Source organism: Hydractinia symbiolongicarpus, chromosome 1 (assembly GCF_029227915.1).
Source record: "Hydractinia symbiolongicarpus strain clone_291-10 chromosome 1, HSymV2.1, whole genome shotgun sequence".
In the NCBI taxonomy this organism is placed as follows: Eukaryota; Metazoa; Cnidaria; class Hydrozoa; order Anthoathecata; family Hydractiniidae; genus Hydractinia; species Hydractinia symbiolongicarpus.
This window is the reverse complement of record NC_079875.1, coordinates 31,395,536-31,657,316: the sequence shown is the minus strand read 5'-3', so window position 1 is coordinate 31,657,316 and position 261,781 is coordinate 31,395,536. Positions and strand designations below refer to the sequence as shown.

General features: G+C 37.3%; 5 protein-coding genes, 2 long non-coding RNA genes and 257 other non-coding genes across 266 annotated transcripts; 261 read left to right on the top strand and 3 right to left on the bottom strand.

Moving 5' to 3' along the window:
- The first annotated feature begins 13,406 nt into the window (after positions 1-13,406).
- LOC130649580 (uncharacterized) lies at positions 13,407-30,855 on the top strand. Its single transcript, XM_057455884.1, has 27 exons — positions 13,407-13,466; positions 17,213-17,230; positions 17,877-17,894; positions 18,104-18,154; positions 18,347-18,462; positions 19,561-19,593; positions 19,675-19,705; positions 19,875-19,940; positions 20,231-20,296; positions 20,459-20,544; positions 20,615-20,737; positions 21,701-21,794; positions 22,824-22,866; positions 23,670-23,710; positions 23,905-23,964; positions 24,325-24,390; positions 24,539-24,624; positions 25,344-25,472; positions 25,633-25,732; positions 26,118-26,220; positions 26,743-26,993; positions 27,294-27,329; positions 28,211-28,286; positions 28,615-28,649; positions 30,518-30,547; positions 30,626-30,662; positions 30,747-30,855. Exons 7-27 carry the CDS (start codon positions 19,694-19,696, stop codon positions 30,851-30,853), a joined length of 1,647 nt encoding a protein of 548 aa, XP_057311867.1. The 5' UTR covers positions 13,407-13,466; positions 17,213-17,230; positions 17,877-17,894; positions 18,104-18,154; positions 18,347-18,462; positions 19,561-19,593; positions 19,675-19,693; the 3' UTR covers positions 30,854-30,855.
- Positions 30,856-31,138: 283 nt separating this feature from the next.
- On the top strand, positions 31,139-39,218 carry LOC130649587 (uncharacterized). Of its 2 annotated transcripts, none has more exons than XM_057455904.1 (12): positions 31,139-31,249; positions 31,343-31,364; positions 31,755-31,801; positions 32,227-32,245; positions 32,411-32,472; positions 32,550-32,568; positions 32,762-32,799; positions 33,186-33,207; positions 33,325-33,362; positions 33,437-33,452; positions 34,023-34,096; positions 38,642-39,218. In XM_057455904.1, the coding sequence occupies exons 1-12, from the start codon at positions 31,154-31,156 to the stop codon at positions 38,783-38,785; spliced, it is 597 nt and encodes a 198-aa protein (XP_057311887.1). In that variant the 5' UTR covers positions 31,139-31,153; the 3' UTR covers positions 38,786-39,218. The 2 variants fall into 2 exon arrangements, with proteins under 2 accessions (XP_057311887.1, XP_057311880.1); XM_057455897.1 differs by lacking the exon at positions 38,642-39,218 and adding an exon at positions 34,699-36,262.
- Positions 39,219-50,843: 11,625 nt separating this feature from the next.
- On the bottom strand, positions 50,844-52,474 carry LOC130630197 (uncharacterized). Its single transcript, XM_057443599.1, has 2 exons — positions 52,289-52,474; positions 50,844-52,157 (listed from the first exon to the last, which is right to left on the bottom strand). Exons 1-2 carry the CDS (start codon positions 52,472-52,474, stop codon positions 50,844-50,846), a joined length of 1,500 nt encoding a protein of 499 aa, XP_057299582.1.
- A 6,732-nt stretch (positions 52,475-59,206) lies between these two features.
- Positions 59,207-62,563, top strand: LOC130649569 (uncharacterized). Of its 2 annotated transcripts, XR_008983066.1 has the most exons (3): positions 59,207-59,878; positions 60,229-61,953; positions 62,500-62,563. XR_008983066.1 is itself a non-coding variant. In XM_057455874.1 (2 exons), exons 1-2 carry the CDS (start codon positions 59,489-59,491, stop codon positions 60,325-60,327), a joined length of 489 nt encoding a protein of 162 aa, XP_057311857.1. In that variant the 5' UTR covers positions 59,207-59,488; the 3' UTR covers positions 60,328-62,563. The 2 variants fall into 2 exon arrangements, 1 of the variants encoding a protein (XP_057311857.1); XM_057455874.1 differs by having other exon boundaries at positions 60,229-62,563.
- A 3,929-nt stretch (positions 62,564-66,492) lies between these two features.
- Trnas-gcu (transfer RNA serine (anticodon GCU)) lies at positions 66,493-66,574 on the bottom strand. Its single transcript has one exon. It is a non-coding gene; the product is annotated as a tRNA-Ser (tRNA).
- A 25,558-nt stretch (positions 66,575-92,132) lies between these two features.
- Positions 92,133-92,204, top strand: Trnap-ugg (transfer RNA proline (anticodon UGG)). The gene has a single exon. It is a non-coding gene; the product is annotated as a tRNA-Pro (tRNA).
- A 279-nt stretch (positions 92,205-92,483) lies between these two features.
- Trnaw-cca (transfer RNA tryptophan (anticodon CCA)) lies at positions 92,484-92,555 on the top strand. The gene has a single exon. It is a non-coding gene; the product is annotated as a tRNA-Trp (tRNA).
- Positions 92,556-93,533: 978 nt separating this feature from the next.
- On the top strand, positions 93,534-93,605 carry Trnaw-cca (transfer RNA tryptophan (anticodon CCA)). The gene has a single exon. It is a non-coding gene; the product is annotated as a tRNA-Trp (tRNA).
- Positions 93,606-94,590: 985 nt separating this feature from the next.
- On the top strand, positions 94,591-94,662 carry Trnaw-cca (transfer RNA tryptophan (anticodon CCA)). The gene has a single exon. It is a non-coding gene; the product is annotated as a tRNA-Trp (tRNA).
- Positions 94,663-95,202: 540 nt separating this feature from the next.
- On the top strand, positions 95,203-95,274 carry Trnaw-cca (transfer RNA tryptophan (anticodon CCA)). The gene has a single exon. It is a non-coding gene; the product is annotated as a tRNA-Trp (tRNA).
- Positions 95,275-95,474: 200 nt separating this feature from the next.
- Trnap-ugg (transfer RNA proline (anticodon UGG)) lies at positions 95,475-95,546 on the top strand. The gene has a single exon. It is a non-coding gene; the product is annotated as a tRNA-Pro (tRNA).
- A 923-nt stretch (positions 95,547-96,469) lies between these two features.
- Trnaw-cca (transfer RNA tryptophan (anticodon CCA)) lies at positions 96,470-96,541 on the top strand. The gene has a single exon. It is a non-coding gene; the product is annotated as a tRNA-Trp (tRNA).
- Positions 96,542-97,115: 574 nt separating this feature from the next.
- Trnap-ugg (transfer RNA proline (anticodon UGG)) lies at positions 97,116-97,188 on the top strand. The gene has a single exon. It is a non-coding gene; the product is annotated as a tRNA-Pro (tRNA).
- A 921-nt stretch (positions 97,189-98,109) lies between these two features.
- On the top strand, positions 98,110-98,181 carry Trnaw-cca (transfer RNA tryptophan (anticodon CCA)). Its single transcript has one exon. It is a non-coding gene; the product is annotated as a tRNA-Trp (tRNA).
- Positions 98,182-98,931: 750 nt separating this feature from the next.
- Positions 98,932-99,003, top strand: Trnaw-cca (transfer RNA tryptophan (anticodon CCA)). Its single transcript has one exon. It is a non-coding gene; the product is annotated as a tRNA-Trp (tRNA).
- Positions 99,004-100,342: 1,339 nt separating this feature from the next.
- On the top strand, positions 100,343-100,415 carry Trnap-ugg (transfer RNA proline (anticodon UGG)). The gene has a single exon. It is a non-coding gene; the product is annotated as a tRNA-Pro (tRNA).
- A 685-nt stretch (positions 100,416-101,100) lies between these two features.
- On the top strand, positions 101,101-101,172 carry Trnap-ugg (transfer RNA proline (anticodon UGG)). Its single transcript has one exon. It is a non-coding gene; the product is annotated as a tRNA-Pro (tRNA).
- A 417-nt stretch (positions 101,173-101,589) lies between these two features.
- Trnaw-cca (transfer RNA tryptophan (anticodon CCA)) lies at positions 101,590-101,661 on the top strand. Its single transcript has one exon. It is a non-coding gene; the product is annotated as a tRNA-Trp (tRNA).
- A 199-nt stretch (positions 101,662-101,860) lies between these two features.
- Positions 101,861-101,932, top strand: Trnap-ugg (transfer RNA proline (anticodon UGG)). The gene has a single exon. It is a non-coding gene; the product is annotated as a tRNA-Pro (tRNA).
- Positions 101,933-102,349: 417 nt separating this feature from the next.
- Trnaw-cca (transfer RNA tryptophan (anticodon CCA)) lies at positions 102,350-102,421 on the top strand. The gene has a single exon. It is a non-coding gene; the product is annotated as a tRNA-Trp (tRNA).
- Positions 102,422-102,621: 200 nt separating this feature from the next.
- Positions 102,622-102,692, top strand: Trnap-ugg (transfer RNA proline (anticodon UGG)). The gene has a single exon. It is a non-coding gene; the product is annotated as a tRNA-Pro (tRNA).
- A 417-nt stretch (positions 102,693-103,109) lies between these two features.
- Trnaw-cca (transfer RNA tryptophan (anticodon CCA)) lies at positions 103,110-103,181 on the top strand. The gene has a single exon. It is a non-coding gene; the product is annotated as a tRNA-Trp (tRNA).
- Positions 103,182-103,381: 200 nt separating this feature from the next.
- On the top strand, positions 103,382-103,452 carry Trnap-ugg (transfer RNA proline (anticodon UGG)). Its single transcript has one exon. It is a non-coding gene; the product is annotated as a tRNA-Pro (tRNA).
- Positions 103,453-103,869: 417 nt separating this feature from the next.
- Positions 103,870-103,941, top strand: Trnaw-cca (transfer RNA tryptophan (anticodon CCA)). Its single transcript has one exon. It is a non-coding gene; the product is annotated as a tRNA-Trp (tRNA).
- A 689-nt stretch (positions 103,942-104,630) lies between these two features.
- Trnaw-cca (transfer RNA tryptophan (anticodon CCA)) lies at positions 104,631-104,702 on the top strand. The gene has a single exon. It is a non-coding gene; the product is annotated as a tRNA-Trp (tRNA).
- Positions 104,703-104,902: 200 nt separating this feature from the next.
- On the top strand, positions 104,903-104,974 carry Trnap-ugg (transfer RNA proline (anticodon UGG)). The gene has a single exon. It is a non-coding gene; the product is annotated as a tRNA-Pro (tRNA).
- A 417-nt stretch (positions 104,975-105,391) lies between these two features.
- On the top strand, positions 105,392-105,463 carry Trnaw-cca (transfer RNA tryptophan (anticodon CCA)). The gene has a single exon. It is a non-coding gene; the product is annotated as a tRNA-Trp (tRNA).
- Positions 105,464-105,662: 199 nt separating this feature from the next.
- Positions 105,663-105,734, top strand: Trnap-ugg (transfer RNA proline (anticodon UGG)). The gene has a single exon. It is a non-coding gene; the product is annotated as a tRNA-Pro (tRNA).
- Positions 105,735-106,151: 417 nt separating this feature from the next.
- On the top strand, positions 106,152-106,223 carry Trnaw-cca (transfer RNA tryptophan (anticodon CCA)). Its single transcript has one exon. It is a non-coding gene; the product is annotated as a tRNA-Trp (tRNA).
- A 200-nt stretch (positions 106,224-106,423) lies between these two features.
- Positions 106,424-106,494, top strand: Trnap-ugg (transfer RNA proline (anticodon UGG)). The gene has a single exon. It is a non-coding gene; the product is annotated as a tRNA-Pro (tRNA).
- A 417-nt stretch (positions 106,495-106,911) lies between these two features.
- Trnaw-cca (transfer RNA tryptophan (anticodon CCA)) lies at positions 106,912-106,983 on the top strand. Its single transcript has one exon. It is a non-coding gene; the product is annotated as a tRNA-Trp (tRNA).
- A 689-nt stretch (positions 106,984-107,672) lies between these two features.
- Trnaw-cca (transfer RNA tryptophan (anticodon CCA)) lies at positions 107,673-107,744 on the top strand. Its single transcript has one exon. It is a non-coding gene; the product is annotated as a tRNA-Trp (tRNA).
- A 103-nt stretch (positions 107,745-107,847) lies between these two features.
- On the top strand, positions 107,848-107,919 carry Trnaw-cca (transfer RNA tryptophan (anticodon CCA)). Its single transcript has one exon. It is a non-coding gene; the product is annotated as a tRNA-Trp (tRNA).
- A 689-nt stretch (positions 107,920-108,608) lies between these two features.
- Positions 108,609-108,680, top strand: Trnaw-cca (transfer RNA tryptophan (anticodon CCA)). Its single transcript has one exon. It is a non-coding gene; the product is annotated as a tRNA-Trp (tRNA).
- A 200-nt stretch (positions 108,681-108,880) lies between these two features.
- Trnap-ugg (transfer RNA proline (anticodon UGG)) lies at positions 108,881-108,952 on the top strand. The gene has a single exon. It is a non-coding gene; the product is annotated as a tRNA-Pro (tRNA).
- A 417-nt stretch (positions 108,953-109,369) lies between these two features.
- On the top strand, positions 109,370-109,441 carry Trnaw-cca (transfer RNA tryptophan (anticodon CCA)). The gene has a single exon. It is a non-coding gene; the product is annotated as a tRNA-Trp (tRNA).
- A 199-nt stretch (positions 109,442-109,640) lies between these two features.
- On the top strand, positions 109,641-109,712 carry Trnap-ugg (transfer RNA proline (anticodon UGG)). Its single transcript has one exon. It is a non-coding gene; the product is annotated as a tRNA-Pro (tRNA).
- A 415-nt stretch (positions 109,713-110,127) lies between these two features.
- Positions 110,128-110,199, top strand: Trnaw-cca (transfer RNA tryptophan (anticodon CCA)). The gene has a single exon. It is a non-coding gene; the product is annotated as a tRNA-Trp (tRNA).
- Positions 110,200-110,399: 200 nt separating this feature from the next.
- Positions 110,400-110,471, top strand: Trnap-ugg (transfer RNA proline (anticodon UGG)). The gene has a single exon. It is a non-coding gene; the product is annotated as a tRNA-Pro (tRNA).
- Positions 110,472-110,888: 417 nt separating this feature from the next.
- On the top strand, positions 110,889-110,960 carry Trnaw-cca (transfer RNA tryptophan (anticodon CCA)). The gene has a single exon. It is a non-coding gene; the product is annotated as a tRNA-Trp (tRNA).
- Positions 110,961-111,063: 103 nt separating this feature from the next.
- On the top strand, positions 111,064-111,135 carry Trnaw-cca (transfer RNA tryptophan (anticodon CCA)). Its single transcript has one exon. It is a non-coding gene; the product is annotated as a tRNA-Trp (tRNA).
- A 207-nt stretch (positions 111,136-111,342) lies between these two features.
- On the top strand, positions 111,343-111,414 carry Trnap-ugg (transfer RNA proline (anticodon UGG)). Its single transcript has one exon. It is a non-coding gene; the product is annotated as a tRNA-Pro (tRNA).
- Positions 111,415-111,601: 187 nt separating this feature from the next.
- Trnaw-cca (transfer RNA tryptophan (anticodon CCA)) lies at positions 111,602-111,673 on the top strand. The gene has a single exon. It is a non-coding gene; the product is annotated as a tRNA-Trp (tRNA).
- Positions 111,674-111,873: 200 nt separating this feature from the next.
- On the top strand, positions 111,874-111,945 carry Trnap-ugg (transfer RNA proline (anticodon UGG)). The gene has a single exon. It is a non-coding gene; the product is annotated as a tRNA-Pro (tRNA).
- Positions 111,946-112,362: 417 nt separating this feature from the next.
- On the top strand, positions 112,363-112,434 carry Trnaw-cca (transfer RNA tryptophan (anticodon CCA)). Its single transcript has one exon. It is a non-coding gene; the product is annotated as a tRNA-Trp (tRNA).
- A 199-nt stretch (positions 112,435-112,633) lies between these two features.
- Trnap-ugg (transfer RNA proline (anticodon UGG)) lies at positions 112,634-112,705 on the top strand. Its single transcript has one exon. It is a non-coding gene; the product is annotated as a tRNA-Pro (tRNA).
- Positions 112,706-113,122: 417 nt separating this feature from the next.
- Trnaw-cca (transfer RNA tryptophan (anticodon CCA)) lies at positions 113,123-113,194 on the top strand. Its single transcript has one exon. It is a non-coding gene; the product is annotated as a tRNA-Trp (tRNA).
- Positions 113,195-113,394: 200 nt separating this feature from the next.
- Positions 113,395-113,465, top strand: Trnap-ugg (transfer RNA proline (anticodon UGG)). The gene has a single exon. It is a non-coding gene; the product is annotated as a tRNA-Pro (tRNA).
- Positions 113,466-113,882: 417 nt separating this feature from the next.
- Positions 113,883-113,954, top strand: Trnaw-cca (transfer RNA tryptophan (anticodon CCA)). The gene has a single exon. It is a non-coding gene; the product is annotated as a tRNA-Trp (tRNA).
- A 200-nt stretch (positions 113,955-114,154) lies between these two features.
- On the top strand, positions 114,155-114,226 carry Trnap-ugg (transfer RNA proline (anticodon UGG)). Its single transcript has one exon. It is a non-coding gene; the product is annotated as a tRNA-Pro (tRNA).
- Positions 114,227-114,643: 417 nt separating this feature from the next.
- Trnaw-cca (transfer RNA tryptophan (anticodon CCA)) lies at positions 114,644-114,715 on the top strand. Its single transcript has one exon. It is a non-coding gene; the product is annotated as a tRNA-Trp (tRNA).
- Positions 114,716-114,915: 200 nt separating this feature from the next.
- On the top strand, positions 114,916-114,987 carry Trnap-ugg (transfer RNA proline (anticodon UGG)). The gene has a single exon. It is a non-coding gene; the product is annotated as a tRNA-Pro (tRNA).
- Positions 114,988-115,404: 417 nt separating this feature from the next.
- On the top strand, positions 115,405-115,476 carry Trnaw-cca (transfer RNA tryptophan (anticodon CCA)). Its single transcript has one exon. It is a non-coding gene; the product is annotated as a tRNA-Trp (tRNA).
- Positions 115,477-115,676: 200 nt separating this feature from the next.
- Trnap-ugg (transfer RNA proline (anticodon UGG)) lies at positions 115,677-115,748 on the top strand. Its single transcript has one exon. It is a non-coding gene; the product is annotated as a tRNA-Pro (tRNA).
- Positions 115,749-116,165: 417 nt separating this feature from the next.
- On the top strand, positions 116,166-116,237 carry Trnaw-cca (transfer RNA tryptophan (anticodon CCA)). Its single transcript has one exon. It is a non-coding gene; the product is annotated as a tRNA-Trp (tRNA).
- Positions 116,238-116,435: 198 nt separating this feature from the next.
- Trnap-ugg (transfer RNA proline (anticodon UGG)) lies at positions 116,436-116,507 on the top strand. The gene has a single exon. It is a non-coding gene; the product is annotated as a tRNA-Pro (tRNA).
- Positions 116,508-116,924: 417 nt separating this feature from the next.
- On the top strand, positions 116,925-116,996 carry Trnaw-cca (transfer RNA tryptophan (anticodon CCA)). The gene has a single exon. It is a non-coding gene; the product is annotated as a tRNA-Trp (tRNA).
- A 200-nt stretch (positions 116,997-117,196) lies between these two features.
- Trnap-ugg (transfer RNA proline (anticodon UGG)) lies at positions 117,197-117,268 on the top strand. The gene has a single exon. It is a non-coding gene; the product is annotated as a tRNA-Pro (tRNA).
- A 417-nt stretch (positions 117,269-117,685) lies between these two features.
- Positions 117,686-117,757, top strand: Trnaw-cca (transfer RNA tryptophan (anticodon CCA)). The gene has a single exon. It is a non-coding gene; the product is annotated as a tRNA-Trp (tRNA).
- Positions 117,758-117,955: 198 nt separating this feature from the next.
- Trnap-ugg (transfer RNA proline (anticodon UGG)) lies at positions 117,956-118,027 on the top strand. The gene has a single exon. It is a non-coding gene; the product is annotated as a tRNA-Pro (tRNA).
- A 417-nt stretch (positions 118,028-118,444) lies between these two features.
- On the top strand, positions 118,445-118,516 carry Trnaw-cca (transfer RNA tryptophan (anticodon CCA)). Its single transcript has one exon. It is a non-coding gene; the product is annotated as a tRNA-Trp (tRNA).
- A 202-nt stretch (positions 118,517-118,718) lies between these two features.
- On the top strand, positions 118,719-118,790 carry Trnap-ugg (transfer RNA proline (anticodon UGG)). The gene has a single exon. It is a non-coding gene; the product is annotated as a tRNA-Pro (tRNA).
- A 689-nt stretch (positions 118,791-119,479) lies between these two features.
- Trnap-ugg (transfer RNA proline (anticodon UGG)) lies at positions 119,480-119,551 on the top strand. Its single transcript has one exon. It is a non-coding gene; the product is annotated as a tRNA-Pro (tRNA).
- Positions 119,552-119,968: 417 nt separating this feature from the next.
- Positions 119,969-120,040, top strand: Trnaw-cca (transfer RNA tryptophan (anticodon CCA)). The gene has a single exon. It is a non-coding gene; the product is annotated as a tRNA-Trp (tRNA).
- A 192-nt stretch (positions 120,041-120,232) lies between these two features.
- On the top strand, positions 120,233-120,304 carry Trnap-ugg (transfer RNA proline (anticodon UGG)). The gene has a single exon. It is a non-coding gene; the product is annotated as a tRNA-Pro (tRNA).
- A 417-nt stretch (positions 120,305-120,721) lies between these two features.
- Trnaw-cca (transfer RNA tryptophan (anticodon CCA)) lies at positions 120,722-120,793 on the top strand. The gene has a single exon. It is a non-coding gene; the product is annotated as a tRNA-Trp (tRNA).
- Positions 120,794-120,993: 200 nt separating this feature from the next.
- On the top strand, positions 120,994-121,065 carry Trnap-ugg (transfer RNA proline (anticodon UGG)). The gene has a single exon. It is a non-coding gene; the product is annotated as a tRNA-Pro (tRNA).
- Positions 121,066-121,482: 417 nt separating this feature from the next.
- On the top strand, positions 121,483-121,554 carry Trnaw-cca (transfer RNA tryptophan (anticodon CCA)). The gene has a single exon. It is a non-coding gene; the product is annotated as a tRNA-Trp (tRNA).
- A 200-nt stretch (positions 121,555-121,754) lies between these two features.
- On the top strand, positions 121,755-121,826 carry Trnap-ugg (transfer RNA proline (anticodon UGG)). Its single transcript has one exon. It is a non-coding gene; the product is annotated as a tRNA-Pro (tRNA).
- Positions 121,827-122,243: 417 nt separating this feature from the next.
- Positions 122,244-122,315, top strand: Trnaw-cca (transfer RNA tryptophan (anticodon CCA)). Its single transcript has one exon. It is a non-coding gene; the product is annotated as a tRNA-Trp (tRNA).
- Positions 122,316-122,513: 198 nt separating this feature from the next.
- Trnap-ugg (transfer RNA proline (anticodon UGG)) lies at positions 122,514-122,585 on the top strand. The gene has a single exon. It is a non-coding gene; the product is annotated as a tRNA-Pro (tRNA).
- A 417-nt stretch (positions 122,586-123,002) lies between these two features.
- On the top strand, positions 123,003-123,074 carry Trnaw-cca (transfer RNA tryptophan (anticodon CCA)). The gene has a single exon. It is a non-coding gene; the product is annotated as a tRNA-Trp (tRNA).
- A 202-nt stretch (positions 123,075-123,276) lies between these two features.
- Trnap-ugg (transfer RNA proline (anticodon UGG)) lies at positions 123,277-123,348 on the top strand. Its single transcript has one exon. It is a non-coding gene; the product is annotated as a tRNA-Pro (tRNA).
- A 696-nt stretch (positions 123,349-124,044) lies between these two features.
- On the top strand, positions 124,045-124,116 carry Trnap-ugg (transfer RNA proline (anticodon UGG)). The gene has a single exon. It is a non-coding gene; the product is annotated as a tRNA-Pro (tRNA).
- A 417-nt stretch (positions 124,117-124,533) lies between these two features.
- Trnaw-cca (transfer RNA tryptophan (anticodon CCA)) lies at positions 124,534-124,605 on the top strand. Its single transcript has one exon. It is a non-coding gene; the product is annotated as a tRNA-Trp (tRNA).
- A 192-nt stretch (positions 124,606-124,797) lies between these two features.
- Trnap-ugg (transfer RNA proline (anticodon UGG)) lies at positions 124,798-124,869 on the top strand. The gene has a single exon. It is a non-coding gene; the product is annotated as a tRNA-Pro (tRNA).
- A 417-nt stretch (positions 124,870-125,286) lies between these two features.
- On the top strand, positions 125,287-125,358 carry Trnaw-cca (transfer RNA tryptophan (anticodon CCA)). Its single transcript has one exon. It is a non-coding gene; the product is annotated as a tRNA-Trp (tRNA).
- A 201-nt stretch (positions 125,359-125,559) lies between these two features.
- On the top strand, positions 125,560-125,631 carry Trnap-ugg (transfer RNA proline (anticodon UGG)). Its single transcript has one exon. It is a non-coding gene; the product is annotated as a tRNA-Pro (tRNA).
- Positions 125,632-126,048: 417 nt separating this feature from the next.
- Trnaw-cca (transfer RNA tryptophan (anticodon CCA)) lies at positions 126,049-126,120 on the top strand. The gene has a single exon. It is a non-coding gene; the product is annotated as a tRNA-Trp (tRNA).
- A 200-nt stretch (positions 126,121-126,320) lies between these two features.
- Positions 126,321-126,392, top strand: Trnap-ugg (transfer RNA proline (anticodon UGG)). The gene has a single exon. It is a non-coding gene; the product is annotated as a tRNA-Pro (tRNA).
- Positions 126,393-127,080: 688 nt separating this feature from the next.
- Trnap-ugg (transfer RNA proline (anticodon UGG)) lies at positions 127,081-127,154 on the top strand. The gene has a single exon. It is a non-coding gene; the product is annotated as a tRNA-Pro (tRNA).
- Positions 127,155-127,569: 415 nt separating this feature from the next.
- Trnaw-cca (transfer RNA tryptophan (anticodon CCA)) lies at positions 127,570-127,641 on the top strand. The gene has a single exon. It is a non-coding gene; the product is annotated as a tRNA-Trp (tRNA).
- A 201-nt stretch (positions 127,642-127,842) lies between these two features.
- Trnap-ugg (transfer RNA proline (anticodon UGG)) lies at positions 127,843-127,914 on the top strand. Its single transcript has one exon. It is a non-coding gene; the product is annotated as a tRNA-Pro (tRNA).
- Positions 127,915-128,331: 417 nt separating this feature from the next.
- On the top strand, positions 128,332-128,403 carry Trnaw-cca (transfer RNA tryptophan (anticodon CCA)). The gene has a single exon. It is a non-coding gene; the product is annotated as a tRNA-Trp (tRNA).
- Positions 128,404-128,603: 200 nt separating this feature from the next.
- Trnap-ugg (transfer RNA proline (anticodon UGG)) lies at positions 128,604-128,675 on the top strand. Its single transcript has one exon. It is a non-coding gene; the product is annotated as a tRNA-Pro (tRNA).
- Positions 128,676-129,092: 417 nt separating this feature from the next.
- On the top strand, positions 129,093-129,164 carry Trnaw-cca (transfer RNA tryptophan (anticodon CCA)). The gene has a single exon. It is a non-coding gene; the product is annotated as a tRNA-Trp (tRNA).
- Positions 129,165-129,363: 199 nt separating this feature from the next.
- Positions 129,364-129,437, top strand: Trnap-ugg (transfer RNA proline (anticodon UGG)). The gene has a single exon. It is a non-coding gene; the product is annotated as a tRNA-Pro (tRNA).
- Positions 129,438-129,852: 415 nt separating this feature from the next.
- Positions 129,853-129,924, top strand: Trnaw-cca (transfer RNA tryptophan (anticodon CCA)). Its single transcript has one exon. It is a non-coding gene; the product is annotated as a tRNA-Trp (tRNA).
- A 200-nt stretch (positions 129,925-130,124) lies between these two features.
- On the top strand, positions 130,125-130,196 carry Trnap-ugg (transfer RNA proline (anticodon UGG)). Its single transcript has one exon. It is a non-coding gene; the product is annotated as a tRNA-Pro (tRNA).
- A 417-nt stretch (positions 130,197-130,613) lies between these two features.
- Trnaw-cca (transfer RNA tryptophan (anticodon CCA)) lies at positions 130,614-130,685 on the top strand. The gene has a single exon. It is a non-coding gene; the product is annotated as a tRNA-Trp (tRNA).
- A 199-nt stretch (positions 130,686-130,884) lies between these two features.
- On the top strand, positions 130,885-130,956 carry Trnap-ugg (transfer RNA proline (anticodon UGG)). The gene has a single exon. It is a non-coding gene; the product is annotated as a tRNA-Pro (tRNA).
- A 417-nt stretch (positions 130,957-131,373) lies between these two features.
- Positions 131,374-131,445, top strand: Trnaw-cca (transfer RNA tryptophan (anticodon CCA)). The gene has a single exon. It is a non-coding gene; the product is annotated as a tRNA-Trp (tRNA).
- Positions 131,446-131,645: 200 nt separating this feature from the next.
- Positions 131,646-131,717, top strand: Trnap-ugg (transfer RNA proline (anticodon UGG)). The gene has a single exon. It is a non-coding gene; the product is annotated as a tRNA-Pro (tRNA).
- Positions 131,718-132,134: 417 nt separating this feature from the next.
- Trnaw-cca (transfer RNA tryptophan (anticodon CCA)) lies at positions 132,135-132,206 on the top strand. Its single transcript has one exon. It is a non-coding gene; the product is annotated as a tRNA-Trp (tRNA).
- A 199-nt stretch (positions 132,207-132,405) lies between these two features.
- Positions 132,406-132,477, top strand: Trnap-ugg (transfer RNA proline (anticodon UGG)). Its single transcript has one exon. It is a non-coding gene; the product is annotated as a tRNA-Pro (tRNA).
- A 417-nt stretch (positions 132,478-132,894) lies between these two features.
- On the top strand, positions 132,895-132,966 carry Trnaw-cca (transfer RNA tryptophan (anticodon CCA)). The gene has a single exon. It is a non-coding gene; the product is annotated as a tRNA-Trp (tRNA).
- A 200-nt stretch (positions 132,967-133,166) lies between these two features.
- Trnap-ugg (transfer RNA proline (anticodon UGG)) lies at positions 133,167-133,238 on the top strand. Its single transcript has one exon. It is a non-coding gene; the product is annotated as a tRNA-Pro (tRNA).
- Positions 133,239-133,655: 417 nt separating this feature from the next.
- On the top strand, positions 133,656-133,727 carry Trnaw-cca (transfer RNA tryptophan (anticodon CCA)). Its single transcript has one exon. It is a non-coding gene; the product is annotated as a tRNA-Trp (tRNA).
- A 200-nt stretch (positions 133,728-133,927) lies between these two features.
- Positions 133,928-133,999, top strand: Trnap-ugg (transfer RNA proline (anticodon UGG)). The gene has a single exon. It is a non-coding gene; the product is annotated as a tRNA-Pro (tRNA).
- Positions 134,000-134,416: 417 nt separating this feature from the next.
- Trnaw-cca (transfer RNA tryptophan (anticodon CCA)) lies at positions 134,417-134,487 on the top strand. The gene has a single exon. It is a non-coding gene; the product is annotated as a tRNA-Trp (tRNA).
- Positions 134,488-134,687: 200 nt separating this feature from the next.
- Positions 134,688-134,759, top strand: Trnap-ugg (transfer RNA proline (anticodon UGG)). Its single transcript has one exon. It is a non-coding gene; the product is annotated as a tRNA-Pro (tRNA).
- Positions 134,760-135,175: 416 nt separating this feature from the next.
- On the top strand, positions 135,176-135,247 carry Trnaw-cca (transfer RNA tryptophan (anticodon CCA)). The gene has a single exon. It is a non-coding gene; the product is annotated as a tRNA-Trp (tRNA).
- A 103-nt stretch (positions 135,248-135,350) lies between these two features.
- Trnaw-cca (transfer RNA tryptophan (anticodon CCA)) lies at positions 135,351-135,422 on the top strand. The gene has a single exon. It is a non-coding gene; the product is annotated as a tRNA-Trp (tRNA).
- An 807-nt stretch (positions 135,423-136,229) lies between these two features.
- On the top strand, positions 136,230-136,301 carry Trnap-ugg (transfer RNA proline (anticodon UGG)). The gene has a single exon. It is a non-coding gene; the product is annotated as a tRNA-Pro (tRNA).
- Positions 136,302-136,718: 417 nt separating this feature from the next.
- Trnaw-cca (transfer RNA tryptophan (anticodon CCA)) lies at positions 136,719-136,790 on the top strand. Its single transcript has one exon. It is a non-coding gene; the product is annotated as a tRNA-Trp (tRNA).
- Positions 136,791-137,479: 689 nt separating this feature from the next.
- Trnar-ccu (transfer RNA arginine (anticodon CCU)) lies at positions 137,480-137,554 on the top strand. The gene is given in 2 exon segments: positions 137,480-137,515; positions 137,519-137,554. It is a non-coding gene; the product is annotated as a tRNA-Arg (tRNA).
- A 200-nt stretch (positions 137,555-137,754) lies between these two features.
- Positions 137,755-137,826, top strand: Trnap-ugg (transfer RNA proline (anticodon UGG)). The gene has a single exon. It is a non-coding gene; the product is annotated as a tRNA-Pro (tRNA).
- Positions 137,827-138,243: 417 nt separating this feature from the next.
- Positions 138,244-138,315, top strand: Trnaw-cca (transfer RNA tryptophan (anticodon CCA)). Its single transcript has one exon. It is a non-coding gene; the product is annotated as a tRNA-Trp (tRNA).
- A 200-nt stretch (positions 138,316-138,515) lies between these two features.
- Trnap-ugg (transfer RNA proline (anticodon UGG)) lies at positions 138,516-138,587 on the top strand. The gene has a single exon. It is a non-coding gene; the product is annotated as a tRNA-Pro (tRNA).
- Positions 138,588-139,004: 417 nt separating this feature from the next.
- Trnaw-cca (transfer RNA tryptophan (anticodon CCA)) lies at positions 139,005-139,076 on the top strand. Its single transcript has one exon. It is a non-coding gene; the product is annotated as a tRNA-Trp (tRNA).
- Positions 139,077-139,179: 103 nt separating this feature from the next.
- On the top strand, positions 139,180-139,251 carry Trnaw-cca (transfer RNA tryptophan (anticodon CCA)). Its single transcript has one exon. It is a non-coding gene; the product is annotated as a tRNA-Trp (tRNA).
- A 200-nt stretch (positions 139,252-139,451) lies between these two features.
- Trnap-ugg (transfer RNA proline (anticodon UGG)) lies at positions 139,452-139,523 on the top strand. The gene has a single exon. It is a non-coding gene; the product is annotated as a tRNA-Pro (tRNA).
- Positions 139,524-139,940: 417 nt separating this feature from the next.
- On the top strand, positions 139,941-140,012 carry Trnaw-cca (transfer RNA tryptophan (anticodon CCA)). The gene has a single exon. It is a non-coding gene; the product is annotated as a tRNA-Trp (tRNA).
- A 199-nt stretch (positions 140,013-140,211) lies between these two features.
- Positions 140,212-140,283, top strand: Trnap-ugg (transfer RNA proline (anticodon UGG)). Its single transcript has one exon. It is a non-coding gene; the product is annotated as a tRNA-Pro (tRNA).
- Positions 140,284-140,700: 417 nt separating this feature from the next.
- Positions 140,701-140,772, top strand: Trnaw-cca (transfer RNA tryptophan (anticodon CCA)). Its single transcript has one exon. It is a non-coding gene; the product is annotated as a tRNA-Trp (tRNA).
- Positions 140,773-141,454: 682 nt separating this feature from the next.
- On the top strand, positions 141,455-141,526 carry Trnaw-cca (transfer RNA tryptophan (anticodon CCA)). The gene has a single exon. It is a non-coding gene; the product is annotated as a tRNA-Trp (tRNA).
- A 201-nt stretch (positions 141,527-141,727) lies between these two features.
- Trnap-ugg (transfer RNA proline (anticodon UGG)) lies at positions 141,728-141,800 on the top strand. Its single transcript has one exon. It is a non-coding gene; the product is annotated as a tRNA-Pro (tRNA).
- A 415-nt stretch (positions 141,801-142,215) lies between these two features.
- Trnaw-cca (transfer RNA tryptophan (anticodon CCA)) lies at positions 142,216-142,287 on the top strand. The gene has a single exon. It is a non-coding gene; the product is annotated as a tRNA-Trp (tRNA).
- Positions 142,288-142,390: 103 nt separating this feature from the next.
- Trnaw-cca (transfer RNA tryptophan (anticodon CCA)) lies at positions 142,391-142,462 on the top strand. The gene has a single exon. It is a non-coding gene; the product is annotated as a tRNA-Trp (tRNA).
- Positions 142,463-142,662: 200 nt separating this feature from the next.
- On the top strand, positions 142,663-142,734 carry Trnap-ugg (transfer RNA proline (anticodon UGG)). Its single transcript has one exon. It is a non-coding gene; the product is annotated as a tRNA-Pro (tRNA).
- A 416-nt stretch (positions 142,735-143,150) lies between these two features.
- Trnaw-cca (transfer RNA tryptophan (anticodon CCA)) lies at positions 143,151-143,222 on the top strand. The gene has a single exon. It is a non-coding gene; the product is annotated as a tRNA-Trp (tRNA).
- Positions 143,223-143,325: 103 nt separating this feature from the next.
- Trnaw-cca (transfer RNA tryptophan (anticodon CCA)) lies at positions 143,326-143,397 on the top strand. The gene has a single exon. It is a non-coding gene; the product is annotated as a tRNA-Trp (tRNA).
- A 200-nt stretch (positions 143,398-143,597) lies between these two features.
- Positions 143,598-143,669, top strand: Trnap-ugg (transfer RNA proline (anticodon UGG)). Its single transcript has one exon. It is a non-coding gene; the product is annotated as a tRNA-Pro (tRNA).
- Positions 143,670-144,086: 417 nt separating this feature from the next.
- Trnaw-cca (transfer RNA tryptophan (anticodon CCA)) lies at positions 144,087-144,158 on the top strand. Its single transcript has one exon. It is a non-coding gene; the product is annotated as a tRNA-Trp (tRNA).
- A 200-nt stretch (positions 144,159-144,358) lies between these two features.
- Trnap-ugg (transfer RNA proline (anticodon UGG)) lies at positions 144,359-144,430 on the top strand. Its single transcript has one exon. It is a non-coding gene; the product is annotated as a tRNA-Pro (tRNA).
- A 417-nt stretch (positions 144,431-144,847) lies between these two features.
- On the top strand, positions 144,848-144,919 carry Trnaw-cca (transfer RNA tryptophan (anticodon CCA)). Its single transcript has one exon. It is a non-coding gene; the product is annotated as a tRNA-Trp (tRNA).
- A 103-nt stretch (positions 144,920-145,022) lies between these two features.
- Positions 145,023-145,094, top strand: Trnaw-cca (transfer RNA tryptophan (anticodon CCA)). The gene has a single exon. It is a non-coding gene; the product is annotated as a tRNA-Trp (tRNA).
- Positions 145,095-145,294: 200 nt separating this feature from the next.
- Positions 145,295-145,366, top strand: Trnap-ugg (transfer RNA proline (anticodon UGG)). The gene has a single exon. It is a non-coding gene; the product is annotated as a tRNA-Pro (tRNA).
- A 417-nt stretch (positions 145,367-145,783) lies between these two features.
- Trnaw-cca (transfer RNA tryptophan (anticodon CCA)) lies at positions 145,784-145,855 on the top strand. The gene has a single exon. It is a non-coding gene; the product is annotated as a tRNA-Trp (tRNA).
- A 103-nt stretch (positions 145,856-145,958) lies between these two features.
- On the top strand, positions 145,959-146,030 carry Trnaw-cca (transfer RNA tryptophan (anticodon CCA)). The gene has a single exon. It is a non-coding gene; the product is annotated as a tRNA-Trp (tRNA).
- Positions 146,031-146,230: 200 nt separating this feature from the next.
- Positions 146,231-146,302, top strand: Trnap-ugg (transfer RNA proline (anticodon UGG)). Its single transcript has one exon. It is a non-coding gene; the product is annotated as a tRNA-Pro (tRNA).
- A 417-nt stretch (positions 146,303-146,719) lies between these two features.
- Positions 146,720-146,791, top strand: Trnaw-cca (transfer RNA tryptophan (anticodon CCA)). The gene has a single exon. It is a non-coding gene; the product is annotated as a tRNA-Trp (tRNA).
- Positions 146,792-146,991: 200 nt separating this feature from the next.
- On the top strand, positions 146,992-147,063 carry Trnap-ugg (transfer RNA proline (anticodon UGG)). Its single transcript has one exon. It is a non-coding gene; the product is annotated as a tRNA-Pro (tRNA).
- A 417-nt stretch (positions 147,064-147,480) lies between these two features.
- Positions 147,481-147,552, top strand: Trnaw-cca (transfer RNA tryptophan (anticodon CCA)). Its single transcript has one exon. It is a non-coding gene; the product is annotated as a tRNA-Trp (tRNA).
- A 103-nt stretch (positions 147,553-147,655) lies between these two features.
- Positions 147,656-147,727, top strand: Trnaw-cca (transfer RNA tryptophan (anticodon CCA)). The gene has a single exon. It is a non-coding gene; the product is annotated as a tRNA-Trp (tRNA).
- Positions 147,728-148,263: 536 nt separating this feature from the next.
- Trnaw-cca (transfer RNA tryptophan (anticodon CCA)) lies at positions 148,264-148,335 on the top strand. Its single transcript has one exon. It is a non-coding gene; the product is annotated as a tRNA-Trp (tRNA).
- Positions 148,336-148,438: 103 nt separating this feature from the next.
- On the top strand, positions 148,439-148,510 carry Trnaw-cca (transfer RNA tryptophan (anticodon CCA)). Its single transcript has one exon. It is a non-coding gene; the product is annotated as a tRNA-Trp (tRNA).
- Positions 148,511-149,318: 808 nt separating this feature from the next.
- Trnap-ugg (transfer RNA proline (anticodon UGG)) lies at positions 149,319-149,390 on the top strand. The gene has a single exon. It is a non-coding gene; the product is annotated as a tRNA-Pro (tRNA).
- Positions 149,391-149,807: 417 nt separating this feature from the next.
- Trnaw-cca (transfer RNA tryptophan (anticodon CCA)) lies at positions 149,808-149,879 on the top strand. Its single transcript has one exon. It is a non-coding gene; the product is annotated as a tRNA-Trp (tRNA).
- A 102-nt stretch (positions 149,880-149,981) lies between these two features.
- Trnaw-cca (transfer RNA tryptophan (anticodon CCA)) lies at positions 149,982-150,053 on the top strand. Its single transcript has one exon. It is a non-coding gene; the product is annotated as a tRNA-Trp (tRNA).
- A 689-nt stretch (positions 150,054-150,742) lies between these two features.
- Positions 150,743-150,814, top strand: Trnaw-cca (transfer RNA tryptophan (anticodon CCA)). Its single transcript has one exon. It is a non-coding gene; the product is annotated as a tRNA-Trp (tRNA).
- A 187-nt stretch (positions 150,815-151,001) lies between these two features.
- LOC130649562 (uncharacterized) lies at positions 151,002-159,513 on the top strand. Its single transcript, XR_008983064.1, has 2 exons — positions 151,002-154,112; positions 158,996-159,513. It is a non-coding gene; the product is annotated as an uncharacterized LOC130649562 (long non-coding RNA).
- Trnap-ugg (transfer RNA proline (anticodon UGG)) lies at positions 151,014-151,085 on the top strand. Its single transcript has one exon. It is a non-coding gene; the product is annotated as a tRNA-Pro (tRNA).
- Trnaw-cca (transfer RNA tryptophan (anticodon CCA)) lies at positions 151,503-151,574 on the top strand. The gene has a single exon. It is a non-coding gene; the product is annotated as a tRNA-Trp (tRNA).
- Trnar-ccu (transfer RNA arginine (anticodon CCU)) lies at positions 152,264-152,338 on the top strand. The gene is given in 2 exon segments: positions 152,264-152,299; positions 152,303-152,338. It is a non-coding gene; the product is annotated as a tRNA-Arg (tRNA).
- Positions 152,539-152,610, top strand: Trnap-ugg (transfer RNA proline (anticodon UGG)). Its single transcript has one exon. It is a non-coding gene; the product is annotated as a tRNA-Pro (tRNA).
- Positions 153,028-153,099, top strand: Trnaw-cca (transfer RNA tryptophan (anticodon CCA)). Its single transcript has one exon. It is a non-coding gene; the product is annotated as a tRNA-Trp (tRNA).
- Positions 153,299-153,370, top strand: Trnap-ugg (transfer RNA proline (anticodon UGG)). Its single transcript has one exon. It is a non-coding gene; the product is annotated as a tRNA-Pro (tRNA).
- On the top strand, positions 153,788-153,859 carry Trnaw-cca (transfer RNA tryptophan (anticodon CCA)). The gene has a single exon. It is a non-coding gene; the product is annotated as a tRNA-Trp (tRNA).
- On the top strand, positions 153,963-154,034 carry Trnaw-cca (transfer RNA tryptophan (anticodon CCA)). The gene has a single exon. It is a non-coding gene; the product is annotated as a tRNA-Trp (tRNA).
- Positions 154,724-154,795, top strand: Trnaw-cca (transfer RNA tryptophan (anticodon CCA)). Its single transcript has one exon. It is a non-coding gene; the product is annotated as a tRNA-Trp (tRNA).
- Trnaw-cca (transfer RNA tryptophan (anticodon CCA)) lies at positions 155,454-155,525 on the top strand. The gene has a single exon. It is a non-coding gene; the product is annotated as a tRNA-Trp (tRNA).
- On the top strand, positions 155,725-155,796 carry Trnap-ugg (transfer RNA proline (anticodon UGG)). Its single transcript has one exon. It is a non-coding gene; the product is annotated as a tRNA-Pro (tRNA).
- Positions 156,214-156,285, top strand: Trnaw-cca (transfer RNA tryptophan (anticodon CCA)). The gene has a single exon. It is a non-coding gene; the product is annotated as a tRNA-Trp (tRNA).
- Trnap-ugg (transfer RNA proline (anticodon UGG)) lies at positions 156,487-156,558 on the top strand. The gene has a single exon. It is a non-coding gene; the product is annotated as a tRNA-Pro (tRNA).
- Positions 156,975-157,046, top strand: Trnaw-cca (transfer RNA tryptophan (anticodon CCA)). The gene has a single exon. It is a non-coding gene; the product is annotated as a tRNA-Trp (tRNA).
- Positions 157,150-157,221, top strand: Trnaw-cca (transfer RNA tryptophan (anticodon CCA)). The gene has a single exon. It is a non-coding gene; the product is annotated as a tRNA-Trp (tRNA).
- On the top strand, positions 157,422-157,493 carry Trnap-ugg (transfer RNA proline (anticodon UGG)). Its single transcript has one exon. It is a non-coding gene; the product is annotated as a tRNA-Pro (tRNA).
- Trnaw-cca (transfer RNA tryptophan (anticodon CCA)) lies at positions 158,085-158,156 on the top strand. The gene has a single exon. It is a non-coding gene; the product is annotated as a tRNA-Trp (tRNA).
- Trnap-ugg (transfer RNA proline (anticodon UGG)) lies at positions 158,357-158,428 on the top strand. The gene has a single exon. It is a non-coding gene; the product is annotated as a tRNA-Pro (tRNA).
- On the top strand, positions 158,846-158,917 carry Trnaw-cca (transfer RNA tryptophan (anticodon CCA)). Its single transcript has one exon. It is a non-coding gene; the product is annotated as a tRNA-Trp (tRNA).
- Trnap-ugg (transfer RNA proline (anticodon UGG)) lies at positions 159,118-159,189 on the top strand. Its single transcript has one exon. It is a non-coding gene; the product is annotated as a tRNA-Pro (tRNA).
- A 93-nt stretch (positions 159,514-159,606) lies between the features above and the next one.
- Trnaw-cca (transfer RNA tryptophan (anticodon CCA)) lies at positions 159,607-159,678 on the top strand. Its single transcript has one exon. It is a non-coding gene; the product is annotated as a tRNA-Trp (tRNA).
- Positions 159,679-159,878: 200 nt separating this feature from the next.
- Trnap-ugg (transfer RNA proline (anticodon UGG)) lies at positions 159,879-159,950 on the top strand. The gene has a single exon. It is a non-coding gene; the product is annotated as a tRNA-Pro (tRNA).
- A 417-nt stretch (positions 159,951-160,367) lies between these two features.
- Positions 160,368-160,439, top strand: Trnaw-cca (transfer RNA tryptophan (anticodon CCA)). The gene has a single exon. It is a non-coding gene; the product is annotated as a tRNA-Trp (tRNA).
- Positions 160,440-160,542: 103 nt separating this feature from the next.
- Trnaw-cca (transfer RNA tryptophan (anticodon CCA)) lies at positions 160,543-160,614 on the top strand. The gene has a single exon. It is a non-coding gene; the product is annotated as a tRNA-Trp (tRNA).
- Positions 160,615-160,814: 200 nt separating this feature from the next.
- On the top strand, positions 160,815-160,886 carry Trnap-ugg (transfer RNA proline (anticodon UGG)). The gene has a single exon. It is a non-coding gene; the product is annotated as a tRNA-Pro (tRNA).
- A 417-nt stretch (positions 160,887-161,303) lies between these two features.
- On the top strand, positions 161,304-161,375 carry Trnaw-cca (transfer RNA tryptophan (anticodon CCA)). Its single transcript has one exon. It is a non-coding gene; the product is annotated as a tRNA-Trp (tRNA).
- Positions 161,376-161,478: 103 nt separating this feature from the next.
- On the top strand, positions 161,479-161,550 carry Trnaw-cca (transfer RNA tryptophan (anticodon CCA)). Its single transcript has one exon. It is a non-coding gene; the product is annotated as a tRNA-Trp (tRNA).
- Positions 161,551-161,750: 200 nt separating this feature from the next.
- Positions 161,751-161,822, top strand: Trnap-ugg (transfer RNA proline (anticodon UGG)). Its single transcript has one exon. It is a non-coding gene; the product is annotated as a tRNA-Pro (tRNA).
- A 417-nt stretch (positions 161,823-162,239) lies between these two features.
- Trnaw-cca (transfer RNA tryptophan (anticodon CCA)) lies at positions 162,240-162,311 on the top strand. The gene has a single exon. It is a non-coding gene; the product is annotated as a tRNA-Trp (tRNA).
- A 689-nt stretch (positions 162,312-163,000) lies between these two features.
- Trnaw-cca (transfer RNA tryptophan (anticodon CCA)) lies at positions 163,001-163,072 on the top strand. The gene has a single exon. It is a non-coding gene; the product is annotated as a tRNA-Trp (tRNA).
- Positions 163,073-163,175: 103 nt separating this feature from the next.
- On the top strand, positions 163,176-163,247 carry Trnaw-cca (transfer RNA tryptophan (anticodon CCA)). Its single transcript has one exon. It is a non-coding gene; the product is annotated as a tRNA-Trp (tRNA).
- A 689-nt stretch (positions 163,248-163,936) lies between these two features.
- On the top strand, positions 163,937-164,008 carry Trnaw-cca (transfer RNA tryptophan (anticodon CCA)). Its single transcript has one exon. It is a non-coding gene; the product is annotated as a tRNA-Trp (tRNA).
- Positions 164,009-164,208: 200 nt separating this feature from the next.
- Trnap-ugg (transfer RNA proline (anticodon UGG)) lies at positions 164,209-164,280 on the top strand. The gene has a single exon. It is a non-coding gene; the product is annotated as a tRNA-Pro (tRNA).
- Positions 164,281-164,697: 417 nt separating this feature from the next.
- Positions 164,698-164,769, top strand: Trnaw-cca (transfer RNA tryptophan (anticodon CCA)). Its single transcript has one exon. It is a non-coding gene; the product is annotated as a tRNA-Trp (tRNA).
- A 200-nt stretch (positions 164,770-164,969) lies between these two features.
- Trnap-ugg (transfer RNA proline (anticodon UGG)) lies at positions 164,970-165,041 on the top strand. Its single transcript has one exon. It is a non-coding gene; the product is annotated as a tRNA-Pro (tRNA).
- A 417-nt stretch (positions 165,042-165,458) lies between these two features.
- Trnaw-cca (transfer RNA tryptophan (anticodon CCA)) lies at positions 165,459-165,530 on the top strand. The gene has a single exon. It is a non-coding gene; the product is annotated as a tRNA-Trp (tRNA).
- A 200-nt stretch (positions 165,531-165,730) lies between these two features.
- Positions 165,731-165,802, top strand: Trnap-ugg (transfer RNA proline (anticodon UGG)). The gene has a single exon. It is a non-coding gene; the product is annotated as a tRNA-Pro (tRNA).
- Positions 165,803-166,489: 687 nt separating this feature from the next.
- Trnap-ugg (transfer RNA proline (anticodon UGG)) lies at positions 166,490-166,561 on the top strand. Its single transcript has one exon. It is a non-coding gene; the product is annotated as a tRNA-Pro (tRNA).
- Positions 166,562-166,976: 415 nt separating this feature from the next.
- Trnaw-cca (transfer RNA tryptophan (anticodon CCA)) lies at positions 166,977-167,049 on the top strand. Its single transcript has one exon. It is a non-coding gene; the product is annotated as a tRNA-Trp (tRNA).
- Positions 167,050-167,152: 103 nt separating this feature from the next.
- Trnaw-cca (transfer RNA tryptophan (anticodon CCA)) lies at positions 167,153-167,224 on the top strand. The gene has a single exon. It is a non-coding gene; the product is annotated as a tRNA-Trp (tRNA).
- Positions 167,225-167,424: 200 nt separating this feature from the next.
- Trnap-ugg (transfer RNA proline (anticodon UGG)) lies at positions 167,425-167,496 on the top strand. The gene has a single exon. It is a non-coding gene; the product is annotated as a tRNA-Pro (tRNA).
- Positions 167,497-167,913: 417 nt separating this feature from the next.
- Positions 167,914-167,985, top strand: Trnaw-cca (transfer RNA tryptophan (anticodon CCA)). The gene has a single exon. It is a non-coding gene; the product is annotated as a tRNA-Trp (tRNA).
- Positions 167,986-168,185: 200 nt separating this feature from the next.
- On the top strand, positions 168,186-168,257 carry Trnap-ugg (transfer RNA proline (anticodon UGG)). The gene has a single exon. It is a non-coding gene; the product is annotated as a tRNA-Pro (tRNA).
- Positions 168,258-168,674: 417 nt separating this feature from the next.
- Trnaw-cca (transfer RNA tryptophan (anticodon CCA)) lies at positions 168,675-168,746 on the top strand. Its single transcript has one exon. It is a non-coding gene; the product is annotated as a tRNA-Trp (tRNA).
- Positions 168,747-168,946: 200 nt separating this feature from the next.
- On the top strand, positions 168,947-169,018 carry Trnap-ugg (transfer RNA proline (anticodon UGG)). Its single transcript has one exon. It is a non-coding gene; the product is annotated as a tRNA-Pro (tRNA).
- Positions 169,019-169,435: 417 nt separating this feature from the next.
- Trnaw-cca (transfer RNA tryptophan (anticodon CCA)) lies at positions 169,436-169,507 on the top strand. Its single transcript has one exon. It is a non-coding gene; the product is annotated as a tRNA-Trp (tRNA).
- A 105-nt stretch (positions 169,508-169,612) lies between these two features.
- On the top strand, positions 169,613-169,684 carry Trnaw-cca (transfer RNA tryptophan (anticodon CCA)). Its single transcript has one exon. It is a non-coding gene; the product is annotated as a tRNA-Trp (tRNA).
- A 200-nt stretch (positions 169,685-169,884) lies between these two features.
- Trnap-ugg (transfer RNA proline (anticodon UGG)) lies at positions 169,885-169,956 on the top strand. Its single transcript has one exon. It is a non-coding gene; the product is annotated as a tRNA-Pro (tRNA).
- A 417-nt stretch (positions 169,957-170,373) lies between these two features.
- Trnaw-cca (transfer RNA tryptophan (anticodon CCA)) lies at positions 170,374-170,445 on the top strand. The gene has a single exon. It is a non-coding gene; the product is annotated as a tRNA-Trp (tRNA).
- Positions 170,446-170,479: 34 nt separating this feature from the next.
- LOC130649556 (uncharacterized) lies at positions 170,480-185,943 on the top strand. The gene is made up of 2 exons (XR_008983062.1): positions 170,480-172,044; positions 183,339-185,943. It is a non-coding gene; the product is annotated as an uncharacterized LOC130649556 (long non-coding RNA).
- Positions 170,646-170,717, top strand: Trnap-ugg (transfer RNA proline (anticodon UGG)). The gene has a single exon. It is a non-coding gene; the product is annotated as a tRNA-Pro (tRNA).
- On the top strand, positions 171,406-171,477 carry Trnap-ugg (transfer RNA proline (anticodon UGG)). The gene has a single exon. It is a non-coding gene; the product is annotated as a tRNA-Pro (tRNA).
- Trnaw-cca (transfer RNA tryptophan (anticodon CCA)) lies at positions 171,895-171,966 on the top strand. Its single transcript has one exon. It is a non-coding gene; the product is annotated as a tRNA-Trp (tRNA).
- Positions 172,167-172,238, top strand: Trnap-ugg (transfer RNA proline (anticodon UGG)). The gene has a single exon. It is a non-coding gene; the product is annotated as a tRNA-Pro (tRNA).
- Positions 172,656-172,727, top strand: Trnaw-cca (transfer RNA tryptophan (anticodon CCA)). Its single transcript has one exon. It is a non-coding gene; the product is annotated as a tRNA-Trp (tRNA).
- On the top strand, positions 172,928-172,999 carry Trnap-ugg (transfer RNA proline (anticodon UGG)). Its single transcript has one exon. It is a non-coding gene; the product is annotated as a tRNA-Pro (tRNA).
- Trnaw-cca (transfer RNA tryptophan (anticodon CCA)) lies at positions 173,416-173,487 on the top strand. Its single transcript has one exon. It is a non-coding gene; the product is annotated as a tRNA-Trp (tRNA).
- On the top strand, positions 173,688-173,759 carry Trnap-ugg (transfer RNA proline (anticodon UGG)). The gene has a single exon. It is a non-coding gene; the product is annotated as a tRNA-Pro (tRNA).
- Positions 174,040-174,111, top strand: Trnaw-cca (transfer RNA tryptophan (anticodon CCA)). Its single transcript has one exon. It is a non-coding gene; the product is annotated as a tRNA-Trp (tRNA).
- Trnap-ugg (transfer RNA proline (anticodon UGG)) lies at positions 174,312-174,383 on the top strand. Its single transcript has one exon. It is a non-coding gene; the product is annotated as a tRNA-Pro (tRNA).
- On the top strand, positions 174,801-174,872 carry Trnaw-cca (transfer RNA tryptophan (anticodon CCA)). The gene has a single exon. It is a non-coding gene; the product is annotated as a tRNA-Trp (tRNA).
- On the top strand, positions 175,073-175,144 carry Trnap-ugg (transfer RNA proline (anticodon UGG)). The gene has a single exon. It is a non-coding gene; the product is annotated as a tRNA-Pro (tRNA).
- On the top strand, positions 175,562-175,633 carry Trnaw-cca (transfer RNA tryptophan (anticodon CCA)). Its single transcript has one exon. It is a non-coding gene; the product is annotated as a tRNA-Trp (tRNA).
- On the top strand, positions 175,834-175,905 carry Trnap-ugg (transfer RNA proline (anticodon UGG)). Its single transcript has one exon. It is a non-coding gene; the product is annotated as a tRNA-Pro (tRNA).
- On the top strand, positions 176,323-176,394 carry Trnaw-cca (transfer RNA tryptophan (anticodon CCA)). Its single transcript has one exon. It is a non-coding gene; the product is annotated as a tRNA-Trp (tRNA).
- Trnap-ugg (transfer RNA proline (anticodon UGG)) lies at positions 176,595-176,666 on the top strand. The gene has a single exon. It is a non-coding gene; the product is annotated as a tRNA-Pro (tRNA).
- Positions 177,084-177,155, top strand: Trnaw-cca (transfer RNA tryptophan (anticodon CCA)). The gene has a single exon. It is a non-coding gene; the product is annotated as a tRNA-Trp (tRNA).
- Positions 177,356-177,427, top strand: Trnap-ugg (transfer RNA proline (anticodon UGG)). Its single transcript has one exon. It is a non-coding gene; the product is annotated as a tRNA-Pro (tRNA).
- Positions 177,845-177,916, top strand: Trnaw-cca (transfer RNA tryptophan (anticodon CCA)). The gene has a single exon. It is a non-coding gene; the product is annotated as a tRNA-Trp (tRNA).
- Positions 178,117-178,188, top strand: Trnap-ugg (transfer RNA proline (anticodon UGG)). The gene has a single exon. It is a non-coding gene; the product is annotated as a tRNA-Pro (tRNA).
- On the top strand, positions 178,606-178,677 carry Trnaw-cca (transfer RNA tryptophan (anticodon CCA)). Its single transcript has one exon. It is a non-coding gene; the product is annotated as a tRNA-Trp (tRNA).
- Trnaw-cca (transfer RNA tryptophan (anticodon CCA)) lies at positions 179,214-179,285 on the top strand. The gene has a single exon. It is a non-coding gene; the product is annotated as a tRNA-Trp (tRNA).
- Positions 179,486-179,557, top strand: Trnap-ugg (transfer RNA proline (anticodon UGG)). The gene has a single exon. It is a non-coding gene; the product is annotated as a tRNA-Pro (tRNA).
- Trnaw-cca (transfer RNA tryptophan (anticodon CCA)) lies at positions 179,975-180,046 on the top strand. The gene has a single exon. It is a non-coding gene; the product is annotated as a tRNA-Trp (tRNA).
- On the top strand, positions 180,247-180,318 carry Trnap-ugg (transfer RNA proline (anticodon UGG)). The gene has a single exon. It is a non-coding gene; the product is annotated as a tRNA-Pro (tRNA).
- On the top strand, positions 180,736-180,807 carry Trnaw-cca (transfer RNA tryptophan (anticodon CCA)). The gene has a single exon. It is a non-coding gene; the product is annotated as a tRNA-Trp (tRNA).
- Positions 181,344-181,415, top strand: Trnaw-cca (transfer RNA tryptophan (anticodon CCA)). Its single transcript has one exon. It is a non-coding gene; the product is annotated as a tRNA-Trp (tRNA).
- On the top strand, positions 181,952-182,023 carry Trnaw-cca (transfer RNA tryptophan (anticodon CCA)). The gene has a single exon. It is a non-coding gene; the product is annotated as a tRNA-Trp (tRNA).
- On the top strand, positions 182,565-182,636 carry Trnaw-cca (transfer RNA tryptophan (anticodon CCA)). Its single transcript has one exon. It is a non-coding gene; the product is annotated as a tRNA-Trp (tRNA).
- On the top strand, positions 182,837-182,908 carry Trnap-ugg (transfer RNA proline (anticodon UGG)). Its single transcript has one exon. It is a non-coding gene; the product is annotated as a tRNA-Pro (tRNA).
- Positions 183,364-183,435, top strand: Trnaw-cca (transfer RNA tryptophan (anticodon CCA)). The gene has a single exon. It is a non-coding gene; the product is annotated as a tRNA-Trp (tRNA).
- Trnaw-cca (transfer RNA tryptophan (anticodon CCA)) lies at positions 183,516-183,587 on the top strand. Its single transcript has one exon. It is a non-coding gene; the product is annotated as a tRNA-Trp (tRNA).
- Positions 183,788-183,859, top strand: Trnap-ugg (transfer RNA proline (anticodon UGG)). The gene has a single exon. It is a non-coding gene; the product is annotated as a tRNA-Pro (tRNA).
- Trnaw-cca (transfer RNA tryptophan (anticodon CCA)) lies at positions 184,276-184,348 on the top strand. Its single transcript has one exon. It is a non-coding gene; the product is annotated as a tRNA-Trp (tRNA).
- Positions 184,549-184,620, top strand: Trnap-ugg (transfer RNA proline (anticodon UGG)). Its single transcript has one exon. It is a non-coding gene; the product is annotated as a tRNA-Pro (tRNA).
- Trnaw-cca (transfer RNA tryptophan (anticodon CCA)) lies at positions 185,038-185,109 on the top strand. Its single transcript has one exon. It is a non-coding gene; the product is annotated as a tRNA-Trp (tRNA).
- On the top strand, positions 185,310-185,381 carry Trnap-ugg (transfer RNA proline (anticodon UGG)). The gene has a single exon. It is a non-coding gene; the product is annotated as a tRNA-Pro (tRNA).
- On the top strand, positions 185,627-185,696 carry Trnaw-cca (transfer RNA tryptophan (anticodon CCA)). Its single transcript has one exon. It is a non-coding gene; the product is annotated as a tRNA-Trp (tRNA).
- Trnap-ugg (transfer RNA proline (anticodon UGG)) lies at positions 185,897-185,968 on the top strand. The gene has a single exon. It is a non-coding gene; the product is annotated as a tRNA-Pro (tRNA).
- A 417-nt stretch (positions 185,969-186,385) lies between these two features.
- On the top strand, positions 186,386-186,457 carry Trnaw-cca (transfer RNA tryptophan (anticodon CCA)). The gene has a single exon. It is a non-coding gene; the product is annotated as a tRNA-Trp (tRNA).
- Positions 186,458-186,657: 200 nt separating this feature from the next.
- On the top strand, positions 186,658-186,729 carry Trnap-ugg (transfer RNA proline (anticodon UGG)). The gene has a single exon. It is a non-coding gene; the product is annotated as a tRNA-Pro (tRNA).
- A 417-nt stretch (positions 186,730-187,146) lies between these two features.
- On the top strand, positions 187,147-187,218 carry Trnaf-aaa (transfer RNA phenylalanine (anticodon AAA)). Its single transcript has one exon. It is a non-coding gene; the product is annotated as a tRNA-Phe (tRNA).
- Positions 187,219-187,418: 200 nt separating this feature from the next.
- On the top strand, positions 187,419-187,490 carry Trnap-ugg (transfer RNA proline (anticodon UGG)). Its single transcript has one exon. It is a non-coding gene; the product is annotated as a tRNA-Pro (tRNA).
- Positions 187,491-187,906: 416 nt separating this feature from the next.
- Positions 187,907-187,978, top strand: Trnaf-aaa (transfer RNA phenylalanine (anticodon AAA)). Its single transcript has one exon. It is a non-coding gene; the product is annotated as a tRNA-Phe (tRNA).
- Positions 187,979-188,667: 689 nt separating this feature from the next.
- Trnaf-aaa (transfer RNA phenylalanine (anticodon AAA)) lies at positions 188,668-188,739 on the top strand. The gene has a single exon. It is a non-coding gene; the product is annotated as a tRNA-Phe (tRNA).
- Positions 188,740-188,842: 103 nt separating this feature from the next.
- Positions 188,843-188,914, top strand: Trnaf-aaa (transfer RNA phenylalanine (anticodon AAA)). The gene has a single exon. It is a non-coding gene; the product is annotated as a tRNA-Phe (tRNA).
- Positions 188,915-189,114: 200 nt separating this feature from the next.
- On the top strand, positions 189,115-189,186 carry Trnap-ugg (transfer RNA proline (anticodon UGG)). Its single transcript has one exon. It is a non-coding gene; the product is annotated as a tRNA-Pro (tRNA).
- Positions 189,187-189,603: 417 nt separating this feature from the next.
- Positions 189,604-189,675, top strand: Trnaf-aaa (transfer RNA phenylalanine (anticodon AAA)). The gene has a single exon. It is a non-coding gene; the product is annotated as a tRNA-Phe (tRNA).
- A 95-nt stretch (positions 189,676-189,770) lies between these two features.
- Positions 189,771-189,849, top strand: Trnaw-cca (transfer RNA tryptophan (anticodon CCA)). The gene has a single exon. It is a non-coding gene; the product is annotated as a tRNA-Trp (tRNA).
- A 689-nt stretch (positions 189,850-190,538) lies between these two features.
- On the top strand, positions 190,539-190,610 carry Trnaf-aaa (transfer RNA phenylalanine (anticodon AAA)). Its single transcript has one exon. It is a non-coding gene; the product is annotated as a tRNA-Phe (tRNA).
- A 103-nt stretch (positions 190,611-190,713) lies between these two features.
- On the top strand, positions 190,714-190,785 carry Trnaf-aaa (transfer RNA phenylalanine (anticodon AAA)). The gene has a single exon. It is a non-coding gene; the product is annotated as a tRNA-Phe (tRNA).
- Positions 190,786-190,985: 200 nt separating this feature from the next.
- Trnap-ugg (transfer RNA proline (anticodon UGG)) lies at positions 190,986-191,057 on the top strand. Its single transcript has one exon. It is a non-coding gene; the product is annotated as a tRNA-Pro (tRNA).
- A 417-nt stretch (positions 191,058-191,474) lies between these two features.
- Positions 191,475-191,546, top strand: Trnaf-aaa (transfer RNA phenylalanine (anticodon AAA)). Its single transcript has one exon. It is a non-coding gene; the product is annotated as a tRNA-Phe (tRNA).
- Positions 191,547-191,641: 95 nt separating this feature from the next.
- Trnaw-cca (transfer RNA tryptophan (anticodon CCA)) lies at positions 191,642-191,720 on the top strand. Its single transcript has one exon. It is a non-coding gene; the product is annotated as a tRNA-Trp (tRNA).
- Positions 191,721-191,920: 200 nt separating this feature from the next.
- Trnaq-uug (transfer RNA glutamine (anticodon UUG)) lies at positions 191,921-191,992 on the top strand. Its single transcript has one exon. It is a non-coding gene; the product is annotated as a tRNA-Gln (tRNA).
- Positions 191,993-192,409: 417 nt separating this feature from the next.
- Trnaf-aaa (transfer RNA phenylalanine (anticodon AAA)) lies at positions 192,410-192,481 on the top strand. Its single transcript has one exon. It is a non-coding gene; the product is annotated as a tRNA-Phe (tRNA).
- A 103-nt stretch (positions 192,482-192,584) lies between these two features.
- On the top strand, positions 192,585-192,656 carry Trnaf-aaa (transfer RNA phenylalanine (anticodon AAA)). The gene has a single exon. It is a non-coding gene; the product is annotated as a tRNA-Phe (tRNA).
- Positions 192,657-192,856: 200 nt separating this feature from the next.
- On the top strand, positions 192,857-192,928 carry Trnap-ugg (transfer RNA proline (anticodon UGG)). Its single transcript has one exon. It is a non-coding gene; the product is annotated as a tRNA-Pro (tRNA).
- A 417-nt stretch (positions 192,929-193,345) lies between these two features.
- On the top strand, positions 193,346-193,417 carry Trnaf-aaa (transfer RNA phenylalanine (anticodon AAA)). The gene has a single exon. It is a non-coding gene; the product is annotated as a tRNA-Phe (tRNA).
- Positions 193,418-193,512: 95 nt separating this feature from the next.
- Trnaw-cca (transfer RNA tryptophan (anticodon CCA)) lies at positions 193,513-193,591 on the top strand. The gene has a single exon. It is a non-coding gene; the product is annotated as a tRNA-Trp (tRNA).
- A 200-nt stretch (positions 193,592-193,791) lies between these two features.
- Positions 193,792-193,863, top strand: Trnaq-uug (transfer RNA glutamine (anticodon UUG)). Its single transcript has one exon. It is a non-coding gene; the product is annotated as a tRNA-Gln (tRNA).
- A 688-nt stretch (positions 193,864-194,551) lies between these two features.
- Positions 194,552-194,623, top strand: Trnap-ugg (transfer RNA proline (anticodon UGG)). Its single transcript has one exon. It is a non-coding gene; the product is annotated as a tRNA-Pro (tRNA).
- Positions 194,624-195,040: 417 nt separating this feature from the next.
- Trnaf-aaa (transfer RNA phenylalanine (anticodon AAA)) lies at positions 195,041-195,112 on the top strand. The gene has a single exon. It is a non-coding gene; the product is annotated as a tRNA-Phe (tRNA).
- Positions 195,113-195,313: 201 nt separating this feature from the next.
- On the top strand, positions 195,314-195,385 carry Trnap-ugg (transfer RNA proline (anticodon UGG)). The gene has a single exon. It is a non-coding gene; the product is annotated as a tRNA-Pro (tRNA).
- Positions 195,386-195,800: 415 nt separating this feature from the next.
- On the top strand, positions 195,801-195,873 carry Trnaw-cca (transfer RNA tryptophan (anticodon CCA)). Its single transcript has one exon. It is a non-coding gene; the product is annotated as a tRNA-Trp (tRNA).
- A 200-nt stretch (positions 195,874-196,073) lies between these two features.
- On the top strand, positions 196,074-196,145 carry Trnap-ugg (transfer RNA proline (anticodon UGG)). Its single transcript has one exon. It is a non-coding gene; the product is annotated as a tRNA-Pro (tRNA).
- A 416-nt stretch (positions 196,146-196,561) lies between these two features.
- Positions 196,562-196,633, top strand: Trnaf-aaa (transfer RNA phenylalanine (anticodon AAA)). Its single transcript has one exon. It is a non-coding gene; the product is annotated as a tRNA-Phe (tRNA).
- Positions 196,634-196,833: 200 nt separating this feature from the next.
- Trnap-ugg (transfer RNA proline (anticodon UGG)) lies at positions 196,834-196,905 on the top strand. The gene has a single exon. It is a non-coding gene; the product is annotated as a tRNA-Pro (tRNA).
- A 417-nt stretch (positions 196,906-197,322) lies between these two features.
- On the top strand, positions 197,323-197,394 carry Trnaw-cca (transfer RNA tryptophan (anticodon CCA)). Its single transcript has one exon. It is a non-coding gene; the product is annotated as a tRNA-Trp (tRNA).
- Positions 197,395-197,593: 199 nt separating this feature from the next.
- Positions 197,594-197,665, top strand: Trnap-ugg (transfer RNA proline (anticodon UGG)). Its single transcript has one exon. It is a non-coding gene; the product is annotated as a tRNA-Pro (tRNA).
- A 417-nt stretch (positions 197,666-198,082) lies between these two features.
- On the top strand, positions 198,083-198,154 carry Trnaw-cca (transfer RNA tryptophan (anticodon CCA)). Its single transcript has one exon. It is a non-coding gene; the product is annotated as a tRNA-Trp (tRNA).
- Positions 198,155-241,902: 43,748 nt separating this feature from the next.
- LOC130649548 (uncharacterized) lies at positions 241,903-245,652 on the bottom strand. The gene is made up of 4 exons (XM_057455846.1): positions 244,273-245,652; positions 242,753-242,797; positions 242,517-242,663; positions 241,903-242,401 (listed from the first exon to the last, which is right to left on the bottom strand). The coding sequence occupies exons 2-4, from the start codon at positions 242,778-242,780 to the stop codon at positions 242,199-242,201; spliced, it is 378 nt and encodes a 125-aa protein (XP_057311829.1). The 5' UTR covers positions 242,781-242,797; positions 244,273-245,652; the 3' UTR covers positions 241,903-242,198.
- Positions 245,653-261,781: the final 16,129 nt, after the last annotated feature.

Genomic DNA, 261,781 nt, shown 5'->3' with positions numbered 1-261,781 from the left:
AAATGAGGCGCTCCAAGAAATTTTACTATAGTGGACTGATAAATAAACATGAAAACGATGCGAAGAAAACTTGGAGTATAATCAATGAAGTAATGGGTGAAACAAAACTAAGCAAAGAAAAACTTCAAAAAGGTTGAATATTGATGGAAATAAAATCAAGAACAAGTGTCTAATAGCTGAGGAGCTTAATGATTTTTTTGTAAAAGTGGGTTCAAATCTGGCATCTCAGATTGAACCTAGCAATTTGAGGTTTAAATCCTTTCTCACTGTTAATAACACACAAATGGGAAATAACGAACTAAGTGAAAATGAATTATTCAAAGCGATCGACTCACTACAATCAAATAAAAGTCCAGGTTTTGATGACGTAAATAGTAACGTTGTTAAGCAATCAAAAAATGCTATAAAAATTCCACTAATGCATATATTTAACCTTTTCCCTGCTGCAAGGATATTTTCCTGAAAAACTTAAAATTGCAAGAGTTCTACCAGTATATAAAACATACGAAATGACTAATGTATCTAATTATAGACCAATATCGGTTCTTCCATGTTTCTCAAAAATACTAGAACGCATAATGTACAATAGATTTTACACTTTTTTAACTGCTAATTATGTTTTATACGACAATCAATTTGGCTTTCAAGCAGGTCATTATACTGATCATGCAATAGTTAAACTTGTTAATGAAATATCAAAAGCGTTTGACGAAAACATGTACATGCTAGAACTTTATATAGATCTAAGCAAAGCAATTGACACCGTAGATCACAAAATTCTACTAGAAAAACGCAAAAACTATGGTATCCACAATTCCAACATTCGCTGGTTTGAAAGTTATTTATCCAATAGAAAACAGTACATTTCCTTTAACGGTGGAAGTACAAAATACAACACAATCATCTGTGGAGTTCCACAAGGTTCCATATTAGGACCACTCTTATTCCTTATATATGTAAATGATTTAAACAAAGCTTCGAATATTTTACATTCAATTTTATTTGCAGATGATACAAATCTGTTTTATGCACATAAAGATATAAAAACATTATTTCGCACAGTCAATTATGAACTCTCTAAGCTGGCAGAATGGTTTAAGGCAAACAGACTGTCCCTAAATATTTCTAAAACAAAGTACACACTTTTTCACAGGCACAATAAAAAAGATGATATGCCATTGAAGTTTCCTGATTTATCTATTAATAATGTAAGTATAAAAAGAGCACAATCCATGAAATTTTTAGGAGTTATTCTTGATGAAAATGTTACTTGGAGAGAACATATAAATATTTTAGAAGAAAAGGTGGCAAAGAATATTGGCATCCTATTTAAAGCAAAATTTGTTCTAGATCAGAATTGTTTAATTACTAGTCGATAAAGACCCGTGGAGAAATCCACTTAGGCAATAGGACATTGAAAATGTTGGTTTGCTGTCGTCAGCATTGCAAATCCAAAAAAAAAAAAAATTGGCGAAATTTAGTTTATTCGTTGCCTGTAACGTAGAGGTTGAAACGCTGATTAAAATAATATAGGATCATAACTTTTCTACGAACAACAAAAGACATAAAAGGGTTTTAAAATTTTGCTGACGTCAGCAATGGCCCGTTAAAACGCAAAAAAATTTTTCAGAAATTTATATTCCTGTTACCTTCATCGTATAGACCTTGAAACGATGATCAAGAAAATGTATAGGATCATATATCTTTGATGACATCAGCAAATATTTCAGTATATTGAATATGCCTTTTACTAAAAAAAATAATCTGAAAATGCATAAAAAGAAAGTATATAAGTCATAATTTAACAAAAAAGTTCTTAAAATCTAACACAAAATATCAAATGTCAAATTGCATGAAATCCTCCCAACAAAACTTCAGACAAAATATGAAAAACAACGGCGTGCAAGGTGTAAAATCTAGTTAGTAGAAAGTTACAACATTGACAGTCACAACCCAGACAGTTACGACAACAATAATAATAATGTCAGAAATAACACATATCTCAAATATGTATACATCTTATTATGTGATTATGTTGAAAACCTTTAATATTTTAATCTGAAGTGTCGAAAAGAAAGGCTTGCAACAGTAAGCACAGATCTATGAAATAAGTTCTTTACGCATTTTAAACATTGTCTTTTCCCTAAATGCTTATACAACAATACAACCTGAGCAATATCAAAAAGCCAAACTTAAGCAAACACAAAACACCTAAAAACAAGAAGTTAAACTTTGAAAAATCATTTATTCGGTTGCATACCATCCTCTCCCGCAAAAATATGCACAAAATGTAAAAATTAACCGGTTAACAAAACAATTTTTTGTCTAATGATCCGTACTAACTTTAACAAACATTTTAACCTGAAATGTCGAAAAAGCAATGAGCAAGGAGTAAATTTCAAATCAACAAAAATCATTATTTTGAAAACATTGTATATATATATAGTCCTTCCTCACAAAAGTTTACAATAAATGTAGAACACAAAGGTTTATGAGGAGCAAATCAAAATATAAATAAAAATCAGTTCAATTGGCATGTTCTATGTTGTCTTCAGCCATAAAATCTTCCACAAAATTGATATGAAACCCATCAAATTCAACTCAGAAAAAGCAGTCATTTAAGTGCATACAAAAATACAACTTGTAGAATATCAAATTATTATTTTTAGTATATATAATTGCATATGGTCCTCCCTCACAACAGTTAAATTTTTGCACTAAATTTGCAACACAAAATACAAATTCTAAATAATTTCCTATGGTTTTCCTCAAAAGTTTAATCAAAATATAAAAGATGAAAGGTGAACGACAAAATCAAAGTTTGCAGAATTTAATTATTTTGGTATATATATGTCTATTGATATATGCCCTTTATAACAATATTTCAATCCAAAATGCGAAAAAGAAAAACAGTTTGCAACAAAATCAGTTATTCTGATGATATTGCATACACTTTTTCTCCACAAAAGTGTAAAAAAAGAATGGTTGTAGGAAATACTTCTGATTCAACAAAAATCAATATTGCATCTTGTACTCATTAAATATTACCCAAAATTTCAAAAAACTGTGATTTGGAACGCATCAAATTTATAAATAGAGAGGGATCAGTCATTTCGGTATGTTGTACAGAGTCCTGCCCAGTAAGAATTTATACAAAATATAAAAAAACAAAAGTTTTTTCGGTGTTGTACTCCCTCAAAAAAGTTGAAACTTTTCTTAATTGAGACAAAATGCCATAAACAAAAACATTTTAGTCAGAACATCTAGAACAACAAAAATCACTACACTTAAGGTACCAGAATTACTACATGTTAAATAAAAATCGTTTCGTCATATTGCATGTAACCGATGTAGCTATATAAGTTTAGTTACACAAAATGTGAAAAATACATTATTTGCATACACAAATTGTGAAAAATACATTGTTTGCTTAAAAACAGTCCTTAAACTCTTCTTAAATTTTATGTAAACTTTTTTAAAAGTTGTTGTGGCTTGTTAATTTAAGCTTAAAATGTCAATTAAAATAAGTTACAGTCACATTCTTAGCAAAGACCACTAAGATTAGCTTACATGTAAAAAGCAACATAAAACTGAAGCTAACATAAGGTAGCTACAGCAGCTAATAGCTGGTCACTTAAATATAAACTGGACACTTAGCTAGTTATAAAGAACATGGCTACATATTTATAAATTCCTAGCTACCTAGCTAGTTGTTGTTGGTGTGGTTGATGCTAGCTAACAAACATGTCTCGCATCAATAATATCATCAAAACTTTAAAAAACATAAACAAACCTTACAGAAACCTTTCTATACTTCATTTATATACCATGCCCCTTTTTAAATGCTTTTGTAAAGATTTATTTTGAAGGCAAGAGAAGACAAATGCTTAAAAAGGACAGCCATCTTCTTTGCAAACACAATTTCCGTTACTTTGTGCTAGAACTTCATTTAACAAACCACACAAAACTCGCGGCTTTTCACGACAAAGAAGACATATTTTTTTCGGCAACATCAAAGATTTTTTTCGGCAATATCAAAGGAAAATGACGATATCAACTTTGCCTGTCACAGACAGACGGACACACTTAGCGTATTATTACATAGATGTTTATAAGAAACCTACATGTAGAATCTTCAAAAATTAAGAAACTTTTACTACTACATTTTATGTCTATTTCTGAAATAAGAAACTTGTTTCCAACTAATTCTTACAATTAATTAAAGATGTTACAATCATCACTAGGGAGTAAGTAGTTTTATTACGTTACTGTACCTAAGTTCCCAATGGGAATAATACACACCACAGTAAACCATGTGTTGTTAAAAACTTTTAATAAAAGAGTCTATGTTTTTTATTTTAAGAACCAACTAGTCCAAAAATTAAAGAAACTTTTAGAACTAGCTATTTATGTGATATCAGAAACCCTTATTTTACTAGGAAAATTAAGAAACTAAATAAGAAACCTTTGGAACTAAAAACATGGAATTTCAGCCTACAAATAAGAAACTTTTAGAACTAGACCCTTCGCCAGGTTCCTTATAAAAAACATAAAGAAAGAAAAAAGACATTTATGCGCAGTAAGCTTATTCAAAAAAAGGTGTTTTGCTTTTATTTTTTAGAATTGTTTTAACCAGAATTACAAAAATTGATGGCTTTAAAATTATCATCACATCCTTCATCAACACCTTGCAGACAAAACAGAATATGAACCTGAGCATAAGTATTTTTAGCATTTAATGATGTAAATACAGGTTCAACTTAGCACTTTGCACCACAGCTAGAAAAATAGGAATTTTGGGTTTTGATGTTAAAGTATTTGGCAAAAGATCGCAAAATTTTTCTCTGTTCAGAGTAATAGCCATGCTACCGCAACTAGTCTACTAAAACAAACTAAACCAAGTACAAGTAAAAACAGCTTCATTCCCCACAAATTCTATTGTGTTACACCAGTTTAATTGTACAAAGAGGCGTCATCATATGTAAGATGGAATAAATATTATTATACAACATGTCGGATGTAGCGCTACAGAATAAAACATATATGCACCCTTTTGGTTGGTCACTGCTTATTCTGCAAAATGTGTTTGCTCAAATATTATTCAATTGATAACATAATAAATAAAAGACAAACAAAAAGTTTATCAATTGTCGTAATCATGATTTTGTACAAACATAATTTAAGTTGAACATTCCGGTACTTTACAATTTCTTTGGACTGGTTAAAAAAAATTGGGCTTAAATTAGTTTTATCAATTCCTATCTAACTTATTTCAATCAAAAAAATTGCTTTTAATGGTTTTTGCACTTGTATCTGTGTTAAAACAGATATGCTGTAAAAAATGCCTTATCGGAGTCCCCGAAAATGCCTAAATTAAAATAATTAAAAACTACAATGATAGGTCAATGTATATTGGGCTCTCTTTCATTGATCTGGTCTAAAACTATACCATATCAAGTTTTAAGCCATTGTTTTAATTTTTGCACTAGTTATTGGATTTTTACCATTAGCAAAAAGTATGCTTCTTTATACTACCCACATAAAATTGACACTTTAGGTTAGGTTAGGAATTATATATTAATTTTTTTTTTAAAATTCACAGACTTGTACTAATGTCATAATTCCTAAGATGATATATCCAAGTAGTAAGCTATTAACATCTGCAGGAAGTTATTATCAGTCTACGTGTGCTCTGGGCCTATTTTGTGAAAATTGAAAATTTAGTATAAAAAGGATTTTTCATATGAAAGTTTGGTGGTGCTTTTATTAGCTATATATTACAAGTGTTTAAGATAACAAGAATAATAAAGCATTATCTTCTTATCATAAAGCAATTGCAGAACTCTCAAGTTTTTGGTCAACAACAACAACTTTAAAAAATAACCCACTCTGCATTGAAATTTCTAGCTAGCTAGCTAGCTAGCTACATATGTTCCAATATCTATAAGCAACTGTAATTATATTTTTGACATAAAGACTTAAAGATTTAATGTAATAACTTTACGTATATTTCTTGCACATTAAAAAAAATATTGCATCTCATTGCAGCACACGTGTCATGAGTCACCATGCCTGGTTGCTTATTAGTCTTGCATGCTTTCATTTGGTCCGAAAAGCCTTTGATTGCTTTCATTTGGTCCGAAAAAAAGACACTAATTGCTTTCGTTTGGTCCGAAATTTTACTTACACGGTATCGGTTTATAAAAGTTCTAATAACTATAAGAAAATACAGGCTGAATCGCACCTCGAATACCGTAAATATGGGTCAAAACAGTCAGGTTTTTGTAAACCAATCCGAATACGTTATTTCGGCCGGCAAAGCCAATCAATTTGCATGAAATTCCTTCGGATGTCAGTCGCTTTTTGCCGTATTTATCAACTCAGTCACAGAAGAGGAAGGACCTTAAAATAAAGCTCAACGGTCGCAGGGCCTGCGGAATCTGAGCACCCTATTATTTGTTACGATTTCTAGTAAAAATTATGTCAGTCGCGTGATGGCGCTGACGTACACTGAATCCGCCCCTGGGGCCACCTCTATGTTGCTAAAGACTCCATCTGCACGAGGGAAAGCTTTAAGAGTAGCTTCAATGGAGTTTGGAATGGATTCAGGATTTTCTTTTTCCATCTTTTGCCAAAGGTTACCCCCACCTCTAGCTCATTTAGAATATTTAAAGGGTTGGGAAAGTCGTTAAAATAGAAATTTACAAATGTGTCAAATTGATTTATCCATGGCAATTTAGAAGAGTGTTTTTTTTCATATGCAAGGAGTTGTAAAAGTTTGGATGGTATGATCACTAGACCATGACATGCAGTCACAGAATGATCAAATCGATCGTTTAGCTCAGAAATCACATGGTCAATAAGAGGGATAGTTATGGCCTTTTTAAAGTAATCTGAAACATCAGAATAAGTATAATTTGGCCTGTGTACTTGTCTTTTAGCAGTTCGAGGAACACTAACTGTTATGTTTACTTTTTGAGCTAATTCCTCTGCAAGTAAAAACCATTTTTCATAATAAGTGTCAATATTGTCTCTAATGCAATCTTTTAAAGAATTAATTAACATTACAGCTGGTAGTGAATACTGTGTAGTATTCACTACCAGCTTTTTCCTCCAAAACACTATATAAATAATAACTATAAACCAACCAATCTGACTTCCAATTCTTGTTTCGAATTGATGTGCGAACAGCGTCGATTGCACCACTACCAAGGTCGAAATGCCTTGACAGTTTATTTACGCTAACTTTGATTTTATTTTTTCTCCTTGGGAGACGTTCGAGTACGTCGTCGTAGAAATCAAGGTATACGCAAGGCAAAATAACATTTTGTTTTTCTTTGACAATGGATTGTATTTAATAACGCGGTATACGTGATTACATCTTGGTTTGCTGTTGCTAGTTCCAAAATCATTAAAACTATTTTATTTGGAAGTTGATAAAGATTTTTCGTTGCCTTTACTGTGTAAGATCCAACGATCCCGACTGGTTGAGACACGATATGTTCAATGATTCTGGTTGGTTGAGACACGGGATCTTCAACCATTCTGGTTGGTTGAGACACGGGATCTTCAACGATTCTGGTTGTTGAGACACGGGATCTTCAACGATTCTGGTTGGTTGAGACACGGGATCTTCAACGAGTTCTTCGTTCGAATAAAATGATTTTAGCAGCAGACTGACATTGTATTTGTTCTTCAATGTTACTCCTTTCTATTTGCTAAGTGCGCACACGCCATGTGGATGGATTGTATGGTGTATAGACCGATCCATTTGTAATTAAACTTCCCACCTTTTCTGTCCTTCCGTTTTAGATTCTGACGAAGTAACCTTTGATTCAATTTGTAACGTCAATTCTGGTTTGTTGTGTCGTTTGTCGTAGGCTTTCTGCTGCTTCTTTTGGGCCTTTTTGATATTTTGGCTGGCTGCGTTGTGAGCTGCATCTCGAATTTTAGAACTTGAACTCAAAAATGCTCTACATGTTTCGAAATCATAGGGATAATCAGTTTCGATAGATTCCTTGATTAGGTTATACTTGATATCAATCGGTTGGGCGGGTTGGCGGTTGTACAGTAAAAAATAGCGAAAATTTAGTTGAGAAGTGAATACTTACACGGTGCGCGAAAAGAACACCTTCAATAACGTCAGGCTATTTTTTTGAATTCTCTTCCAAAACATATACTAATGAATCTTTTATTGTTCTATTTGTATCTCGCATTGGCCATTCGATTGTCGGTGGTAGGCTGAAAGTTATTCGTTGATCGGTACCTGTTAACTCGAGCAATGCATCTGAAACCTCCTTTACGAATTCTTTACCTCGATCATTGATTTGGGTCTTAAAGCACCCGTGGCGACACATCACGTCATACAAAAATCTAGCGACAATGGAAGCACTTTTGTCCTTGACAGGTTTGGCTTCCGACCATTTTAAAAAGTAATCAATTAAGTGTTTATAACCATTCACCTCTGGAAGATTAAACACATCAACTACAACTCGATGCCCACTCAATGCTACCGCTACCAATGCTAGGGTTCTCGTTTATTCCCTCATGGACATCATGAATTATGTTCTGCTTTTGTTTACCTTCAAAGATTACCCTTCGATTTTGTTTGTATGTAAAATTACCATCCACAATTGAAAAATGTTTACACGATTTTTTTAAAATTCCTTTTCAGTCCTTTGTCTTTCATCCCTTCTGGATACTTTCCATTCAGAATATAATTCTCGATAGTGTTTAAATTCACGTCTATGTTTCGCCATTTTGATTTTTGATTACTAACCACGCGCACAGAGGAGAGCTTAACATCACAAAACATTCTAATGGAGAGCTTAGTACAGTTAAACCATGTTACACATCTGTATAGGCGTAATACCCTTTTCATAAGAAGGTTATCGCAGCTTCAGTTTAAATAAAAACACAGGAAACAGTCTGTCGTTTTAATTTGTAGAATAAGTTTTCATGACAGCAATAAAAGGTGTAGCTAACCTAACTGCATTTAGCATAAATACAAAGTATATAGAAGAAAAAAAGGTGAAAAGGAGACCTACAAACCTGACATTATCACTTCCAAACCAAAACGGCGTTCGTCAGATTTTTTTCCCCGGGTCTACCGTAATTCCAATATTATCGTCGTTCCATCTAATTTAGTGCGATCGAAAAAAAAATTTATTATTATCGCACTAATAATTATAAGAAATAAATCATTTTTTTTCGAAAATTTAATTTCGCAATAAAATAGAGGAAAAAAATATGTTTTATATTGTATTTTTTTTATTTTTTTTCTTATTATTACTTTCTTCGATTTTCGTTGTACTTATTTATAAAATTAAAGAAATTAAAATAACAAATAAAGAACTATATTTTACGACTATGTATCTATATATCTTCCTAACAACAATTTTACAGAATTTCCATGTCTGTGTGGGGTAAATATAAGTAGATTTTTGATGTAGCTACTTACCAGTAAACGTTAAAATAAGATATTTGACTTTGTCATGACCAACAACAACATTTTTTTCATGTTTTAAATCTCTTTTTCACAACAAACTACGAGCTACGAACGATAAAGTTTGTTATGATAAGATGGCGCCAAATTTAATAAATATACAGACCGAAAACATTCAATAACAAATCGAACAGGCATTTTCTTGTTTAATTATTCTGCACGTACTGAACTCACTGTTATCATGAACTTTTATTCAGCAGCCGTCCCGCGCAGTGCGCAGCTCGCCTTTCCGTTAAATAAACTTTGATTCGATGTCAAAAAACAATATTTGGCGGGGAGTTCCAATCCAATAACGAAAACAGTTCCCCTAAATTATCTGGTTCGCACTATAATTAGAAGAAATCTGAGCTGTAATTAGAAGAAAAACAAAAATGAGTAAAAAGAGTTTCGCACTAAAAATTAGAGGAAATAAAATAAGGAAATTTGAAAAAAGGGCTATTCGCACTAATTAGAAGACGCATTAAAATAAGCTGCGTTTGAAGAAAATAAGCTGCGTTTGAAGAAAATAAGCTGCGTTTGAAGAAAACAAGCTGCGTTTGAAGAAAATAAGCTGCGTTTGAAGAAAATAAGCTGCGTTTGAAGAAAATAAGCTGCGTTTGAAGAAAATACCTATTATTTAAGAGAACACAATCACTAAATAACCAACTAGAGACTAAAATGCTAAACCTCTTCAGAAAGAGTGTCACTTAAAATTTTTATCTTAAAGACTTTCTTTTCAGCACTTATTGATGTAAATATGTAATTATCATTGTTTTTAATATTTTTAGTATAAAAGTTTGTAGATCCACTTAAAACAAAATTATGTACTGACGTAAACCATCTAAGGTATTGCACTACAAATATTGTTGCAAATGCTTGTCGTATTCAAGATCACAGATCGCATTTAAACAGCATTTAAACAGCATTAGCTACATATCTATGAAGAGATAGAACATATTGGATTTCTCTTGAATGCAATGTGTTGTACCATAAAAATATGCTTTTTGGAATAACGGCGACAACTTTGTAACCTTAAAAAATTATCAAAATATGTAGTTTTAGGGGAAAATACTTTTAGCATAGTTTTTGATTTAGGGGAAAATATTTTTATCAAAATAGGAAATCATTATTAAAGTTCAAGAAAACGAAAATAATTATGAAGGGACTCTACGAACATATAATTAAACACTTTTCGTAAACAAAGAAATATGAAACGGGCTTGTGTTCTAGGAATTCACTAATATCTCTATAATAATACGGAGCTTCTCTCTGTGACTTTTGCAAAGTGGATAAAATTTCTTTGATAAAGTCTATAAAACATCGCCTATAAATTTGTTCTGTAAATTAGCAAACTTTGACGTTAAAGCAATATTGACGTCAAAGGAAAGTATATTAAGATTAGTGAAGCCAATGCATTGCACTTTTAAAATTAAGGCTTAATAACTTGGAAACGGGTGGAAATAACTGACGTCATCTCCTGCGTGGGTAACTAGGGACTACCTGGGACCAAGTTGGGTAAGTTTTCCAGACCTGGGTCACCAAATCCGTTTCAGAATGGACTTTTCTTGATCAGCGTTTCAAGATCTATACGATGAAGGCAATAGGTACACAAATTTCTTGAAAATAAATATTTGGGAATGACAGGCCATTGCTGACGTCAACAAAATTTTTAACACCTTATATCTCCTTAGGCTTTTGTCGAATACATATGATCCTATACATTATTGTGATCAGCGTTTTAACCTTTACACGTTATAGGCAACGAATAAACTAAACTTGGCCAATTTTTTTTGTACCTGCACTGTTGACGTCAGCAAAAAATCTAAAACAACCTATTTTTCCATTGTCCTTCTGCCTAAGTGGATTTCTCCACGAGCTTTATCGACTAGTATTTACTAAATGTGTTTCCGATAACTCAGTTCTTCAATGTTGCTATTTACCTGAGATATAGATTCTTCTTTTTACTCGGGAATTTCAGCTTCTACTAACTGAAAAATCACAACAAAGAAATCTTCAGCTGCACCTGGCATTTTATAAGCAAACCGTCCAAAGTGTTTTGGGCCGATCTACCTCTCTTTTTATTCAGACTATGATCGAAAGATCTTAGGGCAAAGCTAGAATATTATAATATCTTCTTCTCCTCCAAAATGCGACAATATCGAATTATTGTTTTGTTGAAAATATATATATAAAAATAAATATCCACAACGTAAACTTTGTCGGTTTATTTTTGTTGTATATACAAAAATAACATTCGAATTTAAATTCATTCTACAAAGAAAGTTGCAAGACACGAATTATTTAATCGCGAATAACTTAAAGTGTTACAAATTCGAGGTGCTTCCAACCACCAGGTTTCTTTTTATTACATGATCTTAAGTGCCTTTTTATATTATTTCATATATTTACAGATTACGACTAAAAATGATAAATCGTAACAAAACATGATTCTACGCCGACTAGGGTTAATATAATCAATAAGATACTTAATTTGTGAAATTCAAAAATCAAACTTTACGATTAAAGTAAATACTGTTGTTATCATTAAGCTGGGGTGTTTTTTTGATGTAATAAATTGTTAAAAAAAGGTCTGTGGAATTTCAACGTTGTAACCTGGCACCATGTTGGTCTCTTATTGCATTGATGTTTATTAGCAGTAAGCTGGGGAATTCCCCGGAAATCATGGTATGCTGAACTATTATCTCTATAAGCAAAAAGTACTTGGCATTAGTGACATCATGTCAATAATCTTATTTTTAAAAAACATCTAGTTTCCAACTACTAAAAAGTGCATTTCGAAATTTTGATCAGAAATATTATAGTGTTTCATTTTTTCTGAAGTATTACCATCTCAAGCAGGCTTAATGAACTGTTTTACTTTCAAATATCATTATCTTATATCGCTTTGTTCAAGCTACTTCTATTCTAATGAAAATTTTAGAAAAAATAGCTTTATTTCTCTACAAATAGAGTTTATTTCTTTCAAAAGAGGGGTTTATCTTCAAGCTCATATTACTTAAAAGCGCATCAACATCAACAAAGCAAAAAGAGTTGGTAATAAAGCTTATCATTTAAAAACAAAAGTTGATTCATGCTAAGGAATTGATAACAAAAATAGTCGATCCAAAATCAATTACAATAATTATTCATCAAGGTAACACGCACGTCAAACATAGAAAACAGTACGAGAAATTGTAGTGCAAATACATAGGAACTTCCCCTGCGTACGTTTATATGATTACTGGCAGTAAGTAAAGGTTGCCAGTTTAGAATACATGAGGAGATCGAACACAACATATGTATGGTGAGAAAGCATTGTTATATAGATATTTATTAAATTTGGGCTTCATGGTGAAACTCTTAGTCGCGGTGAAGCTTTGTCAGTTTCAAAAGTGTCAGACACTGTTATTTTATATACGTTTTTTGCGTTTATTGTCGCCTATTTATTAGTCATGCAGTGGCTTGATTGTATTGCGCTGTTTAACCGACCAGGTCCAATGCCTACTCGTGTTTTAAAAGTCGGCATATATTTATATATATACCGATTACAAGAACGAAGTTTCAATCAGTCGATAAACGGATGAACAGAAATGAAATAGTTTTAAATTTCTGCGAACTTTTTTTAAATAATTTGATAAAACTTTTTGTATCGTTTCTTGCATTCTCATATTTCTTTGTTTAAGAGCACTCGGATGTTCAGAAAACATGTGAGATATTAGATGGCAATAAAGGCAGTTTAGGAGTTTTGAGGACGTCAACATTGCGTAAACAAAAAACAGCCGTTGCCTAATGTGTAGAGTTTGTAACGCTGATTTAAAAAATGTATAAGAACATGTACTTTGATATTAGTTACACAATTCAAACAATCATGAAACCCTAACGCCTTTCCTCACGTAAAGAAATAATTTCTTTTAGGAAATGACTTCATTTAAATGTGGGAAGGTTTATCGCTGTTCCACATGACTTCGGCGAAGAAAAGAAGGCAAGTTACTGGTATATACTATAAAAATAACTATAAAAAAATTAAAAAAGAGGATTTTTGTTAAAGAAGAGTAAAATTTATGAAGCTTTTGTGATAGCTGTAAAATTTTTTTTAATAAATAAAGATATTCGTAAGTGACCGCGTGATCACCCTTACAGCCTTTCATCAATCCAGGACGAGTGATGACTTTCCTGAAAGTTGAAAGGTACTAGAACTGAAAATAATGGTGCTTTATTTTTCTTGACTTTCTTGTTGTTGTTTTGACTGATATTTTTTTTTAAACTTGGTGGGCCAAAAATCCATGGGTTCGTCCGTTCGCTTATACCACATTATGTGCGTGTCGCTACTTGCGGTACCATTTTGCGTGACAGACAGACAGACGTATACAGGTGTTAAAATATAGGTAAAAAGGTGCAGAAGAAATTTTGTTTGTCTGATATTTTCTTGCATGGAATGGATTGAGTAATTGTTTACATTTTCTTGGGAAAAAAACTCGCTTAAAACGTCCAGTAAGTTCAACTCTTTGAGAGAAGCTCGGGAGCATGTTTTTCACGTCGATTCACCTAACTATCAAAAAGTAGGGTAACATCGTGGTGTGCTCGAAAACAACATTAAGATATAGAAACTGAATGATGCAACTAGGCGTAATTTGAGTAAGTTAAAACTTTAATTCATAAAATATAACAAAACACTTTAATTAATTTATCATATAGTCAACACTTAGTTGATATGTTTAAAAAAATCAATACGATGGAAAATCAGCAACAAATGCTCTCCCTCATTGATTATTTTTTCTTTGATGGCATGTGTCCAGCAACCATGTGGGCGGAAAGAAGTTGACGTTGGCGTAGAATAATTAAATATATTCTGATTTTCAGTTTTCAATAAAATTACCAGTATGTATATTTTTGAATTTCCGCGCCCGAAGGCGTAGGAAATTCTTTAAAACCGTCGTTTTTTTCTTTCGGAGCATTTTTTGAGAAAAAATCGACCCTGGGATTTCACGTTGGTCCGTCACAGATGTAAACTTCGTACCCAAGCTCCTTAACTACTGGAAAGTCTAGTATGGACGCTTCAGGCCAAAATTGGTATTTGTTTTCGACAAAATTTGGCACAGTTAACGAAAAAAGGTATGTTAAACATAATGGTGACATATTAATTTTGATTTTTGTCACCTAAATATCATTTTAGGCCAAAATTGGTCCAAAAATTAGAACTACTTTATTTTCAACAAAATTTCGAACAGTTAACAAATAAAGTATGCTGAACATGATGGTGACATAATAATTTTGATTTTTGTCACCTAAATATCATTTTAGGCCAAAATTGGTCCAAAAATTAGAACTACTTTATTTTCAACAAAATTTTGAACAGTTAACAAATAAAGTATGCTGAACATGATGGTGACATCAAAGTTTTGATTTCTTCTTACCTAAATGTCATTTCAGGCCAAAATTGGTCCAAAAATTAAAACTACTTCATTTTCAACAAAAATTGGCAAAGTTAACAAAAAAAGTATGCAGAACATAATGGTGACATCAAAATTTTGATTTTTGTCACCTAAATGCCATTTTAGGCCAAAAATGGTCCAAAAATTAAAACCACTTCATTTTCGGCTAAATCTGGTACAGTTAACAAATAAAGTATGCTGAAAATGACGATGGTACAAAAGTTTGAATTTTTGTCACCTAAATGTCATTTCAGGTCAAAATTTATCCAAAAATCAAAACTGCTTTATTTTCGACAAAAATTGACACAGTTAATAAAAAAAGTATGCTGAAAATGATGGTCACATCAAAATTTTGATTTTTTGTCAACTAATGCCGTTTAAGACCATAAACGTTTCAATCGCAAGACTTTCAACCATGAATGATAGGCTGTATTTTTTGTTAGCAATTTCTTTTAAAATGTGAGTTTATTATGACACGTTTCTATTTGTTTGCGTTTGTTGTAAGATATAATGTCACTGGTGTGCTTTATCTTTAGAGGTTCATGCACCAAACCCCTTCGAATGTTTGGCACAATAACACAACGAATTAGCAGGTTTTCATCAAATATTTTGGTAGCGCGCGGAAATTCTTAGAGCCCCCAGGGCTTCTTGTTAAAATTAAATTAGCAGGGCTGGTTGGGATACACTTTTCTTTTATAAGAAATCAGTCAATAAGAAACCTTAGGCTCAGGAAGGCTGAATTTTAGGAAAATTTGACAGGTTATAAGAAACTTATATCTATACATATAACAGAAACAGCAAATTTTATTCATATATATCAAAACCGTAGACCAAACCTAAAAAAGGTTTGCAAATAAAATATTTTTCAGGTCAAATAAGAAAATTTAGGAACATTTGAGAAAACATCTCCAGGCTCAACCAAATGGTTAGGTTTTTTATAAAAAAATCCTGTAGTAACCAAGGTGAGGTTTAGGCCAGTCAGACGTTCGGGACCCTTGTTTCTTTGCCAGTGAAAAGAAGCACAAGAAAAAGTCTCTGAGTTAGGTGATCACGTGTCATTAACCAAGGTGCTAAGAGTATCCAAAAAAAGCAACATTAAGTCCTGTGTTAAATTAAATAAAAATATGATGTCACGCATCATTTGTTAGTTATAACTTGTGATCACTCGATTTTTAGATATTAAACTAGGGACACATGAAGGAGAATACAATTTTAAATCCATCAGTGCCTAGCCCTTATACTTCAAGTTTTTGGAAAGAATGTTTCTATTCACATCTTCCTGACAAACACAAAAACAATTAATTTTTTTGTGAACATTGATATTTCGCGCTGGCTGAATTCGTTGAAATCCGTCGTGAATAATGTAAAAGTACGAGTAATACAAGTAAAGTTTACAACGATTACTTTTATTGTAAGCGCCTCTTACTCCAGGATAAAAACCAGCGTACTCTGTAATAGCCGAACTACAGGTTCTTATGCTTTTTTCGGTTGCAAAAACCTTTGAGATTGCTACTCAATGACGACGTAAGCAATTAATAACATAATTTCCTAATTAACAATATTTAAACAGAATAATAAATATTGAACTATCGTTGATTGTTGCGTCATCCTTTATCTCTAACATTTGTTTTGGAGATGTCTCTTGCTTTTGAATTGATTAGGTAGCGTCTTGTTTCGTCAAGGTTGACATAGTATAAAACAGAAAGAAAACAATTGTCAATTTAAATCAAGTGAAGTCATCAAACTTAACGTAAAATTTTGTGTTTTAGTACTTAACAATTGTTTTCTTTCTGTTTTATACTATGTCAACCTTGACGAAACAAGACGCTACCTAATCAATTCAAAAGCAAGAGACATCTCCAAAACAAATGTTAGAGATAAAGGATGACGCAACAATCAACGATAGTTCAATATTTATTATTCTGTTTAAATATTGTTAATTAGGAAATTATGTTATTAATTGCTTACGTCGTCATTGAGTAGCAATCTCAAAGGTTTTTGCAACCGAAAAAAGCATAAGAACCTGTAGTTCGGCTATTACAGAGTACGCTGGTTTTTATCCTGGAGTAAGAGGCGCTTACAATAAAAGTAATCGTTGTAAACTTTACTTGTATTACTCGTACTTTTACATTATTCACGACGGATTTCAACGAATTCAGCCAGCGCGAAATATCAATGTTCACAAAAAAATTAATTGTTTTTGTGTTTGTCAAAATTTTACGTTAAGTTTGATGACTTCACTTGATTTAAATTGACAATGGATAAATGTTACTTATTTTTTCTTCTTTAATTTTAGTTACCAATAAAGTTTAAGGTTAGTATTTTATGGTTTTTGTGTTTTTTTTGTTGTACTTCTTGGCTTTTTGTGGTATTTTATGGTTGTTTGTGATATTTTATTGTGATTTGGGGTATTATATGGTCTTAAGGCTTTTTAAAGAAAACATTTTTACTTTATCTTATTTGTAATTAATAAAAATAAATAAAGGCATATTCGTGTGTATTAACCCCATTAATGCTGACTAATTATAAAGTCATCATTTTTTCCATAATTTAAATTTTTTCGCTTTAGAAAAAGAAGTTGAACAGAATATAAAAAAATCCCCTTTTTTTGTAATGGAACTGAAACATCTTCTTATAATAAGGAGATAGTACGTCATAAAAATATATTTCGTCTAAAACAAAAGTTATTAAAAATTAAAAATACCCCCCCCTCCATGCACTAGTGTCTTGGAATTACGAATAAAATTATCTCTCCAACAGATTTACTAGTAATAACTTAACGCTGTTAAAACAGAATATGAACCAAAATAATCCAAAATAATCCAAATAGAATAGATGCAAATTCCCTATATTAGCAGAAGACCTTTATCTTTTTTCTCAAAAAGTTTTTTTCACATAACGTGATCAACTTTTTAATGTTATTTTGCTGTTTAGTTAATTTTAGCAAATTATTTATTTAGGTGAAATCGCGCAAAGAGGTACGTGTACAACATATATTATTATATATGTCTGGAATAAAAAAAACATAAAAAATAGAAGATATATGCCTTAATAACGTGTGCAGTTATTTGGCGTTGCACCTTGCCAGATGAAGTACACTTAAACTTGCATTTACTTCTTTACTGTCGGGGTTTTTTTTAGTTTTTTTTTATTTATTTTACCATTTGTTTCTGATAATTGTTTTTAGATATTGCGATTTTGGCCAGATGATAGTATACAAATTCTGAAAATTAAAGAGGTCGGTATTCCTGGTACTCTGTTTTCCAGTTGAGAAAAGGGTCATCTACAATAGAGAAAATATTATTATTATTTTTATGAGCATGAGTAAGTTGTGGATATAACGTCAAATCTTGTGATAAAATAAAAATTTCTATGGTCTAGGTATAATATTATGCCCAAAGACAAAGTTAACACCACGTTTTTTTATTAGGGTGGCTGGTTTACTGCAAATAATTTGACCTTTCCAAAACAAAAAGTTGGCCTAATACATCAGCAAAACTTGGACGTCTCTTCAGAAACAAATGTACCAACTTTTAGAAATGAAAGGTATGACTTAGAACTTCTGAAATTTTTTAACTGGTGACTACATAGTTTGGGATTACAGGTCTGTTAGTTTTTACATCCACAGAAGCAATTATGTATCTGCTAACACTTTTTATGTAGAGGTTTCATATCAAAAAATATGCTTCGATGATGTTTATCTCATTAGTGAAATTCGCTTTACATCGTCAATAAGAGTTATTTTAAAACTTCCTACTGTAAATTCCCACCGATGATGTGAAATTTCTCTTTGTGTTGTTCTTATTCTTATTACTAATTTCATTTCTAAAGAGAATAAAAACAAAGCGAAGGAAACAACGAAAGTGAAATTGCAACACATTAATCAAAAATAAAAATACGAAATTGTTTTTCGACAATAAGCGTTGTGCTGCGGGGCGTATCAATAGGCATTTTATTTGCAGCTTATGGAGGTCAACGCCAAATATAATTTGTGGCGGGCGGCCTTGTGGTTATGGAGTTTGCTTTATAATCACAAGATCGGTTCGGTCCACAGGGCGGGCATGTTTAGCAAGTGTCTTTGCCACAGTTACAGGCCAACCCATGCCATGCAGTGGAAATTGTGTAGCCAATGTCGGCCTTAATGTATGTTGAAAACACAGGACCCAGATTAACGACACTGAAGTGGCTATATCCTGTATATTTATTCAGACTAATATTGTTATCCTATTCATAGTTATGCAACCTTTTGGCCATTTTTTAGCTATCTTGATATTTTGTTCTCAAATTATGTCAGTACCTTTCTTTTAAAGCCAAATTATTCAAGTTACTGATTCAAGTGCAAAAAGGCATTAGTCTTTTGCTAAAGTCGGTCCTTGCATTTCGTGGTCTAAGAGCAGGTGTCTTACCACTTAATACGCTACACACAAGATCGTGTTTGTAGTCAACCGTCCTTTACATAGCTATGATTGCACTTGCAATGCAGATTTGCAATTCCATAGTTTAGTTTGTTCATGCATTATTTATTTACCACTGACAATTCTCTTAACTTGTATATTTATTTGTCATCCTTAATTTATGCCACTTTCCTGTTTTTCCGAAGATAATAAACTCTCCAGGGATTAACATTTCTCCCTTTACTCACAGGTTAGCCAGTGGGAGCGATATTTACGAACCTATGTAAGTACTAAATGAAAAATTTGAACAAGGCTAACATTTGTAAAGTTCAGAATGAAATATTTTTTTTTGCTCTTTCTATAGAGAAGATGTTTATATACCTATGAAGGCAGAGGTATTTTTTTTGCTTTAAACTTGCTTTTATACCTAATCAGCTATGCGAAGAGGTTAATTTTAGATTAACAACAGATTTATTAGCTTTATGTGTTTATTGTCCTATACAATGCCATATTGTGTTTATTACCACGTAGCACTCTGAAACAGTTAAAAATACATGATTACAGGAATGGTTCGACAAACCCATACTGCCAGATGTTTTGTTAAAAGCTTTCAAAGAAAATAATGGAGATGTAAGTTTTATTAATAAAACATATTAACAAGTTTTTTTTATCTAGGCGTATTTGTTTCCAAAATCTCTCAAAAACTACATTATCACTTCACTGAGGAACTTATCTTAAGAATTTAAGAAACTTTTTGTAATAATGCAACGTGAATAAAAGGTAGATAATTTGCTCAAAACGGTTTATGGTCAATATAAACTTAAAATTAATACTTTTATTAAATTTTGTATGACATTTCACTTTCTGTTAAATCTTACCCATCTTTAATAAGTTAACAGTAATAAGATTTTTTTAAACAGAAAGCGAGCGACATTGTTTCTTACACAGAAGACGATTTGCTCAAACCTCTTGAATGCAACGCACAGGTGAGATTTCCTTACTTTCCATCTTATCCATATGCTTATTGAGCGAGTGCAAGCAACAAAATGTTGGCAAAAATTCGTACGTGGCTCAACAACCACGTTAAATTAAAATCATTGAAAATATTCTGTATAATTAGAAAAATGATTCTCTATGAAATGCTTTAGGATGGAAAAGTCAAAGTGAGCAATATTAGAAGTGGTGATACAGGATACGTGTTTGTATGTGATGTCTCTCCATTCTGTTCAAAAAGGTAACAGCTTTATGTTTTATACATTAAATATTAATACTCTATAATATGTTACACTGTCACGTATTTTTAGATGGTATCGCGGCAGAATGTCTAAGTTATATGTAGAACTTATGTTCCAGAACGCAACATGTGCAACGTTTTTGGTCTGGAAAGTCAACAATACTCAATACATCATAACAGTAATGCTTGCAAAGTAAAATTCTACTCCTTACTTATATATTTATACTTCTGCTCAAAAATTTACTTCATGCTAACAATACACGAAATACGCGTAAAATATCGCAGTAATTTTTTTTGCAGGCTGACAGCATGCAAACTAACAATTTGTCTGCAGGGTATATTACCTACTGTAATTCTTCTAATTTTAGCGTCCCTTTTCCGAAACAATTTTTTTCCATAAGCAAGGTGGACTGAAGTTACAAAAACAAAACAAAATTGCATAAATAATAATTATTGAAATTTATATGATTTTTTCTCTAATAGACCTCTCTCATATTTCCTAATTATGTCAAACTCAAATAAAAAGGTTGCTACTAAAAATGATTCTCATCCCTAAGTTTCTTATCAAAACGTAGAACAAATAACCTAATATCGTGAATTTTTAAGTCCCACAATTTCAAAATGAAAATTACGGCCAAATCCAATCCTTCAAATAGACGAACTGTTTAAGAATAGCCTCGTTTTCCAAATTATTATTTCTTTATTTCAAATCTAAATAAAATCCAACCAAAATATTTTATTGATCTAAAAACTTTAGTTTTGTCATGATAATTTGATATTCCAACTAAATATTTTTATTTAAAGAGCACAGAACCATTATAAAATTTCGGATGACGTTATAATTATTATATTTTATATAAGTCGTGAAAGATGTATTATTAGTACGGATAGATTTTGCAGTAATTTACCTTCTCTAATTATTGGCCAAAATAATGTTTTTTTATAATTAGAAGAATTATGGTAAACAAATTTTAGAATTTGTGAAAAAAAAGTCACTTGCAAAAAATTTAGTCACTTTTCCCCGAATTGTTTTTCCCCCGATAAGATATATAAAATGTATGTTACCGGTGTAAATCAAGAGGAACAATATCATTATATAGAGGAATAATTTAAATACATAATTATTTATTTTGTATTGTTAATATATGAATTTTAGAGGACAGTTGAAACATTTTGTAGTTCTCCAAATGGACGACTGGCTTTTCTTGGACAAAAGCAGAAGCTATGATAGTTTTTTCAGCATAGTCCAGGTAAAATAAAATGTTTTGTTTTTCACAAATGGTTTATACATTCTACTGTGTTTGACAATCATATATCATAACTCATGTTTCTTACAATCTAACTAGCCAGGTTAAGCCACAAGTAAATGTATGAACGCTTATAAGAGCCGTACACAGTGCCACAGGATCAGGTGGAGCGCTTCAGTACAGGTATACAGTATGTCGTCAATCAAGTGAAGCACACACACCATTATAGTAACATATTTTTCGAAAATACCTTTTCCACAACTATAGCTAAAATAAAAACAGAGTTTACAAACCGTTGTTACTTCATCATAGCAAAAAAAATCCTCCACAAAATCTTTTTTCCTAGTCAAAAATCCTAAAACGGGTGCGTTAAAGATTTGTACGTGTTAAAAGAACGTGATAATATACTTGTCCTAACATTAAAAACAAACATTTTACAAAAATATAAAGCTTTCAGCAGACAAAGAAGTCAAACAGGCCCACAAACCTCACACACTGACCACACATGACAATTTTCAAAATCAAAATGGCCTTTGTTCGTCCAGCCGCGAAGATCTTGGATTGTTTTTTTAAAGAATCACGTCGGTAAAAATATATCGCATTAGGTATTTCGTGCGTATTTTAAAATTTCCGTGTTTCCGTAACAGTACGCGTATTTCGCAGACAAATAACTAAAAAGATTATGGTGGAGTTAGAAGTTGCTTCCAGTTAGGCGAGCTGGCTCTTCACAATAAAAAGCATTTCCAAAGCAATCGAATTAAATAGCGTATTGCGATCATTGTACGTCAAATTCTTCTAAATGTAAAAATGAATGGTGGTAAAATATATATTTTTGACTGGATAATGGACAAGAACCCATACCTTGTAAAAAAAGAACTTGAAAAAAGTTTTTCAGGACGGAATGGTCTATGTACACAGAAAAGAGTTTGTTTTTCTGAGCGAACAGTAGCATAAAGATCTTATAATATTGTGGTTATCAAGAAAGCAGTTTAACGCATCATGCACATACACTGTTTGGTTTTGTTTATCTAGGAATGCAACTCAGATGAGATGCCAATGTACAATCCTCTCAAAGGTTAGTCTCCAAATTAATTTTCAATAGTTGTTCAAAGATTGACAAACCATGGACAAAGCTGTTGTTAGGGATATAACGCTTGATCGCAATCATAAATGAGGAGGTGCTGGGCCAAATTATCATTTACCGTCGGTTTACAATATACAATTATATGCCATTATAAATTGCGCTGGCAAAAATTTCATTTATCGCTAGCTAATCGGGCATAAGTGATATTTTCAGCCCGCTCAGCAATACTTTCTGATTAAAAATTAAACTTCTTTCGACTGCAACAAAAAAAAGTACGAAAAGATAAACAAATGAATAAAAAAACAAAGAGAAAAAGATAGACAAAGCAAAAATTGTAATTTAAAGCAAATCACTAAAAAGCAGAACAAATCAAAGCAGAACACTAAAAAAATGCGCGAGCTGTTGTTTACTAACATTTCAGAAGTGGGCTGCAAAAAATGTTCGTCATTTTCTTGACCAGTGATTTGAGCTCTGCACAATAGCAACAATGGATTGAGTAATTTCTAAAAAACATTTTTTTGTTCCAGCTTTAACAAACACGTTAAACTTTTGTATTTTCTTTTTTATATATTTTCTTAATTCGTCTTGTATAATCTTTAACTTAATTATTTCCTTGGGCTGCGGCTCTGCGCGCAAATCCGTGTGCAAGAAAATTTGATAAAATACGGTACTAACAGGTATCAGTGTGTTGTATCAAGCTTGGTAGTTCTGTCCGATGGTTTATGAGCATAAGACACTCCCGTTAATAATACTTTTCTAAAATTTATATATTCATTCATTTATTTTATGTACAGTTCCGAATGCACTTTGTGGATGTCCTTTCGAAAATATCGAGGTAAATATCTTTACACGATTTACTATGGCATAGAAGTGGTTTAATTTTTGTCTATGTAAATGATCATTTGAAGAAATTAATAAAATAGAGTTTAAAAAATAGGCTAAGCGAATTGTAGAGCGAATTCCACGGGGGATACAACTAGTCTACGATACTTTATAGATGTTTACAATAAACATGTTTATATTTTTCAGATGCCAACACAAAGAGAAGCCGATATTGTTTATGTTTCAACGCATGATACTAGGCACTACGTAAGTCAAATCTTTTACTAACCCAGCAATTTGTCAGTGTTTAATTTTGTCTATATAAAAAAACGTTTTGTCTGATATTTTGTTAAAAATAAAGAACTTATTAAGACAGAACTTCTTAATGGATTAAGAACAAGGGTTTTACGCCTATAATTACAGTCTATACTCACAGTATTTTCTCCGTTTATAATAATTCATATATACTTCTAAGAAAACCTCGACACCATCTATTTTTTTCTATTTATTCTTCGACGACTGAAAGTTCAAATCAGCGTGTAGTACATTTTGATATATTTATTTGTTGTTTTGAATGCAAAAGAAGAGGCCAAGCTCGCAAGTTTTGGTTTTCTCACTGCTTTATAGGAAAATGACACAAATTTTGAAGTTAAAAATGGAGATCTTATAAGGAAATGTGGATTTTGTCGAAAGGTAAAGTAATCCTTTTCCGGTATATTGTCGCGAGAAAAGAAGTCTAAGAGCATATGAAATTAATCAATGCAGTTTCATAGACATTTTGGACAAGACGAACTCCCGGTAATCGTAAACCAATGTCTTATTTCCTTGTTTTTAATTTTAGTGTGAGTTAACAATTGTAAAACGACTTGACAATTCCAGTTTTGGCTTGGTTAAGACAATGAAAAATAAAGAATGTTTCGGTGTAAGGTTAGTCCAAAAACTAAACGCTTTCTTGATATTAACTCGAAGGCTTGTCTTTACACATAATGTGACTTAAAAGGGTATTGTCTTGTTTTCTGTTTTGAAAAATACTGCATTTCTCTCTAAGGCGGAGATGATGTAGTGGTAGCGCCTTCGGCTTGTACTCATAAGGTTTCAGGTTCAAGTCCCCGATCCGGCGCACTTTAAATGTAGTGTTGTCATCCTTTTTTTCTTTTTTTCACCAGGCAAGCAAGTTAGAGCAATGCTCTCTAGCGCTAACGTAACATAGTTACAGTCAAAGGGGAGGAAGAGCCAGCCGTTTGGATGGAATCTCCAAGGACGTTAAACTTCCCGTTGCTTACTTACTTACTAAAGGGCAAAAGGCAGCATTTTGACTTTTATATTTTGCTAAAGTAAAAACAAAAAGAGATTTTTCGATGTATCCTCCCTTTTATGGATAAAATCTGTCGTATCGCTTATTGGATTCTAGACATAAAGATCTTTAACTTTCTTTCCTAAACATTTTATTTGCAGATTTTCATTCGAGTCAGACATTGTAATGATTCGAAAAAGTACCCACAAGCTGTATTTTTTTCTTTTTAATAAACGCCCTAATCAATGTATCAAAAGTGAAAGAGCGTCCATATCTTAAGCAGATTTCATATTCGGGCTCGCCCTTCCCACAAAGAATGTCAATTCTGTAATTAAAACTTTTCCTCTTTTAGCTGGTATGCTGGAGATTTGTCATTACAAGAATCTCAACAACTTTTAAATGGAAAAGAAAGTGGTTCCTTTCTGGTGCTTAATTGTGAAAAACCGATTGGACAATACATCGTTGCAATCAGTACAAATAGGTAATTCAACTTCGAAATTGTACAAGAATCTACTGATACTTGTACGATTTTCTATTATACTATACTTTCAGAAAACGTATGTAATAACACAGACTGTATTAAGTTTCAAGAAGTCTTCATGTTGAAAGTCTTCCTTTTACAAAATTTTTTATTTCGTTAGTACCGTCGAGTACTTACAAGTAGAAGATGTTGATGACTTTCTGTCGTTTAAAATCAATGGAGAGAGCCATAATTGCACATCTCTATGTGAGGTCATTCAGGTAAGATTGTGACGAAAAATTAAAACTGATTTGTCGAAAAAAGAAGTGTTTTTTGGCTTTGCAATGTACTTTCAAAAACGAAGGCGCGCAATCCTGCATGTTACTATACTTCCTAGAGGATGATATAGGGGAAGGGACAAGAATATCCCATGCGCATTTTATTTTCGTAAAAATGCGATGAGTTAAAACCTATAATCTTCAAAAAAAGTTCATGGAGATACACCTAAATTAATTTCTTGGTACAAAATTTGTATTTTTGTTCCTGGATTTGTAACGCTACTTTTCTTGCTTTTAATGCACAACGAAATCACAAAACTTCGTGAAATTTGTCATATTGTAACGGCAATATACTTTAATTCGAATTCATTTTCTTTTGAATTTTAAGGTTTTGCTATGCCTGAAGAAGATCTGCTTACCAACTGAAGCCAGTTATGATAGAAATCGTGAGAGATTGTTAGCAGCTAACCAACAACACATTACCAGAATAGGTTAATCTAACTCTTTTTCACCATTTTAAAAAACACGTACCTCCAAAATAATCATCATTTAATATGTGATAAAGCATGTTATCCTCTCGTCTCGTCAAGTCTCCATTATCCTGGTATCCTTAAAGTCAACAACAAATTACATTTCACTTCTATATCGTTCTACAACAACTTGTAGAACTATACTTGTACAACAAATTGTAGAAAAAGCTCGTTTTGATAAGAAAGCACAAACCTAAAAAGCGTGTTCAAATTGTTGTCTTAAATGGCTTGTTGTGTAATGCTCTTGCAGATATACGTTTGTACAATTCGAATTTAACATGATTGAGTTAAAAGGATTTGAAACTAATTGGAAGTTTGATATTTAAAGCGATATTGGTAAATTCACGGATACCATAGCAGCATATTTGTTCTTGAGCATGTTTTTCTGCAAATAAAGTCAAAAACAGCCTTTTAGCTTCTTGAAAAGAATTATCGCAATCCACAGTGTGAATAATAACCCTAAACTACTGCGTTCTTATTCAGGACATATGATATTTGGTATGACACGCGATAAGGAAGCAAAGAAAATTAACAATAGCACAGGCTTTGACTACTCCTATTGCTACGAAACTTCCCCGCCAGCACTGCCAAAACACTTAATCCAAGAATATGCACCTGATGCTCTTAAAGAAGTTCGTCCGGCACCTGCAGTGAAACGCCAAAATAAGCCAAATCTTTCCAACAGTTCTGAAGGAATCAATGAGCCAAAATACTTTGAAACTGTCAAAGAAGAAGTAAGCTATGTTCTACCTGTAAGAAACCCCGAGAATGTATAAGGGTATTTGAAGCTGTCATCATTACTTATATTGTTCTTTGCAAATGCTTTGATCTGATATCTTTTTTAATAATGCGGAAACTGTGTGTGTCTGTAACAGGTAACGGTTCTTACATTTTCTTTATAAGAATCTATAAAATGTCCCTGATAAAAAATGTTCTGTATTTTATAAAACTTTTCTTTACGATTTTATTTTTGCTAAAACAAAATATGTGACAAAAGAAAGTGATGCCATTAGTGGGGAATTTATATCGTTTAGAATACCAGCAACACTGAAAAACTGGAACAAGAACTGGTAAATTTCTTTGAATGTTTCTCAGTTGCGTACTTTTACATAAAATTGTTATATAGTTCAAATTTTACAGTATTTTACACAGCACTCCGATTTGGGAAATAAAAGTGAAAGTTATGAGGATACGGTGGAAGAATACTGCAACGAAAAAGTGAAAAGTACTGAGAACTCAACGTTTTCTAAAGAAGTGATATTACTAAATAAATTTATTTATTAAGGTTGAAACAATTTCTAGAATATTCAAAACATTTTAAAACAAACTATATGGGTTGAATTCAAATAGAGAGTTACTATATGCGCTATTACTATTCGTAAAGGTCATATCACAGTACTTCATTTACCTGAACAATCCTATAAAATTTCCAAAGTTTTCAAGTTATCATAGCCAGGAACGTAAAATTGCAATCCTGAAAAAAACACCAATAAATATTTTCAAGGCATTACTTTAAATCGAACGACTTACGCGCAAATGGACAAATCAAACACCGTCCATTTAACTTTCGTAGCTAAACTAACGAGTTTCATTTGTTATTTTGTATTTAAAATGTTGAAAGCCTCGACAGTGTCGTGTATACATTGAGAAAAGTTTAGTACAGGTAGTTAGACACTGGTCGAGAAGTGGTTGCTATGTGCGTTGTGATGGACTTTTCTGTCAGGAAAAAAATTCAAATGTGGGGTTTTAATCGACTTGCCGTAAAAATACTTATATTAAAATAAATTGCGTCCAGTACGGGATAAATTTTTTTGAATATTTTTGTGAAGGTTTCCCCTTTAGAGAAATATTTTTTAAATTTAAGTTAAATAATCTTAGCGAATTTGCTTCACAATTTTAAAAAAGATATCCTGCAACGAAATCTTTTTCTTTGGTCACCTTTACTTATTAGGATTCCAACAGATCGCTCTATTCAGATTCTAACAATGATGACAATGATGACAATGATGACAATGATGACATTGATGGTACGCCCTCTATCAAACACTAATTTATTTATTTTGACGATGAAAACTGATTGACTGTAAGGTAGCCTTTACATGGACGCAAAATGAGAATATAAATTCTATAACATGTCGTTCTGCTAACATGAAGTTTTCATATCCAGGTAGTGTGAACTGCACAAGCTCAATAGCTTTGTACACATGCGCAATAACTTTGTACACACACGCGCCATAGTTTATTTCGGATAAATCATGTTTGCATGAAGATTTTGAGGAAGAATTGAAATCTCATTGCGGTCCCGACTGAACTCTACCAAAAAATGCAACTGTTCATATCAATTATTTTTTTCAGATGTGTGCGATAACAGTGGAGCAGAAGAGTTATTGGTAATGATACTAAATATGTTTAAGATATCTTCACCTTTTATAATAGCCGTTGTGTATCTGTGCGCAAAATGGTACCAGTGCAGCGATATCTTGCCGTAACGATATCTAAGCACGTAGATGTCATAATTCAATTCATTTATAATTTATAATTATATCTTTAATAAATTAAACATGAGGTAACAGCAGAGATCTCAGAAATTTTCACATAAATTGACGTCTTGTTCGCCGACTTAAAGTCTCTCCAGATTTTATATTGGTAGATTCGCCAAATGATTTCCTAAAAAAAAGTCTACAGGTAAAAAGCTTATTGCATTTTCATTTTTATTGATTATGGAAAAGAAGAATTTTAGGAAAAAAAAGTTTCTACAAAATATATAAAGTCAGTGTCCCGTGGAAAATTTCACCGGTTTGCCCATCTATTTTATACTGCATTGCATGCGTCTAGCTACTGGCGGTAACATTTTTCGTGACAGACAGACAGAAAACGGGTATTACAATATAGACTGGTGGTTAACCCGTGGAACAAACCACGGGAATTTGTTATGGAATTACTCTGCAGTAGTAGAATAATTTATCGAATGTAGTGTTACGCCGCCTTCTCGCAAAATACGTGTATTTAGCAATAATTCGCGCATTTTTGCTGCCAGTTTAAGAAAGAGGCTGCTCTTGTAAATAGCGTGTTAAAAGCTAAATTTGACATTTTCTTGCACTTTTGTTTATTTAAGAACATAAGAAAAACAATTCCAGCAAAAAATAAACCCATCCAGCGTTAGCTAAAATTTAGACATTCTTCTTTGTTATATATTTTTAGTAAGTGGAATTTCTATGAATCTAGATTTGTATTTGTATACAGGGAGTTCTAACAGGCTAACAGGCTTCGTTAAAAAAAAGGAAATAATTCAAAAATGTAGTTTTTGTTGATTTTTACGTTTCATAAAAGCAGTGTTTACACACTTGAACTCGACGGCTATTTTCATGAAAATGCCGGGTTACGCCATAAGTAACTCTTTGACGCGCTGTTAAACGCAAGGTGGAGCGCCTAAAACTGTGTTATATGTTTAAGTAGAGCGCGTTAGTACAGATATACAGTATGTCGTAAATCGAGTAAAGTGCACACTATATTATAGTGCTTCGGGTGTAACATATTTTTTTAATAAATAATTTTACTACACTTTGAGCTGAAATAAAAACAACCCGTTGTTACCCCGTTACAGCAAAAATCAAGTTTGATATACTTTACGGTATAAGTTTGGGCTGTAAGTGAAAGTTTAAAAATTAATCGGAAGATTAGGCTGAGCACTTAGTAATGGTGTTGCACCGTGGCACATCCATTTACACATAATAACCTTGTCCAAAAAGAAATTTATCGCAAACTTTGGTTTAAGTAAAAACACAGGAAACAGCCTGTCGTTAACACAGGACTTAGCGGTTCGTACGGGTAAGAAAATAAACAAGGTTGGCTGAGATAAAAAACTGCGGAAAAACATTAAAGGAATAGCAATAAATAAGACTAGCTATAGCTATGTGACTATAGGATGCTAGCTACCTCAAAATCTTCGTTCGTTTTAAATCCACGGCTAGCCGGCCTTAAAATATCGCATTTTGTGAACAGGATCCGTCTTTTGCAGACAGGCAGACAAAATATTATGCTAATTTTATAGAGGTTGGTAAATTTGAAAAAAAAATTACAATAGTAAAATCTCTTACCTTTCTGGCATTTCTGAAATTAAAGTTGTCAGATTAGAAGAAACAGACAAGTAAAGTTTTTCTTGGGGAAGTGGAGAAGGAAAAGTTCTCAACAGTGACCAAAATTGTTTTTTTTGAACGTTACCTATTTTTTTGTTATATTTCCGTTTGTATAATCATAGGACAATTCCACGAGATACTCGCCGCTACAGGTAGAGTTATTGTTTTTAGTCTGTTTTTTCGTCTGTTTGTTTGTTCACTCGTTGTTATTTGAACATTGTTTTTCATAGAATGACGATGATGTTGCTTATCAAAATACTTTTACAGGTAATTATGAAATCTTTTCAGTAATTGAAAAATGATATTTAAAACCTTTTTTTTCATAAACTGGTTTTCTCTTTGTCATTCTAGAACATGAATACGTTGCAGCAAAAAATAATCTTGAGACAAGTGCAGAATTAAGGGACGCAGTAAGTTATTGCAGCATCGAGCAATTCTTGTGTTCTCATGACATGTGATAATTGTGATATTTTAATACCGAAAATAGTGTCTATTAGTTGTAACCTTTTTCTTTTCTCTTTTTTAGGAAACAAATCAAGGTATCTATATTTGATAAGCATTATATAAACCATACGGCCCTGTTTCAATTTCGCTGCCTTTTGCACATAAGAAGCTCACGAGTTTTTTTCCTTAGCGTTGTGCGCTACAGTAAAAGATATAGTCAAATGAAAAAATGTCTTATATATTATGTTTAAAAAACATCTGCATGAATTTCAATAATAGCCATTTTACATCATGACTGTATTTTACCTTCAAGAATGTGCGCGCATGTACAAAATTTACCAACTTCATTTTTCATGTTAGATAGTAAGAAACCCGTACCAACACCGAGAGAAAATCACGAGGAGGCGATTGTACGTACATTGTTTTTTCTATTGATGTATTAAAATCTCAAACTGACTTTATTTTATATCGCAAAGTTTCTAAATGACCAAATCTCATTATAGGAATGCAGTAACACTTATTTATGTAAGTATTTATTGTTTTTTAAATACAATTAATCTTTAGAATATCCCTAAAACTTAAATGACAGTTGTCATGTCTTCAAATGTGAGAAAAAATGGTTGAACTGGAATGTTTAGACTAGGCTTTGAAAAATTTTATACAATGACCAAGTTTTACACATACAAAATTTCTAAAATTAGAGCGTAGCTTTGAGTTTACCGACAAAAAACTTTAAATTATATCTTAGACTAATTAGGCAAGTATGACATGGGCTTAGACGATTTTTATGTTCACTGGGTAACCAAAAAGTATTGTTTTTGCTCCTCTGTAACGGACCCCTATAATAAATCACGATTTTGCTGTAGAACTTTGTGCCTAAATGGCTGTTTTCTCAACTGACTTTTTTTTGCACAGCAATACAAAGACCTGTGCCAGCACCCCGACGTGCTAAAACGATAAAGGTACGTTAATAAATATTGCTCCAACCATAATTTTTTTGCGATTTATTTTGTTAAAAAAAAAAATCAAAGATAAATTCAACGTTTTTTTAGATTTTTTAGCCTTTTGGGCAAACTTGAAAATGGTTTTGCGAATTTTTACGGGAATTAATTTTCGTGAATTTAGCACAAATTATTTCTTGCGAAAATTGTTAAAGAAACTTGCAAAATTCGTGAAAATGAATTATTTGCATCGAACTTTGAATCTTCTTTTCCTTTTTTAAAAATAATTTACACAAATCTAAATTTTATTATTTTATGCCTCCTAAATAAAAACCAAATGTCATTCAATTATTTTTTCACGAATTCCGCAAACTTTTTCGAAATTTAGTTCTCTCAAAATTAGTGCAATGATACTAATTCTATATTTGTAGCATTATTTTGTTTAGGAATCAACTCGAGAAAAAGGTACTACTATTTGTTTTAACTTCATCTACTATTTTATCCCCGTAAGTAAATTTTCCGAATGGTAAAGCCGTTGCTTGAGTTTTTTTCAGTAATAAATCTTCCCTTCCCTTTCTTCATATATGAATATATGAATGGACAATATGTTAGAAGATCTGTTTTTCTTAGATTTTGAAATGTTCGATTGGCAGCCTACACCAAGGCCAAGAGCAACAACGGACTCTAATCTAGTATGTTAGTTAGTTTGCAACATAATTTACATGTAACTTCTTCATTAAATATACTATACTCTGATTTTTGTATTTAGACAAGACAAGAGGGTCCAGGTAAAAGTATTATTTTATTCGGCATTTTTCACCCTTGAAAAGTACTAATATCTGTCTAAAGTATTTAATATCAATTTAAAAATGGGTAAGATTATTTGTAGCACATAACATCCCTCAGCTGACGAGAATTTTGCCCCATATCTGGTATGATGAACAAGTAAAACAGAAATTATTACAGATTCATTTATTTTAGAACTAACTTTTTTAATGCACGTTCATGCAGAAAAAGAGGTAAAAAGTTTTAATTTCAACATTACAAATTTAATTTTAGTTTAACAATTATGTATTGGCAAAGGTGTAACCTTTTTTGTATACCTTTTCTTTAGGTTCGTTTCATCTATTTTTTAAAGCAGATATTTAAGCCACATTTGTGGCGCTTTGAATAGCAAAAAGTGTCACTTTTCTTTTTATTTTCTTTTGTTCTTGTTATCAATTTCAACAATGTCTAAGTTTTATATGGCTTAGGTAATATGAAAAAGGGTAAAAACGCAAAAAAACATTTAAACGTACCAGCTAGTTGCTGAAATAAGTCCTTACAAAGTATAATATCTGGAAAATCACGTCTATTAAAGTAGTTCCTGAAAAAAAAGTAATGCGGATTTTTTTTAATGTTTTAGGGATTGGAAGCTGAAGCAAATGGTAATATATTACTTTCTGTCATCCTCAGCAAAAAATACTTAACCTATTCCATATCTGAAAGAAAGTGAAAACTCAAAATATTTGTTTTCATAACGTTTTACCTGTACATTTTTTCAGCATATTCATTGGACCCAACAGAATGTTGTCATTCAGAGGTAACACAATTACCACATTTGACAATAAAATTACTTTCTCTTTCTTTAGTATTATATATTTTCTTTACTTTCAGGTTGCTTCCACTTGCAGTAAGTAACAATTCTCACCCCGCATTGTTCTTTTTTATTATTTAAAAAATCAGTTAGATAATTAAAATAACCACTAACACATCATTGGCATGCAAAGTGCTTTTCTATTGTATTTTTTTATTGTAATTGATATATTGATATATATCTTAACCTCAGACAGTGCATTTTTAGCTGATCTTAGGCATCAAAAACCCAAATATTTTCCAGGACCCCGATTATGCTGAGTCCTCGCTAAAGTGACGAAATTTGTCCCTCTCACTTTTAAAATCGAAGAGTGGGCTTCGCTTTTTAAGGATTTTCTACTATTCTTTCGCGAACAAATATAATGCAATGAACCTACAGGTTATTTTTCACTTAACCTCTGCACTCCTACACAGAGTGTTTATCATTCTTGTGACTGCAGAAACATGTCCACTTAAGACTATATAAATACTAAATATTATACCATCATATCTATTTCAAATAAAATCTAAGAGTGCACGCATTGATACAGTATTTATATGAACTATCTATTTTTTTATTTTAACAAATACAACCACATATCTCCAGCAACTTCAATTTTATATTTAGATTTTGAGTCAACATTTTCAAGCTTGTGTACTAATTACAGTACATTATCGTCAATGAAACCGTTTTTAAAATCGGTAAGGTGACACTGTAGACTCAAGTATTAAATATACTTTTACCCTAACTTTCAATAATGAGACCTAGCTGTGAACTTTCTATATCTCTGTAACATGTGCTTTTTACATATGTGACAAAAACTGATACTTTTCGATTTCTGATTTCTGACTACTAAAATCTACACTTACTTAACGGGAAGAATACCTGACTTTTCTTTATTTTTTGACTAGTTATCAAAAATTCTAATGAAATTGACAACAGTCAAATTACCTGTGGTGTATGTTTCTTCTTTTAAAGTTTATAATTTTTTAATGGGAAACAATGACTTCACTCAACGGATTATAAATCGATCAGGAAAAAAATATAAACTTTCAGAATGCTATTTTAGCCAATTAAAGAAAGATTTAGCCGGGAAATATAAACTTTTTAAAAGGCGGACACTTCTAATTAGCAACAGTGAATGAATAATGTGTTCGCCACCTTCTGTTTTGCGTGTATCAATTTTCAAACATACGATTTCCATGTAATGATTAAAAAAGGTCGACAATTATTTTTAATAAATAAATAAATTGCGCACCCCTTGAAGCACTGAAATAAGTAGTACTGAAAACATTTTTTGTAGAGTTTGCTTCGGGATTTGGGCAGTCGCGATCGTCAACATCTCTGTAAACATCTAGATTCTAGGAGAGAGTATGAAAAGCTAGCATACTATCTACAGGAACCATTGAAGCTCACACAAATTGAAATAGATAACCTGTTCTTAGCAGGAGAAAATCCTGCTTCAGCATTTTTTAAGGCTTTCATGATAAAGAAAACAGATTTCAAAGTCAGGAAATTTCAACAGTATATGAAAGAGATGGGCAGAAAAGATGTGCTTGATTATATGAAGAAAAAAGAATGGCCTGAATTGTTTCTTGAAATACCATTTGATCCGCGGGAAGAGCTTGTCTCGTATCTGAACAAGTCTCCGGGTAATTGGAAGATATTTGCTACAAAGTGTGGATACTCCTCTGATGACATTGCACTTATTCAAGGCGACCACATGGAAAAGAAAAGTGCTACGGAGTTTTTGCTGACTATCATAAATCAACGATGCCCAGATTTGACAATTGACAATTTACGAGAAGCATTTGCTAAAATGAAGCGACATGACCTGATTCATTTTTTGGATAAAAAGACATCTATGGTGGCTTAATATGGAATAAAATGAAACGACACAAAAAAACATAGATATTTTCAGACATAAAATGAATTAATATTAAGCTGATGATACAAAAGTCGATTAGTTGCGTTGCACACATAAATACGTTGCTTTAAGCGAGTTCAAAAAAGTTCTCATTATTTTTTTTCTAGAAGAAAACTAAAATCTTTGAGAAAGCCATTATCTACAAATGTTATTTTAAACAAAATTAGCTAAAAATTGTTTTGCATCCTTATATCCAGATCCATTTAATAGATATTTACTTGCACTGAGAAGTTGGCTGCTTATCACTTAATTTTAAAGTAGTGACGATTTTGGACTTTTTTTAAAAAAAAAATGGCGGCATTTTAGACGAAGTCAACTGAATTTGTGCCCAAAATATAAATTCTTAAAAGTGTCTTGAAAAAATAGCACATGTTTTTATAAATGGACTAAAATGTTATAACAGTTTATTATCTACAAATATCATTTGCTTGCTCCGCCTAATTCAAAATTACATTAAATCACTTGAATTGTGTAACATTTTTGAAAAAACTTTGTTACAAATTGCCATGTTTGCTTTTCTTTGTTGTACGAGTTTTTAAAAAGTTTTAAAACAACCACACTTTAACATCTATTTGATTTATTTACTTTAAAATTTTACATTTGTTGCACCAAATAACTAATTGCTATATTTACATCATGTTGGAAACTGTTTATTGTTATAAGCAGGTAAAAAACAGGACTTTTAATGTGATACACTGGTCTATTTGTAGAACGCAATTAATCAACTCGCGCATCACCAGCTTTATAATCCAATCCATTCTTTTGATATTCACCCAATGTACCACACCAATTGTAATTATTTTTTTATCCACTATTTTTGTACACCTATATAGCACATTTATTTTTCTATTTGTATATTTTGCTAAATCACTTTTAAGAAGTTATTTTCTCGAGTATAATATAAAGTAAGATGTAAACTAGAATACAAAAACTCCACCCATGGTTTGTCTGTTTGTTTGTAACTGTGTTTACAACGCACGAAATCTTAAAGTAACAAACAACAGACGCGATATAAATTCAACGTCTAATCAACGTTAGTTCTGCCAAGTCAATGCAACTTACGTAATTTTAACGTCTTTCTAACTTTGCCCCCTAAATGAATACAACGGTCGTTTATTGACTTCGTTTTAACGTCGTTACCTCAGCGTCTTTCCAACCGATGTAACGTTGATGTAATGTCGCATAAAAAAAGTTTAACTTGTTTTTATTGTCCCCTCCCTTCGACTTAAATTTAAGTTCGCATCGTTGACGTCTTTTCGACGTCGTTACCACAATGTCTTTTCAACCGACGTGATATCAACGTTGATGCATCGTGGAAAAAAGAACGTTGTTTTTGGCAACCTAAAGTACAGAGTCTACATATTCTGTGGGCGCTTGTTGCTAGAACAACCTATGTGATAAGACATCAAAGTAGAATTATCTCACTCACTGTGTAGTATACGCAGCTAGCTAGCCAAAAAAGCTGAATTTTTCTATTTATGCTAGCTTTGTAGCTAGTATATGCTAGCTATGTGGCGTTGTTTGCTCTTTTTTATGCTTAAAGTAACTAGCTATCTATACCATATCTACACTCTAATATAGTTCCATCTAAATTTAGGTTAGCTAGCTTTATATGTGAGTGAGGCTAAGAATTGGTCTATTCCATGTAAAAAAATAGTGATATACAAGCTATAGCTACATACCTTCCTAAACACCGCGGTATTTAAAAAACATCTTGTCTCGCTTAATTAAACATTTATAAGGAGAATGACCAGATTAAACTACCGGGCAACCCAGTCAAAAAAAATGTCCGACGAAGAATCAATCATTTTGATGTATTGGGGCGAAATCCTATACATCTTCCACCCAACTTATATTTGCCTTATTTAATGAGGAAATGGGCTACGCTTCGCTCCGCAGAAAGAGAAAACAATAGTTAAGAAAAACCAATTCCAGCTACTTTTAGATCGTTTAATCTATAAATTTAAGGAAGTAGTAAATTTTTTTTGTGTGGTCCTTTTTTATTGTCTGTGAAGATGCGCGCGATACGGAACTTTGTAAACATTCGCAACTCATCTATCTACGATAAAATATTTCGTTAGATACATTCAAAAATTTTCCTTCTAAAATTTTTTGTCACAATGTATTCTATATTTAGAAAGGATTAAGCTCAATAAAAGTTGATTTCACGTGTTGCAAAAGTTTATGATTGTTACCAACCTATAAATCCGCTTCGAATGTTATTTTTTGATTTCCACTTGTCAAAAGCAGCAAAAAGAGCGCTTAAACTTTTAAACGACAAAAATATGTAAACATGAACGTTCCACGTAGAAAATTATTGCTGTTTAAGAAAATAAATCTTCTCAAACTATTGTTGTTGCTGAATGAAGAAAAAGAGAACAAAACAAAGAAGTATGCTAAAAAGTTTTGAATAAGACGGCTGTATCAAGAACGAAAACTAAAAGAGGAATTCTATCTTTTCGTTCAAGATATGAAATTGTATGGCAGTCAACTTTTTACCTTGGGTTGCTCTTTTAATTACAAAAAGATAAGAGAGCCGATAAGTGCGAATGAAAGGCTTTGTTCACAATGAGATATAGTTTTGATGACTCTCGCTGTTGTTTATATCACGTGGCCTTGGAGCGTTTTATTTGGATAGCGCTTTGGAAACGTCGAAGTAGAGTCAACTTTTAAAACCGCGCTGAGCGGTTCGCTTTTAGCGGGTTTAGGACTGAAAGAACAATAGCGCGTTCTGGAACGCGTAGTGGAAATTTGGCTATATGTACTAAAAGGAAAAGAAATGAACATGATTCATTATATGAAGCAATAAATAGTTATCACCAAAATATTTCTTGATACACACATTATTAGAAAAGGAAAGTTATGTTTGATAACTTTTTACCTTTTTGCTACCTTTTTAGTTAATGACTTTTAGCGTGCGTCAATACACCTTTCCGAAATTTCATAAATTATAATAATTATGACGTCATCTAAAATTTCATAATGGTTTTATGCTCTTCAAATAAGGATATTATGATAGAATATCAAATTATCATGACAAAAATGAAGTTATTAGAGCAACATAATATTCTGGTTTGATTTTATTTTAACTTAAAAAAAATCATTATTAGAAAGTTCGTCTATATGAAGTGTTTGACCGTAACTTTCAGCTCGCAGTTGAGGCACTTAACGAACAGAAATATTTACGAAATTAAGTAATTTATTCTACCTTTTGATAAGAAACTTAGGGATAAGAAGAAAGGTCTATTATCTAGCCTACTGATTAGCTATCTAAAAATTTGCCGTTTTACTGTTATGATGAAGTAAACTTTTTGTGTAGAAAAGGCCTGACAACTGTCCGACGCAATTAAAGAAGAAAATATACGAATGCGAAGAGAAATCGAAAATGATGACAACACAACTGCGAAAGCTCACAAAAAACAGGAAAGACCAAAAAGAAGAGAAAGTATACTTGGTGTCATGATTCCATCATCAAATTAATTGAATTTTCGAGCTCTTCTTTATCTTTCTTTACGTTCATCTGCGTGTTTAAAAGTTTAATTATTATTATACAGGCTACTTTTTACTTATCTCCAGCATCAATTATTTTTTAGAATACACACGTAAAATTTCGAAAGAAAAAATTAAAATGTTTCTAAAAAAATATTTCACCGTCTATTCCTGCCCTAACATTTGTTGAGCATACCGTAATGCTTCGAATAAACGCCCGGGGCGTTTATTAAATTTTTCGACATTTTTGGGGGTCGTATATTCGAAGGGGGGCGTTTAAAAGAGGGGGGCGTTTATTAAATTTTTTACCCTTCGTCTCTTTTGCAGTTTTTAAGGATACCTATATAATATATATCTTCACAACAGAAAATAGAAGATATTCACATGTTTTAGAGAATAATTCATTCTCTAAAAGCGAAAAACTAAATTTCCAACCTTAATTTTATGATTTAGGAAAAAAGTACTTTTACAATCGCCTCGAAAAAAACGCCCCTTATGAGAGGGGCGTCTATTCGAGGGGGGCGTGTTTAGGCTTGCGTGTTTGTCATCTCATTTGGTTGGTAAGATTTTATTTCATTCTTTTATTTGTTTGGTTACAGAATATAAAGCAGTGTTTGTGAGAAAGTATCCGAGGTCACCGGAATTTTTAACTCCACTAAATAATGATTCCCCAGTTATAATAAACTAGTTTATATTGACCCTCCAGTTGAGATAAACTAGTTAATAATAACTCCCCAGTCATAATAAACTAGTGAATTGTTACCCCCTAGAATCAACATTGCCTAGGAAATAATAACTCCCCCAGTTTATTTTGATTCCCTTATATTTTTTTTTGGGATAAAACAGTAGAAAGTTGGTTCAGTTACTAAATTTAGATGACCAAAGTTTTCCCCGACTTTTTCAACCGGACCATGATCTTTCCCCGAATTTTTTACCTTAACTAAAAAATTTTTGAGCAAACGTTTTTTGCATTTTTTGACGTAAATTTGTGCTTTGGACTGAAAATAAAAATAGAGGTTTTAGAGAATTGAAAGATCTAGTAGAATTTAACAATTTTCAAAGTTAATCGGCGGGAAGTGACAAAACTTGTTGTAAAAAACACGTGACTACAGAATATGAAGTACAGTAGATAAGATTTTTTTTCTCGAAATCCTAGCAAAGTTACAAATTAATAAAAATAAGAAAGAATAAAGACACTGCATCCGTGGGGTAAGTATAAGGTGTCTTTTATTTATAAATCCTAAAAAACGTCAAATATTAATAGAAATGGAAGAAAACGTAACAAAGGTTTTTTAGAATAAGACTAAGATCAAAATGAAAAAAAGATCTCTTGGTAATTTGTGATGTCTTTTCTGAAAGAGTTGTTTAGTGTGTATTTTTTTCTTCGCCAAGTGTTTTGCATATCAATTTATGCGCGGTATCCATGATACGGTCATTCAAACAAGCACTTTTCAAATTAAGGATTGCTCTATCTTTAATTTTGAGAAAATATTGATCATTTTTGGTCCAAATCTTTTTTGGCTCTCCTTTTCAACATCTGACGACACAATTGGTTGATTATCTTTGATTAAGATAGGGCTAGTTATATTTTTCCAGTATGTCTTCCGAACCTGGAGCATAGAATTACTTTTTGGCCCTAGTAAAAGCCAAGATGACTTCCATTTCTGACTGTTCACCATGTATTCAATTTTCTTTAATACCTCAAAGTGCGCTCCAAATAATTTTGTAAACTTTCGGGTGCTTATTTTGACTTTTCCATTATATCTCTTTAATTCATTCCGTGCTTTGTCATTAAATAACAAATGTAATATTGGTAGCACTCGATCTTTCCTTCTTACAAGGATTTTTTTGAAACAATGGCATGTCAAAGAAATATGATTGAACGATGTAAGGGATTTTGTGGAAGCTTGTACAAGGATCATCTTTATGATTTCATCAGGTAACTGATTCCATCTGTTTGGCAGGCTTTTCGTCATCGTGCAACAGGGGCAGTTTTTGTTCATCGTTTGATTGCTCGGGGCATCATCGTGATGGGGCGATAATGGCCCGGGTAACTAGTTTATTTTAACAATATACACATGTTTGTTTGGAACGCAATTTAACTGACAGACGGAGAGCTAGATTTCGCAAGGAAAAAAAAATTAAATAGGACTTGTTGTTAAAAGTTACTAGTTCATAAAACTTCAAGGAGTTTTTACCAAATATTTTTTTTACCAAACATATTAAGAACATACTCAGCCTCAATTCCTTCATCAATTATTCTGGCGCAGTCGCGCACGCATATCATATAGCAAATGAGTAAAACTGCTCTAGAAATGACGTCACGCTTCATTGCATAATATAGGGACTTTCCCCTACTCGATGACCACAGGTTGGAGTCTCAAATATGCAATAAAGAAATGAATGTAACCGTAAAACAATTACGCGATGAAGCAAAGGCTGCACCTGTAACAAACCCTAGTTGAAGTTTTTTTAATAAATAAAAGGATGTTGAAATTTGGAGAAAAAACTGTAAAATCTGAAGATTTTTATGCCAATTCGAAAGTATTAAAAATTAAAGATGCGAACATTCATCACATCATAGTAAGTGATTCTATCCCAGCAAACAAAGGCAAGGATGAGCGCTTTGTCATTGCGTATCAAGATGACAACCCAGAATAATTGATGAAGGATTTGAGGCTGAGTATGTTCTTACAGCACTTATTACTTCAGTGACTCCGATGATGAAGAGGGTTTCACCGTATTGTAAGCGGCTTATCAAAATAAATATGAACATTAAGGAAATGAAAAACCAAGCCAAAGTCCTGGGTATTAAGGGGTACTCCACTATGTACAAAATCGACCTTCTCGAAGCCATTTGAAAAGTCAAGTATAAGGATGCTTCGACCCAAACAGACAGTCCTTATTGCGAACCTTGTTGTACTATCGCTTGGCAGAAAAATTTTGAGCAATACATGAGAGAGCTCTCCAAAAAACGGCGAACTATCATACACGATGGTGACTTGTTGATCGATGGCGACACAGGTGAAGTTGTTGGTATATCCTAATAGTATTTGATCTAGTGTGTTTGATTAACACAGTAGACCATGTATATACCAGATACCTCTTATGAATACGCGGGTGGTTAAAATTTTTTGAGTAGTTTAACCTTCGCCTCCTCACGCCCTTGTGCGACTAGCTGCTGTCGCTCCCGTTCATTGATCGAATCCACGATTTTGCGTGTTCGTTGTCTGGCATGCTCACTAGTAGTCTGATGCTCTCAGGCTTTTTACTTTGAGAGCCCAGTCTCTTCCCAGCATTCCGCAGACCCGCTTTTCCCAACCCTACAGCAATTGTAATTCCACCCATAGCCACGGCTAATGGTACACCGATTCCAGATAACATGGTACCAGTGCCAACGCCTGAGGTTATCACACTCACCGCCAATAACCCGTGATCCATATATCTAGCCCACGTGCCGTGCATTTTGAACTTTTTAGTGAGTTTGTTGCGCTCCCTAATTTCCGCCCGCAGGTATTGTTCCACTTCTTCCATTTTCCTAAGTCTGTGTATTTGTGAACTGTCCTCCGTACCCTCCAGGGGTGCAGAAGGTAAAGGAGGGTAAAGCTTTGCAATATCTGTCATTTTATTCTATAAGAAAATGCTTATTAATTCCAACAAACGAAACGTTCTTATGGTGATGATGCTCGTCCGTCAGCATAAACTCCAGTCTGTCTATTGAACCTTTCAAAGGGAAGTATACAGGGTTATCAAAAATCTTTGGTCGGAAGCATAGCTTGTATCTTGGATTTTTTACCATCAAGTAGGCAATCATCCTCGTCTAATTGAGGGCAAACAAGTCGTAACCTATGGTATACATTAGTCCTATAGAAAGAATCGTAGTCACCCTTCATATAGTATTTTTTAATGGGATCGTAGGGTAGACCTAAAAGCTGTCGAAAAATTACCACCGTGTACCCATCATTGACATATAGTCTGCAGAGTCCATTTTTCAAAGCAAACAGCTTAATCTTATCCTCTGCCTGACTGTTGACGATACTCGCTAAATCCTCGATCTTGTACAACCCATTCATTATTTCAAATCGAGTAACCGTCTGATCAGGCCCTACTTTACGGATGGTAAACTCCTTGTTACTGTAGAGATTCAGCCACGTGGGTCGAATACTGATGGATTTCAGAGCTATCCTCGTGTCCTGCCCTAGGTAATCCTCAAATATCGTAGGGTTCTCTATATCTGTAGTATACAGCTGCTTCATCTTTCTTTAAAGAAAAGATGAGTATTTAGTCGTATAACCCAAAGGCAAAGTACAAGTCCAACAGAGGTGAGTGGCCTCTTGGTGTAACTAACTTGGAGCATCAGCACCTCTACGTGTCTACGACTCAGCATATTTCCGTGGCCTTCCCACAGTTCACCAAATACCCCATCAAAGTTCCCACTACCCTGTTGAACGATCCTGTGGATGTAAGTTGGGAGGGGCAAGCCCTGCACTATTGGAATATCCATATGGTGCGGACCCCAACGATTTGTACAAGTTGAAAGCCCTGGTATCATCGTTGACAAATGGTGGCCGCAGGTTGATGAAGATTAGGCCAAGTTTATCATCCCCACTAGCCAGGGTCTGACATCGGAGGGGTTGATGAAGCTTAGTGAGAGTATTTGCGTTTACGTGATCTTGCTACTAGGATCCCAAGCAAGTGCCAAGGCCTCAATCCTAGCTTCTAATGCCGATAACTTCACGGCTAGGCAGATCCTCCTGCAGAAATTCAAGGCCATGGTTCAACGTCACAGAAACGTGGGCCAAGACATAACCGAGTTCCAAATGGTGCTCTAGTATGCACTGACTCCAGTAAATTTTGCCGTGATGGCCAGCGTTTACATGCTTCCCTCCAACATGGACCGCCGCATTGGAAAGATTGTGGGGTATAACAACAACGTTTTAATCGCGCCCTTTAACATAGGTGTAGGTGTAGAGCTAAATCTGAACACCATGGACCATGCTGTTAAACAAGAGGCATCATTCACTACACCTCCGAGGCAGACTATCGAATCGTTGAAACATCAATCGCCAAAGCAAGAAATAGGGATCGACCTCCTTGGCAAAGCTCAAAAACATGATGATACCAAAGCTACCATTATCACGGTGGGGATAGGATTGATTACCACATATATTTAGTGGAAGTAAGTCTAATCTGTTGATCAACAAATTAGACGTGAATTTACGACCTTTTCCCCCTCTTAGACTCGACGTAAGCCACCACGATACCCACAGCAGCAGCCATGGCCATGTACAAGTGCTTTGCTGCGAACTCGACGGCTCTCGCTGCAACCCTGAAAAAGGCCGACACCACGCTACCAATAATGTCCGGCAGTGCCGCACCCGCTTTGCCTGCTAGGTATTTGAGAAAGCGCCCGAGCTTTTCAAGCTGTTTTTAAACGAACGCCTTGCTACCAGTAATTCCTTCAGCACTACCTCCTCTAGCCGCACCTCCACCTCCCGTAACGGCGAGCACGATGGTTGAAATCAGGAGACCAACAGCGGAGACGATATTGGCTATAAAAAATACCCTGCTCTTTGAACAGGATCCTAAGTTTTTCAGCCAAAGTTCTATCATCTCCTGCATCCCCTTTTAGTAGCCCCTGCCTTGCCGTGAGAGTCGTGGTGTCAGTGAGGCCGGATCGTGAACGTGTTGAGGGCATAGTACTTGATCCGGAAAAATCCTTGGCTCAAAGGATCTCGCTACTGAAATTCTCGGGCTTATATTGAATGTCTTCCTCTGGCGTAAAGTCTTCATATATTGGATAAATTGGCAAGAAACAGGGTGTTAAAGTCTCCCATGTCCCCAGCACGATCATTCAGAACAAGGACTTGTACGTGGACATACCAAACATGGGTCAGAATGATATAGTTTTTCCCGGATCTCTCAAACAGGTACCAATACCAAACGCATCATCGTTAGCAACATTGGTAAGGCCCTGGTTCAAAACCTTCGCATCAGCTTGAACGGTCAGGAAATCCAGAACATCTCGGACTACAACACCCTAGCAGTGTATCGGGATCTGTGGCTGCCCAAATTTGAGCGTGATAACAACCTAATTCTAGAAGGTATCAATCCCAATGATGGAACGATAAGAGCCCTCCAAGTAAAAGCTAGCGACCATGTAGGGAACAACGAGGAAAAGGCGATCGTGGCGGCATATGGAAATACTTTTTGCATCCCCCTGGGCAAGATGTTCGAACTTACGAGGGATCTACCATTCTATCCAGCTGGATTATACGACAGGCTGCAGTTCTTAATATATTTTTCACCCCACTACCAAGTCATCAAAGATGCTGGTACGGCTGCAGTTGGAAGCACGACAGCTAAGCCCCGCTGATAGTGCTTATAAAATTACCAACATTTGCTTACAGTTTGATAAAGTGACAAACGAGGGCCTCGCAAGCGCTATGATGTCCAGATACTCGATATTAGCCTTGCCCTACGAAAGGATCCTTCGCAGCAAAGTGGTGACAATGAAAAAGCCGACACCTCATACAAACTCCAGATCGACACTCCTGCCAAGTCTCTAAAAGGCGTCCTACTGTTGTTCGTAGACTCGGGGAAAGTGAAGGCCTATAGCGGACTCAACGAGGTCTTCTACAACCCCAAGATCGAAAAGATCTGGATCACTGTCGAGGGTGAGTCGAATGAATTGTATAGCCACGCCATGTTGCCGAAGGACCATCTGGAGCAAGTCTTTGAACTTTTCGGATCCCACGAAAGCGAATTGACCATCGGTCATTTCTTCACGGAGAGATACGCCCTATTCATTGATATCAGAGCGACACCCGATCACAGTCTCCATGGCAGTGGTAGACCTCTGCAAAGGCTTAGCAATGGGATTACCCGACATAAGACCAAGTAAGCTGACGGAACTGGTGATATACGTTGCTATGTGTACATGCTTCAAGATGCACAGTTAAACATGTTGGATGGTAGATTTCACAGTGTGGAATACTAAATAAACATGGGAACTATTGGTGTACTCGTGGCAGGTGCAACGATTAACGCGCTCGCATTCAGCGGTTCAAATTCCCTTTCTCCAAGCTCTCAGAACATGGTGAAGCAGAGCGTAAAAGACACGATAAAGCGATCGAACAATTACAAGCCGCCCAAAGGCAATGGGTACGTGACAGACAAGCAAAAATCAATTGGTATAACCAGCAGCGAGATCTTAAGCGCCAAGCCGGCAAAAACTTGAAAGAGTTAGACAAAGACATGCGCGAATATTTTATCGCAACGATCGAGAAAGCTCCCCAACTCTCGGACTATTATATACCCTCGAAGCAACAAAAAGACGGCAAGCTGACGTTCATTATCGGTTCTTTGGCACTTTTAGGTTTTGCAGCGTACAGATATATGTAAGGAACGTTTTTGACATGTATAATAAATATGTCAAAAGTAAAGCATGTTGTTTCGCCTGAAGAAGCCGGAAAGCTAAGTCAAATCTATTATCAACCCGAACATCTCTGGACTGGACGGAAAGCCATTAAACTACTCTCCGAGCAGAGTGGTTTCTCTAAGAAGAGAGTTACCCACTGGCTGACTCGACAACTCTTATGGCTCAGACATATTAAAGGCCCCAAGCGTATCAATTACGTTCATTTGATAATTACAAAGCCGAATGAAATGCACCAATTCGATTTACTTTACATGCCCCATGACAAACTCAATGGCAGCATCTACAAATACATTTTGACGGGCATCGACGTGGCTTCGAGGTATAAGGTGGCAAGACCATTGAGAACCAAGAAAGCAAGCGAGGTCGCTGACATGCGCAAGGATATTTACAAGCCAGGACCTCTGCGTTATCCGAAGACCTTTCAGTGCGAGTCGGACGTGACAAAGCTGTTAGAGGCTAAGGGTGTCGAGATAAAGAGAGGAACTACCAAATACCACCATACTTTCACGGCGTTCGTCGAGAGCTACAACAAGGTGCTCGCCGAGAGGCTGTTTAAGCCTCAAGATGCGCAAGAGCTTGCCTCTGACGAAACTAGTACCACATGGATTAAACACCTGTATACTATCGTGAAAAGTCTGAACAATAGCATGACGCTCATGATTGGTATGAAACCTTCTAAAGCGATCAAGATGGATGAGGTCCCGCTTACGAAAGGCGAGCAGCAACAGGACGAAAAGCCTCTACCTGATGACGTCTTGTACTTGTACCTTCTGCAGCCCGGAGAAGAGTACGGAGATGCTAAAAGACGCGCAGCAGACGACCGGTAGAGCAAGAGAACGTACAGACTCGACCGTATTGTGACAGGTACCCGTCTCCTCTACTATCTTGATGGAGGGCCTAATAGAAGCTTTGTGGCGAATGAATTGATGCTAATACCAGAGGATGCCGAGGTACCTCCGGAGCATGTAAAAGAGTGGTAAATTCACGAGTCCGAGGACCATTTCATCAAGTCCCCCGCAGCGGGGGACTTGCTAAGTTTAATAGGTGTATGTGTCACATACACCTATTAATTTTGACGTCGTGGTTTCGTCAGTAAAACCGTGTCTTGATGAAGGGGGTCAATAAGGACCTCCTTATGCAAAGCATTTATAACGTCCTTATATCATATCTGGCTGTGGGTACTTGGAGATCATTAATAGCGTCACCAAGCCGCATTTTGTACTTACCGATATCATGAGGATTTTAGTTTTGCCAAGAGACTCGTTGCTAGCGAACCTATTTCATGACGTGAAATGGTTTATTTCTTCAGCATGTAATGAAGTGTTAGAGCAGTGACCGCAAAACCAAATAAAATGTTATCAATTCTATTATTTTTCTCCTTTTTCCTTAATTCATGGATTTCTTAATCCAGAGCCTCTAAGCTTCGCTCAAGATGAGGAATCCGGTCCATTTCTTCGTGACAAGCCTTTAGTTGGTTTTCCAATCTTTTGGTGTAAGACATTTATTATATATACATCACTTCAAAGGCACGCATGCTTGGACTTTTTGAGTTTAGCCTTGATCGACTTCCAATCCAAGATGATGTTGGTTTCCTCATCCAACAGCTTCATATCGCTGCGCTCGTGGGGGTACCATATGAACAGCTGCTTCTTCTGCCTTCGCAGATTCTTTGGGATGGCATTGTACGATTGCGTTAACAAACATAAACTGTGCTTTCGATGTCTCCCACTGATGGCCAGCTCAAGCAGAAGTTGACGCTTCTTGTCGAGGCTCTCGTCGGCGATCATATCGTCAACAATGAACAACGTCTCCTCGCCCGCTAGGCGCCCCGACAATTTACTCATCCACTCGCACAACTTGTCTCGTGGCTCTATCAGGAACATGCATTCATCCTTCCAAAGCGATTCTTTATCGAGATAAGTCTTATTTCAGCGGATCGTTGGACAGAGTATCACTATATTGTGAAAGTGACCCTTATACTCACTCTCCAGGAGGTTCAATACACACTGAGTTTTACCACAGCTTGTAGGTCCGGTAAATATTGCCGTACGAGGGTCTTTTGCGATATCGAGAGCCATTTATCCATGTATACCTCGAGGTACACATAAAACTCGTAAACTTACTTAGGTTTTGGAACAAGACTCGCCGGCAGCCAACCCTTGGAAAAAGCCATTTTCCGCGAGCCTCGACCCGCTGTAAAGTAGACTACTATCTTTATAATATCATTCATATCCATCTTGGTGCTTGGCTCGGAATACCCAGGAACTTTTTTCCAGACATTGCATGGGCGAATGTAAAGCCTAGATCCACGACTGTTTTATATATAATAACGATAATTTCCTTCCGCTGAGGGGTAACGTTTGAATTCATTTATTATATATACTATCAAATGTAAAAAGAAGTCGAAATCGGGCTTGGTTTGAGGCTTTAAAGGTTGACGCTGCTCTGGTGCACGTGTTTCGGCGGACTGTTGATCCATTGCGGGCTTTTTGCGGAAAATATAATATGCCCCTCCCACACAGGCGCATATAGCAACAAGACCCCCAGCTCCATAGATATATCCACTGTCCATGGACTTGGAGGGACCTGTGGCAGGTTCCTGACCCTCTTGCAAAGTACTTTTGCCCACGTTCTTCTTTAGGTTGGCCTTGTTATTGCGGTTCCTTTCGGCAAGTCTCCTGCCAGCAGCAACACGACCCTCGTTTTTCTTGGTAATTATCTGGCTAGTAGACTCTTTACTCATTTCCTATAAGTCATGAGACTTATAAAATCACTTCTTTTTACATTAAGAACAAGGCATAGACCCTGGTCTTCTAGGATCTCCATAGTCTCTTTTATCCCCGTGAGTATGGCTTCAGGAGTGTTTAAATCTCTCTCAAAGTATCGCAGGAACTCTCTAAACGTCATGGGTTCTTTCTGGGGCGGCGCTCTTCCAAGCTTTCTCTCCCTCATCAGTGCCGCTAGTCTGTGCATCTGGGCAACCCTTCCCGGATGCTTTTTGTGGATTTCAAAAATTTTTTCGACGGTCTCGGTTTGTTGTTAATTGATAATAATACTACACGCGCTGCTCAACTTTTTGTTGCTCTTCATCAACCTTTTCTTCAACTACTTTGGACGTTGAGAGCTGGGTGTGATTAATCGTGTGCGCAGCAATAAGCACGGGTGTCAAAAGCTTTCCGAAAGCGGAAAATACCAGTATCCCCAAGTCAGCCATGCTATCCTTGACAATGGAGTCCTCCTCGATATCTTGCCTCAAGCCTTCGGGACTATCGTGGGTCAATACGTTCCCTATAGCCTTCGTGTACATGTTTATCGCATGAGCTGACAGTGCCTTAGCAGTCTTTGTACCTTTTTCCTGGATCTTACGTTGGATGAACTCAGAGTATACCTTATCGATAACCTCGTCTGATGCTTTGTCAATATAAGCTTCCGTACACTTTTTTGGCAAGAGGTTACCTTTACGTGCAACTTTCAAAGTCTTTGAAAGATCCAATATAGTTTGACCGATATACACCGACTTATTCATTTTGATTCCCGTCCTACCCATTTCAACACCCATAAGGTTTTCACTGAAGTAGGTTCCACCCCTAAAATTTGGTTGCATGACGAGCTTCATATACGAAGCTTCATTTGTGACTAGCTTGATGTTGCAATGATTGCGAATATTCTCCATAGTTTTGCCAAACACCGAGAGATTCATAAGCTTGTAACAGTCCTTCTGGAACTCGTTTTTGGCAGCCGTTCCCACCCTCATGTTATGATCTATATAGTCCCTCAGCCAGGGCTTTTGATTAAACTGTATGACTCTATGTACTTTTTTAAGCTCGAGCCCGTGTTTTAAAGCTTGATGAAGAGCCCCGATATGTACCACGTATTTAATCTTATGTTACAGATTGGGTATCAATTTTTCAACCCTATGAGTCAACTTGCGCTCCCGCAGGAAAGGCAGTTCGTTGTGCTTGTCAAGCAGGCTCTTTGGATAATCGATATCAACCTCCAAGATGTGGCCGTGCTTGTTGTCAGCGACCAATTTCTAAATCCTCTTCTCTGTAAAGGTTTCAACGTTCGATAGCCATTTGAATCCATGCGTGGGTAGGTCTTGACACATGGCAAAGCCATATAGATTGTTGGCGTCAAGGTACTGCAAGTATGACGACTCAGCCTCCTGGTCATATTGGTCCCCCATATACCTGTTATTAGCTTTGACATATAGGTGTACAGCTTGGGTTGTACCGCCTCGAATACCTTTTTCAAACATCAGGAGCATATCAGGGTTTGTTAGCAACTCCACCTTGATTTCTGTGTACTTCAACGCTGCTTTCCATGCTAAACCGCGTGCGCTGTAGAAGTGGGCGGGGTCAAGCTTGTAGTTCTCCTGACACACTCCTCTAAAGCTCTGGAAGATGTCAGTCAATAGCAGGACGTCTGCAACGAGGTATATATCATGGCAGTCACCCATGTTGACCTCAGCACCCTTTGGATTGATGATCTTCAATACTTCTTTTGCATGCTCGAAGTCTTCCTCGCTTATACCCTTCATATTCAAATTACTATAGAAGGCCTCTCTGGGAGGTAGCTTAGTTTCTTTAAATTATTGCCAGGAATTCACGAATTCGTAGGGATAGACACCTTTTCTGCGTATGAGTTTAAAAGTGTCATCCTCAGCGAAATACCAACGGAGATTTTTACACTGTTCATCATCGAGGTGGCTTGCCAATTTCTCTAACGAGAATGTCATAAAGCGACAGCTGTCGATGAACCTGATTTCGATCTTCTTATACGTATCACCATCACCGTACCCCATGCTTGCAATTGGTACCTTGCATTTTAAGTTGAAGGAGAAATACATTTCCGTGTTTTCAGCGATACAACCGATATCCTGAGTATCATACTTCTCCCCCAATTCTCTAATGAACAAGTGGGCGTCGTACCCTGAAAGATTGTGGAAAATCACGGGTACGTGGCTGGGTATTTTATAGTTGAAATTGCAGGTATTGTGCGCGGCACCCCCATATAGACCGGTGTAGTGACAGTGATCCCGAACTCTGCGAATCTTCGGGTCGTCGAAGGGTTTCATGCAGATGTGACATATCTTTGCCGCTTCGTACTCTCTTTGTAGCACCTCAGTTAAGGGCAGCATGTCATGCTGTGGGGAGGTAGTATAGAGCCGCTTTACTTTATCCTCTAGGTGTTGGACGAACATTTTCACGCAGTTTTTGCCACGATATCTATACAAGGGATCGAGTACATCCCCATATGCGAAGGTACTATACGTGCACCACCCACACGCTACGTGCTTATTCAACTTTTTCATCTTGGTCTCCTTCGCCTTCTCTTTCATTGGGATCAAAAGGCTCTTGAAATCTGCATATATGGCGAAGGGTACCTTAAATTGCTGTTGAACATCCTTGTAGTAGAGCCACTTTTCCTTTTCGGTTGGCATCGTGATCTTGACCGCTTCGTTATCTTTGCAGTAGGTATAATGTTTGTCTCGCAATTCGATTGTTGGAAAGGCTTGTAAGCAGTTCATACAGAAGTGCATCTTTGGATGATTCTTTGATATATCACTACCCAATAGCCGTGAGAGATTTTTGATGGTTATATAGTTGGTCTTCTTGTCATTCGTGAGGAGTAGCAGATTAACCTGTTTCTCGCGTTCGTTGTGTGTCGAACGACGTAGGATATTGCACGTCTTCCCCGTCACGAATAAGACATTCACTGCGATGTCTGGGTTGTTCTTCTCGAATTTAGAGATGTCCTTGATGATTGTTGGAAACTCAATGCCTTGCCAGCTATATACCTCCGCATAGGATCCCAGCTTACTTATGCATTCTGGATTGTATTTTATTTCCTCATGATGTAGCGCTGCTATGATACTCCACTTGAAACACTCTTCATCATTGTTCTATGGATTAATGGTAGCCTTCGTCAACTTGAGCTTGTGGAGGTCTACATCGGGATGCATGATTCGACCGATGCTAAAGCCGCTTTTAGGAAGTGCTGCGTTTTGACTTGGGTAAACATCGTATCCAACACCTCCTCCACATCGCTACCCTGGAAGATTGGTGTCATGTTGCTGTGAAAGACTTTATCCACCTCGATAAACTCGCTGGTACCCTCCACTGGTTTCTTCCATAGGATCCAGAGGGAGAATTGCGTCTTTGCAGACCCTATGTCTTTAACCTGGTTGAGAAGCAAGGTTTTCACGTGCGATTGCACCATCCCTAAGTACCCATCGACATCTGTACCATCTATGCCATCAGAGTCTTCTTAGCTCCATCATAAAGGGCAAGGATACGATTTTTTGCAGATGCATATATATTCCGAACAGGCTTTCTAATACCCTCTGGTACATAATTCACAAGCCAATCAGACCATTCTCGCAACTTACTCTTGACTACTGGGCGAGTCTTTGACATCTCTTTACGCTCAAAAACATTCATGGCATCTGGTTTGAGGAGTCGTGGTTCAATTTTGCTCTTAATTGAACTAATCTTTGCCATCTCTTGACGCTCAAAGACATTCATTACTTCGGGTGTGGATGCTTGTGGCCTTGATTCTGGAGCAGGAGCAGTTTGTCGTGGTGCCTCCAGTAGTGCATAAGATCGGCTTTGCGTAGCTTTTAATATCCACTGAATCCTCGGGCTTTTGCCTGATCGCGTAATGGTTTCATTTCTTTATTATATATTTTAGACTTCAACCAGCATTTTTCTGGTGCGGTCATCGACTAGAGGAAAGTCCCTATATTATGCAATGAAGCGTGACGTCATTTCTAGAGCAGTTTTAGTCATTTGCTGTATGATATGCGTGCGCGACTGCACCAGAATGAACATTTTCCTATCTCTCGAAGAAGCAGGTATTTTAAACAGTGATTTCATTATTCGTACAAATAACTTTGATATGAACTATTTTTTTAAATACTACAAATATTCATATTCATATCATCATTCATCCATATATTTCCCTGTTTTTCTGAAAAATAAACAAAAAAACAACAACAAACAAAACTAAGTTTTATATTTTTTAGAATACAATGATGCGTATTGGGATTTGCAAGGAAGGTTTGCTTTTATTATCTACAACCCTGGACACCTTTATAGATATAGCATGTCAACCCGCCTTATTTATTTCGATTTTTCAGACTTTTAAATATTGTCACGTTATTGCTAAATAATGCGGATATCGAAGAATCTGGGACCGGACCATTTTTAACGCTGTTCACTAGACTGGTTTTTCAAGAACAAATGATAATTTATTTTTATAAAGAAAGCGATGAGCGTATAAAGGATAAACATTCAATTTTACATATGTGGTCGGCTTCTAATGTTTCTGAAGTGCGAAAACAAAAGTCCTGGGCGAATTTTGGAGCCACGATTTTTGCGTGTCCTTACTTACCTTACGCAAAATTATGTTTTGTTATTGAATTTTGTAAGTAATTCAGGGGTCCAAAATAATAACCAAACAGCGAAGCGAAATAAATCTGGAATCAGCAAGTACCTACTTCCCTCGGGGTTGCAGAAATGAAATTTTTGCTGTGTACGGAGTTACAGGGGAGTTTGTGCAAAAACGAGAGGGTTGGATCTATATGTAATATTAAATGTAAAGCACTACTTCGCATGTTCGTAAGGTTGTTCATTCATAATTCAACAGAATTAGTTGTCCACGTCGTGTATAGATTATAAACACGTGTTTTAATGTCCGTTGAGTGTTTTTATATTTTAGGTAATTCCCGCCAAAACAATTACGTATTTTATAACGAAGATGGTACCTGCTATTACAAAAATAAAATAATTATATTTCCTAACCTGTTACCCAATGGTTATCACCATTGAAGTACTTTAATCAACGCTTGTTGAACTACAAGCAGGATTTTGCCGTGTTAACATCAAAGCAATTATCGCCAGCTTGACAGATATTGACACTGTGTCACATAATGATGGTATGTTGAAGTTCCGGAAAGGTATTGCCTATGATAATACTGGATCAATACCCATTACGTTTTACGAAGACTTGTCAAATAAAGTGGAAGAGAATTTGTGTTACAAGATAACTCATGTAGTTGTCCACAAATTCAAATCGACACGGTTACTGAAGACCACTTACCGGACAGATATATTATCATTATTCTTATATAGTTTTTTTTAACCGTTCATACACTAGGTTTTGTAAATACTTATTTACACATTTTTTTTGTAGATCACTAGCACTTCTTCAGACAAATTTTTTTGTTTTCGATTTGGAATATGCAATGTTATTGTAGTGCAACCAACTGTTCCTAGTTTTTGATTTATATATATAAGTAGGCGGGCTAACTATTTTGATTATTTCTCATCGCATTAATTATAAATTAGCAAAAAAAATAATTTCAACTCCAGCTAGCCTTACCACTCGAAAGGCCTGTACAAAGGTGGCAAATCGTGCTACTTGGTGGCTCTGTTAAAATTTCGAGCAAGGCTCAACCACACTTTAGGTTACCCCACCCAAAATTCAAGCTAAAAATAATTTGTGCCACTGTAATAAGTTAGTTAAAGTCGAAATATAATTTTCTTTGGTTCTGGTAACCAAAAGTATGCTCAGCGAAGGAGAACTATATAAGCTTTAACATGAAGTTTATTTATTTATTTAAAAAAGTACACGTGCAGTTCATTTCAGCAATGGACAACGCTTCATCCGAAATACAGGCAACTTTCGCTGCTGTGGGAGGTCAGAACGCTACAGAAACCAAATAATGCGCTAGACTTACTTAAAGCCGCTTTAGAAAATTTACTACATCTTTTAATAGTTGTTCTTTTGTCAGTTCATAGTTTCACAGGTTTTGTGAGAATTAGCGAACGTTTGTTCAACACAGAACACGTAGATATATTTCTACCCAAATCAAAAACAGATCAATAATGAGAGGGGAATAAAAATATGATTGCAAAAATGGACACTTCTTATTGTCCAGTTCTTTGGTTGAGGAGGTGCTTAAACAAAACCGGACAAAACAAAGAATTATAGATTGCTGTAACTCTTTGTGTCGCATTAAAAATTACCCAGGTTGCTATTCGGCATACTTTCATTAATTAAAACACCTACGAAACGTGGTTAAGTATGATTTCCTACTAACACCGATTTGCGATCCGAGGATCAAGTTTGTAATTATTCATTGGACCAAACGTTCATAAGCTCACACAGCGGCGTTTGCAGCCATCGGCGCAACCAGAGAAGTGAAAAAACATTTTTCACTGATTTGTACTTATATTTACGATCCATGAATCCTTTTTTTAAACACAAGATGTTAAATAAATATAACAAAGAAACTTTAAACTTTCAGGTAAAAGAAAGCGGGATCTTTTTTTAGAATTTGTTTTGCTAAATACTTCGACGTATTATTCCAGGAACTGATTATCGGATAAAAACCGGAAAAAAATTGATAGTCACATGTTAAAATCTTTCATAATGATTTTGGTAGATTAAAGTCCCTCTGTGAATTTCAAGTTCAATTTCGTAATTCTAATGGCAGATATTATTGTAAACGTTTAACACCCTAGCCAGAGTGAAATGCGAGCAGAGATTCATTTCCAAATGAACCTAATAACGAGTTGAAATGACTGTTGACAGTACCCATCTCTTCCTCATTTAAATGATGTATTTACAGAAATCTTTTTTTAAATCTGAAAGAAGGTCATTATATGCAAAATACAATACCAAAAAGAAGACTTTTAAAGTTGTACTTATTGAAACAACCTCCATTTCAGTGTTTGAAAAAAGAAAATAAATTCAGTGCTTTAAAGTAAATATAATTTAAATGCTGGATACAAAGTTTGGGGCAAAATAAAACAAAACATTTCAATCAAGCCATGATTTCTTGTTGTGAACAAAACAAGCAGTAAAAGTAGTATCTTTATACATTATATCATTGTTAGAGGTGGGGCAAATTTTGAGTAAACCAACCTAAAATAACTGCACGTTTACTGTGCGGAATCATCGCTAGATATTTTAAACAAACGCCCCCTCTAAGAAACGCTCCTTCTATATTCGGAAAATTTAATAAACGGAGATCTTTTTAACACATTTACCTCATATTGTAGAATCAGCTATATTTTCATAAAATTACATCGTAGCCAGGAGGTATCTGAGTTGCAATTTTTTCATAACAATACAGTATGCCAAATTTATGAAAAATCATTAACAGGACATGATAAGACGTAAAGAACAAGCCTAAAAATATATCGACGAAAGAAATGATTTTCATTTAAACTGCAGAAACTTTCAGTATTAAAATTCATACAAAATAAGTTGCTGACATAACGCTGATCTTCTAACCGACGTGTGCACGTCTTTCAAAAAAATGTTAAAATTTGTGAAGGAAACTGATGGCCTTTTACATTCATAAAGTATATAATTTTTAAGAGCGTAATACTATTTTCTCACGGTATTTATACCGGTTGATAAGGATTTCTCGAGCCATTTTTATAGTGCCTTTATCGAATCGTTTTTCAGTGTCGTTGTAAAAATATTCTTGCTTCAGTATCATTCTGATATTCTCATCTACAGGGTCAGTATCGAAATAGGTAATGCAAGATTGCTCTTCCTTTTGAATCAATTTGACTCTGTTGAAGTTGTTAGAGTTTCGCTCCATGCGACCTGGTCCGGATTTGTACTATCAGACATCAACTAAAGCTTACATTTGAAAATGTTCTTACAATTTCCACAACGTATATTTATAATTTTACTCTTTCGTACTATCACGTGAAGCTGTGAGAGTAGAAGCCAGACTTGGCTGGGTGTTGAATAGTCTTGTCGATGACATGGGTGAATAATACACATGTTGTATATACGCCCGCTGAACACCGTTTGGACGAATGGGTAAGAAGGTTTTGATGAATAATAGAATGGGTTTATAATAATTCCCATAGATAAACACAAAAAAAAACGACCATCGCTTTGAGGTGCGCTTACCGTTTAGGCGGATCATCTGCTTAATAATTTTAATTCATGTTTAGAGCGACTAACAAAGCTACTTGTTCGATAAAAAAAACAATCTTGATCACGTCACAAGTTTTTCTCGACCTTCAGTAAAGTAATTTAGACCAAACGTGATTGACTACCTATATAAAGGACCTCAGTAAACACCCGAGGACAATGTTTGAATGTATTCACGGATGAACACATTGTTAAGCAAAACAGGTTCGCACGAAATGTTCTTAGTGTCAAGAGCTCGCCTGTTGTTAAGCAGAACTGTAAAAAAACAGTGCCACCCCCAAAAATTATTCAAGTCGTGCTCGATCATTTATCAAGAAAAAAGATGTTGTTATTTCAAATGAGACATTCAAGTAAGACAAACGAGGACTGTTTACTATTCTGTAAGTCTTATTTACCGCTAAATAAAGACTTGCGCCGATGAGAGAATCATCTATACCAACGTTGAAGCTGTTGGGAAATTTTTTTTAAGTTGATTAATCGGTTCGGTAAAATAATTGCTTGGTAACGTGAAATTGATCGGTGAGTTTCTATGGACCGACTCTATGTCATTGCTTGCATAAATAAAATCAAAGGATTTTATAACTTTTGTGGAATGAACCGTGTTCGATTAATTTGAAAACTTAGAAGAGTTCCGTCAGCACTAAAATAAATCCAGAAGGCATAATGTCTACGTGGAATTGATCAATTTGTCGTAAAAGGTTTGCCGAGTCTAGCACAATACACAAATCGAAGCAAACAAATTACCACAGTTACAAATGAATCTGTCGTTACGCATGCTAACTATAATGAAAAACAGATCTCGTTATCGGTGTAAGTAAACACACCATTTCATGCTTAGTTTGAGTGACAACTTGAGTTTATCGGTGTAAGTAAACACAACATTTCACGCTTAGTTTGAGCGACAGCTTGAGTGTATCGGTGCAAGTAAACACAACATTTCACGCTTAGTTTGAGTGACAACTTGAGGTTATCGGTGTAAGTAAACACACCATTTCATGCTTAGTTTAAGTGACAACTTGAGTTTATCAGTGTAAGTGAACACAACATTTCACGCTTAGTTTGAGTGACAACTTGAGTTTATTGATTTTGCGCTAATATAAAATTCAAAAATGAACGAAAACGGGGAATCAATCTAGCGGTCGTTTTATCGCCATCACAGTTACGAGCTGCGGAGAGGTGTTAAATAAAATTTAACCAACCGTTAGACAATATCGCATCGAAGAACTATTTATAACTGGCATATCAGTTTAAGATGCATCACTCTCGATCGAAACGCTAACGATAACTTTACTGCCACAAAACCGCATTATCGCATTACCTTACCAAGTGGTAGATGGAGACTAATAAAATGATAGGATTTCTAAAGTGACGCGAGAATCACATCAGGAGGGCTTTAAACGGGTAAACAACGTCGATGAAAATATAGCTAAACTGTCAGTAAATATGCTAAAATTGCTTTTTGTGTCCCCACTATCCCACCAACATGCTTCATCACGTCTCAGAGCACGAGCACCTCTTTTCTCAATCTTTTCTGTTGTTGTTCTGGTGTTTATTTGAGAAATCACCTGCGAGGCTACTTGTTGAATAGCCTGTAATTAATCAATGCCTTCTGAACAGTTCTACTCTTCTGCATGCTGCGCCCACCTCTCTCCCGATGATTTACAATTTCAAGTAAATAACTAAGTCAGTAAAATAACAATATATTAATATAGCGCCCGGTAGTGTGATTTACGCCTTGTGCGAATCAGAGGGCGTAAATAACAGAACTAGAGGAAAAAGGCCGCCTATTTTAATCTTTGATGTTATTCAAAATCTTAATAAATATATGTAAAAAAAAGAATTAGTTAGACTTTTCTTATGTGGCTCTTACTAGCCAGCATGCAGAAATTCTTACGCGCAATTAACCTTTTTTAACAGAATATAATATATATGCTTGATGACTTATTGTAACACCTCCTCTCCGAAGCATTAAAGGGAAACTAAGGTCAAAATTTTTTTTTTCATAAAAACGTTTATTATACTATTTAAAAAAGATACCTTAAATTTTTTTTCAAAAAAAATGTATTTTTATGAGGATTTTAGAGTAAAAAGGTTATTATTTACATCTCCGTTAGAGTACATAAAAAAACTCTGGCAAAAAGCAATGACGTATGATCCGCGAGTGAGTAAGTGAAACCATACTATAAGGTTCGCCTGATTTGATGTATGAAGACATAAAAGATGAATTTTACTTCTTAACTATAATTGTACATTTTGTCTTTACTACTCAAAATGCCAAGTTGCCTGGCATATGGATGTTCGCAAACCACTGGGAGAGTAACTGCTAAAAAAAGTTTTTTCATGATCCCAAAGCCAGTGAATACAACTGAGAAACTTCGCGCAGCACAATGGTTGCATAATATTGGTACTGGATTGAATGTAGAAACATTTCCATTTGGGAAAAATAAAGTTGTATGGGAAGACCACTTCCATCCTGACTGCATAAAAGATGATTTAAAAGGACGTCTAACGGGGATACCATCGAAACGGAAAGAGCTACTTTGTGGAGCAGTTCCAACTATTTTTAAACACAAAACTTACGAATTTATTAACATGGATGGCACTACCGTATTAAAACGTGATTCATCTTTAAAAAGAAAAATGCAGGAAGAATGCCTACATGTGAGTTACAAAAATCATGTTTTTTAATTTCAACCTTTTCTGGTACAACTCTTTTAGCGAACATATTTAATTAGATAGCCTGGTTTCTATATTGTAATTAAAATATAAATGTGTTTCGTAATTTTTTTTTAAGTAGTGAAAATAAGTGGAAATTTTATAAAAATTTCCATGAAAAATTCTTAATAAAATTTGGAAAAACGCACGAATATTATTACTAGTATTACTTTTTATTATCATATGTTATTTTTGTTATCAATGTTAATGAAAACCAGGTTAAGTTTTCATGCGCACCTGGCTGGACTTCGAAGAAAAATATAAGGGTTGATCTACACTTCATTTTTTTATTCTAGACCGTAAAGAAGTTACTTAGTGAAAACAAAGAAACCACACTTTCACAGACATTACATTTCATAGTAATGCACCCAAGCCGTATATTGTCTATATGCTGAAAAGCGTAGTTGTCTAAAAAGAATATAATATGTTTTGTTGTTGTGGAACCTAGGCCTTACAAAATGTTGTATATATATTTTTAAATATTATTTGACTCACATTCAGTATAGATGTGCATATTTTACATGGCTAGCCTCACAAATATCGAGGGATATACCCTGTCTATTATTTCCAGGAGGGGCCATGGCGTAGATGGAGAGTCCTAGAGTATTTAATGCTCATTTGAGCTACGCAGACCCAATTAGAGCCCGCGCTCTACTAGACAACTCCCGGCAACATCCAACGGCCCACACAGTGTGCCATCTTCCCAATTTCCCTCACATGGCTTGGGTTAACCCGAGGCTATGGTAACATTCACTCGCCCATGCTGAATCGCCGTCAAGAGGAATCGAACCCCGGTCTCCCGCACAGAGTACGAGAGCTATAACCACTAATCTACGGCGCCACAGTATACGAACTTTTATGTAGATAAAGAACGCATTTTTTTTTTCGCATATGAAGTAATATTTTATATTTGTTTTGAAAGGTAGAATAATAAGCTTACTTGTTTTGAAAAGATTTTATATCCTTGAAATTATTTTGATATCTGCGATGTCTAATGCTTGCTGTCTCTAATACGGTGCGATTTAAACAAAGAATTATAAAATCTTTATGCAAGGTAATACATGTATTCTCTTCCAGCTTTTCTCCCAGTAAAGTTGTAAACTCCAAACAACACTTGCATTCTTCAACAGTCATTAACTCGTGTATATCACATTTTTTACACTTACACCAATGTAAGTTTTCTAACCTGCTTGAGTCTAAATCCTCGTCTTCGTCGTCGTCTGAAATATCATTCGCAGTTTTTGATGAACAAATGTTTTTCAACTGACTTTCAGTATATTCAGGTTCGTTATCATAACACCCTTTGTAAATACTTTCATCTGTTTCATTCGCTATGTTCACTAGCACAACTACTTTTTTCGCTGCTATCCATGACTAAGTGATTTTGAGTCTCGCGGCTCATACGTCATAATTCTGTATGGTTCACGAGGAACCGTGAATGGAGTACACGGTTAATTTCAGAAAACCTTAGAACTTTAATGGCCTAAAACAGCCTAAATAATGAAAATTAAGAGTTAATTTTTTTTTCAATAGTTTATTTAGATGTTATACAACGTTCTTAATTTTTTTTTTAATAACATTTTTTTTTGACCTTAGTTTCCCTTTAACAAGTTATATATTAGGTTTGGTTCACACTACACGTTTTATTAAAAAAACTGTGCAGCATGTTCAGAAGATTTAAGCCTTTGCCAAAAGTGATGAGATGCTCTTTTAAACTTCAAAATTACAAAAAATAGAGAAAAGTGAAGGACAATTTAAAAATATTTTGAGTCTTGAAGCTAAGAACATTCTTTTAAATTAAGTTCTTATAAAAATAGATACGTGCATAACTACTCCACTGCAATCATATTCCTTAGTGAGAACCTAGCTTTAATTTATTAATTTTTTGCCATTGTGAATTCCATACCTTGTTTTGTGTTAGTTTGTGTGCTGTGGTTTGTGATTTTTCATCGGGGTTGGCTTTGGAATGATTTTGTTGTGTGGTTGATTGATATTATAAAAATTTTAAAGGTAATTTTTGGGTGAGTTTTACAAACTTTATCCAATCGCTTCAGCTTGAGTAATACTTTATATGCATCACATGCATAATTTTAAGCATTTTAATTTCATTTTCAGTTTGTAATAAACCTGAAATTAAAATGTATATCAACCTCGGACGCCTTGTCTTCTTTCGTGTTGCTATATATAAAAAAAACGGAAACGAAGTTTCTTATTTTGTTCACATTTTTCAGCCATTTTTGGCGTCATTGTTCTTATAAAGATGATTTTGTAAAAAACGTACTTTAAAAACTGAAATCTTTTATACATTCCCATCCGGCTACGGTCGTGTTAGAAAAGCATTTTAAGCTGTTTGCAGTGAAAATATCAATTTTTTTGGTACACGGTCCACACATCCAGCAAGCAATTTTAAGCAATTTACAAGTCTACAAGTAATCTCGTTCCCTGGGCTATTTTTTCACTTTTTAATGATGGTTCGTCCTCGGATTATTAAAAATCGTGAATCTGTTATAAATGCATTCGTTTTTCAACAAATGCAAACGGCATACACGTTAAAAAATTTTTTCTAGGAAACATATACACACAAAAGAAAGAGAGGATATAAAAAAAGAGAGTTTTAACATATCTTTACCGGTGAGCATATGTAAAACTCTTTACAGTTTTTGTTGAAAAATATCTCTACTGCAGCCATCGTTTTGTAGGTACTGGTTGGGTAATCTAAAATATAAAAGACATGATTTTATTGTAATATAGAAAAAATAAAAAGCAGGTTCGGAAGTTTGTTGGAAAAATTTGTTAGTTAGTTATATAAAAGAACATTCAAGAGAATCAGTTTTTTACCTAAGCAAGTAAAAGTAATATCGTACAAACATGAGTTAACTTCTTCCTTTTTCCTCTTTAAAACACAGACTGTTTTTCAATAAACGTAATTCGAGGAGCTATCACAAAACACGCATTCCTCGCCAGTTTTAATTGTTTATTTTTTTTCTTTGAAAGAAAAAATTGTGAACGTCGTAATCGATTCCCAATTTTGATTTGTACATTTCGCGCCGAAAAGTCACTTTAGACGTACGCAAAAAATATCTTCTCTGAAATACGCCAGTAGGTAAAATACTAAACTGGAGGTCATAAACACAACCGGACTGAAGGGCATAAGCGGACACCTGACTAACTTTTTAAAATAGTTCCTTGGTAAGAAATATTTTTGCTGGCTTAAATAGTAAATAGGCTTTGATTGCGCTCAGCTCGCTTCGCTTGCTGGCTAAGCTCCGCAATAAATAGATACTTTGGCATCCATAGAGTACTCCCCAAGAGAAATTCTTCAAGATATAGCCGAACAACGGCCTTTTTAAAAAAATGTGCAGCAAAATTGTAGTTGTAAAATTTAATTTTTGTTATTCCAACTCAAACCAATCTATTTTAGAAAAAAGAATCCATGATGGCACACGTTGGAGTGAACAACAAAGGTAGAGTATAACCAGTTTCTTATTATTTATCTGGTGCTACAACAATTCCAATAATTTTTACTAATTATAACTAATTTTGACTAATTACCCACACTCCCCGTTATTTCTACCAGCAGGCTTCATATTGGGAAAGTAAGTGAGTCTAGAAGCGATTGAAAGTTAGAGAAAAAAACGTTGTGAAGTCAAAAAATAATTATTTTTTCTTAATTTACGTTCTAATAATTTACTTTCACATTTCCTCGAAGTTTTCAGAGGGCAATCATCCAGGAAGGATGTGGGAATTGTCCTGTCACCGAAAGAAAGAAAAAAAGAAAGAAAGAAAAACTTGTCTATCAACTGATTATTAACAGTCATATGATACTTTCTAATTACTTCGAGAAATAATTTACATAAAATAAAATTTAAATAAAATTTCCAAGCTTTGCATTTCTTTTAGAGTGTGGTTCATTCGTTGATGTTGTTTATTGTTTCAGGCAACATCCACGTTTCATGTAGCAGCAGCTACAAGTACTACAACCTTGACGGGAGCTGTTATTTTAGAGATAAAATCTCTCACTGTGCACTTTTTATAGGTAAAAACAGGGACTATTTCTTTTACGAACAGCCAGATGGGTCGAGAGAATATTGTGATACTTTGGAAGAATTTCAAATGCTAATGAAAACGAAAAACACGGAGTTGCAGATAACTTTTCAACATATGCTGATAGTACAGCTGCTGAAAAAAAAACAAACTAAAATCGAATCTTCTTTTTATTAATTTATTTTTTTACCGTTTTTTAGGTTTGTTAACGTTTTTTGACCTAGATAGAATTGTGTTTATATTATAGCTACTTAGATATAAATTATTTATCAGTTTATGCTACAGATTATACAAATATTCAATTAATACTGAAAATTGAAAAGAAGAGCTCCTCAAGTTAAAATTTCAATATGTTTTGAAAGCTTCCTAGAGCGTGGAATAAGTTTTTGTATTCCATTAAACAGGACGTAATATTCAGGAAACGCTTCGGACATGGTAAGATCTCTTTTTGGCTTTTTCTTCAAAAATACCTGTTTTTATAGAGCGCCGTCTTTCTAGTACAATTTGTCCTGCTGCGGCTCATTTTCGTTATTGAGAAAAATCGAAATAACATGCTGAGATGATTTCTATGTTCAAATCTTGATGCTTCATCACCGCGTTACTAATTCAGGTAAAAATTACTCTGAAAATTAGAAACTGTCACTACAAACAAAACATGAAGCCCTGTGGCTTAAACATCTCCGCCATTTGCAATATATCTAGGCAAGCTAGGGATCAAAACAACATAGAAAATCTTAAAATGGGGGGCAAAAATGTCATCATGCGCCTTGCTTTGAAGAAATAAGATTTTAGTGCGCAGCTATTATTTGTTACAGCACTTGTGATATGTGCATCACTTTTACCGCCCTTGCAAAAAATGGCGTAATTGATTGAGTGCGCAATTTACTTGTCTTTTTATTTCTAGCCGATGCAAATTAAAAAGTCAAAGGATGGACGCCAAAATACCTCGGGGTCATTCATCTTTTTATATTACTGATTTTTTCTTCTTTCTCTATTTTATTAGTTGATTTATTTACCTTGGCACTCCTTCGTCTGCTCAGTAAAGTGAGAAGTTCATGTTTTTAGTGGCCGTTTTTAAACTTCGCGTAAAAAAATCACAGAAGCCGGAGAAATATATGAAACTCTAATTACAATTCATTTTAAAACCCCTTAAAATTTAAAATTTTTTATTATCCAGCCTTGCAATTCCGGGCGTATTATATTGTAAAAGAAGGCTGTCTTTTGCCCTACAAACAATTAGAAACTGTTTATATATGAATCATAAACACTAAGAACCTGTGTGACTGTCCCAAAATCCTAAGAATTATTTAAGGTTTTCCCCTGTGGATTTATTTCCTGATTTTTGACACTTTTTTTCAGAATGACACCTAAGGCCTAAACATCAATTAGGCACATGCTAGAAACTAAAGGAAAATGTCATTGGCAGCTTAAGGTTATGTTGAGGTCAAAAAGAAGTTAATTTGTACATTCGGTAAAATGTAGATAGATACGTTACCTTACTGTTCCACTTGTGACATAATGCCTTGGTTGTTTTATATAAAAACATTACATTTCATAATGCAACTAATTTAAAGGTGTGTAGAAATAGGATAGGTATCTATACAGAAGTAACAAGTAAAGAAAGTTGCACCGTTTACCTTAATTATATATCACGTGATACAACCAATGCTGCTACCTACAATGTAAAAAGCGTAGGAAGATTACGCATTTTTTAAAAGTAAAAAACAGCTGCCTTTCAAACTTTGCATTTTGAAGTGCTTCGGGCAAATTCATGAGTGTGGGAGCTTTTGAAGAAAGCCTCAAATTATAATTTAAAAGTCACGCAAATATATATGTAGGTTTTGCGACTTATCAGAACGCTAGGTTTTATGCAGTCAGGGATAACTAGCTGAAAGTTCAGTACTCTGGTTCAAAAATACGCACTAAAAGGCAAGTATCTATATTTTAATTCGAATTATTTTTTGCATATGATGACGTAAAATGCTATTTGCCTTACTGCTTTTTTAGGAATTATAACGGTCGTGTTTTATGTTTAATGGAGTTTTACAGGCCTGGACATATCTCATGTTTGTAGAAAGAAACATCATTACCACCGTTTAACATTTGCAGAAACAACGTATAACATTAAAAATCGTTTCCATAAATTTCGGTTATAGAGCGGTAATTTTGAGCTCTTTTCATGCTCAACTTCTTGTCCATCTACTAGCACTACATCTTCCAGCCCTAAGGGTTCAAAGAAATTGGTCGAAAATGAATTTGACATTTAATTTATTGATTGACTCTCTTCGTAGTTATCTTATGGTTTGCGTTGGAATTTAAATTTGGAAGTGTAAGTAACATGATATACACATCCAAATAAGTTCAATGTGTTTGCGTAAAAACAACACTGCATGGCTTAATCAAACAGACAATTATGAAAGTTTATTTAATATAGGAACTAACATTTTAATTAAAATACTGATATTTTATACTTCTTTGAGCTATATTCAATCGTTAATTGAGAAACCGAAAAGCTCCGACGAGGATGGGATTCGAACCCACGCGGGCAGAGCCCAATGGATTAGCAGTCCATCGCCTTAACCACTCGGCCACCTCGTCTAATTAAATTTAAATGACGACGTGTGGTTTTTCTACTTATCTCTATAGCAACGAGTATTTTGATAACGAAGAATGCTTGCAAAAAGCAGTTAATAATACAATAAAGTTTTAATTGTTTTTTTATTGTTTTAAACACGACTTAAAAGTTTATAGATTTGTCTAGTTATGATATTTCTTACATAACAAAACAACGCAAAATAGACATTTTTTTTTATTTATAGAATTTATAGAATTTTATAATAATCATCACGGTTCAAATACTGAATTTAATATAAATTTTTAGCGAAATTTAAGTTTAAAATATTCACTTTCTTGTTGCGTTATATATTCATTCGTTTTAAAGTTTCGCCTTCTTTTAAAGTTTCAATGAAAATAGTAGCCATTTCTTGAACGATTATTTTAATTTTAAAATCACTTGTAGAATCATGCAAATTTAAAATTTTTACGATTTGCTGAAACTATTTTAAAGGCTGACTTTCAAACGGCAAACAAATGCAACGATCCCTCTTCGTCATGAAAAAAATGCAAAAAATATAAGCAAGGAAAGTTAAAACAGACAGGTAAAGTTAAAAAGCATTTTAAAAAGATCAAAGGTAGAAGTAGAAAAGTGAAATTAGTGTTGCAAGCAGAACTTGAAGGCGGGAGTTTGAAGTGGGTTTAAGATTTGAAAAAGTAAGAATTTTGATATTTTTAGACGTTAAGTTTTTATGTAAGCTAAAGCTACGAGTTACGTTTTTATGTGGCACAAATTGTCAAGCAGACTCCCATTTCCAGAAAAACGCCACTGAAAATTCTTAAAGTAATATATGTTATAAATTCCGGCGTTTTTGACATTTCCTCCTTGTTTAATACCAATAGGATTGTTTTTTGGTGTAAATTATAAGGTTTGTTGCCTTTTTTGTTGTTGACATTCTGAATTAAAGTTTTGTGTTGCAAACCGCTGTTTTTTTTTAAATTGTTGTTAACTGTTGTGGAAACGGACCACATGCAATATACCAAAAAACGAAAGAATTACGCTGTAGAAATGTATTTACTGTGAATTGTTGCAACGGTTTTAATTTTTTGTTTACAATTTTGTTATATTTTAATCTGAGTTGTCAGAGGAGACAAATGATGGCAAAAAAATCTTCCGTTCCATGGAACATTAGTCGGAATTGAAATTACACCAGGAATAATACTTACTCAGGTTCTTTCAGAGTTAAACTAAATGCCTACAAAATGCGAAAAAAGTGTTTAGCATGAAATATTTTTGACAACGCATTTAAATTTATTCTTTTTTAATTGGCGGCTTTTGAAACAACTAGAGAGAAGTTTGGAATTAAAGTTGGATTCTCTAATGAATTTTAGCCCTATACCGATACTAACGGGCAAAAAATTGGCATGCTCTGAAACAAATGTTCACTATAGACCTCCTCACATAAATACACTATATTTCATATATTTGACATTTTACTTTATTGACCATTAATAATATAATCTTTTTTGCGAAGCAATTGAGCTTTGCGAGCGAAGCGAGCGAAGCGAAATTGTGGAGCACGTTTGCTACACGCGAGGTATACCAAGAGAATTATTGAGATTCTCAAAATTTCGATAGAAAAAAAATCATATAAAATCAGCGTAAAGAAATAGGACTGATATTTTTGCACATAAAGCTAGGGTATTTTTTTTTCTAATAAAACAAATAAGTTTGGACCGAGGGGTTAAAGTATAAGTTTAGTAAAAAATGCAATAAGTACGGCTCGTACCCCCCCACCCCCGGATTTTGACCCCCCCCCCGTCTTTTGGTCCGAATTATACGTCCGCCGAACTTGAACACACAAAGAGGAATATGCCGTGAACAAGAAACGGTAGTCGGCATTTTAGACACGTATATTTTACAGACCCAAAATATGCCTTATTTCTTTGTATTATAGCTAGTTATGGTATAAATAATTAATTAATTACTTTGCAATTTTGCTTTTAATACTATTATAGTTGTATTTTAATGAAATATAATAGTATTAAAAGGGTTTTCTTCTTTTGAAAAAATTTATTGCTAGTCCTGTTTCTAATCAACTTTACTTGTGTATTTTAAGCTTTTTTGTTGCTGTGCTTTTTCTGGAGATTTTAGTTGGATTGGAAAGCTCCTGTGTAAGGTACCCTTTCCTAAAGAAATATTGAAGTGATTTGTACAATTATCACGCGTCGAGCTGTGTTTTATTTTATTGTTTCTAAGAAGGTGTAAGAATACAATATTATCAATTTTAATGGTTTTATCTAAATCAAGGTAAGGCTTAATCACACAAAAGGTAGCTAGCTAGCTAGAGCTCTGTTTTGTATAAAAGAATTGAAAGTAATTTGTAGAATACATATGGAGAAGCTGTATTACTACCTGACTGATAGCCAGATATAGGAAAACCTGTAGCTAGGGCGCAGACAAAACCAATAGCTCTGGGTGTTAGAGTGAGCCGACCAACCGTTTTATATCACAGTTTTTTATTTATTATAAAAGTAACCTGCTACAGTAATTAAAAAAAATTATCCACTTTTGCTATCAAACCAACAGCAATGTAATTGTCAATAGGAATTAGTTTTCCGTACACCCTCCCTGAGAACAAGGTTTAAAACGACATTAAAACATTAAAACTGTCATAAAACAGAACTTCTAGGATGCCCAAGCCGCACCACGTCCTCTAAACGGCGTGGGCATCTTCGAAACTGCTTGTAATTTTAGAACAAGGGTGCTGATAAGCTGCATACGCCGTATAACGTGCAGGCGTTTTTGGGCAAGTTTAGCGTTTTGCAAAAAAATTGAAGTATTCACCCAAAAAAACCTGCATAGACCATAAAGTAAACTATGTGGTAGTAAAGTTCTTAAAAGAATTGTTTTTGATGGTTTTTGATAAAATTTACTTGATAAATAACTTTTAATTTTTATTAACTTCTTTCTCTTAAACCATCTTTTTCCAACTATCTATTACTATTTCATTATCTATTACACATACATACAACTATCTATTACTATTTCATTCAGGATAAACCATTTGTCAGTCATTTTATTCGCCCAACAATGAATCCTATCCAAGGTGCTTTTCTATTAGTGCTGAATTTAATAATTGACATGGTTCAGCATAGTTTTTAAAAGGGTCTGATTGCAAAATATGATTGCCAAAGTTCAGCACTTGTAATATTTGTGTATTTGTGTACTCAGCTTCTAAAACACACACAAGAGACATTATAATTTCCTCTGGGTGATTACATTAATGCTGGTTGAAAAAAAACTGAATGATGAGAAGCATATGTTTTTAAATGGGTCTAGGACAATAAACTTATTTATTTCCCTTGGCCTTGCATCAATCAAATTCTGAAAAAATAAACACTTCTAAAATGATTTTGTTAGATTTGGAAACTGTTGGTATGGTTGGAACTTTGCGTATAAAATTAGTAAAGTTGCCAAATTGTTTAGTTTTTTTCTTTTATACTTTTCCGAATTAGCCTTAATTATTTATAAGATGAAAAACAGTGCTTTCAATTCCATTGACTTGGCCATCCCTTAAAGGCACTGGAAGCTTCACTATATGAAAATGTTTTCTTTTTCTTTTAGATTGTGTACAATGGGAGTGAGTGATGTAATCTTCTAATGCGTGTGGTGAAAAGAAGGCGAATCCGTTATTGTTTTTTGCCCAAATTTGAAGCTATTTAATAAATCTTGATAAAGTTAAAAAACTGTTTTGATTTGTTTGTTTTTGTTTTAATTGTTTCCCGTGAGTTTTCGAAATTCGTTCCAGCAGATTCTGTGGCTTCTACTGCCGGTATTTTTAGGTGAAAAAAATACTGTTTTGTTGTGAGGTCATTTACGAAATCGTTACGTTAGGACCAACTTCTGCGGGTTGTACAACTCGATGTATCACATATCTTTCGGAATACTGCTAAAAGTGTAATTTTGTATTGCGCTCTTTACTTTTACCATTCTGTGGGAAAAGGCGGTACAAAATTTTAACACGCGTTATTCGTTTTTGTTAGTTTCGCGTAATCTAATTTTCTCGCACATTTTGAAAAGAATATCCCACGCACATCAAATACTCGTGCAGTCTGTTCGCAAAAAAAACTGTTTTTGAGCAACGAATTGTTCCGCAGAGCGTTCATTTTCCTACCTCGTCCCCAGGGTTCTTCTATATGATATTCAATTTTGATGTATTTCGGAAGATGTTAGCGCCAAAGAAACAAGAAGCGCTAGGGACAAAGTATTGGATAGTTTAATTTTGCTTGCAACTTGCAAAATGCTTCGCAACCTTTTTTTTAATTTCTAGTTGTTTATTTATGACGAAAATATTATATTGTCATCAGTATAAACTGAGCTTGCAAGGTCGATACGCTAACCTATACTATTTTGCAGGAATCAACAAATTAAGTTATTTTTCGACTTCCTTAAGGTTTTGGAATATGACGCCAAGAATTATTCAATATGAAGAATAAAAAATTGCGATTGCGTAAATTTTCATGTTAATTGTTACATGAAAAAATCCCTGAAATTGCATTAGTTGTTTAGTGTGTCCTAAAAATAATTCTCAAGCAGTTTAATTGGCGAATATGTATAACTTGCCAGAACATAGAATGGATATTTATAAATACATGTATTAACTATATACTTATATAAATATGTATCAAGTATATTTTGTTGCTAGGTTATCATAATTTTATTCCAATGTCCCGATCAATGGTCTAAGCAACGACAAATGATCACGTTCTCTTGTCCGTGTTTTATATAATCGCTGCAATCGCTTCAATCGCTGTAAATTTTGCATTTCAACTGCGAACAGTAGAACGAACACCAACTAATTGAACGGTAATTTTCTTATCTTGACACTGAGTCGATGGCTGATATTACAGTTTTGCAACGTTTTGGATTTTCTTCTAAAAGGTTAAGAATAAAATAGTTTATTGGCATATGCAACAAGCCAAATTCTCAATATATCAAAACTCTGCATCATTGTCGTCATGTACATGTAAATAAACATTTGTTATGTACTCTCGAATACCAAATAAAAGGGGGAATCTTGTAGTTGGTGCGGTTTGAAAAATACCAGAATTTTAAAAAGCGGGTGGGTCCAAATTAAAGGGGGGGGGGGGGGGTGAATAACTTAAAAATGTATTCATCATCATCATCATCATCATCATCATCATTATTCTCGGCTTAACGTCCGTTTTCCATGCTAGCATGGGTTGGACGGGGTATATTAATGACCCTCTTCCAATCTGATCTAGACTGTGTTAGATCTAAACTGAACTTCCTCTCTATTAAGTCTGTCCTTATAACCTCCTGCCAAGTCTTTCTCGGTCTGCCTCTGGGATTTGCCCCAGAAACTATCAAGTCTCTACACTTTCTTACCCAATTATCCTCCTCCATTCTTTCCAAGTGCCCCAGCCAATTCAATCTTCTTATCTGGATAACATCTTTAATTCTACGGAGACTTAGCCTGCTTCTTAAATCATCTGAACTCTTTCTGTCTCTCAGACTGGCATTACACATCCACCTAACCATTCTCATATCATTCCTTTCTAAACGGTCAAGATCTTCCTGCTTTACTGCCCATGTCTCACTACCGTACAACATAACACTTCTTACACAGGCCTCATACAACCTACCTTTTACCTCGTCTCAGGTTCTATATATTATAACGTAAAATTGATAAACGGGGCATTTTAAAAGGACGAGTGTTGTATATTTGCGATTTTTCGTATTGATACAAGATAATTGTAAAGGTTTAATACATTTTAGACGTAAAATTGATAAACGAGGCAGTTAAAGGAGACGAGCATCATGTATTTGCAATTTTTCGTATTGATACAAGATAATTGTCATTCAGGGACGACAACCTCGTTAAAGGTTCTACATATTTTAGTCATAAAATTGATAAATCAGCATATTAAAGAGACAAGTGTTTCATATATTTGCGATTTTTCGTATTAATACAAGATAATTGTCATTCAGGGACGACAACCTCGTTAAAGGTTCTACATATTTTAGTCATAAAATTGATAAATCAGCATATTAAAGAGACAAGTGTTTCATATATTTGCGATTTTTCGTATTAATACAAGATAATTGTAATTTAGGGACGACAACCTCCTTTCAAGTTCTCTATGTTTTAGCCGTAAATTTAAAAACGAGGCATTTAAAAGACACGAGTGTTACATATTTGCGATTTTACGTATTGATACAAGATCATTGTCATTTAGAGACGACAACTTCGCTTCAAGTTCTCTTCATTTTAGTCGTAACATTGATAAACGAGGCATTTCAAAGTGACGAGTATCATCTATTTGCGATTTTTCGTATTGATACATGATAAATGTCATTTAGGGACGACAATCTCGTCTCAGGTTCTATCTATTTTAGTGGAAAAATTAATAAACGAGGCAGTTCAACGTGACGAGTGTCATGTATTTGCAATTTCTCGTATTGATATAAGATGATTGTCATTCAGGGAAGACAACCTCGTTTCAGGTTCTATATATTTTAGTCGTAAAACTGATAAACGAGGCATTTCAACGTGACCAGTGTCATGTATTTGCAATTTTTCGTATTGATACAAGATAAATGTCATTTAGGGACCACAACCTCGTCTCAGGTTCTATATATTATAACGTAAAACTGATAAACGAGGCATTTCAAAAGGACGAGTGTTTTATATTTGCGATTTTTCGTATTGATACAAGATAATTGTAAAGGTTTAATATATTTTAGACCTAAAATTGATAAACGAGGCAGTTAAAGGAGACAAGTGTTACATATTTGCGATTTTTCGTATTGATACAAGATAATTGTCATTTAGGGACGACAACCTCGTTTCAAGTTCTCTATGTTTTAGCCGTAAAATTAAAAACGAGGCATTTCAAAGTGACGAGCATCATATATTTGCGATTTTTTGTATTGATACAAGATCATTGTCATTTAGGGACGACAACCTTGTCTCAGGTTCTATATATTATAGCCGTAAAATTGATAAACGAGGCATTTAGAAGTGACGAGTGTCACGTATTTGCTATTTTTCGTATTGATACAAGATAATTGTATTTTAGGGTCAACAACGTCTAGGTTCTTATATTATAGCCGTAAAATTGATAAACGAGGCATTTCAAAGTGACGAGCATCATATATTTGCGATTTTTTGTATTGATACAAGATAATTGTCATTTAGGGACGACAACCTCGTTTCAAGTTCTCTATGTTTTAGCCGTAAAATTAAAAACGAGGCATTTCAAAGTGACGAGCATCATATATTTGCGATTTTTTGTATTGATACAAGATCATTGTCATTTAGGGACGACAGCCTTGTCTCAGGTTCTATATATTATAGCCGTAAAATTGATAAACGAGGCATTTAGAAGTGACGAGTGTCACGTATTTGCGATTTTTCGTATTAATACAAGATAATTGTAATTTAGGGACGACAACCTCGTTTCAAGTTCTCTATGTTTTAACCGTAAAAATGAAAACGAGGCATTTCAAAGTGACGTGTGTTATATATTTGCGATTTTTCGCATTGATTCAAGATAATTGTCATTTAGGGACGACAACCCCGTTAAAGGTTTTATATATTTTAGTCGTAAAATTGATAAATCAGCATTTTAAAGAGACAAGTGTTTCATATATTTGTGATTTTTCGTATTAATACAAGATAATTCTGATTTAGGGACGATAACCTCGTTTCAAGTTCTCTATATTTTAGCCGTAAATTGAAAACGAGGCATTAAAAAGAGACGAGTGTTATGTATTTGCAATTCTTCGTTTTGATATAAGATAAATGTCATTCAGGGACGACAACCTCGTCAAAGGTTCTATATATTTTAGTCATAAGATTGATAAACGAGGCGATTCATGCAGACGAGTGTATGTATTTGCGATTTTTCGTATTGATGCAAGATAATTGTCATTTGGGAACGACAACCTCGTCTCAGCTTCTATAAATTTTAGTCATAGAATTGATAAACGAGGCATTTCAAAGGCATGACTGTCATGTATCCGCAATTTTCCGTATTGATACAAGATAAATGTCATTTAGGAACCACAACCTCGTCTCAGGTTCTATATATTTTAGCCTTAAAATTGATAAACGAGGCATTTCAAAGTGACGAGTGTTATATATTTGTGATATTTCGTATTGATTCAAGATTATTCTCATTTAGGGACGACAACCCCGTTAAAGGTTCTATATATTTTAGCCGCAAAATTGACAAATAAGGCATTTCAAAGTGACGAGTGTCATGTATTTGCAATTTTTCGTATTGATACAAGATAAATGTCATTTAGGGACGACAATCTCGTCTCAGGTTCTATCTATTTTAGTCGTAAAATTGATAAACCAGGCATTTCAATGTGACGAGTGTCATGTATTTGCAATTTTTCGTATTGATATAAGATGATTGTCATTCAGGGACGACAACCTTGTTTCAGGTTCTATATATTTTAGTCGTAAAATTGTTAAACGAGGCATTTCAATGTGACGAGTGTCATGTATTTGCAATTTTCGGTATTGATACAAGATAAATGTCATTTAGGAACCACAACCTCGTCTCAGGTTCTATATATTTTAGTCTTAAAATTGATAAACGAGGCATTTCAAAGGGACGACCATCATGCATTTGCGATTTTTCGTATTGATACAAGGTAAATGTCATTTAGGGACCACAACCTCGTCTCAGGTTCTATATATTATAACGTAAAACTGATAAACGAGGCATTTCAAAAGGACGAGTGTTTTATATTTGCGATTTTTCGTATTGATACAAGATAATTGTAAAGGTTTAATATATTTTAGACCTAAAATTGATAAACGAGGCAGTTAAAGGAGACAAGTGTTACATATTTGCGATTTTTCGTATTGATACAAGATAATTGTCATTTAGGGACGACAACCTCGTTTCAAGTTCTCTATGTTTTAGCCGTAAAATTAAAAACGAGGCATTTCAAAGTGACGAGCATCATATATTTGCGATTTTTTGTATTGATACAAGATCATTGTCATTTAGGGACGACAACCTTGTCTCAGGTTCTATATATTATAGCCGTAAAATTGATAAACGAGGCATTTAGAAGTGACGAGTGTCACGTATTTGCTATTTTTCGTATTGATACAAGATAATTGTATTTTAGGGTCAACAACGTCTAGGTTCTTATATTATAGCCGTAAAATTGATAAACGAGGCATTTCAAAGTGACGAGTTTTATATATTTGCGTTTTTTTGTATTGATGCGAGATAATTTTCATTTGGGGACGACAACCTCGCCTCAGGTTCATATTTTGGTCGTAAAATTGATAAACGAGGCATTTCGAAGGGACTAGTGTTATATATTTGCGATTTCTCGTATTGATACAAGATAATTGTCATTTGGGGATGACAACCTTGTCTCAGATTCTATATAATATAGCCGTAAAATTAATAAGCGAGGCATTTCAAAGTGAAGAGTGTCACCTATTTGCGATTTTTCGTATTGATACAAGATAATTGTACTCTAGGGTCAACAACGTCTAGGTTCTTTTATTTTAGCCGTGTAATTGATAAACGAGGCATTTAGAAGTGACGAGTATTATATATTTGAAACTATTCGTATTGATACAAGATAATTGTCATTTGGGGACGACAACCTCGTGTCAGCTTCTATATATTTTAGTCTTAAAATTGATATACGAGGCATTTCAAAAAGACGACGGTCATGTATTTGCGATTTTTCGTAATGATGCAAGATAAATGTCATTTGAGGACGACAACCTCGTCTCAGCTTCTATATATTTTAGTCATAGAATTGATAAACGAGGCATTTCAAAGGCATGACTGTCATGTATCCGCAATTTTCCGTATTGATACAAGATAAATGTCATTTAGGAACCACAACCTCGTCTCAGGTTCTATATATTTTAGCTTTAAAATTGATAAACGAGGCATTTCAAAAGGACGAGTGTTTTATATTTGTGATATTTCGTATTCATTCAAGATAATTCTCACTTAGGGACGACAACCCCGGTAAAGGTTCTATCTATTTTAGTCGTAAAATTGATAAACGAGGCATTTCAACGTGACGAGTGTTATGTATTTGCACTTTTTCGTATTGATATAAGATGATTGTCATTCAGGGACGAAAACCACGTTTCAAGTTCTCTATGTTTTAGCCGCAAAATTGAAAACGAGGCATTTAAAAAAGACGAGTGTTACATATTTGCGATTTTTCGTATTGATACAAGATAATTGTCATTTACGGCGACAATCTCGTCCAAGGTTCTATGTATTTTAGTCGTTGAATTGATAAACGATGCATTTCAAAGTGACGAGTGTCATGTACTTGCGATTTTTCGTATTGATTCAAGATAATTGTCATTTAGGGACGACAACCCCGTTAAAGGTTCTATCTATTTTAGTCGTAAAATTGATAAACGAGGCATTTCAACGTGACGAGTGTCATGTATTTGCAATTTTTCGTATTGAAATAAGATGATTGTCATTTAGGGTCAACAGTGTCGTTTCAGGTTTTTTATATTATAGCCGTAAAATTAATAAACGAGGCATTTCAAAGTGACGAGTATCATGTATTTGCGATTTTTCGTATTGATACATGATAAATGTCATTTACGGACGACAATCTCGTCTCAGGTTCTATCTATTTTAGTGGTAAAATTGATAAACGAGGCATTTCAACGTGACGAGTGTCATGTATTTGCAATTTTTCGTATTGATATAAGATGATTGTCATTCAGGGACGACAACCTCGTCTCAGGTTCTATATATTATAACGTAAAATTGATAAACGAGGCATTTCAAAAGGACGAGTGTTTTATATTTGCGATTTTTCGTATTGATACAAGATAAATGTCATTTAGGGACGACAATCTCGTCTCAGGTTCTATCAATTTTAGTCGTAAAATTGATAAACGAGGCATTTCAACGTGACGAGCATCATGTATTTGCGATTTTTCGTATTGATACAAGATCATTGTCATTTAGGGACGACAACTTTGTCTCAGGTTCTATATATTATAGCCGTAAAATTGATAAACGAGGCATTTAGAAGTGACGAGTGTCATGTATTTGCTATTTTTCGAATTGATACAAGATAATTGTATTTTAGGGTCAACAACGTCTAGGTTCTTATATTATAGCCGTAAAATTGATAAAGGAGGTATTTCAAAGTGACGAGTTTTATATATTTGCGTTTTTTTGTATTGATACGAGATAATTTTCATTTGGGGACGACAACCTCGCCTCAGGTTCATATTTTGGTAGTAAAATTGATAAACGAGGCATTTCGAAGGGACTAGTGTTATATATTTGCGATTTCCCGTATTGATACAAGATAATTGTCATTTGGGGACGACAACCTTGTCTCAGATTCTATATAATATAGCCGTAAAATTAATAAGCGAGGCATTTCAAAGTGAAGAGTGTCTCCTATTTGCGATTTTTCTTATTGATACAAGATAATTGTACTCTAGGGTCAACAACGTCTAGGTTCTTTTATTTTAGCCGTGTAATTGATAAACGAGGCATTTAGAAGTGACGAGTGTTATATATTTAAAACTATTCGTATTGATACAAGATAATTGTCATTTGGGGACGACAACCTCGTGTCAGCTTCTATATATTTTAGTCTTAAAATTGATAAACGAGGTATTTCAAAAGGACGACCGTCATGTATTTGCGATTTTTCGTATTGATGCAAGATAAATGTCATTTAGGGACCACAACCTCGTCTCAGGTTCTATATATTATAACGTAAAATTGATAAACGAGGCATTTCAAAAGGACGAGTGTTTTATATTTGCGATTTTTCGCATTGATTCAGGGTAATTGTCATTTGGAGACGACGACCTCGTTTCAAGTTCTATATATTGTAGTCGGAAAATTGATAAACCAGGCATTTCAAAGAGACAAGTGTCTCATATATTTGCGATTTTTCGTATTGATAAAAGATAATTGTCATTTAGGGACGACAACCCCGTTAAAGGTTCTATATATTTTAGCCGCAAAATTGACAATTAAGGCATTTCAAAGTGACGAGTATCATGTAGTTGCGATTTTTCGTATTGATACAAGATAAATGTCATTTAGGGACGACAATCTCGTCTCAGGTTCTATCTATTTTAGTCGTAAAATTGAAAAACAAGGCATTTCAAAGTGACGAGTGTGATGTATTTGCGATTTTTCGTATTGATACAAGATAATTGTCATTCAGGGACGACAACCTCGTTAAAGGTTCTATGTATTTTAGTCATAAAATTGATAAATCAGCATTTTAAAGTGACGAGTGTTATGTATTTGCAATTTTTCGTATTGATACAAGATAAATGTCATTTAGGGACGACACTTTCGTCTCAGGTTCCATATGTTTTAGTCGTAAAATCGTTAAACGAGGCATTTCAAAGTGACGAGTGTCATGTACTTGCGATTTTTCGTATTGATACAAGATAATTGTCATTTAGGGACGACAATCTCGTCTCAGGTTTTATATATTTTAGTCGTAAAGTTGATAAACGAGGCATTTAAAAGAGACGAGTGTTATATATTTGCGATTTTTCGCATTGATGCAGGGGAATTATCATTTTGGGACGAGAACCTCGTTATAGGTTTTATATATTGTAGTCGGAAAATTCATAAACCAGGCATTTCAAAGAGACAAGTGTTTTATATTTGCGATTTTTCGTATTGATACAAGATAATTGTATTTTAGGGACGACAACCTCGTTTCAAGTTCTCTATGTTTTAGCCGTAATATTGAAAACGAGGCATTTAAAAGAGACGAGTGTTACATATTTGCGATTTTTCGTATTGATACAAGATAATTGTCATTTAGGGACGACAACCTCGTTTCAAGTTCTCTATGTTTTAGCCGTAAAATTGAAAACGAGGCATTTCAAAGTGACGAGCATCATGTATTTGCGATTTTTCGTATTGATACAAGATAAATGTCATTTAGGGACGACAATCTCGTCTCAGGTTCTATCTATTTTAGTGGTAAAATTGATAAACGAGGCATTTCAACGTGACGAGTGTCATGTATTTGCAATTTTTCGTATTGATATAAGATGATTGTCATTCAGGGACGACAACCTCGTCTCAGGTTCTATATATTATAACGTAAAATTGATAAACGAGGCATTTCAAAAGGACGAGTGTTTTATATTTGCGATTTTTCGTATTGATACAAGATAATTGTATTTTAGGGTCAACAACGTCTAGGTTCTTATATTATAGCCGTAAAATTGATAAAGGAGGCATTTCAAAGTGACGAGTTTTATATATTTGCGTTTTTTTGTATTGATACGAGATAATTTTCATTTGGGGACGACAACCTCGTCTCAGGTTCTATATATCATAACGTAAAATTGATAAACGAGGCATTTAGAAGTGACGAGTGTCATGTAATTGCTATTTTTCGTATTGATACAAGATAATTGTATTTTAGGGTCAACAACGTCTAGGTTCTTATATCATAGCCGTAAAATTGATAAAGGAGGCATTTCAAAGTGACGAGTTTTATATATTTGCGTTTTTTTGTATTGATACGAGATAATTTTCATTTGGGGACGACAACCTCGCCTCAGGTTCATATTTTGGTAGTAAAATTGATAAACGAGGCATTTCGAAGGGACTAGTGTTATATATTTGCGATTTCCCGTATTGATACAAGATAATTGTCATTTGGGGACGACAACCTTGTCTCAGATTCTATATAATATAGCCGTAAAATTAATAACCGAGGCATTTCAAAGTGAAGAGTGTCTCCTATTTGCGATTTTTCTTATTGATACAAGATAATTGTACTCTAGGGTCAACAACGTCTAGGTTCTTTTATTTTAGCCGTGTAATTGATAAACGAGGCATTTAGAAGTGACGAGTGTTATATATTTAAAACTATTCGTATTGATACAAGATAATTGTCATTTGGGGACGACAACCTCGTGTCAGCTTCTATATATTTTAGTCTTAAAATTGATAAACGAGGTATTTCAAAAGGACGACCGTCATGTATTTGCGATTTTTCGTATTGATGCAAGATAAATGTCATTTAGGGACCACAACCTCGTCTCAGGTTCTATATATTATAACGTAAAATTGATAAACGAGGCATTTCAAAAGGACGAGTGTTTTATATTTGCGATTTTTCGCATTGATTCAGGGTAATTGTCATTTGGAGACGACGACCTCGTTTCAAGTTCTATATATTGTAGTCGGAAAATTGATAAACCAGGCATTTCAAAGAGACAAGTGTCTCATATATTTGCGATTTTTCGTATTGATACAAGATAATTGTAGTTTAGGGACGACAACCTCGTTTTAAGTTCTCTATATTTTAGCCGTAAAATTGAAAACGAGGCATTTAAAAGAGACGAGTGTTACATATTTGCGATTTTTCGTATTGATAAAAGATAATTGTCATTTAGGGACGACAACCCCGTTAAAGGTTCTATATATTTTAGCCGCAAAATTGACAATTAAGGCATTTCAAAGTGACGAGTATCATGTAGTTGCGATTTTTCGTATTGATACAAGATAAATGTCATTTAGGGACGACAATCTCGTCTCAGGTTCTAACTATTTTAGTCATAAAATTGATAAACGAGGCATTTCAACGTGACGAGTGTCATGTACTTGCGATTTTTCGTATTGATACAAAATAATTGTCATTTAGGGACGACAATCTCGTCTCAGGTTCTATCTATTTTAGTCGTAAAATTGAAAAACAAGGCATTTCAAAGTGACGAGTGTGATGTATTTGCGATTTTTCGTATTAATACAAGATAATTGTAATTTAGGGACGACAACCTCGTTTCAAGTTCTCTATGTTTTAGCCGTAATATTGAAAACGAGGCATTTAAAAGAGACGAGTGTTACATATTTGCGATTTTTCGTATTGATACAAGATAATTGTCATTTAGGGACGACAACCTCGTTTCAAGTTCTCTATGTTTTAGCCGTAAAATTGAAAACGAGGCATTTCAAAGTGACGAGCATCATGTATTTGCGATTTTTCGTATTGATACAAGATAAATGTCATTTAGGGACGACAATCTCGTCTCAGGTTCTATCTATTTTAGTGGTAAAATTGATAAACGAGGCATTTCAACGTGACGAGTGTCATGTATTTGCAATTTTTCGTATTGATATAAGATGATTGTCATTCAGGGACGACAACCTCGTCTCAGGTTCTATATATTATAACGTAAAATTGATAAACGAGGCATTTCAAAAGGACGAGTGTTTTATATTTGCGATTTTTCGTATTGATACAAGATAAATGTCATTTAGGGACGACAATCTCGTCTCAGGTTCTATCTATTTTAGTCGTAAAATTGATAAACGAGGCAATTCAACGTGACGAGCATCATGTATTTGCAATTTTTCGTATTGATACAAGATCATTGTCATTTAGGGACGACAACTTTGTCTCAGGTTCTATATATTATAGCCGTAAAATTAATAAGCGAGGCATTTCAAAGTGAAGAGTGTCTCCTATTTGCGATTTTTCTTATTGATACAAGATAATTGTACTCTAGGGTCAACAACGTCTAGGTTCTTTTATTTTAGCCGTGTAATTGATAAACGAGGCATTTAGAAGGGACGAGTGTCATGTATTTGCTATTTTTCGTATTGATACAAGATAATTGTATTTTAGGGTCAACAACGTCTAGGTTCTTATATTATAGCCGTAAAATTGATAAAGGAGGCATTTCAAAGTGACGAGTTTTATATATTTGCGTTTTTTTGTATTGATACGAGATAATTTTCATTTGGGGACGACAACCTCGCCTCAGGTTCATATTTTGGTAGTAAAATTGATAAACGAGGCATTTCGAAGGGACTAGTGTTATATATTTGCGATTTCCCGTATTGATACAAGATAATTGTCATTTGGGGACGACAACCTTGTCTCAGATTCTATATAATATAGCCGTAAAATTAATAAGCGAGGCATTTCAAAGTGAAGAGTGTCTCTCCCAACAACGTCTAGGTTCTTTTATTTTAGCCGTGTAATTGATAAACGAGGCATTTAGAAGTGACGAGTGTTATATATTTAAAACTATTCGTATTGATACAAGATAATTGTCATTTGGGGACGACAACCTCGTGTCAGCTTCTATATATTTTAGTCTTAAAATTGATAAACGAGGCATTTCAAAGTGACGAGCATCATGTATTTGCGATTTTTCGTATTGATACAAGATAAATGTCATTTAGGGACGACAATCTCGTCTCAGGTTCTATCTATTTTAGTGGTAAAATTGATAAACGAGGCATTTCAACGTGACGAGTGTCATGTATTTGCAATTTTTCGTATTGATATAAGATGATTGTCATTCAGGGACGACAACCTCGTCTCAGGTTCTATATATTATAACGTAAAATTGATAAACGAGGCATTTCAAAAGGACGAGTGTTTTATATTTGCGATTTTTCGTATTGATACAAGATAAATGTCATTTAGGGACGACAATCTCGTCTCAGGTTCATATTTTGGTAGTAAAATTGATAAACGAGGCATTTCGAAGGGACTAGTGTTATATATTTGCGATTTCCCGTATTGATACAAGATAATTGTCATTTGGGGACGACAACCTTGTCTCAGATTCTATATAATATAGCCGTAAAATTAATAAGCGAGGCATTTCAAAGTGAAGAGTGTCTCCTATTTGCGATTTTTCTTATTGATACAAGATAATTGTACTCTAGGGTCAACAACGTCTAGGTTCTTTTATTTTAGCCGTGTAATTGATAAACGAGGCATTTAGAAGGGACGACAACCTCGTGTCAGCTTCTATATATTTTAGTCTTAAAATTGATAAACGAGGTATTTCAAAAGGACGACCGTCATGTATTTGCGATTTTTCGTATTGATGCAAGATAAATGTCATTTAGGGACCACAACCTCGTCTCAGGTTCTATATATTATAACGTAAAATTGATAAACGAGGCATTTCAAAAGGACGAGTGTTTTATATTTGCGATTTTTCGCATTGATTCAGGGTAATTGTCATTTGGAGACGACGACCTCGTTTCAAGTTCTATATATTGTAGTCGGAAAATTGATAAACCAGGCATTTCAAAGAGACAAGTGTCTCATATATTTGCGATTTTTCGTATTGATACAAGATAATTGTAATTTAGGGACGACAACCTCGTTTTAAGTTCTCTATATTTTAGCCGTAAAATTGAAAACGAGGCATTTAAAAGAGACGAGTGTTACATATTTGCGATTTTTCGTATTGATAAAAGATAATTGTCATTTAGGGACGACAACCCCGTTAAAGGTTCTATATATTTTAGCCGCAAAATTGACAATTAAGGCATTTCAAAGTGACGAGTATCATGTAGTTGCGATTTTTCGTATTGATACAAGATAAATGTCATTTAGGGACGACAATCTCGTCTCAGGTTCTATCTATTTTAGTCGTAAAATTGATAAACGAGGCAATTCAACGTGACGAGCATCATGTATTTGCGATTTTTCGTATTGATACAAGATCATTGTCATTTAGGGACGACAACTTTGTCTCAGGTTCTATATATTATAGCCGTAAAATTGATAAACGAGGCATTTAGAAGTGACGAGTGTCATGTATTTGCTATTTTTCGTATTGATACAAGATAATTGTATTTTAGGGTCAACAACGTCTAGGTTCTTATATTATAGCCGTAAAATTGATAAAGGAGGCATTTCAAAGTGACGAGTTTTATATATTTGCGTTTTTTTGTATTGATACGAGATAATTTTCATTTGGGGACGACAACCTCGCCTCAGGTTCATATTTTGGTAGTAAAATTGATAAACGAGGCATTTCGAAGGGACTAGTGTTATATATTTGCGATTTCCCGTATTGATACAAGATAATTGTCATTTGGGGACGACAACCTTGTCTCAGATTCTATATAATATAGCCGTAAAATTAATAAGCGAGGCATTTCAAAGTGAAGAGTGTCTCCTATTTGCGATTTTTCTTATTGATACAAGATAATTGTACTCTAGGGTCAACAACGTCTAGGTTCTTTTATTTTAGCCGTGTAATTGATAAACGAGGCATTTAGAAGTGACGAGTGTTATATATTTAAAACTATTCGTATTGATACAAGATAATTGTCATTTGGGGACGACAACCTCGTGTCAGCTTCTATATATTTTAGTCTTAAAATTGATAAACGAGGTATTTCAAAAGGACGACCATCATGTATTTGCGATTTTTCGTATTGATGCAAGATAAATGTCATTTAGGGACCACAACCTCGTCTCAGGTTCTATATATTATAACGTAAAATTGATAAACGAGGCATTTCAAAAGGACGAGTGTTTTATATTTGCGATTTTTCGCATTGATTCAGGGTAATTGTCATTTGGAGACGACGACCTCGTTTCAAGTTCTATATATTGTAGTCGGAAAATTGATAAACCAGGCATTTCAAAGAGACAAGTGTCTCATATATTTGCGATTTTTCGTATTGATACAAGATAATTGTAATTTAGGGACGACAACCTCGTTTTAAGTTCTCTATATTTTAGCCGTAAAATTGAAAACGAGGCATTTAAAAGAGACGAGTGTTACATATTTGCGATTTTTCGTATTGATAAAAGATAATTGTCATTTAGGGACGACAACCCCGTTAAAGGTTCTATATATTTTAGCCGCAAAATTGACAATTAAGGCATTTCAAAGTGACGAGTATCATGTAGTTGCGATTTTTCGTATTGATACAAGATAAATGTCATTTAGGGACGACAATCTCGTCTCAGGTTCTATCTATTTTAGTCGTAAAATTGATAAACGAGGCATTTCAACGTGACGAGTGTCATGTACTTGCGATTTTTCGTATTGATACAAAATAATTGTCATTTAGGGACGACAATCTCGTCTCAGGTTCTATCTATTTTAGTCGTAAAATTGAAAAACAACATTGATACAAGATAATTGTAATTTAGGGACGACAACCTCGTTTTAAGTTCTCTATATTTTAGCCGTAAAATTGAAAACGAGGCATTTAAAAGAGACGAGTGTTACATATTTGCGATTTTTCGTATTGATAAAAGATAATTGTCATTTAGGGACGACAACCCCGTTAAAGGTTCTATATATTTTAGCCGCAAAATTGACAATTAAGGCATTTCAAAGTGACGAGTATCATGTAGTTGCGATTTTTCGTATTGATACAAGATAAATGTCATTTAGGGACCACAACCTCGTCTCAGGTTCTATATATTATAACGTAAAATTGATAAACGAGGCATTTCAAAAGGACGAGTGTTTTATATTTGCGATTTTTCGCATTGATTCAGGGTAATTGTCATTTGGAGACGACGACCTCGTTTCAAGTTCTATATATTGTAGTCGGAAAATTGATAAACCAGGCATTTCAAAGAGACAAGTGTCTCATATATTTGCGATTTTTCGTATTGATACAAGATAATTGTAATTTAGGGACGACAACCTCGTTTTAAGTTCTCTATATTTTAGCCGTAAAATTGAAAACGAGGCATTTAAAAGAGACGAGTGTTACATATTTGCGATTTTTCGTATTGATAAAAGATAATTGTCATTTAGGGACGACAACCCCGTTAAAGGTTCTATATATTTTAGCCGCAAAATTGACAATTAAGGCATTTCAAAGTGACGAGTATCATGTAGTTGCGATTTTTCGTATTGATACAAGATAAATGTCATTTAGGGACGACAATCTCGTCTCAGGTTCTATCTATTTTAGTCGTAAAATTGATAAACGAGGCATTTCAACGTGACGAGTGTCATGTACTTGCGATTTTTCGTATTGATACAAAATAATTGTCATTTAGGGACGACAATCTCGTCTCAGGTTCTATCTATTTTAGTCGTAAAATTGAAAAACAAGGCATTTCAAAGTGACGAGTGTGATGTATTTGCAATTTTTCGTATTGATACAAGATAATTGTCATTCAGGGACGACAACCTCGTTAAAGGTTCTATGTATTTTAGTCATAAAATTGATAAATCAGCATTTTAAAGTGACGAGTGTTATGTATTTGCAATTTTTCGTATTGATACAAGATAAATGTCATTTAGGGACGACACTTTCGTCTCAGGTTCCATATGTTTTAGTCGTAAAATTGTTAAACGAGGCATTTCAAAGTGACGAGTGTCATGTACTTGCGATTTTTCGTATTGATACAAGATAATTGTCATTTAGGGACGACAATCTCGTCTCAGGTTTTATATATTTTAGTCGTAAAGTTGATAAACAAGGCATTTAAAAGAGACGAGTGTTATATATTTGCGATTTTTCGCATTGATGCAGGGGAATTATCATTTTGGGACGAGAACCTCGTTATAGGTTTTTTTATATTGTAGTCGGAAAATTCATAAACCAGGCATTTCAAAGAGACAAGTGTTTTATATTTGCGATTTTTCGTATTGATACAAGATAATGGTAAAGGTTTAATATATTTTAGACGTAAAATTGATAAACGAGGCAGTTAAAGGAGACAAGTGTTACATATTTGCGATTTTTCGTATTAATACAAGATAATTGTAATTTAGGGACGACAACCTCGTTTCAAGTTCTCTATGTTTTAGCCGTAATATTGAAAACGAGGCATTTAAAAGAGACGAGTGTTACATATTTGCGATTTTTCGTATTGATACAAGATAATTGTCATTTAGGGACGACAACCTCGTTTCAAGTTCTCTATGTTTTAGCCGTAAAATTGAAAACGAAGCATTTCAAAGTGACGAGCATCATGTATTTGCGATTTTTCGTATTGATACAAGATAAATGTCATTTAGGGACGACAATCTCGTCTCAGGTTCTATCTATTTTAGTGGTAAAATTGATAAACGAGGCATTTCAACGTGACGAGTGTCATGTATTTGCGATTTTTCGTATTCATACAAGGTAATTGTCATTTAGAGACGACAACTTCGTTTCAAGTTCTCTATATTCTAGTCGTAACATTGATAAACGAGTCATTTCAAAGTGACGAGTGTTATGTATTTCCACTTTTTCGTATTGATACAAGATAAATGTCATTTAGGGACGACAACCTCGTTTCAGGTTTTATATATTTTAGTGGTAAAATGGTTAAACGAAGCATTTCAAAGTGACGAGTGTCATGTATTTGCGATTTTTCGAATTGATACAAGATAATTGTCAATTAAGGTCGACAACGTCGTCTCAGTTTCTATATATTTTAGATGTAAACTTGAAAACGAGGCATTTAAAAGAGACGAGTGTTATATATTTGCGATTTTTCGTATTGATACAAGATAATTCTCATTTAGGGACGACAACCTTGTCTCAGCTTCTATATATTATAGCCGTAAAATTAATAAACGAGGCATTTCAAAGTGACGAGTGTCATGTATTTGCGATTTTTCGAATTGATACAAGATAATTGTCAATTAAGGTCGACAACGTCGTCTCAGTTTCTATATATTTTAGATGTAAACTTGAAAACGAGGCATTTAAAAGAGACGAGTGTTATATATTTGCGTTTTTTCGTATTGATACAAGATAATTCTCATTTAGGGACGACAACCTTGTCTCAGCTTCTATATATTATAGCCGTAAAATTAATAAACGAGGCATTTCAAAGTGACGAGTGTCATGTATTTGCGATTTTTCGTATTGATACAAGATAATTGTCATTTGGGGACGACAACCTCGTCTCAGGTTCTATATATTTTAGTCGTAATATTTATAAACGTGGCATTTCAAAGGGACTAGTGTTATATATTTGCGATTTTTCGTATTGATACAAGATAATTGTCATTTAGGGTCAACAGTGTCGTTTCAGGTTTTATATATTATAGCCGTAAAATTGATAAACGAGGCATCTCAAAGTGACGAGTGTTATGTATTTGCGATTTTTCGCAATGATTCAGGGTAATTGCCATTTGGGGACGACAACCTCGTCTCAGGTTCTATATATTTTAGTCGTAAAATTTATAAACGAGGCATTTCAAAGGGACTAGTGTTATATATTTGCGATTTTTCGTATTGATGCAAGATAATTCTCATTTAGGGACGACAACCTTGTCTCAGCTTCTATATATTATAGCCGTAAAATTAATAAACGAGGCATTTCAAAGTGACGAGTGTCATGTATTTGCGATTTTTCGAATTGATACAAGATAATTGTCAATTAAGGTCGACAACTTCGTCTCAGTTTCTATATATTTTAGATGTAAACTTGAAAACGAGGCATTTAAAAGAGACGAGTGTTATATATTTGCGTTTTTTCGTATTGATACAAGATAATTCTCATTTAGGGACGACAACCTTGTCTCAGCTTCTATATATTATAGCCTTAAAAATAATAAACGAGGCATTTCAAAGTGACGAGTGTCATGTATTTGCGATTTTTCGTATTGATACAAGATAATTGTCATTTGGGGACGACAACCTCGTCTCAGGTTCTATATATTTTAGTCGTAAAATTTATAAACATGGCATTTCAAAGGGACTAGTGTTATATATTTGCGATTTTTCGTATTGATACAAGATAATTGTCATTTAGGGTCAACAGTGTCGTTTCAGGTTTTATATATTATAGCCGTAAAATTGATAAACGAGGCATCTCAAAGTGACGAGTGTTATGTATTTGCGATTTTTCGCAATGAATCAGGGTAATTGTCATTTAGAGACGACAACCTCGTTTTAAGTTCTATATATTGTAGTCGGAAAATTGATAAACGAGGCATTTCAAAAGGACGAGTGTTTTATATTTGCGATTTTTCGTATTGATACAAGATAATTGTCATTTGGGGACGACAACCCCGTTAAAGGTTCTATATATTTTAGTCGTAAAATTGTTAAACGAGGCATTTCAAAGTGACGAGTGTCATGTACTTGCGATTTTTCGTATTGATACAAGATAATTGTCATTTGGGGACGACAACCCCGTTAAAGGTTCTATATATTTTAGTCGTAAAATTGTTAATCGAGGCATTTCAAAGTGACGAGTGTCATGTACTTGGGATTTTTCGTATTGATACAAGATAAGAATCCGTTGTTGCGTTAAAAGAGTTGCAACGTCACGCCACCTTGGCAATTGGCATGATACATCTTGTATTTCCAATCATTCACATCTGTTGATTATGTTATTCTGCATGTATGACCAGGCGATATTCTACACAGATCAAGAGTATTTTGAAAAAACAGGTACGATACGCTTTCCACATAATTTTTGCTCCGTAAACCTGGTGTATTTCTTCGTAAAAAATATAAACTCCGTAGTTTTAATATTATCGTGTTTTCTATTAAATACACCCCCTGCTCCAAGATCAAAATATAGAAAAATTAATTTAATAAGCTTGATCGGAAAATAGAAAAGCCGCGGAGATGACACGGCAAACTCCGTAGGTTTAATATTGTCGTGTTTTCTATTAATTACACCCCCTGTATGAAAACATCTTTACTAAAACTTCTAGTCAATAAATGCTGCGTTTACACTCGAGCACTTACACGGATTCAAAGAAAGTATTCAGATTTAAACAAAAACGTAATATTTAGAAAACAGACATATTTTATTCGTTTTCACTCCGTTATTCAGATATATTGGTTATTGTATATATAGGTTTAAATTAGAAATTTATATGAATTCAAGCAATTATTACGGATTTAAACAAATCTGGGAAAAAAAATTCTGAAACTTTTCAGTTGTTATTTTTTATCGTTTTCATGCTGAATCCGTATAAATTTGCAAAATATAGTGTAAACGCTATCCGTATAAATTTCTATTTTTAGTAACTTACTCATGAATCCAGATAAATTTAAAGTCTGCATATTTATTTTTTCATGTAAATAAAATATTCAATTCCTCCTACATTTCTCTACTAGAAATTTGATGGGTTTAAAGCATCGTATAATATATACCTCCTTTTCATTTTTCTAATTTGTGGCTTTGACGAGAATGTAGCAAATCGGTTCAAGTCACAACCACTGTTATTTAAAAATTTCTTGACAATTTGTCCAGCATTTTTAGGAGTTTCACCTTTTGAGTTGAGTAAGTTAAAATCCTTAGCTAACTGAGTGAAATTAACCTCATCACCATCTGGCAAATTGGTAACTTTAGTGAGAAAGCCAGCTGAATCCCAACTGTAGTTATCAAATTTGTCAACATGGTCATGAGGTCTCTTTAATCTAGCAGCTATAACTTCTTTTTCATTCAATGTGCGTTTGAGGGCACATTCACGACTTAGTCATTCTTTGTTCATTGTATTGCCTTTTTGACAATGTTGAACCAAACAGTCTGAGAAAAATATTAAAAAATTATTAACAAATAATAATCAATATGGAGCGGTAATGTTATACAAAATATAAATACAACATTGAATAATTTATATTTTACTTATGCTGCCTGAACACTTTCAATACAATTTTTTTTGCTATAATATATCCTAATAACTTTAGTCACAGTGAAAAAATACCTTGATACAGATGTTTCTTTCCACTGATTTTCTATATCTTTCAAATGTCTATTTGTTTCTCAGCTCTCTTTGTGCTGCAACATAAACTAACAGCCTTTGCAAATGTTACACTGTGTTGCTCCTCAAACTTCTGGTCTAATGATTTGATGGTAGATTTGGTGATGTCTAACAAAACTTTTTGCTGATTTATAGGGTCCATCCTCTATCGCTCTTTTTTTCAGATAGCTTACTTTTACTGGGAAATAAGACGGTGGTATCCTATATTTTTCATCATGTTTTTTCTTTTCAGCAGATGTTTTCCCAAGTGCAAATACATGGTCTTTTATTTTGATGAAATGTTTTTTGCTCGTCTGTTCTAAAGTTCTTCCCCAGTCTATCACTATCCTTCATCAACAACTCATACACATACACTTTTGCAAATCAACAGGTGAGTGGACCTAACAAAGACATGCTGTTTGAAACTAAAATAAAACATAAAATACATGAAATTCATAGACGTGGCTCGTAACAATATTTACACTTTTTTCTATAACAATTTTATAGTAACAATGAGGCGGAAATTCTCTGAAAAACACACCAAACATGGAGAACTACCTGTCAAGTGCGCAAGGAAAAATCCAGCTGAATAAAGTTTTTAAATGAAAAATTTAACTAGAAATTGCTACACAGTGTTTCATGCTTTTTGCAATGAATTTTGACAAAAGGATTTATAATATCCGCATAAAACGTGATCAGATCCAGGCAGGAATTGAACCTGCTTGCCTTTTTGTTGTTTTTCCAAAGAGACATCTGGATCGTAACTTAATGAATGTACCCTTTTTTAAAAAAATAATTGAAGTAGTGTGCATTCTGAAAGTACATCTACATCAGTACATCTTGTAACTTCAGACAATACACCGCATCACGATGAATGTCGTCGATTGAGTTCAACTGTACTTTCTTACTAACTAGACTTTATTAACTAACTTAGTTACCACAATGATTGTAAGAAGAAAATCATGCTCCCGGTTGTGACTTCACTATTGCGTAATGAAGCGTTTTATTATATCATTAGACACCCTGAAGACAGTCCCTATATTTCCTAATCCATTCCTACTGGGTCTTTCAGCATTGTGACATGTTGCACGTGACATAGAGGCTCAATGGTCTAGTGGCAAGATTCTCGCTTTGGGTGCGAGAGGTTCCGTGTTCAAATCCCGGTTGAGCCCATTGTTGAAGTGTAACTAATGTTGTCAGTGCAATTTCCGCCTTTTTCCCTTCTTACAAAAACACTCGGAATAGCACGTCCTTAATGCTACTTACTGCAGAGAACAAACCAAACTCGACTGAAACGTAAGATTTGCCCGGAAGTAAAGAGTGCTTCCTTATTGTAGGTTTTATCACATGCACCTAGCATCCCTAACGTGCCTTTTCGATTCGAGACAGGTACACATGTAGTAATACCTTTACTACTCTTAGTCCCAGTCTTACGCTGTTGAAAAGCTACGGACTCTGTGGCGCAATGGTAGCGCGTCTGACTCCAGATCAGAAGGTTGCGTGTTCAATTCATGTCAGAGTCATAAAAAACAGTATTAAAACATGGTTACAAAATAATGGTTCTTGAGTGAAGTAATAGTAAGAAGAAAATCTTGCTCCAGGTTGTGACTTCATAATTGCGTACTGAGGCTTTTTTTATGTCCTTAGAGACAACGAAGACAGTCCCTATCTTTCCAAATCCATTCTTAATAGGTCTTTCAACATTGTGACATGTTACACGCGCCATACAGTCTCAATGGTCTGGTGGCATGATTCTCGCTTCGGCTGTGAGAGGTCCCGGGTTCAACTCCCGGTTGAGCCCATTATTAAAGTGTAACTAATGTTAAAGATAGGGACTGTCTTCTTCGTCTCTATGGATATAATAAAATGCATGTGACATAGTCATGCTCCAGGTTGTGACTTCACTATTGCGTACCGAGGATTTTTATTATATCCTTAGAGACAACAAAGACAGTCCCTATCTGTCCAAATTCATTCTTAGGAGGTTTTTCAAAATTGTGACATGTTGCACGTGACATAGAGGCTTAATGGTCTAGTGCCATGATTCTCGCTTTGGTGCGAGAGGTCCCGGCTTCAAATACCAATTGAGCCAATTGTTGAAGTGTAACTACTGTTAAAGATAGGGACTGTCTTCGTCGTCTCTAAGGACATAATAAAACGCACGTGACATAGAAGCTCAATGGTCAAGTGGGATGATTCTCTGTTTAAGTTCAAATCCTAGTTGAGCCCATTGTTGTAGTGTATCTAATGTTGTCAGTGCAATTTCCGCCTTTTTCACTTCTTACAAAAAAACTCGGAATAGCATGTCCTTAATGCTACTTACTGCAGAGAACAAACCAAACTCGACTGAAACGTAAGATTTGCCCGGAAGAAAAGAGTGCTCCCTTGTTTGTATGTTTTATCACATGCACCTAACATCCCTAACGTGCCTTTTCGATTGTACACATGTAGTAATACCTTTACTACTCTTGGTCCCAGTCTTTCGCTCTTGAATAGCTACGGACTCTGTGTCGCAATGGTAGCGCGTCTGACTCCAGATCAGAAGGTTGCGTGTTCAATTCACGTCAGAGTCATAAAATAGAGTATTAAAACATGGTTACAAAATAATGGTTCTTGAGTGAAATAATTGTAAGAAGAAAATCTTGCTCCAGGTTGTGACTTCATTATTGCGTACTGAGGCTTTTTTTTATGTCCTTAGAGTCAACGAAGACAGTCCCTATCTTTCCAAATCCATTCTTAATAGGTCTTTCAAAATTGTGACATGTTACACGCGACATAGAGGCTCAATGGTCTAGTGGCATGATTCTCGTTTCGGGTGTGAGAGGTCCCGGGTCCAACTCCCAGTTGAGCCCATTATTAAAGTGTAACTAATGTTAAAGATAGGGACTGTATTCTTCGTCTCTATGGATACAATAAAATGCATGTGACATAGTCATGCTCCAGGGTGTGACTTCACTATTGCGTACCGAGGATTTTTATTATATCCTTAGAGACAACAAAGACAGTCCCTATCTGTCCAAATCCATTCTTAATAGGTCTTTCAACATTGTGACATGTTACACGCGACATACAGTCTCAATGGTCTGGTGCCATTATTCTCGCTTCGGGTGTGAGAGGTCCCGGGTTCAACTCCCGGTTGAGCCCATTATTAAAGTGAATTAATGTTAAAGATAGGGACTGTCTTCTTCGTCTCTATGGATATAATAAAAAGCATGTGACATAGAGGCTGAATGGTCTAGTGGCATGATTCTTTCTTTAGGTTCAAATCCCGGTTGAGCCCATTGTTGAAATGTAACTAATGTTGTAAGTGCAATTTCAGTCTGTTTTGTTTTTTACAAAGACATTCGAAATAGCACATTTGTAATGCTATTTACTGCAGAGAACAAACCAAACTCGACTGAAACGGAAGTTTTGACCTGAAGTTAAGAGTGCCCCTTATTGTAGGTGTTATCACATGCGCCTAACATCCCTAACGTGCCTCTTGGATTCGGGACAGGTACACATGTAGTAATAACTTAACTACTCTTGGTCCCAGTCTTACGCTGTTGAATAGCTACGGACTCTGTGGCGCAATGGTAGCGCGTCTGACTCCAGATCAGAAGGTTGCGTGTTCAATTCACGTCAGAGTCATAAAATACAGTATTAAAACATGGTTACAAAATAATGGTTCTTGAGTGAATAATTGTAAGAAGAAAATCTTGCTCCAGGTTGTGACTTCATTATTGCGTACTTAGGTTCTTTTTTATATCCTTAGAGACAACGAAGACAGTCCCTATCTTTCCAAATCCATTCTTAATAGGTCTTTTAACATTGTGACATGTTGCACGCGACATAGAGGCTCAATGGTCTAATGGCATGATTCTTGCTTTAGGTTCAAATCCCGGTTGAGCCAATTGTTGAATTGTAACTAATGTTGTAAGTGCACTTTCCGTTTGTTTCATTTTTTACAAAGACATTCGAAATGGCACATTCTTAATGCTATTTACTGCAGAAAACAAACCAAACTCGACTGAATCGCAAGTCTTGCTCTGAAGTTAAGAGTGCCCCTTATTGTAGGTGTTATCACATGCGCCTAACATCCCTAACGTGCCTTTTGGATTCGGGTCAGGTACACATGTAGTAATAACTTAACTACTCTGGGTCCCAGTCTTACGCAGTTGCATAGCTACGGACTCTGTGGCGCAATGGTAGCGCGTCTGACTCCAGATCAGAAGGTTGCGAGTTCAATTCAAGTCAGAGTCAGAAAAAACAGTATTAAAACATGGTGACAAAATAATAGTTCTTGAGTGAAGTAATTGTAAGAAGAAAATCTTGCTTCAGGTTGTGACTTCATTATTGCGTACTGAGGCTTTTTTTTATATCCTTAGAGACCACGAAGACAGTCCCTATCTTTCCAAATCCATTCTTAATAGAAGATCGTGACATGTTGCATGTGACATGGAGGCTCAATGGTCTAGTGGCATGATTCTCGCTTTGGGTGCGAGAGGTCCCGGGTTCAAATCCCGGTTGAGCCCATTGTTGAAGTGTAACTAATGTTAAAGATAAGGACTGTGTTCGTCGTCTCTCAGTATATAATAAAACGCACCTGACATAGAGGCTCAATGGTCTAATGGCATGATTCTTGCTTTAGGTTCAAGTCCCGGTTGAGCCCATTGTTGGAGTGTAACTAAAGTTGTCAGTGCAATTTCCGCTTGTTTCATTTTTTACAAAGACACTCGAAATAGCACATCCTTAATGCTATTTCCTGCAGAGAACAAACCAAACTCGACTGAATCGCAAGTCTTGCCCTGAAGTTAAGAGTGTCCCTTATTGTAGGTGTTATCACATGCGCCTAACATCCCTAACGTGCGTTTTGGATTCGGGAAAGGTACACATGTAGTAATAACTTAACTACTCTGGGTCCCAGTCTTACGCAGTTGTATAGCTACGGACTCTGTAACGAAATGGTAGCGCGTGTGACTCCAGATCAGAAGGATGCTTGTTCAATTCACGTAAGAGTCATAAAAACAGTCTTAAAACATGGTTACAAAATAATGGTTCTGGAGTGGAGTAATTGTAAAAAGAAAATCTTGCTCCAGGTTGTGACTTCACTATTGCGAACTGAAGCTTTTTAATATATCGTTAGAGACAACGAACACAGTCCGTATATTTCCAAATCTATTCTTAATAGGTGTTTCAACATTGTGACATGTTGCACGCGACATAGAGGCTCAATGGTTTAGTGGCATGATTCTCGCTTTGGGTGCTATTTACTGCAGAGAACAAACCAAACTCGACTGAATCGCAAGTCTTGCCCTGAAGTTAAGAGTGGCCCTTATTGTAGGTGTTATCACATGCGCCTAACATCCCTAACGTGCCTTTTGGATTCGGGTCAGGTACACATGTAGTAATAACTTAACTACTCTGGGTCCCAGTCTTACGCAGTTGTATAGCTACGGACTCTGTGGCGCAATGGTAGCGCGTCTGACTCCAGATCAGAAGGTTGCGAGTTCAATTCAAGTCAGAGTCAGAAAAAACAAGATTAAAACATGGTTACAAAGTAATAGTTCTTGAGTGAAGTAATTGTAAGAAGAAAATCTTGCTTCAGGTTGTGACTTCAGTATTGCGTACTGAGGCTTTTTTTTATATCCTTAGAGACAACGAAGACAGTCCCTATTTTTCCAAAGCCATTCTTAATAGAACATTGTGACATGTTGCATGTGACATGGAGGCTCAATGGTCTAGTGGCATGATTCTCGCTAAGGTACACATGTAGTAATAACTTAACTACTCTGGGTCCCAGTCTTACGCAGTTGTATAGCTACGAACTCCATTGCGAAATTGTAGCGCGTCTGACTCCAGATCAGAAGGTTGCGTGTTCAATTCACGTCAGTGTCATAAAAACAGTATTAAAAGATGGTTACAAAATAATGGTTCTTGAGTGAAGTAATTGTAAGAAGAAAATCTTGCTCCAGGTTGTGACTTCATTATTGCGAACTGAAGCTTTTTAATATATCGTTAGAGACAACGAACACAGTCCGTACATTTCCAAATCTATTCTTAATAGGTCTTTCAACATTGTGACATGTTGCACGCGACATAGAAGGTCAATGGTCTAGTGGCATGATTCTCGCTTTGGGTGCGAGAGGTCCCGGGTTCAAATCCCGGTTGAGCCCATTGTTGAAGTGTAACTAATGTTAAAGATAAGGACTGTGTTCGTCGTCTCTCAGTATATAATAAACGCACCTGACATAAAGGCTCAATGGTCTAATGGCATGATTCTTGCTTTAGGTTCAAATCCCGGTTGAGCCCATTGTTGGAATGTAACTAAAGTTGTCAGTGCAATTTCCGCTTGTTTCATTTTTTACAAAGACACTCGAAATAGCACATCCTTAATGCTATTTACTGCAGAGAACAAACCAAACTCGACGGAATCGCAAGTCTTGCCCTGAAGTTAAGAGTGTCCCTTATTGTAGGTGTTATCACATGCGCCTAACATCCCTAACGTGCGTTTTGGATTCGGGAAAGGTACACATGTAGTAATAACTTAACTACTCTGGGTCCCAGTCTTACGCAGTTGTATAGCTACGGACTCTGTAGGGAAATGGTATCGCGTGTGACTCCAGATCAGAAGGATGCTTGTTCAATTCACGTAAGAGTCATAAAAACAGTATTAAAACATGGTTACAAAATAATGGTTCTAGAGTGAAGTAATTGTAAGAAGAAAATCTTGCTCCAGGTTGTGACTTCACTATTGCGAACTGAAGCTTTTTAATATATCGTTAGAGACAACGAACACAGTCAGTATATTTCCAAATCCATTCTTAATAGGTCTTTCAATATTGTGACATGTTGCACGCGACATAGAGGCTCAATGGTTTAGTGGCATGAATCTCGCTCTGGGTGCTATTTACTGCAGAGAACAAACCAAACTCGACTGAATCGCAAGTCTTGCCCGGAAGTTAAGAGTGGCCCTTATTGTAGGTGTTATCACATGCGCCTAACATCCCTAACGTGCCTTTTGGATTCGGGTCAGGTACACATGTAGTAATAACTTAACTACTCTGGGTCCCAGTCTTACGCAGTTGTATAGCTACGGACTCTGTGGCGCAATGGTAGCGCGTCTGACTCCAGATCAGAAGGTTGCTAGTTGAATTCAAGTCAGAGTCAGAAAAAACAAGATTAAAACATGGTTACAAAATAATAGTTCTTGAGTGAAGTAATTGTAAGAAGAAAATCTTGCTTCAGGTTGTGACTTCATTATTGCGTACTGAGGCTTTTTTTTATATCCTTAGAGACAACGAAGACAGTCCCTATCTTTCCAAATCCATTCTTAATAGAACATTGTGACATGTTGCATGTGACATGGAGGCTCCATGGTCTAGTGGCATGATTCTCGCTAAGGTACACATGTAGTAATAACTTAACTACTCTGGGTCCCAGTCTTACGCAGTTGTATAGCTACGAACTCTGTAGCGAAATGGTAGCGCGTCTGACTCCAGATCAGAAGGTTGCGTGTTCAATTCACGTCAGTGTCATAAAAACAGTATTAAAACATGGTTACAAAATAATGGTTCTTGAGTGAAGTAATTGTAAGAAGAAAATCTTGCTCCAGGTTGTGACTTCATTATTGCGAACTGAAGCTTTTTAATATATCGTTAGAGACAACGAACACAGTCCGTACATTTCCAAATCCATTCTTAATAGGTCTTTCAACATTGTGACAACATTGTGACTGCAGAGAACAAACCAAACTCGACTGAATCGCAAGTCTTGCCCGGAAGTTAAGAGTGGCCCTTATTGTAGGTGTTATCACATGCGCCTAACATCCCTAACGTGCCTTTTGGATTCGGGTCAGGTACACATGTAGTAATAACTTAACTACTCTGGGTCCCAGTCTTACGCAGTTGTATAGCTACGGACTCTGTGGCGCAATGGTAGCGCGTCTGACTCCAGATCAGAAGGTTGCTAGTTGAATTCAAGTCAGAGTCAGAAAAAACAAGATTAAAACATGGTTACAAAATAATAGTTCTTGAGTGAAGTAATTGTAAGAAGAAAATCTTGCTTCAGGTTGTGACTTCATTATTGCGTACTGAGGCTTTTTTTTATATCCTTAGAGACAACGAAGACAGTCCCTATCTTTCCAAATCCATTCTTAATAGAACATTGTGACATGTTGCATGTGACATGGAGGCTCCATGGTCTAGTGGCATGATTCTCGCTAAGGTACACATGTAGTAATAACTTAACTACTCTGGGTCCCAGTCTTACGCAGTTGTATAGCTACGAACTCTGTAGCGAAATGGTAGCGCGTCTGACTCCAGATCAGAAGGTTGCGGTTTCAATTCACGTCAGTGTCATAAAAACAGTATTAAAAGATGGTTACAAAATAATGGTTCTTGAGTGAAGTAATTGTAAGAAGAAAATCTTGCTCCAGGTTGTGACTTCATTATTGCGAACTGAAGCTTTTTAATATATCGTTAGAGACAACAAACACAGTCCGTACATTTCCAAATCCATTCTTAATAGGTCTTTCAACATTGTGACATGTTGCACGAGACATAGAAGGTCAATGGTCTAGTGGCATGATTCTCGCTTTGGGTGCGAGAGGTCCCGCGTTTAAATCCCGGTTGAGCCCATTGTTGAAGTGTAACTAATGTTAAAGATAAGGACTGTGTTCGTCGTCTCTCAGTATATAATAAACGCACCTGACATAAAGGCTCAATGGTCTAATGGCATGATTCTTGCTTTAGGTTCAAATCCCGGTTGAGCCCATTGTTGGAGTGTAACTAAAGTTGTCAGTGCAATTTCCGCTTGTTTCATTTTTTACAAAGACACTCGAAATAGCACATCTTTAATGCTATTTACTGCAGAGAACAAACCAAACTCGACGGAATCGCAAGTCTTACCCTGAAGTTAAGAGTGTCCCTTATTGTAGGTGTTATCACATGCGCCTAACATCCCTAACGTGCGTTTTGGATTCGGGAAAGGTACACATGTAGTAATAACTTAACTACTCTGGATCCCAGTCTTACGCAGTTGTATAGCTACGGACTCTGTAGCGAAATGGTATCGCGTGTGACTCCAGATCAGAAGGTTGCGAGTTCAATTCAAGTCAGAGTCAGAAAAAACAAGATTAAAACATGGTTACAAAATAATAGTTCTTGAGTGAAGCAATTGTAAGAAGAAAATCTTGCTTCAGGTTGTGACTTCATTATTGCGTACTGAGGCTTTTTTTTTTATCCTTAGATTCAACGAAGACAGTCCCTATCTTTCCAAATCCATTCTTAATAGGTCTTTCAACATTGTGACATGTTGCACGCGACATAGAAGGTCAATGGTCTAGTGGCATGATTCTCGCTTTGGGTGCGAGAGGTCCCGGGTTCAAATCCCGGTTGAGCCCATTGTTGAAGTGTAACTAATGTTAAAGATAAGGACTGTGTTCGTCGTCTCTCAGTATATAATAAACGCACCTGACATAAAGGCTCAATGGTTTAATGGCAGGATTCTTGCTTTAGGTTCAAATCCCGGTTGAGCCCATTGTTGGAGTGTAATCAAAGTTGTCAGTGCTATTTCCGCTTGTTTCATTTTTTACAAAGACACTCGAAATAGCACATCCTTAATGCTATTTACTGCAGAGAACAAACCAAACTCGACGGAATCGCAAGTCTTGCCCTGAAGTTAAGAGTGTCCCTTATTGTAGGTGTAATCACATGCGCCTAACATCCCTAACGTGCGTTTTGGATTCGGGAAAGGTACCCATGTAGTAATAACTTAACTACTCTGGGTCCCAGTCTTACGCAGCTGTATAGCTACGGACTCTGTAGCGAAATGGTATCGCGTGTGACTCCAGATCAGAAGGATGCTTGTTCAATTCACGTAAGAGTCAGAAAAAACAGTATTAAAACATGGTTACAAAATAATGGTTCTTGAGTGAAGTAATTGTAAGAAGAAAATCTTGCTCCAGGTTGTGACTTCATTATTGCGTACTGAGGCTTTTTTTTATATCCTTAGAGACAACGAAGACAGTCCCTATTTTTCCAAAGCCATTCCTAATAGAACATTGTGACATGTTGCATGTGGCATGGAGGCTCAATGGTCTAGTGGCATGATTCTCGCTTTGGGTGCGAGAGGTCCCGGGTTCAAATCCCGGTTGAGCCCATTATTAAAGTGTAACTAATGTTAAAGATAGGGACTGTCTTCTTCGTCTCTATGGATATAATAAAATGCAAGGGACATAGAGGCTCAATGGTCTAGTGGCATGATTCTTGTTTTAGGTTCAAATCCCGGTTGAGCCCATTGTTGGAGTGTAACTAATGTTGTCAGTGCAATTTCCGCTTGTTTCATTTTTTACAAAGACACTCGAAATAGCACATCCTTAATGCCATTTACTGCAGAGAACAAACCAAACTCGACTTAATCGCAAGTCTTGCCCTGAAGTTAAGAGTACTTCCTTATTGTAGGCGTTATCACATGCGCCTAACATCCCTAACGTGCCTTTTGGATTCGGGTCAGGTACACATGTAGTAATAACTTAAACTACTCTGGGTCCCAGTCTTACGCAGTTGTATAGCTACGGACTCTGTGGCGCAATGGTAGCGCGTCTGACTCCAGATCAGAAGGTTGCGTGTTCAATTCACGTCAGAGTCAGAAAAAACAGTATTAAAACATGGTTACAAGATAATGGTTCTTGAGTGAATAATTGTAAGAAGAAAATCATGCTCCAGGTTGTGACTTCATTATTGCGTACTGAGGCTTTTTTTTATATCCTTAGAGACAACGAAGACAGTCCCTATTTTGCCAAAGCCATTCTTAATAGAACATTGTGACATGTTGCATGTGACATGGAGGCTCAATGGTCTAGTGGTATGATTCTCGCTTTGGGTGGGAGAGGTCCCGGGTTCAAATCCCGGTTGAGCCCATTATCAAAGTGTAACTAATGTTAAAGATAGGGACTGTCTTCTTCGTCTCTATGGATATAATAAAATGCACGGGACATAGAGGCTCAATGGTCTAGTGGCATGATTCTTGCTTTAGGTTTAAATCCCGGTTGAGCCCATTGTTGAAGTGTAACTAATGTTGTCAGTGCAATTTCCGCTTGTTTCATTTTTTACAAAGACACTCGAAATAGCACATCCTTAATGCTATTTACTGAAGAGAACAAACCAAACTCGACTGAATCGCAAGTCTTGCCCTGAAGTTAAGAGTACTTCCTTATTGTAGGTGTTATCACATGCGCCTAACATCCCTAACGTGCCTTTTGGATTCGGGTCAGGTACACATGTAGTAATAAGTTAAACTACTCTGGGTCCCAGTCTTACGCAGTTGTATAGCTACGGACTCTGTGGCGCAATGGTAGCGCGTCTGACTCCAGATCAGAAGGTTGCGTGTTCAATTCACGTCAGAGTCAGAAAAAACAGTATTAAAACATGGTTACAAAATAATGGTTCTTGAGTGAAGTAATTTTAAGAAGAAAATCTTGCTCCAGGTTGTGACTTCATTATTGCGTACTGAGGCTTTTTTTTATATCCTTAGAGACAACGAAGACAGTCCCTATTTTTCCAAAGCCATTCCTAATAGAACATTGTGGCATGTTGCATGTGACATGGAGGCTTAATGGTCTAGTGGCATGATTCTCGCTTTGGGTGCGAGAGGTCCGGGTTCAAATCCCGGTTGAGCCCATTATCAAAGTGTAACTAATGTTAAAGATAGGGACTGTCTTCTTCGTCTCTATGGATATAATAAAATGCACGGGACATAGAGGCTCAATGGTCTAGTGGCATGATTCTTGCTTTAGGTTTAAATCCCGGTTGAGCCCATTGTTGGAGTGTAACTAATGTTGTCAGTGCAATTTCCGCTTGTTTCATTTTTTACAAAGACACTCGAAATAGCACATCCTTAATGCTATTTACTGAAGAGAACAAACCAAACTCGACTGAATCGCAAGTCTTGCCCTGAAGTTAAGAGTACTTCCTTATTGTAGGTGTTATCACATGCGCCTAACATCCCTAACGTGCCTTTTGGATTCGGGTCAGGTACACATGTAGTAATAAGTTAAACTACTCTGGGTCCCAGTCTTACGCAGTTGTATAGCTACGGACTCTGTGGCGCAATGGTAGCGCGTCTGACTCCAGATCAGAAGGTTGCGTGTTCAATTCACGTCAGAGTCAGAAAAAACAGTATTAAAACATGGTTACAAAATAATGGTTCTTGAGTGAAGTAATTTTAAGAAGAAAATCTTGCTCCAGGTTGTGACTTCATTATTGCGTACTGAGGCTTTTTTTTATATCCTTAGAGACAACGAAGACAGTCCCTATTTTTCCAAAGCCATTCCTAATAGAACATTGTGGCATGTTGCATGTGACATGGAGGCTTAATGGTCTAGTGGCATGATTCTCGCTTTGGGTGCGAGAGGTCCGGGTTCAAATCCCGGTTGAGCCCATTATCAAAGTGTAACTAATGTTAAAGATAGGGACTGTCTTCTTCGTCTCTATGGATATAATAAAATGCACGGGACATAGAGGCTCAATGGTCTAGTGGCATGATTCTTGCTTTAGGTTTAAATCCCGGTTGAGCCCATTGTTGGAGTGTAACTAATGTTGTCAGTGCAATTTCCGCTTGTTTCATTTTTTACAAAGACACTCGAAATAGCACATCCTTAATGCTATTTACTGAAGAGAACAAACCAAACTCGACTGAATCGCAAGTCTTGCCCTGAAGTTAAGAGTACTTCCTTATTGTAGGTGTTATCACATGCGCCTAACATCCCTAACGTGCCTTTTGGATTCGGGTCAGGTACACATGTAGTAATAAGTTAAACTACTCTGGGCCCCAGTCTTACGCAGTTGTATAGCTACGGACTCTGTGGCGCAATGGTAGCGCGTCTGACTCCAGTTCAGAAGGTTGCGTGTTCAATTCACGTCAGAGTCAGAAAAAACAGTATTAAAACATGGTTACAAAATAATGGTTCTTGAGTGAAGTAATTTTAAGAAGAAAATCTTGCTCCAGGTTGTGACTTCATTATTGCGTACTGAGGCTTTTTTTTATATCCTTAGAGACAACGAAGACAGTCCCTATTTTTCCAAAGCCATTCCTAATAGAACATTGTGGCATGTTGCATGTGACATGGAGGCTCAATGGTCTAGTGGCATGATACTCGATTTGGGTGCGAGAGGTCCCGGCTTCAAATCCCGGTTGAGCCCATTATTAAACTGTAACTAATGTTAAGAATACGGACTGTCTTCTTCGTCTCTATGGATATAATAAAATGCACGGGACATAGAGGCTCAATGGTCTAGTGGCATGATTCTTGCTTTAGGTTCAAATCCCGGTTGAGCCCATTGTTGGAGTGTAACTAATGTTGTCAGTGCAATTTCCGCTTGTTTCATTTTTTACAAAGACACTCGAAATAGCACATCCTTAATGCTATTTACTGCAGAGAACAAACCAAACTCGACTGAATCGCAAGTCTTGCCCTGAAGTTAAGAGTACTTCCTTATTGTAGGTGATATCACATGCGCCTAATATCCCTAACATGCCTTTTGGATTCGGATCAGGTACACATGTAGTAATAACTTAAACTACTCTGGGTCCCAGTCTTACGCAGTTGTATAGCTACGGACTCTGTGGCGCAATGGTGGCGCGTCTGACTCCAGATCAGAAGGTTGCGTGTTCAATTCACGTCAGAGTCAGAAAAAACAGTATTAAAACATGGTTACAAAATAATGGTTCTTGAGTGAAGTAATTGTAAGAAGAAAATCTTGCTCCAGGTTGTGACTTCATTATTGCGTACTGAGGCTTTTTTTTATATCCTTAGAGACAACGAAGACAGTCCCTATTTTTCCAAAGCCATTCCTAATAGAACATTGTGACATGTTGCATGTGGCATGGAGGCTCAATGGTCTAGTGGCATGATTCTCGCTTTGGGTGCGAGAGGTCCCGGGTTCAAATCCCGGTTGAGCCCATTATTAAAGTGTAACTAATGTTAAAGATAGGGACTGTCTTCTTCGTCTCTATGGATATAATAAAATGCAAGGGACATAGAGGCTCAATGGTCTAGTGGCATGATTCTTGTTTTAGGTTCAAATCCCGGTTGAGCCCATTGTTGGAGTGTAACTAATGTTGTCAGTGCAATTTCCGCTTGTTTCATTTTTTACAAAGACACTCGAAATAGCACATCCTTAATGCCATTTACTGCAGAGAACAAACCAAACTCGACTTAATCGCAAGTCTTGCCCTGAAGTTAAGAGTACTTCCTTATTGTAGGCGTTATCACATGCGCCTAACATCCCTAACGTGCCTTTTGGATTCGGGTCAGGTACACATGTAGTAATAACTTAAACTACTCTGGGTCCCAGTCTTACGCAGTTGTATAGCTACGGACTCTGTGGCGCAATGGTAGCGCGTCTGACTCCAGATCAGAAGGTTGCGTGTTCAATTCACGTCAGAGTCAGAAAAAACAGTATTAAAACATGGTTACAAGATAATGGTTCTTGAGTGAATAATTGTAAGAAGAAAATCATGCTCCAGGTTGTGACTTCATTATTGCGTACTGAGGCTTTTTTTTATATCCTTAGAGACAACGAAGACAGTCCCTATTTTGCCAAAGCCATTCTTAATAGAACATTGTGACATGTTGCATGTGACATGGAGGCTCAATGGTCTAGTGGTATGATTCTCGCTTTGGGTGGGAGAGGTCCCGGGTTCAAATCCCGGTTGAGCCCATTATCAAAGTGTAACTAATGTTAAAGATAGGGACTGTCTTCTTCGTCTCTATGGATATAATAAAATGCACGGGACATAGAGGCTCAATGGTCTAGTGGCATGATTCTTGCTTTAGGTTTAAATCCCGGTTGAGCCCATTGTTGAAGTGTAACTAATGTTGTCAGTGCAATTTCCGCTTGTTTCATTTTTTACAAAGACACTCGAAATAGCACATCCTTAATGCTATTTACTGAAGAGAACAAACCAAACTCGACTGAATCGCAAGTCTTGCCCTGAAGTTAAGAGTACTTCCTTATTGTAGGTGTTATCACATGCGCCTAACATCCCTAACGTGCCTTTTGGATTCGGGTCAGGTACACATGTAGTAATAAGTTAAACTACTCTGGGTCCCAGTCATACGCAGTTGTATAGCTACGGACTCTGTGGCGCAATGGTAGCGCGTCTGACTCCAGATCAGAAGGTTGCGTGTTCAATTCACGTCAGAGTCAGAAAAAACAGTATTAAAACATGGTTACAAAATAATGGTTCTTGAGTGAAGTAATTTTAAGAAGAAAATCTTGCTCCAGGTTGTGACTTCATTATTGCGTACTGAGGCTTTTTTTTATATCCTTAGAGACAACGAAGACAGTCCCTATTTTTCCAAAGCCATTCCTAATAGAACATTGTGGCATGTTGCATGTGACATGGAGGCTTAATGGTCTAGTGGCATGATTCTCGCTTTGGGTGCGAGAGGTCCGGGTTCAAATCCCGGTTGAGCCCATTATCAAAGTGTAACTAATGTTAAAGATAGGGACTGTCTTCTTCGTCTCTATGGATATAATAAAATGCACGGGACATAGAGGCTCAATGGTCTAGTGGCATGATTCTTGCTTTAGGTTTAAATCCCGGTTGAGCCCATTGTTGGAGTGTAACTAATGTTGTCAGTGCAATTTCCGCTTGTTTCATTTTTTACAAAGACACTCGAAATAGCACATCCTTAATGCTATTTACTGAAGAGAACAAACCAAACTCGACTGAATCGCAAGTCTTGCCCTGAAGTTAAGAGTACTTCCTTATTGTAGGTGTTATCACATGCGCCTAACATCCCTAACGTGCCTTTTGGATTCGGGTCAGGTACACATGTAGTAATAAGTTAAACTACTCTGGGCCCCAGTCTTACGCAGTTGTATAGCTACGGACTCTGTGGCGCAATGGTAGCGCGTCTGACTCCAGTTCAGAAGGTTGCGTGTTCAATTCACGTCAGAGTCAGAAAAAACAGTATTAAAACATGGTTACAAAATAATGGTTCTTGAGTGAAGTAATTTTAAGAAGAAAATCTTGCTCCAGGTTGTGACTTCATTATTGCGTACTGAGGCTTTTTTTTATATCCTTAGAGACAACGAAGACAGTCCCTATTTTTCCAAAGCCATTCCTAATAGAACATTGTGGCATGTTGCATGTGACATGGAGGCTCAATGGTCTAGTGGCATGATACTCGATTTGGGTGCGAGAGGTCCCGGCTTCAAATCCCGGTTGAGCCCATTATTAAACTGTAACTAATGTTAAGAATACGGACTGTCTTCTTCGTCTCTATGGATATAATAAAATACACGGGACATAGAGGCTCAATGGTCTAGTGGCATGATTCTTGCTTTAGGTTCAAATCCCGGTTGAGCCCATTGTTGGAGTGTAACTAATGTTGTCAGTGCAATTTCCGCTTGTTTCATTTTTTACAAAGACACTCGAAATAGCACATCCTTAATGCTATTTACTGCAGAGAACAAACCAAACTCGACTGAATCGCAAGTCTTGCCCTGAAGTTAAGAGTACTTCCTTATTGTAGGTGATATCACATGCGCCTAATATCCCTAACATGCCTTTTGGATTCGGGTCAGGTACACATGTAGTAATAACTTAAACTACTCTGGGTCCCAGTCTTACGCAGTTGTATAGCTACGGACTCTGTGGCGCAATGGTAGCGCGTCTGACTCCAGATCAGAAGGTTGCGTGTTTAATTCACGTCAGAGTCAGAAAAAACAGTATTAAAACATGGTTACAAAATAATGATTCTTGAGTGAAGTAATTGTAAGAAGAAAATCTTGCTCCAGGTTGTGACTGTTGTGAATGGCTACGGACTCTGTGGCGCAATGGTAGCGCGTCTGACTCCAGATCAGAAGGTTGCGTGTTCAATTCAAGTCAGAGTCAGAAAAAACAGTATTAAAACATGGTTACAAAATAATAGTTTTTGAGTTAAGTAATTGTAAGAAGAAAATCTGACTTCAGGTTGTGACTTCATTATTGCGTACTGAGGCTTTTTTCTTATATCCTTAGAGAAAACGAAGACAGTCCCTATTTTTCCAAATCCATTCTTAATAGAACATTGTGACATGTTGCATGTGACATGGAGGCTCAATGGTCTAGTGGCATGATTCTCGATTTGGGTGCGAGAGGTCCCGGCTTCAAATCCCGGTTGAGCCCATTATTAAACTGCAACTAATGTTAAAAATACGGACTGTCTTCTTCGTCTCTATGGATATAATAAAATGCACGGGACATAGAGGCTCAATGGTCTAGTGGCATGATTCTTGCTTCAGGTTCAAATCCCGGTTGAGCCCATTGTTGGAGTGTAACTAATGTTGTCAGTGCAATTTCCGCTTGTTTCATTTTTTACAAAGACACTCGAAATAGCACATCCTTAATGCTATTTACTGAAGAGTACAAACCAAACTCGACTGAATCGCAAGTCTTGCCCTGAAGTTAAGAGTACTTCCTTATTGTAGGTGTTATCACATGCGCCTAACATCCCTAACGTGCCTTTTGGATTCGGGTCAGGCACACATGTAGTAATAACTTAACTACTCTGGGTCCCAGTCTTACGCAGTTGTATAGCTACGGACTCTGTGGCGCAATGGTAGCGCGTCTGACTCCAGATCAGAAGGTTGCGTGTTCAATTCACGTCAGAGTCAGAAAAAACAGTATTAAAAAATGTTTACAAAATAATGGTTCTTGAGTGAAGTAATTGTAAGAAGAAAATCTTGCTCCAGGTTGTGACTTTATTATTGCGTACTGAGGCTTTTTTTTATATCCTTAGAGACAACGAAGACAGTCCCTATTTTTCCAAAGCCATTCCTAATAGAACATTGTGACATGTTGCATGTGACATGGAGGCTCAATGGTCTAGTGGTATGATTCTCGCTTTGGGTGCGAGAGGACCCGGGTTCAAATCCCGGTTGAGCCCATTATTAAAGTGTAACTAATGTTAAAGATAGGGACTGTCTTCTTCGTCTCTATGGATATAATAAAATGCACGGGACATAGAGGCTCAATGGTCTAGTGGCATGATTCTTGCTTTAGGTTCAAATCCCGGTTGAGCCCATTGTTGGAGTGTAACTAATGTTGTCAGTGCAATTTCCGCTTGTTTCATTTTTTACAAAGACACTCGAAATAGCACATCCTTAATGCTATTTACTGCAGAGAACAAACCAAACTCGACTGAATCGCAAGTCTTGCCCTGAAGTTAAGAGTACTTCCTTATTGTAGGTGTTATCACATGCGCCTAACATCCCTAACGTGCCTTTTGGATTCGGGTCAGGTACACATGTAGTAATAACTTAAACTACTCTGGGTCCCAGTCTTACGCAGTTGTATAGCTACGGACTCTGTGGCGCAATGGTAGCGCGTCTGACTCCAGATCAGAAGGTTGCGTGTTCAATTCAAGTCAGAGTCAGAAAAAACAGTATTAAAACATGGTTACAAAGTAATAGTTCTTGAGTTAAGTAATTGTAAGAAGAAAATTTTGCTCCAGGTTGTGACTTCATTACTGCGTACTGAGGCTTTTTTTATATCCTTAGAGACAACAAAGACAGTCCCTATTTTTCCAAAGCCATTCCTAATAGAACATTGTGACATGTTGCATGTGACTTGGAGGCTCAATGGTCTAGTGGCATGATTCTCGATTTGGGTGCGAGAGGTCCCGGGTTCAAATCCCGGTTGAGCCCATTATTAAAGTGTAACTAATGTTAAAGATAGGGGCTGCCTTCTTCGTCTCTATGGATATAATAAAATGCAAGGGACATAGAGGCTCAATGGTCTAGTGGCATGATTCTTGCTTTCGGTTCAAATCCCGGTTGAGCCCATTGTTGGAGTGTAACTAATGTTGTCAGTGCAATTTCCGCTTGTTTCATTTTTTACAAAGACACTCGAAATAGCACATCCTTAATGCTATTTACTGCAGAGAACAAACCAAACTTGACTGAATCGCAAGTCTTGCTCTGAAGTTAAGAGTACTTCCTTATTGTAGGTGTTATCACATGCCTAACATCCCTAACGTGCCTTTTGGATTCGGGTCAGGTACACATGTAGTAATAACTTAAACTACTCTGGGTCCCAGTCTTACGCAGTTGTATAGCTACGGACTCTGTGGCGCAATCGTAGCGCGTCTGACTCCAGATCAGAAGGTTGCGTGTTCAATTCACGTCAGGGTCAGAAAAAACAGTATTAAAACATGGTTACAAAATAATGGTTCTTGAGTGAAGTAATTGTAAGAAGAAAATTTTGCTTCAGGTTGTGACTTCATTATTGCGTACTGAGGCTTTTTTTTATATCCTTAGAGACAACGAAGACAGTCCCTATTTTTCCAAATCCATTCTTAATAGAACATTGTGACATGTTGCATGTTACATAGAGGCTCAATGGTCTAGTGGCATGATTCTCGTTTTGGGTGCGAGAGGTCCCAGGTTCAAATCCCGGTTGAGCCCATTATTAAACTGTAACTAATGTTAAAAATAGGGACTGTCTTCTTCGTCTCTATGGATATAATAAAATGCAAGGGACATAGAGGCTCAATGGTCTAGTGGCATGATTCTTGCTTTAGGTTCAAATCCCGGTTGAGCCCATTGTTGGAGTGTAACTAATGTTGTCAGTGCAATTTCCGCTTGTTTCATTTTTTACAAAGACACTCGAAATAGCACATCCTTAATGCTATTTACTGCAGAGAACAAACCAAACTCGACTGAATCGCAAGTCTTGCCCTGAAGTTAAGAGTACTTCCTTATTGTAGGTGATATCACATGCGCCTAATATCCCAAACGTGCCTTTTGGATTCGGGTCAGGTACACATGTAGTAATAACTTAAACTACTCAGGGTCCCAGTCTTACGCAGTTGTATAGCTACGGACTCTGTGGCGCAATGGTAGCGCGTCTGACTCCAGATCAGAAGGTTGCGTGTTCAATTCACGTCAGAGTCAGAAAAAACAGTATAAAAACATGGCTACAAAATAATGGTTCTTGAGTGAAGTAATTGTAAGAAGAAAATCTTGCTCCAGGTTTTGACTGTTGTGAATGGCTACGGACACTGTGGCGCAATGGTAGCGCGTCTGACTCCAGATCAGAAGGTTGCGTGTTCAATTCAAGTCAGAGTCAGAAAAAACAGTATTAAAACATGGTTACAAAATAATAGTTCTTTAGTTAAGTAATTGTAAGAAGAAAATCTTGCTACAGGTTGTGACTTTATTATTGCGTACTAAGGCTTTTTTTTATATCCTTAGAGACAACGAAGACAGTCCCTGTTTTTCCAAAGCCATTCCTAATAGAACATTGTGACATGTTGCATGTTGCATGTGACATGGAGGCTCAATGGTCTAGTGGTATGATTCTCGCTTTGGGTGCGAGAGGTCCCGGGTTCAAATCCCGGTTGAGCCCATCATGAAAATGTAACTAATGTTAAAGATAGGGACTGTCTTCTTCGTCTCTATGGATATAATAAAATGCACGGGACATAGAGGCTCAATGGTCTAGTGGCACGTGCCTTTTGGATTCGGATCAGGTACACATGTAGTAATAACTTAAACTACTCTGGGTCCCAGTCTTACGCAGTTGTATAGCTACGGACTCTGTGGCGCAATGGTGGCGCGTCTGACTCCAGATCAGAAGGTTGCGTGTTCAATTCACGTCAGAGTCAGAAAAAACAGTATTAAAACATGGTTACAAAATAATGGTTCTTGAGTGAAGTAATTGTAAGAAGAAAATCTTGCTCCAGGTTGTGACTTCATTATTGCGTACTGAGGCTTTTTTTTATATCCTTAGAGACAACGAAGACAGTCCCTATTTTTCCAAAGCCATTCCTAATAGAACATTGTGACATGTTGCATGTGGCATGGAGGCTCAATGGTCTAGTGGCATGATTCTCGCTTTGGGTGCGAGAGGTCCCGGGTTCAAATCCCGGTTGAGCCCATTATTAAAGTGTAACTAATGTTAAAGATAGGGACTGTCTTCTTCGTCTCTATGGATATAATAAAATGCAAGGGACATAGAGGCTCAATGGTCTAGTGGCATGATTCTTGTTTTAGGGGCAAATCCCGGTTGAACCCATTGTTGGAGTGTAACTAATGTTGTCAGTGCAATTTCCGCTTGTTTCATTTTTTACAAAGACACTCGAAATAGCACATCCTTAATGCCATTTACTGCAGAGAACAAACCAAACTCGACTTAATCGCAAGTCTTGCCCTGAAGTTAAGAGTACTTCCTTATTGTAGGCGTTATCACATGCGCCTAACATCCCTAACGTGCCTTTTGGATTCGGGTCAGGTACACATGTAGTAATAACTTAAACTACTCTGGGTCCCAGTCTTACGCAGTTGTATAGCTACGGACTCTGTGGCGCAATGGTAGCGCGTCTGACTCCAGATCAGAAGGTTGCGTGTTCAATTCACGTCAGAGTCAGAAAAAACAGTATTAAAACATGGTTACAAGATAATGGTTCTTGAGTGAATAATTGTAAGAAGAAAATCATGCTCCAGGTTGTGACTTCATTATTGCGTACTGAGGCTTTTTTTTATATCCTTAGAGACAACGAAGACAGTCCCTATTTTGCCAAAGCCATTCTTAATAGAACATTGTGACATGTTGCATGTGACATGGAGGCTCAATGGTCTAGTGGTATGATTCTCGCTTTGGGTGGGAGAGGTCCCGGGTTCAAATCCCGGTTGAGCCCATTATCAAAGTGTAACTAATGTTAAAGATAGGGACTGTCTTCTTCGTCTCTATGGATATAATAAAATGCACGGGACATAGAGGCTCAATGGTCTAGTGGCATGATTCTTGCTTTAGGTTCAAATCCCGGTAGAGCCCATTGTTGAAGTGTAACTAATGTTGTCAGTGCAATTTCCGCTTGTTTCATTTTTTACAAAGACACTCGAAATAGCACATCCTTAATGCTATTTACTGAAGAGAACAAACCAAACTCGACTGAATCGCAAGTCTTGCCCTGAAGTTAAGAGTACTTCCTTATTGTAGGTGTTATCACATGCGCCTAACATCCCTAACGTGCCTTTTGGATTCGGGTCAGGTACACATGTAGTAATAAGTTAAACTACTCTGGGTCCCAGTCTTACGCAGTTGTATAGCTACGGACTCTGTGGCGCAATGGTAGCGCGTCTGACTCCAGATCAGAAGGTTGCGTGTTCAATTCACGTCAGAGTCAGAAAAAACAGTATTAAAACATGGTTACAAAATAATGGTTCTTGAGTGAAGTAATTTTAAGAAGAAAATCTTGCTCCAGGTTGTGACTTCATTATTGCGTACTGAGGCTTTTTTTTATATCCTTAGAGACAACGAAGACAGTCCCTATTTTTCCAAAGCCATTCCTAATAGAACATTGTGGCATGTTGCATGTGACATGGAGGCTTAATGGTCTAGTGGCATGATTCTCGCTTTGGGTGCGAGAGGTCCGGGTTCAAATCCCGGTTGAGCCCATTATCAAAGTGTAACTAATGTTAAAGATAGGGACTGTCTTCTTCGTCTCTATGGATATAATAAAATGCACGGGACATAGAGGCTCAATGGTCTAGTGGCATGATTCTTGCTTTAGGTTTAAATCCCGGTTGAGCCCATTGTTGGAGTGTAACTAATGTTGTCAGTGCAACTTCCGCTTGTTTCATTTTTTACAAAGACACTCGAAATAGCACATCCTTAATGCTATTTACTGAAGAGAACAAACCAAACTCGACTGAATCGCAAGTCTTGCCCTGAAGTTAAGAGTACTTCCTTATTGTAGGTGTTATCACATGCGCCTAACATCCCTAACGTGCCTTTTGGATTCGGGTCAGGTACACATGTAGTAATAAGTTAAACTACTCTGGGCCCCAGTCTTACGCAGTTGTATAGCTACGGACTCTGTGGCGCAATGGTAGCGCGTCTGACTCCAGTTCAGAAGGTTGCGTGTTCAATTCACGTCAGAGTCAGAAAAAACAGTATTAAAACATGGTTACAAAATAATGGTTCTTGAGTGAAGTAATTTTAAGAAGAAAATCTTGCTCCAGGTTGTGACTTCATTATTGCGTACTGAGGCTTTTTTTTATATCCTTAGAGACAACGAAGACAGTCCCTATTTTTCCAAAGCCATTCCTAATAGAACATTGTGGCATGTTGCATGTGACATGGAGGCTTAATGGTCTAGTGGCATGATTCTCGCTGTGGGTGCGAGAGGTCCCGGGTTCAAATCCCGGTTGAGCCCATTATTAAAGTGTAACCAATGTTAAAGATAGGGACTGTCTTCTTCGTCTCTATGGATATAATAAAATGCACGGGACATAGAGGCTCAATGGTCTAGTGGCATGATTCTTGCTTTAGGTTCAAATCCCGGTAGAGCCCATTGTTGAAGTGTAACTAATGTTGTCAGTGCAATTTCCGCTTGTTTCATTTTTTACAAAGACACTCGAAATAGCACATCCTTAATGCTATTTACTGAAGAGAACAAACCAAACTCGACTGAATCGCAAGTCTTGCCCTGAAGTTAAGAGTACTTCCTTATTGTAGGTGTTATCACATGCGCCTAACATCCCTAACGTGCCTTTTGGATTCGGGTCAGGTACACATGTAGTAATAAGTTAAACTACTCTGGGTCCCAGTCTTACGCAGTTGTATAGCTACGGACTCTGTGGCGCAATGGTAGCGCGTCTGACTCCAGATCAGAAGGTTGCGTGTTCAATTCACGTCAGAGTCAGAAAAAACAGTATTAAAACATGGTTACAAAATAATGGTTCTTAAGTGAAGTAATTTTAAGAAGAAAATCTTGCTCCAGGTTGTGACTTCATTATTGCGTACTGAGGCTTTTTTTTATATCCTTAGAGACAACGAAGACAGTCCCTATTTTTCCAAAGCCATTCCTAATAGAACATTGTGACATGTTGCATGTGACATGGAGGCTCAATGGTCTAGTGGCATGATTCTCGCTTTGGGTGCGAGAGGTCCCGGGTTCAAATCCCGGTTGAGCCCATTATTAAAGTGTAACTAATGTTAAAGATAGGGACTGTCTTCTTCGTCTCTATGGATGTAATAAAATGCAAGGGACATAGAGGCTCAATGGTCTAATGGCATGATTCTTGCTTTAGGTTCAAATCCCGGTTGAGCCCATTGTTGGAGTGTAACTAATGTTGTCAGTGCAATTTCCGCTTGTTTCATTTTTTACAAAGACACTCGAAATAGCACATCCTTAATGCTATTTAATGCAGAGAACAAACCAAACTCGACTGAATCGCAAGTCTTGCCCTGAAGTTAAGAGTACTTCCTTATTGTAGGTGTTATCACATGCGCCTAACATCCCTAACCTGCCTTTTGGATTCGGGTCAGGTACACATGTAGTAATAAGTTAAACTACTCTGGGCCCCAGTCTTACGCAGTTGTATAGCTACGGACTCTGTGGCGCAATGGTAGCGCGTCTGACTCCAGTTCAGAAGGTTGCGTGTTCAATTCACGTCAGAGTCAGAAAAAACAGTATTAAAACATGGTTACAAAATAATGGTTCTTGAGTGAAGTAATTTTAAGAAGAAAATCTTGCTCCAGGTTGTGACTTCATTATTGCGTACTGAGGCTTTTTTTTATATCCTTAGAGACAACGAAGACAGTCCCTATTTTTCCAAAGCCATTCCTAATAGAACATTGTGGCATGTTGCATGTGACATGGAGGCTTAATGGTCTAGTGGCATGATTCTCGCTGTGGGTGCGAGAGGTCCCGGGTTCAAATCCCGGTTGAGCCCATTATTAAAGTGTAACCAATGTTAAAGATAGGGACTGTCTTCTTCGTCTCTAAGGATATAATAAAATGCAAGGGACATAGAGGCTCAATGGTCTAGTGGCATGATTCTTGTTTTTGGTTCAAATCCCGGTTGAGCCCATTGTTGGAGTGTAACTAATGTTGTCAGTGCTATTTCCGCTTGTTTCATTTTTTACAAAGACACTCGAAATAGCACAGCCTTAATGCCATTTACTGCAGAGAACAAACCAAACTCGAATTATTCGCAAGTCTTGCCCTGAAGTTAAGAGTACTTCCTTATTGTAGGCGTTATCACATGCGCCTAACATCCCTAACGTGCCTTTTGGATTCGGGTCAGGTACACATGTAGTAATAACTTAAACTACTCTGGGTCCCAGTCTTACGCAGTTGTATAGCTACGGACTCTGTGGCGCAATGGTAGCGCGTCTGACTCCAGATCAGAAGGTTGCGTGTTCAATTCACGTCAGAGTCAGAAAAAACAGTATTAAAACATGGTTACAAAATAATGGTTCTTGAGTGAAGTAATTGTAAGAAGAAAATCTTGCTCCAGGTCGTGACTTCATTATTGCGTACTGAGGCTTTTTTTATATCCTTAGAGACAACGAAGACAGTCTCTATTTTCCAAAGCCATTCCTAATAGAACATTGTGACATGTTGCATGTGACATGGAGGCTCAATGGTCTAGTGGCATGATTCTCGCTTTGGGTGCGAGAGGTCCCGGGTTCAAATCCCGGTTGAGCCCATTATTAAAGTGTAACTAATGTTAAAGATAGGGACTGTCTTCTTCGTCTCTATGGATGTAATAAAATGCAAGGGACATAGAGGCTCAATGGTCTAATGGCATGATTCTTGCTTTAGGTTCAAATCCCGGTTGAGCCCATTGTTGGAGTGTAACTAATGTTGTCAGTGCAATTTCCGCTTGTTTCATTTTTTACAAAGACACTCGAAATAGCACATCCTTAATGCTATTTAATGCAGAGAACAAACCAAACTCGACTGAATCGCAAGTCTTGCCCTGAAGTTAAGAGTACTTCCTTATTGTAAGTGTTATCACATGCGCCTAACATCCCTAACCTGCCTTTTGGATTCGGGTCAGGTACACATGTAGTAATAAGTTAAACTACTCTGGGTCCCAGTCTTACGCAGTTGTATAGCTACGGACTCTGTGTCGCAATGGTAGCGCGTCTGACTCCAGATCAGAAGGTTGCGTGTTCAATTCACGTCAGAGTCAGAAAAAACAGTATTAAAACATGGTTACAAGATAATGGTTCTTGAGTGAAGTAATTGTAAGAAGAAAATCTTGCTCCAGGTTGTGATTTCATTATTGCGTACTGAGGCTTTTTTTTATATCCTTAGAGACAACGAAGACAGTCCCTATTTTTCCAAAGCCATTCCTAATAGAACATTGTGACATGTTGCTTGTGACATGGAGGCTCAATGGTCTAGTGGCATGATTCTCGCTTTGGGTGCGAGAGGTCCCGGGTTCAAATCCCGGTTGAGCCCATTATTAAAGTGTAACTAATGTTAAAGATAGGGACTGTCTTCTTCGTCTCTATGGATGTAATAAAATGCACGGGACATAGAGGCTCAATGGTCTAGTGGCATGATTCTTGTTTTAGGTTCAAATCCCGGTTGAGCCCATTGTTGGAGTGTAACTAATGTTGTCAGTGCAATTTCCGCTTGTTTCATTTTTTACAAAGACACTCGAAATACCACATCCTTAATGCTATTTACTGCAGAGAACAAACCAAACTCGACTGAATCGCAAGTCTTGCCCAGAAGTTAAGAGCACTTCCTTTTTGTAGGTGTTCCCACATGCGCCTAACATCCCTAACGTGCCTTTTGGATTCGGGTCAGGTACACATGTAGTAATAACTTAAACTACTCTGGGTCTCAGTCTTACGCAGTTGTATAGCTACGGACTCTGTGGCGCAATGGTAGCGCGTCTGACTCCAGATCAGAAGGTTGCGTGTTCAATTCACGTCAGAGTCAGAAAAAACAGTATTAAAACATGGTTACAAAATAATGGTTCTTGAGTGAAGTAATTGTAAGAAGAAAATCTTGCTCCAGGTCGTGACTTCATTATTGCGTACTGAGGCTTTTTTTATATCCTTAGAGACAACGAAGACAGTCTCTATTTCCCAAAGCCATTCCTAATAGAACATTGTGACATGTTGCATGTGACATGGAGGCTCAATGGTCTAGTGGCATGATTCTCGCTTTGGGTGCGAGAGGTCCCGGGTTCAAATCCCGGTTGAGCCCATTATTAAAGTGTAACTAATGTTAAAGATAGGGACTGTCTTCTTCGTCTCTATGGATGTAATAAAATGCAAGGGACATAGAGGCTCAATGGTCTAGTGGCATGATTCTTGCTTTAGGTTCAAATCCCGGTTGAGCCCATTGTTGGAGTGTAACTAATGTTGTCAGTGCAATTTCCGCTTGTTTCATTTTTTACAAAGACACTCGAAATAGCACATCCTTAATGCTATTTAATGCAGAGAACAAACCAAACTCGACTGAATCGCAAGTCTTGCCCTGAAGTTAAGAGTACTTCCTTATTGTAGGTGTTATCACATGCGCCTAACATCCCTAACCTGCCTTTTGGATTCAAGTCAGGTACACATGTAGTAATAACTTAAACTACTCTGGGTCCCAGTCTTACGCAGTTGTATAGCTACGGACTCTGTGGTGCAATGCTAGCGCGTCTGACTCCAGATCAGAAGGTTGCGTGTTCAATTCACGTCAGAGTCAGAAAAAACAGTATTAAAACATGGTTACAAAAAATAATGGTTCTTGAGTGAAGTAATTGTAAGAAGAAAATCTTGCTCCAGGTTGTGACTTCATTATTGCGTACTGAGGCTTTTTTTTATATCCTTAGAGACAACGAAGACAGTCTCTATTTTTCCAAAGCCATTCCTAATAGAACATTGTGACATGTTGCATGTGACATGGAGGCTCAATGGTCTAGTGGCATGATTCTCGCTTTGGGTGCGAGAGGTCCCGGGTTCAAATCCCGGTTGAGCCCATTATTAAAGTGTAACTAATGTTAAAGATAGGGACTGTCTTCTTCGTCTCTATGGATGTAATAAAATGCAAGGGACATAGAGGCTCAATGGTCTAGTGGCATGATTCTTGCTTTAGGTTCAAATCCCGGTTGAGCCCATTGTTGGAGTGTAACTAATGTTGTCAGTGCAATTTCCGCTTGTTTCATTTTTTACAAAGACACTCGAAATAGCACATCCTTAATGCTATTTAATGCAGAGAACAAACCAAACTCGACTGAATCGCAAGTCTTGCCCTGAAGTTAAGAGTACTTCCTTATTGTAGGTGTTATCACATGCGCCTAACATCCCTAACCTGCCTTTTGGATTCAAGTCAGGTACACATGTAGTAATAACTTAAACTACTCTGGGTCCCAGTCTTACGCAGTTGTATAGCTACGGACTCTGTGGTGCAATGCTAGCGCGTCTGACTCCAGATCAGAAGGTTGCGTGTTCAATTCAAGTCAGAGTCAGAAAAAACAGTATTAAAACATGGTTACAAAATAATGGTTCTTGAGTGAAGTAATTGTAAGAAGAAAATCTTGCTCCAGGTTGTGACTTCATTATTGCGTACTGAGGCTTTTTTTTATATCCTTAGAGACAACGAAGACAGTCTCTATTTTTCCAAAGCCATTCCTAATAGAACATTGTGACATGTTGCATGTGACATGGAGGCTCAATGGTCTAGTGGCATGATTCTCGCTTTGGGTGCGAGAGGTCCCGGGTTCAAATCCCGGTTGAGCCCATTATTAAAGTGTAACTAATGTTAAAGATAGGGACTGTCTTCTTCGTCTCTATGGATGTAATAAAATGCAAGGGACATAGAGGCTCAATGGTCTAGTGGCATGATTCTTGCTTTAGGTTCAAATCCCGGTTGGGCCCATTGTTGGACTGTAACTAATGTTGTCAGTGCAATTTCCGCTTGTTTCATTTTTTACAAAGACACTCGAAATAGCACATCCTTAATGCTATTTAATGCAGAGAACAAACCAAACTCGACTGAATCGCAAGACTTGCCCTGAAGTTAAGAGTACTTCCTTATTGTAGGTGTTATCACATGCGCCTAACATCCCTAACGTGTCTTTTGGATTCGGGACAGGTACACATGTAGTAATAACTTAAACTACTCTGGGTCCCAGTCTTACGCAGTTGTATAGCTACGGACTCTGTGGCGCAATGGTAGCGCGTCTGACTCCAGATCAGAAGGTTGCGTGTTCAATTCACGTCAGAGTCAAAACAAACAGTATTAAAACATGGTTATGGTTCTTGAGTGAAGTAATTGTAAGAAGAAAATCTTGCTCCAGGTTGTGACTTCATTATTGCGTACTGAGGCTTTTTTTTATATCCTTAGAAACAACGAAGACAGTCCCTATTTTTCCAAAGCCATTCCTAATAGAACATTGTGGCATGTTGCATGTGACATGGAGGCTTAATGGTCTAGTGGCATGATTCTCGCTTTGGGTGCGAGAGGTCCCGGGTTCAAATCCCGGTTGAGCCCATTATTAAAGTGTAACCAATGTTAAAGATAGGGACTGTCTTCTTCGTCTCTATGGATATAATAAAATGCACGGGACATAGAGGCTCAATGGTCTAGTGGCATGATTCTTGCTTTAGGTTCAAATCCCGGTAGAGCCCATTGTTGAAGTGTAACTAATGTTGTCAGTGCAATTTCCGCTTGTTTCATTTTTTACAAAGACACTCGAAATAGCACATCCTTAATGCTATTTACTGAAGAGAACAAACCAAACTCGACTGAATCGCAAGTCTTGCCCTGAAGTTAAGAGTACTTCCTTATTGTAGGTGTTATCACATGCGCCTAACATCCCTAACGTGCCTTTTGGATTCGGGTCAGGTACACATGTAGTAATAAGTTAAACTACTCTGGGTCCCAGTCTTACGCAGTTGTATAGCTACGGACTCTGTGGCGCAATGGTAGCGCGTCTGACTCCAGATCAGAAGGTTGCGTGTTCAATTCACGTCAGAGTCAGAAAAAACAGTATTAAAACATGGTTACAAAATAATGGTTCTTGAGTGAAGTAATTTTAAGAAGAAAATCTTGCTCCAGGTTGTGACTTCATTATTGCGTACTGAGGCTTTTTTTTATATCCTTAGAGACAACGAAGACAGTCCCTATTTTTCCAAAGCCATTCCTAATAGAACATTGTGGCATGTTGCATGTGACATGGAGGCTTAATGGTCTAGTGGCATGATTCTCGCTGTGGGTGCGAGAGGTCCCGGGTTCAAATCCCGGTTGAGCCCATTATTGAAGTGTAACCAATGTTAAAGATAGGGACTGTCTTCTTCGTCTCTAAGGATATAATAAAATGCAAGGGACATAGAGGCTCAATGGTCTAGTGGCATGATTCTTGTTTTTGGTTCAAATCCCGGTTGAGCCCATTGTTGGAGTGTAACTAATGTTGTCAGTGCTATTTCCGCTTGTTTCATTTTTTACAAAGACACTCGAAATAGCACAGCCTTAATGCCATTTACTGCAGAGAACAAACCAAACTCGAATTATTCGCAAGTCTTGCCCTGAAGTTAAGAGTACTTCCTTATTGTAGGCGTTATCACATGCGCCTAACATCCCTAACGTGCCTTTTGGATTCGGGTCAGGTACACATGTAGTAATAACTTAAACTACTCTGGGTCCCAGTCTTACGCAGTTGTATAGCTACGGACTCTGTGGCGCAATGGTAGCGCGTCTGACTCCAGATCAGAAGGTTGCGTGTTCAATTCACGTCAGAGTCAGAAAAAACAGTATTAAAACATGGTTACAAAATAATGGTTCTTGAGTGAAGTAATTGTAAGAAGAAAATCTTGCTCCAGGTTGTGATTTCATTATTGCGTACTGAGGCTTTTTTTTATATCCTTAGAGACAACGAAGACAGTCCCTATTTTTCCAAAGCCATTCCTAATAGAACATTGTGACATGTTGCTTGTGACATGGAGGCTCAATGGTCTAGTGGCATGATTCTCGCTTTGGGTGCGAGAGATCCCGGGTTCAAATCCCGGTTGAGCCCATTATTAAAGTGTAACTAATGTTAAAGATAGGGACTGTCTTCTTCGTCTCTATGGATGTAATAAAATGCAAGGGACATAGAGGCTCAATGGTCTAGTGGCATGATTCTTGTTTTAGGTTCAAATCCCGGTTGAGCCCATTGTTGGAGTGTAACTAATGTTGTCAGTGCAATTTCCGCTTGTTTCATTTTTTACAAAGACACTCGAAATAGCACATCCTTAATGCTATTTACTGCAGAGAACAAACCAAACTCGACTGAATCGCAAGTCTTGCCCAGAAGTTAAGAGCACTTCCTTTTTGTAGGTGTTCCCACATGCGCCTAACATCCCTAACGTGCCTTTTGGATTCGGGTCAGGTACACATGTAGTAATAACTTAAACTACTCTGGGTCTCAGTCTTACGCAGTTGTATAGCTACGGACTCTGTGGCGCAATGGTAGCGCGTCTGACTCCAGATCAGAAGGTTGCGTGTTCAATTCACGTCAGAGTCAGAAAAAACAGTATTAAAACATGGTTACAAAATAATGGTTCTTGAGTGAAGTAATTGTAAGAAGAAAATCTTGCTCCAGGTCGTGACTTCATTATTGCGTACTGAGGCTTTTTTTATATCCTTAGAGACAACGAAGACAGTCTCTATTTCCCAAAGCCATTCCTAATAGAACATTGTGACATGTTGCATGTGACATGGAGGCTCAATGGTCTAGTGGCATGATTCTCGCTTTGGGTGCGAGAGGTCCCGGGTTCAAATCCCGGTTGAGCCCATTATTAAAGTGTAACTAATGTTAAAGATAGGGACTGTCTTCTTCGTCTCTATGGATGTAATAAAATGCAAGGGACATAGAGGCTCAATGGTCTAGTGGCATGATTCTTGCTTTAGGTTCAAATCCCGGTTGAGCCCATTGTTGGAGTGTAACTAATGTTGTCAGTGCAATTTCCGCTTGTTTCATTTTTTACAAAGACACTCGAAATAGCACATCCTTAATGCTATTTAATGCAGAGAACAAACCAAACTCGACTGAATCGCAAGTCTTGCCCTGAAGTTAAGAGTACTTCCTTATTGTAGGTGTTATCACATGCGCCTAACATCCCTAACCTGCCTTTTGGATTCAAGTCAGGTACACATGTAGTAATAACTTAAACTACTCTGGGTCCCAGTCTTACGCAGTTGTATAGCTACGGACTCTGTGGTGCAATGCTAGCGCGTCTGACTCCAGATCAGAAGGTTGCGTGTTCAATTCACGTCAGAGTCAGAAAAAACAGTATTAAAACATGGTTACAAAAAATAATGGTTCTTGAGTGAAGTAATTGTAAGAAGAAAATCTTGCTCCAGGTTGTGACTTCATTATTGCGTACTGAGGCTTTTTTTTATATCCTTAGAGACAACGAAGACAGTCTCTATTTTTCCAAAGCCATTCCTAATAGAACATTGTGACATGTTGCATGTGACATGGAGGCTCAATGGTCTAGTGGCATGATTCTCGCTTTGGGTGCGAGAGGTCCCGGGTTCAAATCCCGGTTGAGCCCATTATTAAAGTGTAACTAATGTTAAAGATAGGGACTGTCTTCTTCGTCTCTATGGATGTAATAAAATGCAAGGGACATAGAGGCTCAATGGTCTAGTGGCATGATTCTTGCTTTAGGTTCAAATCCCGGTTGAGCCCATTGTTGGAGTGTAACTAATGTTGTCAGTGCAATTTCCGCTTGTTTCATTTTTTACAAAGACACTCGAAATAGCACATCCTTAATGCTATTTAATGCAGAGAACAAACCAAACTCGACTGAATCGCAAGTCTTGCCCTGAAGTTAAGAGTACTTCCTTATTGTAGGTGTTATCACATGCGCCTAACATCCCTAACCTGCCTTTTGGATTCAAGTCAGGTACACATGTAGTAATAACTTAAACTACTCTGGGTCCCAGTCTTACGCAGTTGTATAGCTACGGACTCTGTGGTGCAATGCTAGCGCGTCTGACTCCAGATCAGAAGGTTGCGTGTTCAATTCAAGTCAGAGTCAGAAAAAACAGTATTAAAACATGGTTACAAAATAATGGTTCTTGAGTGAAGTAATTGTAAGAAGAAAATCTTGCTCCAGGTTGTGACTTCATTATTGCGTACTGAGGCTTTTTTTTATATCCTTAGAGACAACGAAGACAGTCTCTATTTTTCCAAAGCCATTCCTAATAGAACATTGTGACATGTTGCATGTTGCATGTGACATGGAGGCTCAATGGTCTAGTGGCATGATTCTCGCTTTGGGTGCGAGAGGTCCCGGGTTCAAATCCCGGTTGAGCCCATTATTAAAGTGTAACTAATGTTAAAGATAGGGACTGTCTTCTTCGTCTCTATGGATGTAATAAAATGCAAGGGACATAGAGGCTCAATGGTCTAGTGGCATGATTCTTGCTTTAGGTTCAAATCCCGGTTGGGCCCATTGTTGGACTGTAACTAATGTTGTCAGTGCAATTTCCGCTTGTTTCATTTTTTACAAAGACACTCGAAATAGCACATCCTTAATGCTATTTAATGCAGAGAACAAACCAAACTCGACTGAATCGCAAGACTTGCCCTGAAGTTAAGAGTACTTCCTTATTGTAGGTGTTATCACATGCGCCTAACATCCCTAACGTGTCTTTTGGATTCGGGACAGGTACACATGTAGTAATAACTTAAACTACTCTGGGTCCCAGTCTTACGCAGTTGTATAGCTACGGACTCTGTGGCGCAATGGTAGCGCGTCTGACTCCAGATCAGAAGGTTGCGTGTTCAATTCACGTCAGAGTCAAAACAAACAGTATTAAAACATGGTTATGGTTCTTGAGTGAAGTAATTGTAAGAAGAAAATCTTGCTCCAGGTTGTGACTTCATTATTGCGTACTGAGGCTTTTTTTTATATCCTTAGAAACAACGAAGACAGTCCCTATTTTTCCAAAGCCATTCCTAATAGAACATTGTGACATGTTGCATGTGACATGGAGGCTCAATGGTCTAGTGGCATGATTCTCGCTTTGGGTGCGAGAGGTCCCGGGTTCAAATCCCGGTTGAGCCCATTATTAAAGTGTAACTAATGTTAAAGATAGGGACTGTCTTCTTCGTCTCTATGGATATAATAAAATGCAAGGGACATAGAGGCTCAATGGTCTAGTGGCATGATTGTTGTTTTAGGTTCAAATCCCGGTTGAGCCCATTGTTGGAGTGTAACTAATGTTGTCAGTGCAATTTCCGCTTGTTTCATTTTTTACAAAGACACTCGAAATAGCACATCCTTAATGCCATTTACTGCAGAGAACAAACCAAACTCGACTTAATCGCTAGTCTTGCCCTGAAGTTAAGAGTACTTCCTTATTGTAGGCGTTATCACATGCGCCTAACATCCCTAACGTGCCTTTTGGATTCGGGTCAGGTACACATGTAGTAATAACTTAAACTACTCTGGGTCACAGTCTTACGCAGTTGTATAGCTACGGACTCTGTGGTGCAATGCTAGCGCGTCTGACTCCAGATCAGAAGGTTGCGTGTTCAATTCACGTCAGAGTCAGAAAAAACAGTATTAAAACATGGTTACAAAATAATGGTTCTTGAGTGAAGTAATTGTAAGAAGAAAATCTTGCTCCAGGTTGTGACTTCATTATTGCGTACTGAGGCTTTTTTTTTATATCCTTAGAGACAACGAAGACAGTCTCTATTTTTCCAAAGCCATTCCTAATAGAACATTGTGACATGTTGCATGTGACTTGGAGGCTCAATGGTCTAGTGGCATGATTCTCGCTTTGGGTGCGAGAGGTCCCGGGTTCAAATCCCGGTTGAGCCCATTATTAAAGTGTAACTAATGTTAAAGATAGGAACTGTCTTCTTCGTCTCTATGGATATAATAAAATGCACGGAACATAGAAGCTCAATGGTCTAGTTGCATGATTCTTGCTTTAGGTTCAAATCCCGGTTAAGCCCATTGTTGGAGTGTAACTAATGTTGTCAGTGCAATTTCCGCTTGTTTCATTTTTTACAAAGACACTCGAAATAGCACATCCTTAATGCTATTCACTGCAGAGAACAAACCAAACTCGACTGAATCGCAAGTCTTGCCCTGAAGTTAAGAGTACTTCCTTATTGTAGGTGTTATCACATGCGCCTAACATCCCTAACGTGCCTTTTGGATTCGGGTCAGGTACACATGTAGTAATAACTTAAACTACTCTGGGTCCCAGTCTTACGCAGTTGTATAGCTACGGACTCTGTGGCGCAATGGTAGCGCGTCTGACTCCAGATCAAAAGGTTGCGTGTTCAATTCACGTCAGAGTCAGAAAAAACAGTATTAAAACATGGTTACAAAATAATGGTTCTTGAGTGAAGTAATTGTAAGAAGAAAATCTTGCTCCAGGTTGTGACTTCATTATTGCGTACTTAGGCTTTTTTTTATATCCTTAGAGACAACGAAGACAGTCCCTATTTTTCCAAAGCCATTCTTAATAGAACATTGTGACATGTTGCATGTGACATGGAGGCTCAATGGTCTAGTGGCATGATTCTCGCTTTGGGTGCGAGAGGTCCTGGGTTCAAATCCCGGTTGAGCCCATTATTAAAGTGTAACTAATGTTAAAGATAGGGACTGTCTTCTTCGTCTCTATGGATATAATAAAATGCACGGGACATAGAGGCTCAATGGTCTAGTGGCATGATTCTTGCTTTAGGTTCAAATCCCGGTTGAGCCCATTGTTGGAGTGTAACTAATGTTGTCAGTGCAATTTCTGCTTGTTTCATTTTTTACAAAGACACTCGAAATAGCTCATCCTTAATGCTCTTTACTGCAGAGAACAAACCAAACTCGACTGAATCGCAAGTCTTGCCCTGAAGTTAAGAGTACTTCCTTATTTTAGGTGTTATCACATTCGCCTAGCATCCCTAACGTGCCTTTTGGATTCGGGTCAGGTACACATGTAGTAATAACTTAAACTACTCTGGGTCCCAGTCTTACGCAGTTGTATAGCTACGGACTCTGTGGTGCAATGGTAGCGCGTCTGACTCCAGATCAGAAGGTTGCGTGTTCAATTTAAGTCAGAGTCAGAAACAACAGTATTAAAACATGGTTACAAAATAATAGTTCTCGAGTTAAGTAATTGTAAGAAGAAAATCTTGCTTCAGGTTGTGACTTCATTATTGCGTACTGAGGCTTTTTTTATATCCTTAGAGACAACGAAGACAGTCCCTATTTTTCCAAATCCATTCTTAATAGAACATTGTGATATGTTGCATGTGACATGGAGGCTCAATGGTCTAGTGGCATGATTCTCGCTTTGGGTGCGAGAGGTCCCGGGTTCAAATCCCGGTTGAGACCCTTATTAAAGTGTAACTGATGTTAAAAATAGGGATTGTCTTCTTCGTCTCTATGGATATAATAAAATGCACGGGACATAGAGGCTCAATGGTCTAGTGGCATGATTCTTGCTTTAGGTTCAAATCCCGGTTGAGCCCATTGTTGGAGTGTAACTAATGTTGTCAGTGCAATTTCCGCTTGTTTCATTTTTTACAAAGACACTCGAAATAGCACATCCTTAATGCCATTTACTGCAGAGAACAAACCAAACTCGACTTAATCGCTAGTCTTGCCCTGAAGTTAAGAGTACTTCCTTATTGTAGGCGTTATCACATGCGCCTAACATCCCTAACGTGCCTTTTGGATTCGGGTCAGGTACACATGTAGTAATAACTTAAACTACTCTGGGTCACAGTCTTACGCAGTTGTATAGCTACGGACTCTGTGGTGCAATGCTAGCGCGTCTGACTCCAGATCAGAAGGTTGCGTGTTCAATTCACGTCAGAGTCAGAAAAAACAGTATTAAAACATGGTTACAAAATAATGGTTCTTGAGTGAAGTAATTGTAAGAAGAAAATCTTGCTCCAGGTTGTGACTTCATTATTGCGTACTGAGGCTTTTTTTTTATATCCTTAGAGACAACGAAGACAGTCTCTATTTTTCCAAAGCCATTCCTAATAGAACATTGTGACATGTTGCATGTGACATGGAGGCTCAATGGTCTAGTGGCATGATTCTCGCTTTGGGTTCGAGAGGTCCCGGGTTCAAATCCCGGTTGAGCCCATTATTAAAGTGTAACTAATGTTAAAGATAGGAACTGTCTTCTTCGTCTCTATGGATATAATAAAATGCACGGAACATAGAAGCTCAATGGTCTAGCTGCATGATTCTTGCTTTAGGTTCAAATCCCGGTTGAGCCCATTGTTGGAGTGTAACTAATGTTGTCAGTGCAATTTCCGCTTGTTTCATTTTTTACAAAGACACTCGAAATAGCACATCCTTAATGCTATTCACTGCAGAGAACAAACCAAACTCGACTGAATCGCAAGTCTTGCCCTGAAGTTAAGAGTACTTCCTTATTGTAGGTGTTATCACATGCGCCTAACATCCCTAACGTGCCTTTTGGATTCGGGTCAGGTACACATGTAGTAATAACTTAAACTACTCTGGGTCCCAGTCTTACGCAGTTGTATAGCTACGGACTCTGTGGCGCAATGGTAGCGCGTCTGACTCCAGATCAAAAGGTTGCGTGTTCAATTCACGTCAGAGTCAGAAAAAACAGTATTAAAACATGGTTACAAAATAATGGTTCTTGAGTGAAGTAATTGTAAGAAGAAAATCTTGCTCCAGGTTGTGACTTCATTATTGCGTACTTAGGCTTTTTTTTATATCCTTAGAGACAACGAAGACAGTCCCTATTTTTCCAACGCCATTCTTAATAGAACATTGTGACATGTTGCATGTGACATGGAGGCTCAATGGTCTAGTGGCATGATTCTCGCTTTGGGTGCGAGAGGTCCTGGGTTCAAATCCCGGTTGAGCCCATTATTAAAGTGTAACTAATGTTAAAGATAGGGACTGTCTTCTTCGTCTCTATGGATATAATAAAATGCACGGGACATAGAGGCTCAATGGTCTAGTGGCATGATTCTTGCTTTAGGTTCAAATCCCGGTTGAGCCCATTGTTGGAGTGTAACTAATGTTGTCAGTGCAATTTCTGCTTGTTTCATTTTTTACAAAGACACTCGAAATAGCTCATCCTTAATGCTCTTTACTGCAGAGAACAAACCAAACTCGACTGAATCGCAAGTCTTGCCCTGAAGTTAAGAGTACTTCCTTATTTTAGGTGTTATCACATTCGCCTAGCATCCCTAACGTGCCTTTTGGATTCGGGTCAGGTACACATGTAGTAATAACTTAAACTACTCTGGGTCCCAGTCTTACGCAGTTGTGTAGCTCCGGACTCTGTGGCGCAATGGTAGCGCGTCTGACTCCAGATCAGAAGGTTGCGTGTTCAATTTAAGTCAGAGTCAGAAAAAACAGTATTAAAACATGGTTACAAAATAATAGTTCTCGAGTTAAGTAATTGTAAGAAGAAAATCTTGCTTCAGGTTGTGACTTCATTATTGCGTACTGAGGCTTTTTTTATATCCTTAGAGACAACGAAGACAGTCCCTATTTTTCCAAATCCATTCTTAATAAAACATTGTGATATGTTGCATGTGACATGGAGGCTCAATGGTCTAGTGGCATGATTCTCGCTTTGGGTGCGAGAGGTCCCGGGTTCAAATCCCGGTGGAGACCCTTATTAAAGTGTAAATGATGTTAAAAATAGGGATTGTCTTCTTCGTCTCTATGGATATAATAAAATGCACGGGACATAGAGGCTCAATGGTCTAGTGGCATGATTCTTGCTTTAGGTTCAAATCCCGGTTGAGCCCATTGTTGGAGTGTAACTAATGTTGTCAGTGCAATTTCCGCTTGTTTCATTTTTTACAAAGACACTCGAAATAGCACATCCTTAATGCTATTTACTGCAAAGAACAAACCAAACTCGACTGAATCGCAAGTCTTGCCCTGAAGTTAAGAGTACTTCCTTATTGTAAGTGTTATCACATGCGCCTAACATCCCTAACGTGCCTTTTGGATTCGGGTCAGGTACACATGTAGTAATAACTTAAACTACTCTGGGTCCCATTCTTACGCAGTTGTATAGCTACGGACTCTGTGGCGCAATGGTAGCGCGTCTGACTCCAGATCAGAAGGTTGCGTGTTCAATTCAGGTCAGAGTCAGAAAAAACAGTATTAAAACATGGTTACAAAATAATGGTTCTTGAGTGAAGTAATTGTAAGAAGAAAATCTTGCTCCAAGTTGTGACTTCATTATTGCGTACTGAGGCTTTTTTTTATATCCTTAGAGACAACGAAGACAGTCCCTATTTTTCCAAAGCCATTCCTAATAGAACATTGTGACATGTTGCATGTGACATGGAGGCTCAATGGTCTAGTGGCATGATTCTCGCTTTGGGTGCGAGAGGTCCCGGGTTCAAAACCCGGTTGAGCCCATTATTAAAGTGTAACTAATGTTAAAGATAGGGACTGTCTTCTTCGTCTCTATGGATGTAATAAAATGCAAGGGCCATAGAGGCTCAATGGTCTAGTGGCATGACTCTTGCTTTAGGTTCAAATCCCGGTTGAGCCCATTGTTGGAGTGTAACTAATGTTGTCAGTGCAATTTCCGCTTGTTTCATTTTTTACAAAGACACTCGAAATAGCACATCCTTAATGCTGTTTAATGCAGAGAACAAACCAAACTCGACTGAATCGCAAGTCTTGCCCTGAAGTTAAGAGTACTTCCTTATTGTAGGTGTTATCACATGCGCCTAACATCCCTAACGTGCCTTTTGGATTCGGGTCAGGTACACACGTAGTAATAACTTAAACTACTCTGGGTCCCAGTCTTACGCAGTTGTATAGCTACGGACTCTGTGGCGCAATGGTAGCGCGTCTGACTCCAGATCAGAAGGTTGCGTGTTCAATTCACGTCAGAGTCAGAAAAAACAGTATTAAAACATGGTTACAAAATATTGGTTCTTGAGTGAAGTAATTGTAAGAACAAAATCTTGCTCCAGGTTGTGACTTCATTATTGCGTACTGAGGCTTTTTTTATATCCTTAGAGAAAACGAAGACAGTCCCTATTTTTCCAAAGCCATTCCTAATAGAACATTGTGACATGTTGCATGTGACATGGAGGCTCAATGGTCTAGTGGCATGATTCTCGCTTTGGGTGCGAGAGGTCCCGGGTTCTAATCCCGGTTGAGCCCATTATTAAAGTGTAACTAATGTTAAAGATAGGGACTGTCTTCTTCGTCTCTATGGATGTAATAAAATGCAAGGGACATAGAGGCTCAATGGTCTAGTGGCATGATTCTTGCTTTATGTTTAAATCCCGGTTGAGCCCATTGTTGGAGTGTAACTAATGTTGTCAGTGCAATTTCCGCTTGTTTCATTTTTTACAAAGACACTCGAAATAGCACATCCTTAATGCTATTTAATGCAGAGAACAAACCAAACTCGACTGAATCGCAAGTCTTGCCCTGAAGTTAAGAGTACTTCCTTTTTGTAGGTGTTATCACATGCGCCTAACATCACTAACGTGCCTTTTGGATTCGGGTCAGGTACACATGTAGTAATAACTTAAACTACTCTGGGTCCCAGTCTTACGCAGTTGTACAGCTACGGACTCTGTGGCGCAATGGTAGCGCGTCTGACTCCAGATCAGAAGGTTGCGTGTTCAATTCACGTCAGAGTCAGAAAAAACAGTATTAAAACATGGTTACAAAATAATGTTTCTTGAGTGAAGTAATTGTAAGAAGAAAATCTTGCTCCAGGTTGTGACTTCATTATTGCGTACTTAGGCTTTTTTTTATATCCTTAGAGACAACGAAGACAGTCCCTATTTTTGTAAAGCCATTCTTAATAGAACATTGTGACATGTTGCATGTGACATGGAGGCTCAATGGTCTAGTGGCATGATTCTCGCTTTGGGTGCGAGAGGTCCCGGGTTCAAAACCCGGTTGAGCCCATTATTAAAGTGTAACTAATGTTAAAGATAGGGACTGTCTTCTTCGTCTCTATGGATGTAATAAAATGCAAGGGCCATAGAGGCTCAATGGTCTAGTGGCATGACTCTTGCTTTAGGTTCAAATCCCGGTTGAGCCCATTGTTGGAGTGTAACTAATGTTGTCAGTGCAATTTCCGCTTGTTTCATTTTTTACAAAGACACTCGAAATAGCACATCCTTAATGCTGTTTAATGCAGAGAACAAACCAAACTCGACTGAATCGCAAGTCTTGCCCTGAAGTTAAGAGTACTTCCTTATTGTAGGTGTTATCACATGCGCCTAACATCCCTAACGTGCCTTTTGGATTCGGGTCAGGTACACACGTAGTAATAACTTAAACTACTCTGGGTCCCAGTCTTACGCAGTTGTATAGCTACGGACTCTGTGGCGCAATGGTAGCGCGTCTGACTCCAGATCAGAAGGTTGCGTGTTCAATTCACGTCAGAGTCAGAAAAAACAGTATTAAAACATGGTTACAAAATATTGGTTCTTGAGTGAAGTAATTGTAAGAACAAAATCTTGCTCCAGGTTGTGACTTCATTATTGCGTACTGAGGCTTTTTTTATATCCTTAGAGAAAACGAAGACAGTCCCTATTTTTCCAAAGCCATTCCTAATAGAACATTGTGACATGTTGCATGTGACATGGAGGCTCAATGGTCTAGTGGCATGATTCTCGCTTTGGGTGCGAGAGGTCCCGGGTTCTAATCCCGGTTGAGCCCATTATTAAAGTGTAACTAATGTTAAAGATAGGGACTGTCTTCTTCGTCTCTATGGATGTAATAAAATGCAAGGGACATAGAGGCTCAATGGTCTAGTGGCATGATTCTTGCTTTATGTTTAAATCCCGGTTGAGCCCATTGTTGGAGTGTAACTAATGTTGTCAGTGCAATTTCCGCTTGTTTCATTTTTTACAAAGACACTCGAAATAGCACATCCTTAATGCTATTTAATGCAGAGAACAAACCAAACTCGACTGAATCGCAAGTCTTGCCCTGAAGTTAAGAGTACTTCCTTTTTGTAGGTGTTATCACATGCGCCTAACATCACTAACGTGCCTTTTGGATTCGGGTCAGGTACACATGTAGTAATAACTTAAACTACTCTGGGTCCCAGTCTTACGCAGTTGTACAGCTACGGACTCTGTGGCGCAATGGTAGCGCGTCTGACTCCAGATCAGAAGGTTGCGTGTTCAATTCACGTCAGAGTCAGAAAAAACAGTATTAAAACATGGTTACAAAATAATGTTTCTTGAGTGAAGTAATTGTAAGAAGAAAATCTTGCTCCAGGTTGTGACTTCATTATTGCGTACTTAGGCTTTTTTTTATATCCTTAGAGACAACGAAGACAGTCCCTATTTTTGTAAAGCCATTCTTAATAGAACATTGTGACATGTTGCATGTGACATGGAGGCTCAATGGTCTAGTGGCATGATTCTCGCTTTGGGTGCGAGAGGTCCTGGGTTCAAATCCCGGTTGAGCCCATTATTAAAGTGTAACTAATGTTAAAGATAGGGACTGTCTTCTTCGTCTCTATGGATATAATAAAATGCACGGGACATAGAGGCTCAATGGTCTAGTGGCATGATTCTTGCTTTAGGTTCAAATACCGGTTGAGCCCATTGTTGGAGTGTAACTAATGTTGTCAGTGCAATTTCTGCTTGTTTCATTTTTTACAAAGACACTCGAAATAGCTCATCCTTAATGCTCTTTACTGCAGAGAACAAACCAAACTCGACTGAATCGCAAGTCTTGCCCTGAAGTTAAGAGTACTTCCTTATTTTAGGTGTTATCACATTCGCCTAGCATCCCTAACGTGCCTTTTGGATTCGGGTCAGGTACACATGTAGTAATAACTTAAACTACTCTGGGTCCCAGTCTTACGCAGTTGTATAGCTACGGACTCTGTGGCGCAATGGTAGCGCGTCTGACTCCAGATCAGAAGGTTGCGTGTTCAATTCAGGTCAGAGTCAGAAAAAACAGTATTAAAACATGGTTACAAAATAATGGTTCTTGAGTGAAGTAATTGTAAGAAGAAAATCTTGCTCCAAGTTGTGACTTCATTATTGCGTACTGAGGCTTTTTTTTATATCCTTAGAGACAACGAAGACAGTCCCTATTTTTCCAAAGCCATTCGTAATAGAACATTGTGACATGTTGCATGTGACATGGAGGCTCAATGGTCTAGTGGCATGATTCTCGCTTTGGGTGCGAGAGGTCCCGGGTTCAAAACCCGGTTGAGCCCATTATTAAAGTGTAACTAATGTTAAAGATAGGGACTGTCTTCTTCGTCTCTATGGATGTAATAAAATGCAAGGGCCATAGAGGCTCAATGGTCTAGTGGCATGACTCTTGCTTTAGGTTCAAATCCCGGTTGAGCCCATTGTTGGAGTGTAACTAATGTTGTCAGTGCAATTTCCGCTTGTTTCATTTTTTACAAAGACACTCGAAATAGCACATCCTTAATGCTATTTAATGCAGAGAACAAACCAAACTCGACTGAATCGCAAGTCTTGCCCTGAAGTTAAGAGTACTTCCTTATTGTAGGTGTTATCACATGCGCCTAACATCCCTAACGTGCCTTTTGGATTCGGGTCAGGTACACACGTAGTAATAACTTAAACTACTCTGGGTCCCAGTCTTACGCAGTTGTATAGCTACGGACTCTGTGGCGCAATGGTAGCGCGTCTGACTCCAGATCGGAAGTTGCGTGTTCAATTCACGTCAGAGTCAGAAAAAACAGTATTAAAACATGGTTACAAAATAATGGTTCTTGAGTGAAGTAATTGTAAGAAGAAAATCTTGCTCCAGGTTGTGACTTCATTATTGCGTACTGAGGCTTTTTTTTATATCCTTAGAGACAACGAAGACAGTCCCTATTTTTCCAAAGCCATTCTTAATAGAACATTGTGACATGTTGCTTGTGACATGGAGGCTCAATGGTCTAGTGGCATGATTCTCGCTTTGGGTGCGAGAGGTCCGGGGTTCAAATCCCGGTTGAGCCCATTATTAAAGTGTAACTAATGTTAAAGATACGGACTCTCTTCTTGTCTCTATGGATATAATAAAATGCACGGGACATAGAGGCTCAATGGTCTAGTGTCGTGATTCTTGCTTTAGGTTCAAATTCCGGTTGAGCCCATTGTTGGAGTGTAACTGATGTTGTCAGTGCAATTTCTGCTTGTTTCATTTTTTATAAAGACACTCGAAATAGCACATCCTTAATGCTATTTACTGCAGAGAACAAACCAAACTAGACTGAATCGCAAGTCTTGCCCTGAAGTTAAGAGTACTTCCTTATTGTAGGTGTTATCACATGCGCCTAACATCCCTAACGTGGCTTTTGGATTCGGGTCAGGTACACATGTAGTAATAACTTAAACTACTCTGGGTCCCAGTCTTACGCAGTTGTATAGCTACGGACTCTGTGGCGCAATGGTAGCGCGTCTGACTCCAGATCAGAAGGTTGCGTGTTCAATTCACGTCAGAGTCAGAAAAATCAGTATTAAAACATGGTTACAAAATAATGGTTCTTGAGTGAAGTAATTGTAAGAAGAAAATCTTGCTCCAGGTTGTGACTGTTGTGAATGGCTACGGACTCTGTGGCGCAATGGTAGCGCGTCTGACTCCAGATCAGAAGGTTGCGTGTTCAATTCAAGTCAGAGTCAGAAAAAACAGTATTAAAACATGGTTACAAAATAATGGTTCTTGAGTTAAGTAATTGTAAGAAGAAAATCTGGCTTCAGGTTGTGACTTCATTATTGCGTACTGAGGCTTTTTTTATATCCTTAGAGACAACGAAGACAGTCCCTATTTTTCCAAATCCATTCTTAATAGAACATTGTGACATGATGCATGTTACATGGAGGCTCAATGGTCTAGTGGCATGATTCTTGCTTTAGGTTCAAATCCCGGTTGAGCCCATTGTTGGAGTGTAACTAATGTTGTCAGTGCAATTTCCGCTTGTTTCATTTTTTACAAAGACACTCGAAATAGCACATCCTTAATGCTATTTACTGCAGAGAACAAACCAAACTCGACTGAATCGCAAGTCTTGCCCTGAAGTTAAGAGTACTTCCTTATTGTAGGTATTATCACATGCGCCTAACATCCCTAACGTGACTTTTGGATTCGGGTCAGGTACACATGTAGTAATAACTTAAACTACTCTGGCTCCCAGTCTTACGCAGTTGTATAGCTACGGACTCTGTGGCGCCAAGGTAGCGCGTCTGACTTCAGATCAGAAGGTTGCGTGTTCAATTCAAGTCAGAGTCAGAAAAAACAGTATTAAATCCTGGTTACAAAATAATAGTTCTTGAGTGAAGTAATTGTAAGAAGAAAATCTGGCTTCAGGTTGTGACTTCATTATTGCGTACTGAGGCTTTTTTTTATATCCTTAGAGACAACGAAGACAGTCCCTATTTTTCCAAATCCATTCTTAATAGAACATTGTGACATGTTGCTTGTGACATGGAGGCTCAATGGTCTAGTGGCATGATTCTCGCTTTGGGTGCGAGAGGTCCGGGGTTCAAATCCCGGTTGAGCCCATTATTAAAGTGTAACTAATGTTAAAGATAGGGACTGTCTTCTTCGTCTCTATGGATATAATAAAATGCAAGGGACATAGAGGCTCAATGGTCTAGTGGCATGATTCTTGCTTTAGGTTCAAATCCCGGTTGAGCCCATTGTTGGAGTGTAACTAATGTTGTCAGTGCAATTTCCGCTTGTTTCATTTTTTATAAAGACACTCGAAATAGCACATCCTCAATGTTATTTACTGCAGAGAACAAACCAAACTCGACTGAATTGCAAGTCTTGCCCTGAAGTTAAGAGTACTTCCTTATTGTAGGTGTTATCACATGCGCCTAACATCCCTAACGTGCCTTTTGGATTCGGGTGAGGTACTCATGTAGTAATAACTTAAACTACTGTGGGTCCCAGTCTTACGCAGTTGTATAGCTACGGACTCTGTGGCGCAATGGTAGCGCGTCTGACTCCAGATTAGAAGGTTGCGTGTTCAATTCACGTCAGAGTCAGAAAAAACAGCATTAAAACATGGTTACAAAATAATGGTTCTTGAGTGAAGTAATTGTAAGAAGAAAATCTTGCTCCAGGTTGTGACTTCATTATTGCGTACTGAGGCTTTTTTTTATATCCTTAGAGACAACGAAGACAGTCCCTATTTTTCCAAAGCCATTCCTAATAGAACATTGTGACATGTTGCATGTGTCATGGAGGCTCAATGGTCTAGTGGCATGATTCTCGCTTTGGGTGCAAGAGGTCCGGGGTTCAAATCCCGGTTGAGCCCATTATTAAAGTGTAACTAATGTTAAAGATAGGGACTGTCTTCTTCGTCTCTATGGATATAATAAAATGCAAGGGACATAGAGGCTCAATGGTCTAGTGGCATGATTCTTGCTTTAGGTTCAAATCCCGGTTGAGCCCATTGTTGGAGTGTAACTAATGTTGTCAGTGCAATTTCCGCTTGTTTCATTTTTTATAAAGACACTCGAAATAGCACATCCTTAATGTTATTTACTGCAGAGAACAAACCAAACTCGACTGAATCGCAAGTCTTGCCCTGAAGTTAAGAGTACTTCCTTATTGTAGGTGTTATCACATGCGCCTAACATCCCTAACGTGCCTTTTGGATTCGGGTGAGGTACACATGTAGTAATAACTTAAACTACTCTGGGTCCCAGTCTTACGCAGTTGTATAGCTACGGACTCTGTGGCGCAATGGTAGTGCGTCTGACTCCTCCTGATCAGAAGGTTGCGTGTTCAATTCACGTCAGAGTCAGAAAAAACAGTATTAAAACATGGTTACAAAATAATGGTTCTTGAGTGAAGTAATTGTAAGAAAAAAATCTTGCTCCAGGTTGTGACTTAATTATTGCGTACTGAGGCTTTTTTTTATATCCTTAGAGACAACGAAGACAGTCCCTATTTTGCCAAAGCCATTCTTAATAGAACATTGTGAAATGTTGCATTTGACATGGAGGCTCAATGGTCTAGTGGCATGATTCTTGCTTTGGGTGCGAGAGGTCCCGGGTTCAAATCCCGGTTGAGCCCATCCTTAAAGTCTAACTAATGTTAGAGATAGGGACTGTCTTCTTCGTCTCTATGGATATAATAAAATGCACGGGACATAGAGGCTCAATGGTCTAGTGCCATGATTCTTGCTTTAGGTTCAAATCCCGGTTGAGCCCATTGTTGGAGTGTAACTAATGTTGTCAGTGCAATTTCCGCTTGTTTCATTTTTTACAAAGACACTCGAAATAGCACATCCTCAATGCTATTTAATGCAGAGAACAAACCAAACTCGACTGAATCGCAAGTCTTGCCCTGAAGTTAAGAGTACTTCCTTATTGTAGGTGTTATCACATGCGCCTAACATTCCTAACGTGCCTTTTGGATTCGGGTGAGGTACACATGTAGTAATAACTTAAACTACTCTGGGTCCCAGTCTTACGCAGTTGTATAGCTACGGACTCTGTGACGCAATGGTAGCGCGTCTGACTCCAGATCAGAAGGTTGCGTGTTCAATTCACGCCAGAGTCAGAAAAAACAGCATTAAAACATGGTTACAAAATAATGGTTCTTGAGTGAAGTAATTGTAAGAAGAAAATCTTGCTCCAGGTTGTGACTTCATTATTGCGTACTGAGGCTTTTTTTTATATCCTTAGAGACAACGAAGACGGTCCCTATTTTTCCAAAGCCATTCTTAATAGAACATTGTGACATGTTGCATGTGACACGGAGGCTCAATGGTCTAGTGGCATGATTCTCGCTTTGGGTGCTAGAGGTCCCGGGTTCAAATCCCGGTTGAGCCCATTATTAAAGTGTAACTAATGTTAAAGATAGGGACTGTCTTCTTCGTCTCTATGGATATAATAAAATGCAAGGGACATAGAGGCTCAATGGTCTAGTGGCATGATTCTTGCTTTAGGTTCAAATCCCGGTTGAGCCCATTGTTGGAGTGTAACTAATGTTGTCAGTGCAATTTCCGCTTGTTTCATTTTTTACAAAGACACTCGAAATAGCACATCCTTAATACTATTTAATGCAGAGAACAAACCAAACTCGACTGAATCGCAAGTCTTGCCCTGAAGTTAAGAGTACTTCCTTATTGTAGGTGTTATCACATGCGCCAAACATCCCTAACGTGCCTTTTGTATTCGGGTGAGGTACACATGTAGTAATAACTTAAACTACTCTGGGTCCCAGTCTTACGCAGTTGTATAGCTACGGACTCTGTGGCGCAATGGTAGCGCGTCTGACTCCAGATCAGAAGTTTGCGTGTTCAATTCACGTCAAAGTCAGAAAAAACAGCATTAAAACATGGTTACAAAATAATGGTTCTTGAGTGAAGTAGTTGTAAGAAGAAAATCTTGCTCCAGGTTGTGACTGTTGTGAATGGCTACGGACTCTGTGGCGCAATGGTAGCGCGTCTGACTCCAGATCAGAAGGTTGCGTGTTCAATTCAAGTCAGAGTCAGAAAAAACAGTATTAAAACATGGTTACAAAATAATAGTTCTTGAGTTAAGTAATTGTAAGAAGAAAATCTTGCTCCAGGTTGTGACTTCACTATTGCGTACTGAGGCTTTTTTTTATGTCCTTAGAGACAACGAAGACAGTCCATATTTTTCCAAATCCATTCTTAATAGAACATTGTGATATGTTGCATGTGACATCGAGGCTCAATGGTCTAGTGGCATGATTCTCGCTTTGGGTGCGAGAGGTCCCGGGTTCAAATCCCGGTTGAGCCCATTATTAAATTGTAACTAATGTTAAAAATAGGGACTGTTTTCTTCGTCTCTATGGATATAATAAAATGCACGGGACATAGAGGCTCAATGGTCTAGTGGCATGATTCTTGCTTTAGGTTCAAATCCCGGTTGAGCCCATTGTTGGAGTGTAACTGATGTTGTCAGTGCAATTTCCGCTTGTTTCATTTTTTACAAAGACACTCGAAATAGCACATCCTTAATGCTATTTACTGCAGAGAACAAACCAAACTAGACTGAATCGCAAGTCTTGCCCTGAAGTTAAGAGTACTTCCTTATTGTAGGTGTTATCAAATATGCCTAACATCCCTAACGTGCCTTTTGGATTCGGGTCAGGTACACATGTAGTAATAACTTAAACTACTCTAGGTCCCAGTCTTACGCAGTTGTATAGCTACGGACTCTGTGGCGCAATGGTAGCGCGTCTGACTCCAGATCAGAAGGTTGCGTGTTCAATTCACGTCAGAGTCAGAAAAAACAGTATTAAAACATGGTTAAAAAATAATGGTTCTTGAGTGAAGTAATTGTAAGAAGAAAATCTTGCTCCAGGTTGTGACTTCATTATTGCGTACTGAGGCTTTTTTTATATCCTTAGAAACAACGAAGACAGTCCTTATTTTTCCAAAGCCATTCTTAATAGAACATTGTGACATGTTGCATGTGACATGGAGGCTCAATGGTCTAGTGGCATGATTCTCGCTTTGGGTGCGAGAGGTCCCGGGTTCAAATCCCGGTTGAGCCCATTATTAAAGTGTAACTAATGTTAAAGATAGGGACTGTCGTCTTCGTCTCTATGGATATAATAAAATGCACGGGACATAGAGGCTCAATGGTCTAGTGGCATGATTCTTGCTTTAGGTTCAAATCCCAGTTGAGCCCATTGTTGGAGTGTAACTAATGTTGTCAGTGCAATTTCCGCTTGTTTCAATTTTTACAAAGACACTCGAAATAGCACATCCTTAATCCTATTTACTGCAGAGAACAAACCAAACTCGACTGAATCGCAAGTCTTGCCCTGAAGTTAAGAGTATTTCCTTATTGTAGGTGTTATCACATGCGCCTAACATCCCTAACGTGCCTTTTGGATTCGGGTCAGGTACACATGTAGTAATAACTTAAACTACTCTGGGTCCCAGTCTTACGCAGTTGTATAGCTACGGACTCTGTGGCGCAATGGTAGCGCGTCTGACTCCAGATCAGAAGGTTGCGTGTTCAATTCAAGTCAGAGTCAGAAAAAACAGTATTAAAACATGGTTACAAAATAATAGTTCTTGAGTAACTGTAAGAAGAAAATCTTGCTTCAGGTTGTGACTTCATTATTGCGTACTGAGGCTTTTTTTATATCCTTAGAGACAACGAAGACAGTCCCTATTTTTCCAAATCCATTCTTAATAGAACATTGTGACATGTTGCATGTGACATGGAGGCTCAATGGTCTACTGGCATGATTCTCGCTTTGGGTGCGAGAGGTCCCGGTTCAAATCCCGGTTGAGCCCATTATTAAAGTGTAACTAATGTTCAAGGTAGGGACTGTCTTCTTCGTCTCTATGGATATAATAAAATGAACGGGACATAGAGGCTCAATGGTCTAGTGGCATGGTTCTTGCTTTAGGTTAAAATCCCGGTTGAGCCCATTGTTGGAGTGTAACTAATGTTGTCAGTGCAATTTCCGCTTGTTTCATTTTTTACAAAGACACTCGAAATAGCACATCCTTAATGCTATTTACTGCAGAGAACAAACCAAACTCGACTGAATCGCAAGTCTTGCCCTGAAGTTAAGAGTACTTCCTTACTGTAGGTGTTATCACATGCGCCTAACATCCCTAACGTGCCTTTCGGATTCGGGTCAGGTACACATGTAGTAATAACTTAAACTACTCGGGGTCCCACTCTTACGCAGTTGTATAGCTACGGACTCTGTGGCGCAATGGTAGCGCGTCTGACTCCAGATCAGAAGGTTGCGTGTTCAATTCAAGTCAGAGTCAGAAAAAACAGTACTAAAACATGGTTACAAAATAATAGTTCTTGAGTGAAGTAATTGTAAGAAGAACATCTTGCTTTAGGTTGTGACTTCATTATTGCGTACTGACGCTTTTTTTTTATATCCTTAGAGACAACGAAGACAGTCGCTATTTTTCCAAATCCATTCTTAATAGAACATTGTGACATGTTGCATGTGACATGGAGGCTCAATGGTCTAGTGGCATGATTCTCGCTTTGGGTGCGAGAGGTCCCGGCTTCAAATCCCGGTTGAGCGCATTATTAAAGTGTAACTAATGTTAAAGATAGGGACTGTCTTCTTCGTCTCTATGGATGTAATAAAATGCACGGGACATAGAGGCTCAATGGTCTAGTGGCATGATTCTTGCTTTAGGTTCAAATCCCGGTTGAGCCCATTGTTGGAGTGTAACTAATGTTGTCAGTGCAATTTCCGCTTGTTTCATTTTTTACAAAGACACTCGAAATAGCACATCCTTAATGCTATTTACTGCAGAGAACAAACCAAACTCGACAGAATCGCAAGTCTTGCCCTGAAGTTAAGAGTACTTCCTTATTGTAGGTGTTATCGCATGCGCCTAATATCCCTAACGTGCCTTTTGGATTCGGGTCAGGCACACATGTAGTAATAACTTAACCACTCTGGGTCCCAGTCTTACGCAGTTGTATAGCTACGGACTCTGTGGCGCAATGGTAGCGCGTCTGACTCCAGATCAGAAGGTTGCGTGTTCAATTCACGTAAGAGTCAGAAAAAACAGTATTAAAACATGGTTACAAAATAATGGTTCTTGAGTGAAGTAATTGTAAAAAGAAAATCTTGCTCCAGGTTGTGACTGTTGTGAATGGTTACGGACTCTGTGGCGCAATGGTAGCGCGTCTGACTCCAGATCAGAAGGTTGCGTGTTCAATTCAAGTCAGAGTCAGAAAAAACAATTTTAAAACATGGTTACAAAATAATAGTTCTTGAGTTAAGTAATTGTAAGAAGAAAATCTTGCTTCAGGTTGTGACTTCATTATTGCGTACTGAGGCTTTTTTTTATATCCTTAGAGACAACGAAGACAGTCCCTATTTTTCCAAATCCCTTCTTAATAGAACATTGTGACATGTTGCATTTGACATGGAGGCTCAATGGTCTAGTGGCATGATTCTCGCTTTGGGTGCGAGAGGTCCCGGGTTCAAATCCCGGTTGAGCCTATTATTAAAGTGTAACTAATGTTAAAGATAGGGACTGTCTTCTTCGTCTCTATGGATGTAATAAAATGCACGGGACATAGAGGCTCAATGGTCTAGTGGCATGATTCTTGCTTTAGGTTCAAATCCCGGTTGAGCCCATTGTTGGAGGGTAACTAATGTTGTCAGTGCAATTTCCGCTTGTTTCATTTTTTACAAAGACACTCGAAATAGCACATCCTTAATGCTATTTACTGCAGAGAACAAACCAAACTCGACTGAATCGCAAGTCTTGCCCTGAAGTTAAGAGTACTTCCTTATTGTAGGTGTAATCGCATGCGCCTAATATCCCTAACGTGCCTTTTGGATTCGGGTCAGGCACACATGTAGTAATAACTTAACTACTCTGGGTCCCAGTCTTACGCAGTTGTATAGCTACGGACTCTGTGGCGCAATGGTAGCGCGTCTGACTCCAGATCAGAAGGTTGCGTGTTCAATTCACGTAAGGGTCAGAAAAAACAGTATTAAAACATGGTTACAAAATAATGGTTCTTGAGTGAAGTAATTGTAAAAAGAAAATCTTGCTCCAGGTTGTGACTGTTGTGAATGGTTACGGACTCTGTGGCGCAATGGTAGCGCGTCTGACTCCAGATCAGAAGGTTGCGTGTTCAATTCACGTCAGAGACAGAAAAAACGGTATTAAAACATGGTTACAAAATAATGGTTCTTGAGTGAAGTAATTGTAAGAAGAAAATCTTGCTCCAGGTTGTGACTTCATTATTGCGTACTGAGGCTGTTTTTTATATCCTTAGAGACAACGAAGACAGTCCCTATTTTTCCAAAGCCATTCTTAATAGAACATTGTGACATGTTGCATGTGACATGGAAGCTCAATGGTCTAGTGGCATGATTCTCGCTTTGGGTGCGAGAGGTCCCGGGTTCAAATCCCGGTTGAGCCCATTATTAAAGTGTAACTAATGTTAAAGATAGGGACTGTCTTCTTCGTCTCTATGGATATAATGAAATGCACGGGACATAGAGGCTCAATGGTCTAGTGGCATGATTCTTGCTTTAGGTTCAAATCCCGGTTGAGCCCATTGTTGGAGTGTAACTAATGTTGTCAGTGCAATTTCCGCTTGTTTCATTTTTTACAAAGACACTCGAAATAGCACATCCTTAATGCTATTTACTGCAGAGAACAAACCAAACTCGACTGAATCGCAAGTCTTGCCCTGAAGTTAAGAGTATTTCCTTATTGTAGGTGTTATCACATGCGCCTAACATCCCTAACGTGCCTTTTGGATTCGGGTCAGGTACAGATGTAGTAATAACTTAAACTACTCTGGGTCCCAGTCTTACGCAGTTGTATAGCTACGGACTCTGTGGCGCAATGGCAGCGCCTCTGACTCCAGATCAGAAGGTTGCGTGTTCAATTCAAGTCAGAGTCAGAAAAAACAGTATTAAAACATGGTTACAAAATAATAGTTCTTGAGTGAAGTAATTGTAAGAAGAAAATCTTGCTTCAGGTTGTGACTTCATGATTGTGTACTGAGGCTTTTTTTTATATCCTTAGAGACAACGAAGACAGTCCCTATTTTTCCAAATCCATTCTTAATAGAACATTGTGACATGTTGCATATGACATGGAAGCTCAATGGTCTAGTGGCATGATTCTCGCTTTGGGTGCGAGAGGTCCCGGGTTCAAATCCCGGTTGAGCCCATTATTAAAGTGTAACTAATGTTAAAGATAGGGACTGTCTTCTTCGTCTCTATGGATATAATAAAATGCACGGGACATAGAGGCTCAATGGTCTAGTGGCATGATTCTTGCTTTAGGTTCAAATCCCGGTTGAGCCCATTGTTGGAGTGTAACTAATGTTGTCAGTGCAATTTCCGCTTGTTTCATTTTTTACAAAGACACTCGAAATAGCACATCCTTAATGCTATTTACTGCAGAGAACAAACCAAACTCGACTGAATCGCAAGTCTTGCCCTGAAGTTAAGAGTACTTCCTTATTGTAGGTGTTATCACATGCGCCTAACATCCCTAACGTGCCTTTTGGATTCGGGTCAGGTACACATGTAGTAATAACTTAAACTACTCTGGGTCCCAGTCTTACGCAGTTGTATAGCTATGGACTCTGTGGCGCAATGGTAGCGCGTCTGACTCCAGATCAGAAGGTTGCGTGTTCAATTCACGTAAGAGTCAGAAAAAACAGTATTAAAACATGGTTACAAAATAATGGTTCTTGAGTGAAGTAATTGTAAAAAGAAAATCTTGCTCCAGGTTGTGACTGTTGTGAATGGTTACGGACTCTGTGGCGCAATGGTAGCGCGTCTGACTCCAGATCAGAAGGTTGCGTGTTCAATTCAAGTCAGAGTCAGAAAAAACAGTATTAAAACATGGTTACAAAATAATAGTTCTTGAGTTAAGTAATTGTAAGAAGAAAATCTGGCTTCAGGTTGTGACTTCATTATTGCGTACTGAGGCTTTTTTTTATATCCTTAGAGACAACGAAGACAGTCCCTATTTCTCCAAATCCATTCTTAATAGAACATTGTGACATGTTGCTTGTGACATGGAGGCTCAATGGTCTAGTGGCATGATTCTCGCTTTGGGTGCGAGAAGTCCGGGGTTCAAATCCCGGTTGAGCCCATTATTAAAGTGTAACTAATGTTAAAGATAGGGACTGTCTTCTTCGTCTCTATGGATATAATAAAATGCAAGGGACATAGAGGCTCAATGGTCTAGTGGCATGATTCTTGCTTTAGGTTCAAATCCCGGTTGAGCCCATTGTTGGAGTGTAACTAATGTTGTCAGTGCAATTTCCGCTTGTTTCATTTTTTATAAAGACACTCGAAATAGCACATTCTTAATGTTATTTACTGCAGAGAACAAACCAAACTCGACTGAATTGCAAGTCTTGCCCTGAAGTTAAGAGTACTTCCTTATTGTAGGTGTTATCACATGCGCCTAACATCCCTAACGTGCCTTTTGGATTCCGGTCAGGTACACATGTAGTAATAACTTAAACTACTCTGGGTCCCAGTCTTACGCAGTTGTATAGCTACGGACTCTGTGGCGCAATGGTAGCGCGTCTGACTCCAGATCAGAAGGTTGCGTGTTCAATTCACGTCAGAGTCAGAAAAAACAGTATTAAAACATGGTTACAAAATAATGGTTCTTGAGTGAAGTAATTGTAAGAAGAAAATCTTGCTCCAGGTTGTGACTGTTGTAAATGGCTACGGACTCTGTGGCGCTATGGTAGCGCGTCTGACTCCAGATCAGAAGGTTGCGTGTTCAATTCAAGTCAGAGTCAGAAAAAACAGTATTAAAACATGGTTACAAAATAATGGTTCTTGAGTGAAGTAATTGTAAGAAGAAAATCTGGCTTCAGGTTGTGACTTCATTATTGCGTACTGAGTCTTTTTTTTATATCCTTAGAGACAACGATGACAGTCCCTATTTTTCCAAAGCCATTCTTAATAGAACATTGTGACATGTTGCATGTGACATGGAAGCTCAATGGTCTAGTGGCATGATTCTCGCTTTGGGTGCGAGAGGTCCCGGGTTCAAATCCCGGTTGAGCCCATTATTAAAGTGTAACTAATGTTAAAGATAGGGACTGTCTTCTTCGTCTCTATGGATATAATGAAATGCACGGGACATAGAGGCTCAATGGTCTAGTGGCATGATTCTTGCTTTAGGTTCAAATCCCGGTTGAGCCCATTGTTGGAGTGTAACTAATGTTGTCAGTGCAATTTCCGCTTGTTTCATTTTTTACAAAGACACTCGAAATAGCACATCCTTAATGCTATTTACTGCAGAGAACAAACCAAACTCGACTGAATCGCAAGTCTTGCCCTGAAGTTAAGAGTATTTCCTTATTGTAGGTGTTATCACATGCGCCTAACATCCCTAACGTGCCTTTTGGATTCGGGTCAGGTACAGATGTAGTAATAACTTAAACTACTCTGGGTCCCAGTCTTACGCAGTTGTATAGCTACGGACTCTGTGGCGCAATGGTAGCGCCTCTGACTCCAGATCAGAAGGTTGCGTGTTCAATTCAAGTCAGAGTCAGAAAAAACAGTTTTAAAACATGGTTACAAAATAATAGTTCTTGAGTGAAGTAATTGTAAGAAGAAAATCTTGCTTCAGGTTGTGACTTCATGATTGTGTACTGAGGCTTTTTTTTATATCCTTAGAGACAACGAAGACAGTCCCTATTTTTCCAAATCCATTCTTAATAGAACATTGTGACATGTTGCATATGACATGGAAGCTCAATGGTCTAGTGGCATGATTCTCGCTTTGGGTGCGAGAGGTCCCGGGTTCAAATCCCGGTTGAGCCCATTATTAAAGTGTAACTAATGTTAAAGATAGGGACTGTCTTCTTCGTCTCTATGGATATAATAAAATGCACGGGACATAGAGGCTCAATGGTCTAGTGGCATGATTCTTGCTTTAGGTTCAAATCCCGGTTGAGCCCATTGTTGGAGTGTAACTAATGTTGTCAGTGCAATTTCCGCTTGTTTCATTTTTTACAAAGACACTCGAAATAGCACATCCTTAATGCTATTTACTGCAGAGAACAAACCAAACTCGACTGAATCGCAAGTCTTGCCCTGAAGTTAAGAGTACTTCCTTATTGTAGGTGTTATCACATGCGCCTAACATCCCTAACGTGCCTTTTGGATTCGGGTCAGGTACACATGTAGTAATAACTTAAACTACTCTGGGTCCCAGTCTTACGCAGTTGTATAGCTATGGACTCTGTGGCGCAATGGTAGCGCGTCTGACTCCAGATCAGAAGGTTGCGTGTTCAATTCACGTAAGAGTCAGAAAAAACAGTATTAAAACATGGTTACAAAATAATGGTTCTTGAGTGAAGTAATTGTAAAAAGAAAATCTTGCTCCAGGTTGTGACTGTTGTGAATGGTTACGGACTCTGTGGCGCAATGGTAGCGCGTCTGACTCCAGATCAGAAGGTTGCGTGTTCAATTCAAGTCAGAGTCAGAAAAAACAGTATTAAAACATGGTTACAAAATAATAGTTCTTGAGTTAAGTAATTGTAAGAAGAAAAACTTGCTTCAGGTTGTGACTTCATTATTGCGTACTGAGGCTTTTTTTTATATCCTTAGAGACAACGAAGACAGTCCCTATTTTTCCAAATCCCTTCTTAATAGAACATTGTGATATGTTGCATGTTACATGGAGGCTCAATGGTCTAGTGGCATGATTCTTGCTTTAGGTTCAAATCCCGGTTGAGCCCATTGTTGGAGTGTAACTAATGTTGTCAGTGCAATTTCCGCTTGTTTCATTTTTTACAAAGACACTCGAAATAGCACATCCTTAATGCTATTTACTGCAGAGAACAAACCAAACTCGACTGAATCGCAAGTCTTGCCCTGAAGTTAAGAGTACTTCCTTATTGTAGGTGTTATCACATGCGCCTAACATCCCTAACGTGCCTTTTGGATTCGGGTCAGGTACACATGTAGTAATAACTTAAACTACTCTGGGTCCCAGTCTTACGCAGTTGTATAGCTATGGACTCTGTGGCGCAATGGTAGCGCGTCTGACTCCAGATCAGAAGGTTGCGTGTTCAATTCACGTAAGAGTCAGAAAAAACAGTATTAAAACATGGTTACAAAATAATGGTTCTTGAGTGAAGTAATTGTAAAAAGAAAATCTTGCTCCAGGTTGTGACTGTTGTGAATGGTTACGGACTCTGTGGCGCAATGGTAGCGCGTCTGACTCCAGATCAGAAGGTTGCGTGTTCAATTCAAGTCAGAGTCAGAAAAAACAGTATTAAAACATGGTTACAAAATAATAGTTCTTGAGTTAAGTAATTGTAAGAAGAAAATCTTGCTTCAGGTTGTGACTTCATTATTGCGTACTGAGGCTTTTTTTTATATCCTTAGAGACAACGAAGACAGTCCCTATTTTTCCAAATCCCTTCTTAATAGAACATTGTGACATGTTGCATGTTACATGGAGGCTCAATGGTCTAGTGGCATGATTCTTGCTTTAGGTTCAAATCCCGGTTGAGCCCATTGTTGGAGTGTAACTAATGTTGTCAGTGCAATTTCCGCTTGTTTCATTTTTTACAAAGACACTCGAAATAGCACATCCTTAATGCTATTTACTGCAGAGAACAAACCAAACTCGACTGAATCGCAAGTCTTGCCCTGAAGTTAAGAGTACTTCCTTATTGTAGGTATTATCACATGCGCCTAACATCCCTAACGTGACTTTTGGATTCGGGTGAGGTACACATGTAGTAATAACTTAAACTACTCTGGGTCCCAGTCTTACGCAGTTGTATAGCTACGGGCTCTGTGGCGCCAAGGTAGCGCGTCTGACTTCAGATCAGAAGGTTGCGTGTTCAATTCAAGTCAGAGTCAGAAAAAACAGTATTAAATCATGGTTACAAAATAATAGTTCTTGAGTGAAGTAATTGTAAGAAGAAAATCTGGCTTCAGGTTGTGACTTCATTATTGCGTACTGAGGCTTTTTTTTATATCCTTAGAGACAACGAAGACAGTCCCTATTTCTCCAAATCCATTCTTAATAGAACATTGTGACATGTTGCTTGTGACATGGAGGCTCAATGGTCTAGTGGCATGATTCTCGCTTTGGGTGCGAGAGGTCCGGGGTTCAAATCCCGGTTGAGCCCATTATTAAAGTGTAACTAATGTTAAAGATAGGGACTGTCTTCTTCGTCTCTATGGATATAATAAAATGCAAGGGACATAGAGGCTCAATGGTCTAGTGGCATGATTCTTGCTTTAGGTTCAAATCCCGGTTGAGCCCATTGTTGGAGTGTAACTAATGTTGTCAGTGCAATTTCCGCTTGTTTCATTTTTTATAAAGACACTCGAAATAGCACATTCTTAATGTTATTTACTGCAGAGAACAAACCAAACTCGACTGAATTGCAAGTCTTGCCCTGAAGTTAAGAGTACTTCCTTATTGTAGGTGTTATCACATGCGCCTAACATCCCTAACGTGCCTTTTGGATTCCGGTCAGGTACACATGTAGTAATAACTTAAACTACTCTGGGTCCCAGTCTTACGCAGTTGTATAGCTACGGACTCTGTGGCGCAATGGTAGCGCGTCTGACTCCAGATCAGAAGGTTGCGTGTTCAATTCACGTCAGAGTCAGAAAAACAGTATTAAAACATGGTTACAAAATAATGGTTCTTGAGTGAAGTAATTGTAAGAAGAAAATCTTGCTCCAGGTTGTGACTGTTGTAAATGGCTACGGACTCTGTGGCGCTATGGTAGCGCGTCTGACTCCAGATCAGAAGGTTGCGTGTTCAATTCAAGTCAGAGTCAGAAAAAACAGTATTAAAACATGGTTACAAAATATTGGTTCTTGAGTGAAGTAATTGTAAGAAGAAAATCTGGCTTCAGGTTGTGACTTCATTATTGCGTACTGAGTCTTTTTTTTATATCCTTAGAGACAACGATGACAGTCCCTATTTTTCCAAATCCATTCTTAATAAAACATTGTGACATATTGCATGTGACATAGAGGCTCAATGGTCTAAGGGCATGATTCTCGCTTTGGGTGCAAGAGGTCCCGGGTTCAAATCTCGGTTCAGCCCATTTTTAAAGTGTAACTAATGTTAAAAAAAGGGACTGTCTTCTTCGTCTCTATGGATATAATAAAATGCACGCGACATAGAGGCTCAATGGTGTAGTGGCATGATTCTTGCTTTAGGTTCAAATCCCGGTTGAGCCCATTGTTGGAGTGTAACTAATGTTGTCAGTGCAATTTCCGCTTGTTTCATTTTTTACAAAGACACTCGAAATAGCACATCCTTAATGCTATTTACTGCAGAGAACAAACCAAACTCGACTGAATCGCAAGTCTTGCCCTGAAGTTAAGAGTACTTCCTTATTGTAGGTGTTATCACATGCGCCTAACATCCCTAACGTGCCTTTTGGATTCAAGTCAGGTACACATGTAGTAATAACTTAAACTACTCTGGGTCCCAGTCTTACGCAGTTGTATAGCTACGGACTCTGTGGCGCAATGGTAGCGCGTCTGACTCCAGATCAGAAGGTTGCGTGTTCAATTCACGTCAGAGTCAGAAAAAACAGTATTAAAACATGGTTACAAAATAATGGTTCTTAAATGAAGTAATTGTAAGAAGAAAATCTTGCTCCAGGTTGTGACTTCATTATTGCGTACTGAGGCTTTGTTTTATATCCTTAGAGACAACGAAGACAGTCCCTATTTTTCCAAAGTCATTCCTAATAGAACTTGGAGCCTGTTGCATGAGACATGGAGGCTCAACGGTCTAGTGGCATGATTCTCGCTTTGGGTGCGAGAGGTCCCGGGTTCAAATCCCGGTTGAGCCCATTATTAAAGTGTAACTAATGTTAAAGATAGGGACTGTCTTCTTCGTCTCTATGGATATACTAAAATGCAAGGGACATAGAGGCTCAATGGTCTAGTGGCATGATTCTTGCTTTAGGTTCAAGTCCCGGTTGAGCCCATTGTTGGAGTGTAACTAATGTTGTCAGTGCAATTTCCGCTTGTTTCATTTTTTACAAAGACACTCGAAATAGCACATCCTTAATGCTATTTAATGAGGAGAACAAACTAAACTCGACTGAATCGCAAGTCTTGCCCTGAAGTTAAGAGTACTTCCTTATTGTAGGTGTTATCACATGCGCCTAACATCCCTAACGTGCCTTTTGGATTCGGGTGAGGTACTCATGTAGTAATAACTTAAACTACTGTGGGTCCCAGTCTTACGCAGTTGTATAGCTACGGACTCTGTGGCGCAATGGTAGCGCGTCTGACTCCAGATTAGATGGTTGCGTGTTCAATTCACGTCAGAGTCAGAAAAAACAGCATTAAAACATGGTTACAAAATAATGGTTCTTGAGTGAAGTAATTGTAAGAAGAAAATCTTGCTCCAGGTTGTGACTTCATTATTGCGTACTGAGGCTTTTTTTTATATCCTTAGAGACAACGAAGACAGTCCCTATTTTTCCAAAGCCATTCCTAATAGAACATTGTGACATGTTGCATGTGTCATGGAGGCTCAATGGTCTAGTGGCATGATTCTCGCTTTGGGTGCAAGAGGTCCGGGGTTCAAATCCCGGTTGAGCCCATTATTAAAGTGTAACTAATGTTAAAGATAGGGACTGTCTTCTTCGTCTCTATGGATATAATAAAATGCAAGGGACATAGAGGCTCAATGGTCTAGTGGCATGATTCTTGCTTTAGGTTCAAATCCCGGTTGAGCCCATTGTTGGAGTGTAACTAATGTTGTCAGTGCAATTTCCGCTTGTTTCATTTTTTATAAAGACACTCGAAATAGCACATCCTTAATGTTATTTACTGCAGAGAACAAACCAAACTCGACTGAATCGCAAGTCTTGCCCTGAAGTTAAGAGTACTTCCTTATTGTAGGTGTTATCACATGCGCCTAACATCCCTAACGTGCCTTTTGGATTCGGGTGAGGTACACATGTAGTAATAACTTAAACTACTCTGGGTCCCAGTCTTACGCAGTTGTATAGCTACGGACTCTGTGGCGCAATGGTAGTGCGTCTGACTCCTCCAGATCAGAAGGTTGCGTGTTCAATTCACGTCAGAGTCAGAAAAAACAGTATTAAAACATGGTTACAAAATAATGGTTCTTGAGTGAAGTAATTGTAAGAAGAAAATCTTGCTCCAGGTTGTGACTTAATTATTGCGTACTGAGGCTTTTTTTTATATCCTTAGAGACAACGAAGACAGTCCCTATTTTGCCAAAGCCATTCTTAATAGAACATTGTGACATGTTGCATTTGACATGGAGGCTCAATGGTCTAGTGGCATGATTCTTGCTTTGGGTGCGAGAGGTCCCGGGTTCAAATCCCGGTTGAGCCCATCCTTAAAGTCTAACTAATGTTAAAGATAGGGACTGTCTTCTTCGTCTCTATGGATATAATAAAATGCACGGGACATAGAGGCTCAATGGTCTAGTGCCATGATTCTTGCTTTAGGTTCAAATCCCGGTTGAGCCCATTGTTGGAGTGTAACTAATGTTGTCAGTGCAATTTCCGCTTGTTTCATTTTTTACAAAGACACTCGAAATAGCACATCCTCAATGCTATTTAATGCAGAGAACAAACCAAACTCGACTGAATCGCAAGTCTTGCCCTGAAGTTAAGAGTACTTCCTTATTGTAGGTGTTATCACATGCGCCTAACATTCCTAACGTGCCTTTTGGATTCGGGTGAGGTACACATGTAGTAATAACTTAAACTACTCTGGGTCCCAGTCTTACGCAGTTGTATAGCTACGGACTCTGTGACGCAATGGTAGCGCGTCTGACTCCAGATCAGAAGGTTGCGTGTTCAATTCACGTCAGAGTCAGAAAAAACAGCATTAAAACATGGTTACAAAATAATGGTTCTTGAGTGAAGTAATTGTAAGAAGAAAATCTTGCTCCAGGTTGTGACTTCATTATTGCGTACTGAGGCTTTTTTTATATCCTTAGAGACAACGAAGACAGTCCCTATTTTTCCAAAGCCATTCTTAATAGAACATTGTGACATGTTGCATGTGACACGGAGGCTCAATGGTCTAGTGGCATGATTCTCGCTTTGGGTGCGAGAGGTCCCGGGTTCAAATCCCGGTTGAGCCCATTATTAAAGTGTAACTAATGTTAAAGATAGGGACTGTCTTCTTCGTCTCTATGGATATAATAAAATGCAAGGGACATAGAGGCTCAATGGTCTAGTGGCATGATTCTTGCTTTAGGTTCAAATCCCGGTTGAGCCCATTGTTGGAGTGTAACTAATGTTGTCAGTGCAATTTCCGCTTGTTTCATTTTTTACAAAGACACTCGAAATAGCACATCCTTAATACTATTCAATGCAGAGAACAAACCAAACTCGACTGAATCGCAAGTCTTGCCCTGAAGTTAAGAGTACTTCCTTATTGTAGGTGTTATCACATGCGCCAAACATCCCTAACGTGCCTTTTGTATTCGGGTGAGGTACACATGTAGTAATAACTTAAACTACTCTGGGTCCCAGTCTTACGCAGTTGTATAGCTACGGACTCTGTGGCGCAATGGTAGCGCGTCTGACTCCAGATCAGAAGTTTGCGTGTTCAATTCACGTCAAAGTCAGAAAAAACAGCATTAAAACATGGTTACAAAATAATGGTTCTTGAGTGAAGTAGTTGTAAGAAGAAAATCTTGCTCCAGGTTGTGACTGTTGTGAATGGCTACGGACTCTGTGGCGCAATGGTAGCGCGTCTGACTCCAGATCAGAAGGTTGCGTGTTCAATTCAAGTCAGAGTCAGAAAAAACAGTATTAAAACATGGTTACAAAATAATAGTTCTTGAGTTAAGTAATTGTAAGAAGAAAATCTTGCTCCAGGTTGTGACTTCACTATTGCGTACTGAGGCTTTTTTTTATGTCCTTAGAGACAACGAAGACAGTCCATATTTTTCCAAATCCATTCTTAATAGAACATTGTGATATGTTGCATGTGACATCGAGGCTCAATGGTCTAGTGGCATGATTCCCGCTTTGGGTGCGAGAGGTCCCGGTTTCAAATCCCGGTTGAGCCCATTATTAAATTGTAACTAATGTTAAAAATAGGGACTGTTTTCTTCGTCTCTATGGATATAATAAAATGCACGGGACATAGAGGCTCAATGGTCTAGTGGCATGATTGTTGCTTTAGGTTCAAATCCCGGTTGAGCCCATTGTTGGAGTGTAACTGATGTTGTCAGTGCAATTTCCGCTTGTTTCATTTTTTACAAAGACACTCGAAATAGCACATCCTTAATGCTACTTACTGCAGAGAACAAACCAAACTAGACTGAATCGCAAGTCTTGCCCTGAAGTTAAGAGTACTTCCTTATTGTAGGTGTTATCACATGTGCCTAACATCCCTAACGTGCCTTTTGGATTCGGGTCAGGTACACATGTAGTAATAACTTAAACTACTCTAGGTCCCAGTCTTACGCAGTTGTATAGCTACGGACTCTGTGGCGCAATGGTAGCGCGTCTGACTCCAGATCAGAAGGTTGCGTGTTCAATTCACGTCAGAGTCAGAAAAAACAGTATTAAAACATGGTTAAAAAATAATGGTTCTTGAGTGAAGTAATTGTAAGAAGAAAATCTTGCTCCAGGTTGTGACTTCATTATTGCGTACTGAGGCTTTTTTTATATCCTTAGAAACAACGAAGACAGTCCTTATTTTCCCAAAGCCATTCTTAATAGAACATTGTGACATGTTGCATGTGACATGGAGGCTCAATGGTCTAGTCCCGGGTTCAAATCCCGGTTGAGCCCATTATTAAAGTGTAACTAATGTTAAAGATAGGGACTGTCGTCTTCGTCTCTATGGATATAATAAAATGCACGGGACATAGAGGCTCAATGGTCTAGTGGCATGATTCTTGCTTTAGGTTCAAATCCCAGTTGAGCCCATTGTTGGAGTGTAACTAATGTTGTCAGTGCAATTTCCGCTTGTTTCAATTTTTACAAAGACACTCGAAATAGCACATCCTTAATCCTATTTACTGCAGAGAACAAACCAAACTCGACTGAATCGCAAGTCTTGCCCTGAAGTTAAGAGTATTTCCTTATTGTAGGTGTTATCACATGCGCCTAACATCCCTAACGTGCCTTTTGGATTCGGGTCAGGTACACATGTAGTAATAACTTAAACTACTCTGGGTCCCAGTCTTACGCAGTTGTATAGCTACGGACTCTGTGGCGCAATGGTAGCGCGTCTGACTCCAGATCAGAAGGTTGCGTGTTCAATTCAAGTCAGAGTCAGAAAAAACAGTATTAAAACATGGTTACAAAATAATAGTTCTTGAGTGAAGTAACTGTAAGAAGAAAATCTTGCTTCAGGTTGTGACTTCATTATTGCGTACTGAGGCTTTTTTTATATCCTTAGAGACAACGAAGACAGTCCCTATTTTTCCAAATCCATTCTTAATAGAACATTGTGACATGTTGCATGTGACATGGAGGCTCAATGGTCTACTGGCATGATTCTCGCTTTGGGTGCGAGAGGTCCCGGGTTCAAATCCCGGTTGAGCCCATTATTAAAGTGTAACTAATGTTCAAGGTAGGGACTGTCTTCTTCGTCTCTATGGATATAATAAAATGAACGGGACATAGAGGCTCAATGGTCTAGTGGCATGGTTCTTGCTTTAGGTTAAAATCCCGGTTGAGCCCATTGTTGGAGTGTAACTAATGTTGTCAGTGCAATTTCCGCTTGTTTCATTTTTTACAAAGACACTCGAAATAGCACATCCTTAATGCTATTTACTGCAGAGAACAAACCAAACTCGACTGAATCGCAAGTCTTGCCCTGAAGTTAAGAGTACTTCCTTACTGTAGGTGTTATCACATGCGCCTAACATCCCTAACGTGCCTTTCGGATTCGGGTCAGGTACACATGTAGTAATAACTTAAACTACTCGGGGTCCCACTCTTACGCAGTTGTATAGCTACGGACTCTGTGGCGCAATGGTAGCGCGTCTGACTCCAGATCAGAAGGTTGCGTGTTCAATTCAAGTCAGAGTCAGAAAAAACAGTACTAAAACATGGTTACAAAATAATAGTTCTTGAGTGAAGTAATTGTAAGAAGAACATCTTGCTTTAGGTTGTGACTTCATTATTGCGTACTGACGCTTTTTTTTTATATCCTTAGAGACAACGAAGACAGTCGCTATTTTTCCAAATCCATTCTTAATAGAACATTGTGACATGTTGCATGTGACATGGAGGCTCAATGGTCTAGTGGCATGATTCTCGCTTTGGGTGCGAGAGGTCCCGGCTTCAAATCCCGGTTGAGCCCATTATTAAAGTGTAACTAATGTTAAAGATAGGGACTGTCTTCTTCGTCTCTATGGATGTAATAAAATGCACGGGACATAGAGGCTCAATGGTCTAGTGGCATGATTCTTGCTTTAGGTTCAAATCCCGGTTGAGCCCATTGTTGGAGTGTAACTAATGTTGTCAGTGCAATTTCCGCTTGTTTCATTTTTTACAAAGACACTCGAAATAGCACATCCTTAATGCTATTTACTGCAGAGAACAAACCAAACTCGACAGAATCGCAAGTCTTGCCCTGAAGTTAAGAGTACTTCCTTATTGTAGGTGTTATCGCATGCGCCTAATATCCCTAACGTGCCTTTTGGATTCGGGTCAGGCACACATGTAGTAATAACTTAACTACTCTGGGTCCCAGTCTTACGCAGTTGTATAGCTACGGACTCTGTGGCGCAATGGTAGCGCGTCTGACTCCAGATCAGAAGGTTGCGTGTTCAATTCACGTAAGAGTCAGAAAAAACAGTATTAAAACATGGTTACAAAATAATGGTTCTTGAGTGAAGTAATTGTAAAAAGAAAATCTTGCTCCAGGTTGTGACTGTTGTGAATGGTTACGGACTCTGTGGCGCAATGGTAGCGCGTCTGACTCCAGATCAGAAGGTTGCGTGTTCAATTCAAGTCAGAGTCAGAAAAAACAGTATTAAAACATGGTTACAAAATAATAGTTCTTGAGTGAAGTAATTGTAAGAAGAAAATCTTGCTTCAGGTTGTGACTTCATTATTGCGTGCTGAGGCTTTTTTTTATATCCTTAGAGACAACGAAGACAGTCCCTATTTTTCCAAATCCCTTCTTAATAGAACATTGTGACATGTTGCATTTGACATGGAGGCTCAATGGTCTAGTGGCATGATTCTCGCTTTGGGTGCGAGAGGTCCCGGGTTCAAATCCCGGTTGAGCCTATTATTAAAGTGTAACTAATGTTAAAGATAAGGACTGTCTTCTTCGTCTCTATGGATGTAATAAAATGCACGGGACATAGAGGCTCAATGGTCTAGTGGCATGATTCTTGCTTTAGGTTCAAATCCCGGTTGAGCCCATTGTTGGAGGGCAACTAATGTTGTCAGTGCAATTTCCGCTTGTTTCATTTTTTACAAAGACACTCGAAATAGCACATCCTTAATGCTATTTACTGCAGAGAACAAACCAAACTCGACTGAATCGCAAGTCTTGCCCTGAAGTTAAGAGTACTTCCTTATTGTAGGTGTAATCGCATGCGCCTAATATCCCTAACGTGCCTTCTGGATTCGGGTCAGGCACACATGTAGTAATAACTTAACTACTCTGGGTCCCAGTCTTACGCAGTTGTATAGCTACGGACTCTGTGGCGCAATGGTAGCGCGTCTGACTGCAGATCAGAAGGTTGCGTGTTCAATTCACGTAAGAGTCAGAAAAAACAGTATTAAAACATGGTTACAAAATAATGGTTCTTGAGTGAAGTAATTGTAAAAAGAAAATCTTGCTCCAGGTTGTGACTGTTGTGAATGGTTACGGACTCTGTGGCGCAATGGTAGCGCGTCTGACTCCAGATTAGAAGGTTGCGTGTTCAATTCAAGTCAGAGTCAGAAAAAACAATATTAAAACATGGTTACAAAATAATAGTTCTTGAGTTAAGTAATTGTAAGAAGAAAATCTTGCTTCAGGTTGTGACTTCATTATTGCGTACTGAGGCTTTTTTTTATATCCTTAGAGACAACGAAGACAGTCCCTATTTTTCCAAATCCCTTCTTAATAGAACATTGTGACATGTTGCATGTGACATGGAGGCTCAATGGTCTAGTGGCATGATTCTCGCTTTGGGTGCGAGAGGTCCCGGGTTCAAATCCCGGTTGAGCCCATTATTAAAGTGTAACTAATGTTAAAGATAGGGACTGTCTTCTTCGTCTCTATGGATATATTCAAATGCACGGGACATAGAGGCTCAATGGTCTAGTGGCATGATTCTTGATTTACGTTCAAATCCCGGTTGAGCCCATTGTTGGAGTGTAACTAATGTTGTCAGTGCAATTTCCGCTTGTTTCATTTTTCACAAAGACACTCGAAATAGCACACCCTTAATGCTATTTACTGCAGAGAACAAACCAAACTCGACTGAATCGCAAGTCTTGCCCTGAAGTTAAGAGTACATCCTTATTGTAGGTGTTATCACATGCGCCTAACATCCCTAACGTGCCTTGTGGATTCGGGTCAGGTACACATGAAGTAATAACTTAAACTACTCTGGGTCCCAGTCTTACGCAGTTGTATAGCTACGGACTCTGTGGCGCAATGGTAGCGCGTCTGACTCCAGATCAGAAGGTTGCGTGTTCAATTCACGTCAGAGACAGAAAAAACGGTATTAAAACATGGTTACAAAATAATGGTTCTTGAGTGAAGTAATTGTAAGAAGAAAATCTTGCTCCAGGTTGTGACTTCATTATTGCGTACTGAGGCTGTTTTTTATATCCTTAGAGACAACGAAGACAGTCCCTATTTTTCCAAAGCCATTCTTAATAGAACATTGTGACATGTTGCATGTGACATGGAAGCTCAATGGTCTAGTGGCATGATTCTCGCTTTGGGTGCGAGAGGTCCCGGGTTCAAATCCCGGTTGAGCCCATTATTAAAGTGTAACTAATGTTAAAGATAGGGACTGTCTTCTTCGTCTCTATGGATATAATGAAATGCACGGGACATAGAGGCTCAATGGTCTAGTGGCATGATTCTTGCTTTAGGTTCAAATCCCGGTTGAGCCCATTGTTGGAGTGTAACTAATGTTGTCAGTGCAATTTCCGCTTGTTTCATTTTTTACAAAGACACTCGAAATAGCACATCCTTAATGCTATTTACTGCAGAGAACAAACCAAACTCGACTGAATCGCAAGTCTTGCCCTGAAGTTAAGAGTATTTCCTTATTGTAGGTGTTATCACATGCGCCTAACATCCCTAACGTGCCTTTTGGATTCGGGTCAGGTACAGATGTAGTAATAACTTAAACTACTCTGGGTCCCAGTCTTACGCAGTTGTATAGCTACTGACTCTGTGGCGCAATGGTAGCGCCTCTGACTCCAGATCAGAAGGTTGCGTGTTCAATTCAAGTCAGAGTCAGAAAAAACAGTATTAAAACATGGTTACAAAATAATAGTTCTTGAGTGAAGTAATTGTAAGAAGAAAATCTTGCTTCAGGTTGTGACTTCATGATTGTGTACTGAGGCTTTTTTTTATATCCTTAGAGACAACGAAGACAGTCCCTATTTTTCCAAATCCATTCTTAATAGAACATTGTGACATGTTGCATATGACATGGAAGCTCAATGGTCTAGTGGCATGATTCTCGCTTTGGGTGCGAGAGGTCCCGGGTTCAAATCCCGGTTGAGCCCATTATTAAAGTGTAACTAATGTTAAAGATAGGGACTGTCTTCTTCGTCTCTATGGATATAATAAAATGCACGGGACATAGAGGCTCAATGGTCTAGTGGCATGATTCTTGCTTTAGGTTCAAATCCCGGTTGAGCCCATTGTTGGAGTGTAACTAATGTTGTCAGTGCAATTTCCGCTTGTTTCATTTTTTACAAAGACACTCGAAATAGCACATCCTTAATGCTATTTACTGCAGAGAACAAACCAAACTCGACTGAATCGCAAGTCTTGCCCTGAAGTTAAGAGTACTTCCTTATTGTAGGTGTTATCACATGCGCCTAACATCCCTAACGTGCCTTTTGGATTCGGGTCAGGTACACATGTAGTAATAACTTAAACTACTCTGGGTCCCAGTCTTACGCAGTTGTATAGCTATGGACTCTGTGGCGCAATGGTAGCGCGTCTGACTCCAGATCAGAAGGTTGCGTGTTCAATTCACGTAAGAGTCAGAAAAAACAGTATTAAAACATGGTTACAAAATAATGGTTCTTGAGTGAAGTAATTGTAAAAAGAAAATCTTGCTCCAGGTTGTGACTGTTGTGAATGGTTACGGACTCTGTGGCGCAATGGTAGCGCGTCTGACTCCAGATCAGAAGGTTGCGTGTTCAATTCAAGTCAGAGTCAGAAAAGACAGTATTAAAACATGGTTACAAAATAATAGTTCTTGAGTTAAGTAATTGTAAGAAGAAAATCTTGCTTCAGGTTGTGACTTCATTATTGCGTACTGAGGCTTTTTTTTATATCCTTAGAGACAACGAAGACAGTCCCTATTTTTCCAAATCCCTTCTTAATAGAACATTGTGACATGTTGCATGTGACATGGAGGCTCAATGGTCTAGTGGCATGATTCTCGCTTTGGGTGCGAGAGGTCCCGGGTTCAAATCCCGGTTGAGCCCATTATTAAAGTGTAACTAATGTTAAAGATAGGGACTGTCTTCTTCGTCTCTATGGATATAATAAAATGCACGGGACATAGAGGCTCAATGGTCTAGTGGCATGATTCTTGATTTAGGTTCAAATCCCGGTTGAGCCCATTGTTGGAGTGTAACTAATGTTGTCAGTGCAATTTCCGCTTGTTTCATTTTTCACAAAGACACTCGAAATAGCACACCCTTAATGCTATTTACTGCAGAGAACAAACCAAACTCGACTGAATCGCAAGTCTTGCCCTGAAGTTAAGAGTACTTCCTTATTGTAGGTGTTATCACATGCGCCTAACATCCCTAACGTGCCTTTTGGATTCGGGTCAGGTACACATGAAGTAATAACTTAAACTACTCTGGGTCCCAGTCTTACGCAGTTGTATAGGTACGGACTCTGTGGCGCAATGGTAGCGCGTCTGACTCCAGATCAGAAGGTTGCGTGTTCAATTCACGTCAGAGACAGAAAAAACGGTATTAAAACATGGTTACAAAATAATGGTTCTTGAGTGAAGTAATTGTAAAAAGAAAATCTTGCTCCAGGTTGTGACTGTTGTGAATGGTTACGGACTCTGTGGCGCAATGGTAGCGCGTCTGACTCCAGATCAGAAGGTTGCGTGTTCAATTCAAGTCAGAGTCAGAAAAGACAGTATTAAAACATGGTTACAAAATAATAGTTCTTGAGTTAAGTAATTGTAAGAAGAAAATCTTGCTTCAGGTTGTGACTTCATTATTGCGTACTGAGGCTTTTTTTTATATCCTTAGAGACAACGAAGACAGTCCCTATTTTTCCAAATCCCTTCTTAATAGAACATTGTGACATGTTGCATGTGACATGGAGGCTCAATGGTCTAGTGGCATGATTCTCGCTTTGGGTGCGAGAGGTCCCGGGTTCAAATCCCGGTTGAGCCCATTATTAAAGTGTAACTAATGTTAAAGATAGGGACTGTCTTCTTCGTCTCTATGGATATAATAAAATGCACGGGACATAGAGGCTCAATGGTCTAGTGGCATGATTCTTGATTTAGGTTCAAATCCCGGTTGAGCCCATTGTTGGAGTGTAACTAATGTTGTCAGTGCAATTTCCGCTTGTTTCATTTTTCACAAAGACACTCGAAATAGCACACCCTTAATGCTATTTACTGCAGAGAACAAACCAAACTCGACTGAATCGCAAGTCTTGCCCTGAAGTTAAGAGTACTTCCTTATTGTAGGTGTTATCACATGCGCCTAACATCCCTAACGTGCCTTTTGGATTCGGGTCAGGTACACATGAAGTAATAACTTAAACTACTCTGGGTCCCAGTCTTACGCAGTTGTATAGGTACGGACTCTGTGGCGCAATGGTAGCGCGTCTGACTCCAGATCAGAAGGTTGCGTGTTCAATTCACGTCAGAGACAGAAAAAACGGTATTAAAACATGGTTACAAAATAATGGTTCTTGAGTGAAGTAATTGTAAGAAGAAAATCTTGCTCCAGGTTGTGACTTCATTATTGCGTACTGAAGCTGTTTTTTATATCCTTAGAGACAACGAAGACAGTCCTTATTTTTCCAAAGCCATTCTTAATAGAACATTGTGACATGTTGCATATGACATGGAAGCTCAATGGTGTAGTGGCATGATTCTCGCTTTGGGTGCGAGAGGTCCCGGGTTCAAATCCCGGTTGAGCCCATTATTAAAGTGTAACTAATGTTAAAGATAGGGACTGTCTTCTTCGTCTCTATGGATATAATAAAATGCACGGGACATAGAGGCTCAATGGTCTAGTGGCATGATTCTTGCTTTAGGTTCAAATCCCGGTTGAGCCCATTGTTGGAGTGTAACTAATGTTGTCAGTGCAATTTCCGCTTGTTTCATTTTTTACAAAGACACTCGAAATAGCACATCCTTAATGCTATTTACTGCAGAGAACAAACTAAACTCGACTGAATCGCAAGTCTTGCCCTGAAGTTAAGAGTACTTCCTTATTGTAGGTGTTATCACATGCGCCTAACATCCCTAACGTGCCTTTTGGATTCGGGTCAGGTACACATGTAGTAATAACTTAAACTACTCTGGGTCCCAGTCTTACGCAGTTGTATAGCTATGGACTCTGTGGCGCAATGGTAGCGCGTCTGACTCCAGATCAGAAGGTTGCGTGTTCAATTCACGTAAGAGTCAGAAAAAACAGTATTAAAACATGGTTACAAAATAATGGTTCTTGAGTGAAGTAATTGTAAAAAGAAAATCTTGCTCCAGGTTGTGACTGTTGTGAATGGTTACGGACTCTGTGGAGCAATGGTAGCGCGTCTGACTCCAGATCAGAAGGTTGCGTGTTCAATTCAAGTCAGAGTCAGAAAAAACAGTATTAAAACATGGTTACAAAATAATAGTTCTTGAGTTAAGTAATTGTAAGAAGAAAATCTTGCTTCAGGTTGTGACTTCATTATTGCGTACTGAGGCTTTTTTTTATATCCTTAGAGACAACGAAGACAGTCCCTATTTTTCCAAATCCCTTCTTAATAGAACATTGTGACATGTTGCATGTGACATGGAGGCTCAATGGTCTAGTGGCATGATTCTCGCATTGGGTGCGAGAGGTCCCCGGTTCAAATCCCGGTTGAGCCCATTATTAAAGTGTAACTAATGTTAAAGATAGGGACTGTCTTCTTCGTCTCTATGGATATAATAAAATGCACGGGACATAGAGGCTCAATGGTCTAGTGGCATGATTCTTGATTTAGGTTCAAATCCCGGTTGAGCCCATTGTTGGAGTGTAACTAATGTTGTCAGTGCAATTTCCGCTTGTTTCATTTTTCACAAAGACACTCGAAATAGCACACCCTTAATGCTATTTACTGCAGAGAACAAACCAAACTCGACTGAATCGCAAGTCTTGCCCTGAAGTTAAGAGTACTTCCTCATTGTAGGTGTTATCACATGCGCCTAACATCCCTAACGTGCCTTTTGGATTCGGGTCAGGTACACATGAAGTAATAACTTAAACTACTCTGGGTCCCAGTCCTACGCAGTTGTATAGGTACGGACTCTGTGGCGCAATGGTAGCGCGTCTGACTCCAGATCAGAAGGTTGCCTGTTCAATTCACGTCAGAGACAGAAAAAACGGTATTAAAACATGGTTACAAAATAATGGTTCTTGAGTGAAGTAATTGTAAGAAGAAAATCTTGCTCCAGGTTGTGACTTCATTATTGCGTACTGAGGCTGTTTTTTATATCCTTAGAGACAACGAAGACAGTCCCTATTTTTCCAAAGCCATTCTTAATAGAACATTGTGACATGTTGCATGTGACATGGAGGCTCAATGGTCTAGTGGCATGATTCTCGCTTTGGGTGCGAGAGGTCCCGGGTTCAAATCCCGGTTGAGCCCATTATTAAAGTGTAACTAATGTTAAAGATAGGGACTGCGTTCTTCGTCTCTATGGATATAATGAAATGCACGGGACATAGAGGCTCAATGGTCTAGTGGCATGATTCTTGATTTAGGTTCAAATCCCGGTTGAGCCCATTGTTGGAGTGTAACTAATGTTGTCAGTGCAATTTCCGCTTGTTTCATTTTTCACAAAGACACTCGAAATAGCACACCCTTAATGCTATTTACTGCAGAGAACAAACCAAACTCGACTGAATCGCAAGTCTTGCCCTGAAGTTAAGAGTACTTCCTCATTGTAGGTGTTATCACATGCGCCTAACATCCCTAACGTGCCTTTTGGATTCGGGTCAGGTACACATGAAGTAATAACTTAAACTACTCTGGGTCCCAGTCCTACGCAGTTGTATAGGTACGGACTCTGTGGCGCAATGGTAGCGTGTCTGACTCCAGATCAGAAGGTTGCCTGTTCAATTCACGTCAGAGACAGAAAAAACGGTATTAAAACATGGTTACAAAATAATGGTTCTTGAGTGAAGTAATTGTAAGAAGAAAATCTTGCTCCAGGTTGTGACTTCATTATTGCGTACTGAGGCTGTTTTTTATATCCTTAGAGACAACGAAGACAGTCCCTATTTTTCCAAAGCCATTCTTAATAGAACATTGTGACATGTTGCATGTGACATGGAGGCTCAATGGTCTAGTGGCATGATTCTCGCTTTGGGTGCGAGAGGTCCCGGGTTCAAATCCCGGTTGAGCCCATTATTAAAGTGTAACTAATGTTAAAGATAGGGACTGCGTTCTTCGTCTCTATGGATATAATGAAATGCACGGGACATAGAGGCTCAATGGTCTAGTGGCATGATTCTTGATTTAGGTTCAAATCCCGGTTGAGCCCATTGTTGGAGTGTAACTAATGTTGTCAGTGCAATTTCCGCTTGTTTCATTTTTCACAAAGACACTCGAAATAGCACACCCTTAATGCTATTTACTGCAGAGAACAAACCAAACTCGACTGAATCGCAAGTCTTGCCCTGAAGTTAAGAGTACTTCCTCATTGTAGGTGTTATCACATGCGCCTAACATCCCTAACGTGCCTTTTGGATTCGGGTCAGGTACACATGAAGTAATAACTTAAACTACTCTGGGTCCCAGTCCTACGCAGTTGTATAGGTACGGACTCTGTGGCGCAATGGTAGCGTGTCTGACTCCAGATCAGAAGGTTGCCTGTTCAATTCACGTCAGAGACAGAAAAAACGGTATTAAAACATGGTTACAAAATAATGGTTCTTGAGTGAAGTAATTGTAAGAAGAAAATCTTGCTCCAGGTTGTGACTTCATTATTGCGTACTGAGGCTGTTTTTTATATCCTTAGAGACAACGAAGACAGTCCCTATTTTTCCAAAGCCATTCTTAATAGAACATTGTGACATGTTGCATGTGACATGGAGGCTCAATGGTCTAGTGGCATGATTCTCGCTTTGGGTGCGAGAGGTCCCGGGTTCAAATCCCGGTTGAGCCCATTATTAAAGTGTAAATAATGTTAAAGATAGGGACTGCGTTCTTCGTCTCTATGGATATAATGAAATGCACGGGACATAGAGGCTCAATGGTCTAGTGGCATGATTCTTGATTTAGGTTCAAATCCCGGTTGAGCCCATTGTTGGAGTGTAACTAATGTTGTCAGTGCAGTTTCCGCTTGTTTCATTTTTCACAAAGACACTCGAAATAGCACATCCTTAATGCTATTTACTGCAGAGAACAAACCAAACTCGACTGAATCGCAAGTCTTGCCCTGAAGTTAAGAGTACTTCCTTATTGTAGGTGTTATCACATGCGCCTAACATCCCTAACGTGCATTTTGGATTCGGGTCAGGCACACATGTAGTAATAACTTAACTACTCTGGGTCCCAGTCTTACGCAGTTGTATAGCTACGGACTCTGTGGTGCGATGGTAGCGCGTCTGACTCCAGATCAGAAGGTTGCGTGTTCAATTCACGTAATAGTCAGAAAAAACAGTATTAAAACATGGTTACAAAATAATGGTTCTTGAGTGAAGTAATTGTAAGAAGAAAATCTTGCTTCAGGTTGTGACTTCATTATTGCGTACTGAGGCTTTTTTTATATCCTTAGAGACAACGAAGACAGTCCCTATTTTTCCAAATCCCTTCTTAATAGAACATTGTGACATGTTGCATGTGACATGGAGGCTCAATGGTCTAGTGGCATGATTCTCACTTTGGGTGCGAGAGGTCCCGGGTTCAAATCCCGGTTGAGCCCATTATTAAAGTGTAACTAATGTTAAAGATAGGGACTGTCTTCTTCGTCTCTATGGATGTAATAAAATGCACGGGACATAGAGGCTCAATGGTCTAGTGGCATGATTCTTGCTTTAGGTTCAAATCCCGGTTGAGCCCATTGTTGGAGTGTAACTAATGTTGTCAGTGCAATTTCCGCTTGTTTCATTTTTTACAAAGACACTCGAAATAGCACATCCTTAATGCTATTTACTGCAGAGAACAAACCAAACTCGACTGAATCGCAAGTCTTGCCCTGAAGTTAAGAGTACTTCCTTATTGTAGGTGTAATCGCATGCGCCTAACATCCCTAACGTGCCTTTTGGATTCGGGTCAGGCACACATGTAGTAATAACTTAACTACTCTGGGTCCCAGTCTTACGCAGTTGTATAGCTACGGACTCTGTGGCGCAATGGTAGCGCGTCTGACTCCAGATCAGAAGGTTGCGTGTTCAATTCACGTAAGGTTCAGAAAAAACAGTATTAAAACATGGTTACAAAATAATGGTTCTTGAGTGAAGTAATTGTAAAAAGAAAATCTTGCTCCAGGTTGTGACTGTTGTGAATGGTTACGGACTCTGTGGCGCAATGGTAGCGCGTCTGACTCCAGATCAGAAGGTTGCGTGTTCAATTCAAGTCAGAGTCAGAAAAAACAATATTAAAACATGGTTACAAAATAATAGTTCTTGAGTTAAGTAATTGTAAGAAGAAAATCTTGCTTCAGGTTGTGACTTCATTATTGCGTACTGAGGCTTTTTTTTATATCCTTAGAGACAACGAAGACAGTCCCTATTTTTCCAAATCCCTTCTTAATAGAACATTGTGACATGTTGCATGTGACATGCAGGCTCAATGGTCTAGTGGCATGATTCTCGCTTTGGGTGCGAGAGGTCCCGGGTTCAAATCCCGGTTGAGCCCATTATTAAAGTGTAACTAATGTTAAAGATAGGGACTGTCTTCTTCGTCTCTATGGATATATTAAAATGCACGGGAGATAGAGGCTCAATGGTCTAGTGCCATGATTCTTGATTTAGGTTCAAATCCCGGTTGAGCCCATTGTTGGAGTGTAACTAATGTTGTCAGTGCAATTTCCGCTTGTTTCATTTTTCACAAAGACACTCGAAATAGCACACCCTTAATGCTATTTACTGCAGAGAACAAACCAAACTCGACTGAATCGCAAGTCTTGCCCTGAAGTTAAGAGTACTTCCTTATTGTTGGTGTTATCACATGCGCCTAACATCCCTAACGTGCCTTTTGGATTCGGGTCAGGTACACATGAAGTAATAACTTAAACTACTCTGGGTCCCAGTCTTACGCAGTTGTATAGCTACGGACTCTGTGGCGCAATGGTAGCGCGTCTGACTCCAGATCAGAAGGTTGCGTGTTCAATTCACGTCAGAGACAGAAAAAACGGTATTAAAACATGGTTACAAAATAATGGTTCTTGAGTGAAGTAATTGTAAAAAGAAAATCTTGCTCCAGGTTGTGACTTCATTATTGCGTACTGAAGCTGTTTTTTATATCCTTAGAGACAACGAAGACAGTCCCTATTTTTCCAAAGCCATTCTTAATAGAACATTGTGACATGTTGCATGTGACATGGAAGCTCAATGGTCTAGTGGCATGATTCTCGCTTTGGGTGCGAGAGGTCCCGGGTTCAAATCCCGGTTGAGCCCATTATTAAAGTGTAACTAATGTTAAAGATAGGGACTGTCTTCTTCGTCTCTATGGATATAATGAAATGCACGGGACATAGAGGCTCAATGGTCTAGTGGCATGATTCTTGCTTTAGGTTCAAATCCCGGTTGAGCCCATTGTTGGAGTGTAACTAATGTTGTCAGTGCAATTTCCGCTTGTTTCATTTTTTACAAAGACACTCGAAATAGCACATCCTTAATGCTATTTACTGCAGAGAACAAACCAAACTCGACTGAATCGCAAGTCTTGCCCTGAAGTTAAGAGTATTTCCTTATTGTAGGTGTTATCACATGCGCCTAACATCCCTAACGTGCCTTTTGGATTCGGGTCAGGTACAGATGTAGTAATAACTTAAACTACTCTGGGTCCCAGTCTTACGCAGTTGTATAGCTACGGACTCTGTGGCGCAATGGTAGCGCCTCTGACTCCAGATCAGAAGGTTGCGTGTTCAATTCAAGTCAGAGTCAGAAAAAACAGTATTAAAACATGGTTACAAAATAATAGTTCTTGAGTGAAGTAATTGTAAGAAGAAAATCTTGCTTCAGGTTGTGACTTCATTATTGTGTACTGAGGCTTTTTTTTATATCCTTAGAGACAACGAAGACAGTCCCTATTTTTCCAAATCCATTCTGAATAGAACATTGTGACATGTTGCATATGACATGGAAGTTCAATGGTCTAGTGGCATGATTCTCGCTTTGGGTGCGAGAGGTCCCGGGTTCAAATCCCGGTTGAGCCCATTATTAAAGTGTAACTAATGTTAAAGATAGGGACTGTCTTCTTCGTCTCTATGGATATAATAAAATGCACGGGACATAGAGGCTCAATGGTCTAGTGGCATGATTCTTGCTTTAGGTTCAAATCCCGGTTGAGCCCATTGTTGGAGTGTAACTAATGTTGTCAGTGCAATTTCCGCTTGTTTCATTTTTTACAAAGACACTCGAAATAGCACATCCTTAATGCTATTTACTGCAGAGAACAAACCAAACTCGACTGAATCGCAAGTCTTGCCCTGAAGTTAAGAGTACTTCCTTATTGTAGGTGTTATCACATGCGCCTAACATCCCTAACGTGCCTTTTGGATTCGGGTCAGGTACACATGTAGTAATAACTTAAACTACTCTGGGTCCCAGTCTTACGCAGTTGTATAGCTATGGACTCTGTGGCGCAATGGTAGCGCGTCTGACTCCAGATCAGAAGGTTGCGTGTTCAATTCACGTAAGAGTCAGAAAAAACAGTATTAAAACATGGTTACAAAATAATGGTTCTTGAGTGAAGTAATTGTAAAAATAAAAAATCTTGCTCCAGGTTGTGACTGTTGTGAATGGTTACGGACTCTGTGGCGCAATGGTAGCGCGTCTGACTCCAGATCAGAAGGTTGCGTGTTCAATTCAAGTCAGAGTCAGAAAAAACAGTATTAAAACATGGTTACAAAATAATAGTTTTTGAGTTAAGTAATTGTAAGAAGAAAATCTTGCTTCAGGTTGTGACTTCATTATTGCGTACTGAGGCTTTTTTTTATATCCTTAGAGACAACGAAGACAGTCCCTATTTTTCCAAATCCCTTCTTAATAGAACATTGTGACATGTTGCATGTGACATGGAGGCTCAATGGTCTAGTGGCATGATTCTCGCTTTGGGTGCGAGAGGTCCCGGGTTCAAATCCCGGTTGAGCCCATTATTAAAGTGTAACTAATGTTAAAGATAGGGACTGTCTTCTTCGTCTCTATGGATATAATAAAATGCACGGGACATAGAGGCTCAATGGTCTAGTGGCATGATTCTTGATTTAGGTTCAAATCCCGGTTGAGCCCATTGTTGGAGTGTAACTAATGTTGTCAGTGCAATTTCCGCTTGTTTCATTTTTCACAAAGACACTCGAAATAGCACACCCTTAATGCTATTTACTGCAGAGAACAAACCAAACTCGACTGAATCGCAAGTCTTGCCCTGAAGTTAAGAGTACTTCCTTATTGTAGGTGTTATCACATGCGCCTAACATCCCTAACGTGCCTTTTGGATTCGGGTCAGGTACACATGAAGTAATAACTTAAACTACTCTGGGTCCCAGTCTTACGCAGTTGTATAGATACGGACTCTGTGGCGTAATGGTAGCGCGTCTGACTCCAGATCAGAAGGTTGCGTGTTCAATTCACGTCAGAGACAGAAAAAACGGTATTAAAACATGGTTACAAAATAATGGTTCTTGAGTGAAGTAATTGTAAGAAGAAAATCTTGCTCCAGGTTGTGACTTCATTATTGCGTACTGAGGCTGTTTTTTATATCCTTAGAGACAACGAAGACAGTCCCTATTTTTCCAAAGCCATTCTTAATAGAACATTGTGACATGTTGCATGTGACATGGAGGCTCAATGGTCTAGTGGCATGATTCTCGCTTTGGGTGCAAGAGGTCCCGGGTTCAAATCCCGGTTGAGCCCATTATTAAAGTGTAACTAATGTTAAAGATAGGGACTGCGTTCTTCGTCTCTATGGATATAATGAAATGCACGGGACATAGAGGCTCAATGGTCTAGTGGCATGATTCTTGATTTAGGTTCAAATCCCGGTTGAGCCCATTGTTGGAGTGTAACTAATGTTGTCAGTGCAATTTCCGCTTGTTTCATTTTTCACAAAGACACTCGAAATAGCACATCCTTAATGCTATTTACTGCAGAGAACAAACCAAACTCGACTGAATCGCAAGTCTTGCCCTGAAGTTAAGAGTACTTCCTTATTGTAGGTGTTATCACATGCGCCTAACATCCCTAACGTGCATTTTGGATTCGGGTCAGGCACACATGTAGTAATAACTTAACTACTCTGGGTCCAAGTCTTACGCAGTTGTATAGCTACGGACTCTGTGGCGCAATGGTAGCGCGTCTGACTCCAGATCAAAAAGTTGCGTGTTCAATTCAAGTCAGAGTCAGAAAAAACAGTATTAAAACATGGTTACAAAATAATGGTTCTTGAGTGAAGTAATTGTAAGAAGAAAATCTTGCTCCAGGTTGTAAATTCATTATTGCGTACTGAAGCTGTTTTTTATATCCTTAGAGACAACGAAGACAGTCCTTATTTTTCCAAAGCCATTCTTAATAGAACATTGTGACATGTTGCATATGACATGGAAGCTCAATGGTCTAGTGGCATGATTCTCGCTTTGGGTGCGAGAGGTCCCGAGTTCAAATCCCGGTTGAGCCCATTATTAAAGTGTAACTAATGTTAAAGATAGGGACTGTCTTCTTCGTCTCTATGGATATAATAAAATGCACGGGACATAGAGGCTCAATGGTCTAGTGGCATGATTCTTTCTTTAGGTTCAAATCCCGGTTGAGCCCATTGTTGGAGTGTAACTAATGTTGTCAGTGCAATTTCCGCTTGTTTCATTTTTTACAAAGACACTCGAAATAGCACATCCTTAATGCTATTTACTGCAGAGAACAAACCAAACTCGACTGAATCGCAAGTCTTGCCCTGAAGTTAAGAGTACTTCCTTATTGTAGGTGTTATCACATGCGCCTAACATCCCTAACGTGCCTTTTGGATTCGGGTCAGGTACACATGTAGTAATAACTTAAACTACTCTGGGTCCCAGTCTTACGCAGTTGTATAGCTATGGACTCTGTGGCGCAATGGTAGCGCGTCTGACTCCAGATCAGAAGGTTGCGTGTTCAATTCACGTAAGAGTCAGAAAAAACAGTATTAAAACATGGTTACAAAATAATGGTTCTTGAGTGAAGTAATTGTAAAAAGAAAATCTTGCTCCAGGTTGTGACTTCATTATTGCGTACTGAAGCTGTTTTTTATATCCTTAGAGACAACGAAGACAGTCCTTATTTTTCCAAAGCCATTCTTAATAGAACATTGTGACATGTTGAATGTGACATGGAGGCTCAATGGTCTAGTGGCATGATTCTCGCTTTGGGTGCGAGAGGTCCCGGGTTCAAATCCCGGTTGAGCCCATTATTAAAGTGTAACTAATGTTAAAGATAGGGATTGTCTTCTTCGTCTCTATGGATATAATAAAATGCACGGGACATAGAGGCTCAATGGTCTAGTGGCATGATTCTTGCTTTAGGTTCAAATCCCGGTTGAGCCCATTGTTGGAGTGTAACTAATGTTGTCAGTGCAATTTCCGCTTGTTTCATTTTTTAGAAAGACACTCGAAATAGCACATCCTTAATGCTATTTACTGTAGAGAACAAACCAAACTAGACTGAATCGCAAGTCTTGCCCTGAAGTTAAGAGTACTTCCTTATTGTAGGTGTTATCACATGCGCCTAACATCTCTAACGTGCCTTTTGGATTCGGGTCAGGTACACATGTAGTAATAACTTAAACTACTCTGGGTCCCAGTCTTACGCAGTTGTATAGCTACGGACTCTGTGGCGCAATGGTAGCGCGTCTGACTCCAGATCAGAAGGTTGCGTGTTCAATTCACGTCAGACTCAGAAAAAACAGTATTAAAACATGGTTACAAAATAATGGTTCTTGAGTGAAGTAATTGTAAGAAGAAAATCTTGCTTCCGGTTGTGACTTCATTATTGCGTACTGAGGCTTTTTTTTATATCCTTAGAGACAACGAAGACAGTACCTATTTTTCCAAAGCCATTCTTAATAGAACATTGTGACATGTTGCATGTGACATGGAGGCTCAATGGTCTAGTGGCATGATTCTCGCTTTGGGTGCGAGAGGTCCCGGGTTCAAATCCCGGTTGAGCCCATTATTAAAGTGTACCTAATGTTAAAGATAGGGACTGTCTTCTTCGTCTCTATGGATATAATAAAATGCACGGGACATAGAGGCTCAATGGTCTAGTGGCATGATTCTTGCTTTAGGTTCAAATCCCGGTTGAGCCCATTGTTGGAGTGTAACTAATGTTGTCAGTGCAATTTCGGCTTGTTTCATTTTTTAGAAAGACACTCGAAATAGCACATCCTTAATGCTATTTACTGCAGAGAACAAACCAAACTCGACTGAATCGCAAGTCTTGCCCTGAAGTTAAAAGTACTTCCTTATTGTAGGTGTTATCACATGCGCCTAATATCCCTAACGTGCCTTTTGAATTCGGGTCAGGCACACATGTAGTAATAACTTAACTACTCTGGGTCCCAGTCTTACGCAGTTGTATAGCTACGGACTCTGTGGCGCAATGGTAGCGCGTCTGACTCCAGATCAGAAGGTTGCGTGTTCAATTCAAGTCAGAGTCAGAAAAAACAGTATTAAAACATGGTTACAAAATTATAGTTCTTGAGTGAAGAAATTGTAAGAAGAAAATCTTGCATCAGGTTGTGACTTCATTATTGTGTACTGAGGCTTTTTTTTATATCCTTAGAGACAACGAAGACAGTCCCTATTTTTCCAAATCCATTCTTAATAGAACATTGTGACATGTTGCATAAGACATGGAGGCTCAATGGTCTAGTGGCATTATTCTCGCTTTGGGTGCGAGAGGTCCCGGGTTCAAATCCCGGTTGAGCCCATTGTTGGAGTGTAACTAATGTTGTCAGTGCAATTTCCGCTTGTTTCATTTTTTACAAAGACACTCGAAATAGCACATCCTTAATGCTATTTACTGCAGAGAACAAACCAAACTCGACTGAATCGCAAGTCTTGCCCTGAAGTTAAGAGTACTTCCTTATTGTAGGTGTTATCACATGCGCCTAACATCCCTAACGTGCCTTTTGGATTCGGGTCAGGTACACATGTAGTAATAACTTAAACTACTCTGGGTCCCAGTCTTACGCAGTTGTATAGCTACGGACTCTGTGGCGCAATGGTAGCGCGTCTGACTCCAGATCAGAAGGTTGCGTGTTCAATTCAAGTCAGAGTCAGAAAAAACAGTATTAAAACATGGTTACAAAATAATAGTTCTTGAGTGAAGTAATTGTAAGAAGAAAATCTTGCTTCCGGTTGTGACTTCATTATTGCGTACTGAGGCTTTTTTTTATATCCTTAGAGACAACAAAGACAGTCCCTATTTTTCCAAATCCATTCTTAATAGAACATTGTGACATGTTGCATGTGACATGGAGGCTCAATGGTCTAGTGGCATGATTCTCGCTTTGGGTGCGAGAGGTCCCGGGTTCAAATCCCGGTTGAGCCCATTATTAAAGTGTACCTAATGTTAAAGATAGGGACTGTCTTCTTCGTCTCTATGGATATAATAAAATGCACGGGACATAAAGGCTTAATGGTCTAGTGGCATGATTCTTGCTTTAGGTTCAAATCCCGGTTGAGCCCATTGTTGGAGTGTAACTAATGTTGTCAGTGCAATTTCCGCTTGTTTCATTTTTTAGAAAGACACTCGAAATAGCACATCCTTAATGCTATTTACTGCAGAGAACAAACCAAACTCGACTGAATCGCAAGTCTTGCCCTGAAGTTAAGAGTACTTCCTTATTGTAGGTGTTATCACATGCGCCTAACATCCCTAACGAGCCTTTTGGAGTCGGGTCAGGTACACATGTAGTAATAACTTAAACTACTCTGGGTCCCAGTCTTACGCAGTTGTATAGCTACGGACTCTGTGGCGCAATGGTAGCGCGTCTGACTCCAGATCAGAAGGTTGCGTGTTCAATTCACGTCAGACTCAGAAAAAACAGTATTAAAACATGGTTACAAAATAATGGTTCTTGAGTGAAGTAATTGTAAGAAGAAAATCTTGCTCCAGGTTGTGACTTCATTATTGCGTACTGAGGCTTTTTTTCATATCCTTAGAGACAACGAAGACAGTCCCAATTTTTCCAAAGTCATTCTTAATAGAACATTGTGACATGTTGCATGTGACATGGAGGCTCGATGGTCTAGTGGCATGATTCTCGCTTTGGGTGCGAGAGGTCCCGGGTTCAAATCCCGGTTGAGCCCATTATTAAAGTGTACCTAATGTTAAAGATAGGGACTGTCTTCTTCGTCTCTATGGATATAATAAAAAGCACGCGACATAGAGGCTCAATGGTCTAGTGGCATGATTCTTGCTTTAGGTTCAAATCCCGGTTGAGCCCATTGTTGGAGTGTAACTAATGTTGTCAGTGCAATTTCCGCTTGTTTCATTTTTTAGAAAGACACTCGAAATAGCACATCCTTAATGCTATTTACTGTAGAGAACAAACCAAACTCGACTGAATCGCAAGTCTTGCCCTGAAGTTAAGAGTACTTCCTTATTGTAGGTGTTATCACATGCGCCTAACATCCCTAACGTGCCTTTTGGATTCGGGTCAGGTACACATGTAGTAATAACTTAAACTACTCTGGGTCCCAGTCTTACGCAGTTGTATAGCTATGGACTCTGTGGCGCAATGGTAGCGCGTCTGACTCCAGATCAGAAGGTTGCATGTTCAATTCAAGTCAGAGTCAGAAAAAACAGTATTAAAACTTGGTTACAAAATAATAGTTCTTGAGTGAAGTAATTGTAAGAAGAAAATCTTGCTTTCGGTTGTGACTTCATTATTGCGTACTGAGGCTTTTTTTCATATCCTTAGAGACAACGAAGACAGTCCCAATTTTTCCAAAGTCATTCTTAATAGAACATTGTGACATGTTGCATGTGACATGGAGGCTCGATGGTCTAGTGGCATGATTCTCGCTTTGGGTGCGAGAGGTCCCGGGTTCAAATCCCGGTTGAGCCCATTATTAAAGTGTACCTAATGTTAAAGATAGGGACTGTCTTCTTCGTCTCTATGGATATAATAAAAAGCACGCGACATAGAGGCTCAATGGTCTAGTGGCATGATTCTTGCTTTAGGTTCAAATCCCGGTTGAGCCCATTGTTGGAGTGTAACTAATGTTGTCAGTGCAATTTCCGCTTGTTTCATTTTTTACAAAGACACTCGAAATAGCACATCCTTAATGCTATTTACTGCAGAGAACAAACCAAACTCGACTGAATCGCAAGTCTTGCCCTGAAGTTAAGAGTACTTCCTTATTGTAGGTGTTATCACATGCGCCTAACATCCCTAACGTGCCTTTTGGATTCGGGTCAGGTACACATGTAGTAATAACTTAAACTACTCTGGGTCCCAGTCTTACGCAGTTGTATAGCTATGGACTCTGTGGCGCAATGGTAGCGCGTCTGACTCCAGATCAGAAGGTTGCATGTTCAATTCAAGTCAGAGTCAGAAAAAACAGTATTAAAACATGGTTACAAAATAATAGTTCTTGAGTGAAGTAATTGTAAGAAGAAAATCTTGCTTCCGGTTGTGACTTCATTATTGCGTACTGAGGCTTTTTTTTATATCCTTAGAGACAACGAAGACAGTCCCTATTTTTCCAAAGCCATTCTTAATAGAACATTGTGACATGTTGCATGTGACATGGAGGCTCGATGGTCTAGTGGCATGATTCTCGCTTTGGGTGCGAGAGGTCCCGGGTTCAAATCCCGGTTGAGCCCATTATTAAAGTGTACCTAATGTTAAAGATAGGGACTGTCTTCTTCGTCTCTATGGATATAATAAAAAGCACGCGACATAGAGGCTCAATGGTCTAGTGGCATGATTCTTGCTTTAGGTTCAAATCCCGGTTGAGCCCATTGTTGGAGTGTAACTAATGTTGTCAGTGCAATTTCCGCTTGTTTCATTTTTTACAAAGACACTCGAAATAGCACATCCTTAATGCTATTTACTGCAGAGAACAAACCAAACTCGACTGAATCGCAAGTCTTGCCCTGAAGTTAAGAGTACTTCCTTATTGTAGGTGTTATCACATGCGCCTAACATCCCTAACGTGCCTTTTGGATTCGGGTCAGGTACACATGTAGTAATAACTTAAACTACTCTGGGTCCCAGTCTTACGCAGTTGTATAGCTACGGACTCTGTGGCGCAATGGTAGCGCGTCTGACTCCAGATCAGAAGGTTGCGTGTTCAATTCAAGTCAGAGTCAGAAAAAACAGTATTAAAACATGGTTACAAAATAATAGTTCTTGAGTGAAGTAATTGTAAGAAGAAAATCTTGCTTCCGGTTGTGACTTCATTATTGCGTACTGAGGCTTTTTTTTATATCCTTAGAGACAACGAAGACAGTCCCTATTTTTCCAAATCCATTCTTAATAGAACATTGTGACATGTTGCATGTGACATGGAGGCTCAATGGTCTAGTGACATGATTCTCGCCTTGGGTGCGAGAGGTCCCGGGTTCAAATCCCGGTTGAGCCCTTTATTAAAGTGTACCTAATGTTAAAGATAGGGACTGTCTTCTTCGTCTCTATGGATATAATAAAATGCACGGGACATAGAGGCTCAATGGTCTAGTGACATGATTCTTGCTTTAGGTTCAAATCCCGGTTGAGCCCATTGTTGGAGTGTAACTAATGTTGTCAGTGCAATTTCCGCTTGTTTCATTTTTTAGAAAGACACTCGAAATAGCACATCCTTAATGCTATTTACTGCAGAGAACAAACCAAACTCGACTGAATCGCAAGTCTTGCCCTGAAGTTAAGAGTACTTCCTTATTGTAGGTGTTATCACATGCGCCTAACATCCCTAACGAGCCTTTTGGAGTCGGGTCAGGTACACATGTAGTAATAACTTAAACTACTCTGGGTCCCAGTCTTACGCAGTTGTATAGCTACGGATTCTGTGGCGCAATGGTAGCGCGTCTGACTCCAGATCAGAAGGTTGCGTGTTCAATTCACGTCAGACTCAAAAAAAACAGTATTAAAACATGGTTACAAAATAATGGTTCTTGAGTGAAGTAATTGTAAGAAGAAAATCTTGCTCCAGGTTGTGACTTCATTATTGCGTACTGAGGCTTTTTTTCATATCCTTAGAGACAACGAAGACAGTCCCTATTTTTCCAAAGTCATTCTTAATAGAACATTGTGACATGTTGCATGTGACATGGAGGCTCGATGGTCTAGTGGCATGATTCTCGCTTTGGGTGCGAGAGGTCCCGGGTTCAAATCCCGGTTGAGCCCATTATTAAAGTGTACCTAATGTTAAAGATAGGGACTGTCTTCTTCGTCTCTATGGATATAATAAAATGCACGCGACATAGAGGCTCAATGGTCTAGTGGCATGATTCTTGCTTTAGGTTCAAATCCCGGTTGAGCCCATTGTTGGAGTGTAACTAATGTTGTCAGTGCAATTTCCGCTTGTTTCATTTTTTAGAAAGACACTCGAAATAGCACATCCTTAATGCTATTTACTGCAGAGAATAAACCAAACTCGACTGAATCGCAAGTCTTGCCCTGAAGTTAAGAGTACTTCCTTATTGTAGGTGTTATCACATGCGCCTAACATCCCTAACGAGCCTTTTGGAGTCGGGTCAGGTACACATGTAGTAATAACTTAAACTACTCTGGGTCCCAGTCTTACGCAGTTGTATAGCTACGGACTCTGTGGCGCAATGGTAGCGCGTCTGACTCCAGATCAGAAGGTTGCGTGTTCAATTCAAGTCAGAGTCAGAAAAAACAGTATTAAAACATGGTTACAAAATTATAGTTCTTGAGTGAAGTAATTGTAAGAAGAAAATCTTGCTTCAGGTTGTGACTTCATTATTGTGTACTGAGGCTTTTTTTTATATCCTTAGAGACAACGAAGACAGTCCCTATTTTTCCAAATCCATTCTTAATAGAACATTGTGACATGTTGCATATGACATGGAGGCTCAATGGTCTAGTGGCATGATTCTTGCTTTAGGTTCAAATCCCGGTTGAGCCCATTGTTGGAGTGTAACTAATGTTGTCAGTGCAATTTCCGCTTGTTTCATTTTTTACAAAGACACTCGAAATAGCACATCCTTAATGCTATTTACTGCAGAGAACAAACCAAACTCGACTGAATCGCAAGTCTTGCCCTGAAGTTAAGAGTACTTCCTTATTGTAGGTGTTATCACATGCGCCTAACATCCCTAACGTGCCTTTTGGATTCGGGTCAGGTACACATGTAGTAATAACTTAAACTACTCTGGGTCCCAGTCTTACGCAGTTGTATAGCTACGGACTCTGTGGCGCAATGGTAGCGCGTCTGACTCCAGATCAGAAGGTTGCGTGTTCAATTCAAGTCAGAGTCAGAAAAAACAGTATTAAAACATGGTTACAAAATAATAGTTCTTGAGTGAAGTAATTGTAAGAAGAAAATCTTGCTTCCGGTTGTGACTTCATTATTGCGTACTGAGGCTTTTTTTTATATCCTTAGAGACAACGAAGACAGTCCCTATTTTTCCAAATCCATTCTTAATAGAACATTGTGACATGTTGCATGTGACATGGAGGCTCAATGGTCTAGTGACATGATTCTCGCTTTGGGTGCGAGAGGTCCCGGGTTCAAATCCCGGTTGAGCCCTTTATTAAAGTGTACCTAATGTTAAAGATAGGGACTGTCTTCTTCGTCTCTATGGATATAATAAAATGCACGGGACATAGAGGCTCAATGGTCTAGTGACATGATTCTTGCTTTAGGTTCAAATCCCGGTTGAGCCCATTGTTGGAGTGTAACTAATGTTGTCAGTGCAATTTCCGCTTGTTTCATTTTTTAGAAAGACACTCGAAATAGCACATCCTTAATGCTATTTACTGCAGAGAACAAACCAAACTCGACTGAATCGCAAGTCTTGCCCTGAAGTTAAGAGTACTTCCTTATTGTAGGTGTTATCACATGCGCCTAACATCCCTAACGAGCCTTTTGGAGTCGGGTCAGGTACACATGTAGTAATAACTTAAACTACTCTGGGTCCCAGTCTTACGCAGTTGTATAGCTACGGATTCTGTGGCGCAATGGTAGCGCGTCTGACTCCAGATCAGAAGGTTGCGTGTTCAATTCACGTCAGACTCAAAAAAAACAGTATTAAAACATGGTTACAAAATAATGGTTCTTGAGTGAAGTAATTGTAAGAAGAAAATCTTGCTCCAGGTTGTGACTTCATTATTGCGTACTGAGGCTTTTTTTCATATCCTTAGAGACAACGAAGACAGTCCCTATTTTTCCAAAGTCATTCTTAATAGAACATTGTGACATGTTGCATGTGACATGGAGGCTCGATGGTCTAGTGGCATGATTCTCGCTTTGGGTGCGAGAGGTCCCGGGTTCAAATCCCGGTTGAGCCCATTATTAAAGTGTACCTAATGTTAAAGATAGGGACTGTCTTCTTCGTCTCTATGGATATAATAAAATGCACGCGACATAGAGGCTCAATGGTCTAGTGGCATGATTCTTGCTTTAGGTTCAAATCCCGGTTGAGCCCATTGTTGGAGTGTAACTAATGTTGTCAGTGCAATTTCCGCTTGTTTCATTTTTTAGAAAGACACTCGAAATAGCACATCCTTAATGCTATTTACTGCAGAGAATAAACCAAACTCGACTGAATCGCAAGTCTTGCCCTGAAGTTAAGAGTACTTCCTTATTGTAGGTGTTATCACATGCGCCTAACATCCCTAACGAGCCTTTTGGAGTCGGGTCAGGTACACATGTAGTAATAACTTAAACTACTCTGGGTCCCAGTCTTACGCAGTTGTATAGCTACGGACTCTGTGGCGCAATGGTAGCGCGTCTGACTCCAGATCAGAAGGTTGCGTGTTCAATTCAAGTCAGAGTCAGAAAAAACAGTATTAAAACATGGTTACAAAATTATAGTTCTTGAGTGAAGTAATTGTAAGAAGAAAATCTTGCTTCAGGTTGTGACTTCATTATTGTGTACTGAGGCTTTTTTTTATATCCTTAGAGACAACGAAGACAGTCCCTATTTTTCCAAATCCATTCTTAATAGAACATTGTGACATGTTGCATATGACATGGAGGCTCAATGGTCTAGTGGCATGATTCTTGCTTTAGGTTCAAATCCCGGTTGAGCCCATTGTTGGAGTGTAACTAATGTTGTCAGTGCAATTTCCGCTTGTTTCATTTTTTACAAAGACACTCGAAATAGCACATCCTTAATGCTATTTACTGCAGAGAACAAACCAAACTCGACTGAATCGCAAGTCTTGCCCTGAAGTTAAGAGTACTTCCTTATTGTAGGTGTTATCACATGCGCCTAACATCCCTAACGTGCCTTTTGGATTCGGGTCAGGTACACATGTAGTAATAACTTAAACTACTCTGGGTCCCAGTCTTACGCAGTTGTATAGCTATGGACTCTGTGGCGCAATGGTAGCGCGTCTGACTCCAGATCAGAAGGTTGCATGTTCAATTCAAGTCAGAGTCAGAAAAAACAGTATTAAAACATGGTTACAAAATAATAGTTCTTGAGTGAAGTAATTGTAAGAAGAAAATCTTGCTTCCGGTTGTGACTTCATTATTGCGTACTGAGGCTTTTTTTTATATCCTTAGAGACAACGAAGACAGTCCCTATTTTTCCAAAGCCATTCTTAATAGAACATTGTGACATGTTGCATGTGACATGGAGGCTCAATGGTCTAGTGGCATGATTCTTGCTTTAGGTTCAAATCCCGGTTGAGCCCATTGTTGGAGTGTAACTAATGTTGTCAGTGCAATTTCCGCTTGTTTCATTTTTTACAAAGACACTCGAAATAGCACATCCTTAATGCTATTTACTGCAGAGAACAAACCAAACTCGACTGAATCGCAAGTCTTGCCCTGAAGTTAAGAGTACTTCCTTATTGTAGGTGTTATCACATGCGCCTAACATCCCTAACGTGCCTTTTGGATTCGGGTCAGGTACACATGTAGTAATAACTAAAACTACTCTGGGTCCCAGTCTTACGCAGTTGTATAGCTATGGACTCTGTGGCGCAATGGTAGCGCGTCTGACTCCAGATCAGAAGGTTGCATGTTCAATTCAAGTCAGAGTCAGAAAAAACAGTATTAAAACATGGTTACAAAATAATAGTTCTTGAGTGAAGTAATTGTAAGAAGAAAATCTTGCTTCCGGTTGTGACTTCATTATTGCGTACTGAGGCTTTTTTTTATATCCTTAGAGACAACGAAGACAGTCCCTATTTTTCCAAAGCCATTCTTAATAGAACATTGTGACATGTTGCATGTGACATGGAGGCTCAATGGTCTAGTGGCATGATTCTCGAGAGGTCCCGGGTTCAAATCCCGGTTGAGCCCATTGTTGGAGTGTAACTAATGTTGTCAGTGCAATTTCCGCTTGTTTCATTTCTTACAAAGACACTCGAAATAGCACATCCTTAATGCTATTTACTGAAGAGAACAAACCAAACTCGACTGAATCGCAAGTCTTGCCCTGAAGTTAAGAGTACTTCCTTATTGTAGGTGTTATCACATGCGCCTAACCTCCCTAACGTGCCTTTTGGATTCGGGTCAGGTACACATGTAGTAATAACTTAAACTACTCTGGGTCCCAGTCTTACGCAGTTGTATAGCTACGGACTCTGTGGCGCAATGGTAGCGCGTCTGACTCCAGATCAGAAGGTTGCGTGTTCAATTCAAGTTAGAGTCAGAAAAAACAGTATTAAAACATGGTTACAAATTAATAGTTCTTGAGTGAAGTAATTGTAAGAAGAAAATCTTGCTTCCGGTTGTGACTTCATTATTGCGTACTGAGGCTTTTTTTTATATCCTTAGAGACAACGAAGACAGTCCCTATTTTTCCAAATCCATTCTTAATAGAACATTGTGACATGTTGCATGTGACATGGAGGCTCAATGGTCTAGTGGCATGATTCTCGCTTTGGGTGCGAGAGGTCCCGGGTTCAAATCCCGGTTGAGCCCATTATTAAAGTGTACCTAATGTTAAAGATAGGGACTGTCTTCTTCGTCTCTATGGATATAATAAAATGCACGGGACATAGAGGCTCAATGGTCTAGTGGCATGATTCTTGCTTTAGGTTCAAATCCCGGTTGAGCCCATTGTTGGAGTGTAACTAACGTTGTCAGTGCAATTTCCGCTTGTTTCATTTTTTAGAAAGACACTCGAAATAGCACATCCTTAATGCTATTTACTGCAGAGAACAAACCAAACTCGACTGAATCGCAAGTCTTGGCCTGAAGTTAAGAGTACTTCCTTATTGTAGGTGTTATCACATGCGCCTAACATCCCTAACGAGCCTTTTGGAGTCGGGTCAGGTACACATGTAGTAATAACTTAAACTACTCTGGGTCCCAGTCTTACGCAGGTGTATAGCTACGGACTCTGCTCCAGGTTGTGACTGTTGTGAATGGCTACGGTCTCTGTGGCGCAATGGTAGCGCGTCTGACTCCAGATCAGAAGGTTGCGTGTTCAATTCAAGTCAGAGTCTGATGGTTCTAATGGTTCTTGAGTGAAGTAATTGTAAAAAGAAAATCTTGCTCCAGGTTGTGACTGTTGTGAATGGCTACGGTCTCTGTGGCGCAATGGCAGCGCGTCTGACTCCAGATCAGAAGGTTGCGTGTTCAATTCAAGTCAGAGTCAGAAAAAACAGTATCAAAACATGGTTACAAAATAATAGTTCTTGAGTTAAGTAATTGTAAGAAGAAAATCTTGCTTCAGGTTGTGACTTCATTATTGCGTACTGAGGCTTTTTTTTATATACTTAGAGACAACGAAGACAGTCCCTATTTTTCCAAATCCATTCTTAATAGAACATTGTGACATGTTGCATGTGACATGGAGGCTCAATGGTCTAGTGGCATGATTCTCGATTTGGGTGCGAGAGGTCCCGGGTTCAAATCCCGGTTGAGCCCATTATTAAAGTGTAACTAATGTTAAAGATAGGGACTGTCTTCTTCGTCTCTATGGATATAATAAAATGCACGGGACATAGAGGCTCAATGGTCTAGTGGAATAATTCTTGATCTAGGTTCAAATCCCGGTTGAGCCTATTGTTGGAGTGTAACTAATGTTGTCAGTGCAATTTCCGCTTGTTTCATTTTTTACAAAGACACTCGAAATAGCACATCCTTAATGCTATTTACTGCAGAGAACAAACCAAACTCGACTGAATCGCAAGTCTTGCCCTGAAGTTAAGAGTACTTCCTTATTGTAGGTGTTATCACATGCGCCTAACATCCCTAACGTGCCTTTTGGATTCGGGTCAGGTACACATGTAGTAATAACTTAAACTACTCTGGGTCCCAGTTTTACGCAGTTCTTTAGCTACGGACTCTGTGGCGCAATGGTAGCGCGTCTGACTCCAGATCAGAAGGTTGCGTGTTCAATTCACGTCAGAGCCAGAAAAAACAGTATTAAAACATGGTTACAAAATAATGGTTCTTGAGTGAAGTAATTGTAAGAAGAAAATCTTGCTCCAGGTTATGACTTCATTATTGCGTACTGAGGCTTTTTTTCATATCCTTAGAGACAACGAAGACAGTCCCTATTTTTCCAAAGCCATTCTTAATAGAACATTGTGACATGTTGCATGTGACATTGAGGCTCGATAGTCTAGTGGCATGATTCTCGCTTTGGGTGCGAGAGGTCCCGGGTTCAAATCCCGGTTGAGCCCATCATTAAACTGTACCTAAAGTTAAAGATAGGGACTGTCTTCTTCGTCTCTATGGATATAATAAAATGCACGGGACATAGAGGCTCAATGGTCTAGTGGCATGATTCTTGCTTTAGGTTCAAATCCCGGTTGAGCCCATTGTTGGAGTGTAACTAATGTTGTCAGTGCAATTTCCGCTTGTTTCATTTTTTAGAAAGACACTCGAAATAGCACATCCTTAATGCTATTTACTGCAGAGAACAAACCAAACTAGACTGAATCGCAAGTCTTGCCCTGAAGTTAAGAGTACTTCCTTATTGTAGGTGTTATCACATGCGCCTAACATCCCTAACGTGCCTTTTGGATTCGGGTGAGGTACACATGTAGTAATAACTTAAGCTACTCTGGGTCCCAGTCTTACGCAGTTGTATAGCTACGGACTCTGTGGCGCAATGGTAGCGCGTCTGACTCCAGATCAGAAGGTTGCGTGTTCAATTCACGTCAGAGTCAGAAAAAACAGTATTAAAACATGGTTACAAAATAATGGTTCTTAAGTGAAGTAATTGTAAGAAGAAAATCTTGCTCCAGGTTATGACTTCATTATTGCGTACTGAGGCTTTTTTTCATATCCTTAGAGAGAACGAAGACAGTCCCTATTTTTCCAAAGCCATTCTTAATAGAACATTGTGACATGTTGCATGTGACATGGAAGCTCGATGGTCTAGTGGCATGATTCTCGCTTTGGGTGCGAGAGGTCCCGGGTTCAATTCCCGGTTGAGCCCATTATTAAAGTGTAACTAATGTTAAAGATAGGGACTGTCTTCTTCGTCTCTATGGATATATTAAAATGCACAGGACATAGAGGCTCAATGGTCTAGTGGCATGATTCTTGCTTTAGGTTCAAATCCCGGTTGAGCCCATTGTTGGAGTGTAACTAATGTTGTCAGTGCAATTTCCGCTTGTTTCATTTTTTAGAAAGACACTCGAAATAGCGGGTCACAGTCTTACGCAGTTGTATAGCTACGGAGACTGTGGCGCAATGGTAGCGCGTCTGACTCCAGATCAGAAGGTTGCGTGTTCAATTCAAGTCAGAGTCAGAAAAAACAGTATTAAAACATGGTTACAAAATAATAGTTCTTGAGTTAAGTAATTGTAAGAAGAAAATCTTGCTTCAGGTTGTGACTTCATTATTGCGTACTGAGGCTTTTTTTCATATCCTTAGAGACAACGAAGACAGTCCCTATTTTTCCAAAGCCATTCTTAATAGAACATTGTGACATGTTGCATGTGACATGGAGGCTCGATGGTCTAGTGGCATGATTCTCGCTTTGGGTGCGAGAGGTCCCGGGTTCAAATCCCGGTTGAGCCCATTATTAAAGTGTAACTAATGTTAAAGATAGGGACTGTCTTCTTCGTCTCTATGGATATAATAAAATGCACAGGACATAGTGGATCTATGGTCTAGTGGCATGATTCTTGCTTTAGGTTCAAATCCCGGTTGAGCCCATTGTTGGAGTGTAACTAATGTTGTCAGTGCAATTTCCGCTTGTTCCATTTTTTACAAAGACACTCGAAATAGCACATCCTTAAAGCTATTTACAGCAGAGAACAAACCAAACTCGACTGAATCGCAAGTCTTGCCCTGAAGTTAAGAGTATTTCCTTATTGTAGGTGTTATCACATGCGCCTAACATCCCTAACGTGCCTTTTGGATTCGGGTCAGGTACACATGTAGTAATAACTTAAACTACTCTTGGTCCCAGTCTTACGCAGTTGTATAGCTACGGACTCTGTGGCGCAATGGTAGCGCGTCTGATTCCAGATCAGAAGGTTGCGTGTTCAATTCACGTCAGAGTCAGAAAAAACAGTATTAAAACATGGTTACAAAATAATGGTTCTTGAGTGAAGTAATTGTAAGAAGAAAATCTTGCTCCAGGTTATGACTTCACTATTGCGTACTGAGGCTTTTTTTCATATCCTTAGAGACAACGAAAACAGTCCCTATTTTTCCAAAGCCATTCTTAATAGAACATTGTGACATGTTGCATGTGACATGGAGGCTCGATGGTCTAGTGGCATGATTCTCGCTTTGGCTGCGAGAGGTCCCGGGTTCAAATCCCGGTTGAGCCCATTATTAAACTGTACCTAATGTTAAAGATAGGGACTGTCTTCTTCGTCTCTATGGATATAATAAAATGTACGGGACATAGAGGCTCAATGGTCTAGTGGCATGATTCTTGCTTTAGGTTCAAATCCCGGTTGAGCCCATTGTTGGAGTGTAACTAATGTTGTCAGTGCAATTTCCGCTTGTTTCATTTTTTAGAAAGACACTCGAAATAGCACATCCTTAATGCTATTTACTGCAGAGAACAAACCAAACTCGACTGAATCGCAAGTCTTGCCCTGAAGTTAAGAGTACTTCCTTATTGTAGGTGTTATCACATGCGCCTAACATCCCTAACGTGCCTTTTGGATTCGGGTCAGGTACACATGTAGTAATAACTTAAACTACTCAGGGTCCCAGTCTTACGCAGTTGTATAGCTACGGACTCTGTGGCGCAATGGTAGCGCGTCTGACTAAAGATCAGAAGGTTGCGTGTTCAATTCACGTCAGAGTCAGAAAAAACAGTATTAAAGCATGGTTACAAAATAATGGTTCTTGAGTGAAGTAATTGTAAGAAGAAAATCTTGCTCCAGGTTGTGACTTCATTATTGCGTACTGAGGCTGTTTTTTATATCCTTAGAGACAACGAAGACAGTCCCTATTTTTCCAAAGCCATTCCTAATAGAACATTGTGACATGTTGCATGTGACATGGAGGCTCAATGGTCTAGTGGCATGATTCTCGCTTTGGGTGCGAGAGGTCCCGGGTTCAAATCCCGGTTGAGCCCATTATTAAAGTGTACCTAATGTTAAAGATAGGGACTGTCTTCTTCGTCTCTATGGATATAATAAAATGCACGGGACATAGAGGCTCAATGGTCTAGTGGCATGATTCTTGCTTTAGGTTCAAATCCCGGTTGAGCCCATTGTTGGAGTGTAACTAATGTTGTCAGTGCAATTTCCGCTTGTTTAATTTTTTAGAAAGACACTCGAAATAGCACATCCTTAATGCTATTTACTGCAGAGAACAAACCAAACTAGACTGAATCGCAAGTCTTGCCTGAAGTTAAGAGTACTTCCTTATTGTAGGTGTTATCACATGCGCCTAACAACCCTAACGTGCCTTTTGGATTCGGGTGAGGTACACATGTAGTAATAACTTAAACTACTCTGGGTCCCAGTCTTACGCAGTTGTATAGCTACGGACTCTGTGGCGCAATGGTAGCGCGTCTGACTAAAGATCAGAAGGTTGCGTGTTCAATTCACGTCAGAGTCAGAAAAAACAGTATTAAAACATGGTTACAAAATAATGGTTCTTGAGTTAAGTAATTGTAAGAAGAAAATCTTGATTCAGGTTGTGACTTCATTATTGCGTACTGAGGCTTTTTTTTATATCCTTAGAGACAACGAAGACAGTCCCTATTTTTCCAAATCCATTCTTAATAGAACATTGTGACATGTTGCATGTGACATGGAGGCTCAATGGTCTAGTGGCATGATTCTCGCTTTGGGTGCGAGAGGTCCCGGGTTCAAATACCGGTGGAACCCATTATTAAAGTGTAACTAATGTTAAAGATAGGGACTGTCTTCTTCGTCTCTATGGATATAATAAAATGCACGGGACATAGAGGCTCAATGGTCTAGTGGCATAATTCTTGATTTAGGTTCAAATCCCGGTTGAGCCCATTGTTGGAGTGTAACTAATGTTGTCAGTGCAATTTCCGCTTGTTTCATATTTTACAAAGACACTCGAAATAGCACATCCTTAATGCTATTTACTGCAGAGAACAAACCAAACTCGACTGAATCGCAAGTCTTGCCCTGAAGTTAAGAGTACTTCCTTATTGTAGGTGTTATCACATGCGCCTAACATCCCTAACGTGCCTTTTGGATTCGGGTCAGGTACACATGCGGTAATAACTTAAACTACTCTGGGTCCCAGTCTTACGCAGTTGTATAGCTACGGACTCTGTGGCGCAATGGTAGCGCGTCTGACTAAAGATCAGAAGGTTGCGTGTTCAATTCACGTAAGAGTCAGAAAAAACAGTATTAAAACATGGTTACAAAATAATGGTTCTTGAGTGAAGTAATTGTAAAAAGAAAATCTTGCTCCAGGTTGTGACTGTTGTGAATGGTTACGGACTCTGTGGCGCAATGGTAGCGCGTCTGACTAAAGATCAGAAGGTTGCGTGTTCAATTCACGTCAGAGTCAGAAAAAACAGTATTAAAACATGGTTACAAAATAATGGTTCTTGAGTGAAGTAATTGTAAGGAGAAAATCTTGCTCCAGGTTGTGACTTCATTATTGCGTACTGAGGCTGTTTTTTATATCCTTAGAGACAACGAAGACAGTCCCTATTTTTCCAAAGCCATTCTTAATAGAACATTGTGACATGTTGCATGTGACATGGAGGCTCAATGGTCTAGTGGCATGATTCTCGCTTTGGGTGCGAGAGGTCCCGGGCTCAAATCCCGGTTGAGCCCATTATTAAAGTGTACCTAATGTTAAAGATAGGGACTGTCTTCTTCGGCTCTATGGATATAATAAAATGCGCGGGACATAGAGGCTCAATGGTCTAGTGGCATGATTCTTGCTTTAGGTTCAAATCCCGGTTGAGCCCATTGTTGGAGTGTAACTAATGTTGTCAGTGCAATTTCCGCTTGTTTCATTTTTTACAAAGACACTCGAAATAGCACATCCTTAATGCTATTTACTGCAGAGAACAAACCAAACTCGACTGAATCGCAAGTCTTGCCCTGAAGTTAAGAGTACTTCCTTATTGTAGGTGTTATCACATGCGCCTAACATCCCTAACGTGCCTTTTGGATTCGGGTCAGGTACACATGTAGTAATAACTTAAACTACTCAGGGTCCCAGTCTTACGCAGTTGTATAGCTACGGACTCTGTGGCGCAATGGTAGCGCGTCTGACTAAAGATCAGAAGGTTGCGTGTTCAATTCACGTCAGAGTGAGAAAAAACAGTATTAAAACATGGTTACAAAATAATGGTTCTTGAGTGAAGTAATTGTAAAAGAAAATCTTGCTCCAGGTTGTGACTGTTGTGAATGGCTACTGTGTCTGTGGCGCAATGGTAGCGCGTCTGACTCCAGATCAGAAGGTTGCGTGTTCAATTCACGTCAGAGCCAGAAAAAACAGTATTAAAACATGGTTACAAAATAATGGTTCTTGAGTGAAGTAATTGTAAGAAGAAAATCTTGATTCAGGTTGTGACTTCATTATTGCGTACTGAGGCTTTTTTTTATATCCTTAGAGACAACGAAGACAGTCCCTATTTTTCCAAATCCATTCTTAATAGAACATTGTGACATGTTGCATGTGACATGGAGGCTCAATGGTCTAGTGGCATGATTCTCGCTTTGGGTGCGAGAGGTCCCGGGTTCAAATACCGGTGGAACCCATTATTAAAGTGTAACTAATGTTAAAGATAGGGACTGTCTTCTTCGTCTCTATGGATATAATAAAATGCACGGGACATAGAGGCTCAATGGTCTAGTGGCATAATTCTTGATTTAGGTTCAAATCCCGGTTGAGCCCATTGTTGGAGTGTAACTAATGTTGTCAGTGCAATTTCCGCTTGTTTCATATTTTACAAAGACACTCGAAATAGCACATCCTTAATGCTATTTACTGCAGAGAACAAACCAAACTCGACTGAATCGCAAGTCTTGCCCTGAAGTTAAGAGTACTTCCTTATTGTAGGTGTTATCACATGCGCCTAACATCCCTAACGTGCCTTTTGGATTCGGGTCAGGTACACATGCGGTAATAACTTAAACTACTCTGGGTCCCAGTCTTACGCAGTTGTATAGCTACGGACTCTGTGGCGCAATGGTAGCGCGTCTGACTAAAGATCAGAAGGTTGCGTGTTCAATTCACGTAAGAGTCAGAAAAAACAGTATTAAAACATGGTTACAAAATAATGGTTCTTGAGTGAAGTAATTGTAAAAAGAAAATCTTGCTCCAGGTTGTGACTGTTGTGAATGGTTACGGACTCTGTGGCGCAATGGTAGCGCGTCTGACTAAAGATCAGAAGGTTGCGTGTTCAATTCACGTCAGAGTCAGAAAAAACAGTATTAAAACATGGTTACAAAATAATGGTTCTTGAGTGAAGTAATTGTAAGGAGAAAATCTTGCTCCAGGTTGTGACTTCATTATTGCGTACTGAGGCTGTTTTTTATATCCTTAGAGACAACGAAGACAGTCCCTATTTTTCCAAAGCCATTCTTAATAGAACATTGTGACATGTTGCATGTGACATGGAGGCTCAATGGTCTAGTGGCATGATTCTCGCTTTGGGTGCGAGAGGTCCCGGGCTCAAATCCCGGTTGAGCCCATTATTAAAGTGTACCTAATGTTAAAGATAGGGACTGTCTTCTTCGGCTCTATGGATATAATAAAATGCGCGGGACATAGAGGCTCAATGGTCTAGTGGCATGATTCTTGCTTTAGGTTCAAATCCCGGTTGAGCCCATTGTTGGAGTGTAACTAATGTTGTCAGTGCAATTTCCGCTTGTTTCATTTTTTACAAAGACACTCGAAATAGCACATCCTTAATGCTATTTACTGCAGAGAACAAACCAAACTCGACTGAATCGCAAGTCTTGCCCTGAAGTTAAGAGTACTTCCTTATTGTAGGTGTTATCACATGCGCCTAACATCCCTAACGTGCCTTTTGGATTCGGGTCAGGTACACATGTAGTAATAACTTAAACTACTCAGGGTCCCAGTCTTACGCAGTTGTATAGCTACGGACTCTGTGGCGCAATGGTAGCGCGTCTGACTAAAGATCAGAAGGTTGCGTGTTCAATTCACGTCAGAGTGAGAAAAAACAGTATTAAAACATGGTTACAAAATAATGGTTCTTGAGTGAAGTAATTGTAAAAGAAAATCTTGCTCCAGGTTGTGACTGTTGTGAATGGCTACTGTGTCTGTGGCGCAATGGTAGCGCGTCTGACTCCAGATCAGAAGGTTGCGTGTTCAATTCACGTCAGAGCCAGAAAAAACAGTATTAAAACATGGTTACAAAATAATGGTTCTTGAGTGAAGTAATTGTAAGAAGAAAATCTTGCTCCAGGTTGTGACTTCATTATTGCATACTGAGGCTGTTTTTTATATCCTTAGAGACAACGAAGACAGTCCCTATTTTTCCAAAGCCATTCTTAATAGAACATTGTGACATGTTGCATGTGACATGGAGGCTCAATGGTCTAGTGGTATGATTCTCGCTTTTGGTGCGAGAGGTCCCGGGTTCAAATCCCGGTTGAGCCCATTATTAAAGTGTACCTAATGTTAAAGATAGGGACTGTCTTCTTCGGCTCTATGGATATAATAAAATGCACGGGACATAGAGGCTCAATGGTCTAGTGGCATGATTCTTGCTTTAGGTTCAAATCCCGGTTGAGCCCATTGTTGGAGTGTAACTAATGTTGTCAGTGCAATTTCCGCTTGTTTCATATTTTACAAAGACACTCGAAATAGCACATCCTTAATGCTATTTACTGCAGAGAACAAACCAAACTCGACTGAATCGCAAGTCTTGCCCTGAAGTTAAGAGTACTTCCTTATTGTAGGTGTTATCACATGCGCCTAACATCCCTAACGTGCCTTTTGGATTCGGGTCAGGTACACATGCGGTAATAACTTAAACTACTCTGGGTCCCAGTCTTACGCAGTTGTATAGCTACGGACTCTGTGGCGCAATGGTAGCGCGTCTGACTAAAGATCAGAAGGTTGCGTGTTCAATTCACGTAAGAGTCAGAAAAAACAGTATTAAAACATGGTTACAAAATAATGGTTCTTGAGTGAAGTAATTGTAAAAAGAAAATCTTGCTCCAGGTTGTGACTGTTGTGAATGGTTACGGACTCTGTGGCGCAATGGTAGCGCGTCTGACTAAAGATCAGAAGGTTGCGTGTTCAATTCACGTCAGAGTCAGAAAAAACAGTATTAAAACATGGTTACAAAATAATGGTTCTTGAGTGAAGTAATTGTAAGGAGAAAATCTTGCTCCAGGTTGTGACTTCATTATTGCGTACTGAGGCTGTTTTTTATATCCTTAGAGACAACGAAGACAGTCCCTATTTTTCCAAAGCCATTCTTAATAGAACATTGTGACATGTTGCATGTGACATGGAGGCTCAATGGTCTAGTGGCATGATTCTCGCTTTGGGTGCGAGAGGTCCCGGGCTCAAATCCCGGTTGAGCCCATTATTAAAGTGTACCTAATGTTAAAGATAGGGACTGTCTTCTTCGGCTCTATGGATATAATAAAATGCGCGGGACATAGAGGCTCAATGGTCTAGTGGCATGATTCTTGCTTTAGGTTCAAATCCCGGTTGAGCCCATTGTTGGAGTGTAACTAATGTTGTCAGTGCAATTTCCGCTTGTTTCATTTTTTACAAAGACACTCGAAATAGCACATCCTTAATGCTATTTACTGCAGAGAACAAACCAAACTCGACTGAATCGCAAGTCTTGCCCTGAAGTTAAGAGTACTTCCTTATTGTAGGTGTTATCACATGCGCCTAACATCCCTAACGTGCCTTTTGGATTCGGGTCAGGTACACATGTAGTAATAACTTAAACTACTCAGGGTCCCAGTCTTACGCAGTTGTATAGCTACGGACTCTGTGGCGCAATGGTAGCGCGTCTGACTAAAGATCAGAAGGTTGCGTGTTCAATTCACGTCAGAGTGAGAAAAAACAGTATTAAAACATGGTTACAAAATAATGGTTCTTGAGTGAAGTAATTGTAAAAGAAAATCTTGCTCCAGGTTGTGACTGTTGTGAATGGCTACTGTGTCTGTGGCGCAATGGTAGCGCGTCTGACTCCAGATCAGAAGGTTGCGTGTTCAATTCACGTCAGAGCCAGAAAAAACAGTATTAAAACATGGTTACAAAATAATGGTTCTTGAGTGAAGTAATTGTAAGAAGAAAATCTTGCTCCAGGTTGTGACTTCATTATTGCATACTGAGGCTGTTTTTTATATCCTTAGAGACAACGAAGACAGTCCCTATTTTTCCAAAGCCATTCTTAATAGAACATTGTGACATGTTGCATGTGACATGGAGGCTCAATGGTCTAGTGGTATGATTCTCGCTTTTGGTGCGAGAGGTCCCGGGTTCAAATCCCGGTTGAGCCCATTATTAAAGTGTACCTAATGTTAAAGATAGGGACTGTCTTCTTCGGCTCTATGGATATAATAAAATGCACGGGACATAGAGGCTCAATGGTCTAGTGGCATGATTCTTGCTTTAGGTTCAAATCCCGGTTGAGCCCATTGTTGGAGTGTAACTAATGTTGTCAGTGCAATTTCCGCTTGTTTCATTTTTTAGAAAGACACTCGAAATAGCACATCCTTAATGCTATTTACTGCAGAGAACAAACCAAACTAGACTGAATCGCAAGTCTTACCTGAAGTTAAGAGGACTTCCTTATTGTAGGTGTTATCACATGCGCCTAACAACCCTAACGTGCCTTTTGGATTCGGGTGAGGTACACATGTAGTATTAACTTAAACTACTCTGGGTCCCAGTCTTACGCAGTTGCATAGCTACGGTGTCTGTGGCGCAATGGTAGCGCGTCTGACTCCAGATTAGAAGGTTGCGTGTTCAATTCAAGTCAGAGTCAGAAAAAACAGTATCAAAACATGGTTACAAAATAATAGTTCTTGAGTTAAGTAATTGTATGAAGAAAATCTTGCTTCAGGTTGTGACTTCATTATTGCGTACTGAGGCTTTTTTTTATATCCTTAGAGACAACGAAGACAGTCCCTATTTTTCCAAATCCATTCTTAATAGAACATTGTGACATGTTGCATGTGACATGGAGGCTCAATGGTCTAGTGGCATCATTCTCGCTTTGGGTGCGAGAGGTCCCGGGTTCAAATCCCGGTTGAGCCCATTATTAAAGTGTAACTAACGTTAAAGATAGGGACTGTCTTCTTCGTCTCTATGGATATAATAAAATGCACGGGACATAGAGGCTCAATGGTCTAGTGGCATAATTCTTGATTTAGGTTCAAATCCCGGTTGAGCCCATTGTTTGAGTGTAACTAATGTTGTCAGTGCAATTTCCGCTTGTTTCATTTTTTACAAAGACACTCGAAATAGCACATCCTTAATGCTATTTACTGCAGAGAACAAACCAAACTCGACTGAATCGCAAGTCTTGCCCTGAAGTTAAGAGTACTTCCTTATTGTAGGTGTTATCACATGCGCCTAACATCCCTAACGTGCCTTTTGGATTCGGCTCAGGTACACATGCAGTAATAACTTAAACTACTCTGGGTCCCAGTCTTACGCAGTTGTATAGCTACGGACTCTGTGGCGCAATGGTAGCGCGTCTGACTAAAGATCAGAAGGTTGCGTGTTCAATTCACGTCAGAGTCAGAAAAAACAGTATTAAAACATGGTTACAAAATAATGGTTCTTGAGTGAAGTAATTGTAAGAAGAAAATCTTGCTCCAGGTTGCGACTTCATTATTGCATACTGAGGCTGTTTTTTATATCCTTAGAGACAACGAAGACAGTCCCCTATTTTTCCAAAGCAATTTTTAATAGAACATTGTGACATGTTGCATGTGACATGGAGGCTCAATGGTCTAGTGGCATGATTCTCGCTTTGGGTGCGAGAGGTCCCGGGTTCAAATCCCGGTTGAGCCCATTTTTAAAGTGTAACTAATGTTAAAGATAGGGACTGTCTTCTTCGGCTCTATGGATATAATAAAATGCACGGGACATAGAGGCTCAATGGTCTAGTGGCATGATTCTTGCTTTAGGTTCAAATCCCGGTTGAGCCCATTGTTGGAGTGTAACTAATGTTGTCAGTGCAATTTCCGCTTGTTTCATTTTTTAGAAAGACACTCGAAATAGCACATCCTTAATGCTATTTACTGCAGAGAACAAACCAAACTAGACTGAATCGCAAGTCTTACCTGAAGTTAAGAGGACTTCCTTATTGTAGGTGTTATAACATGCGCCTAACAACCCTAACGTGCCTTTTGGATTCGGGTGAGGTACACATGTAGTAATAACTTAAACTACTCTGGGTCCCAGTCTTACGCAGTTGCATAGCTACGGTGTCTGTGGCGCAATGGTAGCGCGTCTGACTCCAGATCAGAAGGTTGCGTGTTCAATTCACGTCAGAGTCAGAAAAAACAGTATTAAAACATGGTTACAAAATAATGGTTCTTGAGTGAAGTAATTGTAAGAAGAAAATCTTGCTCCAGGTTGTGACTTCATTATTGCATACTGAGGCTGTTTTTTATATCCTTAGAGACAACGAAGACAGTCCCTATTTTTCCAAAGCCATTTTTAATAGAACATTGTGACATGTTGCATGTGACATGGAGGCTCAATGGTCTAGTGGCATGATTCTCGCTTTGGGTGCGAGAGGTCCCGGGTTCAAATCCCGGTTGAGCCCATTATTAAAGTGTACCTAATGTTAAAGATAGGGACTGTCTTCTTCGGCTCTATGGATATAATAAAATAAACGGGACATAGAGGCTCAATGGTCTAATGGCATGATTCTTGCTTCAGGTTCAAATCCCGGTTGAGCCCATTGTTGGAGTGTAACTAATGTTGTCAGTGCAATTTCTGCTTGTTTCATTTTTTACAAAGACACTCGAAATAGCACATCCTTAATGCTATTTACTGCAGAGAACAAACCAAACTCGACTGAATCGCAAGTCTTGACCTGAAGTTAAGAGTACTTCCTTATTGTAGGTGTTATCACATGCGCCTAATATCCCTAACGTGCCTTTTGAATTCGGGTCAGGCACACATGTAGTAATAACTTAACTACTCTGGGTCCCAGTCTAACGCAGTTGTATAGATACGGACTCTGTGGCGCAATGGTAGCGCGTCTGACTAAAGATCAGAAGGTTGCGTGTTCAATTCACGTCAGAGTCAGAAAAAAAAGTATTAAAACATGGTTACAAAATAATGGTTCTTGAGTGAAGTAATTGTAAGAAGAAAATCTTGCTCCAGGTTGTGACTTCATTATTGCGTACTGAGGCTGTTTTTTATATCCTTAGAGACAACGAAGACAGTCCCTATTTTTCCAAAGCCATTCTTAATAGAACATTGTGATATGTTGCATGTGACATGGAGGCTCAATTGTCTAGTGGCATGATTCTCGCTTTGGGTGCGAGAGGTCCCGGGTTCAAATCCCGGTTGAGCCCATTGTTGAAGTGTAACTAATGTTAAAGATAAGGACTGTGTTCGTCGTCTCTCAGTATATAATAAAACGCACCTGACATAGAGGCTCAATGGTCTAATGGCATGATTCTTGCTTTAGGTTCAAATCCCGGTTGAGCCCATTGTTGGAGTGTAACTAATGTTGTCAGTGCAATTTCCGCTTGTTTCATTTTTTACAAAGACACTCGAAATAGCACATCCTTAATGCTATTTACTGCAGAGAACAAACCAAACTCGACTGAATCGCAAGTCTTGCCCTGAAGTTAAGAGTATTTCCTTATTGTAGGTGTTATCACATGCGCCTAACATCCCTAACGTGCCTTTTGGATTCGGGTCAGGTACACATGTAGTAATAACTTAAACTACTCTGGGTCCCAGTCTTACGCAGTTGTATAGCCACGGACTCTGTGGCGCAATGGTAGCGCGTCTGACTCCAGATCAGAAGGTTGCGTGTTCAACTCAAGTCAGAGTCAGAAAAAACAGTATTAAAACATGGTTACAAAATACTAGTTCTTGAGTTAAGTAATTGTAAGAAGAAAATCTTGCTTCAGGTTGTGACTTCATTATTGCGTACTGAGGCTTTTTTCATATCCTTAGAGACAACGAAGACAGTCCCTATTTTTCCAAAGCCATTCTTAATAGAACATTGTGACATGTTGCATGTGACATGGTGGCTCGATGGTCTAGTGGCATGATTCTCGCTTTGGGTGCGAGAGGTCCCGGGTTCAAATCCCGGTTGAGCCCATTATTAAAGTGTAACTAATGTTAAAGATAGGGACTGTCTTCTTCGTCTCTATGGATATAATAAAATGCACAGGACATAGAGGCTCAATGGTCTAGTGGCATGATTCTTGCTTTAGGTTCAAATCCCGGTTGAGCTCATTGTTGGAGTGTAACTAATGTTGTCAGTGCAATTTCCGCTTGTTTCATTTTTTACAAAGACACTCGAAATAGCACATCCTTAATGCTATTTACTGCAGAGAACAAACCAAACTCGACTGAACCGCAAGTCTTGCCCTGAAGTTAAGAGTATTTCCTTATTGTAGGTGTTATCACATGCGCCTAACATCCCTAACGTGCCTTTTGGATTCGGGTCAGGTACACATGTAGTAATAACTTAAACTACTCTGGGTCCCAGTCTTACGCAGTTGTATAGCTACGGACTCTGTGGCGCAATGGTAGCGCGTCTGACTCCAGATCAGAAGGTTGCGTGTTCAATTCACTTCAGAGTCAGAAAAAACAGTATTAAAACATGGTTACAAAATAATAGTTCTTGAGTTAAGTAATTGTAAGAAGAAAATCTTGCTTCAGGTTGTGACTTCATTATTGCGTACTGAGGCTTTTTTTTATATCCTTAGAGACAACGAAGACAGTCCCTTAATTAAGAGTGAGTACGTAGTAATAGTCGTCAATATCAGGGATCAGGGATCCTTTATTGCTTTCGCGAGATCTGAATTTTACGAATGACAAAAATGGAGATGGTTAGCTAGAATTAAATTTCGCGAATAGTTGCCTAGGAAAATGAAGCACATGGCGAATTTGCCGAAAATTCTAATATAAACTCTTATAATAAAATGGAATAAAAAGAAGAAAAGAAAATTTACTAACAGGGTCATCCTTTGTTCTTATCTCGAATGTAAGTCCCCATTTCATCCAGAAGAAATTTTATATCTTCATTTGTCCATTGATGGTATTTTTACCTGTTATAAGAATATATATATAATTAACATTTGTTCCAAGAACCATTTCTATCTACATGTTAAACAATTCCCAGCGGCCTGACTGGCATTAAGTGTATTGAATAGTCATCGCTGGCAACTACATTTTGCCAGCGACGGACTACATAAGAACGTTCCACCAAGCCAGAAAAATCAAAAACAAATTTGCACCATAATTATTTCCGTCCGCGCGATTAGTAGGAGGGAAATACTTATTTACAACTGCCTGAAGGACGATCGTTTTAAGAGAAAAGATATCTTCGATTTTGGTAACACTACACATCTCTCGGAAACAGAAAAAAAACATTGTGTGACGGGAGACTGCCTTAACGTATTTTCAATTACTTTACAGCAAACACACAATTAGCAAATGATGATCCGCTTCTAACCTGAAATCTCTGCATTTCCGCATGATTCGTCATCACATCCACCTGAAGAACTCTCATCTGAAGAACTCTTATCGTTTGTATTGTAGGCTGTTAGTTTGATGTTCTTGGAAGTACCTTGAATAAATTAATTGGAATAATCCGAACTAATTAGTTATTGTATCATTGTCACGGGCGTGGCGAGATACAGATTATAAATGAAAAACTTTTGTGAACAAACATAGCAAGATAGCACCTTTCATCACATCTTCTCCGCTCGAATAGTCAGAAAGACCCGCATAACTTTGTTTTTTTTTCCTCTTACGTAGTCTGAATTTAGTATTGCCTCGCCCTGAGCAAATAAATCGACATGTTATTACGTAAAGCGTACTTGGCTGATTCTTTAATTCACAATTTTCTACTCGAAGAATTATATTTCTCACCTGGAATAGCGGGGGTACCTTCACATGATTCATTGTCGTTTTTGTGTGCATAATTGCCATCAGTAACCGTCGTTTCAACGCGTGAGGTTATTTTGACGTTCTTGGAATTATCTTTAATAGAAGAATGGTTAAAACTCTACACTTTTTTTATAAGAACAATTTTATAAGAAAATTGTTGAAAAATAAGAACAAAATAAGTACAATAGCAAGGCTGAAATTTTTGAAGTTTTTCTCCTTTTCTCTGAAAAACACACCAAACATGGAGAATCCTTCAAGTTATAAATTTTCACAGAATCAATTGTTGCGATTTTACGAAAATTAGATTTTAGGTTAAAAACTGAATTTCTAAAGAATGAAAGTGGTCAAAATTTAAGAACAGAATAAGAACAATTGGCTGAACAAGTAGAAAAATAAGAAAACTTCAGGCTGAAGCCAAATTTCCTGGTTCTTATAAAAAAAGTGTATTAAAAAAAGGGTCAATGGGTAATATTGGAACAAGTTCCAGTAAAACACACAATATAACGAAAGAACGCGTTTGACAGCACCACACCTGTGAAGATGACATCTTTAGCTAATTCACTTCCAGATCGACTCTCACAACTTTGTGCTTTTCTTTTTCTACGCAGGCGAGGGATATTCACGCTGACAATTGTAGGTCCTAGGCAAACAAATCAAGACAGTGTCCCCATTAACAGGAGGTTTCAAACAAACGTTTTTCATTCCATTTACTGTAAACCATCACAATCATAACGATTTACTAATGATAATTAAGATAATAAAAAAAAATTTAATACGTGTGAACTGATGCGAATTTCCTGAGATCTTTTTTTGAAAGAATTAAAATGTAATGTTTGATGCGCTAAACAGACGCTTTCCCAAAAAGGAATACTTTTGTTCACATCGAATTTTCATTAAATCAACTCGCCAATAGTCTAGCTATGAACGCAAAGCCTGTGTTTTGATTGGTTCAGAATTGTCCACAGCGGGCAATGACGGTTTAAACGGTTTCACATTTTTTCCGCTAAGAGGAAAAGTTTTAATGGAAATTTGCTCTCACTTGAGTGGACCATTGCTGCCTTTTCCTTAACCGACAAACTGGCAACTGGTAGATCCGTCTTTTTATCTTTTGTATTCTCTCTAACATCAAGAGACCCTGTTAATTTTTGGAAGAGGTTCTCTAAGGGTGTGTATGTTTTAGTTTGCTACAAATATATGAATGGAACACTATAACAGAAAAACATTAACAGAACGCATACTACTTTGTTGCCTAAAAAAATTGTGGCGTGAAAATTGCGCGAAAAATAGATCTTTAGAACAATCGCGAAACTTAAATGCATAAAAAATTATTTTTTTTTACAAAAATATGGGCCGTTGCCTGAAGTTTGCTTCGCAATCACGAGGTCCGAGCCTCGTCGTTAATTTTCTTTCAATAGCAGCACATTTACGAAACTTGGACCTTGGAAGCGGAAAAGGTTTCTTTTGCTTGAATTTAGATGCCGCGAACTTTGCATGCAATAAAGTACAAATATTTCACTGTTTCTAATATATTCTATATGCAATAGCACAGATCTATTATACAGTGCGAGCTACAATCAGATAAAAATCACATTCTTATCTCAATCACATTTGTATCTCCAGCTGTTTTTCTTAATCAGAACTTTATACAAATTATGCAAAATCTTATTTAAACAAACCTAAAAATCAAAACAAAACTTGTTCTTGCCTCCAGATACATAAACAGTCAGTAGGTATTGGCGTTAGCAGAGCAGGAATTAAAGTTAGGGTAACGTAATAAAGGCCAAAAGTATCCCATACCTGTGTCGATATTTAGTAAATGCTTCCCCGTTGAACTTAACTGTTGATGTGCGGCGGGTGCTTGGTATACCTTTTCGTTCATATTACGACTATGTCCAAAATGTTTATACACTAATTCCCTTTCTCCATCTGTCAAATCGATAGCGGCTATGAGAGTGCTGAGTCTATGGCTGCTATTAGTTGTGCATGTTATTCTCGATTTGTCTTTGATAGGGAGATATTCGCAAACATTTGAACGACTGTGCCAACCTGAAAAGTGTCTTTGAGAATTTTGGGTACTTTGAAATAAGTAAGGATTGGTTTCGAAAATACCAACATTTCGTCTAATCTCTTTGTCAGCTAGCCTTCTCATGGCGAAGAAAATGTCCTTTGGGATAAGCACCGGCACAAGATGATTCACTCCCTTACCAGTTTGATAAGTTATTTTTAAATCTCCAACATTATCAGTGACATCAAATCTTTGCTTATCAAGCCACGTTCCCTCCTCTGCTTTTTGCCATTCACGCAGTAGAAGACGGGCAGGTTCACCTCCACGTCTCCCGTTAAATGACGCGAGTCGCATGCAAGTACAATCTCGAAATTTTATAAATATGTGGCTATCCTAGATTATAAAGGGATCCTCTTCGAAACGCTTAACCGCGCCGACAATATGCTATCTGATGATCTTTATGTGTTGTTCGATTGGGAGTTGTGCTGGTTTTTTGCTTTTCACATTACGCCGAAGATTGAAGTCGCACGTCGCGTCTGCAAAATCTTCATCTTTCCGCAAAGCAAGCAAAACCAAGAAATCAGAAAACTGTTTGGCAACGTCATCTTTATCCTGTGCAAAAAAGTGTCCCACACATTTCTTAGCACTACCAGATATAAGATAGTACAACGCTGCTTTCAATCCTGCCTTTTTTGGTCAGCATTAGAATCCATGAACAGCTCTATTGCGTCTTTTTACGCATCGCAATTTGTTCTGATGAACATATCTGATGCATTGCCATGAACAGCATTTACCTTTTTTTATTGTCATTTTAAAATTAAAAAAAAAATAATGGAGAATTTTTAAGACATAGAACGATATGGTATTGTGTTAATGGATGAAATAAAAATACAAAAGAAATTAGTTTGGGATAAGCACACACCGGTGACTTAATTGGATATGTGGAGTTAGGTGATATGGAACTTAATTTGGCATCTGATGACATTGCATCACACATGCCGGTCTTCTTAATTCGAAGTATTGTTAAACCCTTAAAATTCTCCCTTGCCAACTTTGCAACCACAAATGCTACGTCTGTTCAGTTATTTACATTATTTTGGAAAGCTGTTGGCATATTGGAGGATAATTGTGGAATTAAAGTGGTCGTTGTTACAAGTGATGGCGCTTCTCCAAACCGCAGTATGTATTGGATGCATTTTAGTATGACAAGAGTGGAAGATGTTAATGGAGACGTTGATGTAACCTATCGTACACTTAATGTGATGGCAACTGAAAAGAGATATATTTACTTCATATCCGACCCACCACATCTGATTAAAACTGCCAGAAACTGCTTAGCTAATTCAATGGCTGGAAGGTGCACAAGAAGTATGTGGAACAATGGTAAATATCTGACATGGAATCACATATCAAAGCTTTTTTGGATGATTTGGACTGTGGTCTCCACCTTGTTCTCAAAATCACAAATAACCATATTAAACTCACACCCTTTTCTGTGATGAATGTCCGACTAGCTGCACAGGTGTTAAGTGAATCAGTTTTTCATGCACTCCAAACATATGGACCACCAGAATCAGAAGCTACTGCCACGTTTTGTATGATGATGGACAAGTTCTTTGATTGTTTGAACATCAGAAATACAAAAGAAGGCATCACTAAAGCAAAATCGTTTTTAAAACCATTCGAATCACAAGATGACCAGCGCTTTACATGGCTACTTGAAACATTTCTAAAATATTTTTCTGATTGGAAGGACTTAATTGCCACAAGACCTGGAAATTTCACTGATAATGCCAAATCTAACATGTTTATCCCATGGCAAACATATGAAGGTATTAAATCACAACATATTCATCGATCGAGCTTATTAGATATCTATTGTCACATGGTGTCCCATATGTTCTTACAGAGCGCTTTTGCCAAGATCCGCTGGAAAATTATTTCGGAAGACAACGATCAATGGGGCATAGAAAAGACAATCCTACTGTTAGAGATTTTGGATACAACAATAACACGATTCGTACACAAAAAATATTCAGACTAATAGCTGGTGATTGTATTGACAACGAAGCATTTGCCAAAATTGATGTTGAGTTTATGCCATGTCGTAAAAGAAAGAAATAATGAAGAAAATGATTAAGGCGGCGAGTCATCAACAAATCAAAGAAGAAGCAGCACACAAAAAACGGTTATTTTTATAGCCACACATCTTAAAAAACATTATAACTGGCTTAACCTTACTCTGTTTTTATGGTTCTGATGATGATTAGAAAATTATGATTAGAAAATTCTGTGAGCCAGTATTCACCAATATAAGTTCCACCTGTAAGTTTCATACAAAAATACTTATTTTTAAAGGTTGAATATTTCCGTGTACTTCTCGTTCTTTCCAAAATAATGTTTTTTATAAGTTCTTAGCTATAAAAATAGCTGTTTTAACAAGTTTATAGTCTGTTGTTTAAGACTAATGTCCATGATCCAAAGTGCTTGATGCTTTTTTTACTTCAGTTCGCAACGATTGTGATTTTTTAGCCTTTGATTTAACATTGTGCCGTTGACATTTATCCTTCACAAGTGAATATACACGAAAACGAATATACAACATGATGAGATGTTCCAGTAAATTCAAAGCTATCTCTTTACTAACTTCTTCAGTTGACGCATTTTTTAATTTCTTGTAATTGCATAAAATCTTGCATTATTCATGAGATATGATACCATTTTTTTACTGTCAATACGTGGTGCTAGACTCTTGGCGGAAATGGGATTTAACTATGGAAAAAATTTCAAAAACTTCTGATGTTACTGTCCATAAGCCGCCTCGGTCTTTAATGCGAACTAGTGTATTGATTTCGGTATCGTGTTCCTGGTCAGTTGATTTACCAGCAATAAGTAAGTGTATGCTTTGCAGATTCAAGATACTACGACTTTGTTTCGCTCTACGTATACGTCTGTAAAGTGTTCCAAAAACATATCCTGCAAGATATTTAATAATTTGCTTTTTCTTTGGTGAAAAATTTGTACCTGGAGAGTGCTGGCTTTTGAAACATCAAAAACCCCTTTCTCGTTCCTTCACTATAGCACTCATCTAGAGCTAGCTTGGAAGCACATTCTCCGATGTATTTCTTCAAGTACAGAGGGTGTAATTTATTTTCAGGCACTTGGTGATGAGGTTCATCCACAGAAGTAGGGCCATGCTTGCTATTTTTATGTCTGGTTAAACCTCTTGATGTCCTGCATATTTTTTCGCACTGATCACATTTAAAACCCTCTTCTATGGAATCAACAGCAACCTCATCAACAATATCTGTTACAGGAACAGATAATTCTTTATCTTCTTCTAAAAGGTTTTCTTCGATAGCTGCGAAAATAGCATCGAAATAAAAGCGTCCGCTTCAGCCATCTTGTTCAAAATACGTCCCTGGTTGCTCCGGCCACCCCAATAACTTCATCATTGCGCCGTAAAACAAAACAAACGTAAATTAACGGCCCGGGTACCCAGACTATCTCTTTTTCTTATGACTATGGTTTAACAATTGTACTTCTAAAATATAAAAACTTGAAACGAGCTTGTTGACCCTAAATGACAATTATCCTGTATCAATACTGTTGAGTCAGCTCTATGTTAAAATTTGTCTTTATGTTTTGTCTGCCATGTTTGTTCTGTAATTTATTTAACTATTGTGTTGTCAAGTGTAGTTACCCAAGTGTATTTAGTGTAAACATTTAATCACCTGTTTGTGTCCTTGTGTTAATTAAATGTCAATTTGTGCAATGTTATAAAATTTAATTGTAAAGTATACTCTATAGGGAATTTATATTTATTTATTTAAATGCAGATTTTTCAGTTCACTTGTTCACTTGAAGTCACTGAGGTGATCACATCTTTTTCAATGTCAAGAGAAGTTTAAATAATCTTTCACAAATTCAATTTTTTTTCAGCAAGTCTATTTAAATTCTAATCAAGTTTATTTTTCAAAGCTCTCATACTTGGCAAGCTGTTTGAACACGTCGTTACAAGCATCAAGAGTGTGAGCGAAACTTGTCTTTTTTTTGGTTAACCCTACAAATACTAAAAGTCGCAAATACATAACACTCGTCACTTTGAAATGCCTCGTTAATTAAGTTTATATAGAACCTGAGATGAGGTTGTCGTTCCTAAATGACAATTATTTTGTATCAATACGAAAAATCGCAAATATATCAGACACTCGTTTCTTTTAAATGCCTCGTTTATCAATTTTATGGCCAAATTATAAAAACTTGAAACGAGGTTGTTTACCCTAAAGTACAATTATCCCGTATCAATGCGAAAAATCGCAAATATATGAGACACTCGTTTCTTTTAAATGCCTCGTTTATCAATTTTACGGCTAAAATATAAAAACTTGAAACGAGGTTGTTGACCCTAGAGTACAATTATCCTGTATCAATACAAAAAATCGCAAATATATGTGACAATGCTCAATTTTGAATGCCTCGCTTATCACCTCCACGGCTAAGATATATGGAACCTGAGACGAAGTTGTTGACCCTAACGTACAATTATGCTGTATCAATACGAAAAATCGCAAATATATGAGACACTCGTCTCCTTTAATTGCCTCGTTTATCAATTTTACGGCTAAAATATAAAAACTTGAAACGAGGTTGTTGACCCTAAAGTACAATTATCCTGAATCAATACAAAAATCGCAAATATATCAGACACTCGTGTCTTATAAATGCCTTGTTTACTAATTCCACAGTTAAAATATGTAGAACCTGGGACGAAGTTGTTGACCCTAAAGTACAATTATCCTGTATCAATACAAGAAATCATAAATATATGAGACAGTCGTCTATTTTAAATGCCTCGTTTATCAATTTTACGCCTAAAATATAAAAACTGGAAACGAGGTTGTTGACCCTAAAATACACCAGTACAAGAAATCGCAAGTATATCAGACACTCGTCTCTTTTAAATGCCTCGTTTATCACTTCCACGGCTAAGATATATTGAACCTGAGACGAAGTTGTTGACCCTAAATTACAATTATCCTGTATTAATACAAGAAATCGTAAGTATATGAGACACTCGTCTACTTTAAATGCCTCGTTTATCAATTTTACGGATAAATTATAAGAACCTGAGACGAAGTTGTTGACCCTAAAGTACAATTATCCTGTATCAATACAAGATATCGCAAATATATGAGACACTCGTGTATTTTAAATGCCTCGTTTATCAATTTTACGCCTAAAATATAAAAACTGGAGACGAGGTTGTTGACCCTAGAATACAATTATCCTGTATCAATACAAGAAATCGCAAAGATACGAGACACTAGTCTCTTTTAAATGCCTCGTTTATCACTTCCACGGCTAAGATATATGGAACCTGAGACGAAGTTGTTGACCCTACAGTACAATTATCCTGTATCAATACAAGAAATCGCAAATATACGAGACACCCGAATCTTTTATATGCCTCGTTTATCAATTTTACGGCTAAAATATAAAAACTGGAGACAAGGTTGTTGACCCTAGAATACAATTATCCTGTATCAATACAAGAAATCGCAAAGATACGAGACACTAGTCTCTTTTAAATGCCTCGTTTATCACTTCCACGGCTAAGATATATGGAACCTGAGACGAAGTTGTTGACCCTACAGTACAATTATCCTGTATCAATACAAGAAATCGCAAATATACGAGACACCCGAATCTTTTATATGCCTCGTTTATCAATTTTACGGCTAAAATATAAAAACTGGAGACAAGGTTGTTGACCCTAGAATACAATTATCCTGTATCAATACAAGAAATCGCAAAGATACGAGACACTATTCTCTTTTAAATGCCTCGTTTATCACTTCCACGGCTAATGTCAACTCATTCAAACAACGTATAAGCTCAATAGTCTTTAGTTGGATAGGTTGATATTAAATATATAAAGTCTCGATAAAATACAGTTATTACTATAATTTGACAGTTTCTCTAAAGAACGATGTTGCCTCACGGCTTCGAGAACTCGTAATAATAATAAAACGTGGTACAAGGAAAACGTGGTCTCTCCAAAAGAGTCTGGGTCGAGCAAACGACAACCCCAGGACCCCGACACTCTCCCCAGCCTAAAAGAGGTACCACGTTTTCAAACGACAAAAAAATCAATGATAAGTAAAACAATTGTAAAAATACATCAGGTTCATAACAAATATTCCTTTCTGTTCGTCTGCAGATCGTTTTGCCAATTGCGCAGATCGTTTCGCCAATTGCACCATTCGTTTCGTCGTCGTTGATACCACAAAGCGTTAGAGAAATAATGAGTTGAGTTGCGCGGTCGTTTCGCAAATTGCACCGTTCGTTTCGTCGTCGTTGATACCACAAAGCGTTAAAGAAATAAACAGTTGAGTTAGTAAACAAATAAAATTAATTAGATTGCACATTTAGTTTGTTTATAACCAAATGGTCCCAGGATGGGAGTACATCTGGCTGCTGTAATAGACCGGTACGAAGACAATCCACTGCCCAAGGAATGGTTGACTCGTACGCTGTTGTTGTTGACAGTGTAGATCGTAGTGATGATGCTGGTTGCACATTTGATTTTTGACGTGTCCATCCTTCCTTCCTTCCTACCCAATGTCAAAACGGTCGTAGAGCGTGAAGTTTGGATGGCAAAACAGTAAGGGAATCAGTATCACTATCACTTGATGCCAAATCCTCATCATCCTGATCGGCGAACTGATAGACGCTTCTGCGTTGCAGGGTTAATATTTGAATGATGTTCCTTCGTGGCACCAGGAGCAGTGATGCCCGATATTTCCCAGTCAAAATTATCAAGAAGATCTGAACATGGTAGTAACATATTCCTATGGAGAATTCTCACTTTTCCCTTCCTATCGGTTTCGGATCGTACCTTGTAGATAACATCGGTCCCCTCAACTGGTGCAACTATGACACAAATGTCATTTTCCCAATGTGCACGCATTTTGCCAGTACCTCCACGTTCAGACTTATTTCTAACCAAAACTCTATCACCTACTTGAAGAGCTAATGATAATGGCCTCTTTGCATCATGTCGTTTGGCATCTTTTGTCTTCCGTGCTGTTGAACAGCGGAGTGCTGTAGTATACGCCTCTCGCATCTGGGCTTGCCATTTATCAACATACTGAGAATAGCTTTCTGGTTTGTGTGATGGTGACGGTAGGATTATGTCAATTGGTAAGCGAGGTTTCCGGCCAAATAGAAGATAGTATGGGGAATAAATAGTCGTAGAGTTGGTTGTACAATTGTATGCATAAACTAACTTGTGAACGTGATGTGCCCATTGTGATTTGCATGTTTCTGGCAGTGTTGTGAGCATCTGAATGATTGTTTGGTTCATTCGTTCAACTTGACCATTTGTCTGCGGATGATATGGAGTTGTGCGAAGACGTTTTACACCACAAAGTTGTGCCAGGTGTTGGAACAGTTGGTTGTCAAATTCCTTTCCTTGGTCATGTAAGGTCTGACCAGGGATTCCAAATCGTAAAATAAAATCATTATACAGCTTTTCAGCAGCAGTCTTTGCAGCTTTGTTCCGAGTTGGGTAAACTTGAGTAAATCGAGAGAAATTGTCTGTAATGACCAAAAGATATTCATAACCATTTGATTTGTCGAGATGGAGAAAGTCAATTCCTATCAGTTCCATTGGTGCTGCTGATGATGTTGATTGCAGTGGTGCCTCAACTATTCTGTTCGGTCTTTTTTGTTTCACACACTGACAAATACGTGTCACAAAATGTTGAATATCTTTTTCCATGCCGGGCCAAAAGAATCGTTCCTTTGCTAATTGGTAAGTACGTTCCTGACCTGCATGTGCCATGTTCACATCCAATTCTCTATAAACAATCTTGTGAAACTTCTGTGGTAGAATCAACTGCACATAACCAGATAATGCATTTGTAACTAACAGCCCATCCTCATCAACGCCTAAACGTTGAAATTCTCTAAGGTATGGTTTTGCTTCAGCTGGGAGGTTTTGTCGAATCTCTGCTGTTATACAATCAACTCCAGACTTTTTTAGCTCAATGATTGAGTTGATTGCTCTGTCAGCCAATTGGCTATTCATGAGATCGGATGTGGATATCGTGTAATTGTTGTGGGGTGTTCTGTAACAAATTTGATTTTCCATCTCTGTGAAGTTTGATGTCAGCGTATTCACAACTGCCAACCAGCTTTCACCTTCCTCTTCCTGGTTCACTGCACCATCAAGTATGGCTTTTATCGCATTTTCATCACAACTCTGCATACATTTCTTCATGAATTTCTCCATCGGTAGAGGTGATCTGCTAAGAAAATCTGCAACCACGTTATCTTTTCCTGGTTTATAGTGTAACTTGAAATTAAAATCTGCCAATTCATTAACCCATCTCTGGCCTGTTGCATTAAGTTTAGCAGATGTCAGGACATAAGTCAGCGGATTGTTGTCAGTGTAGACATCAAATGATTTCGCATAGTACAAGTAATCTCTGAAGTGTTGAGTAACAGCCCACTTTAGTGCAAGGAATTCAAGTTTAGACGAATGATACTTCTCTTCTACACCTACCAGAGTTCGAGATCCGAATCCAATAACACGTAAAGTTCCTTCTTGGCATTGGTACAACGCACAACCAAGACCTTGCTTAGATGCATCAGTATGTAGTATAAATGGGTGGTTATAGTCAGGATAAGCCATGATTGGTGCAGATGTCAGATGGTGTGAATCAGCACCACTAAAGCTCATGATGTTCTGCTCCCCACTGCACCTGTGTCTTATCTTTTCTGGCTGGATGATCTTTCAGCAGCCCATAGATTGGTTTAGCGATTTGGGTATGGATTTTCTGAAGTATCCAATCAATCCCATAAGTTTTCTCACATCTTGGACAGTTGCTACCTTTTTCTTTAACTGTGATGTTACTGCATCTACATTTTTGGGATCTGGTCTGTGACCGTCAGCTGAAACTAATCGTCCTAGGCATGATATTTTTCGTTTGAACAGATAGCATTTAGACGGTTTCACTTTTATTCTAAACTTTTTCAATCGACGAAGAACAAGACGAAGGTGATTTAGGTGATCATCAAACGTTGCAGAATAAACTAGCAAGTCATCTAAGTAAGGTGAAGCAAAGTCGTCACGATATTCACCAATGCAGTGTTCCATGAAACGTTGAAAATAGGCAGGGGCATTCATTAACCCAAACGGTACTCTAACCCACTCATAGAAGCCCCACGGAGTAGTGAATGCAGTATATTTTCGTGAATTGGGATCTAACTTTAGTTGATGGTATGCCTTTGACTGGTCTAGTAATGAGAAGTACTGGTTTCCACCAAGGTTGTCGACAAGGTCTTGTATGCGTGGAAGCGGATGAAGGTCAGGTACAGTCTTGCTGTTCAGTTTCCGGTAGTCATAGCAAAGGCGTATTGTTCCATCCTTCTTTCGAACAATGACTGATCGAAAGAAATGTAATTTATTACACACACATGCACCAAGTATTGCGCGTATGTAGAATTGTTATCAATGGCGCTTTGTTGATCACAAAAAACATCTCCGAGACAGCCCGCACCCTAAATTGAGAGATCAATGTGTTCAATAACAAATAATTAAGAATGCTTAGAAAATGAGGCCTGAAAAGACCTATTGAGATTTTCAAAGAGAAAACGAAATTGGCTCCCTTGGAAGAATCCCAATCCGTCGGATGTAACTGTTGCCTTAATTGGTACCATTTATCCTGTATTGGAAAAACCAAATTATCGGCGAGACGCATATGGTTCTGCCGAGAATGCTTTAAACAATAGGAGAAGCATTCGTACAAAACGAAGTTTTTATTTTCGTTTTTGTTGTTAACGCACATGCGTACATCTGCAAAAATGCTATAAGATTTTCCTAGTGTTTTTTCGTTTCAGCCTCAATATTCTTCATTTCTGAACTAATATGAGCATCATATCTTCTTGATAATATTCTTAACATGATTATAGCCTGAAAACACCGTATTCAAAGTTGTAGAAATGTAAATAAAAGCTCCTAGTACAGATAACCTTAAAGAAAATATCTTTTCACCGTAAACTCTCCAACTTTTAGAAAAAAGAAATACATGAATGCCGTTCTACCAAAAAAAGTAAAAGTACGGTCACGTACTTGTAGCCACTTCGCTTTCAAATTATGCAACAACTTGATGGGTACTGCAAAAACGTTTAAAGGGGAAGTTCGGTCAAAAATTATATTTTCATAATCAATAGTCATAAAAGAAAAAAAAAGAATACAATAATTCTTTTTAAATGAAACCCTTATTTTTTTTAAATAATCTGTGTTAACCACGCGTAAAAACACCTCCGTAGACTGACCCCTTTACGTTTTTACGAAGGCTGGGTCGAGTTTGAATTATGACGTTTTATAGTTCAAAAAGCGAAGTTCGGTGTTGGGGATTAGGTGTAATCACACGAAGAAGCGTTTTGTTTATGCACTTTATTATTTTAATATGCCAAACTGTGCTGCCATCGGCTGTACAAATCGAAGTAGCAATAATAAAAAGACAGAAAAGGGTAAGGGAAGCGAGGAAAATAAGGAGGTAGATAACGAAAAGCTTACGACAAAAGACGAAGATAACAACGAAAGAAAAATCCGGGTAGTATTTTATCACATTCCTAGTGCGAAAAAAGATAAAGAGCTTCGGAATAAATGGCTACACAATATAAAAAGAAGTGGTACCTTGCCAAAAGACTCTGGGTTTTATATTTGTTCTCATCATTTTGAACCAGAGTGCTTCGAAAGAGATTTACAAGTAAGTCTTTTCGTTACCTATGTTTCACCAAACAGCCAAACATTTGTCTTTCTCGTATTTAGGAAAATTCAACACAGTTTCATTTATTACAGCCATTTCCAAAACAAAACCATGTCAAAAAAAATCATTATATTTTCTTCGCATGTTCGCATTTTCTTTCCCCCAGTGCTGAATGTTTTTTTAACATCGAAAAATCCTTCAAGAACATGTGCTTTCGTAAGACGGGGGTAATGGAAATCTATTATTTTTAAATTTCTAGGCTGAACTAATGGGTTCTCCACCGTGGAAGAAATTAAAAGATGGTGCTGTTCCGACCTTGCAATAAAAAAACGTACTAATTATCCGTGTGCATTGCATCGCCCCTTAAATTATTTAGAGAAGACAGTGCAGTGGTTAGTACTGGTTTACATAGACAAACCATCCCAAAAGTTTCGGCTTCAGTTATACATTGTTTTCCTAAAAAGAAAATCTTAAAAAATGACCCCCGTCTCAAGTTTTGATTTTTGAGCGCACGTTCTCATTCGATTTGTAAACTGAATAAAATAAAACAACCACCGTTGTGTTTTTTTTGTGAGATTGTTTTGGCAGTAGCGAATGATAACGAATAAAATATATGCGAAGGAGAGTTAAATGTTTTTGAGAAAAAACTCATGTTAGGCAAAATATTTTGAAAGAAGTTTTGCGTCAGTTGTCGTGTTCGTAGGCATATTTTTTTTTATCAACGCGAAGACCAATATTTAAAGGGAATATGTAGAGTTTTGTTATGGTTTTAAATACGAAAAAGAAAATTATGCTTGGCTAAATTTTTTGTTTATTTTACCTTCAAAATGATTGTCAGGAATTTTATTTGTATCCCTGCAACACAAGCTTTCACTGTACGACTCTATCGCTCTACAGTGACCACCGCATTGGCACCAGTTATTATTGCCGATCCTTGAAACTTCATCTTCTTCCTCATCACTCTCGGAACTACACGTTCCTAATTTATTCAGTTCTTCCAAAGAAAATTCTGGTTCAAAATTGAAGGGTCTGAGAGTGGATAAATCAGGTATGTCATCGTTTTCATCTTCGTTAGAACTTGAATCGCTTCGAATTTGATCCATTGCTTACAAAACTAACACTGTATTTTCAAAGAAGTAATTTGTTACAGATTTGAAAAGAAATATAGCAGGAAAGAAGTAGATTCTTCTAGCAAATTGTGTAGCCTGTGTTGTGACTCTTTCACGCGATGCAATGTTTTGAACTATAAAACGTCATACTTGAGTTAGAACCCAGCTTTTTTTTTCTGACGCGCTTTTTCAAAAACGGAGCATTTTCAAGAAGTTTGTGTCAACATTAGAGACATTTCCGAAACTCCAAGTTTAATGAAGTAAAGTTTTTTTGTTTTTATAAGTATAAATACATGGAATTATAAAATAAAATAAATTTATTTTTTTTGACCGAACTTCCCCTTTAAGTAATGTTTTCTGAGAAAGGATAAGATTATTTACTTATTTTAGAGGAAATATCAAGGCAGGAAACAAGTTATAAAAATGAAATGGATAATATTGACCTTTAACTCGAATATGACAATACATTCTTCATCAGTTAAACAACTTGTTTATTATCTAAAATGATCTTGATCAAATTGTGCAGTGATGCCTTTCATCACATGAAGACTTTACCATTTGGATGGAAATTCTCTCAATGTAAAACTTATCTAAGGATGTAAAATTAATATATATGTCGATGAATGTTGTGTTGAACAAAACTTTTATCGGACCATGAAAACCCCTAGTTATGCAGTAAAAGGAATTATCCCAGGACAAGGAACAAAAGCAAATGAAGCCCTCCATCGATTACTCAAGCACAGCCTCCTCTATGTCTCCTGACCTTGCTTAAGTTATTTGACTGTAATCTTTTGAGGTGGCTAGCCACCGCAATAATGAACTTAACCTGTTAGGTCTTTGAAAACAAACCAGAGGTTGTAATCCTCTAGAGAAAAAGCCTCTAAATTCATAACCTCATGCAAAAAAAGAATTGTGCGGTCTTTAAAGCATATGCAAAGAAAGAATGTGGTGTTGAGTTGCAGAATCCATTGCCGTCTTTGTCTTCATGCACGCAAGTCAGCAAAGGAAACAGAAATGCATCTAAGAGCTAAAAATCTTGCCAGTTTTTTCCAGCAAAAAGTGAAAAATACAGAGCTTGTCATTGTTAACGTACAGGCTGCTGATTGTTACTTGAAAAGGTGCAATGTTTTTCAATTTTTCCAAATGTTTAGTTTTGAAACAATTGTTAAAAAAGAGTGGATTCGTCTGATTATTGGAAGATAATTTGCTTATTTTCAAAAGAGCAATGATGGCAGCGTGACTGTCAATTATTTAACTGTACTCGGCAATTATCAACCAAGCAGTATTCCTGATTTAATGGTAATACTTTTAGAATTAAAAAATAAAAAACACAAATTATGTGCTGCTAATGCAGACAGATATGTATATAATACTTTATTTTGTTTTCTGTGGTTATTTCTAAAATAGATTAAGAATAGATTTTTAAAATGTTTTTGGGAAAGGTAAATTAAAGTTTCACACTTTTAAACTGCCATTGCCAAAAAAAGTTTCCTTACAAACTTTTAAAGGCAGCGATATTCAAAAGAATGTCATGATGGCAATGACTGCTATAGCAATGCTATCTCAGCACGTACTCGCTGCTGAGCAAAGTGAACCTGCTGACAAAAATGTGATTCAATTCAATTTCAGCAGAGAAAAACTCTTTCATTGCCAAAGCCTGTTTGGATGCAAATTTCTTTTCATAAGCAAATCAAAATTTAAACAAAATAAGGAAGGATAATGTACGCCCTTCCCTAAAATATGAAGTAAGGAGCATTTGTGATGCTGATAAGCCTTCAACATCTAAATCTCTTTTTGGAGATGAGGATTTCTCTAAACTAATTAAACATCAGTAACCAGTATGAAAATAATTATGTAAAGAAAAACCAGTACCCCTCACCTAACTTATATAAAAAGCCTTTTTTAGGCCCCGCTAAAAAATATATGTAAGTAATTTTTCAGAAAATTTGGATAATCTTTTTGATTACTATAATCACAAAATAAAGCGATTTCAGGCAGGTGCATTAAAAAATAGTACCAAGGATGGGGACAGCTTAATATTAATACTTAATCTTAAACAATGAAATGATTGCCTTTCCTATGTGCAATTTAAAATGGATACTTAAAATACTATTTTTAAGCTAATCAGACCTGGTTGTTTGTTATATTACCACAGTAGATCTTAAAGATGCTTATTACACAGTACCAATGAGTGAAGCACAAAAATACTTAAAATTTGTTTTTAATGATGTTCTTTAAAGTACTTAGCTTTACCAAATGGGTTATGTTCTGGTACAAGAAAATTCACAAAATTACTAAAATCTCCAATAGCTTTCTTGAGATTATTAAATTATATTCGACAAAATTGGATTTGTTATAAATGTTACAAAATCTCAATTAATTCCAGAACAAGTGATTACACTTTTTGGCATTATTATTGATTCTAAAAGAATGATAATTTACTTAGATAAAGAAAAGAAAGAAAATATTATCAAAATATGTACAGAATTGATTCAATGTATATCTCCATCTGTCATTGGTACTCTGGTCAGTTGCTTTCCAGGAGAAAAATTTGGAAAACTATTTTACAGAACTCTGAAGCATGATAAGTAATTCACGAAAATTTGATTCTAAAATGCAGATTGCAACAAGATCAAAAAAGGAACTGCAGTGGTGGGTAGATAATATATTGACTAGGTTTAACACAATTGGTTTTAGCACAATTGGTTATACAAACCCTGACTTAGTTATTGAAACTGATGCATCAAATACTGAATGGAGTGCTGTGTCTGAATCCATCAAAATAAATGGATTTTGAGACAAAAATGAAAGAGATTTACGCATAAATGCTCTTTGGAAAAGAAAAACACATTGCAGATAGAGAATCTAGAAAGAGTGAAAGTTTGATTGAATGGAAATTAGATTCCAAAGTACTACATTCCTCTAGACCTGTCCAAAATAAATAAATATCAAATAGAATAATGTAAAATGAAATAAAATGTAATAAATGTGTACTAAAATTTCTTAAAGGGTAACATTTTATTTACCAAGGAAAACACGGAAGAAGCAAGTCCAGATGATTATGACTTAAGTTTCATCGAGGATAATGATGATGCGGCAAATAATATAGTGGGTATGAAGGCATATGATAACCGCTTTAGAATTGTACAAGGAAAGAAGTATAATCTTTTCATCTTGTTAATCAGGATTTGTGTAATGATACTGACAACAATGAAAATAAAACTGTTTTACTGTTCCACAGAAGTAATTGACGTTGAGCGGATGTGGGACCAACACATCGATCAAAAGTTGTCTATGGGAAAAACTATGGCGTCGTAACCTTGAAAGAGGTTAAGAACGCAGTGAGTCGGATTGATAAGTGTACTGCACCTGGACTTGATGGCTGGAAGTTTGAAACCCTAACTATGATCGGGGTGGAAAATCTGGCAGTTATGTTTCACACCTGGTGGGCGGGAAGTATCCCTTCCCACGTCAGTAATGCAGGAACACCCTCCTGAGTAAAGGAGGAGATAAAACGCAATTTTTATGAAGATATATGCAAGAATCTTGGATTTAAGGCTAAGAGCCAATGTATTCATCAACAATTGCCAAAAGGGATTCGTCCCGGTCGACGGTTGTTTTCAAAACGTAAAATGCTCCAAGAGATTATCAGGAAAAGAAGGAAAGCAAAGAAAGAGCTAAGGCTTTTGACACAGTAGTGCATGCCTCTTTTGAGAAATCGGTACTCCATAAAGGGGTACCACAAGAGGTAATAACCAGCAATCTGGAATAAAACCGAGAATCCACCACTGTCATTCGTGTGGGAAGTAGATCAACCCGCCGACAGAACAGTCGTTCAGTGGTCAAGCAAGGATGTCCGTTGAGTCAGTTACTATTTAATGTGGTAATGGACGAGCTTCTGGAGCGGTTGCAAAACAAAGGTATCGGTGTTGTTCTGGGCGGTGTCAGTAATGACATTCGCAGTCGATCTTGTACTGGTGACTGAACATAAAAGTCATATGCAGATAGCGATGGATACTTGTCAAAAGTTTTTCGAACAAATGGCCTTGACTGTTAATGCAAAGAAGAGTGCAAGCGTCAAAATTCTCCCTGTTAAAGGAGTGCGATCAATGAAGGTGGTCACTGACAGACACATGTCCGGTCGGTAAAGAGTTTGGAGCTTAAACTGATGCAGAAATTTCGGGCCATCAACCAGGTGTTGATGTATCAGTTGAGGATGGCTCACAACCCCACCCCCAGGTCAAAAAAAAAGCTATGATGACACAATCATATCCAGCGTTAAGGATTCTTCATCTTCCTCAATGGACACCACACCTGTTAGCTGTATAGTGATCGCAACATGGGTCTACAGATTCTCTTGAACCTGGTCCTTGTGTCCAGACAGAAGGGGACTCAGCATATGGTAGAATCGCAAGATGAAGTCATCAGCTTGCTCGGTGAGGAACTTGATATGAGGGCTAGAATGCACTTGGAGTGTTGCAATCTGGGTAACATGGTGGGTTCCAGTGAAAGGAAGGAACATCCATAGGAACATCTGTTAATGTTGAGATGTGACCACATGGACATTTATTTTAATTTAGGGTTTGCCAATCAGATAAGAAAACCGAAGACCAGATACCATTCTAATTTAGTTTACCATTTGAAGCGATACAGAGGAAGTTGAGTTTAGATCTAACACAGTCTAGATCAGATTGGAAGAAGGCCAATTAATATACCCTGTCCAATGGATGCTAGCATGGAAAACAGGCGTTTAGCCAAGCATGATGATGACGTAGTTTTTTATAAATTGTGTTGCCACCCGCATGGAATTTTGCGGCCGAAACAAATCAAATTTAGCATCGCTTAAAAGTTCGATTTAAGGCAAAAAGAGTAAAAATTACCAGTATTTTGTGTGAAAAGAGTTGGACACATGTTGGTTATACATATACAAATGTTGGTTATACATATACAAATATATCAGAATAGAAAATTTGGAAAAGCTACGAATTTTTAATGGTCAGAATCTGGCCAGGCTTTTTGATTGGTTAATACTATTGTTTCTTGCTCACTTGGTCACTATTGGGATATCCTTTGTTTTGAGCGCAAATAGCCTCACTCATGTAAACAAATGTAATTGATTCCTAAATTAATTATTTTTATTCTGCAGAAAAATATTTGGCACATTTTTTGAGTATAATGTTTATAATTTTGATTCTTCAGATGATACTTTTTCTCAAAAAGGCATAGTGCTCACCACCACGTCCAACCCATGCTAGCATGGAAAACGGACGTTGGGCCAAGAATGATGAATGATGACTTCCTAACCCTGCATTTTAAGTTCCTGATAATGCAGCTGTCAGCGAAGATAATCTTGATCATGAAGATGCTCTTGACTCTGACACTGATTGTGACGACCTTATAAGTGAAACCAATGTAGAAGTTGTTTTAAACGACAGTGATTCTGAACACTCTGAGGATGTTGCCAACCTTGTTCTCAACAATCCTTGGGGACGAGGTTGCTCAGTTACTCAGTAGATGGAAGATATTTTATTAAAGAATATAAAAAAATCACTATAAAAGAGAGGGGTAATCTTCCTAAACTTTGACCACTTTCTGCTCAACTGTGCTATTCTTTGTTTTTAACTCAGGTAATAATTGGAGTCGTTACTCTCCAAAGACAAGATCATGTGTGATCAAACCCCCTTCTAACTTAATTTTTATTTGATTTTGTATAATTTTTGACTGGGGTAATAAGTGAAGTCGTCACTCTCCAAAGACAAGACTGCCCCTTGCTGACTCATTTTGGTTAAAATATTCTTATCTCAGCTCTTCTCAAAAGAAAACATACGACTCGTGACTGTTAAAAAGCCGGTCATCACAGAAAATTACTGCTCTACCGTTGGAACAGAACTTTAACCATGGGCAGGTAGGTTTAGACCCATATTCCTGAACCTAAATAGCTATTTATCGACCAATGTGGTGAATTTCTGGGAAAGAGGCTTCCACGCTTTAAGCTTTCACGTGCTCGAAATGCATTAGTGACAATCAAGAGTAAATTATCAAAAAAGATGTAATGAGTCTTGTCTAATTATTTCCTATCTTTGTAGAGGAAAAACTCTATGCATATGGTAAAGCAATGTAAGATGTGGTGTGTTAGAATCAGTTTAAATCTATTCAGTTCTGATAAAGGCTTCAGCGGAACGAAATGGAAGTCGATACTTGCCAAATTGCGATTGGAATATTTACCCGTCTCCAAATATACCGTCCCTAGCATACGGTTTTGCTACACGATTTTTCGTATTTCTGGATAAAATAGCGACCGCCGCAAGACTCCCTGCAGAGCAAATTAGCCCTATATATATTTTCATTGTTGTCTTGTTAAAAGAGTTTCACACATTACAAATTATATTTTTATCTTTGTTTATATCTTTGTTTTGTAAGGTTTTTTTAAAGCCTAGTGTAGCCAATTGAGTCCAAACACGGAAAACACAAGTCTGGTTTCACAGATGTACATCTTTTTGTTGTGAGAACACATGCGGGAGTAATTGTTTTAAAAAGCTCCCCGCCTTCTGACCATGCCTGTGCACTCCCTCAGCTGGGAAACACAGATTCCTGTATCCTTAGCTTGATGAACATATACATATATATATATACATTGGTTCTTTATTGCTAGTTCTACAGCCTCACACATTACATAACTTTTTTCTTCAGAAATGATTTTCTCGTCATTATCCACCCCTCAAGCTTCTTCCTCCTCATTCAAACTGTGGTCTTCAATGACTAGCTTTTCGACTTTTAACAATTTTTCGATTCACTTTAATTATTTGCCACAGAAAAGTTCAGATTACAGTAGTTATAACGCATTCCATTATATAAATAGTTACATATAGTTATATTCAATAGCTGGAGACCAACGCCATATCGAAGTTAATAGCTACAGGGAGGGAAATACTATTCCAAATGAATTTGAGATAACAAGACAGCAAGCTGTGATGATGAAACAGGTATAACGACCCTTGAAGCTAAAATTGTAGAGGTTAAACCCTCGAAAATAAAATACAAATAATGTAAAATGCACAAGTGATATTTCACTGAAAAAGAATAATTTAAACATTTATTTGATCCACGGTACGATCCACGGTATCCACCTCGATAGCCACCGGCATAACCACGATTTCCTCTTGGTGCTATAACAATGAAAAAAAAAATACTAAGTAAATACATCCAATAAACACTGGGTAGGGTATGGGCGGGACATCGTACTTCAATTTTATTTATGAAATACAAATTACATTGCGGCCGCTACGCGGCCTTACGTAATTTAGTAATTTTATTTCATAAAATTTCCGTCGATATAATGCTGAGTCATCCAACCCTATAGCGCTAGAATAAGCGCGGCCCTGCGGGCCCCACATATCCTCAGCTCAAAGCGCCACCCAGTCCTATTGTCTCTTGAAATACTTGTGAAACAGGTCTGACAGTGTTATGATAACGTTTCTGCCAAGTTGTTTTACCAGACCACTTTCCCCGTTTCAAAATATGAATGCATCGTCACTCGGATTGAACCAAATACATTACACTGTTTACAAGAATTGTCCTCAAATTGAGTCGTTTCTTTTCAACCTTTTCCAATCTTGTTTAAAGAATTCCTTCATTCCTGTCCAGTGGAGGGTCGCTTCAGAAGTTTATATCCCTAAAAACAAGCCTCCGTCTCTATCATCCATTAAGGACTTTCGACCAATAGATTTCCTCAGTGTGGAAGGAAAACGTTTTTCAGTATTATGTCAAAGCGCCTGGAAAACCACATCATTAAGAAAAACCACTTTATTAACAAATCCATTCAAAAAGGATGTATGGAAAAAGTCCCTGGTTGCTGGGAGGATATGTCTCTGGCCTGGGCTGCTCTGAGAAACGCCAAGTCTAGAAACATCCACTATCTGCAATATGGCTTGATGTGGCGAATGCGTATCCCACTCTACCGCATAAACTCATTTGCATGGCCCTACGTCACATGGTGTTTCAGAGTCTTGGATAAGGCTTATTAACACCTACTCTGGCAATCTTTAGAGCAAATCATTCTCATCACATCTGTAGAGCTAGTTAAACTCATAGATAATTCTTTCTATAGAGGCATTCGCAAAGTATGGCTTTTGCATTATCTTGTCTCAAGTGTCGTGTCTCAAGTGTGCTATTTTCATTGATAGAATTTATATATGTAGTTTTTTCACGTTTCCTTGTTTATTCCTGCTCAAAAAGACAGTAACAAGTTTAAATCAAATTTCAAATACAAAAGTTACAAAGTTTTATTTTATCAAATTTCAAATCAATTTGCGTCAGTTAAAGAAGTTCAAGAAAGTTATACACTCACAATGTTCATCCTGTCAAGCCCTGTAAAGAATAGTTGGTATATGTTTGTTATTTATTTAGTTAATATTCATTTCAAATTTAGGCGTTGTGTTTTTCTTTGGATTTCATATTTTCTGTATATTTGTTTTAGTTTGAACCTTGTTTAACAAAAAGTTCCAAACAATTCTATCATGTTTTTTTCTGATCCCGCGAAAGCTTAACACATGTTACATCAATTCCATCTTGCAATGTTTTTACGTGTTACCCCCAGTCGCCACAGTTATCTCTGCAAATGATTCCAATATGGCGATAGGTAAAAGTTTTGTAAGTATTCTACGCAAATTTTTCTCCTCCAAGATTCCAGTAAACCCTTCTTCATCCTAGAGATTCTTGTGTATCTCATACCAGAGTTGTCCTTAGCCTTTCCTTTTTTTATAGATTATTCAACACTCGTGCGAAAGTCTGTACTACTTGCAGCGCTTGCACTAATATTAGCACCTCTGAGCAAGTAATTCCATTTCTTCAACTGCCGTTTACATTAACTTTACAATATTCAGTAGATAACTTTTTGGAGAGCGAAGAATTGTCAGGTGTTAACTCGTACTTCTGTCACTACTGCAATAGTTACCAAAATGCAATAGTTGAAAAAGAGGTCGCAGAGTGCAGTTCAATTTTGTTTCTGCTTTCATGGCAATGAGAAAAAGTGCAAGTTTTCTCGTCTCCATTGTAGTGAGAAAATAATTATTTTGCTGTATATGTGTGTATTCACCCATATAGATGCTTCAATTCGTCACTATCTATTACATTACGGTACTTAAAACAAGAAAATAAATATTGCAGGAGTAGTGTTATCTCCAAATTTAGGATGATATAATTATTTCACATAATGTTTCAATGAAAATGTTTTTACAACTGGCATTCAACTTTGTCATTGGTAACATAACACTCTCAAGAAATCTGCGTATCAGCTCTTTCAAAATATCTATATGAAAAGAACTGTGCCTTGACTTTATTTATAACTTAAAACAGAAATCTCTAATTTTTCTTTTTTTTGTCTAACCGAGGTACACAAGTATATATATATTTTTTTTATATAAAAAGAAATTTAATCGCGTTTAAGTAATGTTTGTATCAGAAAAAAACGATTTGCATAATTTCAGAAAACTGAAGGATTCACTTTTTTAATCAACAATTGATTTAAACCTGAGTTAAGATTGTTGGCTGAACACAGGACCTCATGATTCATGTTTGATAATATCACTGCATAAAATGTTAAAATTGTTTAACATTTTTTGCCAACGTATTAGTAACTTTTCATAATAAAAATAAATGAAGAATTTCCAATTACGATGTAAACCACCTCTTTTTGCTATTTTAAAAATAAAAGTACGTATACTCATTTAGTGACAAAAGTACCTTAATATTTCTTTGGTACAGCCCAATTCATCCTCTTTCTTAAACACGTATAAAACTTTTCAGTAGTAATGGCGGCCAAGTAGATTGCTTTTGCCCAGACATTTGCGGAAACTTAAGAAGTTAATAGAAAAGAAAAATTTAAAGCAAGGAAAAAATTCCTTAACCTTATTGTCTCTGTTTGGTGCTTCTGTGATGGCGAACTCGAGGTCTGTATTTTGAAAAGGTAATAAAATCACGTATGGATGTTGCTGGAGTTACTGTGGAGTATCTTGGGTAAGTCATTCATTAATTATATAAAATAATTCTAGCGGATGGTATTGTGTTTCACATAATCTAACATTGAAAACATTCACTTTTTTATGTTTCCTCTAATTTAGCATGACGTAAAAATCACATTTCATTAAACTACGTTAGCTAAATATGAAAATGCTTACAAAGTTTTTAGTCTTAACAAGATTAAACAATCGTTTGGGTTATATTCTGAAATACTCTTTTTCCAATATTTCTTTCCACGGTAAGATTAAAGAAACCAAGTTTGAACAGTTATCTTAGAAGAAATGTTTTCTTAACTGAAGCTAAACTGTAAAAACATGCTCCTACATCAAGTTTAGTCTTTTAAACGATGCGATTACGTTGTATAAAGGCGGGTTTCCACTCAAGCCAATGTAGAATAAGTAGAACAGGTAGAATGATGCTACTTTATGAAATATGCAAAGCGTTTTCGTTTGTTTAAAAGATTTTCAGCTATTTTTCACTTTTTCACGCTTCTCGGGGAAGTGGAAACTCCTAGGTGAAGAGAAATCTTCCTTCTATGTCTTACCAACGTGTCTTTTAATGTAACTGCATTTGATTTCGAACAAACAACACTAAAGTATATTTCATATTATTCTACATTGTTTTATAGTGGAAACAGTATGAAATTACTTAAAATAAGTATTCAAGTGATCAAGTTATTATAATGTACTTCTCGTTATAGCATAGTCAAAATAATTTTATAGCATTTACACACAACTTTACTTTCGTTTTTCTTCATTTAGACTAGTGGTGAATGGTGCTATACTGGGTTTTAGTCATATAAAGTGAAATGTAAATTACCACGTGATTGTACTTATGTTATGCAGGGGGGATTATCTTCATTGTCATGCTCGATGTACATTGTTTTGAATACTGGAAAAATACTTCAGAACATATTTTTTAGTAACATCTTGTTCCTTAAAAAGGACATGAATTGATAAAAAATAGAACGCTTTTTCATTACTGCTGAACTGCTGTGCTGAAGTGGCTCACAATCCACCCATTCATCCTTAGGGGAAAGTCTTTCACAATATTAGTTAGTCCACATGCCTGCACATAGCATCCATGGAAATGTCTAAACAGCATCACTTGGCCAGTATTCTCTTTTGTCAGTAGTAATTTTTCCAATTCAGCACGGCATTTAATTAGTGCAAATAGCCATTTTGCGAACTTTGAATCTGACATTAGTTTAATAAGTTTTACCTAAATATCTTCCAACCAAACATTTATCGGCTTTTTGTCTATCAACGCTTTTGCCTGTGTTCTTACAATAAATAAATCTGGGATACGAAGTTTTTCGAGCGTTTTTTGTTATTTTCCCCTGGAATATGATCACAGGACGGAACATTGTACCATCATCAGTAGTTGTTTTTCCCCTTCTGATTTAGTGCGGTAATGGTTAAAACTTCTGCGGTAGACAATAATTAGTACAGCATAAAGTTTTTGATCTAATCAAGGAATCCAAACCAGTTCTGATGTTTATGGTCCGCTGTAAGCATTAAAAAGTAGACAATAAAAAATATCGCAAAGTGAGCTTTTTGTTACTTCGGTAGGAACTGGTATCTTCATTGCTTATGGTGACGATCTATAAAATTCCACATACCTCTCCGTTCTCGTTTTATTTGTGTTTCTAAATTAGCATGAAATAAAAAATGAAGCAACGTTATATGAATAAGAAATAGATTTTTGAAACACTTGACTGTTGTTGTTTGGTTGACGTTGCTCCATGATGATACAAACGAACCTTAAAATCAATAGGCTTTGTTAGGCCTTGCTATACTCGTACTCGGCGTATAGCCATTCTTGATCAGCATATAAAGCTCTATTTAACAGAGCCAAGAGGTTTAAAGAACTTATAAAAAAGATTTGTTCATTTGTGGGAAATTTTTGACCAGCATGACACAATAGAAGCATCGTGCAGCCAAATTCATATTACTGATCTTTTGCGCTGCCCTTGTGCCGAAGTGGACGGAAACAGACGAGTGCAAAGGCTGAAGTTAGAATTCGATTGTAAATTGAAACTGCGTAGCATTAATTGTTCGACAGACGACAATTTGCAAATGTTAATACCTGCGGAAAAAGAATCATAAAACGATGATAAGTCAAGAGCTTTCTCCAAAGCAGAAATTACTGCACTGGGTAATTAATCTAGGCACAAGAATCATAGCTGAATTTAATGTTTAGACACTAAAAGTTTTAACAAAAAAGAAAGAGATGTTTGTTTCCATTTTTTAGACACGTTAGACTGAAGAACCCTAATCTGTCCTAATTTAGATTTCAAAACAATTCTAGTTGTAATAAATGTGTGGTCAGTGTAATAATGTGTGTAGTTTGCTTTGTTTAACAGAAGTATGAACTTGATGCATCGACTTTCAAAAAACATACATTGCGAGAACGACCAATATAGTTAAATTTCCGAGTAAAAATCCCATGTTGGGGTCACACCCAAAGTCCAATCCTTTTTTACCTCTTATAAATGCAAAGGTCCCTTCCGTATCAACAAAACCCAAAAGTTCGCGTACGTGGCTAGGTGTAAAGGTCTGTTCTTTATCTCTTTTTTATATAGTGTAATGCGTTTGAAGTTTAAAGGCTATTTGCCAAAATTGTGCTGTAAAATGCTGTGTACTTTAAGATAAGAGATCTAACCTCAAACTAGTCTACGTTTAACTTGTTATTAAGTGTTGAGTATAGGTCAACCAAGTAAATATTGAGCAACTAAACCTTAATTTATCAGATAAGGAATTCTATTAAATCCTTGTCATGTATAATCTTAATTGGTTTTAATAAAATCCTTGTGTTTTGATACATCTATCAATTTACGGAACAAACTACATCCTTGAATCCGATTACTAATAAATTAATGGATTTAAAACTGTTTTAATTTTATGGGGTATGGGGGACATATGCCAGGTCAAGGGGAACCTCAAGCTAACTTTTTGACATCTGCGAAAATAGTAACGTTTACTACTTATCGCTGCGCCATACCCTGTCCAGAAGTCATTGCGCATGCCAAGAATGTAGTAGCATCAGTTATGTCCTTGCGATTTAAGTGGGTTTACGTCACCACCAAATGGAAAGGTTTTCAGTTCAGTCCCATGCTCTCGCCCAGCTTATGATTTCCAATTTCCTTTGCAAATAAATCACAATCTAAAATAAATTAAAAAAAACAATGAAACATCTGAGTAGATTATGGACTGGTGGCCATGTGATAGAGCGTTTGCTTCCAGTGCATTAGTTTAAAGGGGCTGTTACACGGTAATATATGTCTTTCAGAAATAATTTTAAGATAAATCAGTATGTTATATGTATAGAATAGCATGCAATGAATTACTTTCGATGTATCAATTTGATCAAATCAAAAAACCGAGCAACCGAGTATTCGGATACTTCATTTATTACCCATTTAATATGTCGATATTGTTAGGGATGCCATCATTTAGAATAAATTTGTCACCACATAGCTTGATGTGAATTGTGCTGATACTAAAAAAGCAGCTATTAATGTGTGCACCATCAAACATGGATTTAAAATTATCAACATTTCTTTGTAATGAAATGAATGCACTGTTTGTGAGACTTTTTTACCACGGTTGTTCGAACTGATTAGGTCTGACATGTGTTTTTGCTGCTCACATGAAACCGTGTGATATGATTTTGAACTTTCGCTGTTTTTGGGACCACTTAATTAAGAAATATAAATTGGATGGACTATGCTGCTTAAAGGAGAGTTAAAAGTGTTGCTTTTCTTGTGAAGTAATTGGTGATTTTGGGTTTACTGTAACATGATTTTCGAGTCTTTATATATGTAGTTATATATATCGATTCTTCAGCCATTTTATTTGTTTACATTTATAGCCTTCATTATAGTTGCTATGAGGTTAAAAGTTATACCCTGCTATATATGCCATGTTCTAACTAATTTTTATAAGACCAGATAAAGCATGTTTTCCAAACACAACCTGAGACGAATAATTCATGTGATGAACAATCTGTCAAGGGATGCTGGAATGCGCAAAAAACGTTTAAGATATAGTCATCTGGAAAGCATTCATAGAATACACTGTTCTTATTAATGATCAGTTGAACACATTATCTCTACTGGAAATATATTTCTAAAGTATAGCTTATTCTTAATTGATTTTTAAACAGATTTAACCTGAACCAAAAAAGATAAGACTGTCCCTTTAATTGGTCTGGATTTTTCACCTGCATTTCATTTTGTTTTCCGGTTTTTGATTTAAAAAGTCTAGCAGGACCGAGACTCGGTAATTGCATTTGATTTTAAACACGGGCAGCGTTAATTGTAAAACACAATGAAACCTCCTTATACGGAAAACAGACGTTATAGCGGACACCGCTACAATGGACACTTACTTGAGGTAATCATTGTTTTGAGTTTGCTTTCTTTGTTATGTTCTTCAGTTGATACTGACCTTGCCTGTAAGAGTCATAAGTCAATATTTTTTATTTTTTTTTGAGTACGTAATTATCTCCTCTCTAAACTAAGTTAAATTACAAAACAAAATGTAACAAGTGTAGAATTTGTGCTATATAATATTTCTACAGTAAAACTATTCATTTATTACTATCGCCGACGGTTTGTAGCTACTGGTTGCACAATCCAAAAAGACATGGTTATTTTAGTGTAACAAGAAAAGAAAAAAAAAGTAGCTTCGGAAGTTTGTTGTAAAATTTGTTGGCTAGTCTTTAGTAAGCAAGATGAATATTATGAACACTATGTCCCCTATTGATTGTCTAGAATGTTAAAAATTCAGCCTCATAGCGAGTGACCACATAACACATTTCAGTGTCTGATCTTTTTAACCGCATTTTTACCAAACTGAAGAATTTTTAATTACATATAAAAAAGTCTATCGTGCACTATGCGAAGAAGATTACCACTCGAGCTGCCTTTCATAGCAGTTTGTCATCGAACCGTCGCGCGACAATTAACTTTCATCATTGAATCCTTCAGCTTACCCAGCCTTCTGGATGCTTCACCATGGCATTTTTGCGACATGTTGCTATTTATTTTCTGAGTGACGATATTGTAAGGTATCGGCGACAAGTAGAGGGTATCTAGAGGAAAGATGTCCTTACCAAACTTGCCACGCTTGTCGGCTATACACTTGTATGGTAACCTTTATACATAAGACGTGGCAGTTTTACTTATATAAAATTTCAAATGTTAAATGTCCAATACGACATTCGACATTTTCTTTTTGTTTTGTAAACGTCATTGCTTTGGTATTATGTATATATGTATATATGACGAAAAAGTGTAGGGGTATTAGGGGAACATAACAAATGTTTAGTTTTGCTCCTTTTAAAGGTTCTGAAGAGGTTCTCTCGGTCAAGTGGCCATAAAAAAAGCATTTTTTAAAAAAAAATTAAATATTTGGATAATAAGCAATTCGCGTAGTCGGAGTCAGCTGCCGTCACATTTAATCATTCAGTAAAATTTCCTGATCGGTGATTCTTACCACGGCCTAAATTCCGCCACTCAAGAAATTTGGTGTAGCGCCCACCACCTTGCAAACGTTAACGCCATTTACAGCCGGCATAAAAGGAGCGAAAAGCTACTTTTACGAGCGCGCAAAATGAATGTTCCCCTTTCTATTGGATGAGAGGTCAGGCGTAAATATAAATTGGAAGGATTTTCACTTTCTTATGCGCCTTTTTAACTGTCTTATTCAAACTTTTTACTGTCATTAGGTGTAACTTCATCTACCACATCAGCCGCACGAATTGAGCTTTACATTTTTCTAATGAAAATTTAACTACTTAGTTCATACCTTAGTTCATAATTTTTGAGACCTAAATTATATTAATTGATCCTGTAAAAAATTCTACGTTGAAAGATATTTCTCATGATGTTTTCCAGAGAAAAAGGGAAAATCAGTAAAATTTGAACCTCGCCTTGTTTTTATTCCTCAACAATTTTCAGCCTTATTGTTGTTCTTATAAAATTGTTCTTATAGAGAAAATAAGTGTATGTAATTTAATTTAGCTTGCAAAGTTACAATAATAATCGAGATTCGAATTTTGTTGATGTTGTTCCCCCTATATTACTCGGTTTTAAGGCACACCTCAAAGTTCAGAACTTTTTCAGAATATTGGTAATGGCGGAAATCTTTAAGCCGTAATCTTTATTTCCGCATGATGAATGTTTTGTGGAATTTTCGCGTTATGTTTTAAAAGTGCTATGATGAGAGAAAGGTTATTATTTTTACTTCGCGTGACTTCCTCCGTTATAAAATTTTCTTCATAATTTAAAAACATAAAAGCGTAAGTTTAAAAACATAAAAGCGTAAGTTTTTAGTTTAATGACTTTTTGGGTTTACTATAACTGCCCAGCAATGAATTAATAATGACATTGTATCTTGTTGTGTAGGGAGTCCATACCATTACTAATATCCCACGACATTTTAAGAAGTGAAATTAATTAACCAAAACGATTTAATTTACGCCTTGTCAAGATAAGCCATGTTGAGCGAGAAAATAAAAAAAATAACATTGGCTGGGTGGAAGTTTGTAGTAGGCCATGGTAAGTTGCGTTTTTACTGATTTATTATTTATTTTTTATTTACCGGATTCAACGAAAGCTGTATCTGTTTTTAATTTATTTATGGAATGACAAAATAAACTTCAGAAGCAAGAAGAGAAAATATAGAAAGAAAATATGTCAAACTGAACGATGGTAAGTCGAATTTTTACAATTAGTTTGGTTTATCGTGGAAATATCAAAAGAAAATATCAAAAGAAAGAGAAACTGTGGAAACCCAGTACAGGTTGGAATCTGGATTGCTGTATGTGATTTTTTACTTTTTTATATATTAAATATTGTGCGCAATGAACCCGTATGCGCCCGCCAAACTGCAAAGCTTACATATGCGTTACCATTATAGGTAAACAAATTTATATTAATCCTAAACAGACAATGTATTGTCGATTTCAGTTCTTGAAATATTTCTGTTCAAACAATTTCCTATGTATCTTTTGTGCTGTTATACGAGCAGCCAGTAGGTTATAATTTTTGACTCATTTGTACTAATTTGACGCCGTTCATCATTCATTTTTGCGCTTTCCTGGATTTCTTAAAACCATTTTCTTCCTCCGTACTTTTGCAAACTTTCTAACGCTCGAAAAAAACTAGAACAGGAGTGCATTTATTTTAAAACTCCGAGTAAAAGCATATACACAATTTTTCAAAAAAAAAAAAAACAATTGTGTTTTAATACCATGAAATCTTTGCTCTAGAAATTTATACGAGCACATTGTTTTCTACATTATCGTTTTAATGTTATTTCTTCTCCTTAACTATTGGGAAACTATATTTTAAACTTGTCACCAGAAACACGGTGCACCAGCTATCACTGTGGATGATGTGCAACTTTGGAAACCTGTAAATTCTCTGCTTTTCCGTCTTGCTACAACAGGCAACGCACTTAGCGTTGGCTGTACCTAAGGGTAAACCTGTGACTGTAAGAGCCTCTATGTACATTTGTTTGCTACTGACATTTCTCACTGTACTGCATTCTCTTGCTTTCCTTATCTATGACTATAAGGGATAGATTTTAAGTAGTATGGGACTTCAGTTTGTCTACAATTTACCGAGATTTTATGTGGTATGGTGCGCCACTACCCATTACCAAAAAAAATACACAACACTCGTACCACATGCGGTGTAGTACGCTATGCTACTGACTTAATAAAAAAATCACATATACTAATTATTAGTCTTACTTTAAGTGCATCAAGTCTTTCTTAATCATTGCATAAATACTAAAAAAGAAAGTTAAACATAGTCTATAAAAGCACCACGTTTAACTCTTCGTATTCACCCTCCCCTCATAGCAACTTACTTTTTGCACCAATAGTATCTATTCCCATATCTGGACACACGCGAAACGTGTCCATTTTACCTCGAATATTAATTTTACATGTGAGCTGAAACTTACATGTACACACTAGCAGTACGGCCCTGTTATTATGTAGCACAATTTTCCACCTTATTGACATATACCAATAAAGTCGTACTTTGAATTTATCAAGTCTCAATTAATCAGGGTTAGCTATTCAGTCTTAACAACAACGAATTAAATAACAAATACAACTTTAAATATATTACATGGTGGATACTAAGGAAGTTACCAAATTCATCTAATTGAATATAATTGAACATAGTGTCAGTTAAAATATTATAAAATGACTCCTCCATCGAAACCCATCTCATATGGACATATGAAACCTCTTAAAAATTGTTTGTGATACCTAAATATATAATTACGTTTAAAGTCATATTCTCATACATCATTCTTATACCTAATAAAAGCAACAGAAAGCCTCATTATGATCAACTTTACCACACCGCAAAATTTCTTTTATTAACATTGTTTTTGAAGGAAGTAGCGCATGAACTGAACGGTTTAGGTTGAGTGAGTGGTTGGCGATAAGCGGCGGACATGGGTTTTTCTTCTTTCGGTCCTTCCATTTTGCAAATACCCGCTTACTGCCACATCAATGGCAACAATAGTATTAACTGTAACCCGCATGCTGTTAACAAAAATCCTCACCTTCGTAAGTTCACCCACTTCTATTTCCTGACTGCTAACCACTCCCGCATTTGCGTGCATCATTAAGTGTAAATTTCACTTCTGTTCCGAAGACCCAAAACTTTTTTTATGTACCCAAAGTGCCTCTACCGTCGTTTTGCACTACTAACATGCTCATATGTTATTTTACCCAGCTGATTTAATATGTTCACTCTCATTATATAGCACAATTTTCTGCCCTTCCAATTCAAAGGTTAAGTTAAAAACAAGTGAAAATAACTAACCTGCTTTTATTTATTATCGTTTCATCACCTATAAAACAGTTTTGGCTCTCTTCATCGAAGGTTCTGTTCGTCAAAAGCAATAATCCTATACATTTTCTTGATCAGGGTTTCATGCTCTATACAACAGAGACAACGGCTATAAAAGTACTTCGACAGGTGTTTGCTGAGTTTGCAAAACATTTTTACATTTTTTATACATCTTCTGCATCAGAGTTTTAGGCTCTACATATTACAGACAACGGATAACAATCCATTATTCTTCTGCCTAAGTGGATTTTTTTTCAGCCTGAAAAACATGGAAACAAATAGAAATAACAGCAGTGGTCATTTTGTAGAAAATTTCACAAAAAAAGAACGTCTGTATGATGCAGTTCGCGCGTTTTGTTTTTGTTTCGAACACAAATTTATCTACATTAAACAGATTGGTTTCATGGATGCTTCACATTTTTAAAGAGTTTTTAAGGTGAGAAGAAATCACTGTTGTATCACGAGTTGTTTCTGATGGTGATTGACGAATAAAAATGCTTTCATTCTGCATAATAATTGTGCAATTCTTAATCTGTAAACTGTATTTATATATTTTGTATTATATTTAGATAAAAAATAACGGAAATGGAATACCCGGCACGTCAAATATCGATCATTCTGCCAATTCGTGTATCTGCAAGTATAAAATGTTACGATTACCATTTAAAAACAGTATAAAGACTTGGGTGGAAGCAAATAGATTGCAGTCCATTCTTGTAATTCGTTCAAGCGTTACATTACGACGGAGTTTTTAAATTACTGTGAAATCGCAATATGATCAGTTTAATAGCGTATTTAACAGCTGTTGTCCATTACTAAACTTACTTGATGTGTGTCTATTCAGTGTTGTTGGATACACTTACGTTTATCAAAAGCAAAGCGATTTCAAGTTTTCTTTGCAAAATGATGATTTTGTGGAATAATTTTGAGACTCACTGAAGTTACTATTGCGTCTCTTGCACCATATATGTGATGATGTCTGAACAGTGTTTTGGTGTTATATTATCAATTCACAGTTATCATGATGACACCTCAACATTTTACTGTTGACAAATGGTTTGGTCACGCTTTGTAATAAACATTAGCATGTAACGAAATGTTCTTCACAAGATGAAAATCTCTGTCTGCCTGGTAGAAAAAGATCAATTTAATATCACTATAATTATTCTTTATTAGATGAGAATACTTCTTTTTGTTCTACCATGCTTTTTTGAGACCTATATATTTACGAAAATAGTAAATCTTAAGCGAATTTGTCCGCGTGACATACAACTAGAAATTTAAAACATATTAGGAAATATATTTTATAGATATGCTTAAATTTCAAAAACAGCATCCATGAACTGGAATAATCGACAATCTGATAAGAGTTCCTTCGTGTGTCTTTTTGCAGCGAAAAGTGCGGTGGAAATTAAATAAAAATTGCTTGATGCGCGGAATGCACAAATATGAATATCAAGCATTAAAAAATAAATAACAAACTTAAATATTTATATTTTTCTATTTTGCTAGTTGATTGATGTAACCACAGTAAAAATGAGGATACTGCCACCTGATACACAGCCACTTTTCAATCTGATTGTATCTTTTTGCAGCGAAATGTGCGGTGGAAATTAAATAAAAATTGCTTGATGCGCGGACTGCACAAATATGAATATCAAGCATTAAAAAATAAATAACAAACTTAAATATTTATATTTTTCTATTTTGCTAGTTGATTAATGTAACCATAGTAAAAATGAGGATACTGCCACCTGTTACACAGCCACTCTTTAATCGTAAAACAAATCCTTTCTCTGTATACAATCAAATAATGCTTCGAATAAGATTTTGATTCTAATCTGATCTTTCGCACTTAATGATAGATGTTTTTCATCTAATGTGTAGACCTAGAACCCTGATCAAAGTAACGTATAGAAACATGTGCTTCTGATAAAGGGTTAAGAAAAAGCAAATTGTAAGAATAGGGTAAAAAATATGTTTCGCTAATATGAACACATATTTTAGAAATATTCAACCCAACCACCCTGCTTCGAAGCGGGTGTGGTAACAAATCTTAAAGAAATTGATCCGATTGGGTTACCCACACGGAAGACGACGTCAGGTACCTCCACTTGTGTGGCATTAAAATAAGCAGAGGAAGTTAGGGCCGTAAACTATCCCACACATTCAGGTGGAGCACTCTAGTACAGGTAAACAGTATGTTGTGAACAAGCTAGTAGTTAAACCGTCAAAGCAAAAACAACCCGATTAAATTTTTATTCAGGACTTAAGCAGGACACCAGCATGAACGCTTTGAATATACAGATAAACGGTCTTATTAACAAAATAAAATATGCTGATTCTCAAACTTTTTGCATGTTTTAAAATTTTATCAACCAATTTATCACTATGGGCAAAAGCTTCTTTTCAAAAAAAAACATTTTTTTTTGTATCCGATCTTTATTATCTGCGCGTGGGGCTTATTTCGAAAGATTATCCAGAATAAAGCAAAACCGATTTCATTTTTCCTTGCTTCGAAAATTTGCAAACACATAAATAATACAGCAACAACATCTTAACTAAGCGTCACGTTTGATGGATGGTTTTCCTACTAAAGTTTTTTTCCGGAGAGCACAACAGCTTTCTGCTTTCGCCCTAACATTAGCAAAATATTTATGCTGCAGTACACAGCTGTATGTAACGGCGTATACTCCCTCTCAAGTAGATGGCATTAGTAAAATGTAAGGTTAAAACGAAGAAAGTATAAACCACTACTTCTTAGTAATTGTGAAATAGTATTTATCCCTCCAAAGCTTACCAACTCACTCTCTGATCAAACTGATCAGAAACTTGGCTCTGGAGGGGTGTCAATGGAACCACTATAAACGGCAGGACGACGAATGAAACGAAAGGGTGTGGTACTGTAGGTGGTTGTAATGGTGTTAATGAGCCGGAAGGTGCGATATCGTTTCAACGGGTAACGGTGCGTTTACAAGTCGACCCCTGCAACGTAATAAACCTTTTTCGTCGATAAAAAACATAACATCTTTTTCTGTGTTATCATTTGCCGACTTGAACTTCTCCTGGTTGGCTTTCAATAAGAGCTCCTCCGCAGAGACTATTTCACAAGATCGTAGAATTTGCTCCAAAATTCGGTCTTCTTTTTTTCTTTTAATGTTTTAATGAACCATTAATCCATGCGGTAATTCTGACCAATCGTGTGAATATGGAATACTTATCACAATTGATTACATTGTTGATACTAATTTTGTCGGTATAATTATGCAACACTACTTGTTTACTTCTTTTCAGCTCATTTGAATGCTCAAGTGATAAGTCATGATCTTTTATCTGTGGCAGCTGGTATTCTTTCGCGCACAAAAACGTTGACCCCTCCCACCAAAGATTGTTTTCGGCCAAATTTAAAGTGGTGATTCCCCATCGAGTGATGAGATCTGCTGGATTTTTTTCAGTATTAACATAATTCCAGTTCCCAGCGTCACTTTCATTTCTAATCTCTTTTAAACGATTTTCAACAAACGGTACGAACTCCTTTGATGTCGCCTTTATCCATGAGAGAGTGATAGTTGAATCAGTCCAAAATAAAATTTTATCGAAAGACGCGATAACAACAGATTTTACAAGACGAGACAACAACAAATTTCCCAGCAATTCCAAACGCGGCATAGTAATTGATTTTAACGGTGCTACCCTCGATTTAGAAGTTAGTAACCTAACAGTAATTTTCCCAGATCTCCATTCGGACCTAACGTAAACACAAGCTCCATATCCCTGCTGACTGGCATCACTAACTCCATGCATTTCCCTGTTCACAACTTCATCATCCTCGTCACTATGCTCAATCCTTCGACCAACCTCAACAACTCCCACACTCCATCTCCTTCAAGATGCTCTCCCAACTCGCCTTCAATTCAACGTCCACATCATCATCCCAACCTAGCTTCCTCTCACATATTTTCTGCATCAAAATTTTCATGCTAACCAAAATTGGTTGAATGAGTCCCACAGGATCGTAGAACGAAGACAAAATCTTTAATATATTTCTCTTAGTAGGTTTTAACGCTTTTGCCGACTTCAATAATTCTAAAAAATGAAAACATAATTTTTCTGTCTGTTCATTCAAAACAAGTCCAAGAATTTTACCATTAGTTTGGGGAGGCGCAGTTGAGTTGGTGATATGATTTATATAGTTCCGAACATTTTCATTATTTGTGTGCCATTTACGAAGATAAAAATTCCCTTTACAACTTCTTCCTCATTCACGTAACCGCCAATAAAATCGTCGACAAAAAACGACCTCACAACCTTTTGAACAAACAGTGGGTCAAATTTATACTGACTCACGTGATTTCGAATAGTACCGTTCAAACAAAATGGTGAACTCGTCAATCCAAACACTAAACGGGCGAATCGATTTCTGACGATGGTGGGTTGTTCCGCAAGGATATCGTCAAACCACAAAAACCTCAAAAAGTTACGATCTGTTTCTTTAATCGCAATTTGTAGAAATGCTTCTTCTATATCGGCTATCAAAACTATAGGATATGATCTGAATCGCTAGAGGATATCGTACAGTTGCGGCGTTAGCTGAGGACCCTTGTATAGTATGTCGTTTAGACTGGGCGACTCGTGGTTAATTTCGCGGAAGCGTCAAAAACTATTCTCATTTTTGTCGTGTTTTTATCGTCACGTAAAACAGCGGTGTGTGGCAAGTAATGTATTTCTCCCGGTGTCCCAACATCGCTTACTGGTTCAATAATACCCAATTTCATTTGTTCCTTAAAAATATTATCGTAATCAACTAGAAGCGACGGGTTGTTTTTCAAGCGATTGTGTAGTTTTAATAAGCGCTTTCGGCTGAGTTCGAAATTGCCTGGCAGTAAGGAATGATTTTCTTTAAACGGCAAGGCTAACTAATAACGATTATCTTCATTCTTTTTTATCTTATCAAAAACGAGATCATAACAAGATTTTTCATTTTTTGAAATCCCAATACTATCCAATTCCCAAAATTTGTTCAACTGCTTATCAAAAATGTCAGTTTCCCTCTCACAAAAATCAACACGCAAGGTATGAATCAAATTATTTGTCGATGTTTCGTTCTTTTCACACCCTCTCACAGACTCATGCACTCCGCTCAAAACCCAACTGAATTTTGTTTCTATGGCGACCAAACTACTTTCCACACTCCTGTTGATCTTCCCGGTAACTATATCCCAATACATATCCGACCCGATCAGTAAGTAAATTTCGTTCCCAACTCCCGAAGAAGCGAAATCAGTCTCTTTCAAATCTGTAAATTTTTGTTTTACCGAATTTACGGGTTGCGATTTAATTGGTAAACAAATTATAGGTACCGAAAGTGCGCTAAATGAAATGGTGTTTTTGTCTCGTGTCACGGCTAATAATTTAACGCGGTCAGCAGTTTTAGAAATAACATTGCGATTACTGAAAGTAGAGATATTAATTTCTTCCGTGATCTCGGTGTTTAAATTCAACATTCTTCGAGCGCGATCAGAGACGTGTGTCCTCTGAGAACCCCCATCGAACAAAACCTGAACTTGTACGCTTTGGTCGGTGATTGGATTTTTGAGCATGACATCCACCAGTTTGCAAAAACACGTTGTTTGAATTGTTTTGCACATGGTTTTGATGCGTAACCTGCGACGGCTCTTTTTCTGTGCCCGGGGAAACACCCTTTTTCTTGTTTTTTTGACAACAAAGAAGGCTCATATGAATTCGAAAAATCAAAACGTTTCTTACCCATGTGGTTACTAGGATCCTTTTCTGTTCTGTGTGAGTTAACGGTAGGATTCGGTACGATGCAATTTTCTCTAGTTTTTAACTCGTCATTTATTAGTTCGAGGAGTTTGTTAATATCCCAGACCTCTTGTTTCACATTCCTGGAAACAGTCAATTTAAATTCGTGCGGGAATCGTTCCATAATAATCGGATTGAGTAAACAGCCATAGTCCCTTCCTTCAATACCCAAGCTGTTTAAATTTCGAAAATGAGATCCTATATCATCGTAGAGTCGTCGAAGAGCTGTTAGGTCGCGATCGTTATAAACTCTTTTCATCTTTAATAATTCAAATCTGTTGGACAATAGCTTGAATGCTTCCTCGTAATTTTCGTTAGAAAGAGATAATCCAGATATACAATTTAAAGCGTCTCCTTCTAAATAGCACCTCAAATAATTAAATTTCTCAATGTTACTTATGAATCGAGGCTTCAAAACTTTCATAAAAACCTAACCATTTTGTACAGTCACCAGTAAACTTTGTAATTTCTAACTTGGGTAATCTAACAGTTTCTTTGTGCAAGTTGCTTCTCTCTCTTAGAACAGGCTCAATTTCAACTGTTCTTTTACAAGTTTCCTTTAAATTATTCAAGTGCTTTTGAACCTTAAATTCAAATACATAACAATCATTTAAACTGTCAGTCGCATCATCATCGTTCATAGCTATTTCAAGTATTTCGTCATAAATATTCTTCACTTGTGTTAATCTCTGGCTGAGTATCGTTTCAGATGCGAGTAATTCTTCTCGAAATTCTTTCCAATTTTCTAACTTACTCTCGTTGTTGTTAATAATTCCACTATCCGGCTCGGTGGACCATGAAAAATAATACGAAATTTTGGTTCTTTTTAGTGTAGTATATAGTCGACTCCAAATTCAAAATTAAAAACTTAAAATACAAAAACACGAAATACAAACCGACAACATAATTTAACATAATTGGTATAATTTATACTAAATATTAAACAGGGGTAATGATGGATGAGAAATTTTTAAACACCGTTCCCTGGCTCTCCTCTTTTGCAGTGATTTATTCTCTAATTTGGGTCTTAAAAATATTGATAAGATGCTGCTGAAAATGCCAACACTACTACTAATTTATTTAACACTGGCTTAAGCAAAAATATATTGTGTTACAGCATAAGTAACAACTCTGTTCCATTTTATATTTACAGATATTCAATGCGAGACGAGATCGCAGAATGCTAAACAATTTCTGTAAAAAAATTTGGAAAGAAAATTTTAAGAAATACAATTAATTATTTTCTAAATAAAAGCAGAGCAGATGAAAATTTCGGTATTTGGTTGGTTTTAGTTTTTTCTCCATGAACACCAATTTCTCCGTGCACGCTGAGAAAACACTTTACCAGCAACTAGTAAATGTTTTTACTGGCAAGTTTTTTGTGGTAAATTGAGGTGTGGTATCGAACCAGGTACCATTCTTTTCCTCTTTTATGCTTATTCCTTTGTCATCTAGAATTGGTTCCTATTAAGCTTAACTTACTTTGAACAATTTGTTCTTCAGAAAAATGTTTTTTACAAATATTACGGGTTCAATTTTCCATTTGTGTAATCAAAGGATTGTCCACCACTGTATCTCTCGTGTTTTTCGCTCCAAGAAAAGCTATTTTTATCATTTTCTTTGGGTAATCCACATATCGTACAATTTTTACGTCTGGAACTCGAGCAGCCATATATAGAACAATTTGCCCCAGGCATAGCATTACATTTAATCTCAACGTTTAAATTATAGCACATTAATGATGTAATGTCAACAAACAAATGTTGAAATTTTCCGCTGAAAAGTTTTATTTCGTGCACTCTAAAATAGACTGGGTACGAAAAAATCCCGGAACACGACCTTGGTACGAGGAGCAGAGCGCGCTTGCTGCAGTGTCCAGACCATCTCTCTTTTTTATGACTGTCTATTTAGAACAATACATCAGATCTTCTATTTTTGCTAGATTTCACTACAACTATATTTTTACGCCATTTTTAATGTATGTTATCAAATTTGAACCTAATTATTTGTTCACATTGCTTCAAAATATTAGTTATTTGCTCTCTTCTTGATTATATTCTAAAAAAACATACAAAAAAATATATCAGATAGGTGTCACAACTGTAGTGCATCAAAAATTACAACTCCTTGTGAGAAGCTTTGTTGTCACTTTCAGCATGCATAGTATCAGCTATTCCACAAACAATAGTAAAATTAACCTATGGAATTCTTTTATACTTAGTACTTATGAGAAATAGTGAAGTGTATTATAGACGGATGATGACAAAATATGCACAGAATCTTTTTGTATTGTATGTTTGAACAGAGTTTATAATTATTATTTCAACAAATTACCTCCAGGCGAGACTTAAAATAAAACAGCCACAAGTCAAGTAAGCCACAAGTCAAGGAGCCCTTAAAAAGAGCCGTGAACTGTGCGACACGTTCAGGTGGAGCGCTTTAGTACAGGTATAAAGTATCTCGTAAATCAAGTGCAGCGCACACACCATTATAGTGTTGCGACTGTAACATATCTTTCAAAAATTGACTTTCCCGCAAAAATAGCTGAAACCAGTATAGAAAGTGTTGCGGAGAGGTTGCCAAGGCAAAGGCATTAAGCACGGCAAGGAAAGGGCACGGCCTAAGGCAGGCAGGGAATCGGCAAGGCAGGGGGGTAGGCAAGACATGGAAGGCACAGGCAACGGCATAGTAGGCAGGCACCAGGAAAGGCATAGGAAGGATGGCAAGGAATCAGCATGGCAGGGGTAGGCAAGGCATGGAAGGCACAGGCAAGGGCATAGTAGGCAGGCACCAGGAAAGACATAGGAAGGACGGCAATTCAAAGACACGACAAAGGCAGGCAGGGAAACTGGAATAGGAAACAGCAAGGCAGGGGTAAGCAAGGCATGGGAGGCACAGGCAACAGCATAAGAAAAGGCATGAAAAGGGTAGGCAATTAGTTTACCCGTCCTTTAGCTATATACTGCATTTCATGTCATGCTACTGTGGTTACCATCTTGCGTAGAGACAGACAGAATACTGCTATTATTAAAAAGAGACTAGTCGTTAGCCCGTGGAAAAATCCACGGGGTCGCCCGTCCTTTATATATCACATTTCGTGTTTCCGTTACGGGACGCGGTCACCCTTTTGAACACACAGACAAAATACGGCTATTATAATAGAGACTAGTCGTTAACCCGTGGAAAAATCCACGGGGTCGCCCGTCCTTTATATATCGCATTTCGTGTTTCCGTAACAGGACGCGGCTTTCGCGGACACACAGACAGACGACGGCTATTATTAAAGAGATAGTCGGTTACTCGTGGAAGATTCCACGGAGTCGTCCGTCCTTTATGTAACTCATTTCGTGTTTCCGTAACACGACGTATTCCTCGCGGACAGACCGACAAAATACGGCTATTATTAAAGAGACTAGTCGTTAACCCGTGGAGAAATCCACGGGGTCGCCCGTCCTTTATATATCACATTTCGTGTTTCCGTAACAGGACGCGGTAACCCTTTTGAACACACAGCCAGACGACGGCTATTATTATAGAGACTAGTTGGTAGCCCTTTGAAAAAACAAGGGGTCGCCCATCCTTTATATATCACATTTCCGTAACAAAAAGACAAACAGAGGCACGAACAGACAGACGACGCCTGCCCGTGTAAAAATCCACGGGATCGCCCGTCCTTTACGTTTACCCGTCGCAACAAGGTGGATAAAAATATATCTCATTTGATATTCGTTTTGGAATAGCTTAATTTATGATGGTGTCCATCAGTTGACATTAAAATTTTGAATCTATCAAGGGAATAAAAAAATTCTTCAATATAGAGTTAAGATAATTAACAAATTTAATAACATCTAACCCTTCGTAAAACAAGGTAGACAAAATATTTGTTTATCTAGTTAATTTCAATGGAAAAAATGTTGTTTTTTTCAAAGTATTTATTTTTTTCAATGGAAAAAATGTTGTTTTTTTCAAAGTATTTATTTTAAATTCAGCCTGAAAAATAGTTTAGCAATTGTTTGAATTTTGGCAATATTTAGGCCCATTTTAAATTTAGGATATTTTATTAAAAAAAAGTGCACCTCGTTTTACAAAGGGTTAGTAATAAAAATACATTTTAATATTGTGGCTTATACGGCCCACCACGACCGCGTCTCCCACCACGACCGCGTCTCCAACCACGACTGCTACTTCTACCACGATCCCGTCGCCCACCACAAAACTCAACCCCGCCATTATGCACCCAACGTCCAAACACTTCTAGGTCCATTGACCCGCTATGTCTAAGTCTGTACTGTAAAAATTTTGTCCATACTTGCACTTAAAGAAAAAATAATGTAAAGGTTAATACAATAAGTAACATAGATAATACCTAAGGTATACCAAAGTTTTAGATCCTAACAAAATTTTGAATACATGAAAAGTGATTTCTTACTCAATTCCATGTTGGGAGCTGTTTCGGTGGGGTCTTCTTCATTGGTCCACTCGACCCCACCCTGCTTTAGCCATCGGCCAAACGACCGATAATTCATGGAGCCAGGATGTTGTATCCTGTGCTCCACGAATTTAGCATAAAGTGAAACTATAAAAAACGGTATAATATATAATAACAGGTATAATTTTTTTATTTATTAATACCACTAATAGTAACAAAATCAATAATATACTTACCAAGTTCTAAGTTAATTTGTGCCGCCATTTTTTTCTCTATATTTGCTAAAAAACACAAATAAATCAGTTGTAAAACATCACAAATTATTTCTAGATTATCAGTACAGTACACTCCCGATAACTCGAACCTCAAGGGACCAAAAAAATAGTTCGAGTTATCGAATGTTCGACTTACCGGGGCATTCGATAACTCGAACTTTGGCCGATAAGTGAAAATAGTTCGAGTTATTAAAATTTTTTTTTCTTTTCTATTCTAACAAGAATACAGTCATAGTTATACATCACTGAAAAAAGTTCTAATGTGACTCTGTTTCACTGTAGCGGTAACGTCTCTCTCTGTCAATTAAAATACAGGAGAAAAAGGTTTTTGTCAACTTTGGAAGAACAATTTATATTATTGAAAGAAAAGTAGTCACTTTTTACCGAGATTGTTTTCATTTTTCCTCTGAAGTTCGAGTTATCGGGGGAATTTCTGTCCAGGTTCGACTTAACAAATGTTCGAGTTATCGGGGGTTCGAGTTATCGAGTGATTTTTGTGAGAAAGTATTAGTGAAGGTTCAACGGGAATTCAAAAACAGTTCAAGTTACTGGAAGTTCGAGTTATTGGGCGTTCGAGTTATCGGGAGTGTACTGTATATATTTTCGGATGCTTAGAAAGAATCTTATTATTTATGAATGTTTAATAATAAAATTAAAGAATGGTCAAAAAATCTACAAGGTGCTACATAGTGACAAAAAAATACAGTAGTCAATTTTGTACATATTTATTTGGATATTTATTTGGATATTTATAAAAAATTTATTACGTAATATGTGAACGGTCCCTAACTGTCTGGTGCAGACGATATAATGAAATACTTCAGAACAATTTTCTATATGTATACTAATATATATATTTATTATTAATTTTTCCCAAAAATACCAAGAAAAAAATGAATTTTCGCCAAATGGACAAAAGCTTGCTAAATTAATTCCCTTGTGGTAGCTAAAATTTACTGACTAAACTCACAAATAATCTATGCTATGGAACAAAACAATATCAAAGGAAATATTCAGTGCCAAATGGTTTTATATAACAAGTAAATGTAGCAACATATCTCGCCTACTATATACGGCCATACGTATCCAGAAGACGTTTAACGTAAGTAGCTTCACAGGTAATTTAAAATCTTGATTTGAATTCTACGTGACGTTACTGCTACCGTATAAAAGTAGACCTAACAAACAAGTTCAATCTGTCTATTAACTGCAATACTGGTAAACTTCTAATCATTTTTCTCACTTTGCAACCTTGTTGTCACTAGCAACTATGAGGGGTCCTATAACAGTAAGATACTATACTAATAACTGATATAAACAAGGGGAATTATTTGAGGATTATGATGATTAGAAAATTGTGTAACTCTTAAAAATAAAGTTAGAACAATCAAATTTCCAAACACAGGCTAGAACTAAGGCTCTACCACTCCCCACCCTTAATGCTACGATTTCAGAAAAAAGCTTGTAAAGTATATGCTTACCAAATAAATCCTCTAGTATGTCTCATCCTCTACTTTTTTCTCATATGTGATCAATTGCCATTGTTAATGTAAAGAAATTTCCTAAATGATTTACAACTAGAATGTTAATTTTCGTACTAAAGTAACTGCATTATGAATTAAGCAGTCAAAAAATCAAATGACATGATCATTTGGCTGTCCAAACTAACTGTGACAGAGTAGTCATGAAAAATACTGATGTGAAAAATTAGCAAAGATTTTACTGGTGGTACAATGACATAATCATGTCAAATTTTATACAGAAGGAAATTTAAAAAGGGTGTGGTTTCAAAATTGTTAAAATAACTTAAAAATTACATTACACAATGAAAATGGTCTCGCCTTTATGTATAGTACACATTTAAATATAAAATTAATTAATAAGAGGTACTTATCTGATTGTTTTTCATTTAAAATAACTGCCATGTTATATCTTCCAGTAGAATTTGAAAAAACTTGCTAACGTCTTCTACAAATTCCTTGAAAGTTTATTATAGTACCTGAAAACAGGAAAAAGACAAAAGAGAGCAACAAAGGAACTGAAACTGTACAGTATCATTCAAATTACAAAATACATTAACTTTCACATATTTAGTGCAAATTCAATTCCTTTTTATAAGGTATTAATTGCCGGTCTCCTCCATCCCCTTACAACCGGACCTATCCTCACCGATATATCTCTTTAATGTCCTCACATAATTTTTAATTTTTTTCCTTCGTGGTTTAAAATCAAGACTGTGTGATATCTTAAGTATCATCATGGCCAGTTAAAAATTATCATATAATAAAATCTTTTCATAATATACTCATTTTGAGGAACATTAAAGTGTCAGATTTTACATTTCAGGATTTACTGACATTGGTTTCAATAGTTACCATACTCAATGATGGATCATACTTAATTTGTAAAAACTTTTGCAAAATAAACACAAAAAGTTCAAATCTAATTTTTGTGTTAACTTAGTAAAACTTGAAACTTAGTAAAGTCAATCACAATGTTAAATTTCATTTTATGCAAAAAAACATTTCTTTTTTGGCTTAAACGCTTTCTCTCAGTAACGTTTCCATAAATTAAGTTATATGAACCCCTGGCATAATTTTAAGTATATATACATACGCAATATATGTAACTAAATTTTTAGAATGTCATACACTGTATGCTTTTATTAACACATAAAATTTTACAAAAAAAGGGGAGGAAACCAAGAAGTGACCCACTTTTAAATTGACTTAGCTTAATGTTAAAAACCTTTTGTTTTACATTCTTAGAAGGAAAAAAGACAAGAAGGTAAATCAACCCAAAAGTCAGGTTACAAACTTGATTATATTAGGGCCTTCAGTAACTTAAGACTTGGTATGTGTTAATGAGCATGCATTTTAGACAAAAAGCCTTGTAAATAAAAGATTTTTCAGTGTTAAATAAGGACAATTTAAATTTGATTATCAAAACTTTAATAAACTTTGAGTGCACACAAATGCTTAGGCTTCTTACAAAAAACGAGGATTAATTTGCCTTTAAATTGAGTTTGTTGATAATAATCACACATCGTGATGCCTGATGTTAGGCAGAGTATTTTTACTTTATTTTAACCATGATTCTTGGATACAGCTTACTATACATTGATATTAAATCAAGTATCTGACTTCGGCTTATTACATCCAATAATTACGAATTCATGGGCAGACGGTTGTTTTGAGAAACAACTATTCTGTCTGTTGAACTAAAAATGTTTACCATGATTCTTGGATACAGCTTACTACACATTGATATTAGATCAAGTGTTTGACTTCGGCTTATTACATCCAATAATTACGAATTCATGGGCAGACGGTTGTTTTGAGAAACAACTATTCTGTCTGTCGAACTAAAAATGTTTACCATGATTCTTGGATACAGCTTACTATACATTGATATTATAATCAAGTATTTGACTTCGGCTTATTACATCCAATAATTACGAATTCATGGGCAGACGGTTGTTTTGAGAAACAACTATTCTGTCTGTTGAATTAAAAATGTTTACCATGATTCTTGGATACAGCTTACTATACATTGATATTAAATCAAGTATTTGACTTCGGCTTATTACATCCAATAATTACGAATTCATGGTCAGACGGTTTTTATTTTGTTTATTTTCTAAATCAAAATTTTACTTCGCATATTGATTTCACAACAAATATATGAACATATACAATGTTTTTTAATGTATATTATCTGCAACATAGGTTAATTTCAGTTGTGATTATCATTATGATTGAGATGTGCATATAATACATGAGCAATCTGCAGATGGTGAAGGACAAACTGCATCTTCAATATCATCATCGCAAAACTCGTCAAGGTCTTTCAGCAAGTTAATATACTTTACTATAGTGATATCAAATTTTTTGATGGTTTCATTCGATAATGCTTTCAGTCGTTGCTCTTCCTCTTGTCTGGCTTTCATACGAGGATGTGTATTAACGTACAAGAGACGTTCTTGAGTAATTGGCTCGACAAGTGCCCAATTCCTTTCTTTTTCGCATCTTGAAAATGCAGTGTAAGCTGTACCAAGGTTATTTTTTTCCATCTGAATTGATTGTTGTAACTTGATACGCATGTGGGTGGCAGTTTTACCATCTCCAATCGACATACCCTGACTTTTAGCAATTGTTATCGCATATCCTGGCATCAATGGCAGGCCATTTCTGCTGCAACAATTAGATTCACATCGACCTTCAACAGCAGTAATTGGTATCCATGTTGGATGTTCTGGAATCCATATTGGGCCTTTATAATTTGGGAAATCGACAATGACAGCTATAGGAAATTCAGGTGGTGACATATTTGGCGAATAAAGGATTGCAATTACTTTTCCCATCGCACCATTATTAAGACCGAGGCCCGTAAGACCTTTTTGGTTCTTAGTGAGTATTACAGTTGCACCAACTGCCATTAAAGATCTCAGCGGTATTTGACCCAGTTGCTTATCAGTCAAAGAGTGGTGTTTACCACTGCCTCTTGATGGAATTACAGCAACAGGCACACCGAGGCTAGCTAATTTATTGTGATTTTCCTCATTAACTTCATTCCATGTTTCCATCAATGTAAGGACGCGACCATGCGAAAAGTTACATTTTTCGGTTTGTGGCAAACCATCTTCGTAACGACTATTTATATCTTGCCAGTCTTGTTGAGTGATCGATCCATTACGTATTCTAAGAAGTCGCTGCAAAAGAGCTAACTGATCTGGGCCTTGACGCATTGTTTCTGTAAGAACAATAACATCTTGAAACGAGCGATAGATTGCATAGCCAGCAAAGTTGATTGTCGAATCATCGTGTTTTGGTGGCTGATGTAGATCCAAAGCACGAATTGGTCCAAGCTGACCAAGGTCACCAAAGAAATTGACAGCTGGTACACCACCATAATAATTATCAAAGTCTCCCGTAGCCTCGCATAATCTTTGGCTGCACCAGGCCACAAGAAGCTTCGACTGCATGCTACGTTCATCAATATTAAGTTGAAATAATTTCAGCTCATTGTTTTCATGCATACCTGTATACTTTCTCAGCTTTCTTAGAGATACATCACCCAACGGATAGTCAGAAAGCTGGACAGAATTTAAATTCTTATCTTTTTTCAGTTTGTGTGGTGGTGGAGTCATTGAATGTATAGTGCGACCATTAGGTATGAGGACTGATGCTGCACCAGTTGGGGCCAAGTTCATAACAGCAGAATTTCGCTTAAAAATACGCCGAACGATTCTGGTGAGCGCAGTAATGATGAATGTTTTCCCAACACCAGCTGTTCCTTGTATTAATAAACGTAATGGCTGGGTACCTGTTGGCAAAGTTCCTTTTGCAACTTGCAATAAATGCTGAAGATTTATACCAATGACTGTTCTCTGTAATTCATTAGCATTTAAGATGTTTATTTGGGGTAAGGTACAATCATCAGCCAGATGCAATTCATTTCTTTCTGCTTCTTCAGATATAGATTGTAACCATGTGTCAGCATTAATTGGCCATTGACTACCAAAACTTTGAATTGCATAATTATTCCAATCAAATGTAGGCCCTCCATTGGGAAGAACTTGTTGTACATCCGGCTCATTGATATCAGCAACGTGATGCCTTGCAATATCTCTCATTATCGCTCTGCCTATGTTCATTTGTGCAATGACTGAATTTTGGGAACTTTGAGAACTTGCATCTGTATATTGTGATGATTGACATGAAGACTGATTATCGGTTTCATTATTGATTACACGAGTGTGACTTTGTTTTCTCTCACTCTTTTTATCGAATGATTGTTTAGCCTCCTTCAATGCATCTATTAATATAGGGGGACAGTTTTCAGTTTGAACAAAGGAAGCCAAAGCAGCAGCAAATGACTCATGTTGTCCCTTCAATTCTTCAGTATTATGCCACGTTCCAACAGAAAATATAACGAGCATAGCTTTTGCATAGTCCTCAGTAACAGGCCAAACAGGTTTTGTAGATATTCCTGTAAAAACTGGCACGTGATCTACTTTGCAGGTACAATTACATTTCTTGCTCCAGTTCCATAATGATATTTCTGGCTCAGTTTCTCTACGCTTATCGCTCAAGTATTTATCCAATGTGCTATTCTTTGTAACGGTTCCATCTTCACCAGACGTATCCAATGCTCGGAAGCCACTGATACCAATGTATCGAAAATTCCTGGTACATCTAGTCAAACGGCCACCACTATTAATAAAATCTGCCGCAGCACCTGGTACATCTACCAGACCAGCAATTTTTTGAAGTAGTCGTTGAGCCAAATTTTTAACAGTGCTTCCATCAGCAGTGTTTTCAATGAGATGCCGATAAACATGTACCAAATCTTCAGTTGAGGCTGCCCCCTTGCAAGCATAACCAGCAATGTATTTTTGAAGAGCCAGAAGATCCTGATCGATAATGACTTGACTGTCACAATTTGCTAGCCAACTAAGCAGACGTGTTTTAACATGCATCATTAGGCGAGGATGATCGCGTGGTCCCTCATATCTAGGATGTTCCCCTTTTGTTATGACAGCATGAAAAGGATGAATCTCTTTGCCACTTGTTTTTTTGGTTTGTGGATCAAGATCACCAAAATGAAAACGACAGTACTTTTTTGGAGCGGTATCCTTTTCCTTATTATTCTTACGACGATAACGCAAACAACTGGAATTACAATTATGGAGACCTATTCTATTAACAAGATAAGTATGTTGCTCTCTTATACCACCTTCATGGTTAGCGACATCTGCAAGTTCTTGCGCCAATGGGTTATGGTCTGGAGGAGCTTGACTCCCTTCTGGTGTTGGCCATTGATTTTTGTTTGGAACCCAAGTTCTAATTCCAGAGGTATCTATAATTTCATTTCCCCCAGCAGGATGCAGTGAAGTAAATATGGGTGAAAAAATGTCATCACTGTCTTCATTTGTGGTTTGCAACCAATTTTGAAGTTCTTGTGCAGCAGTTTGGGATGCTTGTGAGTCAGGTACATCATTCGACAATCCATCCATGATTGTTTTGACCTTTTGAGCGTGTTTAGAGGACGATATAATTGCGTGACCATGTATCTCACCTCGACCTTTAGCGAATTCATATCGCCACCAACTATCATTATATTGAAACACTTTCTTGTTGACTGTGGCAAAGTAATTTATAGTCCTTGCATCAAAATACTGTGTGACGATATGAAGATTTTGTAGAATCATTTCCCGCTTGAATTTGCTGTCGTTTTCCATTTGTTGCCGCACAGTATCTTCGTTTAAATTGTTTATTAAGGCATGATACTTAATAAGTAATTCATGTAATGGTTTCCAATGAAATTCTGCACAACTGTTGGTATCAAAATAGGCCGGTAAATCGCCAAACTCATTTCGTCTGAAAAACAACAGAGCATCCACTTTTTTTTTTTGGTCTCTCCAGTATGGATCGGTATTCACCAGGTTTTTTCCAATACTAATAATTTTTCGTGGAACTGAATCATCGTCATTTTGTAAATTATCTCTCAGTTCAGCAATTGTGAGATGCGCATCATTTAATTGTTGGGAAACAAGAAAGCTACCCTGCTGTAGTGCTTGCATTCGTAAACGCATATTCAATAAGAAAAATTTTAAGTATGGATGACGCGCTACACGATTATCAGAACAATAATATATATGTTCGATGTATTCTTCAAAGTTAATTTTACTCAACCTTGGAACCGTTAAGTCACAATTTCCATTAATAAAAACAGTTGGGTATGCCATAGTAAAAAAACCAGGAGTTTTTAATTCTCGAATAGGCTGCTCTCGTGTATATTCCAAATTTGCATTCGCAATTGTGCCATGTTCAAGAGCTTGATTAACTGCATCTTCAGAGCCCAAGAGCTTCTGCAGTATTGTTCGCAACTCTTTGTCAGCATCTTTAGATTCAAGTGGACAAACTAAACCAGAACGGGTTATACTTTCGTCATCTTGAGGTAAGTTTTCCAGAAATTGATTTTCAGCAGGACCCTTGTCTTCCTCTGGTATAATATGTGGCATTTCAACAACAGGCAAGCCAGGTAATTCAGAACGCATCTCTGGTAAATTTTGAATGCGGTCATATTTTATCGAAACATCCTTATAGTACTCATTCGGTAGGAACTGAAAGTAGCGTCCTTTTAAAGGTTTGTCAATGTGATCAGAGCCATTGTATAGATGTTCACTATTAGTATCTGGATATTCAGTGCCACCTTCTGGGTATCCAAAACACAGCCCTCGTAATGCATTTTCAACTTTACCCCTTTGCACAGTATACTGTTGAACTGAATTTCGACTTCCTTTCTTTTTAATAACCACTATTCCAACCTGAGATGGTAACGATGGCAATTCTTTAGCAATTTGCATTCTCTGAGGAAAACTGATACAATGTCCTTTTGATGCAAGCATGCCATATCGCAGGAGGTGTATATTCATGATAACAGTGATACGACGAATCAATGCTACTTCCAGTATGGTCAAATTTTGAAGATATGGTGGTACCGGTAAAAAATGCATATCATTATGGCGGATGTTATCGTGTAATGGGCCCAAATCATCATCATCAACTGACAGTATACCGGAAAATCTAGCAGGTGTTGTTACATTCTTTTTAAAACGACTAAGGCTTTCCCGATGACACCTGTCACACCTTCCATCGCTGAAAATTTTCCAAGGCTTAACGGCAATTGGTTTTGTTTCGTTTTCTGCAGTAGGACTGATAGGGGGAGTAGCATGAAATACTGGTCGGGTTTCACGACAAGTTTTACAGGTTGCCAAACTATGCAACTTCTCACCTTCTTCGAACTGTATTACAGCTGCAACAACATCAGGATTTTGATGAATAGAGGAGGTTTCATTTCCATAAATTTGATCACTGGTCTGGTTGTCTGTGACAATTGTCGGAACTGACTGTGTGGTTTGTATGGACTGAGTGGTTGGTAAAATATTTACTAGATTGTGTGTAGTAATTGGAAGTGTAAGGTGTGGCAGGGAATATGTATGTTTGGAGGCAGGCGGTTTTTTCAAACTACCATTTTCCTGATTACTTACGGCTGTTTTAGAAATGTTTTTTTTGCAGCTATAAATTATTCGCCTGTGTCTGTTGAATGTTTCCATACTTGTTTCATTAACTTTAGGTTCTTCATATTTAATATTTAACTGAAGACACTTTAGCTTTAAAGCAGGTTCTTTATTATAATTTGGCTTGCGTTTACGCTTGGTTGTAGGTTTGGTTGTAGGTTTAGGTGTAGGTTTGGGTTTAGGCTTGGATTTAGGCTTATGTTTAGGCTTAACTTTTTTTGGTATTATAGCAGCAGACATATAAGATTTCATTATTTTCTCTACTAGGAGGTCTTGATTTTGATTCAAAGTAGTAACTTCCTTTTCACCAGGTTTTTCATTAGTTATATTTTCAGGATATTTTGATGACAAACAAGGAATTTTTTTAGGTGGACTGAGTGATGTGGATGATGTAACAGGAGTAACGCTCACATTATCATCAAAGATCAACGATTGATAGTGATTTTGATTAACCCTGCCAAGCAAAATGAAAGCACCTGCAGTGGTACCATCAGTCAATAGATGTGCCACTTGTTGTTCACCAGGAATATCATGTGTTTCGTCATGAGTAGGACTAATGAGGGTATATGGGCGTGTTGCAGTACTGGTATCGGCTGTTATCAAAATGTTTACGCCCAAAATTATTGCAGTAGCCCGTATGAAAATCTCTTCAACATCAACAGTAGGTCTTGACTGAGTTTGTATGTCGCGTTCCCACTCTTCCGGCTTTATGGTTAAAAAGATTCTGTTATTTTGAAAAATTTCTAGATTACTATTTTCTCGAACAAATTTGACCACAGCTGCTCGTAGTTGAAGATGATTCTGGAAATGTAGTCCAAGGGGCACAATTTGTCTGATCTCAGGGCGATTAAGTTGCTGTACTACTGCTCTATAAAAGCAGTTGCCATCCCCTTTGGTCACTTCTCGATATGTTATATTTGACAAACCAATACTTCTAGCGTAAGCGACTATTTGATCAGCAGAAGTTGACTGATTAAGAAGATGCGTAGCATAGGAATCCTGTAGTGCTATTTGGAAGTCGATATCATTGTTATTAAAAGGCCCAGGATTGCTTTCAATATCGCCAGATAACAGTAACAGTAATTTCAAAGACGCAAGATTTATATTACAGCTCAGACAACACATGAAAATTATTGAAATAAAAAGTTTCAAGAAATGAATGAAGTTGTTGTTACCATCGATCTGGTCAAAAAACATTTCAGAACGGCTGTAAAAATTTGTTGTTTCATTCCTAATGTTATTGGAGCAACTAGCAGCTACATTATAAAAAGAACCAATGGTGGCACGATATGCTTGGACAGATATCATGATTAATTTGTCTTGATTATTCTACGATGCTACAATTAGCTACAATGTGACACAATTTTATGATGCTACGGTTGCTTCCTAGCTGCAGTTAGCACCTAAATCAGATATAAACATAAACGTATATCTTCTTACTTTGGTGACTGTGGCAATGTAGTCCTTGAATCAAAATACAGGAGCAGGGAACAAAAAATAAGATTTAAACAGTAAGCTACAATTTCTACGATTAATAGCTATCTAGCCAGGTATATAATAGCCAAAATGCAAGGACACAGCTGGGGACAAAAATCAGATATAAAGATGCACCAAGCTGCAGTTTACACCTAGCTAAATGTGTTTTGTTTACTAACACAAAAGAGACGGACAAAATTATGAAATAATACTTATCCAATAATCCAGGAAGTATCAATTTCGTTCCAGCAAACAAACACAACACACTCCGGTAAATTTCCAGAGGGTTTGAAAAAAGTGGCGCCAGAAAAGTATATTTCCATCGCTTAAACCACGTGTTCTACTTTATCCAATCAAAGCGAAGAATTTTTGTGTTTGGAAAAATCTACGTGTTCCATTTTGTCCAATAAATCAATGGAAAAAATGTTTGTTTTTGGAAAAACTATAGTTACCTCATTCTCGTCCCCAGAGCCCTTTCAAATTTATCTCAAAGAGCTCTGGGGTCGAGAATGTAGTTACCTGCGTCTGCATTAGCAAATTCGCAGTTTGTTCCGGACGCAATATATCGCATATAAATATGTTGAAAAAATATATCACGGGCCAATGACATTACTTTTTGTTTATAATCTAACCAATCAGAAAGTGCTAAGATGTAAATAAACATGGTATCCGGTGTCCGTTTACCTACCGGTGGGTCAAAGAAGGGTCGGTTTCATTTAGGATACTATACTAGCTAGCCAGTTTTAATCCTATAGATATTCCTAATCAGGGCAAAATTACCCGACTGAATATAATATGTGTAGTCAAAAGATATGAGCCTGTCAAGAACAATTCTTTTTTTCCAGCTACTTTTATACTAGCCAGCTATATGTTCACTAGCTTTAGTTAGGTAGCTAGTGATGATCTTTTTACATGGCTTTGCATTAGCTAGGTAGCTAGCTAAAGGCTAAAAAGTTGTTCATTACATGTATCAAATAGTATAATTTAATAGAAAATACAGTAAACAACTTCCCTGATAAGACAACAATAGAAAAAGCAAGCTTAATTACGGATTACCAAGGCGTGCATTATAGTTATGTTTTTCCTAGCCCTGTCCAGGATTCGAACCCAGATCTCCCATTTCCATAAATGAGTGTCATAGCCATTAGACCAACAGGGCATAATACATAATATATACATGGCATACAGAATTTTAACAGTTTCACATTATACTCAGAAACTTACTAAGCTTTCTTCTGTACCTTGACTGTTAATATTGTTAGAGTTATTAACAACCAATATCGTCAAATCCATATATACATATATTTAAATATTTTCAGTATAGCTATAGGTGTTGACGATTGCATGATAACCGTTCGTCAGAATTTGCCCTGGTAATAAAAAATGCAGGTGTTGGATGTAAGCATCAGAATTTAAAACGTCTCAAACAAATAACAAATGTATATACATGTTCAAAAAGTTTCCCGATATATATATTTATATTGCAATAATTTCCGTTTCTGTAACTTGAGCCGTACTGGTGTATGCTCACTGGCAGGGTTAAAAAAATTTATTTCCTGACCTGTGTACAATATAGCTACAATCGTCCACAAAAATATGGCTTTCCATTCCCCCTCAATGTTGAAAACTACTGCCCTTTGTGGCTGACCAACGTAAACGATTACACGTGACATACCTTTACATAAACATTGATCATCAGTGGGGACCGAACGTACTATTTGCAGAATATGTGACTATAGCTAGCTATGTTTTTTTGCTGACTTTTCTAAACTTTTTGGTTCTTGGTTTTTCATATATAAAACTGTCAGAGCCAACAAATTTTGTGTTGCTGACTTTTCTAAAATAGTAATGTCGCGCCATAGATTAGTGGTTATAGCTCTCGTACTCTGTGCGGGAGACCGGGGTTCGATTCCTCTTGACGGCGATTCAACATGGGCGAGTGAATGTTACCATACCCCCGGGTTAACCCAAGCCATGTGAGGGAAATTGGGAAGATGGCACACTGTGTGGGCCGTTGGATGTTGCCGGGAGTTGTCTAGTAGAGCGCGGGCCCTAATTGGGTCTGCGTAGCTCAAAATGAGCATTAAATACTCTAGGACTCTCCATCAAGCCATGGCCCCTCCTGGAAATAATAGACAGGGTATATCCCTCGATATTTGTGAGGCTAGTCATGTAAAATATGCACATCTATCTATCTATATCTATCTATCTATCTAAACTTTTTGGTTTTTGATATATAAAATTGTCAGGGCCAACAATTTTGTGCACAATTGTAGCTAGAAACAAGCTATGTGATGGGACAAAATATAATTATTGTGTAGTACATGTATAGCTATATTGGTAGTTTTATCCCAGCTAAGTGGTTAATTTTATGCTAGTCTTTTTGCTAGCTATATAAAGGCACTTGTTGCTCTTTTTATGCTAGCTAGCTATTACTCTTTTAAAGTTAGCTAGCTATACACTATATCCTATCTAAGGCTAAGAAGGGGTTCATTACATGTAAAAAAAAAATAGTGATATACTAGCTAGCTAAACATACCCTTTCTTCGTTTCTTGAAAATGACCTTATATATATATACAATATACAAATTACGCTAGGCCATCTTTAAATAAACAAAAGCACTCCCTCGTTGTGTCAATAAAAAAACACCTTGTCTCGCTTAATTTAGCAATTATATAAGAGAATGACCGGATTAAAGTACTGGGCAACCCAGTCCAAAAAAAAAGTGGCACGAAAATTCAATGATTTTGATGTATAGTGGGGGCGGAAATCCTATACACTCTCCTCCGTCCCTTATATTTGGCTTATTTAATGAGGAAATGGGCTCCGCTACGCTCCGGGCGCTGACGCGCCCTCCGCTTCTCTCCGCAAAAATAGAGCTAACAAACCGTTGTTACCCTGTCATAGCAAAAACAATCGGTCAATATTAATTTATTTTGCGGAATAAGATTTTATGAAGGTTAAAAAATAATCGTAACACCAGGCTGGTTGCTTAGCACAATTAAACAGTATTGTACATGCGTATAGGGATAATACCCTTTTTTCACGCAGACTCTGTTTAAATGAAAACACAAGAAATAATTCATTTCTAACAGTGTTGAGAGGAAAACAGTGTTGCACATCCGTGCAGGTGTGATTATTGAGAATTAAATTAATTGTCATAATGGGCTGATCCCTTAGTACTTGGACATGCGCATAGGCATAACAACCTTTTACAAGAACCAATCTGTTGTTAACACTGGACTAACCTCTTAGTAGAGTTAAACAGCCGTTATATCCTTTTCCAAAAAAACTTCAGCGCAACTTCGGTTTAAATAAAAACGAAGTGAACAGCCTATCGAACAATATAGAAGCCAGGTAAATGGCTACATCCTCAACATAAAAGTAAATGTTAGCTAGGATAAAAAGCTCGTATACCATACATAATAGCATGGAGGTAAAAATAAAGAAGAAAATTGAACTCATCTCAATGCTCACAAAACTCTATTCAAATTGTTATTGTTTCGGCATCTCTTCAATATTCATGCATTTCACTGGATTTTTACAAAAAGCATTATCCTTTAACGGGCCGCAGGGAAAGAGTGAGTTGCCATAACTTTTATTTATCTCCCATCTTCAATAGCATGATAAAGTGATTCAAAGGTGGGGGTTCATAGGTCTATAAGTTATTATTGTTAGGCCTATTTTTTGTAATTTTTTATTGTTGACGAACAAAAGGCATGTCAGCTATCTTGAATATTCGCACATGAAGCGAGGACCATTTAATTAAACGTTAAAGTGGAGGAGAAAGACATGGAACAACACAAGAATTTTTTAAAATTGTTTTGTAGATTTTGTGGTAGTAAAATAACGTTAAAACAGGGATATTGGAGTACTAAATCTGTTATGGCAAACAGTGAATTGATACATAGGGTATATAGTGTGAATTTTAGCGAAGAAGATGAAAATATTTATCCGAAGATTTTGAACAACACACAGTTAGCTGTAAAATCTACCCCGTCCAAGCAGAAAGTAGCGATTTTTTGCATGTACAGTCACTTGATGAAAAGTTGGTAAATTTGGGATTCATGAAACAAAATATTATGAGCATGAAAAGAACATATGTGAATGTAATTGTAGAATATGGTACACTACAAAACAAATTAGTTTTGAATATTGAAGTTAGTTCCATAAAATAAAAACTCAGTAAAGTCTTTTATTTTATGGAACTAACTTCTCATTAGCTACCGTGGAAAACCAAATCATGTTCCACTACATAAAGAAAATTTTAATATAATTGGACACAAATATTGTAGCTATTTGATCTTAGAAGATATTTCTAAACTGTTTTTTGAATGCCAAAAATATTTAAATTTATTAAGAACATGTCGTTCACGTATACAAATGGAAGAACCAGAGAAGAAGAAACAAAAAGTGTCTGATTCTTTCAAAGCAAATTATAGATATTTGTGTAGATCTGAACTAAAAGAACGCCTTGCTGCAAAAAAGATACCATGTTGAAAGTTATCCGTATGTCGCTGTCTGAATGTATTAAGAAAGATGGAGTCACTGTAGATGATGAGCAAAATGAATATTTGTCAGAAATAATGAGTATGTTGATAAACATTCTCCACAGTGGCTCTTATGGCAGCAACAGAAAGAAAAATTGTCAACAAATGATAGCAGGGGAATGCATTGTCATCAGTTAATAATACTTAATAATAATAATACGTAAAATATTTACTTTCCGAGAAATTTTTGCAAAATCCGTTAGAAGAACACTTCTGAAGACAACGAAGACGTGGTAGTTGCAACGACAATTCAAATTTGTTTCAATTTAGAAATCAGGAATTATTTTTAAACGTTATGCAGTCTGATTTGATCACTGACTTGTGACTACTTTAGTGTCTTTCGCATGGCTGGCTCTGATCTTTGTGATAGTGATTTCGGCTCATCTGTCATATATCATGAAAAATGTCTTTCCATTTGCTGTACATAAGTTTTTACACATGACTTAGCTCTTATATGGACCCACTTAACAATCACTTCTTTTTTAATTCCGAGAGCTAGTTCACGATTCGACACTAATCTACATAATTTATCCCAGGAGTCATTCACAAGATTACTGTTATTTATCTCTCTATATATACAATCTCGTATATCTTTACCTTCGTATTTTTAATGAAGGTGACATTCATAATTTTTCGCACCACGTTCTCCACACGCCTGACAAACAAAAACATGTTGTTATTTATTCTTACTAAACCTCCTCTATTAACCAAGTCTATCCATTTGTAGGTGTATACCAAAAAAGACTCCCCATCCTTTAACTTTTAAATTGTTTAGAAATTGTAGAGCTGATGACGCTAAACTTTTAATCTTTATGTTGCTTTGCAGTATTTTTTGGTAATTCTTGATCAACGAAAACACAATGCACCCTGCTACATAAGTAAGCACTTCTTGCTCACTTTCCGATAATTTTAGACTGCTTTGTTCAACTTTTAATAAATTCTTGCATTACATAATCTCGTTTTCGTATTTCAATATATTAAATACGCACTGCATCAAAATATAATGAGTTAGTGTGGAGATTTCTCGGCTGGACACAAATTTATACACTTGCTTCCACGCTTCTTTAATTTCGTAGGAGATGGAAACAGCATGTATTTTAGACCACAAAACTTCCTGGCCAGAACATTTGTGAATTACGTTGAAATCATTACATTGAAAACTTGTTCGCTTGCTCGCATTTAAAACTTTTTTGCCATCCATTATAATTTCTTGTGGATTGTTTCCAGGGGTTTCAATTTTCCCTCCACATATGATCATGTTGTTTATTGGATCTTCTGAAGCACTTTTAAGAGCTGATATAAGCAATTCTTTCGCATTTAACGAGTCATTTCATTCTCAACAGAGAATGCTTCACTCCGATCAGACCTCTTATCATGACGGGCGAGTATAATGCGTGTAAGTCATATTGAAGAAGAACTACTTTGTTCATCACTAACATACTGCCAAGCAGTGAGCAGGATTCGATCCGCGGTCCCCATAACTGGGAGACGCAGACAAATCCACTACACTACGTGCGGCAATATGTTAGTGATGAACTAAGATAGTTTATCCGGATGGTGTGTATACATATAGGTGAATATTTATCATAGCACATCCGTATTTCATTCTCAACAGAGAATGCTTCACCCCAGTTCTGGGGACCGCGGATCGAATCCCGCTCACTGCTTGGCATTATGCTAGTGATGAACAAAGTAGTCTCGTTTTATTGTCAAGGAACCTAAAGAAAGATCAATTTTAGTTACGCAGGTAATAAATTGCCCATAGGAATTGATTTCATGATTTACACAGTAAAACATAGAGAACAGAAAAGTTAAAACTACTATGCATTGACTGGATGATTTGAAACTTAAAATAAAGTATATATACTAAAAGATAAAAAAGTAGAAATTACCCAACTTACCAGTTTTGTACAGTATTTTACAGTAAGTGATTTTGATAAAGTACGTGATTTTGTTTTATTTTAAAGAATAATAAGTAATTTGGTAAGATTTTTTTAAAATGTTATGGAGACTTATACATTCTTTAAATTCGTCGTAACTGTGCTATGTTAGCCAGGCGAGTAACTTGAAGTGTAATAAGAATGCTGTACAGTCATTGAAGGGAGTGGTATGGGAAGAAAAGACGTCTAACATACTTATTATCGTGGTAATAATAGTATTTGTTAGTAGCTGTAGCAAATTGAACGTCTGTGGCGCTTCACACCCTTGACAATATCACGTAAGCCAAAGCCGGTCCAATAGTTTTTTGATCGATCGCCCAGGTTATGTGATTCATTGTTTGACCTAAACAGAACATGAATTGGTAATAAATGTGGTATTTGATTTAATTTAAACTACTTACTTTTATTATGACATTAATTTCTATTTTACAGATTTTACAAAAAATTACCTTGAAATTTTAAGACAGTTTTTCTGTAAGTAGGTAGCAATAGATAATATCCGTTTCTTTTCGGTATGCACGGTATAGACAGCAACCGTATTTAGCTTTGTTTTTACCAACAAATTTGCTTTTTTGGCTACTGATACGGTACCTAAAAATATAAGTTGTTAGTATATTATTATAAAGATAAAAACAGAAGAAATAGTATAGGGATGCATTAACAAAACCATTGTTCGGATCACAATTTTCGGTCAGTACAACTTGCTTTCCAATATAACAAGGCTGTCAAGTTTCAGTAGCATCTGTTAGCTATAGACCCAGATTTGGAAATGAAAGTATATTTATATGATATGCTTTATATATATATATTTCCAAGGTGATGTGTGAAACGTAATTAAAAACGAATGTCAGCAAATACTATATCTGCATATAGGTATTGCAGAACAAGTTGATGATTGTATTCTTGTTTCGTGAGAACAAGTTATAAAGGTTGTATTAGGATGACAACGTAATATATCAAACATCACATTGGATACTACATATTTATTTGCAGGAATTGTAGTAAGGCTGAACTGGTCCCTTATCTCTCAGTCAGTCATTCTAAATTGTAAAATGTACCAGTTTGTAATGTAGTATAACAATCGATGGCTTTATTTTATGAACTTTTCTTGAAAACCTACAAATCTTGATTATTTCCAAAACGTATTGTGATAAACATTTTTTTTGTACAGTCAAGTTAAATTTGTGGAAAGTATTATTTTTGTAAATACTGACTAAACGAATCATCAAACTTCCACCATACGTAGTGGGCGGCAATGATTAGTTTTCGTCGCACAGAAATTAGCAATCGGCTTAGCTGTTAGCAATTCTATGGTCAATGTCGGTCGCAGTTTTAGTATTAACTTGGCCAATCTGTAAATATAAAAAAAAAGAAATTTATAAAAAAGATAATGTTACTCTGTTCAATGTTTCTTGGAATTAATTGAAAAGTACGTCGTCAATTACAATAAGTTGGTACCATGACAAATTCAAATGTATTTCGTAATTATCATCTTGATTTATTGGAATAAAGAATGATGTATACTTCTTTAAAATTAACAAGCGAGTACCTTACGAGCTCAACATAAAAAAAATTCCTTTTTATTTTTACTTTTTATTAAGCGAATATTTTTACATGTCAAATAAAAGCTGTTATGATTGTGTCCAGGTAAAGTATATAAAAAAAAAAAAAATATGAATGTATATAAATAAATGAAACCAAGTATATAATATGCTTTCCAATCATAGTAATAAACTTCGCCTAAGAGAATTTTATTACGTCATGTAAGGTAGTGGGCAAAGTTGCAAGAAATAGTAGAAGAAATGTTCACAACCAGAAAGATATTGTCGCGGCGCGAAATCACATTAAGTTGACAATGCGGTGAGTCAAGATGTAATGTTTTTTTGTTTTGCTATCGTATGTAAATCCGAAAGTTCACTTTAATCACAAAACACGACG

Coding starts and splice junctions, on each gene's coding strand:
- LOC130649580 (XM_057455884.1), top strand. Junction 19,941..20,230: donor TCAAAGAAAATAATGGAGAT/GTAAGTTTTATT, acceptor TTTTTTAAACAG/AAAGCGAGCGACATTGTTTC. Junction 20,545..20,614: donor TCTCCATTCTGTTCAAAAAG/GTAACAGCTTTA, acceptor ACGTATTTTTAG/ATGGTATCGCGGCAGAATGT.
- LOC130649587 (XM_057455897.1), top strand. CDS start 31,154: ATGTGCGCGCATGTACAAAATTTACCAACTTCATTTTTCATGTTAGAT. Junction 31,365..31,754: donor ATGCAGTAACACTTATTTAT/GTAAGTATTTAT, acceptor TTTTTTGCACAG/CAATACAAAGACCTGTGCCA. Junction 33,208..33,324: donor ATTGGAAGCTGAAGCAAATG/GTAATATATTAC, acceptor ACATTTTTTCAG/CATATTCATTGGACCCAACA.
- LOC130630197 (XM_057443599.1), bottom strand. CDS start 52,474: ATGGTGCAATCGCACGTGAAAACCTTGCTTCTCAACCAGGTTAAAGAC. Junction 52,158..52,288: donor AGGGTAGCGATGTGGAGGAG/GTGTTGGATACG, acceptor ATTAATCCATAG/AACAATGATGAAGAGTGTTT.
- LOC130649569 (XM_057455874.1), top strand. CDS start 59,489: ATGCCAAGTTGCCTGGCATATGGATGTTCGCAAACCACTGGGAGAGTA. Junction 59,879..60,228: donor TGCAGGAAGAATGCCTACAT/GTGAGTTACAAA, acceptor TTTTTATTCTAG/ACCGTAAAGAAGTTACTTAG.
- LOC130649548 (XM_057455846.1), bottom strand. CDS start 242,780: ATGGCGGCACAAATTAACTTAGAACTTG. Junction 242,664..242,752: donor ACAAATTAACTTAGAACTTG/GTAAGTATATTA, acceptor CGTTTTTTATAG/TTTCACTTTATGCTAAATTC. Junction 242,402..242,516: donor AGCTCCCAACATGGAATTGA/GTAAGAAATCAC, acceptor TTTTTCTTTAAG/TGCAAGTATGGACAAAATTT.